Consider the following 231,084-nt stretch of genomic DNA (forward strand, 5'->3'; position numbering starts at 1 on the left):
TTAACAGAAATATCTGAATGCTGCATGGTATTGTCTTTCACAGAAATCAAAGGAACTGGGGCACCTGGGTGGCTCAGTCGGTTAAGCGTCAGCCTTCAGCTCATGCCACAATCCCAAGATGCTGGAATCAAGACCAGCTTCCGGCTCCTTGCTCAGTGGGGAGTCTGCTTCTCCCTCTGCCCCTTTCCCTGCCTCCCCTGTTTTGTGTGTGTGCGCACGCTCTCACAAAAATAAATAAAAATCTTAAAAAAGAAAAAAAATCAAAGGAGCAGAAACATTTTGGCTGACTTTTCACCCCATCCAGAAACTTCTATTCTCTTCTAATTTAAAGAATCTGTGTTAAGCCCTAGCCCAGAAAGGAAAATCATTTCTAGTACTTTGTCAAGTACCAGAATATTTTAATTCAGATCAAATTAACAAGACTGTCCATCCTTCCTGATTTCTGCTCAATAAATATTTACTACCTGCCTACTGACATGCCAAGACAATATTCAAGATCCAAAGAAAAGGAAGATCTAGCTCCGGCATCAAAAACTCATGGTCTAGCAGGGAAGATAACGAATAAGCAAATGACCGCAATACATCATTTCACCGTTTCTCCGTTTTACTGATGAAGAGTAAAAAAAAAAAGCTAACAAGGTATTTCTAAATAATGAGGTACCGAAGTAACTGGATTACCCTAAGTCATTCAGTATGCAGCAGACCAGAATTCAAACCACAGTATCTTTTTTTTTTTTTTTTATTTTTTTATTTATTTATTTTGACAGAGAGAGATCAGAAGTAGGCAGAGAGGCAGGCAGAGAGAGAGAGGAGGAAGCAGGCTCCCTGCCGAGCAGAGAGCCCGATGCGGGACTCGATCCCAGGACCCCGAGATCATGACCTGAGCCGAAGGCAGCGGCTTAACCCACTGAGCCACCCAGGCGCCCCAAACCACAGTATCTTAATGAGCGACAGTCACCTTGACATCCTAAGACTAGTAATATTATTTATATTGAGCTTGCTTAATGTCGGATACCTGGGAAGTCAAAGAAAACTTGGAAAGGCCTTTCTGTCATCAAAAATTTAGTCGGAGCATGAGTATTTTAGCTAGCATCTTGTTCTGAATATAAAGGTGAGTTTTAAAATGAGTTACCTGGGGCGCCTAGGTGGCTCAGTCAGTTAAGCATCTGCCTTCAGCTCAGGTCATGATCCCAGGGTCCTGGGATTAAGCCCCGCATCAGGCTCCCTGCTCAGTGGGGAGCCTGCTTTTCCCTCTCCCACACCCCCTGCTTATATTCCCTCTCTCATGGTCTCTGTCTGTGTGTCAAATAAGAAAGTAAAATCTTCAAAAAATAAAATTAAAAAAAAAATTAGTCACCTGTGAAAACAGATTAAATTTCAAAGTCTTCAAAATTCTGTATGAGGTGTGACTCTGGACTACTGTTTTAAGTTCCCCTTGCCCAAGGGGAAGGTAGAAAACAAAACAAGCTGGTCCCTTCAAAAGGATTGGGAAAAGACAGTATACACTGGTCCGCAGAAGCCTTGAAAGAGGACTACACATGATTCAGCCCCATATTTGACAAGCTTTCAAGAAAAGGATAAATAGTTTAGAATGACATTTTTAAAATCCTCATAAATGTAAATTCAATGGCTGGCAGGTTCACTTTTTAATAAATGTTTGACATTTGTTCAGCTACAAGGCTGTCAAGATCTACGAGGAAGACTAGATTTGTGCCCTTCTAATCTCAAGCTTTGTATGTGTCTAATAATCCAGTGCTGTAACTGATGTGGGAAACAAAGGCAGAAGAAAAATTATTAAATTTCCTTACAAGCTGCAACCCATTAACCAGTCCTTGAAACAGGCAGAGTGACATTCCTCTAAGGACTCCACTACCCCAAAGTTAACACTTTGCTAAGCATAAAAGGCAATCTTAGCCTGAGCCCCAGGATCCTGTAAATCTACTTTAACATATAAAAATCCTTTTGGAAACTTCCTTTATCTGTAACCCCCCAAGATACCCGTTGGCAATCATCCCCCAAGGATATGACCTACCAATCAACATCTGAAGGGTCTCATGACGCAGGTTTCATTAGATGGTAATAAATGACCTTTTCCCAAAAATAGCTAGAACCCTCAAGGTCCTGGAAACCTTGCTTCCAAAATCCCTGAGATATTTAAGCTCTCCCTAACCCCCTCTCAAATTGAAAGTACATAACAGGCCACTCCTGCCAACTCCAGTGCAGCTTTCTGCCCACAGGTCCAATCTCCGTGCTTTAATAAAACCATGTTTTGCACCAAAGACGTTTCTTTATTCTTTCTTGGCCATCAGCTTCAAACCCTAATGTCTTTTCCTACATCAGTAATTAGCAGCTTTTCACTCTTCACAACCATGTGCTTTTTTCCTTCCATTTACCTTTCATGTGTCATGTCAAAAAAGTATTTCATATTCATTTCACTGTTAAAGATTCCTGGTCAACTTCTGCTCATGTGGATTTCCACTCATTAAGTATTTCCTAAGTATTTAACTATGCTTTATGCTGGGAAACCCAATCATCAGTAAGACATATGTATTTGGGGATGGCCTAGTGGAAAACGGGGCACATTACTAAAAAAATTACAGTAGATCTTAATGAGAAATGCCAGGGTTCTACAGACTCTCCCAACAGGGGGTGTCTAACCGTGCCACGGGTAAGGCTTCTCTGATTATCTTTCAACCTAAAGGTAAAAATCAGTGAGGGAATGGCCCATTTTGTCTATCCAGAGATCCTTGGCAGTAAGCATAGTACCTGGCTCACAGCACAGGGCACATAATGTGAGACAACAAAATCATAGCTAGAGAGGTAAGGGCCTATGGGGGAAGTTTGCTCCATAGGATCTAAGCCTGTGAGCTTCTGTGTGTTTGAAGAGGAAGGAGGAAATCTGAGGAATAAACTCCAACTTTATTCTCCAACTTTATTCTCCAATAAAGTTGGAGAATAAGCCACATCTGATTATAGGGGCCATGAATGCCATACAAGGGAGGGACAAGCCTCAGAGCAATTCCTGAGGCAGCAGATCAGATCAGAGGACTGGAGGCAAATGTCCTAAGAGACCGGCAGTGAGGCCAGAGAGAAGCGGAATGGATCAGACCCCTAGTAAGAATAGGAGGGGCAAGGTTTGGTCATCGATGGAATGTGGTGAGTGTAACAGCCAAGTGGAGGGCGGCACAGAAGGTGCATGTTTAAGGGGAAAAAATCAATTCTGTGCATGTCATGTGAGGTGCCTGTAGACATCCATGTGACACCGAGCAAGCAGGAACCCATATCCACCTGGGCCTGGGGTGGGGGCCTGGGGGCCAACATCAAGGCCAGGTGCCGCTGAAGCCAGACAACATGAAATCACCCAGGAAGAATGGAAAAATTAGAGAGCAATTCTAAATGAAACAGAATTTAGGAGAGGAGCAAGTTCTAGCAGAGGTTCCACACCCCGCCAGGAGCCGCAGCTCCCAGCCCCAGCCACTAGACCGCTCTAGCCCAGGTTCATCCCAGCCCTCTCAATCTAGCCTTTCCAACACTCTGGCCCTATTACCTGGTCCTGTCTGTGACAGCAGCTTCGGAAGTCATGGCATGGTCCCCTGAAGCATTATATTTTAGTAATTTGGGAGGAGGCAAAAATATTATGTTAGACCATGCAAAGTTATAAAGCAGAAAACAAAAAAAACTCTCATTTTTTAAAACCAGTAAGACATCATTTCAATTCTGTTTTGGGCTGTCAACTCCTCAGACTGTGTATTCTCTCAAGAAATAAGCATCCACCCTGTGTACAACTTGAATTATATAATAGCCGTCTTGTTTCCTCATTATGTCTCTCGGGTTTGGTGGAAAAGTACCTACATTCTTAAAAAAAAAAAAAAAATAGACGGACATTTACCCTTTCCCTCAAATAGATAACCAAGTACAGTGCTAAGTTACCCTTAAGTCAAACCCTAAATCCCATAATCAACTAATCTTCAACAAAGGTGCCAAGAACACACAAAGAGGAAAGACAGTCTTCAAAAAATGTGTCCGGTCAACTACATATCCACATGTAAAAGGATGAAACTGAACTCATACCATATACAAAAGTCAACTCAAAATGGGTTAAAGACTTAAACATAACACCTGCAACCATACAACTCCTAGAAGGAAACACAGGGGAAAAGGTCCTTGACATAAGTCTTAGTAATAATTTTTTTTTAATTTGACACCAAAAGGTTAACAAAAAGGAAAAACAAGTGGAACCACACCAAACTAAAAAGCTTATGCAAAGTAGACGATCAACAACAACAACAACAAATTCAACCTACTCAATGGAAGATATGTGCATATAAAATAAGCAATAAGAGGTTAATACGCCAAATAAAGGATTTACACAATCCAACACTCCCAAAACTTATAATGTGATTAAAAATGAGCAGAGGACCCGAACAGAAGACATTTTTTCAAATAAGACATTTTCCCAACAGACACATGCAAAGAGGGTCAACATCATTCATGATCAGAGAAATGAAATCAAAACCACAATGAGAGATCATCTCACACCTGTGAGAATGGCTAAAATCAGTAAAGCAAGAAGTAACAAGTGTTGGCAAGGATGTAGGGAAAAGGGAACACTCTTGCACTGTTGGTGGGAGTGAAAATTGGTGCAGCCACCGCAGAAAACAGTGTGAAGGTTCCTCAGAATGTTAAAAATAGTACTACCATAAGACCCAATAATTTCACTGTTGAGTATTTACCCAAAGAAAATGAAATCACTAACTGAGGAAGACGTATGCATTTCTCTGGTCCACTGCAGTATTATTTACAATAGCCAAGATACAGAGGCAAAGTAAGTGTACATCCATAGATGAATGGATGAAAAGTAGTATATACACACAACAGAATCTTAGACATAAAACGAATGAGATCTTGCCATATGTGACCACAGAGATGGACCTAGAGGATATCACGCTACGTGAAATAAGTTGTACAGAGAAAGACAAATACCATGATTTCACTTTTATATGGAATCTAAAAAACCAAATGAACAAATGAAAAACAGAAACGGACTCATCAATACAGAGAACAAACTGGTGGTGACCAGAGGGGAGGCGGGTGGCAGGATGGGTGAAACAGGTGAAGGGGATTAAGAGGTACAAACTTCCAATTATAAAGTAAGTCAGGGGGATCAAAAGTATAGCAGAGGGGGGCGCCTGGGTGGCTCAGTGGTTTAAGCCTCTGCCTTCAGCTCAGGTCATGATCTCAGGGTCCTGGGATCGAGCCCCACGTCTGGCTCTCTGCTCAACAGGGAGCCTGCTTCCCCCTCTCTCTGTCTGCTTCCTCCTCTCTCTGCCTGCTTCTCTGCCTACTTGTGATCTCTCTCTGTGTGAAATAAATAAATAAAATCTTAAAAAAAAAAAAGTATAGCAGAGGGAACACAAGCAATACTGTAATAATGTTGTATGGTAACTACACTTGCAATGGTGAGCATTGCACAATGTGTAGAATTACTGAATCATCATGTTATATATCTGAAACTAATAATGCTGTATGTCAGTTATGCTTCCATTAAAAAAGTAAAACAGCAAAAAAGAAATTTACAAAACTGAAACTTGAAAAAGAATTCTGGTTTCAGAATGTTGCATGGAAAACTGTGAAGGTGAAATTCAGAATTCTGAAAGCCAAGGTATTAAATATTTTCATGTTTATAGTGAAATCATAAACAGAGGGGACCACATCGAACTAAAAAGAAATCATCAACAAAGTGAAAAGACAACCAATACAATGAAAGAAAATACTTGAGAACATCTGATAAGGGGTAACATCAAAAAAATATGAGGAATGCCTACAACTCAATAGCAAAAATCATCATAATCATCATCTAATCTTAAAATGGGCAAAGGACCCAAATAGACATTTTCTTCCGAGGACATACAAATGGCCAGCAAGCACTCAACATCACCAATCCTCCAGGAAATGTGGATCACACTTGCCTTGGCAGCACATACACTAAACAACAGTATCACCTCACCCTGACCGAACAGACCAAAGTCAAAAGGGAGGTGCTGGAGAGGACATGGAGAAAGGGAGCCCACTGTAAAGTGGTGTAGCCACTCTGGAAAACAGTATGGAGAGGTCTCAAAAACTGAAAAAAGAGAACTACCAGCTGATCCAACAATCCCACTTCTGGGTATGTATCAGGCAGAAGTGAAGTCAGGATCTCAACGAGCACTCTCAAGTTCATGACAACATTGTTCACAAGACAGGAGAAGAAGTTAAATGTCGTCCATGGATAAAATGGAAATCCAGCCTTAAAAAAGGAAATTCTGCCACTTCGGGCATCGATGGACCTAGAGGATATCATTATGCTAAGTCAAAAAAGCCAGAAACAAAAAGACAGATACTGTTATCTCGCTTATAGATGGAATCTAAACGAATCAAACTAAATGGAAAGAGAATGGTGGTTGCCAGGGATAGGGGGTAGGGTAAGTGGGGAGATGCTAACTAAGGATACAGACGTTCGGTTACGAGAGAGTTCTGGACATCTGATGTACAGCATGGGGACCACAGTACCAAATTAGGTGAGGTGAGAGATGTTAATTAGCCTGATGGTAGTGTGTACTTCATATCCACATACACTGAAACACAGCATCATATATCTTAAGTGCACAAAACTTGAATTTATAAATCACCCTTCAATAAAGATGGGGGGGAAATCCTGAAACTTCCATTTCCCAAGCAACACTTGGCAGGTCTCTTAAGCTGTGGAAGGGGAGATTGTAAGGAGTGAACTGAATCCATTCTAAAGCCCAGGAAAGGTTTGTGTCATCCATTAGGTGTGTTAGCGAACATCAAAAAGCACAATGAGGGGCGCCTGGGTGGCTCAGTGGGTTGAAGCCTCTGCTTCTGGCTTGGGTCATGGTCCCAGGGTCCTGGGATCGAGCCCCACATCGGGCTCTCTGCTCAGCAGGGAGCCTGCTTCCTCCTCTCTCTCTCTCTGCCTACTTGTGAGCTCTGTGTGTCAAATAAATAAAATCTTAAAAAAAAAAAAAAAAAGCACAGTGAGATGCAGAGGTGGAGAGCAATGGCCTGGTATGGGGTGCTCACTCTAAGGTAAGAGGCGAGAGCTCCTTTTCCTGAGGAGCTAACAAATGCCACTAACGCTAATCCAAGCTGGGTCTTGCTAGCGGAGTCCTAACTAGAGTGGAAGCTTTTGAAAATTACCATAGGGCTCTATAAAAGCGGTATATTGATGTAACCGGTTTATAAAATAGTCTCTAAACCACAAAGTTGTCCTCTTCAAATGCTGAGTAGGGTGAGCAGGAGCAGGCACAATGGAACACTGTCCGGAGGTCACCACGGAAGCTGTCTAACCTGTCCAGGGATTCCTCTCATGTGCTGTTCTGGGTGAAGGGAAACAGGTGCTGGTTTTAGAACTTCCAAATTTACCCACTCTACAGAGGTACAGACTAAAAAGGGCGCTCAGTTCAGTCTAACTACTTCCTCAGGCAACAAGGGAAAAGGCAGGGCCTTGGGAATTTTAAGATCTCAGTGAAGTTCCAGTGGGATCTGGTTGTTCTCCCTGAATGAGCAGATCCCATGCGGGCACATTACACACAGAGGCCCCGCTGGACACCGGGTCCACCTTTGTCAGGGCAAGGTCCAGCTTAACCACAGGATCTCTTCAACCAGTTCTTCTCCCCCCACCCCTTGATTCTATACCCCTATGACTGCAAAGTATTCAATTGTTCTATCAATGCCTGTGGAAATTAAGAAAGGATTTAGCACCTCTGCAATCTCCTGGACTGTTTCCAGAACACAGCTGAATGCAGCTGTTAAAAGGAAAAAATTACATATATAAAAATGTCCTGGGGCGCCTGGGTGGCTCAGTAGGTTAAGCCACTGCCTTCGGCTCAGGTCATGATCTCAGCGTCCTGGGATCGAGCCCCACATCGGGCTCTCTGCTCAGCGGGGAGCCTGCTTCCCTCTCTCTCTCTGCCTGCCTCTGTCTACTTGTGATCTCTCTCTGTCAAATAAATAAAATCTTAAAAAAAAAAAAAAATGTCCTGGACACCCTGTATCTAAAAAAGGAGAAAAACCTATTCTATTCGTCCAAAGACACAAATATGAAATAAAAATTTTAAAACTCACAACTAAAATGCTTAGGGAATGTAATTTCTACTTAACTGATACGTCCAGTTGATAGACTGTTTACAGAAAAAGTATTAAAACACATTTAAATGGACTGGCCTATCTTGAACATGAATTCTGGGAACTGATGGTCTTTATGCTTCAGATCATTAGCATGAGTGATACTAGGTGTTCTTAATCACATTCTACTTACACATCTCATTTTTACTTTTATTTATTTATTTTAAAGATTTTATTTATTTATTTGACAGACAGAGATTACAAGTAGGCGGAGAAGCAGGCTCCCTACTGAGCAGATCCCAATGCAGGGCTCTATCCCAGGACCCTGGGATCATAACCTGAGCTGAAGGCAGAGGCTTTAACCCACTGAGCCACCCAGGCACCCCACACATCTCATTTTTTAAAAAGATTTTATTTATTCATTTGAGAGAGAGAGAGAGCACAAGCAGAGGGGCAGAGGGAGAGGGAGAAGCATGTTCCTTTCTGAGCTGGGAGCCCGACACAGGTCTCAATCTCAGGACCTAGAGATCATGACCTGAGCCAAAAACACACACTTAACCATCTGTGTAGGTGCCCCTACACATCTCATTTTTAAAGAGTACAGTGCTAACGTACACCACCTGTGACATTAACATGGCTGCTATCCTATAACAATTTCCTGTTTTTATACCACCTTTGAAGAGTTCACTTAAAAACAAAAGTATCTTGGGAGCACCTGGGTGGCTTACTTGGCTAAGCATCTGACTCTTGATTTTGGCTCAGGTCACGATCTCAGGGTTGTCAGATACAGTCCTGGAGTCTGCTTGAGATTCCCTGCCTGTGCCCCCTCCCCCTCCTTACATGCTTTCTCCAAAAATAAATTAACCTTTTAAAAAATATATTTTGAGGGGCACCCGGGTGGCTCGGTTTTTAAGCATCTGCCTTTGGCTCAGATATCCAGCTTCACGCTGGGCTCCCTGCTCAGCGGGAAGCCTACTTCTCCCTCTCCCCCTGCTTGTGTTCCCTCTCGCTGTCAAATAAATAAAATCTTTAAAAAAATGTATTATATATATATATGTATGTATGTATGTGTGTGTGTGCATGTGTGTGTATATATATATATATATATATATATACACATAGATCTCCCCATTTTGATTTAAAAAAAAAAGAAATACTGTAATATGCTCCTGCCTCAGACCTACTGCCCAGCAATGTTTTAACTCCTTCTAGGAACCTGCTTAGGTTGGCAACCCACTACTATGAAGAGTCCTCACCTACTGACAGGAAAGCACGGGCTCTTCACCTGTGATCTGTCAATCCCATGTCAAGAGCACATGTGCGCTGTCCTGGGAGAAGCTGCACAAATGCCAACATTCTCCGAGGGATATGAACCGAAAAACAGGTGCCACCGCCAGGAATCAAATTGAGAATTCACTTTTGTAAATATAGACTTAACAAAAATTTTCTCCAAGCCCTTTAATATTTAAACAGTTGAGGCACAAGCAATAAAACTGTTTATTTTTATGTTACAAGAAAGAAAATTTTGTGTAACATTTGCATGATATACTAATTTTCTCAAAATCTTTCCTATAATATTTCATTAATACTCTGGTCCGTAAGTTCGTTCAACAAGGTCAGAAAAGCAAGCAGAAAGATGGTAAAAACTATCAACCATATTAAGGGATAAGAGGACTCAAACATCCGCTGACTGCCTACTAAGCCTGCTGTACTAGGTTTTTATGTACTTTACATAAATTCATTGTGAATGTAAATTCTAGTTATCTAAGAACAGGACAGCACGGACACAGCCAGGTAGGCCCGTTTTCAGTGCACTTTCACCTTATGTACAAACTGTGGAATCAGATAGCTCCTTCCCAGGGAAGCACACTAACCATGCACTAATACATATTTCCATTCCCAAAGACTTTCAAGTCCCTGGAAGCTGCACACAGGTGGCGCATGTGCAACGTGCACACGGGCACATTCAGGTGGTCGTCACTCTAATTAAACCTTGGGTTGAGCACCATTTGCCCAACATCATCCCTACTGCCTGGTTCCATCACCCTGTAAAACTTGAGACAGGAAACCGTGTTCTGTATTACGGGCCTGGGAGAAAACCTTGTTTGGACTTTTTTTTTAACCAAACTATTACCTTTCAGAAGTGGCAACTAATTTCAAAGCACAAAAGTTGTCATTTAAATAAGAAAATGACCGCATAATCAGCTCCTTTGGGCAGACAGCGTAGCCTATTCAACAGGCATTAGATCGAAGCTGATTATCTTTCAGAAAAGCCAGTGCTACCCAGCTTAGACTACACTACAATTCTCAAGGGCATACAGCCCTCCTCAAATCCTCTCCCAAATCTAAGTGGACTGCTCATTCCTCCAGCTCGTCCTTGGCTTCTCTAGGTCCGTTCCTGCCTTGCCACGGGGTCTGCCCCTTGCTCTTTTCGCCCCCTATGTTCTCACTCTGACCTATACACTGAATGCCTCTGATCTGAAGACTCTCATCTGGCTGAGGGGAGTACAAGATGAAGACTGTTTCCCAGCTATGTGACCAATGACCACGACACTGCTTTGGATTTGGGATCTATGAGTGAAAATGACTAATCAGCATGTTTGAACTGCTCACATCCCTTTTCCCAGATAAGAGTAGGCAGGATGCCATCAAAAATTTTTTTAAAAATTCAAAAAAAAAATTAAAAACCATACTGTTTAAGGGTACAGGAACACAAACTTGGAAGGTACACAAGGAAGAATCCTTAAATGTCTGCGTTACATAGTTTAATGTTCTAATTTTCTAGATGAGCATACTCGGGATAAGTTCAGAGATGTAATGTGACCTGCCAAAGGCTATGCAAGCTGTCCAGAAGCAAAAACTTAGAACTATACTTCAAACTCTTTCCTCTATACCCCAATCACAACAAAAACCCAATGCTAAGGTTAAGGAAAATTTGTAAACAAATTAAGTAAAAGACTTAAGTACATAGGAAAAGTCTGCAGGATCGCTCCAGATTTTGAGATAGAATAAAGGCAAAGTGTATGTACAGGGAGGAATTGTTACTCAGTTCAACAGATGACAAGTAAGTACCAAGGATCTTTATTCTCAGACCTAATGTTCAACCTGTGACTGCAGATAACATGTCACTATTTCAAGAACACCTTCATTCTTTCCAAGTCTTCAGCCATAAGGTTATACCTTATTCTCATCATAACAAGATAAATGAATGAGATTGAAAGAGGATTAAGGAGATACACTGAAGATAAAAGCAAAGGGGAACAAACATTTTACAAGTTTATCATCCCAGTTACCCTAAAGATTAAGATTAAGTTTCAGATTTACAAGAGTAATGACAGAACCGCATGATTTCAGTGGAAACCAACACAAGTTAGATCTTTAAAAAACGGGGTGGGGGTGGGAGAATCAGTTCAGAAATACTAAGTCAGGCAAGCATGCAAACTTCAGAGTATAAAAAATGCAAGGCCTGGTTGTCCAAACAAATATATCCCTCAGGAGAAGGTGGTTTTAAAGATGCTTAACAGAAACAAATGAATCAAAAGCTGAAAGGGACACTTCTCTGAATTAGCAGACCAATTCCCTCATTTTTTAAGTGAGGAAAGAGGGTAGACAGTAATTAGTGAGGCTCACATGGCTAGATAAAGGATGTACATAGATTTAATTCCCGGTGCTATTTACTACATACATCTAAAATACGATAAATATCCAGAACACATTAAGCCCACCGATTAAAATGACAAATACACGGGGAGGAGGTAAATTAATACAGCACAGCAGCACTTCTCACATCATATTTAGAGATTAAAAGGAAAAAAATAATCTCTCAAAGATTTTAATGCTCAGTTTTGACAGACTCCATCCAATTCTTTAATGTAGAGCAAATGTACGAGCTTAAAAAAAACGTGCATTCTTCAGCTTTCTCCTATACTTTTTCGGCCTATCTTTCAAAACTAAGCACTGGGTATTTTTAACCTAAGTAATGTGATGTTATATGTACACTTTAATTGCACGTTTTAGGAATAAAATCCATGATATTTTGGTAACTCAGTGTATTTATAAAATGAAAAGCTTTCTATCAAAATACACTTTTCACTGGGAAAAATAAATAAAACAGACGAATGGATCTACACAAAGTAAAAATTAACTTTGGTAGATTTCAGTGTAGGACAGTCCGTAACAAGCCTATTTGCCCTTTTTCCCCCAGAGCTGCTCATCTTCCAACTTAAGATTTTAAAAATATTTTTAATTGAGATTATGTTGACATGTTCTCATTCCACATCATCTTCAGCCAAGCTCTGAGCACTTACAATTCTCTGAAAGAGAAAAAAAAAAATTTTTTTAATTTTTAGAAGTCCTTTGTAGGAAGCAAGAATATCCAATGGAAAAAGACAGTCTCTTCAATAAATGGTGTTGGGGAAACAGTACAGCCACATGGAAAAGAATGAAACGGGACCACTTCCTTACATCATGCACGAAAATAAACTCAAACTGGATTTAAGATCTAAATGTGAGACCTGATACCATAAACTCCTAAGCAGTAATCTTCTTGGACAATGGCCTTAACAACATTTTCTAGGTGTGTCTCCTCAGGCAAGGGAAACAAAAGCAAAAATAAACTACTGGAACTACACCAAAGTAATAAGCTTTTATGTGGCAAAGTAAACCAAAAAGATGATAAGGCAACCTCCTGAGCTAGAAGACATCTGTACATGATAAATCTAAAGAGGGGTTAATATCCAAAATATAGGGACGCCTGGGTGGCTCAGTGGGTTAAGGCCTCTGTCTTCAGCTCAGGTCATGATCTCAGGGTCCGGGGATAGAGCCCCGCATCGGGCTCTCTGCTCAGCAGGGCGCCTGCCTCCCCCTCTCTCTCTCTGCCTCTCTGCCTATTTATAATCTCTGTCTGTCAAATAAATAAATAAACTCTTTAAAAAAAAAAATCCAAAATATAGGAAGAACTCATACAACTCAACAGGAGGGGGAAAAAAACCCTAATAATCCAATTAAAAATGGGCAGAGGACCTAAACATACATTTTCCCAACAGACAGATGCAAGGATGCTCAACACCATTAATCATCAAGGAAATGCAAATACAAAACCTCAATGAGATATCGCCTCACACAGTGTCAGAATGCCCCAAATCAGGAAGACAAGTAGTAACAGGTGTTGGCAAGGATGTGGAGAAAAAGGAACTTTCATGCACTGCTGGTGGGACTGTAAACTGGTACAGCCACTGTGGAAATCAGCTGGAAGGTTCCTCAAAACATTAAAAAATGGGAATACTGTATGACCCAGTAATTCCACTGCTGGTTATTTACCCAAGGAAAATGAAAACAGAGGGTGCATGGGTGGCTCATTCAGTTAAATCATCGGCCTTCGGCTGAGGTCATGATTCCCTGGGGCTCCCTGCTCAGAAGGAAACCTGCTTCTCCCTCTCCCTTTGCCACCCAGTCATACTTGGTCTCTCTCAAGTAAAATTAAAAAAAAAAAGAAAAGAAAAGAAAAGAAAAGAGAGATGCCTGGGGTGGCTCATCTTATTAAGCCACTGCCTTCCACTCAGGTCTTGATCTCAGGATCCTGGGATCAGAGTCCAACATCAGGCGCTCTTCTCACATGAAGTCTGCTTCCCCCACTCCTTCTGCCCCTCCCTCCTAGCTCATGCGCGCGCGGCGCGTTTTCTCTCTCTCTCTCTCTCTGATAAATGAATGAAATCTTTTAAAAAAAGAAAAGAAAAGAAAATGAAAATACTAATTCAGAATGATGTATGCACCTCTAGATTTACTGCAGCATTATCTGTAAGAGCCAAGATATGGAAGCAACATTAGTGTCTATCAATGGATGAATGGACAAAGAAGTGATAACCATATACAGTGGACTATTATTCAGCCATAAAAAAATGAGATCTTGCTATCTGCAACACGGATGGACCTAGAGGATATTATGCTAAGTGTTATTTCACTAAGATAAATACCAGCTGATTTCACTTATATGTGGAATCTAAAAACCAACAAATGGGGCGCCTAGGTGGCTCAGTGGGTTAAGTCTCTGCCTTCAGCTCAGGTCATGATCTCAGGGTCCTGGGATCGAGGCCCAAATTGGGCCCTCTGCTCAGCGGGGAGCCTGCTTCCCCCTCCTCTCTCTCTCTCTCTCTCTCTCTCTCCGCCCACCTCTCTGTCTACTTGTGATCTGTCAAATAAATAAAATATTTTAAACAAATAAATAAATAAAATACCAACAAATGAACAAACAAAGGAGAAAAAGATCTCTAAATATGAACTGGTGGTTGCTGGAATGAAGTGGGTGGGAGTAAAATTAAGTGAAGGGGAGTGACAGGTCCTGGCTTCCTGTTACATAAGGATTAAAAGTACAGCACAGGAAATACAATCAGAGATCACATATTACTGCTATATAGTGAGACAGACAGCAGTCACATTTATGGCAAGCAGACCATAACGTACAGACCTGTCAAATCAGTAAGTTGTACGCCTGAAACTAATGTAACATTGTGTGTCGTCAATACTTCAATTAAAAAAAAATTTTAAGAGGGAAAAAAATAGTATGTTCTTTGTATTCAAAGAATACAAAACTTGCTAAGGTTTACCCATTCTGAGATTTCAATATTTAACATTTCTAAACACTGTTATCAAAGAAAATAATGATCACACTACTGTCAGTCCCATCTCAAAATCTAAGAAGGAATAATATGTTTTACATGTTACTCAATTATATAACTAAAACCAAAAAGAATTCAAGGTATCTTTTCACTTTCATATAAATTAAGAGTACTGGTCATTCTATTCTCCAAACATTTCCCCTTTTGGCCTGAAAATGCTCAGTCATCATAGGACAGTAATTCCAAAATTAGCATTTGAAAATATTTCCAAATAACATGAGTTAACTGGGTAAAGGAGGTCATTTTTATAGAGAGGAGTTCAGGTTTCATCCTGAACTCATCCACATTTCAAAAGACCTCACACCCTCAGGTCCATCTTCCAAAAGCACTATGCTATGTTGCCTTTCCAAGAGCAGGTAACATTAAACAGAGGATTCTGATTTAGATAGACTAGGAACCACATTAGTCTAAATAAAAAGGGTTAAGACCAAATCTTTGGTTTTTTTCAACCCTTTCCCTTAAATCTCTGGGGCCTTTGTTTTCTTTCCAGTCCCTTTTCAAACTGAGTAAAGATCAGTTTGAGGAATTAACCAATCTTAAATCACACCAACTGTGGAAATTCACACACGAGTAAACAAACTATTCCAAAAAATAAATTCATTTCGATTTTTTGAAAAAAAACTAAAAATGAACACAACGCATCTTAATCAATTCTTAATTATATATAATCTTTTATATATAAGAGTGAGTCAAATAACTCCAAGCCCAAAGCCCATCTTGGCAAAAACAGAGGCACTGGGGCTTTTCAGACAAGTGAAGTCAGAGGATATCCAACAATCCTTTAAGATCTAATTATAGGCTATGTCATCTCAGCCCCTATGCCCTCTGCCAGGCAACATAACTGAATTCATGGGCTCACAAAAGTCGACAGAAAGCTAGTTTCAGAAAGTAGCTGAGAGTGGCCCGAATTCTGGTGAATACCAAGGCCTAAGATTTCAGAATATGAGACGTACTTCCTAATGCACACATAGGACACAATGACCAGATCTTAGTATCGCTCACTCCAATATTGTTAGGGAAGAAAAATTTCAAGCAATGCTATCTCCAATTCTACTTTGATTCCAAGAACGGGTTTCAAATTTCATCATGTTCGGGATGGCTGGGTGGCTCTGTGGGTTAAGCAGCTGCCTTAGGCTCAGGTCATGATGCCAGGGTCCTGGGATCGAGTCCCGCATCGGGCTCCTTTCTCAGCGGAGAGCCTGCTCCTCTCTCTGTCTCTGCCTGCCACTCTGCCTGTGGGCGCTCTCTCTCTCTCTGACAAATAAATAAATAAAAATCTTAAAAAAATTTTTTATCATGTTCACTAATTTTTAAATGACAATGTCGTTAAAACATTTACTTCTCAACAACTATCATATGATCTCCCTGATATGAGGAAGTGGTGATGCAACATGGGGCCTTAAATGGGTAGAAGAAGAATCAATGAAACAAGATGGAATTGGGAGGGAGACAAACCATAAGTGACTCTTAATCTCACAAAACAAACTGAAGGTTGGGGGGGGGGGGGGAAGCCTGGGAGAAGGGGGTGGGATTATGGACATTGGGGAGGGTGTGTTCTTTGGTGAGTGCTGTGAAGTGTCTAAACCTGGTGATTCATAGACCTGTACCCCTGGGGATAAAAATATATGTTTATAAAAAATAAAAAATTAAAAAAAAAAAAAAACATTTACTTCTCAGATTCTACTCACTTTTACTAACATTTCAAATCCTTACCTGACTAATTGTTGGAAGCTTGGTCAGAAGCATCTGGAACACTGGTGGTGGGAGAGTCTGCTGTAACACTTGCAGCAACTGCTGTGGCTGTCCACACACAGCAATTGCATTTGTCAGATGGTCTACACCTTTCTCATATTCCCCTGAAAGGGTTACATAAAAATAACATGTGACCTGAAAAGCCTTTGCCTTTGTCAAAAATTCAGCTCTAGATCCTCCACTGTATCTCCAAGTGATACTGACCAAAAACATCCCACAAGTAAAAACTTGGAAATAATGTACAGTTCATGTAACTGAGTGTTATGAAAGCATTAACAAAAATGAATCTGATCACAGGTACTGATATAAAAGTGTCTTCAAAACACATACAAAAAGGGAGAAATTAAAGTGCAGAAGTGTCCAGGTATATATTACCATTTACAGACTTAAGAGTATTTCTGAAAAATTATATAAGAAATTGCTAACTTAGGCACTTGGGTGGCTCAGTCAATTAAGCGTCTGCCTTCAGCCCAGATCACAATCTCGGTCCCGGGATCAAGTCCCACCTAAGGTCTGTGCTCACTGGGGAGGCTGCTTCTCCCTCTGCCTGCCGCTCCCCCTGCTTCTGCTCATGGCAAGTGCTCTCTCTCCCTCAAATAAATAATATCTTTTTTAAAATAAATAAATAAATAAATAACTTGCTAACTGTGGAATACTACCCTTCTGAGAAGAACTGGAAGACTGGGGACTGAGGTGGAAAGGAGGCCCAAATTCACTTTAGATTAATCCTTTTTACTATTTTGAATGTTATCAGATGGAATTTCAAAAAAGTAAATTTATCCTACAGTGGACATACTACTTTTGAAAGAAAAATGATTACATAAAACACAACCTGAGCAAATTTTAATTATGTCAAAAAATAATTTCTTTATCTTTCTGGGTTGGTGAACATATCGAGGTACTAAGAGGGTGGTGCATCCAGACACAGTGGAAGATCCTCACCCCAACACCTTGCCCTATACGATAAACCAGTCAACAGTTTTCTGACCCTAAGAACGTGAATAAGTAAGGGACTGCAGAACGGCACATGAAGCAGAGGAACAGCCGGCTGCAACATTTCCCTTGAGAAAAGTTAAGGACTGAGGTATTCAAACTGAAAAAAGCAGAACTCTACAGAGCGTTAAAAATGGAAAATACAAAAGACTTAGATCTTCTGCATGGGCTTGGACTTGCACTGGGGGATACAATGGCTCCACGGACTTGGAAATTAAGATGCCACTTGGCCACTGAATCCTCATATCACTGAATTTACAGGCAATACAGGGGATTACAACTCTGTTGCCTGGGGATATTAATTCCAATTATTAAATGGAAACAGAGCTGCTACTGGACTGTTGTGTGTAGAACACAGGATCCTGAGACACCTCTTAATATTTCTAAATACACTGGAAGAAGTTAATGTACCACCACAGCAACTCAATTCAGTTTCCTCTCTGTACATGCAGACTTGAGCCTGTTACCATCATCCTGAGATGAGATCTGCCTCAGTTAATTATGCTTATGGTTATGCTTATGGAAGAATTATGCTTATGGAAGACCCTTAGATGGAGGAGACCACCAAGCAATGAGGTTCACTGCCTAAATCACTATGCCTTCACAAGACTTACTTTTATGTTGACCTTTTCCCTAATTTTAACCACCTGAGTCTTTAACATCAGGTTCAGTTGGTAGTTTCCACCAGAAGAAAGGCAACTTGGCAGAGTTAAGTAACCCTCCGGACAGTGCTAAGCTACAGTGTGAAACATGAGCTTGGGAAAAAGAGTAACTGCTGCCTGTCCTTCCCTGGCCTTCTTCCCAGCCACCATGAGTTACTGTCCTCAATCTGGAACTGACAGCTCAAGTCAACAGATGGCCACAATGCATAGATCTCCAAGACAATCCAAACAGAAGTTATTATGAGTGTACTTTTTTCTTTCTTTTTACTTTTTTTTTAAAAGATTTTATTTATTTGACAGACAGAGATAACAAATAGAGAGGCAGGCAGAGAGAGAGGAGGAAGCAGGCTCCCCGCCAAGCAGAGAGCCCAATATGGGCCTCGATCCCAGGACCCTGAGATCATGACCTGAGCTGAAGGCAGAGGCTTTAACCCACTGAGCCACCCGAGTGCCCCGAATGTACTTTGTTCTAATATGTTTGACTGTGAGTAAAATAATTTAATATAGCAATTCTAGGGGCAGCTAGGTGGCTCAGCAGAAGCATCTGCCCGGGGTTCTGGGATCAAGTTCCACACTGGGCTCCCTGCTCAGCATGGAGTCTGCTTCTCCCTCTCCCACTGCCCTGTCTGCTCTCTCTCTGTCAAATAAAAAAAAATAAATTAATTATATAAAATAGTGTTTCTATTTTGGAAGATAGAAAATTGTGACAGTATCAAATAGACCTCTTTATTTAGGAGCATGAACAAAGTATTTTGAGACTGTTTGCATGAAATGAAATACAACCTATACCTCAGATATCCCTATACATGCAGATTTTTCTTTTCAAATACTACAGTAACAGAGTCTCTCAAAAGAGCTCTATGAAGATATAAGTGCTTTACTATTACCCCCTGATTAAATTTCATGGGTTTGTTATTGTAATAGGTTAAACAAGCCAAAATTATTTCCCAGTAACACACCTGCATTTTTATTTATATATATTATCAGCCTAATATGCCATCTAAATAAGATAATTATTTCCTACAGAAAAAAGCAAAGCAAAGCAATTACTGGGAAGGGGGAGACACGACAAAAAGTTTAACGTGTCATTACCACCTCAAACCTTTAATCTTTTCCATAAAAACAAATTTAAAAAAATCACAAATAACCTCCACCATGTAGTTCCATACTATCTAAATCTATGATACAACAATGAGCATTAAGAAAAACTTGATGCCTCATACCATTTTTACTAATGCTAGCAAATACTTCAAAGCTACTTTTGAAATAAAAGCTAATTTGGGGGCACCTGGGTGGCACAGTTGGTTAAACACGAGACTCTAGATTTCAGCTCAGGTCGTGGTCTCAGGGTCCTGTGATGGAGCCTGATGTCTCTGAACTGGGGTGTGGAGCCTGCTTTAAGATTTTATCTCTCCCTCTGCCCCTTCCCCTAACCCCAGTTCCCTGCATGTAACATTCTGTCTCAATAAATAAATAGAAATCTTAAAAAGAAAAAAAAAAAAAAAACTTATTTGTCACTAAAAAATTTTCAAATACATTTAAGATTCTACTGAATTATAGTTCTCAAATTTGTCAATTTCATCATTTTAACTTCATAATAGTCATGTTTCTAAAAAAAAAAAAAGGAACTCTTAAAAAAAATAATAATAAAAAATAAAAATTAAGAAAAAATAAATAGGGGTGCCTGGGTGGCTCAGTGGGTTAAGCCTCTGCCTTCAGCTCAGGTCATGATCTCAGGGTCCTGGGATCGAGCCCCACATGGGGCTCTCTGCTCAGCAGGGAGCCTGCTTTCCTCCCTCTCTGCCTGCCTCTCTGCCTACTTGTGATCTCTCTCTCTGTCAAATAAATAAATTAAATATTTAAAAAATACATATCTTTTTAAAATAAATAAATAAATAAATAGAAAAGAACTCTTAACCCTTCATTAAATATGTAAAGCACATAGCCTGAACTCTAGATCAGATTCAGATCACTGGTTGGCCATGAACTCACTGTGTGACCTTGACAGGTAAATTAACATTCTCTGGGACTAGCCAGAGGCTTCTTATAAATACTGGAAAAGACTTGAAGGTTAGATGAAGAAGTTGAGAAAGTATATGCCTATATCACATTCCTTCAATTACTATTTACATATTACGTTATGACTATATTCTCTAAACTGCTAAAAAATAACCTCATTCGTAAAGATTACTTATATTCTTTGTATCATGTATCAAACAAACCTAAAACTCAAAACATATACAACCCCCAAGAAATATTTTTCTAGAGCCAGTCTTAAATAAAATCATTTTCCCATTACTAAATGACTTATCTTGAAATATTTAATAACTTTCTTAAAAGCTGCTACACCATAAAAGCCCAAAAAAGCCCCTTATCACCATAAATTTATATTTACTGTAAAGAATTCCAATTTCCTAGTCTAAATTAATGACTTACCTTGGGCTAGCAACTCTTCCCCAAGTTGTATTTCTTCAAGGAAGAATTTCTGAACAGCTTCGGCATCTTTAAGGTCAGGTAACTGTTTGGAAATAAAATATTTAATAACTGATACCAAAATTATGCTGGGCCACATAAAAAATACATAGAAAATCATGCCACTAAAAAAGATAACAAAAACTGAATAACTCGTAATAAAAAATGATAAAAAGAAATTTACTCTTCAATACTTACAAGCATTAGTTTAATCTACATTTATCTACATTTAAATGAATATAAGAAAAAAATACATATTGATCAAACTGATAGAACAGTTCTCAAAAGCTGTACATCAAACCTAATATAAAAAATGAAGAATTATCTCTATCATAAAATATGCACTTTACTATTTATACTATTTTGACTGCTATTTCTATAGCTTTTTATGTAACTATAATCCTTTTTTTTTTAAAGAGTTTATTTATTTGACAGAGAGATTACAAGTAGTCAGAGAGGCCAGCAGAGGGAGAGGGAGAAGCAGGCTCCCTGCTGCGCAGAAAGCCCCATGTGGGGCTCAATCCCAGGACCCTGAGATCATGACCTGAACTGAAGGTAGAGGCTTAACCTACTGAGCCACCCAGGCGCTCTTCAACTTTCTTCTGATCCACATTATTTTGTATAGATTTTACATTCATCTAAAAGACTATTTTTAAATGGTAACAGAATATTCCACTGAGAAATATATGACTGCTTAATCGTGATCTATTTGTTGCACATGAGCTACTTCTAATGTTTTTGCTATTACAAAGCAGCTTTACTTAAATAGTTGGCATTTCTTGTTTTTGTTTTGTAGTTTGTTACATATTACCAGACTATGGTAATACATAATGCCATCAGCTATATGACTTATTAAAAAATATAAACCTACTACAGGGACACCTAGGTGGCTCAGTGGGCTAAGCTGCTGCCTTTGGCTCAGGTCATGATCCCGGGGTCCTGGGATCGAGTCCCGCATCGGGCAAGGTCCTTGCTTGGCAGGGAGCCTGCTTCTCTCTGCCTGCCTGCACTCTCTCTCTCTCTGACGAATAAATAAACAAAATCTTGTAGATAGATAGAAATCCTATTCTATTTAAAAACCTAGACTTCCGTTAATGGAAGTTTTTGGTTCCTGATTAGTATTATAGACACTCTTATTACCAACACAGATGAAAAATTTAAACTTATGAAAGTAAAGGCATCTTTCATCAACTACCAGAGCACAGGCAAGAACTTTATTATTCCTGATCTAAAAATACAAACTGATGCATGTCTGTATTTACCTTCCCATGTCCTTAGAAAGAAAAGGCTACTGAAACACTAAGAACATATACTTCGGAAAGGCAGTTTATTAATTACATGACTGTTTCAAAATAACAACATCTATCATTTTCTGATTTAATTTTTCTTTGCCTCAACTTACTTTAAAAAGAACCACTACTGATCCTGTAAGTCCTAAGAATCCAGACAATGGAACTAATTTTAGTAAAAAAAGAAAAGCTGTATGTGTAATGATTAACATTTACTTACACATGTCACAGAACATTTTTTTTTATCAAGTAGAGAAACCTATGTAGTCATTAAAAACAATCATGAACACAGGATCTATAAAAAGAAAAAAAAATATTTTTATCTATGTGTACATGTAACATCAAGGTAAAAAATCTGCCATATGGTAGGATTCTGCTGGATCAGTGGGTATGAACAATCCTATGTAACCTTTGAAATAAATAGCAGGTGGTTCTTTTAAAAGAAGCCGAAGGAAGGAAAATTAATTTTTTATTGTATTGTTTTGAAGCAGCTGAGAAAGCTTGAACCGTTTGGTAGAATTGTCTTCTGGAGACTAGCAGCTTATTTCCCCTTAAATATTGCTCATGTAGTAAGTTGTCTTCTATTTGGGCCAATAAGGGGAAAATAATGATGGACCAATCTACAGCTAAACTAACCAACCAAAAAAAAAAAAAAAGCTCAAGTTATTTTTTAAAACAGAAAATGTCTGGTATCAACTAGCTTTCTCAAAAGACATTTGAAGTGGATTTTAAAATCATTATTTCTATAACATTTATAAATACAGTATTTAAAAAAAAAAAAAAAAAAAAAAGATTACCTTGCAAAGTCCGGCTCTCTCCTTGGCAAGCTTTTGTTTCTTTCTTCCTGCAAGAAATGGAGTATTGTCATTTTACCACTATTAAAATGGGTATCAAAGAAGTCAAACTGCTGTAGCAGTCATTCATTCTATTTATAAAACATCCCAAAAGAAGGGATGTTGTCTTGTCTCCTTGTGATTTATCAGGGTCAGCATTCTGGTCAATGAGCTACATACAATATAATATTTCTGGCCAAGAGCTTTTTCCTTCCTTCTGGTGCACCAAGATCAGCAATTTTGAAGATGGAGACAGTTCTAACAGCTGATTAACTGCCCCAAGCAGAGCAAGCCCCGCCCACCCAAAAGCTACACAAGACCTGAAACACAACCAAGATTAAACCACTGCTGTTAGAAAGCTTTATTATTGAAATATAAGAGATTCAACCTTTACTGAATGTTGAAAGCTATCAGACATTCCTAGATGAGGGGGGAAAAAAAAAAGTGGGTAGGAGGACAGTATTCAGAAACACACTGCATAATTCTTAACTACTGCTGGCTGGTTAAGAAAAAACCCTCTGCCTACACTCTCTAAACTGTTTAAATTTTTGGTCTTGTTTTTTATTCGAAAAAGCAACACTACGTATCTCAGAAGTAGGAGATGTTTAAAATCTTAAAACCCTTTAAGCCAAAATAAAGGGCACCAACAATGTTTTAAATTGCTATATGAGCACCTGCGTGGCTCTGTCAGTTTAAGCTTCTGACTCTAGGGTTTTGGCTCAGGTCACAATCTCAGGGTCACGGGATGGCCTGTGCCCAGCTCTACACTCAGTGCAGTCTGCTTTCCCCTTTCCCTCCACCTCTACTCCCCCCCACCCACAGGCTGAGGGTTTATCGCTCAAATAAATAAAATCTTTAAAAATTTTTTCAAAAAATAAAAAATAAATAGCTACTTAATGATATACTCTATATGAAAGGGTAATAGCACAACGGTTGTATAAGCTTGGTTAGTGTCAGCTCTTCTTAAGTGTCAGAGTGACTGTGGGCAAGTTACAGTAACCTGTACCTCGCTTTCCTCATATGTAAAATTGACCTAAAAACAGGTACATGCTTCACAGAGTTGTTGTGCATGTAAAGTATTTTTTAACCGTGTCAGGCTTATCATGTGCCATCTGAGTTGGTAAAGAACCACCTCCTCAGTAAGCATCTGGTACTGAGACAGTGCACTACCAACAACTTCGCTTGTGCTATATGCTAAATACCTAAAATAAGTTTATTCCCTAGTCACTAAAAAGTATCAGTGACATGGAGACTGTGGCATAGCTGTGAAAGGTTAAGGCTCTAACACTTATTATCTTGGTGAACTCTGGCAAATAAATCTCTTAAAACTCCCTTAGGGCACGTTTAACTTTACCACTGTGAGACACAAAGGCTTCAAAAAATGTCCTTTGAAAACCTTTAAGTGTTCTAACAGGTCCAAGTCTCAATCAATGCATGACTAAAGAGACAGTGACCTGTTTGCCTACCACAGTGAGGTGGGTTAATTTATTGTGGTTAAACACAATAGATAACAAGTTTTCTTCTCTTATGCAACTAACAAACTGGGTTTAACCACACCCACACCTCTTGCCAACTCTAGCCGCCAAAACACCTCAAGTGCTACAACTTTAAGGCTTAAATACAATTTTAGCAGTTTCAGCAACAAAAAATACGTTAAATAAGCTGATCTTACATATAAATTTTTAGGCACCTATTTTTCTAACAAACTATCTTTCCTAGGTGTTCATCTTCGGGCAACTACCTGTAGGAAAACTGAACCATAACATTCTACCCTCTATTTCTTCAAGGGCTTCCTCTTGCTGTCCATAAGCAGAAAATACTGAATGCTACCCTACCACATTAACTAATACTGAGTATCACTAGAAAGAGACTACTAAGACAAGAAGAGGCACGGAAGACTTCACAGAAGCAGCGGACATGAAGAAGAACACTGAGATGTTAGGTCACCCAGAAAGTCTTGGATGCCAGACACTATTCTAAAGGTTAATTTGCTTACTCGATCCTCACAGTAGCACTAAAACAAGTACTATCATGACCTCCATTTTACAGACGACAACACTAAGGTCACAACTTGTAAGTGGTAGAGAGGCAGTTCAAAGCCAAGCAGCTCCATTTACCATGACCCGCGCTCAGACAGACTCTCTACTGCCGCTGCACGCTGTAGAGAGGCTGAGGGGGCAGACAATACCCACCCTGTCTTTGGCCTTCCAGCTTCTTGCCCACGTGCGGCAGATGACCTCTCTTGGGGCTCTATGTGCCAGGTCCCTTGGAGATTCCTACACATACCTTAGAGAGGCCCAAGACCACAACTGGGGGAGGCTTTCTTTCGTCTCCCATGAATCTGTGAGAGGGAAGTCTCTCCGTCCTGAGGCACAGATAGTACCACAGTTTCTAATAAAAGATTAGCTGTCATTTAGGTGCACAGAAATCCTTTGATCCTGCAACAGTGCTCTTCCGCTAGTGCCCTCAGACTAGAAAAATCTGTGGGCTAAGGTCTGGACTCTGTACCTGTGTACCTGTGCAGCTGGATCATCATCTGCCCACTCCTCCGTGAGTAAGTTACACTGCATGAACCTGTCAACTGCATAGAGTCACCTGCTCCCGGTCTCAAAGTGCCTTCTCAGTTTGGGAAATACTTCACTATCCCTCTGCTATCTTCTAACAGAAGCGAAGGCATTCCCATAAAACCAAAAGGCACCTCAGAAGTGAACATGGGAAGTTTGTGGAATAAACAGAGAAATACAGTTTGCTAAGCCAGATTTACGGAAAATGACAAAAAAATAATGAAACCCAACAGACAGAAACTTAGTTTTTAATATGGTGGAGAGCAATTGTTTTTGATTGTTTGATAAAATTACCAGATTTTAAGACTGACTGGGTGCTTCAGATTTCTAAATTTGTAAATTTAAGTTTGGTATTCTAGCTTTAGTTTCACAAGACAATTTACTTGTTACCTTATCAGTGTATTATACTATCTCTGTGATAAAGGGAAAGATGGTTAACAGACTGAAACATCTGAGTTACGCATTCAATGAGTAAAATGAAGACTTGACTCAGTATTTACTAGAAATCAGTACCAAGTGCTACTGTGTAAACCTAACAAGTGGAAAAAGACTTTGTCAACTTTGATGAACTGACAGAATTACCCTGAACGTAAGTTTTACTTCCTAAAGAAAACATCAAATAATTATATTCATAGACAATCTTTAGCATCCATCAATTACCATCTGCCAGGGACTGTACTAAAACTCCCTATGTATAAGTATAACATTTTACAAAAAAGGGAAACGAAAGCTTTAAGTCGCTCACCCAGGTTACTCAGCTAATCATTCAAGCCAGACCACTGAGATCTTAAGGCCACCGATAAAGCTAGAAAAAAAATCCATGGATTAAAGAGAACGGAAAGGGATTTTTAAAATACTCTCTCAAAGTGTCTAAAATGACAGCTTTTATGATTTCTTCAACCGAAAAATTAGCTCTCTCAAGATTTCTAACACGATTTCCAAAGGAAAAAAGGATTAATCCAATTCTTTCCTGAGCTCTCTAGCCATACCACACCACCAGTCCTCCGACTATTTTGAAACTACCAGAAAACGATCTGAACTTCCAGCTATGCTTTACAGCTGGCATTTAGGGAGGGGCTAGCTCTCCGTCAGAAATGGTGGAGGGCACTTCAAACAGCTCAATCTTCACAAAAACAACCAGAGGCAGGTGACATTACCTGATTTTACAAGCTAAGAAAAATTAGATTCAGAAAGTCTAATATTGTGCAGCTGATCTGTAACTAACCTGGGCCTAGAAAACTCAGTGTTTGAATCCAAAATAGCTTTCTTTCCATTAGTCTATAAAATAAATTCCCCGTATCCCTTCCTTCCTATAACTAGAAGTAGATGTCATATTCCAGATGGTGTAAGGTACCTATACCCCCAAACGGGTAGGTCACTAGCCACGTGGGGCTCAACACTTGGAATGATCTACTACTTCATTAAATGGTCAGTATTCATTAGGATAATCACACCTTCATACGTTCTGGGCTTTAATAACTTATGTATCAATTTTACTTTATTTATTTATTTATTTATTTAAAGATTTTATTTATTTATTTGACAGAGAGAAAGGAGGAAGCAGGCTCCCTGCTGAGCAGAGAGCCCCATGCGGGACTCGATCCCAGCACCCTGAGATCATGACCTGAGCCAAAGGCAGCGGCTTAACCCACTCAGCCACCCAGGCGCCCTTAAAGATTTATTTTAAAGAACGTGCACAAGTGGGGGATGGGGGGAAAGGGGGAGGGAAGCAGACTCCCCGCCGGGCAGGGAGTCCCGGCGGCCTCGAACTCACGACCCTGATCTCGTGACCTGAGCTGAAACCAAGAGTCGGACGCTCAACCAAATGAGGCACCGGATGCCCCTGCATTTTAATTTTAGGAATCATTTTGACTGAGCAACCTAGATGGGTACAAACACACTTATCGCAGCAGGTTGTTTGCTCTTCCGCTGCTGCGAGTAAGGCGGCCTCCGAAACTCAAAAATCACGACGGTCTGGGGGGCACGATCTCGCTCGCGGGAACAGCTCTTAGAAAGATGTCGCAGGTATGAAATAAGACTGAGCCACCGCAGGAGCGCAGCCCTTTGGACTCCCTGCAGTCTCTGTAGCATTCGCTCATATCCTGGAAGCGTGCGCAGGGAGGCCACCAAGAGGGTTTAGGAATGCAGCAGCGACACCGCGCACTGGCGGGCCTGGTTTCGAGCACAAATCCGTAAACACGCGACTTTCGAGTGAGGAACACGGGTTTAAACAGGTGAACGGCTAAAAGAGCCCCCCCCACCAACAAACGCACAACTAAATCCCGCACCAACCAGAGCGCGTTCACGACGGGGCGCGGCGGGGTAAAGACACGACGGGAAGAACTGTCCTCCAAAATGGAGGGAACCCTGCAGGGCACCAGCGGCGGGAGCTGCACCGGGAGTTCCGCCGTCTTACGGCCGGGTGGGCCGCGGCCGCCGGGGCCCCCCACACCCCCACGGCCCCACGAGTGGCAGCCGGGGGCAGGCGCGCGGAGGGGCGGCGGCCGCTGGCGCCCGGGGCCGAGGGGACGCACTCACGTTCTCGAAGCCTGTTCTTGAAGTTGGGGTCACTCCGCCTCTTGCGGTCGAAGTAGATGCAGTACCCGATGAAGAGAGCCCCGCAGACGCCGGCGGCGATGGCGCTGTTCCGGCCCACCATCTTCCCACGGCCCAGAGGCAGGAGCGAGCGCGGCGGCGGCGGGGCCGGCGAAGAAGCTGTTGGCCGGGAAGCCGCGGACCACGCCGCTGCGACCGGACGCTCGCCCCGAGAGACACGGAAAGGCCGAGCGCACGCACTTCCGGCCCCAGCCGCAAGGTCCTCCGGCACGTCCGCGGCTGTGCCTGAGCGGCGGGGTCCGCGCCGCTTTTGCGCCTGCGCCGTTTCTGCGCCTGCGCAGGGGGTGTAGGCGCGGCCGCCCAGGCGCCTCGGGTGGGTAGTGCGTTGGCGTCGGGCTGTGAGGGTTGTCTCGCACTTCCTCAGAAGCCGCTGAGCGTGACGTAGCGAAGGTGTCGCGTGGCCGTCGTGCACAGGCTCGGAAGACTTGCTCCTGGACGTCCTTGCTTCTGTCGCACAAAGATGGCAGGGGCCGACGACACGTGCGTCCTCCTCCTCTTGTGTAATGGAGGCAGCCCGTGGCTCCACGAACTGAACGGAATCTGCTTTTCAGGTTCATTCACAGCTGTGCGGCGGCAACGTAAGCCAGCGACTCGCTGCCAGAGAGGCTTACAATATAGTTTCCTGAGGGGCGGGAGGAAACTGAACTGCGCGATTTCTGGAGAAATAACGGATAAGAGAAAGTGAAAACATGAGTTGTCTTACAGTCGCTGGAAACGTGCGGGGTGGTTTGAATGTAAAGGACAGCGGCGCATGGGTGGCTCAGTCGGCTAAGGGCGTCCGCCTTCCGCTAAGGTCATGATCCCGGGGTCCTGGGAGGGAGACCAGCACGGGGCTTCCTGCCCTGGGAGAAGTCTGCTGCTTCCTCAGCTGCTTCTCCCCCCCCTGCTCATGCTTGCGCTCGCTCTCGGTGAAATAAATAAAATCTTTTATAAAAAGTAAGTAAATTAAAAAGACAAAACCTTGGTCAGACTACAAATTGAGAGGGGTAAGAGAAGGCACATACAAGGCTGTGTAATAAAAGTGGCCGCCTCTGTCACCAGTCTTAGGGAGGGATCCTCTCTAACCCTTGGAGCGACAGCAATGGCTCTTACTCATGGTGAATCCCGCTTTGTGCTGAGTCGCCTCATGGGGGCTGGCCGGGCCAGAAAGACCAACAGTGTGGTTAGAGGGTTGGGGCTTTTGATCCGTGTGATATCCCTGGAGAGGAAGAGGATTGGAGGGAAGGAGAGAGGGAGATGGAATTGAATTTCATGGTCTGCATAATGAAACCCAAATAAAAACTCAAGACCCAGAAGCGGGTGCGTCTTCCAGGTTGGCAATACTCTGTGTAGTGTGCCATGTGCAAGGAGGGTGAGGTGTTATGACCACTGGGAGGGGAGAACAGAAGCTTCAAGTGTGGGACACTCCCAGACCTCTCCCTATGCGTCTTTCCCTATGGCTGGTTTGGTTTGTATTTTATTTTATTTTATTTTGCCATAGTAAAATTGTAATCCTAAGTGTAACCTGTTCCTGGGGTACCTGACCGACTCAGTCAGAGGAATGTGCAACTGGATCTCCCAGTTGTGAGCTCCAGCCCCACACTGGATGTAGAGATTACTTAAAACTTAAAATAAGTGTAGGGGCACCTGTGTGGTTCAGTCTGCCTTCAGCTCAGGTCATGATCTCAGGGTCCTGGGATCAAGCACAGTGTCAGGCTCCCTGCTCAGCAAGGGAGTCTGCTTCTCCCTCTCCCTCTCCCTCTGCCCTTCCTCCCCCAACCCCCTACCAGACACACCACTGCTTGTGCTCTCTCAAATAAATAAAATCTTTAAAAAAAAAAAAAAAAGTGTAACATGCTCCAGAATTGTCTTTATAAATTGTTAACCCTGAAGGAGTAGTGGGAACCCCCTAATTAGTAGCCAGCTGGTTAGAAAAACCAGCTTTCTGACCTGGAAACACCCCCACCACCCCCACCCAAATTTTTATCTGGCATCTGAAGGAAGTCTTGTAGGAAGCTGTGCTCTCTGTGCTCTTAACCTATGAAGTCTAGCCTAACTCTGGGTAGCTGGTGTCAGAAGTTATTGCAAGTGTACTTACAGAAACATTCAGAAGCCCTAACCTAGTCCAGGAGTCCGGGAAGACCTGCTTCAGTGATGATGAACTTGAGACCCAATGGAAAACTGGAAATTGGATCGAAGGTATGTATGCTTTGCCTAGACTGGGGTGGAGGAGGGAGAAGTGTGCGGAGATGCATTATGTTCCAATGCAAAGAAAATAACTAAGATGTACACAGAACAGAATAACACAGAAAGCTTCTCCTTATTCAATGCAAATGTACATTCTCATTATTCTTGTTCCAAAACATTGCCAGTGAACCTCAGCTGTTAGTATACCCTGAGCCTCAGGTGTGTTGGAACAAAAGAGCCTTGTCCAAGGCAACACAGAGGACATGAGGCCTAGCATTCCACTCTTGAAAACTTGAACAGACTACATTGCCATTAGATTAAGACTCCTAGGTGGCTCAGTTGATTAAGTGTCTGCCTTTGGCTTGGGTCATGATCTCGGGATCCAGGAAAGGAGCCCCGCATCAGGCTTCCCATTCAGTGAGGAGCCTGCTTCTCCCTCTGTGCTTCTCCCTGCTCATGCTCTCTCTCTCTCTCTCCCCCCCTCTCTCCCTTCCAAATAAATAAATAAAATCTTAAAAATATATAGATAGATTTTGACTCCTGAATGAACAAACAACTATCCCTGTGTTGTGCACGGTAAACATGAGGTAAATATTCAGGTCACTCCTATGAGGTAAAATATACCAGGAACCACGCTTATAGAAAGCACAGTTGGAGGAAGATTTGTGCCTTGTTAGCCCTTAATGGCTCTACATTTTAAAACCCCTGTTGTACAACACAAGCACAGAATCCTCAAACAGAAACAGTATGGAATTTCCACACTTGTTCGTGAGTCAAATCATTAGTGAGTTGTAATACCCTTAGTGGATCATAACCAGTCTTTTTAATAAAACAGAATTTAAAGTATCCAAAAGCAGAGCATCTGGCTCTTGGTTTCAGCTCGGGTCACAGTCTCAGGGTCCTGGGATCAAGCCCGGCATCAGGCTCCCCACTCAGGAGGGAGTCTGCTTGAGATTCTCTCTCTTCCTCTGCCCCTCTCCCTGCTCATGCACTCACACGCAGTCTCAAATAAATCCATCTTGAAAAAATTACATATTTATATATATAAAAACATGAAAGCAACCTGTATAGTAAGGACCCATACTGCCACATGCAACTTATGTCAGTTAAATATATCCATGTTTGTACTGGTTGCAAAGTAAAGTTAAAGCTACTACAGATCATAATCAAAAAGTATGAGAACACTGCTCTAGTCCATGCCCCTTACTTCACCAATCAAGATATTTAGATATCTTGATATTTACTTCACCAATCAAGATATTTAGCTAAAGAGGCTGAGAGGCTTGTCCAAGGTCTTGTACACACAGCCACAGAGCTGGGTCAAGAACAAAATGCCCCTACACTCCAGTCCAGGGCTCTTTACACAAAAACCTAGAGACTAAAGGAGCACTCTATGTTAAAGACTGAAATAATACAAATTTATATGTACACATAAATCATACACAACATAATGGACACTAATAAACACTAAGATACACACAAGAAAATTATATACCATATATGGTCTCCATCTACAGTGATAGTCTATATAGGCAATGGATCTTTATGTAAGTTTAACTGGAAATACATGCAAAAATGCTCAAGATGACCAATTAGTATTTATTGAACCATATTTATGAAAAACTAGATTCTAAGCATCGTAGGGGATGCCAAACAGGAAATATCCAGTCTCTGGATATAGGAAAATAGAGCTTGATTTTTACAATTTACCGGGTTTTTTGTTTTTTTTTAAATATTTTATTTATTTACTTGACAGACAGAGATCACAGAGAGGCAGGCTAAGAGGCAGGCAGAGAGATGGAGGGGAAGCAGGCTCCCTGCTAAGCAGAGAGCCCGATTCCGATTTCTCTTGATTCCGGGGCTTGATCCCAGGACTCTGGGATCATGACTTGAGCCAAAGGCAGAGGCTTTAACCCACTGAACCACCCTGGTGCCCCTACAATTTGTTTTCAAGACCCATTAGGTTTTCCTGGTGCTGTGGCCAAAAGAAGTATTTTTTTTAGTAATCAGTAATAACTCACTGTCCCTCAATCCCCTTATTCACCTTATAGACATGACATCATAGATTCTGCCTGCCTCAGAGCAGCACCCCTGGATTTCTCCCACTCCTCCCACCTGGGCACAGATGCAGCTTTGTGAGATGGGCAGCAGCCATAGCACGAACTTGAGCCCCAGGGGAATGCACTGATACTCTCTCCCTTGTTGAATTTTATACTTTGTGACTTAATTACCATATTTTATCAGAAAATGCCCCTTAAATGGATTTTTTTTGAAGGACTGTTTCATTCTACTGTGTCATACTAATTTAAGAATCACAAGTTTTGGGGCACCTGGGTGGCTCAGTGGGTTGAGCCTCTGCCTTCAGCTCAGGCCATGATCTCAGGCTCCTGGGATCGAGCCCCTCATCGGGCTCTTTGCTCAGCAGGGAGCCTGCTTCCTCCTCTCTCTCTCTGCCTGCCTCTCTGCCTACTTGTGATCTCTGTCAAATAAATAAATACAATCTTAAAAAAAAAATTAAAAAAAAAAAAAAGAATCACAAGTTTTCCTGGGAAAACATTTTTTCAAATTAAAAAACAAATAAAAGTAGAAATCTGCTTGATAGTTTGCAAAGGACTTCAGTAACAACTTTAATTACTGGTTAAAAAGTCAAAGCAACTGGGGTGCTTGGGTGGTTCAGTGGGTTAAAGTCTGTCTTCAGCTCAGGTCATGATCCCAGAGTCCTGGGATCAAGTCCTGCATCGGGCTCTCTGCTCAGCAGGGAGCCTGCTTCCCTTTCTCTCTCTGCCTGCCTCTCTGCCTACTTGTGATCTCTGCCAAATAAAATCTTAAAAAAAAAAAAAAAAAGCAACATTTCATATAATATTCTTGGGTTGGTTTATTACGAGGTTGCTGAAAGAAAATAAAAACCCACAAGTCCACTTTTCACAGGTTCAAGAGAAAGGGGGAAAAAATTAGTAGCTATTATGTAACAGCCCTTAAAACCCTTTCTTCTTAGGGACTGGGATTTGTATTTGATCAGTATTTCAACTCTGTCTAGGTCCAGTCAGTATTAAGGTATGTGTGTATGCTGTGTGTGTGTGTGTGTGTGTGTGTGTGTGTGTATATTTGCTCACTTTAGTCTCATCCCAAATAATTCTCGAAATAACCATCTGAAATGTTAATTACATATTTCTAACTTAAACTAATATATAACCACTAACTTACACTAATACATAACCACTAAAATTCTAAGTGTTTACCCTAAGTCTAAAATCTTTAAAACTATACATATATCAGAAAGCAACAGATATAATAAGGACCAGTACTGTCATGTGCAACTTTCGTGTCAGTTAAATATATCCATGTTTGTATTGGTCACAAAGTAAAGTTAAAGCTACTACAACAGATCATCATCATCAGAATGAGAACACTGCTCTAGTCCATCAGCAGAAACACATAATCATTGGTGACTAATCTGCCTACATTTTAAAACAAAGGCTTCAAAGGTGTTATTACGATGTGAACAGACTGAACAGGTTTCCACATTTCACACGCACCATCCATAAAAAACTCTGAAACTCAATTCATGGTTTTATCACAATTTATTACCAGTACTCAGTAGGAACAAAATAATCTTCAGGTGATTACTTCTGTTTTTTCTGTTTCTTAGTTTGTCCACTTTTCTTTTGTCCTTTCTTTCTCTTCTTAATGAGAACAGCTTTTTCTCCAATAAACAAACTTTTAGAAGGTCCGACATTTTTTGAAGCAAAATTAAGTCCCTGCTTATTAGGTTTACTGACATTCTTCAAGCCGGGATTTGAATTTGATTTTAATTTTTCTTTATTAACAGAGCGCATGACTCTGAGTTTTCTTCCCATCAGTTCAGAATTATTTAATTTCAGAGCAAGATGAACAGCATCTGTATTCTGCAATAAAAATTAATATATTAATTTCCACTAGAAATTCCTCTGCAAAGGAACTACTAAAATTGTGACCTGAATGGATTAGAACAATTTTCCAGCTTGCCCACAGACTTCTATTTCCATCTCAATGAGAGCCAATCCCCTGGGTTACACCGGCTGTGCTTGAAGTGCTGTTTTCATCATGATCCTCACGAGTCTTCCCCAAGGAAGCACTCAACTGCCTTGTCACAACCTGACAGGCTTCATCTTTCTCATTGTAAAAGGGGAGTTTTGGCCAACGATCTTGGTTACATGCAATCTTTTAAACCACTGAACCCCCCACCCCAACCCACAGGCTCTCTGCAGAAGCCCCACGGTGTTAGCTGACTTGAGAGAAGGGAACAGTCTCTGAGATGTTCAACTAGATGCCTTACAGCCCTCTGTTTAGAGAGTAACAAATTCTATTACTCTTTTATTGTAACATAAAACCACTAAATGCTAACAGTCCTGAATATTCATGACATTTTTGTTAAGGACTTCACCACCTGTCAAGTAAGAGTAGACAGCAGAGAGACAGGAAGTTTACTCCAACGCAGTCAAGACAGAAACAAAAGGCTATGCCCACCTCTGTCAAAAGCTCTCTGGTAATAAAACACAGCAAGAGTACTAAACATGGCCACATCTCTTTAATGAGGGAGCAGAAGGCAAGCTGAGCGCAAAGCGCAAGCCGACACCTAGCAACCCAACCCCCATTATCCCCAGTAGGATGACTGTGAGATTCCTCAGGTGTTCTTGGTTGCCCTTAAACTAAGGGAACGCAACCCAAGGAATGGGAGAAGATATTTGCAAATGATATCTCAGATAAAGGGCTGGTATCCAAGATCTATAAAGAACTTCTCAAACTTAACACCCAAAAACCAAATAATCCAGTTAAGAAATGGGTAGAAGACATGAACAGACACTTCTCCAAAGAAGATAAATGGCTAACAAACACATGAAAAAGTACTCAACATCACCAGTCATCAGGGAAATACAAATCAAAAGCATAATGAAATACCACCTCACACCAGTTAGAATGGCAAAAATTAACAAGATAGGGAACAACAAATGTTGGCAAGGATGTGGAAAAAGGAGAACCCTCTTACCCTGTTGGTGGGAATGCAAGCTGGTACAGCCACTCTGGAAAACAGTATGGAGGTTCCACAAGAGGTTAAAAATAGAGCTACCCTATGATCCAGCAACTGCACTACTGGGTATTTACCCCAAAGATACAGATGTAGTGAAAAAAAAGTGACACATGCACCCCAATGTTCAGAGCAGCAATGTCCACAATAGCCAAACTGTGGAAGGAACAGAGATGCCCTTCAACAGATGAATGGATAAGGAAGATGTGTTTAATAAACACAATGGAATATTACACAGGCATCAGAAAGGATGAATATCCACCATTTGCATCAACGTGGACAGAACTGAAGAGGGTTAAGCTGAGTGAAATAAGTCAAGCTTGGAAGGACAATTATCATATTTCACTCATACGTGGAACATAAGGAATAGCATGGAGGACTACAGGGGAAGGGAGGGAGAACGGAATGGGAAGAAATCAGAGGGAGACAAACCATGACAGACTCTGGGCTCCGAGAAACAATGTGAGGGTTACAGGGGGTGGGGTGGGGAATGGGGTAACAGGTCAATGGGCACGTGTTGTGATGAGTACTGGGTGTTACACACAAATAATGAATCGTTGAACACTATATCAAAAACTAATGATGTACTATATGCTGGCTAACTGAACATAATAAAAAAAAAAGAATAAAAACTAAGGGAAGGGGAAAACAAATGGTTAACTGAGATCACAGGATATGAGTGTCCATCGGTTTATAAATGTCTTAGTCATTCACAAAGAGAAAGCATCCTTATCAACAGCCTAAATTCCAGAGACCCATGGATTCAGTTTCCTGGAGCCCTAACATCACCCTCCCCTCCACAGTGAGGTGGGAAACAGAGGCAGAAGGAAATGTAAATAAAATCAAAATTTGTTTTTAACCTGCAACCTACTGACAAATACTTGGACAGGCAGAAGATAACATTCCTCCAGGGAACTCTCAACTACATTAATGTTAATGCCTCACTAGAGGGAAAAATAAACTTCCTTAGCTTGATAACTGCCAGGCCTACAGGATCCTGGGAGTCTTCTTTACCATAATAAAGTCCTTTTGGACACCTCCCTTTGTCCTTTCCTCCCCTAACTCCCAAGTATTTAATCAGCTACCTCTCACACTTAAAATGCAGTCCTTTCAGGCTTCCAGTCCCTTGCTTTCATAAAATCACCTTTCTGCGCCAAAGACATCTCAGGAATTCCTTCTTTGCTATCAGCACTGCATCCCAACACCAACATTCCAAAAACAATGGGGCTCAGGCTTTTCATCTGGACTCCTAGCTTCAGAGCAAACTTGGTGAGTGCTTTCTCTTCTCTTCCTTTACTCTCACTTCAGAGGTTTTATTTTTATTTTTTTTTTTAAGATTTTATTTATTTGACAGAAAGAGATCACAAGTAGGCAGAGAAGCAGGCAGAGGGAGAGGAGGAAGCAGGCTCCCTGCTGAGCAGAGAGCCGGTTGCGGGGCTCGATCCCAGGACCCTGGGATCATGACCTGAGCCGAAGGCAGAGGCTTTAACCCACTGAGCCACCCAGGCGCCCCTCACTTCAGAGGTTTTAAAGGAGTACAGTCTAACTGGAACACTTCCATTGCTCAGGCAATCCTTTAGCCTGTGGCTACCTTACCAGGAGGAGAAAGTCCACCTTTTGGCTAGAAGTTAGTACCCTGGCGGAAACCTGATGCCTTCTCTTATTCCTGTCCTCCTACAAAGTTGTCTGTCTTGGGCACGGGACAGCCACCTCAGTGACTAGCACGGCTGCCAATCTTAAGACCGATGTGAGGTTTCCTCCCCATTGGTCTAAAGTGATCAGGTCCACATCTGTGGTCTAGCAGCTTCTGGCCAGACCACCTCCACCGAGAGCCATAAGAAACCAATACCCGACTGAATTAAAACCCAACTGGGGAGGTTTCCTAGAGAAGCTGGCTCTAAAGACTACGTGTGTTAGAATGTCACTTAGATCATGATGATGTCAGTCTTTCCTGTTCTGTCACTGTCCTCTACTAACTACTTAAATCATAAAATTGGATAATTTCCCCTTGTAAAATTGGTTTTCTAGTGTTTTCCGTGGGTCAAAAACAGCGGGTTCTTCATGGCCTTCACAGCAAGGCAAACTTAGTCCATACACCAGGCCTAGGATGCATCTGGTCACGTTTTGCGACCGGCCTGCCTTCATGATAAGGCAGGATAGTGATCAATAGTGATTTCCATTTGAGGGACACCTCTGGTAGCTCTGACACCTGGAACCTCTGACACACCCCGTGCGGGCTGCCACCTGGGAGCCAGCTGAGGTAGGGGTCAGGTTTGCAAGTTGTCTGTGCTTTGTCTTCCACTTGCCTTCTGCTCCCTGATCATCTTGACCTAGTCGGTAATAGCCTGTTGGGAATCTACCCTAAAGAAGTAATCAAAATCTGCCAGCAAATATTTGAAGAAAAAAACCAACCACTCCAATTTCATTATTACAGGGAAAAGGGAGAACGCTGCAAATTTCCAACATCAAGGAAAAGACAGTATAAATTATTTTACATCACTCGATGGAACGTACTCACACAATAGAAAACAACTCAAAGCAGGTTGCAAAATGTGCTATATGTTCACAGATACAAGTTCAACTATATATAAGACACACAACCTGAAAGGAAACGTATTAATGTGTGCTTGTAGGGGGAAGAAAAACTTAAGTGCCATCAGGTAGTATGTATCTTCTAATAATAATAGGCATGAAACACTGGGTAATAGCTAAACATAACCAACTTTGTATAAACACTAAAATTTCCTTCTACCTGCATGAACTGTCAGTTCTTGGAAGGAATGTCCTTCCAAGACATTCCTTAATGTCTTAATGTCCAATAGCGAAAACATTATTTAATAACATTACTGTGGAAAAAAAGGGAACTAGCAAGGCTTTTGGGGAGGTGCAACCACAGGAACAATTCTCTATTATGGCAGGTATGAGTTCAGGTTTCTGAAGATGGAATCTGAACGTGATGGTGACCGTGATGTCTGAGTGATGTCCAGCACATTTCAGAGGACAGTGACAATGCACTAGTCTCCCATACCTCAAAGAGCACATAGCCAAACCCTCTGCCGACTCCAGTAACTCGGTCTCTCACAATCCTTACTGCCACAATACTCCCACAATCCAAAAAGTGTTCCTCAACTGCAGATTCTTCAATTTCTAAAAACAAATTCAACCAAAGTGCAAGTAAGGACAGGATCGCCTTAGAAAAAGCTGGAGATGCTAAATAATATAGCAAATTAATATAATATAGTTAATAGAGCAAGCCCCATGAAAATCAGTCAAGTTAACATTCTATGCTTTTTCAAGTTAGTCTTAAAACATTGTTTACTCTGTTATTTTAATGATAAATGGGTACTTTTATTGGTTTAAACAAACTTACTGTATGGGAGATTCCCCACAAACACTGATCTCTTGTCTCTCTGAAACATAAAGAGGGTTGATAAAAATCACTGGAGCAGAAAATGGAAGTCATCCTAAAATTCACTCTTGCCCTCACCCCACCTATCTGACTGGTCTCCATCTCCTGATTTAACCACACACCAGTCCCGTTTGATTGTTTCTTCCATCTTCCTGCCCGAAAGTGAGTGAGCATCGGAGGAAGGAGCTTTCTGTTCACACTTTGCTCTGACACGTGGCAGTGCTCACAAAGGGCGTGATAGACTGGCCAGCTCTCTCCGTGCTGGGCTAGACAGCAAGTATGTTAGGCTTTGCCAGCCATGTGGTCTCTGTTGTAACTCTCCCCTCTGCCTGTCACAGCACATTAACACATAATCTGATGGGTACAGCTGTGTGCTAATAAGACTTTATTTAAATTAACACAGGCTGGGGTGCCTGGGTGCCTCGGTCGTTAAAGCGTCTGCCTTTAGCTCAGGTCATGATCCCAAGATCCTGGGATCAAACCCAGCATCAGCATCAGCATCCAGCTTCCTGCTCAGCAGGAAGCCTGCTTCTCCCGCTCCCACTCCCCCTGCTTGTGTTCCCTCTCTCTCTCTCTGTGTCTCTCTCCCTCTGTCAAACAAACAAATAAATAACACAGGTGGCAGATGGATCTGGCCCTCAGGATGGGTCAAGGATCAAAGCCAGAGAGGTCTACCAGACCTTGGTCATTTCTCAGCTAGGTCACTGACACCCAACTCTGATTCTGTGCTGAGCTCTTATAACGCAGCCTTCATTCACTGTGAGAGACCTTTGTAAATTGCAAATCTCCTGCATTTAAACCTGTGGGACTGCTCCTGGACAAAATCCAGACTCCTCAGCATGGTGGACCACAGTCCTCATGATCTGGCCCCTCCTACTTCTCCAGTAGCAACTCTTACTGCCACTTCTCCTCACAATCTACCTGCTAATAACTGTATCAAGCTCTTGCCGTTCCTGAAGCAAATTAAGTTTCCGCCCCCACCACATCTACTGTTTAAAATTTCTTGGGCCTAGGTAACACTGACTCATCTTTCAAGTCTGACAGAGCTTCTGTTCTCCTGAAGCCTTCCTTTGTCCCTTCTTGCTGGCACTTCCCCAAGTCAAGCGTCCCATTTCTAAGCTGACAAAGCATCTTGTGTATTTATTATAAAACAGCCAATCTGTTTGTCTTCACCTCTAACTTCTAAAGGACTTCACCTCTGAACTTCTAAAGGACTGAGACTATATATATGCATCAGCCCTGCATGCCTGACACCGGGTAGAGACTCAAAAACAGTTTAAGGAGCAGTTGAACTTTCTTGATCTCAGTACAAGAAATAAGGTGCTGGCCCTGATGGTCTCCAATCCCTTGCAGGCTACCTCTCTCTGATTACTTGATCTGGGGTAGGGGGGCAGGGAGAACTGTGCTCTCAGAAGCTGTTGACTGAGGTCCCTGTGCCACTCTGGGCCCCAACGCTGTGACCACACAGGGCAAAAGTGTTTCCTTCTTGGCTTCCCTCACACTCACCGCTGATTCCACTCCTCTCTTAGCAAAAGCTCAGAAGAAAGCATTTCTCCCTCTGAGACTCTAGTGAAGTTCTTTAAACAACTCCAGTACCACTTACAGATGAAGTCTCAGATGCAAGGTCAACTCTAATCCGAAATCCATCTGCAATTAGGGCGCCATTGCTGCATTACAAATATGAAGGGGGAAGAGGGCCGTTAAAAATGAGCACAACTACGAACTGTAATATTCACTCTAAAGTCAAACCAAAGAATAAAGCACATGTGCTCAGACATACTCAAACACAATCATTCTGCTTAAATCTAGAAGAAGTGAAATTACCTTTTCAATGCTTTTGTAGCAGCGCTCTCATCCTTAAACACTACATAAGCATTAATATTTTTCTGATCAGGATGAATTTTACGTCTGCACAACAAAAAAAGACAATATGAAATCTGTTAATCTCAAAGTCACTAAAACAATACGGCTTGTTTCCTACTCACTCTCAATCAACATATATGACAAGAATTCCAGGGGAAGTTTTATATCTTTTAATAAGTCTTTGATAACAACTCAAAAAATAACACACAACTTTATACATGTCACCTGTGCCTTATTCATCACCGATCATTGTGAGAGAGCAGGCCCCCGTGCCATGCTATAAAGCTAGGAATGAGACTCTTAGATGCAGCTCTGCACCTAACACACATGTAAACAGATGTGACAGCTAACTTGACCTGTCCTTTTTACGGCAAAATGGAAACTACACAAACGTGTTCAGCTTAGAGAAATATTAAAGATCAATATCCTTGCGGCCATTACCCACCCCAAAGCCTCTGTCTGTGCCTCCCCTCCTTCAAAGGTAACTACCACCCCAACTCTTACAGAAACCATTTCCTTGTGTGGCTACACAGTTTTACCATTCAAGTATGTATTCCTTTATTTTATTTTGTTTTGTTTTATTTTATTTATTTATTTTTTAAAGATTTTATTTATTTATTTGACAGAGAAAGAGATCACAAGTAGGCAGAAAGGAAGGCAGAGAGAGAGAGGGAAGCAGAGTCCTTGCTAAGCAGAGAGCCCGATGCAGGGCTCGATAACAGTACCCTGAGACCATGACCTGAACCAAAAGGCAGAGGCTTAACCACTGAGCCACCCAGATGCCCCACTTCATTTTATTTTTTTATTTGAGAGAGAATGAGCGAGCAAGAGAAGCAGGGGGAGGGGCAGAAGGAGAGAGGCAGACTCCCCACTGAGTGGGGAGCCTGATGTGGGGCTCGATCCCAGGGCCCAGAGATCATGACCTAAGCCAAATCTAAGAGTCAGACACTCAACCACCTGGGCCACCTAGGCGCCCCTGTGGGGTTCTCCTTTTCTCTCTCTACCTTACTGGGTTTTGTTGGGTGCAAGCCCACAGTATAATTCAATGTGTAGCTCTGTCCTCCCTATTTCCTGGCAAACTGGTAGTCAGATCCAGAGGTCTGATGGGACTCAGACTGGACCCCTTTGTCCGGACTGGAGGTAGTGCTATGTTCTTTCAACGGGAAGCACGCTGTGACTCGTTTTTACTCTTCTATAAAAGAGTACTCTGCTGTAATGACAGCAGCTATAGCTGTTCCGTGCCTACACCCACTAATTCACTAGGTTTGCAGAAAGGTCACATAATTTAGATGTGAACAATCAGCAAAAAGGGCCTAGTAATGATCACTGATTCTCTCTGAAGCCATGGACCTACTATCTTTGAAGTAGCAAAAATGCTAAAAAACAAATGAGTACCATCAAAAAAGGTACTGGAAATGTCAGGGCATTTCTCCTGGCATTCTGTAATAATATGCTACACTGAGAGTTTTACATTGATAAAACCAGCTACAATTTACTGAATGCTTCATACCGGGTACCATGTTAGACATTTTATGTATTTCATTTAATCTCACATCTCTTGACATGGGTGTTACTTTTCTGATATTATGGATAAGAAAGCTGAGACTCAGAGAAGTGCCGTGATCACAAGGCAAGGAGTGGCCAGCCTAGGACTTAAAACAAATCTAGCTGACTCAGAGAGCTCTTCCTTCAGTCCTGCAACCTGGTAACATCCTAGTCAGCATGTCCTAGGGCAATCCTAGTGTTGTAATGTTTGCATCCTCCCCAAATTTGTAATGTTGAAATCTATTTAATGCCCAATGTGATGGTAACAGAAGGTGACACCTTTGGGCGTTGCTGAGGTCATGAGGGTGCAGTTCTCATGAACAGGACAAGGGCTCTTAAAAAAAGAAACCCCAGAGAGCTCTTAGCCCCTTTTTTATCTTACAGCTTAACATTTTTATCTTACAGCACAAAATGTGAGGCACAGTGAGAAGGCACTGGCTACGAGTCAGGAAGCTGACCCTCAACAGAATGCAGTCATGCTGGCATCCGATTCTGACCTGCCAGCCTCTGAAACTGGGAAATTTCTTTTGTCTGTAAAGCCATTCAGTCTGTGCCATTTTGTTATCGCAGCCTCCACGGACTAGGACAAACCCCAAGACAACCTAAATGGAAAATGACTTTAAAACTCTTAATTGTACTGTTACTTTGTGATAAAAGACCCTTACATAGCACAGGGAATGAAGAGGGCCAAGAATGCAATACTGCTCCTTTCTATGTGGCAAGAACATGTTTTGTATCAAGGCTGATGACTTAAAAACACTAATGACATTTAGAGTTCTACTTCTACCTAGAAGATAGAAAGCCAGGAATAGCATCATTCCCACCCTAACAGTAAGAAGCCAGACATCCTACGACATTGTGACTTTTGTTGAAGTCATCAGAGCTGAAGACAAAGGGAAACCAAGCAGCCTGAAAGCTAAGGAAAGACAGGCCCATCAGAGAGAGGAGGCAGCTCTGGCTCACAGGACAGGTGACAGACAAGCCAACTGGACCGATTTCAGCTAGGATTTAATAATTGCTAAAGCCTAGTGTGGGCCGGGCCTGAAATGAATCTTTTCGATGCTGCCAACCCAGGGACGCACACCCACTAGCAGTCTCTGCTCCACTGACCTCTGCCGGTGTCCCCGGGAATGACTGAGGGCAGGCGAGAGCCCAAAACAACCACGGGGTGTGGGATGCAGAAGAGAAGAGCCAAGGCTCCCGTGGGAAGGGCACAAAGCCCCACCTCGATTCTCCCTGCGGAGAGGGAGAAGCTGCTGGGGCAGAGGCAGCAAACTCTGTTACCCCCAGAGTACCTACCGCAGGGCAAAGAGTGGGAAATGTTCTCCAGCACGAGACCCACCAAAGGCACAAGACAGTGTGGCTGCCACAGGAGGGAAGGCCAGCTGGGTGTGCACAGATACACAGATATGGTCTGCCTGCATATGAAGCTGAACCAGGACAACAGAGAACCCCGCTACCCCCAACCAGACCACCCAAAGACAGCACTCTCTACATTGGATCTTCAGTAAAATTTAAAACTTTTGCTCTTCAAAAGACACCCTTAAGTAAGTTAACCACAGGCTGGGACAAAATATCCAAAACATATACACATCAGAGAAAGGTCTTACGGGGCGCCTGGGTGGTTCAGTGGGTTAAAGCCTCTGCTTTCGGCTCAGGTCGTGGTCCTGGGTTCTGGGATCGAGCCCCACATCGGGCTCTCTGCTTAGCAGGGAGCCTGCTTCCCCCTCTCTCTGCCTGCCTCTCTGCCTACTTGTGATCTCTTTCTCTGTCAAATAAAAAATTAAAAAATTTTTAAAAAAAAAGAAAAGAAAAGAAAAGAAAAAGGTCTTACATCCACAATAAAGAGCTCTATACAAGTCAGGGCACCTGGGTGGTTCAGTCGGTTAAGCATCCTGATTTCCCATCAGGTCATGATCTCAGGGTTGTGAGACTGAGCCCTGTACTGGGCTCCACACATGGAGCCTACTTAAGATTCTGTCTCCCTCTCCCTCTACCCCTCCCCACTCTCCAAAAAAATTAAAATTAAAATTAAAAAAATTAAAAAGACAAGCTGCCAGAAAATGGGTAAAATTTTTGAACTGACACTTCTCCAAAGACTAGATACAAACAGCCAATAAGCCCAAGAAAAGACACTCAGTATCTTCAGTCATCAGCAAAACAGAAATTGAAACCACATGACAAACCTTCTGAATGGCTAAAATTCAATGACTGACAACAAGTGTTGCTGAGGATGTGAAGCAACTGGAGTTCTCACACAGCTGGTAGAATGTGAAACGATGCGACCACATTGGATATTAATCTGGCAGCTTCTGAGAAAATCGACATATACCTACCACAAGACCCAGCAATCCCACACCTCCAGATACTTTAGGAAGAAAAATAATTTGTACACCAATGTTGTTAGAATCTTTATTCATGACAGCCCCAACCTGGAAATAACCTGAATATTCATCAAACTGGTCACTGGATGAACACCTTTTGGCATAGCCACACCATGGAATACTACTGGTCATTTAAAAAGAAAAAAAAAAAAAAAAGAACGAGCCACAGAACAACCAACAGTAGGAGCGAATCTCCAAACCATCATGCTGAGCAAAAGAAGTAGGTAAGAGTACCTCCTACATCATGAGTCCATTTACATAAAATTCTAGAAAATGCAAACTAACAACAGAGACAGGGAGAGGGTCAGTGGTTGCTTGGGGATGGGAGGGGGTGATGATACGCAGAGTGATGAAGTAGTCAGTATCTTGAGTGTGGCAATCACTTCATGAGCACATACATATGCTTAACCCACAGAATTGTAGATTTTAAACATATGCAGTTTATTGAAGATTAAGTTATATCTTAATGAAGTAGAAACACAGCTAAAAGAATTGACTATATGAAAAGAAAAGTATGTTTTACATGGCAAAAATCCTCCAAGCAAAAGAGCAACGGAAAATATTTGTTAAATCACTAAAGGCTAATTTCCTCAACATTCCACATCAGTGAGAGACAATTCAACAACCAAAAAAATGGGCAAATGATAGTAACAATTCAGATAAAAGGACACACAAAAGACTCCTGAATATATGAAAAGATGCCTGCTCATAAGAGAAATGCAAATTACAAGTATCACTTTTCAACTATCACTGAAAAGCTCAAAAACATATATTTGTAAAGGGAATACACATAGGTTACCAGAAATACATAAATACACATAGGTTACCAGAAATACACATAGGTTACCATCTCTGAGATAGCAGTCAAAATGACAAATGCAAATACCCTTTTGGCCAAACAATTCCACTACTAGAAGTTTATCCTAGAGATAATTCTCGCATGTACAAAATCACATGCAAACAAGGTTATTCACTCAAGCATTGTCTGTAATGGCCACAAGACCAGAAAAACACCTCAACGCCCACGAGAGGAGAGTTTGTTGACACAAGTTATCATATACCTTACAGAACACAGAGATGCTCTGAAAAATAGGGAAGCAATTTTTACACTGATAAACTGATCTTCAGTTTACAGTAAGTGGAGAAAAGGAAATGTGGAGTATACATACTGAATACCACTGTGTCAAAAGTTATGTGTGGGGGGAAAAACGTGTATGTGTATCAACTTGTAAATGCATAAAACATCTCTAGGAGGTTATACAAAAAAGTAAGAATAACAGCTGCCCACGGCAGGAAACTGGCATAGGGAAAAGGTCTAGGAGAGAAACTTTTTACTGCATGTGCTTTTTTGTTTGTTTGTTTTTCAAAGTAGGCTCCATGCCCAGCATAGAATCCAACGCAGTACTTGCACTCACAAGCCTGAGATCAAGAGTTGGACTCTTAACTGAAAGGTTAAGGTGCCATGAAAGTCTATTATTTAGACTCTCATGGCACCATGAAAGTCTATTATTTAATACAACTATATCTATAGATGTAATCTGTATACTTATTAATATATCTATATCTAATACATACAACTCTGCTTGTAAAATCCACTATTTCATGTCCTTAGGAGAAAACACCAACATTAGGGATTAATAGGAAACCCTGCACAGAACTGAAGGCAAATGAGAAATAAAGGTTGAATACTTTGAACTTACATGTTATAATTCAATTATATTTCAATTTTTAAGATTAATGAGAAATAAAGGAGTAGTAAGGAAACTTGAATGTCTTATCCTTGGCAGCAGGTAGATAGAGAGTAGGGGAAAATCCCCTGAGAATATGAATCACAAGCCACACTACCAGCATGGTCCCCAAACCCTCAGAGAGCTTGAAGTGGTCTTGGGCTGGCAGTACCCCTAGGTGACTGACAGACACAAACATTCTCTCTGGGAAAACCTGACCAGCCAACAGCAACTATGGGGCATTCCTGATTTTCAGATACACCCTGCTTCAAAATGTTAAGATATGGGAAAATGTGTGCCTTAGAACTGACAAAATACAGTATTTATGATTTACACTGGAATAGCTAGGCACAAAACTTTCTTTTTTTTTTTTTTAAAAGATTGTATTTATTTATTTATTTGACAGAGAGAGATCACAAGCAGGCAGAGAGGCAGGCAGAGAGAGGGGGGAAGCAGGCTCCCCACCAAGCAGAAAGCCCCATGCGGGGCTCGATCCCAGGACCCTGAGATCATGACCCAAGCCGAAGGCAGAGGCTTAAACCACTGAGCCACCCAGGTGCTCCGGCACAAAACTTTCTTATTCTCTTTCAAACACTATGCTCAATTAAATGTCCTTGAAATTTCTCATGGCACATTTTTCTAATAAGTTGTTTTATAATACTTTCTGTCACTCTACCATTTCTTGTTAAGGCTTAAAGACAAACATTTGAAAAGTTTATATGCTATTACAAATATAAGAAAATGGTCGAGTACAATGTCTTACCCAAATATAAAAACCCATGAAAACATGATCTCAACTTTTAACCAAAATTTAAGAGAGTTTAAAACTACTCCCTTTTTGTAATTATAAACTTACTTTATTGCTGCCAACTTTTTGGACAAAGTTCCCTCTGCTGGAATCTTTTAAAAGAGGAAAAAAAAAAAGTATTAAGGAAAATTTATTATTTGAAATATTACTTCAAATTAATTGTATTTTAATTCATTGAATTCTAAATATCTTATTCTGATGTGATGTGATTAAAAACATTCAAGGGAAATACTGCATCCTCTCCTAACGTTATATGAACGAGACCTGGTGGCTTAAGACAAAATCTTCCAGTGATAGAGGGCCCTATTCAGATTTCATAGTCATTAACCCTCCACCTAGATGGAAGTAAACAGAATGTGCCCTCCAACTGTGTCAGATGATTCAAGGAGCCTCTGGTCATGAGGAAGCACTGAAGTTGAAAATGCGTATGAAAAATATAAGGAAAACATTTATTAAGTAAGTTGGAAAAAGGCAACATTTCTAAATTAATATTTTATGATAAATTCTACAGGATTTTAAATATACTGAACTAAACTGGTAAATAATGTAAAGACATACTATTTCATCCATATGCTAAGAGTTGATATGCTATATGCCAGCTGGCAAAACAAAACAAACCAAAAAAACACCACCAACAACATGGTATCTTTAATTGGCCAAATAGGGGAAACCCCCTTTATATTCAAGCTCACTTACCTTCAGTCATACACATTATTCCTTTAGTACTACCTAAGAATGAAGGAAAAACCTGACCAGGGTTTTTCCCTGACAACTTTATGGAAGAGATGGAAATTCAAGTCAACAACTCTGTCAGTGATGTTCTGGAAACAAAAGTCAAATATCCACCCTCCAACAACGGTATCATTTCACTATGTGAACTCAATAAATTATGAAGAGTCCAAGTATCAATACTATATACTGAGAACACTTCTTCTCTTGGGCTAGATTTGGACCTATTGACTCAAAAGACTGTGTTTCTCCACCTCACTAATACCAACATGTTAATAAGTCTGACATAAATGCAATACATTTTAAGATTTGCAACTTCATGGTGGTGAAAACACATACCAGAGAACGAAATCGTACAGATTCTATTTGTCCATATTCTCTGAAAAATGACTTCAGCTTCTAAAACAAAAAAGTATACATATACTTTAGTTTACTTTCAGAACATCAAATAAGTGTTATATAAAAGATTGAGAAGTAATCTGATAATTATCTTATCTGATAATCTTTTACTGCCAGGTTTTATTTTAAGAATATTTCAGGAAAAAATGACTATTCAGTTGGAAGACAAAAAAATTCTTCTGAAATTTATACATATGCACATGTATATACATATATATATTCATAAGAACACAACTCAAGAAATTGTTACTACGCATAAGGTACACAACACTTCTGTCCTTCAATCTTTACTACATGTAAACTATAAAAGTAAAGGGGTTTATTTTGGGTTTAGTGACCCCCACACAATGGAAGAAACTTAGGATGTATTCATTCATTTATACAACATTCATTGAACCTCTTGCTATGCACTAGGCACAATTTCAGGTTTATATTCTAGTTATATGTAACAGAAGAGACAGTTGGAAGAAAGAAAAAACTGGGATAGAAGGCCACCACAACACATCAAGTAAGATTTACAAAAGACTGAATCAGGGCAGTGACTATGAAAATGGAAAGGAGAGGGTGTGTACTGGAATCAATCCATAGAATGATTAATGTAGTCATTTTAATGAAGTTAAATGTTAGTAATTATTAATTATGCACTTATTCAATAAAGGAAGAATATCAATAAAGAGTAAACAAAGTTTGATAATGTCTCTGAATCTTTACAACATGCAGGTTACACACTTACCTTCTTGTTACATGTGACAGGCAAATTCCCAACAAACACAGTTCTCTCATTCTTTAATCTCTCCTCCTCTTGGTTGATTTCAATTTTCTTCCTTTGATTTACAACTGTGTGATCTACATCATCAAGTACTTTTTTATCTGCTACTTTAATACCAGATTGAGAATTACTCTTTTTTTGTTCCTGTTTTTGATGAATTTCTTCTTCTAAATCAGCACTTGCTAGGGCATTTTCCCTTCACGAGGCAAAAAAAAAAGGGGGCAAAAAGAAGAAGTAAGAGTCATGGAAGTCAGGTATATTTGACAAAGCACAAGAATCAGAAATATTTCCCGGGGCGCCTGGGTGGCTCAGTGGGTTAAAGCCTCTGCCTTCGGCTCAGGTCATGATCTCAGGGTCCTGGGATGGAGCCCCGCATTGGGCTCTCTGCTCAGCGGGGAGCCTACTTCCCTTCCTCTCTCTCTGCCTGCCTCTCTGCCTACTTGTGATCTGTCAAATAAATAAATAAAATCTCAAAAAAAAAAAAAAAGAAAGAGAGAAATTCCCACTTACTTCTGGCTTTCCCAAATATAAATGTATGATTCATAAATATATTTAAATTTAAAAAGCAGCATTATCAAAAAGTAACTGGGATCTTCAGAAAACTCAAGATTAGAAAAAAAATCAAGCTCAATTTTTTAAAGATATGTTAAAACTGTCATGTAACAGCAGAGCAACCAAACTTCATTTCAACAAAAGTTGGTTCATTTAAAGTTCTTGGGAGATTTAGTTTACGCTCTATGAATGCCTAGTTTCACTCTTGCCTCTAGAACTCTAGGGGAACTGCTGCACTCCGCCTATAAAGGTTAATATGGGCTGCGAAATACTTAAAAAAAAGCAATCTGGTCAACTCACAACCTAGTCAAACCAGACTTCCTATTTATAATAGTTCTGTAATAACTAAAGGACTACTTGTTAAAAGTACATTCTAAGATGGTGCATGTGGATAAGTGAGATCTGAGCATCTCTCCTAACAGAGAACAGGACCAGGATCTTCATTTTTTTTTTTCCTTAAAGATTTTATTTATTTATTTGACAGAGATTAGAAGTAGGCAGAGATGGGACGCCTGGTGGCTCAGTGGGTTAAGCCGCTGCCTTCGGCTCAGGTCATGATTCCAGGGTCCTGGGATCGAGTCCCACATCGGGCTCTCTGCTCAGCAGGGGGCCTGCTTCCCTTCCTCTCTCTCTGCCTGCCTCTCTGCCTGCTTGTGATTTCTCTCTGTCAAATAAATAAATAAAATCTAAAAAAAAAAAAAAAAAAAAAAGAAGTAGGCAGAGAAACAGGCAGAGAGAGAGGAGGAAGCAGGCTCCCTGCCGAGCAGAGAGCCCGATGTGGGACTTGATCCCAGGACCCAGGGATCATGACCTGAGCCGAAGGCAGAGGCTTTAACCCACTAAGCCACCCAGGCACCCCCAGTGCTCAGTGCCCCAATCTTCATTTTTTTAAGTTTGTTTTTAGTAATCACTACACCCAGCATAGGGCTCAAACTCACGACCCCCTGAAATCAATAGTCACATGCTCTTCCAACCAAGCCAGCCAGGTGTCCCTGGGGGCTAAACTGGGTAAGTGAGATCAATAAGGAGACAGTTGTAATTGAATGTATCTGAGAAGACAGCAGAGCAACTAGAGAAAGGAAGAGATTTCAATTAAAATCATCATCAGGACTTAGCAGCTGATTAGATGTGTAGGGAAGACAGAGTATAAGATGACTCCCAAGTCACTGGTTTTGGCAACTGTAAAGTTGGTGGTACCACTCGTGGAGAGAACAGGTCTAATGAAGCATTCTGAACTTGAAGTGCAGCTGACTCTTGAACAATTTGTGTCTGAATTCCACTTACAACTGCCTTTTTTCCCAATAAATACATTACAGTTCTATAAATGTATTTTCTCTTAAGATTTTCTCATTAACACTTTTTCTCTAGTTTATTTTTTTTAAGACTTTATTCATTTATTTGACAGAGAGAAATCATAAGTAGGCAAAAAGGAAGGCAGAGAGAGAGAGAGAGAGGAGGAAGGAGGCTCCCTGCTGAACAGAGAGCTCAATGCGGGACTCGATCCCAGGACCCTCAGAGCATCACCTGAGCGGAAGGCAGAGGCTTAACCCACTGAGACACCTTGGTGCCCTCTAGTTTACTTTATTATAAGAATATATACTATATATAACATAAAATATTTGTTTAACAATTGTTTATAGTACTGGTAAGGCTTCTAGTCAACAGTAGGCTCTTAGCAGTTAAGTTCTGGGGGAATCAGAGTTCTATTTGGATTTTTTACTGTGTGGAGGTCGGTGCCCCTAACCATTCCACTGTTCAAAGATCAACTATATATAGAGGAAGATACAGGTGCAAATCCAGCAGGCAAACAGATCAGGAGAGAAGAGAGAACAATGCAGCCATGGGAATAAAAGATATTGCTCAGAATGAATGGTAGAGAAAAGGCCAGAGCAGGTGACCAAATGGAATCCTGAGGAAAATCAACACTTACAGGGCAGTCAAAAGAAAAGGTACGCACAATAACACTGAGAAGAAATGGATAAAAAAAGAGAATCAGAAGAGACTGCTATCAAAAAATCTAACAGCTGCAGAAAGAAAAGCAGCCATGTGAAATGCAAGACAGGACTTGAGACAAAGGCTTACTGTCTATTAAATACGTCAACTAGGTCAGGATGGCTCCACTGAGCACTGTTTCAGAAGTTTGATCAGATCATAGAAAAACAAACACAACAAGATGGGATTGGGAGGGAGACAAACCATAAGAGACTCTTAATATCACAAAACAAACTGAGGGTGACTGGGGGGAGGGGTAGGGAGAGGATGGTGGGGTTATGGACATTGGGGAGGGTATGTGCTATGGTAAGTGCTGTGAAGTGTGTAAGCCTGGCGATTCACAGACCTGTACCCCTGGGGCTAATAATACATTATATGTTTATAAAAAAATTAAAAAATAAAAATAAACCACAACAAGCAAACAATCAGACTAAAAGTTCATGGAAGATAAAACAGATCCAGAAAAGGAAGAGAACACAAGAATCACATTTTTCTGAAAGCTTGACTATGAAGAGAAAGACCAAGGGAATTGTAGGTAGCAAACGGGGAAGCAAGACTATAGACAGGGTTTGGTTTTGTTGGATTTCTCTTTTTAGGATGAGAATCTTGAGCACATTTGTATGGTAGACAGAGAAAAGACACAGGAAAAAGAAGAAAATGCATATACCTGATAGCACAATCCCTAAGGAGGCAGATGAGGCCTGTGCTATTATACACATCACAGGTTACTGAATTCATCTTGGACAAAAAGGAAGACACCTTTCTCTAAGAGAAAGGGAAAGAAATTAAGGATGTGCATAAAAAGTAGTGGTTAGTAACTGTTAGCAATTAATAGCTCTCTGACTTGGTAACATCACCTGGGGAGAGAGAAACAAGAAATTAAGGGTTTGAAGAGAGTGGCTTCATGAGGAAAGTTACTCGGGAATGTTGTGATGTTACTGCAATTTGGATCTTTTCTCTTTTTTAATTATTTATATTAACATAGAATGTATTATTTGCCCCAGGGGTACAGGTCTGTGAGTCATCAGGTTTACACACTTCACAGCACTCACCATAGCACATGCCCTCCCCTATGTCCATAACTTCACCATCCTCTCCCTACCTCCCTCCCCCAGGCAACCCAAAATTTGTTTCCCGAGATTAAGAGTCTCTTATGGGGGGCGCCTGGGTGGCTCAGTGGGTTAAGCCGCTGCCTTCGGCTCAAGTCATGATCTCAGGGTCCTGGGATCGAGTCCCGCATCGGGCTCTCTGCTCAGCAGGGAGCCTGCTTCCTTCTCTCTCTCTCTCTCTGCCTGCCTCTCAGTGTACTTGTAATTTCTCTCTGTCAAATAAATAAATAAAATCTTAAAAAAAAAAAAATTAAAAAAAAAAAAAAAGAGTCTCTTATGGTTTGTCTCCTTCCCTATCCGATCTGGTTTCATTTCACTATTTGGATCTTGATCAAATAAACTGTAAAGAAAACTTTTTTAAGCTAATGGCAGAAATCTGATCTCTGACTTAGTAAGTTTAAAAAAACAAAACTCACCTTCTTCACGGCTGAAATATTTACAGATTCAGATTACAGATCTCAGATTTGCTTCCACTTAGTGGGGGAGCTATGAACGGGGTAAAGATGAAAAAAAACTGGACAAGTGTGAGTAACAGCTGACGCTGGGTATATGAGGTCCTCCTCATCCTTTTTAAATTTTGGAATGTACATGAAATTTCCCATAATAAAGTTTTTAAGCTTTCTTGGTAAAAATGAGAACTATGAAATGAGGAAAAAATGAGTATCGCAGGTCCAAGAAGCCTAATTCCTCTACCGTCTAACTTAACGTCAACTTAAGAGGATTCTACTAACCTGCTGGCCACCCTTTTGTCTGCGTCAGAAAGTTTCTTCTTCGCTTTCATGTTGTTTGAAAGTCCTTCCAAGAGTGGTCTCTGAATTCGGGATGTCCTTTCTTCCTCCTCATCCCGTTTCCTTTTCCCGGTGTTCCCCTTTCAAAAATTGAACTTACGTTTGACCCCTCATCTTTTTCAATCATTTAGGAGTCTTTCTAAATTAGCAAGTTTTCTTTCCCACTGGATGTCCAGCAAGGAAACGTGACTTCACACAAGGAAACGTGACTTCACCTGCCCCGCCCTGGAAGCCAGACCCGCGAAGCAGACCGCCGCTCGGGAGAGAACGCGGGGACTCACTTTAGGCACCGGCACGTACACGGGCTGCAGCGGAGGCTCCGAGTTGCTGAAGAGGGACGCCAGCCGAGCCGCGCGGTCTCTGGAGGGCCGCCGGCCCTGGAACAAGCTGCCGGAGACTTGTCCAACCACATAGTCTCCTGTCAGATTCCCGCCGACGCCGCCCTCCGGGTAGTCCCTAGACACCGACGCCACAAGCTCAGGCGCGCCGCGCCGCGCCCCACCGTTTCAACCGCCCGAGCTCCCAAACGCCCACCTTCGCCCAGGCAGCCGTGCCACGCGCCACTCACCCTTCCACCGCACCTCCCTTTTTCCTCCGTTTGGTCTTCCCTTCCACCGGCATGCTCACCCCAAGGCTTCCTACACAGCAGCCCTCGCAGCCGCCCGCGCTCGCACTGCCGGGCCCCGGCCACTTCCGCTCCCGGGCCACGCCCCTTCCGCTCCAGGCAGCGTGGGAGCGGGAGACTCCGGCCCTCTTGGGGCAAGGCTTCCGGCAGCGGGTTGGATCTCCTCAGGTTTGAGAGAAGCTCTCCTTGGAGTGAAGGAGTCTTCGGGAGTCCTGAGACCTGAATTAAAAATAACCACCAGCCAGGCGGCGTGCAGGACTTCAGCCCAAGCGGACGGAACACACGGTCGAAAACCCCCGAGTCGCTGACGATGGGGGAGAGGGGTTTACCAAGAGCGGAGGTTACAGGGATGTCGGCTACGTAACATTAACGTTTGATGAATCAGCATCAAGCGTTCGTGGGTATTCTTTGCATGGCTCTGGCAATTTTTCTGAAATTTGACACATTTCAAAGTTAAGTTTAAAGCAGTGGAGGCTCCAGCCCTACCCTGCTCTGCCCTATTCTACCAGATCCTTGGCACTCCGAACTCCTGCTATTTTCTCAGCCTAACTTCCAGACTCCTGTCCCTCCAAACCGGCACATTATACCCTTTTTTATTTCTTGTTATTCCTTCACCCAAAATTATGTCTTTACTCATTTTCATCTGCAAAATCCTCTCCATTCTTCAAGGCCCAGCTGAGATCTCACTTATGATAAGTTCTCAGGTATTTGCAATAGATTTTTTCCAACCCTTCATCAAACCCTCTCTAGATGTCTAGATGTCTGAATGGGTGTCTTATCCCATTTTGTACCCCTATTTGCTGTACCTAGTGAACACAGGTAAACTGATTTTTAGGTAACAGAAGATAAATACTAGATTATAATTAGATAATTGAATCCAGAACTTTGGTGGTTAAATCGGATTGAATTTTGACTCTGAGTATAGACCTGCTTTCTGAAAGCTCTTAACAGAAGTCATTGAGAATATAGCTGACCTTACATAGACCACATCAGAAAAATGGTGAAAAAAAATATTCATCTGCTTGGCCATGGTTTTGTTTTCTGAGTCTGAATTAGGTTTCCCCTAATTGTGACCTTGCAGTATTTCACAAAAGATGGGACAAATTGTCCCTGTTTGCAATTCAAGTATCTCCCTCCATCTATCCTACACAGTCCAATGAAGAAATTCTTTTTCCTTCAGAATGTCTCCCAATCCCATCCCTTCCCTACTCTCTCTAGCATTATTCCAGGAATCATCTTATCTGTAGCACTGCAACCTCATCACATCTGGCCTTTCCTGACTCTTCCCTTCCTTTTTACCTACACATTCCACTTCCAGATGAATTTCCCTTGAACGTTACTTCAAGGTTTGCATCTCCTCTTTGCCACCCTCCTGTCACAATTCTCATATGCTCATTCATCTCATATGCTCATTCATCACCCACTTTAAACATGTATGCACTGGTTTTCCCTGACCATCCAGTTTAGCACATATTTTATTAGGCCTGACATCTAGTACTTCCACAACTAAACCAGGAAAGTATTCCTCCTGGGTATTACATCTAATATACACAAAACCTATCATGATGTTAGCCAAAAATCCCTGAATAGTAGTTTAAAATTAAGAGAAAGGTGGAGAAATGGATCCAGAAAAAATGAAAGGCAGCACACATTTCTAGAGGACAATAATTAGTGAGGAATAAAGAAGCTTGATTGGAGAGTTAAGAAATGATCCCCACTGCCATTCAGAACTGGTTTTTAAGTGTTTGGAGGTCACTTCACTCCCTTTTAAGAGTTTAAAATATAAAGTAATTTCAGAGGAAAGAACACACAAGGGGTGCCTGGGTGGCCCAGTCTGTTTATGTGACCAACTCTTCATTTCAACTCAGGTCTTGATCTCAGGGTTGTGAGCTCAAGCCCTTCACTGGGCTCCACACTGGGCATGGAGCCTACTTTAAAAAAAAAAAAAGGACAAAAACTTTGTAAAAAATGTTAATGGTTTTATCTGTGCTGCTTCAGCTTCTCCAATCTTCCCAGGATAAGAAAATTAAGAAGATCTCTCAGTTTATTTCAGTAGGGAAAAAAGTTTTGGAAAACACTGCAAAAAAATACCATATCCTCTTAATTTTAAGCTAGGTTGGTAAAACCTAGTTCAGGAGACCAGATGAAAACTCAAGTCAAATTCTGGTAATACCAAGAAATTCTCAAACTCTCCAGAGGAGCTGGGGAGAAGGGAGAATTGTCAGGAAGGCAGAAAGGCTCAAGAGTATAAACCTCAACTCCAACAAAGTTCAGAATCGGTCCCTTTTAGAGCACTGTTTCTGTAACATACAAAGTAGGTTGTATTAGTAGTTCCTTGAAAAACAAGGTTTCATGACCAGGCAAGATTGAAAACAGTAGAGGTAAAGGAAGTTAGCCAGGTGTTTCTTCACAGGCCACCTCAGTTTTTAATATGCTAACAATGAATCTCTGTGGGGAAAAAGTGCTATATGTGGCATAGATACTTGACAACTCCCAAAGCATTTCCAGGAACCAGTATTCTAGGACTTCATTTTGGGAGCACTGTTCCAGATTTTAAAACTCATCCCTAAGAAGTTAAATTTCTGTAAACATAAAAAAAGGGTCATCCCAAAGGTAACTTAAAACGATACATTTGAGGGCGCCTGGGTGGCTCAGTGGGTTAAGCCGCTGCCTTCAGCTCAGGTCATGATCTCAGGGTCCTGGGATCGAGTCCCGCATCAGGCTCTCTGCTCAGCAGGGAGCCTGCTTCCTCCTCTCTCTCCCTCTGCCTGCCTCTCTGCCTACTTGTGATCTCTCTCTGTCAAATAAATAAATAAAATCTTTAAAAAAAAAAAAAAAAAAGCAATACATTTGAGCTTTTTAGGCCTTAAAAACTGTTTTAAGAAAGGACTGTCTCTTGGTGGAAAGTTCATTAAATGGGGCAAAAAACCTAATTACCAATTTTTTTTAAATGGGGAGAAAAGCAGTGGTTCTCAACTCAGATGCATATTAAAGTCACTGGAGACCTTTAATACATGTCTCCTCCTAGACCAATTCAGTACAACTCCTTTGGGGCAACAGCTGCCCCACCACTACCACCACCACCCTGGGCACAGTACAGAGTGCTGACTATTGTTTTAACAATGCCCAGATAATTCCAATGTGCAGTGCAGCAGAGTACGCTAAAAGTCAAAGTCCAAAGAAATGACAAGACAGAAAAAAGGGAAAAAATCTGCTGGTGACGGTTCCACATGTTAAAGAAAATAATTTTTTTTCGTCTTTAGACAAATCTCCAAGTCATAAATATTCATGTTCAGAATCAAGCAAAACAGTCTATAGAGTGTATATACAATGATAAAAATTGCCTAATAAATCCTGTGTCTGGTTAATGAACTTTTAATTTTTATAGGTATAGTAAGTACTTCCTCTTTTTTGGTATGCCAGTGAACCCCTTCTGCTAATACAGGCTGGAAATGTATATTCCAGTCAGTGATCATATATAGAAATGAACTAAAATTACTTAATCTTTTAGAAACAAAATCAAGGATTCACAAACTATGGCATTTTATTTCAGAGCCTTTGCTTACATTTGTACAATATATTACATAATTCTTCATTGTTTGCAGATCCTAATATATACTTTATAGCTTTTATTCTATAAGCTTTTTCTTCAACGTTTTGCTGTCAACAAATCTTTACAGTCCTGTACAAATTTGAGTAACTTGAAACCATTTTCAACAAAATTAGTTACTTGAAGCACACACTACAAGACTGAAAATGCTTTTCTTAGAAAAGTTGAATGTAAAGGATTCTGACACGTTAGCATCTACAACAAAACGCTTCGAAATTCTCACATGTCGTATTGCCAGAAAACAAATAAAACATGCCAGCTCCATCCAAAAAAAGTACACAGAACTACAATTAAAACGGTAAAACAGTCTGTACAGTAAAGTACTGTGTATTAACAGTGCCAGGTATTAAATAGCTTGAATGAACACATCCGCAATATACAAATGTCTTACAAAGGTGTAGAATTAAATACAAGTGCCAAACAGAACAGAGATTGGAATCATACAACATAAAGTCAATACAAGTGAAAACAATTTTGCGCTCATTTTGGATTTTATACAAGGCATTTAACTTTATAGGCCTACCACCCCGATTAGCTATTTATACTTAAAATAACAACCATCCTTTTGAGACAGTTCATATCAACAACCTTGAACCATACTAATACAGTTTACTTGTTCCTGAAGTCCTCTTGTTGTAGCTCATAATAAAATAAGCAATACAAATGAATTATCTGTATTTAAGGAAAAAGAAACATTTACAAGAAAACACAAAAATATAACTGTTATAATTCATTATGAATAAATATACACTTTGAACTGGCTAAGTACAATCTTTATACATTGTTTAAGATTTAATACAGTTTATTAGCCATTTTCTTTTTTCACACAATGTATTATATCAAAATTAAAAAAAAATACTGATTTATAGAAAAATGGCAAAGTACAGTAGTTCCATTCCAATTTGAAGGGGCGTGAAAAGCCACTGCAAGACCTTTTAGCCTAATTCAAACCTGTAAACATGTTCAGTCTTTTTTAAAGAGAATCTTTAATATTTGGTTACCAGGATTGATGTCTAATATCCTGTTAACTGCAGGTTTTGAATTTATTACATGTGCTTGACTTATACAATTAAAGCCACCCTAAGGTGACTTGCTTTAAAAAACAATTAGCTCGTACAAATGAAAATAGGTTCATATTTTTTCATAAATAAATGGAAAAATATCAAATGTTCCAGCTTTAACAAAATACAAGGGAATACATATACAGTAAGTTATCTTAACCTGTTCTGGCCCACCGAAGAACTATGCTTACTGTATTGTCTCTACAGGCAGTGAAAAGCCTCCATTTGCCACAGTGGAAGGCCTTCAAGTTACCAGACACACAATTCCCAGACAAGTTGGAAACAATTATTGCTTGAGGAAAAGCAGTTCATTGTACTTTTTCTTCATAAAAAAAGTGCACTTAAGTGCCAAGTCAGCTTGTCAAGAAACAATTTTTAAATATAAAATAGTGCTTGTCTGATTTTTTTTTTTGTGCCACTGTGCAGTATAAAAAAAAGACGTGGCCCTCAACAGCCATTAAGTGCAAAGTGCTTTAGCAAGTCCTGCTGTCACCTGCACTCAACTGACATTCCATTTTGTGATGCGCTGGACATTGACGGTTCAGCTAAAGTTAACATAACAGCAGCTGTTATGGAACTGGATGAAGGGGAAGAAGAGGATGAGGATGTAGCAGCACCTGAAGAAAGGGAAGACCAAACCAAAGGCTTAATAAATGTATACACAACAACAGAAAGGAAGGAAATGGAAAACAGTCCTCTCAACTAAAATTCTGTGTACTCTCTAAAACCATTTAGCTGACAACAGGAGCAGTGTAAATGTCACAATACCATATGTAAAGAAAGGAAAAATTAGTGTATCTGAAGTAGCTAGACCATGCCAACTACAGTTAATGAAAAAGGGCAGATGAGGGATCAATTAGAAAAAAATCATGGGCCCAGTCTACTAAGACATGGAAATAAAACTAAGAATCGACTTTCTGTAACAACAGAAACAAATGTCAAAAAGAACTCTGAATCCAGTAGGAAAAATCTGTAACCCACCCAAAAATCGCTTCCTTCCTCCTAATTCCTGCACCTTCCAGTGTTGGGAGTTTCTTAGGAATTTACATGGTGATGAGAAAGGGAGGCTAATTGATTCTGCATTTTCCTTAACTTCATTTACAAAGCAAATAACACATTTGTTATTTTCCTCAGGGAAATTCTCTTTGTTATCAATCAGTATTTTAAAAAACAAAAACAAAAACATGTTTTTAAGGAATACAAGCACAAGGTAAAAGAAATCCTTCAGTACAGGAATATAAGGTGGAAAAGCAAACCTTCTCATCAAAAACCCTCCTAAACCCTCCAAATTCCCCTTCCCCATTGTTATCAGTTGCTTCATAGTCTTTAAAAAACTCTAGAACAGTGGCTGGCAAATTACTGCCCCCAGGACAAATCCAGCCCACCTGCTTTTGTTAAGAAAAATTTATTGGAACACAGTCATGCCCATGTATTTACATCTTGCCTATGGTAGATTTTCCACCTACAATGACAGGGTCAAGTTGTTCTGAAGAGACCACTTGGCCAACAAAGCCCAAAATATTTATCATCTGCCTCTACAGAAAATGTTTCCTAGCCCTGTTCTGGAAGAATGTTATCTCCAGAAGCTAGAGATATGATATGTAAATTAAGCATGTGTAGCTACAATCCTACTTTAAAAAAACAAGTGGAAGCATCATAGTACAGTGTTTGACTCTTGATTTTTTTTTGAACACTTTATCTTAGGAGATTGTTCCATACTTGAACATACACAAATCTACCTCTTTCTCTTTTTCTTTTTCTTTTTTTTTAGAAGATTTTATTTATTTATTTGAGACAGAACAATCAATGCAGAGGGGCAGAGGGAGAGAGAGAAAGAGAGAGAGAGAGAAGCAACTCCCTGCTAGGCAGAAATCCAGATGCCAGATTGGATCCCAGGACCCAGAGATCAGGACCTGAGCCAAAGGAAGATGCTTAACTGACAGCCATCCAGGCACCCCAATTTTGGGCATTTTAAATAAAAATTTAAATGTCTACTTTTTCTTCAATGTAATGTATCCCAATTTAAATAATTTCTATCTGTTATTATAAATATAACCACAAACTTCTTTATGGTTACTATTTTTCCTTCAGACCTATTCTCAGAACTGGATTTAGCTAGTTCTCCAAATATAGAGTCAAATTGTTTTCCAAAATAATTGTGCCAATGCCTACAGCAATGTGTATGAATTTCAGTATATTTTCCTACCAATGGTTCCAGTTATACTTTTTTTCTTTTTTTTGGCTAGGAATAGTATCATATTTGGCTTGCTTTTCTTTGATAACTAGGATAGTCATTTTCCTACTAGTATTTTATTTATTTCAGAAAGAGCATGAGAGAGAAAGCATGAGCATGGGGTGGGGTGAGAGGGTCACAGGGAGAGGCAGAAGCAGGCTCTACACTGAGCAGAGAGCCTCAGTTAGATCCCATTATCCCATCCCCAAGGTGGAGGTATGATCCTAGGACCCTGGGGTCATAACCTGAGCTGAAGCCACATGTTTAACCAACTGAACCATCCAGCGGCCCCTTCCTACTGATATGTTAATAGTATTAGGAATTGACTTTTAGAGCTAACTCCCCAGAGAAAGGATTCATTTATCAGAACCACTTGTTATAGAGAATCTACGGTGACCACATATGTTAGAGGAGCAGTTTCTGAATAGAAATCTTACTACATAAAAAACATTCTAGGGGCACCTGGATGGCTTAGTGGGTTAAAGCCTCTGCCTTTGGCTCGGGTCATGATCCCAGGGTCCTGGGATCAAGCCCCACATCGGGCTCTCTGCTCAGCGGGGAGCCTGCTTCCCCCTCTCTCTGCCTGCCTCTCTGTGTACTTGTGATCTCTGCCTGTCAAATAAATAAATAAAATCTTAAATAAATAAATAAATAAATAAAAATTCTAAAAAGGATTAGACGACTTAAGGGGAAGGAGCTCTAGCATAAGCCTTTGAATAGTATGTTTCTTATAATTGATTTTTATTATTTTTAGACAGTTATAGATCACAGAGAACCCTGATCCCCTTCCTTTGACAATGTTTCTGTAAATACTTCCTATATATTAACATTTAATTTCTTTTCAAATTGCTCCATAACCCAGACTTTCAGCCAGCACACAAATTAAAAAGCCTAGGGGCGCCTGGGTGGCTCAGTGGGTTGGGCCGTTGCCTTCAGCTCAGGTCATGATCCCAGGGTCCTGGGATCCAGCCCCGCATCGGGCTCTCTGCTCAGCAGGGAGCCTGCTTCCTCCTCTCTCTCTGCCTGCCTCTCTGCCTGCTTGTCATCTCTCTCAGTCAAATAAATAAATAAAAAATCTTTAAAAAAAAAAAGCGCCTAGACAAAAGATGGAGAGAGTTACAGGACTTATCGCAACAGCAAAGGAGAAAAGGAAGAATATTCATCTAAAGAAAAGGAAAATGAAAATCAAAGTGCTTCAGAGAATGGGAACAGTGGAAAAAGAGGAGAGTTAGGGAAGAAAATCGTAAGCTTGTCCCATCCCCCCACTTTTAATGTCCCCTTTTTGAATTTGCTACAAAACTACAAAATGTGACATTTTCCTAGGGTTCCCTTTCTCCTAGGGTCACCATCTCTACCTCCTCACCTCCCTACTCCATCTTCTGCTAAATCAGCTTTAATCCAGATTTTCCATCTCCAAAGCCCACAGTAAATGCTCTTGAAAAGGTCACTGGTGATTCCAACATTGACCAGTCACTGGTCACTTCACTGGCCTTTCAGACAAGATGACAACTCTTCACTTCCTCAACTCCTGGCCAGCTCCTCCTGGTTTTCTTCATTCAAGGCTGCTCCTCAAGTCTTACTAGTTTGCTCTTCTCCCTCTCAGCCCTACTACTAAAAGTGGGCTTGCCTCTGCTTTCCTTCGTTTGTACCCTCATTTCTTTACTAGGTGATGGCCTCAAGTACTGGGAGTTAATAAACCATCTGCAGTAACTACTGTGCTGTAGCTATGCTTATGACTTAAAAATTATCTCTCTAGGGCGCCTGGGTGGCTCAGTGGGTTAAGCCGCTGCCTTCGGCTCAGGTCATGATCTCAGGGTCCTGGGACCGAGGACCGCATCGGGCTCTCTGCTCAGCAGGGAGCCTGCTTCCCTCTCTCTCTCTCTGCCTGCCTCTCCATCTACTTGTGATTTCTCTCTGTCAAATAAATAAATAAAATCTTTAAAAAAAAAAAATTATCTCTCTAGTCCTGTGTTCTCCCCTCAGCTACACACTTACACATGCCACCATCTACCTGACATCTCCACTTGGATGCCTTAAGGGCATTTCAAAAAGTGACATGGGAGGAGCACCTGGGTGGCTCAGTGGGTTAAACCTCCACCTTCGGCTCAGATCATGATCTCAGGATCCTAGGATAGAGCCATGCATCGGGCTCTCTGCTCAGCGGGGAGCTTGCTTCCCTTCCTCTCTCTCTGCCTGCTTGTGATCTGAATGTCAAATAAATAAGTAAAATCTTTAAAAAAAAAAAAAAAGGGACATGGCAAAGGGGCGCCTAGGTGGCTCAATCAGTTAAGCCTGACTTCAGCTTAGACTATGATCTCAGGGTCCTGGGATCTGAGCCCTTTGTTGAGCACTGCACTCAGCAGGGAATCTGCTTGTCCCTCTCCCTCTGCCATTCGCCCTACTCATACTCTCTCTCACTCTCAAATAAAAAAAATCTAAAAAAAATAATAATAAGGCAACATGGCGAAAACGAAATGTCTGATCCTTTCTGTGTTCCCCAACCCACACTGGGGAACCCACATCTTTTCTAGGTCTTCCTCATTTCCAATGTCAGCAGCAAGTAAGCCTTGTGTTCCAGCTGAAAAAACCTACAAGTCATCTCACTTCCTTTCTCCTCCACCTGCACCGAATCCATCAGCAAGCACTGTCAACCCAGCACTGACCACTCTCCATCTCTCCTGCAAGCACCCAGTCCAGGGTACTGTCACTTGCCCCCTGAAGCCACTGCAGTGGGATCCCTAACCAATACAGCTTGCCTCTACCGCTGCCCCTTTATTGTTTTTTTTTTAAGATTTTATTTATTTATTTGACAGACAGAGATCACAACTAGGCAGAGATGCAGGCAGAGAGAGGGGAGGGAAGCAGGCTCCCCGCTGAGCAGAGAACCAAATGCAGGGCTCGATCCCAGGACACTGAGATCATGACCTAAGCCAAAGGCAGAGGCTTTAACCCACTGAGCCACCCAGGCACCCCCACCACTGCCCCTTTCGAGTCTGCTTTCAAAAACTACAGAGCATGTTGTTTCCCTGTTTAAAACTTTCAAATATGGGGCACCTGGGTGGCTCAGTAGGTTAAGCCTCTGCCTTCAGCTCAGGTTGTGGTCTGGGGGTCCTGGGATCAAGCCCTGAGTTGGGCTCTCTGCTCGGCGGGAAGACTGCTCCCCCCCAGCCCCGCCTGCCTCTCTGCCTACTTGTGATCTCTCTCTGTCAAATAAATAAAATATTTTTTAAAAAAAACAACAAACTTTCAAATAGCTGTCCATCTCACTTAGAATAAAATTGAAACCCTTCATCCTTGCCTTCCAGGCCCCACATGATTTGGCTTCTGCCTACCTAACTTGTGTCTCTACCACTTTCACCGCAGTGGTTTTCTTTCTGCTCCTGAAAAGCACCAAGTGTGTTCCCACCTTAGAACAGCTCTTCTCTATCTGGAGTGATTTTGCCCTCTAGAGGATATCTGAAAAACGTCTAGAGACATTGGCTGTCATGACTGTGGGGGACTACTGGCGTCCAGTAGGTGGAGGCCAGGGATGCTGCTAAACCCATCCCAAAGTGCACGAAACAGCCCCCACAGCAAAGAATTATCTGGCCCAAAATGTCAACAGTTCCAAATTTAAGAATCTCTACCTTAGGAAATAATCTGCTGTATCTTAGGGAATATAGGATTCTTTCACAGAATGAATTGTGTCTCTCCAAATTTCTATGTTGAAGCCCTAACTTCCAGTGTGACAGTATTTGGAGATAGCAATACATTTCCTTTGTTTAAGACCCCAGTCTGTGGTACTTTGTAATGGCAGTCCTGGTAGACCAAGAGAACCTCTTTACCCTCAGATTTAACTTCTCTCACTTTCTCTGGTCATTAAGGTCTCAATAAAAAGGTCTTGACCATTGGTAATCTAACACAACCCACCCAATCCCTGCCTTAACATTAATATCTCCCCAGTGCTGTTCATGATCTGAAATCTCATTTGGGTTTTTTATTGTTTTGTTTTGTTTTAAGGCAGATTATAAACTCCACGAAAGTGAACACTGTGATTTAAGATAATTTTTTCTCTTTAAATAACTTTTTCCATTTTATAGATGAGGAAAATAATGCAGAGCAATTAAAGAACCTGCCCAAAGATACACAGAAATACACACACATAAGTCTAACTGCAGTCAGAAACTGCTTGTTTAAGTAAGACCAACACTTACTTTCTCTCTCTTTCTTCTTTAAACGCTTTCTCCTCCGATCAATGGAAGCTACTTCAGATTTTAATGACAGATAATGTTTTCTGATTTCCTGAAGTTTTTCTTGAAGAATTGTGATACGTTCAGCACTTGTCATATTTTCCAGGTCCGCTGTGAATTTAAAACTTTCATCATTATGCATTTTTGAACAAAATCATAGAAAAAATCATAGAAAACATATAGTATGGTTGTAGAAAAATGTCAAATAAACTAAAAAATAAGGCTTGTGCGTATTTGTTTTCTGAGATTTTTTTTCTTCCTAGCGTAAAACAACATAAAAACCCATGCCTATATAAGGACGCCTGGCTGGCTCGGCCAGTTGAGCAAGTGATTCTTGATCTCGGGTAGTGGGTTTCAAGCCCCACGATGGGTGTAGACATTACTTAAAAATCTTTTAAAAAGGCAGGGGGGGAGCGCCTGGATGACTCAGTTGGTTAAGCCACTGCCTTCAGCTCAGGTCGTGATCCTGGAGTCCCGGGATAGAGTCCTATATTGGGCTCCCAGCTCCACAGGGAGTCTGCTTGTCCCTCTGACCTTCTCCCCTCTCATGCTCTCTTCTCACTCTCTCTCAAATAAATAATCTTTTTTTAAAAATCTTAAAAACAAAGAAAAGAAAAGAAAGGAAAGGAAAATCCATGTCTATATATGCCTGGTACATAATACATGCATGGTTTACCTGTTGAATGAATGAGTGTGTAGAATTGTAAACCTCAGGACCTAAACAAGTATGCTAAAAGTTCCATATTCATATACAGTATTACCACAATAGATCACTAAAAATCATACTTAGAAATAAAACTAGAAAGACAACAAAATGTTGAAATCATAATAAAGTTCTGAATGTCAGGTCTGCAGGTAAATTTTTCTCTTCTGGCCCCCTTTTGTCCGCTTTTTAGATTTTTATGAGTATGTATAACTTTTTTTAATGTTTAACTTTTAAATTGTAGGAAAATTTTTAAAAGCCCTAAAAAGCAGTTTTCAAATTCCTAAGAATATCTCTGTATGTGAGAAACTCTGGGGTAATCCTTTTCAAAAAGTTTTTAATTATGGAGATCTTTCCTATAAACAAAAGTATGCAGAATAATAATGCAGTCCCACATACCATTATCTGGCTTCAGTGACTAGCAATTCATGGCAAATCTTGTCTCATTTACACCTCATCGACTCCCACCCCCAAGAGAGATTATTTTAAAGCAAATTTCTAACATCCTGTCATAAGTATCTAGTTAATGTTGGTATTTGCCTGAATTGCCTTGAAATTTTTCTTTTAGGAACTTGTTCATTCCAATCAAGATCCAAGTAAGCTCTCTACTACTGCAATTGGTTATGATGTGTCAAGTTTGGTTACAACCTCTTTTTTAGGGTAATTTAGCCTCAGGAATTACCAGGCTGCAGATTCTTCCTCTTAACTGTCAGTTTACTAAATGTCACTTACACATCTGAAAACTCCATTTGTAAACTTTGGGTAATCGATTACTGGGTTCCTTGAGATCAGGATCCTTATCTCCATTCTTTCCACATTTTCCTGGGGACTGTGTCCTTGCAGGAGATTTGGTACTGTGAGACTTCATTCCGGTGGAAACTGATTTGACTGATTGAGTCTTAGTTACACTTTCCCCAGCAGAAAGTTCTTCACTATCACTACTGTTTGCTGAAAGAAAAATTAAAAGAAAAGCATGAGTAAACAGAAAAGTAACAAAAAATTTTCACTGATTTTAGTAAACAATATAAAATTAACCATATGAATTTATTACTAAAGTAAATAACTTGCTTTATAGACCCTGCCTAGATCCTGGAAAGTCATCATATACAAATATAGCAGCATCTCAGTTAAGAAAAACAAAACCAGAACCGAAAAATTCTTCTTACCTGAATTGCCAATAATCTTTAAAAAAAAAAAAATTCAAACTATTCTTCCATTATACCTGGTAGACTGTCAAATGTATCATAATTATGTACTGGAATGGCTTTTTAGTCTATCATGTTACTATTTATATAGCATTTTTTAAAATGACCCATTATAGGAATTTAAATTTAGCATTTTAGGTTGTATACAGATCATGTTCACATAACACTTTTTCTACTCCTCTGGCCATAAGGACACAATGATGGAAAATCATGAAATTCAATAAAAAATTCTTTGCGTTTCCAAACTCTAAACTTTGATGTGTACAATGATTTTTTTCCTCAAGTTACTCCTACATCATAGCTTTTAACTAAAATAAGCCATCAGTTCAACGCTGCTAAATATATTTGGTATGAAGATTTCACAAATCTATGTAAAAACGTTACATCTGCCTCTGCTGAGTAAAGCCTCAGTCCTCCAACAGAAAGGGTTAACCTTGCCAGTTTACCATGTGAACAGGTGATGGGATTGATAGTTCCATGAATTACCGCTTTCTGGATACAAAGTATTATCTTTGATTCCATGAGTTGGTTCCACTTTACTAAATTATTCTCAGAAAATGGTTTCCTTATTCTGATTTACCAAGCCCAATGATGAAAATGGAAAAATACAATTAACTATAACTGCTACAGAATAGTCACAGAATACAATCAAATGTAACTGTTGTACCTCAAAATTATAGGAATACATTAACTGACTTATTGAAGATGAGCCCTCTTAGGAAATGTCATTTAAATGGTAAAGTCTTGAAGACAAAAGTATCACTTTCAGTATCCTGTCGGTTACTCCAAGTAACTGATGATCAATGTGGCACTATTTATTCTTTAACAGCTACCCCCCAAAAAAGCACAGTCAGGCTCTCAAAGCCTGAAAAGCATTTAGATAGAAAAGGTACACAGCAACTCCTCCCACTGTGGCACTTGGAGAATGAAGCAACTCCACCACTCCTTTACACATACCTTAAGTGAACCCCTCCCAATCCCACCACTGCTGCTCTGGAACCCCTGGCAACTCCTAGCTAAGCCACCCAAGGCTTGGCCCCACTCTGATGCAGTGGTCTGCCTCAGCCTGGCTTTCATGGCCTTGCTGAGCACAGCCGCCCGGGGCCCCGAGGGACGCCATATTCACCGCCTGGAAGTCATATGGGCTCAGCAGAAGCTCGGGGAGCTGGCCGCATAACCCTTTTCTGCACTGAAGTGCAGCCAAGCCGGCCGATAGCAAAGGTCAGGCAGTGGAGGTGGCAGGAGTCTCCTGGAAGAGCAGCAGGAGGTCAGTGTGGGGCACCTGAAAAAAAATTCTTTACATATTTTCTGCTTCTCACTTTGTCTACAAAAGAGAGATAAAATGTGCAGCTCTCAGGAGAAATACAGTATATAAATTCCTGTTGGTCAACAAACAGAGCCATTACTAAAGTTAAGTCTTTAGTACCGTATATAGCTGCTCTTGGGACACACAGTTTGGAGTACCAAAGATAAAAGTAATAGACTAGAGTTGTTGGAATTACAGCTCTAAAGCTATCTTGATTATTCTCTTCCAGTCTCATTTTGCCTTGAAGAGTTACAAAGCAATCAATTTCACTGTAATAAAAATAATATATAATTGAAACACTTTCAATTATATATAGCACATATAATGGCAAGTGGAAAGAACTGTGGGACATAAAACTAATAAAGATGTTGAGCTTATATTATATTGGCTATTATTTTAAAAAGAATTACCTGATCATTCATCAGCAATCAATACCACTGCTGAATATCAACACCAAACTGCTTAATCCTAGAATTTACCTAGGATCAGAAGACTTCTGTGTGACTTTTTTGAAGGCAGAGACAAAATCAAAATATTTAACTATCCCATATCCTGAATACCCTTTCCTTTATGGGGGGGAAAAACATATCCGCCATTATTTTTATATTTAAATAATGAGAGGTTTCACACTTACTGCCTTTTCCCTTTTTTTTGTTGTTTACCACTGTTGCTTTATGGCTTCGTTTCTGCTTTTTTGATGAACTTCCTCCTCCCTGAGATTCTTTCCCTCTTTTCTGACCTGTACAGGCTACAATGGGAAAGAAATTATTAAGTAACACAAAATAAAATCAAGCTTTTAAAGGTATAAATTCCACATTTTAGAAGCATAGAACAATTCTGAAACTATGCATGTTCTTTATGAGATTTATAAATTCTCACACAAATTACTGTAATTTTAGAATAAATTATCATTAATGAACTGAATTACTGCACACAATAAAGGAGTTTTAAAAAAGCAAATAAAGTATGCACATCCTTGTTAGAAAAATGAGGTGTAAACCAAAAATAGTTCTCAATTTAGTACGGGAGCTTATGAGTTTAGTAATTCAAAAATAGGTAAATGCTGAAAATAAAAACTGAAATTTGTTAAAATTCAATAAAACCAAAATAAATATTAAGATTTAATTAAAGGTAAAAATATTGATATACCTTATAATGATATTAATATAATTTTAAAATGATACCATATTAATGGGATAAATTTTAGCAGTAATTCACACTTAGTTATTTTACCAATTTATTTATTCCAACAATAACTTCACTGCCAGAGCACTGGTTAACGCATATACCATTTACAAATCCAGCATAGTAATTCTAAGAAACGTTTCATCTTCTTCTTAGGAAACTATCATAAATGTCTCTCTTTTCTTCAAAGACTAGCCCACATCCTACATCTTCACTAAGACCTTTCTTGATGGCCAGGCTTTCATGGCTTAACCACTACTCCCAATGGTAGTTTCAGTTCATTTTTCTATACTATTAACTTGGTCCTCAACATCTGCTATGTTTCTGTGTATTTCTAATTACATGTGTCGTCTATCAGACTTCTTCAGAGATTAGGAAAGTCCCATCTCTACTCAATACAATGTCGGATACTGTAATGACATGATATAAGTATGATTCAAAAATTATGTCATGTTTGCTACAAGAAATATTTCTTAGTCCTGCTACCAATGATAAAATCAGTCTTGAGCATACAAGAAGACATGGCTTCCTTGGTCAAAAATGGAACAGGTTATTGACTATTTTGTTTGCAACTTCCTAGACAGTTTTTTTTTTTTTAAGATTTTATTTATTTATTTGACAGAGAGAGATCACAAGTAGGCAGAGAGGCAGGCAGAGAGAGGAGGAAGCAGGCTCCCTGCTGAGCAGAGAGCCCGATGCGGGGCTCGATCCCAGGACCCTGAGATCATGACCTGAGCCGAAGGCAGCAGCCCAACCCACTGAGCCACCCAGGCGCCCCTAGACAGTTTTTTAATTACACCTTACTGATAACTCTTCCTAATGCTATTTTAAAATCACAATTTAAATGAAACATAAAGAAGGTGATGAGGATGATGACTATATTGAAGCAGAGAGTCTTAAAAATAGTTGCCAGAATTCTCCCTGAAAGAGTATTAATTCTGAAGCTTTTAGCTGCAAGAAATAGAAAGCTTAATGTAAGCTAACTGGAGGGAATCCTAAATCTAAATTGTAAAAATTACATTTTTTACTTTTGATATATGTGAATTCTCCGGTATTAGTAGACAAATTTCTTAAAATGAGGCCATACGAAATAAATGCTTAAGAATTTATTTCTAGGGGCACCTGGGTGGCTCAGAGGGTTAAGCCTCTGCCTTTGGTCAGGTCATTATCTCAGGGTCCTGGGATCAAGCCCTCTCTCCGGCTCTCTGCTCGGCAGGGAGCCTGCTTCCCCTTCTCTCTCTGCCTGCCTCTCTGCCTACTTGTGATCTCTGTTAGTTAAATAAACAAATAAAACCTTTTAAAAGAGAGAGAGAGAGAATTTATTTCTAAAGAGAGATCAAGGGGCGCCTGGGTGGCTCAGTGGGTTAAAGCCTCTGCTTTCGGCTCAGGTCATGATCCCAGGGTCCTGGGATCGAGCCCCACATCGGGCTCTCTGCTCAGCAGGGAACCTGCTTCCTCCTCTCTCTCTGCCTGCCTCTCTGCCTACTTGTGATCTCTGTCTGTCAAGTAAATAAATAAAATCTTTAAAAATAAATAAATAAATAAATAAAGAGAGATCAATTCTAAAAATATTATATGTTTTGATCTGATAGAGCAGATGGTCTCTATTACCCTAAATCTGGGAGTATTCTTCAAGCTGAATGTTTTTTAACCTAGTCAAGATTAAGATTCTAAAGGGCAGTGCTAACTTAGTCTATCAGAAGATAAGCTCTTGTATCTCTTCTTCATGGCACACATACTGTATGTAGCTATATGAATGTGAAAACACAATGAAGATCCCAACTGAACTGCAACTATATTTTTTACTTAATATTTAGTTTTTAAAAAGAATGTATTAAGTCAAGATTTGTGTGACAATGTTATACCAATTATATCTCAGTAAAGCTGAAGAAAGAGAAAAAGGAAAAAAATATTTGTGTGAGAAAACCTGGAATTAATTCATTTGATCTCTATCACATCTCCTTAAGCTCAGCTAAAAACATAAGTCTAGCACAATAACAACTGTATGTTATAGAAAATACATATCCTATCTTTACAACAGAAAACTATGTTTCAAAGCCAAGTGTCAGCGTATGTTATATTCATTTGAGGACACCACAGAAGTGGTTTATAAGAAAAATGATGACAGAAGAATAGCCATGGCAAAATCAAAAGGCACTAACACTTTTGGGAAGTACTAATTTGAATTTCCACCTTTAACAATTGCATGGAAAATCAAAGAAGTATTACTGTAGGTTATTAACATACACATTGGTCCTTCAATCTGGAAGCTATGCATCTAAGAAAGCATCAAATTCCTTTACAAACTCACACAAGTTAGTCAGGCTTGAAAATCAGTTTGACACGGTTGTCTGAGGAAAGCAGTGCCTGGACAGTTGGTTGCTCCAAACCCCTACATACAGTATTTGGTTAAGGGTGGAGGGGTCTGTCAATAAATCAAAATGTTTGTGAGAAACTGCACATTACAATTGCAAAACAACGTTACAGAAATATATTTAAGCTGCTCATGCCGTACAGTCAACCAGTGTATAATGAGTCTTCAGAAAGGTCTGGATTTGGGCCGGGGGCACTTCCAGCACGTGTCCTGGTCCACTATGGAATGTAACAGCTCAAGCAAAGGACATTAAATCCTCAAGCTTTTAAACTCATTCACTATTCACTGACTCAAATTACCCTCCAAATTTTCATGTTCATCATGTTCACACAAGGACCTCACTTCAACACCTCACGTTCTAACGAGAGATACCATGAAGCCGGTGAAAATGCAAGGAGGGAAACCTCCGAAGCAGGCGGTGTGCATCTGCCGCGCCTCACCTTTGTCGGGATGTTCCGGCTCCGGCTGATTACTACTGCTGGAGCTCACGCTCGCGTCGCAGCCCGCCGGGGAGCTGTTCCCTTCTGACTGGAGGTCCTGGAGCTCCCCCGCCACGCTCTCCACCTCGACTGTGCTGTCCGTTTCACTCTTGATGCTTCGAACCTCCTCCTGGTTTGGAGCCAGCGGTTCCGCGACCGTCACAGAAGACGGCTGCCGACCAGCTTCTGTCACAGTGACCGAGGAAGGCGATTCAGGGGTGGTAGGAGGGGTGTTCAGCACTGAATTGCTGCCACTACTAGGAAATTCTGCTTTTTTGTCACTGATCTCCACTGGCTTTTCCTCGGCAGGTTTACTGTCAGCGCCCGCTGGAGGCGGGGTTTCGAGCTCGGCACCGGGTGAGCCACTTTCCTCCTCCGCCACAGGCTGCAGGGACCCCTCCGCAGGACCCTCTTCAGGGGCAGGATGGGGCGGGGAGGCTGCCGCCTCCGTGTCCGAGTCTGAAAACAGCTCCTTCAGTGTTTTTTTAGGCCACTGTCCCTGAATGCTTGACCAGACGTCTTTGCGATCTTTAGCTCTGCTGTTCTGAAGCCTTTCGTCAGAGTTATTCAAAAGTTTTATCCTTTTTTCTGCCACCTCTGAAAATCCGGAATAGAAACCAGTTGTCCGTAGAGATTTTCTCTTTTCCTCCAAACCGTTATATTTCTTAGTTGGCGTCAACTTCGTTTTTGATTTTTCTTCTTCCTCTTCATCTGAAGAGCTGTTACTACTGTTTTCTAGGCAAAGCGATTCTTTGTTCTTGGCCTTATCTTCCTTCTTGCCAGGTGATCCACTTTTTAAACACTCCTCTGTGTTGCAATACCTTCTCTTACCACGTTTGACTTGTGGCTTTGAAGATTTCTCTGTGGTGTCCTTCTTAATATCCTTTCTCTTTTTTGTGATTTCATCTTCTTCTTCATAATCAGTATCTTCAGATAATCCTTCCATATCTTTTCTTAATCTTTCTGGAGATTTTGACACTGGTTTGGATATTACCAAATCTGCATGGCTTTTGTTTTCTTCTAGCAAAGATGAACTGTTCTGTTCCTCTTTTGCAAGAAGATCATTTCTGGTGTGGGTCAAATGATCAATCTTCGAGTCTTCTCTGCCACGGTTATCCGGGTCTTGAGCACCTGTCTCACCCTCCTGCTCACTGTCTTCAGCAGAACTTTCAGAAGCTAGAAAATAAGAAGAAAGACTAATGAGTTTTTCTAGCAATGTCTTCTCTGTGCAAATTATACATTAGCCCCTGTGGTTATAGCCATCTTAGGTTGCTAGGTTTTATCTCCATTTTGCAGGTGAGAAAATGGGAGTTTGGGAGAGGGAAGATACTCACACGAAGACGGTAATGTTTTATACTGGGACAGTGGCAGTCACTGTCCCAGTGACAGTAGAAACAGTAGTCACTGTCCACAGTGACAGTAGAAACACTACTATATACTTTTGCCAAAACACATCAAATTATAAACATAAAAGTTGTGAATTTTATTGTTTCTAAGTTATACCTCAATAAACCTGATCATAAAAAAGAAACTTCTCAATTTTCTGAGTAGCACATAATAACGCAGTCAGAACGCAGTCCCAGATCCAGGTAATTCTAACTTCAAGTCCGTATTCTTATGAAATTGTAGGCTTCACTTTCAGTGTAGCAATGATTATTCAAAGATTTGTGAACAATGCATTTCCACAAAGTTTTAAAGAACGACACAAGTAGCCTAAGTAACTGATACCTTATGTAAAAATAATTACATAATTTTAAAGATTTTATTTATATATATGATATATAAATAATTTTTATATCATATATAAATAAATAATATATAAATAATAAATAAATATTAATATATATAAAAAATAAATAAAAATAAATAATATATAAATAATTTATATATCATATATATAAATAATGAGAGAGAGAGAAAGAAACAACAAGAGAGTATGAGAGGGAGGAGAGGGAGAAGAGAAGGATTCCTGGGATCATGACCTGAGCCAAAGGCAGACACTTAACTAACTGAGCCACCCAGGTACCCAAAAGTGACATTTAAAAAAAATTTTTATCTTCTTTTTTAAGATTTTATTTTTATTTATTTGAGAGCAAGACAAGATAGTGAGAGAGATAGAGGGAGCATGAGCAGGCAGGAGGAGGAGAAGCAGGAACCCTGCTGAGCAGAACAGAGTGTCCGATGGGGGACTTGATCCCAGAACCCTGGGTTCATGACCTGAGCTGTAAGCAGAAACTTAACCCAACTGAGTCACCCAGGTGCCCCTAAATTTATTTCTTAAAAATTGATTTTAGTAAATGAATTCAATTAAGTATAAAAAATAATTGCCAGGGGGCTTGGGTGGCTCAGTTAGTTGAGTGTCCGACCCATGGTTTCGATTCAGGTCATGATGTCACAGGCCCTGGGCTGAAGCCCTGTATCTCGGGCTCCACACTCAGCAGGGAGTCAGCTGGACTTTCTCTCTCCCTCTGCCCCTCCCCACCACTTGCATGCACTGTCTCAAAATAAATAAATAAATCTTTAAAAATAATAATTGCCTTTGCTATGACTTTAATATAACATTTACTGAGAAAATGCTACATGCCAGATGCTTTGATATGCTTTGTATAGATTGTCTGATTCTTCACAACAATCCTATGAGGGGCATGTTATTATAATCCCATTTTATAGTTTATGAGACTGGGATTTAGAGAGGTAAGCCAAGCCAAAGAGCTAGTGAAAGTCGAGATGAAATCCAAACTGAAGTCATTTGACTCCAGAATTTAGAACTGTAATTACAAAACTATACATGTTCTTTAGCTAAGTTTCCTAAAAGTAAAGAATAACTGACACAATAATAACAATTAAAAACATTTAAACTTTTCTGTATAACTGAATTTTTTTAAACTGATAACAAAGCAGCGTGTCTATGACTACAAACAAATGTACACTCACACTAGAGAACCAACAGCTCTTTTTCTTTCTCTCTCAGCCTACAAAGTCTCAATTCTATTTTTTCAGTTAGTATATTATTAAAAGATGTTAATAGTAACTATTTGTTTAATTAGAAGTTCAGCCTGCACTGAACAGTGAGGATGTTTTCTTATTAATACTCCCACTTCCAGGGCGTCTGGGTGGCTCAGTGGGTTAAGCCTCTGTCGTCAGCTCAGGTCATGATCTCAGGGATTGAGCCCCACATCTGGGCTCTGCTCAGTAGGGAGCCTGTTTCCCCCCTCTCTCTCTGCCTGCCTCTCTGCCTACTTGTGATCTCTCTGTCAAATAATTAAATTCTTTAAGAAACTTACTCCTATTTCCCACCATACTTTCTATATATAGTTATCTTTAGTTAATTAAATATGCTATTTGTAATGTATATAAATGTGGTTCACTGCAGAAGTAGCACACTTAATAAACTTCCTTTCTCATAGAGCCATTTATTTTTCCAAGTTTCCAAAAGTCCTTTTTTCTACGTTCTGTCTTCCTTTTGTAGGCCTTTCACATTTATTTCTCTTTTTCTAAAGATTTACTAAGCAGTGAGACAGCATGAGAAAAGGAGAGGGAGAGGGAGAAGCAGACTCCCCACTGGGCAGGGAGCCTGACAGAGGGCTCGATTCCAAGACCCTGAGTTCATGAACCGAGCCAAAGGCAGCCGCTCAACTAACTAAGCTACCCAGGTGCACCTTTTCACATTTATTTCAACTGCTCCGTAAAGTCAAGCACTCCATCCAGTTCCCTTATTCAGCAAATCTCTCTGTCCTAAAGGCCGACTTTCTACTCCATCTAGCTAGCTGCTCTCTGGGTCTGCTCTAACAGCCATCGTCCTAGGAATTCCCTTCACTGCTTTCTCTTGACAGAGACCCACTGTTAAGTGAAATGCCCATCTTCCCCCTTCTTGGTTTCTTCCCATATATGTTGGAGCACATCATCTGAAAAAGGCACAGAGGAGATATTCTTTGTCTACATGTCTAAATACATCCTAACCTTCAAACTTCATTGTTTTATGGATAGTTTAACCAGGTATGGAATTCCAAGTTGAAAATTATTTCCCTTCAAAATTTTGAAAGTACTTTGCTTGTAAGTGTTAAAAACTCTACTGTCATTTGTCTTTTCATCTTAAGTGGTGGTTTTTATTCCTGGTGTTTTAAAATTTCATAATAATGCACTGGGGCATGGCTCCTTCTTCACTGGTTTTTCAGGTGTCTGATGGGCTCTTTCAATATAAAGATTCAATGTCCTGGGGCGCCTGGGTGGTACAGTTGGTTAAGCATCTGTCTTCAGTTCAGGCTCGGGTCATCATCCTGGGAATTGAGCCCCACATTTGGCTCACTGCTTATCGGGGAGTCTGCTTTTCCCTTTCTCCCTCTCCCTTGTGTCACCTCCACCCTGACAGCTGGTGCTCTCTCTCACACACACACATTTTCTCAAATAAATTAATAAAATCGTCAAAAAATAAAAATAAATATTCCAGTCAGTTCTCCAGATTTTTCTTCTTTTAGTTACTCGGTAATTTCTACATCCACCTAAGGATTATTCCAGAACGACCCTAGTGATTAATACGTATACGGGGGGTGGGGAGACTACACCACTGCATATATACAGCACTCACTAAGGAGAGAGCGAACATAAGAATAAGCATGATATATAATATATAATATGTGTAATAATAAATAATATTCACTAAGATATGAGGTATAAAGCAACAAATCAATAATATAGTTGTGAGACAGTTCATAAGAAAACCCTGAGTTTTTTTCTTGTTCAGTTTTCCTAAAACCAATTGCTTTTTATAGTTACACGTAACCAGAAATGCTGTTTCCGTGGCTTCTTGATTCCCTCAGGCTGACCGATTCTAACAGTAATGCTAGTGTCTCTCTCCCCATTATAAAAAAACAAAGATATAAACATGTAAGTATACTCTAACAACAGTGGTGTGTGTGGTTGTTAATTTCTTCCCCTCTAATTTCACTATTCCTAGAATAATACTCGATATCACTCATCTCCTAACATTTCCATCACTGCTTCCTTATACTTTCTGGAAGTTTTCCTCAAATTTAAACTATGCTTTATTGAAGTATAGTTTCAATTTTTATTTCCAAGTTTTTCTTCTTCTTTGTTCCCTTTTCACATTATACTGTTCTTGTTTTATAGATGCTTATGGGTTCTCTGAGATTAATAATAACCAGAGATAATTTAATAGTTTATGTTTGTTACCTTCATTACCTCTCTCCTCAAGGGTCATTTCTTCTGTTTTAGTTTCAATCTTTTATGCTGGAGCTTTCCTTGATTACTCACACTGAAGGATGACCTACTAAAACTCGACTGTGTTGGTAGAGTTTATTAACGGAAAAACTGTCCATTTGGTGATTAATCAGGAATCTAGTTTACTTAGGGGATCTCTGGTACTAAAATGTGGAAAAGTACTCTCTCTAGATGGGCACCTGGTTGTCTCTCAGTGGGTTAAGCCTCTGCCTTCAGCTCAGGTCACGTTCTCAGGATCCTGGGATAGAGCCCCATGTCGAGCTCTGCTCAGCAGAGCTTTCCCCTCTCTCTCTGCCTGCCTCTCTGCCTACTTGTCATTTCTGTCAAATAAATAAAACTTAAAAAAAAAAAAAAAGAGTACTCTCTAGAGACATTCAATTTCTCCACAGAATTTCGACCATCACCCACTCTCTTGTTCTGTTCCCAGCCCATTTCACACCAAGGGGAAACACTCCTAGCTGTCTGTGTTCTACACTTTTGGGTGGTGTCCCATTTTTTAAAAAATTTTATTCATTTATTTGAGAGAGGGAGAGAGGGAGAGCACAGGGTAAGGGGCAGAGGGAAAAGCAGACTCCAGTCCAAGAAGTGAGTCTGACGGAGGGTTCGATCCCAGGACCTTGGGATCATGACCTGAGCTGAAGGCAGAATGCTTAAATGACAAAGGCACCCAGGTGCCCCTCACATTATTTTCCTTAAATATACATCTAGGGGTGCCTGGGTGGCTCAGTGGGTTAAAGCCTCTGCCTTCGGCTCAGGTCATGATCCCAGGGTCCTGGGATCAAGCCCCACATCGGGCTCTCTGCTCAGCAGGGAGCCTGCTTCCTCCTCTCTCTCTCTCTCTCTGCCTGCTTCTTTGCCTACTTGTGATCTCTGTCAAATAAATAAATAAAATCTTAAAAAAAATAAAAAATAAATATACATCTACATCTACATATACACATGCATTCATAGCAACAATCATTTTTTAATTGGAAAGAATCTGAAATGTCTTGACCTTGAGCCATAGCCAAATCTAAAATAAACTAGAATTTACCACAGAAAAGGGAAAATATGAAGAGTATCTGAAATGCTATAAATATGCCAATGTGATGCTCACTGTTGAATTATGCATAATAGGAAAAATAATCGAAATAACCTAAATATCTTTATCAAAAACTTTTTAAAAATATTTTGAGAGAGAGCATGAGCAGTGAGGAGGAGCAGAGGAAGAGGGAGAAGGAGACTCGCCGCTGAGCAAGGAGATGGATGTGGGACTTGAGCCCAGGACCCCAGGAATATGACCTGGGCTGAAGGCAGATGCTTACCCTACTGGGCCACCCAGGTGCCCTATCAAGAGCTAATTAAACAAATTATGATGCAGCTATTCCACAGTATGAATATGCTGATACAGAAAGATTTATCAATTATACTATACAGAGCCCTGCCCCAAAAGATGGGGTTTGTAGTGTCAATGATAAAATATCATAATCGTATATATGTGTTATTTGGGGATATATATTTATTATAATATATAATAACATATCAATATATGAACAATTATACATTACACATATCTATCATATATATGGTATGTTAACACTATTTCTGAAATAATATAGCAACAAAAATGGGGACAATGACAATAGCAACAGAATGTGCAAGCCAAAAAGCAGATGAATGAGAGTAAACAGACCCAAGAAAGACAACCTTTTTCTCAAGTCAGCAGTGAATGGGGCTGAGAATAAAACCAGTCTGCCAGAGACTCAGGGATAACTAGCTATACCATGTACCTATGAAAATAAGCCCAAAATAAGAAGCATTAGGTGAACATTATCTGAAAAGCATTTAGGGCGCCTGGGTGGCTCAGTCAGTTAAGTCTCTACCTTAGGCTCAGGTTATGATCCTGGGATCCTGGGATCACGCCCCACATGGTCAAGCTCCCTGCTCAGCAGGAGTCTGCTTCTCTGTCTGCCTCTGCCCTCCCCCTGGCTTGTGTGCTCTCTCTCTCTCTGGCTCACTCTCTCTCTCCCTCTCAAATAAATAAATAAAATTTTTGAAAGAAAAAGTATTTACATTCCTAGATCCTCACTCCCACTGCCACTTGCTAGGTGACTTCTCTTCTGGAAGTTTATTCTCTGAAGATGGTAAGACAGAGTTCCTGGCCTAGGCAATGCTAAGAACTATTGAAGGCATAGATATAGGTGTGATGCTGAAGTCAGTGAAGTCAGGGAGCTAAAAATGCTAAGGCGCCCCTGGGTAGCCCAGTTGGTTAAGTGTCCAACTCTTGATCTTAGCTCAGGTCTTGACCTCAGGCTCGTAAGTTGATGCCTGGTGTTGGGCTCCATGCTAGGTGTGGAGTCTACTTAAAAAAAAAAAAAAAAAAAAAAAAAAGCTAAGAACTTCCCCTCTTCCCTTTCTTATTCCTCAACTGGATAGCCATTCTTTTACCCTCCAGTCAAGACTAGAAGACTCCTCTCTTTAGAATGCAACTAGTCTAAGAAAAAGACCTAAAGATCTGACAGTAGTCCTCTCCAAAAACTGACCCACCCAGAACACCCTACAGTGAAACTCAAAGTTGATCTGTCCCAATCATGTGCTCAAGATTCCTAATCGGGAGAAGACAGCCAAGGAAAAAGTCCTTCATAAGGAAGAGATCAAAACAATAAAGCAGGAAAAAACAAATTGGAAGTAAGAACCCATGCAAAAGAAGAACAAACACAAATAACATTCTTTGGAAAGGGCAAAGACAGAAAGATAAGATGTTGTACCCATCTTAAAAGAACAGAAATGGTACAAGACCATATAGAAAATAGAGCTCTTGAAAATTAAAAGCACTACAGCTGTCACTAAGCATTAGAGCAGTAAATTAATAGTCAATAAAAGGATCATAAGATGAAGTAGGGACGCCTGGGTGGCTCAGTTGGTTAAGCAGCTGCCTTCGGCTGAGGTCATGATCCCAGCGTCCTGGGATCGAGCTCCGCATCGGGCGCCCTGCTCGGCAGGGAGCCTGCTTCTCCCTCTGCCTCTGCCTGCCATTCTGTCTGCCTGTGCTTGCTCTCTCTCCCTCTCTCTCTCTGACAAATAAATAAAATCTTTAAAAAAAAAAAAAAAGGATCATAAGTTGAAGTTGAGAAAATTTCCAAGTCAGAGAAAACAGGCACCTGGTTGGCTCAGTCAGTTAAGCGTCCAACTCTTGATTTCAGCTGAGGTATAGATCTCAGGGTCCTGGGATCAAGCCCTGCATCAGACTCCCAACTCAACAGGGAGTCTTCCCATCTCCCTCTCGCACTGCCCCTCCCCTGATCGTGTACTTGCACACACACTCTTCTCTCAAATAAATACATCTTTAAAAAAAAAAAAAAAAGGAATCAAAGAAAAATATGAAATAATTAATAACAGCCCAACCCCAGAAAGAGAAACATAATAGAATATACTACAGAAAGTACAATATTGATATAATGACTAGCCAAGAAAAAAACCACACACACATGCTCTCACAACCAGTAAATGCAGACGACGAAATAATCAACAAAATAATTCAAAAAAAGAACGTGGAACAGAAAGGCACAAGTCTCTAGAATGAAAAGAGCCTAGCAAGAACACAAGACAGTAGATAAAAATACATCCATATAAGCCATAATCACTGTGAAATTCTAGGACATTAGAAACAAAGATTCAAGATTCCAAAGATAGGAAAAAGCAAAAAGTGAAAAACAAAACAAAACAAATAAAACAAGTCACACAGAAAGAATGAGTAATTGGAAGAGTTCTGGACTTCACAGAAACAACATTAGAAGAAAAGAAGACAATACCAATAAAATACTGAAGGAAAAATATTCAACCCAACTAAACCATGCACAGAACAGATTTTCTTAGACTTACACAGTCTCTCAAAATTTACCTCCTTCTCACCCACTTGTTCTTGAAAAGTTACTAGAGAGTATGTTCTGTATGCTCAAGGAGGGTTAAAAAACATGAGATGCCAAAACAAAGCTATCCCAAGGAGTACTCTGAAGAGTGAGTGACTGTAGAATGGGATCTCCCCGGGAAGATATCCGTATACCAGATGAAGGAGGAAACCAGTCCATTCTAGCAGTGTAGTGTGAAGGACTACTATCACTAACACGGGATCAAGCCCCACATGGTCGAAAGGAGTTTAAAGAGGTTTAGCTTGCCCCCACACAGTCAAAAGGAATGTCGAAAGCTGACTACCCAGCAGAAACATTTTGCTCTGACCTGCACCTGAAAGCTAGATGTGTAAGGTAAGGTGTAAGAGGCTTTGGTAGGCCTAAAATCACAAAATACAGAGCAGCTTCCTACTCCCATATACCTGTTCATCATCCACTACAATTACATCAAATGTACGGATCATGGAGGGCCTCAATGTATCCCAGAACGCCTCTATGACCTTGCCACACTGAATTTCCTTAGAGATGATTTTGCAAACTCTCAGAGAAGCTGAACATGAAGTAAGAATACGGCCTACAGACTCTATTCAGGTAACATTCTCAGGCAGCTTTCATCTGAGTGCAACAGCACCTTTTCTCACACAGCAAGGCTTATGCTTGCTACTCAATTAAAAAAAAACTCAACAATATGCTCTTCAGAAATGTATGTTTTATACACACACATATATGTTTAGTTCTATAGAAAAATAAAGGAACAATAACACTAAAATCAGGATATTAGGGGTGCCTGGGTGGCTCAGCTGGGTAAGCATCCACCTTCAACTTGGGTCATGATCCTGGGCTCCTGGGATCGAGGCCCGCATCAGGCTCCCTGCTCAGCGAAGAGTCTGCTCCTCCTTCTCCCTTTGCCTCTCCCCTTGCTTGCACTCACTCTCTCTTCTCGCTCTCTCTCACCCACTCGCTCAGATAAATAAAATCTTTAAAAAAAATTTTTAAAAGTCAGGATATTAATTATTCTGGGGTAGAAATGCAAAATTCTTTTAAATAAATACTGTTTGTTCATCACTATGGTAGACATACCAATGATCATATTTATATTATTCTTTAAATTACATATATATGTAAACATTTTGATATACTATCTATGTATCTGATACATCAGAAAATTACAGGCTGAACTTAAGAATATTTATAGCATTATAAAACTGGTTCATGTAAATAACCATCTAAACTAAGAGACATAAAACAATCTGTCTTACTCCAAATGAGTAAAAATCCAAACTCTTAAGTCATGAGAAATGTCAAATATTTTTATGAAGAAACATACTTCATTTAACAGGTCATATTTCCCCCTTTCCCTGACAGTCAAATTGATTAAATCCCCTCTCCAGTCTTCCTCATTTTTATTATTTGATAGTTCTGCTTCATTCTGCCTTAAGTATTAAGCAATAATGCCATCATAAAAAAGATCAGAATAGATGTAATCAAGATAAGCAAAGTTTGGTATTCTTTATAAAAAATTCAGTATAACAATATAGTCTAATATTTCATAAGACAAACCATGCTTTTACCTGGCAACAAAGAAGGACAGTACCTGAAAAACCCACAGTACAGTACGGTAGGGTGAATAATAAATCGTAACTAAAATTTAATGACACCTTTAGGTCTACTACTGATAGAAATATTTCCAATCAATCAATAGCTGATTTTATTTCAAGTAACAACAGAAAACAAAATTATGGTCCAATTAAAAAACAGTGAATTGGCTTTATAGAATTTGACTTGTAACAACTAAAAACAGAGTTGCATGCAACAGGACATTTGTTATGTTTACCTTGAAGTCCATTAAGGATAGAAGTAATTTCTATGGATTTAATATGAGCTGTATCAGAGTTTTTGGCATCAGTAAGATCCAGTTTGGATACCATTTCTGGAGACGGATTTGTCTGGAAAGGCGGTTTTGACAAGCGCCGAAGTTTACAGCTCTTAGGAGAGTATTTTTCATCTTTGTCTTTTTCTTTATCTAATTTATTCTAGGTTAAGAAAAAAAAGTATCTCATGTTAGCCATAATTTATCATGAAGCATTTATTAGTAGCAATGTTAACACTCATTTTAAATTCAAAGTTGTTATTACATATCATTAAATAATACGAGAATAAAGAACATAAGAAGCTCCTCACAAACAGCCAAAAATGTTTTTCCAAAGTTTTAAACAAATACTGTAGGATAAATAAAACTTTTTTGTCTAATATTTAAATTTTAATAGTGGAGATAAATAAGTGATCCCATAAGCAATTCAGACTAACAAACCACATACTGGTAATAACTGACATCTTAAATTCTTCAAAATTAAAACCCAAAAGGCTTAAATATTTACTAAAAAAAATTTCAACCTGGTAGTTTCAAAACGTGTAACATTTTCAATACAAATTTTTTTTTAAAGATTTTATTTATTTATTTGACAGAGAGAGCTCACAAGTAGACAGAGAGGCAGGCAGAGAGAGAGAGGGAAGCAGGCTCCCCGCTGAGCAGAGAGCCCGATGCGGGACTCGATCCCAGGACCCTGGGATCATGACCTGAGCCGAAGGCAGCGGCTTAACCCACTGAGCCACCCAGGCGCCCCAACATTTTCAATATAAAATGTTGGTTGGGAATGACAAAATTCCAAACATCTTCAGTTAGCTGACACTGGGTATAACTCTAAACAAATGATCTCTTAAAAAGTGAAGTCACAAGGCAACCTCCCTCCCTCATGTCGAAAAAAACTGTCCGTTTACAACTAAAATGAGGAGAGGCAAACTAAAATACTTCCTGGAAACTACTTTTTAAATTTGTTTTGAAAATAATGTATAGGAAAAATCACTGAGACGAGCCTCCTAAATGATGCTGCAGAGCATGACGGAGCAGTAGACAACTCTGCCGTCCCACCACAGAGACAGACTACGGAATCTCAGGGACTACTTTCACACTTCTCTCAAAAGCGGCACATCACTATCATCATTCCGGATGCAGAGAAGATAATTCATGACATATTACAGATGTTTCAGGGTAATAGTTCTCCAAGTGTGGTTCCTGGACTGACACCAAGAGCATTTTACTGGAATGTGTTAGAAATGCAAATTCCCGGAACCAACCTCAGATCTAGTGAATCACAAATGCTGGGGATGGGGGCACCTGGGTGACTCAGTGGGTTAAAGCCTCTGCCTTTGGCTCAGGTCATGACCTCAGGGTCCCGGGATCGAGGCCCGCATCGGGCTCTTTGCTCAGCCTGCTTCCTCCTCCCTCTCTGCCTGCCTCTCTGCCTACTTGTGATCTCTTCAAGTAAATAAATAAAATCTTTAAAAATAAAATGCTGGAGATGGAGCCAAGCCATCGGAGTTCCAACAAGTCCTCCAGGTGACTGTGATAGATGCTCAAGTGTGAGAGCCACTCACTTAAGATATCTAGACTTAATTCTCAGAATGCAATGAAAAGCCTGATGTGCAGGTAGATGACCACAACCTATCAGTAATTAGTGCTGCTCCATTTTTTCTCCTGTTGCTAGCCTTTTCACTACTTCATTATTTTATTCCAGAGACCATAATGTATCCTGTATTCTTAGGGCAGAAAAAGTCCACCCCATTCAGAATTCAAATATGGCTTTTAATGGCTATCAGAAGACAGATGAGACAGAGTGAGGGAGGAGTGTGTAATATCAAAGAGTATTATCTAGAAAGCTTTTCCAAAATTCACATGATTCTTCCCTAATGACCAGGAATTGTAATATATGCCCTGGGAGGGGGCAAGAACTGAACTGAGAATAAATATTTAGGGAAAAACTCCCTAGGGAATGATTTTTTTTTTCAAAGATTTTATTTATTTATTTGACAGAGATCACAAGTAGGCAGAGAAGCAGGCAGAGAGAGGGGGGAAGCAGGCTCCCTGCTGAGCAGAGAACCCGATGCAGGGCTCAATCCCAGGACCCTGAGATCATGACCTAGGCGAAAGGCAGAGGCCTAACCCACTGAGCTACCCAGGCGCCCCCAGAATGAATATTCCCATCCCTACCTCCTCCTCTATCTGAGAAATACTCCCTTCTAAAACTTGCTTTGTCTGTGGAAATGGGCTTTTTTAACACCACTCGCACACAACCCTTCCAGTAGCTAAAGATAATACTACATATTCTGATTTCCATACTTCCCAGTAAAGACCAAAAGTGGAGATGAAAGGGGTTTGAGAAACCCTAGTTGTAGCGCCTGGGTTGCTACACCAAAACTTGAAGAACAGATCCAATTTTACAGTGAGAAAAGAACAATCACTCTGGGGAAAGCTTGCATGATCTGGGGCCACCAGCTCTTCTCTGCTTTCAGATACCCTCTCCTTTTCTTCCCCTGAATAGTTTACAGGCATTAGACTAAAAGCCAGGCTCCCGGTCATACTATTTTATGGCTCCTAGCTAGAAATGAGAGGGGCAAAAAGGACGGAAATAAGTAAGCGAAACCTGGCTGGGTGGCCTTACACAATGCTGGGATTAAAACAAGCCTCAAAGATCACTTAGTACAGTACTGTTTCCAAAAGACCTTTCCATAAGCTGACAATACTAACTATACCCAGATCTAGCATTTGGTAAATTCACTGCTCTTGAGTATTGCTATCTCTACCAACACTAACACACACACACACACTTAATGCATATTTTAGAGGAAAAGTTCTTTAATTAACAGCTATGATGTAGCAAAAAAAGCACTTTTAGCAAAATAACCACTTACCTTTATTTTCTTCCGATGTTTTATCTTTGGCACGTTTTTATCAGCAGGTCTTACTATTTTATCTGCTTTAATCCATTCATCATATCTAAAATTAAAAGAGATTCATATAAGTACACAAAACCTCACTTAAGTAACTATGCCATATTAAAGAGAAACTCATAAATAGAATCGTAACATTTTAGAACAGGAAACGTCAACTTCCTGGTTCAACGAATAAAGCTACCAAGGTCCAAAAAGAGAGATGAAGTGATCTGCCCAAGGACATAATGTCAGCTACTGGCTGAACCAAGACCAGAAAGATCTCTTGACATCTAAACTAGCACCCCTTACCCTGTTACCATAACTAAAAGAAACCAAATTTGTATCGTAAAGAAACCACAATTTTTTCTACATTTTTTTTTCTTACTCTGTTTTGCTTTTAAGCAGCAAGTAGACCATTTTTCCCTCCTAGACACATCAGGAAGCTAAGGTAATATGCTCTAGTTTTAAATGACATTGTGTTATAAAAGAGCGTAATATTGTAACTTACAGACAATGCAAAATCAACAGAAAAAAAAAAAAAAAACCTTCTCATAAAATAGTAGGAAATCTTTACTCCGCTAAGTTTTTCAATATTCTGAGATGCTTCCTACATATACACCCAGCTAAGAGTCAACGGCTCTGATGGCCTTCCCACTCAACGCCGACAATCTCTCTGAGTTTCACAGGGTGCAACTTACTCCCCACTGCAATGAATCTATTTGTTTAAAGCAAAAAGGAATGGCAGTTTATTTTTGTAAAAACTCAAATGAAAGGAAGAAACATTAAAAATGAGTTAACATCTTTTTATGTTCAAAAGTTATATATATTTATTGTGGAAAATGGAAAACTCACTAGCGTTTTTAACTCCAGAACATGAAGAACTAAAAATAAGCTTTTAAATGAAAATGTCCTCATTAGTAGAAGTACTAAATGATGTAACAGAGGCCCCAAACCAGGCATTAAATGATCTGGGTCATCACCTAACTGCGAAAGTATATTCTTGCTCCGGAGTGGGCCTGAAATGTATGCCTGTAACAACTCCCACGCAAAGTGCTACTGCTGGTGCAAACACTGGCTTTCCTAGGGCCTAGGGCACACCCCCCAGGCAAGGGATTAGGTCTGTATCTGCTGGAAGCTGCTGAGGGCCACAGCGATAATTAGAGATAATAAGGAAGAATGGAATGCGCTCTAGGAAAGTCTTCCTAGAACTTCCCGGGGGCTGGTTATGTGGCCCTTATCAAGCCATTCTCTACATCAGACTCAGTGTATTCTGTATCAAATAAGACTGTGTTTAAAAAAGAAAAAAATAAGACTGCACAGCACATCTAGTTTTTAATAATCAAACATAGTAAGAACTTCAAAAAGTTTTAAAACAAATATTATTCTACTCAACACATCCCTTTTGGTATTTATACTGGCATGGTATCACCTTCCTAAATATTTACAGTACTTTTAACTTTCCCATGAATACTGAAAATTGCCTTATGCTTGAGATGAAAGCTATTTAGTTCCTTCCAAAACTGGAATGAAGGTGGAAAATGAAGAGAAAATATAGTATCTCTGCCCTTCGCAAAGCTGAATGTAAATGTCTAGAAGTGGGTCTTACTTGGATATAGTTATGGAAGTTAATGCTGCGTACTTTGTTTAAAAGAAAACAAAACAAGCTATCTTCTTATGAGATAACTGAAGACAGTTCATGATGGTTACTTATACCTAACATCAACGTAAACTAAACAAGGATATATTATTTTTTACCTTTCTTTACTCAAAACTATCTGTTACGTAGTTAGTTTGTAATATGAGACATTTTTACTATTCAATTTGGGTTTTTGGCATGAATTATATTTCAAATTAGGACAAAACAGTAGTTGCAACTTAAGATCATCACCATGATATTCTAGACTTGTCAAATACATCAAATAAGCAAAAAAAAAAAAAAAAGAAAGAAAAAAAGCAAAAAACAAAAACAAAAACAGTTATTGCCTCAATAGCTGAAATGTTCATCATGAGGGAGAAAGATTTATGAGTCACAGAGAATGGATATTCTCTTAGGAACAAGGTAAAAGAAACATGCACATCATTAAAGTAACAGCTGCTGCCTTGGTACAGGATGATGCCCACCACCTAAGCTCCACCAGTGTACATACGCTAACTGGTCACCATTTTCTGAAGAGTCCTATAAGAAGACTGGCTATCAGAAGAACTTAAAGTAGAGACTGTGGAATGTGTAAAGAGCATTGGACCAAGCAGAAAAGAAAAAAGACAAATTTTGGAATTAGATGAAAGGAACTATACACACTTATAAAATACTGGAATAACAGTATTTAAATACTATGGTCTTACTATCTTGGATGACAGTTTTGTTTTAAAATAATGAGTATTCTGTATGGTTTTAAGAGATGCCTTGGAAAATTCTTTAAATATGTTTCCTATTGAAATAATAGGTACTTCATACATGGTAACTTACAGTCCTATAAATATTAGTTAATATTATTACTCCTGTATTATTTGCCTCTTTCTGTTCTAATTTCTCAGTGTTTTTTGCTTGTTTAGGTATTCCCCTGTTCTGACACTATTCTTTTAGATTTGTTCTTTTCTCGGCCAGACTTATTCTCTATTTTTAATAAAATGTAGTAACACAATATTTTTATTGTTATTATAATTAATAACCTTTAGAACTAGAACATGCCTTAAAAATCTATCAATGAATTTACTTCACAGATTAAGAAAACTCAAACCATGGAAGTAAACTGACTCTGCAAGCAATAGGTTTGCCAAAAAAGCATGAGGTCGGGAGTTAGAGAAAAATGGGTTAAGGGACTGCCTCTTAAGACATTCTGGTCAATACCAGAATAATGGTAGAGGGCACAGATGGCAGGTCCTATCCAGAGTAAGAACAGAGAAAAGAATAGTAAGTAGATCAGCAGATAGAAAAGCCACATTAAGAATGCACAACCTGTGATGAGGGAGAACTGAAAACAACGTGAGAATTTTGATTAAGGGAGAGCTTTCATATTATAAATGCCCTTACCAAATAAAGTTGAGATCATTGACACAAACATTAACCCAGACAAATATTTCAAAACTTAATGAGGTTTTAAATAGCATTTTAGTTTTTGATTACTCTTACAAGGAACAAAGATTAGAGAATAAACTGAGAGCTGTTAACTGATCACTGTATTTTAAAAATAATTAATGTTCCTTCCCTTTATGCAATTACTCAGAGTATCATGCAAGTGTTCCATTTTCTTTACAGAGTACTTTCTTTCTTTTTTTTTTTTTTAAAGATTTTATTTATTTATTTGACAGAGAGAAATCACAAGTAGGCAGAGAGGCAGGCAGAGAGAGAGGAGGAAGCAGGCTCCCTGCTGAGCAGAGAGCCCGATGCGGGACTTGATCCCAGGACCCTGAGATCATGACCCGAGCCGAAGGCAGCAGCTTAACCCACTGAGCCACCCAGGCGCCCCTACAGAGTACTTTCAAAGAACAGAAAGGAGAGACACGAAAGTTCACGTGGGAGAAAAACAAAAACCGGTGCTCAAAACAAAACAATACCAAAACTTTTCCGACACTAACTCATATAAAAGAAAGAGGTAGGCCAATTTAATTTTGACTTTCCTAGTGCCAGGTAATTTAAATAAAGGAGGCAATATTAATGGGTCAAGATCTCTGACTCCCTATCAAATACCAAGAATAAACACTTGAATGAAAGGAATCTAGTTCAGAACTACAAGAAGTTGATGATGTTCATTCTATATAAACATTGACTTTTAATACAGTGTATTTTATATTAAAGAGACCATACAATTACTGTGGGCAGAGTAAGAAAGTAATCAATGAAGACAGAAAATGAGAAAATTCAGCTCAAATCCAACTATCTTGAATACCATAAAAACCGAAATTATTGGAAGTGGCAAAGAGCAGAAAATTGCAGCTAAGAAAAAGAATACCATAAACTAGTTTCTCAATTTCTCCTTAGAGTAACATATTAAGAAAGATATCCATTCATGCTTCAAAATACATTCTTAAAGAACATTAAGAATCTTAATAACTCAATGCAATACAGTTTTTTGTTTTTTGTTTTTAATTTGAAAACGTTTCTAGTCCTTTTCTCACATATCCTCAAATACGCAGGCATGCCATCCTTTGCTTGGCTGTGACAGTCAGGGACTCTCCAATGTTCTCAATTCTGCTCTAAGTACCACAGAGGGAATCAAGGGCATATTTTGATGGGGTCTCTCCACTGCATAGGAAGAGCACTCCTTAACAGTTACTTAGGGGAACATGCCTTCAGACTTCAGGGAAACCACTTTTTCTCATTAAATACCTAGATCACTCTTCAAGGTTAGTGGGCCTGTTGCTGTCAGTTGTCATGTTTAGTGGTCATGTAGTCTGAGAACCAGGAGACAATGCAAGCTAAGCAGTGGGCTTACAAACAAAATGACTTGCAGCTTTAGATCCAAGCAATAAGAGAATGCTGTGAGGATGTCTGAAGCAAGCCAGGCAGTTTGGATTATTGTAAAAACTGTCCTGCCTTAAATTAGACATTACCTTTATAAATTATGATCACAAGCCAGTAACTGGCCCCTTTGTGAGAAAAGGAAATATAGTTTGCCAGGGCACAATGAAAAGATTACTAAATTCTTCCATTTAAAAACAAATATTGAGGCACACCGGGGTGGCTGAGCATCTGCCTTTGGCTCAGGTTGTGGTCCTGGGGTCCTGGGACAGAGCCCCTCATTGGCCTCCGTACTCAGCAGGGAGCCTATTTCTCCCTCTCCCACTACTTCCCCTGCTTGTGTGTGCATGTGAACTCTCTCACTCGCTCTTGCTCTCAAATAAATAAAAACTTTAAAAATAAATAAAAACAAATATTGAAAAACAAATATTAAAGCAAACAGTGAATTAAAAAAAAATACTGAACAGAAAATTAAGTCTGTTACTAATTAGACCATACTTTTTCAATGATTAATAAATCTACTGTAATTAAAGGATGAAATCTAGATAAGTATCTCATCAGATATTTAAAATATTAAGGAAGATATTTTCAAAGAATGTATATGGTATACCTGAGAATATCTCTACTAACATTCAACTAATGGAACATGAAAGAAAAGACACATGAGCAAGTCATTTAACTTAAAAACGTCTGCTCCCTGTCCTATATAGAATGAAGAAGCTGGACCAGATGATCCCTAAAGTAAAAAATTATATGAAACTATATATATATATACATATATAAAAGTATGCATGAGGGCTTATTCATTTGATAAATGCTTCTTAGGTACTATTTATGTGATGGATTCTGCCCTAGGCACTGGGTATTCAGGAACGAAAGCAGCACTGCTCCTTTCCACAAGGAGCTTACCATGTAACAGAAGACAACAGCAAGCAGTAATTACAGAAGTAACAATACAAACCTTCTCAACCTTGAAAGCAGCAGCCATATAGATATTTGAATTTTTTAAATGTGTTGAATTAAAATATGCATACAAAGCTAGAAGGAACCATTCAGAGACCATAACATACTTGCTCTCACCAGAGAAAAACAGCTTTCTGATTTTTGTTTGGATGTGTTGGCAAATCATCTAAGAAATTACTTGGCAATGATAAAAACGGAAAACAATGTTAGTCAACCAGGTAAGAAACCAAAATGGTTCTGTTGCCCACATCAATTCAGATTTCGGTTCTTCATGACCCAACCAAACCACTTTTCAAAGGAATATTAGCAGCGTGTATTAAGACATACCCCAAAAGACATAACCTTAGATATTAAAAAAAATTTACATGCAGAATAAAAATATTTTTAAAATAATTTCATAAAAAAACCAAGCTGACATATTAAAAAGCTCACTATTTGAAACATGTATACAAATTACAAAAAATCTAAAAGCCAGCCATTAATTTAGATAAAACACTGAAATCATCTGTATTTTATTTTCTGTAATGATTAGACAGACTCACTTAGTAACAGCTGAATAATTACGTACTTTGTATCTTACCTATCTATATATAAAAAGTTAATGAATGTCATATAACTAAGATTTTAAAAACCTCACATCTAAAGTGGAAATTTAGGCTCTCTTAGCAAGGAAAGAAATTTTTCCCCCTTCTTAAAGTAAAAAAATATATAGAAAAAAAATGTATGACACTGTAATAGGAAAAAAGACCAAGTCACATGAAAAACAGCAACAGCTATTAAATTTAAAATTTTATAATCCATTTAATCCATATTTGCTTACTTTATGAATTTTCTGTAATAACCTCAATTTATACATATATTTTTAATGAGAGAATATCTAAAGCAAAATTTATAAAAGACCCACTGAACATAAATTTAACGCCTTCTGTCATGTTAAGATATAATGAAACAAAAATAAAGCATTATACTATTGAAAAATAAAATTCTAAGCATGCCATTAACATTTCATATTTCCACTTCATATAGCACTTAATATTAAATCCACATTAAAGACACAGAATGGTGCTCAGCATAATAAAGAATATAACAGAACGAGAATAATTTGGATAGTATAGCATAAACATATTTAATATTTGACACAAGCAGTGTATTGGACATGGTATTGTAATTATATCAACTGGTTTTCCTGAAGAGTTTAACTCTGTAAAATGAAACAAAGGTATAGGTCTTTAGGCAGAGGTAATATGTAATGTTAAGAACACATCACAAAGCATTGTACCAGGCTCATTTATAGAGATCACTGCAAATGGTTAACAACTGAGGCATTCACTGTATTTTGTGACGCAGATACTGACTTAAAAGTACCTGAAAAGTTTACTTCATTAACATTTGATAAGTTCAGGGGATTGGTATCTATGCACAGTTAGACAAATATACCAATGAGCCTACCTATCTACAAAACCACCAAATGAACAGGTCCATGTTTATGTTTTACATTAAATGTACCTGCCAACCTACAAAAACTACTGAATGGAACAGGTTCAATTCAGTAAACACTTTTAAATAAATACAAAGAAAGAAAGCCCACCTGAGTGCAAAAAGAACCAAGTTACTCATCTTTGTTTATGAAGGAAATATTTATATTCACTTGCACTGAAAAACTAGTCAACTCAAAAGTCGTATTTTTAAAGTACAAATTACTATGTTCACTTCATTCACTATATGTCTCTACAGACAGGACTATCTGATACAAAGCGCCTTCATACTGCACAAGAATTTTTCACATGAGTGGCAACACAGTCCTTTGACTACCAGAGTATTTTTTAATTTAGTATGTTTTCCATCCTAGAAAGTGAGTAAGCTGGGAGACTGTGAGAGAGTTAAGGAAGTTGAGAGTTTGCAAACATGACAGTGAGGTATGAAGAAAAAAAGAACGGGACACAGGAGGAAAAACATGCAAATGGAATTGGAAGTCTTGGTCAAAAAGACTCCCTATCCTCGGAGCGCCTGGGTGGCTCAGGGGGTTAAGCCTCTGCCTTTCGCTCAGGTCATGATCAGGGTTCCTGGGATTGAGCCCCCCATCAGACTCTGCTCAGCAGGGAGCCTGCTTTCCCCCCTCCTCTGCCTCTCTGCCTACTTGTGTTCTCTCTGTCAAATAAATAAATAAAATCTTAAAAAAAAAAAAAAAAAGACTCTTTATCCTCTAAAACAAGTTTGTAGATACTCACTTAGAAACCACTGTCAGATCGTCTTCATTTGTAGTTTTTTAACTTCCATACTATAGCAATAAAGCAGACAAGTTCCTAGCGTACTTTGCTTTTCTTTCTATCATTACCAGAAGAATTATTTTGAAGCACAGGAACAGAACTCTGTATGTACTCTTCTGTCAACATTCCTAAGTCCAATGGCATACACAATGGAAGTAAGGCAAGGATCAGATTACACAGAAGTAAAAGAAAAAAAAAAGTAAGGATGTAGAACATTCTGCAGATAGAAGCAATAAAGAAATTAAGCTGAAGTGACATAAAAATTCTTAAAGAGACAAAAGGAGACAGAGAAGGAAAGTCATAGAGCGGGAGTGTTTCCAATCAGATTCATTCTAGTCTCTCATCCTCAACCCCATTTTGGCTACTAATTAGGAGATGGGCTCTTCATATGACAAAAAAAGATCACAAAGAAGAACTAACTACCATATTTACATATAAAAATTAACTCAAAATTGGTAAAAAAAAAAAAAAACTTTCGTATTAGAGCTAAAACAAGAATATTCTTAAAAGAAAACATGGGGAAATATTCACTACCCTGGATTTGGTGATATTTTCTACGATACAGCACCAAAAGCATGGACAACAAAGAAAAAATAGATATATTTGGATTTTATCAAATTTTAAAACTATGGTACATCAAGACACTATCAAGAGAGTGAAAAGACAATTCTGCGGGTTCAAAGAATGGGAGAAAATATCTGCAAATTATTTATTTGAGGAAAGATTAATATACAGAACACATGAATAACACCTACCACTCAACAACAAAAACAATTCAAAAATGGACAAAGAGCTTAAACAGACATTTCCCCGAGGAAGACATACAAACTGCCAATAAGGACACAAAAAGATGCCCAACATCACGAGTCACTATAAACATACAAATCAAAACCAAATGAGATACCTGTTAGGTTGGCTATAATAAACCTTTTTTTAAAAACAGAAAATAATAAAATGTTGGTGAGGACATGGAGAAACCAGAACCCCAATACAATTCTAGTAAGAATGTAAAATGGTGTAGCCTTTGCGGAAAATAGTTGAGACAGTTCCTCAGAAAGTTAAATAAAGAGTTACCACATATAAAAGCATCAAGAGGCTCCAATGGAGAGCCAGGCTACAGCTGTTCCAATCTCCCATCAGTCTCTATATTCTATAGGTGCCATTTTTATAGACTTGTCCCTTTTATATAGATTTTACCTTCTATTCTACTTCTATTTCATATCCAGGAGGTCCAATTTAGTTCAGTATTTGTTTCCTACTTACCAAATGCAGACACGTATTTTTCTAGATGTGGTAAGGGATATTAATGGAATGAATATGGAATGGGGATTTTTTTTCATGTTTTAAAGTTAAATGCACTTTTGTTTTTGCTTTTTTTTAAGGTTTTATCTATTTATTTTGAGAGACAGAGAATGAAAGGGGAGAGGTTAGAGGGAGAAGCAGACTCCCCACAGAGTAGGGAGCCCAATGCAGGACTTGATCCTGGGACTCCAGGATCACCTGAGCTGAAGACAGCCGCTTAACCAACTGAGCCACCCGGGTGCCCCTAAATGCACTTTTGTATTGAAAAATAATGTTGTCCTGATGTAGAAAGCTTGAACAATTAAAAAAAAAATTTTTTTTTTACCATGTCATAGGTGTAAGGTATACAGGTGTAAGCTATATTCCAGAAGGTCAAATCCCTTTGACTCCAAAAAAATAATATGGAAAAATTCAGTATCCGAAAAGTGTCTCAAATTAGAGCTAGAAAAATAGGAATGGAAAGTAAAAGAAGTTAAAATGGATATCAGAAAGATAAAAGAAGAGCATGACTGTAAAAAAAGAAAACACACAAAGACAAGAGAGACAAAAGAGGATAACTGAGGAACGGCAGAAAAGGAAAATAAACAAGAAAAACAGTTGGTGCTACTGCAGCTGGAACACAAGTGAAAATTATCATGGAAGGAAGGATCGGCTGGGTCAAATACCACTGATAAGGCAAGTAACAAGAGGTCAAGAAATAAGGATGGAGTTCAGCTAGATGGGGTCACTGACAGGGAGGTGTGATGGGGCAAAAGCCTTAGTGGAGTTGGCTTTACACAAAACAACAGGAGGTAAACTGGGTGATAAATGTAAGCTCATAGTTTTGCTGGATGGAAATGAGCAAAGAAATGGCACAGCAAGAAAAGCAGGTAAAGCTCAAGTGAGTTTTGAGATGGGAAAAACCACTGCAGGTCCAGATGTGGATGATTAAAAACAGAGTGAGAAACTGACAAAAGAGAGAGAGGAAAAAGGGAGAATTTCTAGTCCCATGTCTCTGACTTAGGAAAGCAGGAAAGATAATTAGAAGAACGGCTTGACACAGCAGCACACTTGTTTTCACAGATGACTAAAGAGGGAGAGAGACAGAATGCAGCAGCAGATGCAGGTAAGGAGGCAGATGTGAAGTTCACAAAACTCTCCTCTCACTTCAGTTTTTCACAAGGTTATAAAGTAAGGTCACCAACTGAAAGTGAGAGTGGGGAAGAGATGCCAGGCATTTGAGGAGATAAGAAACAGTATGAAACTGTCTTCGGAGAAAAGGAAGGAATGAATGGAAAAGAAACATATCGTGGCCACCCAAAGTTCATACTCATGAATTTAAAAGAAGTCAGCGTGGTTGTTTGCTTTCTCCAGACAGGATCAGCTGCACAGATGCAGGCCAGGAGTAAGAGTGTGAGATTTAAGCAGGCCAGGAGTAAGAGCGTGAGATTTAAGCAGAACTACTTCCTGTAGTCCAGGAAGAACTACAAAGCAACACAAGAGCATGGGGGTCAAAAGAAATGATGATAAGGAGTGACTGAAGGTAGGCAACACAAGAGGAGCACTGAGGGCATCAAGAAGGAGGGTGTTCTTGATGGGGTAATTCCCCTGCCTAGACAATCTGATGGGGTAATTCCCCTGCCTAGACAATCAGTTTCTTAATAGGGACCACTTCTTTTTTATCTTCAGTCCAAGTATAGTACTTTGCACATGACATTAAACTTATGTTTGTTAAAGAGCAGCTGAATGTTAGCGCAAAGTGGGTCTGAACCCATTTATGGAAGCTTTTGACTAGTTCCCCCCACCCCCATTCCCTCAAAGGAGGAGCCAATTTGCTTAGAGAGGTAAGATATTTTTTAAATGAAATACATTTAATTTCAGGTAATATTTAAGTATAATGTATCTTATCTTCAGTTTCCTATAGCTTATAATATGGAGTAGAACTAACTTGTTACTTAGGAGTTCAATAGCTGAAATTTCAGTGTTGTTTTTCCTGTTCTCTTTTAGTTGGGGCTATCTTTTTAATGTAGTTGATGAATCTCAGTATTTAAAAAATCTCAAATCAAATTCCCAACCCCTTGATTATGGAAAGCCAAACTAGAAATGGAGAAAAATAAATCAGCCTCAATACAGAACACTGATAGATTTTAAATCCCAAGCCAAGCAGTCTAGATAGCCATAATACATTTAGCTGTATCACTAAACAGGATAAACCCAACACGAGCAACAGAGATTACAGCAGTTGAATTTCAAAGCGTAACTTCATTTTCAACTATCATTCCCACGTTTATGCCGTGACTTAGAAACTCGAGAATGAAAGGGATCAATTAGCTAATGGTACTAAAGACTTCTATAAAATATTAACATCACTAAGAGAAAACAAACAAGAATGGCTACTACTAAAAATTACTGAAGTATGATTATAGTTTTTAAAAACATATGAGCTCTGTCTTTTAAGACTAAAAGAGAACTTACTACAATATTAAAATAGTTGTCTTTCTACTTTTATATACTTTGACATTATTCTAGATTGAATGCTACTTTTAGAAGAGTTAAAAACAATTTATAAAAAAGCACTGACTTTTCCCCAAGCATGTGGCAGCCTAGCCAAATCAACTTGTATCAGACACTTGTTTGATACACGACCACCTCATCTGAAAAATTCTGTAGCAGTATCATACCATCTACAAGCCAGTATGCAGTTTAAGATCCAGAGCTCTGGCTATTTTCCAGAAAACTGGGTGCAAGCCTGTAAAAATGTGTCTTTTTTTTTTTTCCACTGTGGAAGTGAAAAACAAATTGGCTCAAACACTATCCTTTGTGCAGCAAAAATTAACATTTTCAATTGTGAAACAGGGGTACAAATAAAAATATCAATATAAAGGTTTACACAGAACTTTAGAAAAAAGGAAAAACGTAGAAATTACCAGAAAACAGTATTTTTTTAAACTAAGAGAGATACTTTTATTTTCCTTTAGAAAAATTACTTCACTGGAGAGTGACCTTTCAGATCAAACAAAACTCACATAAATAGCTTCATATAAAATTTCCTAAATTGCTATGGTAATAACTGCCACTGAAGATAAAACTATTTTCATGAACTTTCGTGCATAAATCTTCATTTCTAATTTCATGTCTCTTAAGTGTAAATTCAAAGATCAAGCTGGAGATCACCGGAATAATAGGAAACTGTTGTAGAAGTGGTGAGCATTTGTTGCAGTCCCCATTAGATCAGCTTCAGAGGGAAACAGGAGTACTGTTCTACTGACTCAAAGAAAATTAACTGCTAATATACAGAAGTACAGTTTTCTCTATGATGCAGGAGGGTGGAGAGATCCACTCTACAGGTCTTCATCAAGTTGGTTAGTTTTCTTCTTTTGAAAGTTCAGACCATACAAACGCTTGAGGTGTGAGGAGTAGATGGCATCCTTCTCAGTAACATAAGCTTGTCTTGTTGAACTAGGTCTCATTTTCTTTTCTATGTTATTAAAAACTTGAAGGCCTCAATTCAGTCTCCCCTTACCCTACCCAACCCCCAACCAGTTTCAAAGCTAAAATACCAACATTCCCTTTCTACCCTCTAAAATTCAAGTGTTCTAGGAAACGATAACTCTTGCCTTTAGTCTGTATTTTCTTAACAAACAGAAAGTTGTAGATTTTCTTTGCAGAATAATTTTATGAATGTTTTAATTCTTTCACCTATAAGCCTCCTTTCCATTTAATGAGATAACAGAAAATAATCAAGCCCTGATAATACTGCAAGTTGGAGAACACCTAAATTCTACCTGCCACAAAATTTAAAGCATTTAATATAAAGGCGACTAGAAAAACTGCCTCATTATAGAAGCCAGCAGAATAAGTAGGACTGAAGAACTCAAGGAGCGGTAAAAGAGGATGTGGCTCTTATCTATCCTGTGGGCATTACTCTAATTATTAATTTTTCCTGATTCAATTTTTTCCTTCCTAATTTTAAGCTATCATAGTCAACATTTACAGTTACACCCTAGGCATAAATGGAACTCCCTCTACATTTATATTAATAAGATCATTTAGTAAGATCAAAACAATTAAATATCAAAGACTGGGCAAAATACTCCTATAGCAGCGATATCAGATCTCAAGCATCTTCCTTTGAACATGATCTATTTAACAGCCAGCCTTGCAGGTGAGGAAAATCATGCACCACAGAGGTAGCGTAAGAGCCAACAGAGAAAAGGATAAATTATACATGATGTTGAAACTGATTCCCTGGAAAAGCTTGTGTTTCAGGACAACAATTATGATAGCAGCATTCTTAAAATCTAGAACTTTATCTTGCTAGTCAGAAATAATAAAGAATGGGTCCCAAACAAAACTTCTGAACATTTCCTTATGACTTAAATTGTTATTTTCTTCCAAGCTTCAGAATGGATCAGAACTGTACTTTTCTCTAAATAAGAAAGGTAATCAGATTAGCCATGCTTCCTAGAGTTTCCTATTGCCACAATAGGATGGCACAAAATGGACTCTGAAGAAAAAGAGACTGCACAGTTGTTTCTTTAGGAAACAGCATTTGAGAGTATGTTTTCTTAATTACTCTCCAAATCACAGAATACGATTTAAATAAAAAGCATGGGAACGATATTCTTCCTTGAAGATACTACATACACCATCAAACCACCACCTAAAACTTCTATGATAAACTGTTCAAGGGCAACGACCCTACCATGTATTTCAAACATAATATCAAATATTCCAAAAGGAATTAAATTTTTCTTAAAAGATTCCTAAATGACCAGATCCTAAAACGGGCTTGCCAATTTGGGATAAAATTCAAATACAAAATCTCTCTGGATAAACCAAAGAAAATTTGTGTAAGAAAAGAACTTAAGTAATTGAACACAACCTAAAACCAAACCTTAGTCTTGCCTCTCTTCCCCCTAGGGTTAGCAGCAGTCAGAAAGCACACTCTATATTTTAGTCAAGCCGACTTGCTTACACTTCCACCATATTGTCTCAAACAGACAGAGTTCTGGGGCTTCTGAAGAAGGCTGTAACGCAAGAGCTGTTAACGAGGAAACAGAGGCCCTCTTAAAATGGCGACAGCTTCTGAAGAAATTGCAACTTATAAAATCCCTGCCTACTGAAGGAAAGAAATGTGATGACTTAAGATTGCAAAGAAGAGGTTATTGTGGCAATGTAGTTGTAAATGCAAGAGAGCAAGAAGCCTGGTAGTTAACTTGCAGACATCAAGAAGCTCAAAAGTCTTTTAACTTAAAAAAAAAAAAAGATTTTTCTATCATTTCACCAATGTTGCCTCTGTTAATCTACATGTATAACATAAAAATCAACTGTACAGATTTCGGTCTTCTAGACACTAAGAATATCGTCTAAGTATTAAAAACAGTGAGTAGGGAAGTCACTACGTGAGGCACGTACATGCTAAAATCTACATTTTTTTTATGGTACTATGACCTCAATTTGAATACTGACAAGTCTGTAATTCGTTAATTCAATTTTAAAATAGAAAATTATTTTATAAGTGTTTTTAGGTAGTAATCACTAGCTAAAACTCAAGTTACCTCACATTCCATCCGCAGTAATGCACCAAGTAAAGGACCTCTCCACCTTCGACATCAGAATCTTTAATACTAGCTTCATACATTTTTTGATTTTTCCCTCGTCCATACCGCACTTGGACTTTCATGCCTGGCGGATAGCATTCAAACTCCTCTTCCTCGTTGTCGTCATCCTCCTCTTCCTCCTCTTCCTCCTCCTCCTCCTCCTCTTCTGCTTCTTCATCATCTTCATCTTCCTCTTTATTCGTTTCATCTCTTGAAAGGTTTAAAAAATTGCAGTTAATAAAAGACACCTCATAAGCTTTTCAGTTCCAAACCACATAAAATGATAAAAATCGTGGCTGTGACTGCTCCGGGAATAGCAGGTTCCATGTGCATGAAATTCTGAGTTTCAATGTAACGTTAAAAACTAAAACTGTTTAAGATGACCATGGTTACAGAAGGATACATGTAGAGAAAATGAAGATTGAAAAATGCGTTAAAAGAAAATTTCCAACAGCCAGAAGAACAGAAGTTGTATAAGAAACTAGTAAGGTCGACTATAACAACTTTTTCATGTTTTATTTTTAAAATGTTTTATACAAAAGTATTGACAAAAACAAAAATCATTATACCCCGTAGCCATTTTCAGACTAAAAATGATTTCCTATTCAAGTATTTCCAGCCTCAGGATGTTTAAAACAAAAACTTTTACTAGCCAACAGCTAGTCTTACTGAGTTCAAAAGGTGATCCAACCAAAATTTCAAAAGTTATGCTAACTGAATTATTTTACCTTTCACAGGAATATTTGACTAATTTCACATCAATATCACATCAAGTTTTTTCTTTCTAGTCTTCTAACTTTGCTACAATTTCTGCTTTTACTGTATATTTACTGAAAGTCTTCTACCAATTCTTTCAACTTTGAAGTTCCAATGAAATATGTATATGAGGCCAACTCCAAGTAATACGAAACTAAAAGTAAAATCATTCTAGAAGCAGCACTGCAACCATTTCAATCTTCTCAATATCGTGCACTTTTTGAAACTGAGCATTTGCATTCAGCCACAAATCTGTATTAAACAAGTTGGAGAAAATCTTAAATTATCACTCTTTCCAAACACTAGATTTATTTTTTTTTAAACTTCAATATGAAATTCGACTATATTTACTTTTAAGTTTTTATCTGCTGCTATACAGTATAAAAACTGTCTATACTTTTTACAACAATTTTTCTCTCCAAAAGAAACCATCACTTAAGAGCTGACAAAGATCATAAAACAACTATAAGACAGCTAAGTAATTATGCTTTAGAAGTTGATGAATATAATATTTACGTAAGAAGCTTTCTCCACTGAGAATTTGTTTTATATTCTACGCAAACTTTTTAGCAATAACATACTTTATTATCACTCCTGATTATGCAGTTATAGAAGCAACAAAAATAATCTATAGTAATACAAGCAACACTATAAAGATTTTTTATTCTCCTACCTCTTTCCTTCTACATAGTGAGAGAGGAAGGATGAAGGGAAACCTAGCAGTCTTGTGAAATTAAGTCTAAATTTACAAAAGTAACAAATGCAACAATTTTCTCTGAAATACATCACAAAGTCTACAGAATCTCAAGAATTATTTCTATTTTTAAAGACTCATTCATATTCAAATGAATAGGTACTTAAAAATTAAGACCTAAACAAAACCAGCTATAATCTGAGATTAAAAAAATAGGAACTCTATTATTAAAAATACATTAACATGTCTAGAATGAAGAAATAATTACTAGCAAGGCTAAAATATCTAGAAAATTACTAGAAAGGGTATTATGGATGATACACTTTTATTAACAATTTTAAATAAATAAAGGTTAATATATAAAAGTTAAAATGCTGAAGACATTTTTGGGGGAAGAATATTACTTGTTTAAGTCATAAGCTTGTATCTCTGCATATCAGGGAGGAAAAAAAGTGTATTCTAGTGGCCACAACAAAAGAAGAAATTTACTATGCACTGAAGAGATTTACCATGTACCTCAGAATCATCATATATTGGGAAAAGAGAGATGCAGAATAAAACATCTAAGATTTTTTAAATGACAACGAGCTCTAAACTAGGTCTTATACAGTGCACTAAGCACAACTGGAAATGCCAGTAATCCAAGCACAATTCTACTTTAAGTGGCATCCAGGGCAATCTTTTTTTCAATCTGGAATAAAACCCTAACACTGTAATAATAAAGCAATCAAAAATTAAAAATAAAATTTTGCATTGAATATCAACCTCAAAAACAAACCAAATGAAAAGCACTTAAGTAATATACTAAAGTATAAAAAAGCAAACAACACAATTACTATCAGCCAAATAAAATATCCTACTCCCTCCTCTAATAATTCAGTGGCAAAAAGCAGAGGTAAATGCACTAAACGAGACAGAACACAGAGCAAAGATATCCTTTGAAAGTATAAAATGTAAACATCATACAGATTTTAGAAATTCAATTTATATATATACACCTCACTCACATCCAATGCATGCGCTGCACCTGTGCACGTGCATAAGCGTACACAACACACATGTGCACACACTTTTGTTACTTATCATTCAAAGAACTGTATTTTGAGAAACCAAATGTATGAAGTATTTTTCATCTGAATTCACAAAGAAATACCAAATTTTCCCATTTTGATGTCACACTCCTCACAATGGAATAAATTTTTTTAAACCTATAATTTATTAATACCTACTATGGGGCCAGCCACTGAACCAGGTGTTTTACCTGAATTAACTTACTTAATCTCCTACACCTAGAGTATGAGAGAAGGACATGGAAAGTTCCTGGTAGTAGCTAATTACTTAGAGAAAGTTTACATGCTAGAGAAATACATATGATTCTTCATCACTGTAAAATTTTTCTATTGCACTCATCTAATAAAATTCTAGTGGACATTCTTGGACATTCCCAACACATAACACTTCTGAAGAACATCTACCAAATTAGGGCAGTCACGGCAGAAAAATTCCAGTTGTGGTATGATACATTTGTAAATATATATAGTAAATTAAAAAGCTATATAGTTAAGTAATTTTTTAGAACCTAAAATATATAGTTTATACTATAAAATCAACTGAAACACCAACTTGAAAAATTAATTATTAGTAACAAAAAGAAAATACAGGCTTATTACAGTGCCTCCCACACAGTAGATATTCCAGAAACATATGCAGATATAAAAATCAGATTTTTAGGCAAAAAGCTGAATCCTTACTAAGTTTCTTAAGAGTTGAAATAATCTCCAGTAGCAGCTGGGAGTACTTCAAATACACACATGCACACAGGACTACAACCAAGTATAATGAGAAAACACTTATACTATATTCTTCTAAACCCAGGTTTTTCCTTCCATGTTTATCTACATGCCACACCAAAATTTCAGAGGACACTAAAATGATCAAGAGATTTTAGGCAAAAAGCTAGGTACTTACTAAGTTTCTTAACAGCGGAGATAATCTCCAATAACAGAAAGGAGTACTTGATATACACATTTGTACACAAAAATATATAACAAAGTATACTAAACAAACACCTCTCACTATATTAAGGAAGCTTATTTTGCTTCCCTTCCCTGCTTCTCTGCATGCTGTGGCCAAATTTCAGAAAAATACTAAAATGATCAAAAACATTTGGTTGTACTTATTTAAATCGGCCATTAACAATGGAGATGTCTAGGTTGTTTATACCTCAGAAATAAAGACCAGATCCCAAAAATCACCTACAAAAATCCAAGGGTCCACTGGCAGTGCATAAATTACATTGCTAAATAAGTAAGTTCATCATTCCAAACTGACCAAAACAAATAATTGCTACTGACACATTAAACACAATATAACAATTTCTGGCCTTTTGAAACTAATTATTACCACTTTTCCATTCTTATTTTTTGCTTAAGGAATTAGTACAACTCTTAAAATCTAGAGCCAACATTCCATCTACAAAACATAACAGAAAGCCATCTTCTCAAATTTATATTATCTGGTTATTCAGCAGAGCTTAATGTAGTAAGAAGTACTTTTTCTCTAGCTCAAAATTTCATATATTTCCATGATGAGAGCAAGAAGAATGGATCAAAAATATGACCTTTTGCTACAAAGTCGCATTAGCAGGGTCTCTGAAGGAGGCAAATGGTACTCACATAATAAATGCAAACCACTCAAAAATCCTGTATTTTGTCAAATTTAGATTCAAACATACAGATACAAAAATAAGGAGCAAATCAGAATTCATTCAGCCAAAATGCATCTTAACCAAAAACAAATTTCTTACCCAGATTTTGCTTTTTCTTCTTCAGCTTCTACCTTTATGCTGAGGGATTCATCCACCCCAGTTGTCTCCTCATCTTTATTCTCCAGATTTTCATTTTCTTCTGTTTTTTTCATGTTAACTTCTTTTTCCTGATCAGACTGTGTAGGTATAGAGTCTAATAAATTCTTTTTACTTCCCTAGAAAAAGATCAGAGGAACTAAACCAACAAAAGTATAAACTGTCACCCTCATTTCATGCTCTAATTGTTAGCAAAAGGAGGTACCAACCAATACTAATACTGAGAAAGGTAGTAGTAATTTTAAAAAACTCCTGCCATTCCTAAAACACTAAGCAAAAATAACAGCTAATTTTAAATATAAAAATAGCACTTAATGAAAAAAATAAAATATAACATTTTATGATAAATTAGCTATGAAAACATATAGACAAGGTAGAAAATGTACCAAAGAAGGTACAGCACCATTAACAGTATCTGATTTACCAGAGAGGGTTTAATATTTTCCTTTCTTTCAATATCATCATCAGTAGGTTTTTCTTCTTTTGGTATTATATTCTCCTCCTCTTCAATCTTTATTTCTTTGATTTCTGGTTCAATTTCTTCCTTAACTTTTATTTCTTTTACATTTTCACACTCCTTACATGGCTTGTTAACAACTTTCTCTGGCAATGCCATCTGAAATTCAATATTGGCCGACCTACAGTACTCCTCAAAACCATATAAGTATCTGGAAACATGAAGAGAAATTATATTTGGGAAAACGTTTCAAAATACTGCTGTAGAGTTACAGTTTTTAAAATGTGTTCATTTCTTTTAAGTCCTCAGATACCGAGCCATATTATTATTCTTGTTTATTCTAGTTCTGTTCTTCCCAATCTCTTTAACCCAAAGAGAAACATTTTTCAAAGGAAAAAAGTCACTAAAAAAACTACACTGGGGTGCCTGGGTAGTGCCGTCAATTGAGCATCTGACTCTTGGTTTTGGCTCAGGTCTTGGTCTCAGGGTCCTGAGATAGAGCCCCGTGTTGGCCTCCCTGCTCAGTGCAGTCTTCCTAAGACTCTTTCTTCCTCTCCCTCTGCCCAGCCCTCTCCCTCTCTCTCAAATAAATAAATCTTAAAGAAAAAACCTACACTAAAAGTGAAAAGGCAGAATGTTAAGGATAGTAACTGTAACAACAGTAGTTATGAAAGGTATCAGTATCTATCTGTTGAGCACTCCTGCGTGCCTTTCACTAGGCCTCTGAATTCACGTGAAATCTCATGTCATCATCAGAGTAGTCCAACGAGGCAAGGACTAACATCCCATCTTACAAAAGAGGAAACTAAAGCTTAGGATAACAAAGAAATGGTCGTAGAGGCACAAAAGCTAGTAACTGGCAGAACCAGGATTCAACCCTCAACTTTTTAACACTCTGGCATTTTAACCTCTACATAGTACTTTCCAAATTTACTTGGCCACAAAAACTTTCTTTACAGAGTATCTCATAGATGTAGTATTCATAGAATACATTGTAGAAAATGCTATTATAGAGTGATCAGTCTAGTAAAAATTTCTGATCGCTTCTTAGAAGAAATATTTAGTCTCAGTTATACAGTAAATTCTAACCTGCTTTCTAGGTAAAGTATTGAATGTAGGTTTATTAAGTACACTAACTTTTGTTTTTTATTTTTTATTAACATATCACAGAACTCACCATAGCACATACCTTCCCCAATGTCCATAACCCAACTACCCTCTCCCTTCCCCCTCCCCCAGCAACCCTCAGTTTGTTTTGTGAGATTAAGAGAGAACTGACTTACTTTTTATAAGCACATTTAACGTTGTATCCTGCAGCTGAATTTAAGACAGGGATTCCAAGATCTTGGTAGACTTGTTTCCAAACAGCTCCACTTTCAATCTAACAAAGGAAAATGAAAACTCCCAAATTAAAAGGTTGGAATATAATAAAATTTTTATTAATGAAGCATATATATGTTTACATGTATTGGCTCTGGTCTCAAAGGAATGAAAATAACTTAATAAATTCTAAATGAAAAACTTGGTTTACAACATTGTTTTAAAGTTTTAGTATTCTAATAAATCTCAGAATTACAAATGTTGACATATTGGGCCATTTCATTTTTAAATTAGCCCTGACATAGTACATAAGGAAATATTCAGGTTTTTAAGTCAAAATTTGTAATGAAGAGCTACAGATAAAATTCTTTAAGTATTAGTTCCCATAAAACCTATAAGCTTAATAAATCAAAGCAGTTCTAAGGAACTTAATACATTTTATTATACAAAATCCTTTTTTCCCCCAGAATAATCTTAACTGAAGGGACATCATACATCATGGCAACCTTAAGATAAATTCTTTGGTTCAATGAAGATTTTTTTCTTCATGTTTCTACATATACACGTGTGTATGTACGTGTGTGTGTGTATGTGTGCATCAGACAGAATGGAAGAGATTAAGGATATAAAGAATATTAACTCTCAAGGACCTTACAGTCTAGTGGAAAAGAGAAAGAGAACGAACTTCTACCAATATGGTTGTGTTGTGACTCAGACATACACAGGTGGTTTATTAAAGTTTGACAAACTTAACAATAAATCAGAAAGCTCATTTGAAAGAATCTTTAATTAAATTTAAATTTGGTCTAGGGAAGCTACCTGGTTCTAACCTGTGCTTCCCATTTTCTTTTCCTTCTACTCTTAAGTTTTTATTAGTATATAATTTTAAGTAATTTTTAGACAAGAAAACATGTTGTATGAAAAATATGTTTCATTTCTAACTGTAATACTTACATTATCAAATCCTCCAAGCTTGTGTACAAGCCTGAATAACTTAAAGAGATTCAAATTTCGATATCCAAGTACGGGTCGTTTGTTAATAGGTGTGCCTATTAAAGAAAATACAAAATATATTATAACCATGTTACATTTTTTATTTAAAATTAACAAGATTCAGGTATCACCACTGAATATCTGAATACATGTAGTGCAAAGTGTATATATGAAAAACAAATCCCTTAATCAAAATATGATGTCTACTACTTAAGCCAATTTCATTTTAAAAATTTTCTCAAACCCGATTTTGGAAACCTTATATGATTTCATTCCATTTTCATTTCCTTCATGAGCAAAAGAATAAATAGTCGATAAACCAAAATAAAATACCAACGAAACAAAATTTTTTAAATCAAGGAAACAAGGTTTAGTAGAACTGAAGAAAGGGATAAGATAATTAACAGGCAACAGTTTCACAATGAGGGTGATTTTCATGATACTTTCTTTGTATGTTATTAATTGGTTCCTAGTCTAAACAATGATTCCAGGATGAAACTATATAATTTTGTTTCTTTCTAAAGATATTTATTTATTTATTTATTTGAGAGAGAGAGTGAACGGGATGAGGGGGTTCAGAGGCAGAGGGAGAGAGGCACTCTCCCCGCTGAGTGCAGAGCCCAACATGGGAATGAATCTCATAAGTCATGAGATCATGACTTGAGCTGAAACCAGGAGTTGGACACTCAGTTGACGGAGCCACTTAGTTTTGTTTCTTTCTAATGTGGACCATGCAAGGCAAGGACACTAAAACTACCAAACCATTAGAAAGTGGTAGAGGAGGGGCACCTGGGTGGCTCAGTGGGTTAAGCCGCTGCCTTCGGCTCAGGTCATGATCTCAGGGTCCTGGGATTGAGTCCCGTGTCAGGCGCTCTGCTCAGCAGGGAGCCTGCTTTCCTCTCTCTCTCTGCCTGCCTCTCTGTCTACTTGTGATCTCACTCTGTCAAATAAATAAATAAATAAATAAAACCTTTAAAAAAAAAAAACAAGTGGTAGAGGAAATAATGGGATGGAGACATAACTGTGGCCCTTTCAAAACAACCTATGACAGGGATGGTCATATTTTGTCACTCTTTCTCATATTAACTTTTAAAATTTTCTTCACTTTTTTATTTATCTTATACAAAAGCCTAGGAAATTGCTTACATTCTTAGGCCAAGCCTCCTTTCACACAAGGAAATAACATGAAAGCAAAGACATTTCCTATCAAATAATAAAAAAATACCTGCATTATAGTGGCCACTATCACTTATGAGAGCAAAAGACAGTCAACTTCTACTTATCAGCAATACAAATGAGGATTTAAAAAACATTAATTTCCCTCCTACAAGAAAATTAATTCCCAGAATACGTTGGCATTTCTAAATACTATTCATTCTGTCCTCCTCAAGCTAAAAAAGTTTTCTGCTTCTCCTCACTTCCCTTTCTAGCATTTCCCAGGAAAGGAGACATTATATTCTAAACAGCAGAAAAGCAGCAGAGTAACAGGGGCATGGTGACTAGCGGACTAGGTCACAACCGGAAATTAAAGGTTAGCACCCACACCATTTTCCCTCAATCCTTGAATTTCCTTAACAACATTAGGCAGATTCAAACAGCTAAACCAAGGCTTACCTTGAGACTCTGTAACCTTTCTCTACATCTAACTCTGTAGATGGTTTAATTCTCTGCTTAGTTCTGTGTGGCTGGGTCACAAGAAGACTTGTGGTCCATCTTAGACTATGATGTCTCTCTCCCTCCCTCCCTCTCTCACTCACATGTACACATACAGAGAGATCCTAATTATACCAAACAGTGATTCTGGAGAGAGAGGCTTTTAACTAAAAGCACCTATGTAGGTACAAATAAAATGGTGCTATGATTCCCATTATGCAACTGCTCGCTCGTACTAAGAGTTCTTTGGGGACCCATGGATGGCAGGCCAGATAGCCAGGACAGAATTCAGGCCATATGGGTCCATGGCCATAATATGCATCAAAATACTATCAAAGTCTTCATTCCATTTACTGTATGACAGATATTACACTAGGTGCTGGTGATGCTGCTAATCAAGAAAAGAGCCATGACCTGACTCATGAGATCATGACATGAAGCTTAAGAAACAGAATTCTTAAAGTATTAATTACCTATATAATACATTATAACATTAACCATGAATTAAAAAAAACTTACCTCTATCCTCCATAAATTTGTATAACTGCTGAAGAAAGTTCTCCCTTTCTTCTGGAAATGGTTCTATTTCTTCCTAATTTTAGTCACAGAAGAAAATATTATTTTTCTCAAGAAAGCAGTTTAATAATACAAGATCTCCTACCAACAGCAGAGACTAATATTGACCAAAATGTTTCAAAGGCTTTTTTTTTTTTTAAACCAAGTAAAAGTTATTTCTTAACACTAAGCTATTCAAAACCAGGCAAGTCTAGACATTCTATGCTTTCCAAAGGAATATGTCCCAAAAGGTGTCTCAACAGTGACAATTCCAAATGTAAATTCTCATATAAGTGAGACTTAGCAAGATGGCTCATGAGCTTTTTACCGTATCAGATATCTATTCTTTAAATCAGGGCCACAGGCTCAAGAAGACCTACTCTCGCTTATATTAAGTCGGGTCAGGGTTTAACATCAAAACTGACTCCTGCTGCTCCTCCAGAACTATACAGGCGTGGGTCCCCTTAGCTGTAACACAAGTATCCTTCACTGTATACAGCCCCACTGTATAGCACTTCAAGCTTATAAAATCAGTAAAGTGGGGAACAAACTTGATCTACAATACCTGAAGATTCAGACTTAGGGAAATCTTCAAGTAATAAAATAGTTCCCCGATTTATCAATTACAAGGGAGGGACTAGCTTCTTGCTGCTGTGGCCAGGGGCTGTGGCAGTAGGGAGCTGGTCCTGAAGCAACCTGCAAGGAGCAGGGTAGTAGGTGAGATGGAGGAACTCATCAATTCAGTGACTATCATCCAATCAACAAACCACTTAATGAGCACCAGTAAGTGTAGGCACTATGCTAGGTGCTGAATCAAATAAAAGAAAAATAATAAGCGATGGAGAACATGATCATTAGAGAACATGATCAGGAGTAACTGCAGAGAAAGTGATTCAAAATCCACACCTGGGGTTACAGTTACTCTGACTGAAACAAATGCATCTTTGATGGTAAAACTTAAGAGCATACTTTTCAACGGATAGTCTAAATAAATCTATCTTTTTAAAAAAATCACGTGTCTAATGCCATTGTTTTGACATTTACCCTTTTCTTCTAAAAGCTAGCAAAGCAAAGGCAGGCAAGTTAAAAACCAGAAACAAAATCCATGTTAATAAACTTTTAGGTCTGCTGGTTGAACAGAGAAAAATAAATGACAATTATTAATTTGTTCATTAAAAAAAAACTGCACTTCTCAATTTAAACATGGGCCACAGAAGCTAGGCTTTGGTAAAGTAATCAGATAAAAATCTAAGGGAATCTAACTTTCTAGATATTATCTTAAATGTCCCCGATAAAAATTTGACTTTCATAAACTGCCAAATGTATTCCTGTCACAAAAATCTTTCAGTGAAGTTTATATTTAACTTAAAACGTTTAAACTAGAAATCATATTTGCTTTTACAAAAACATTTATAAAACACAAATCAAAGCAACAAAAATCGCAGTAACTAGTATTTATTGACTCTCATTTATTTACATGTTATACATTCTGACAGACACTCTCGAGTAACACAGGGTCTTTTACCCTTGAGGAGCGTATAGGGGAGAAAACAGGTGATACGTGTGTGGGTGGGAGAAGGGATATAAGTAACAAAAACAAGCACAAGGAACGACATCAGGTTAGACCAGCAAATAAGAGCGACTGATTTTCCTCAGCTGAGGGAGGTGATGCTTCACAGAAGGCTTCCCTTTATAGAGGTGACATGTGAATAGGGTTCTGAAAACTGAACAGGAGTTTGCCAGGCTAAGTGGGGGAGAACAGGGAAGAGCAGTGTAGGCAGAGGTACTGGTATGTGTACGGCTGAGTAGAAACAAGGTATTTAATATAATATGGCTATAGCATCAAGTTCAAAGTAGCAAGGTATCCCAAGAGAAGTGGTATGAAGGTGGGGCCAGACTGTGAGAGAGGTTCTGTAAGTGAAGCTTGACTTCTGGGTGAAAAGAACCCTTCGGGAGGTTTTAAGCAAAGAACTGCTTGTTCATTTTGGCATTAAAAAAAAATTTTTTTTTTAAAGATTTTATTTATCTATTTGACAGAGGGAGAGATCACAGGTAGGCAGAGAGACAGGAGGAAGCAGGCTCCCCGCTGAGCAGAGAGCCCAACGTGGGGCTCGATCCCAGGACCCTGGGTTCATGACCTGAGCTGAAGGCAGAGGCCTAACCCACTGAACCACCCAGGTGCCCAATTTCGGCATTTTAAAGAGAATGCAGTGGGGAGACTGAAGCTGAGAAACTCCTACACTACACACTGTCATCATAAAGCACTATGTCATAAAACACAAAGTCTAAAACAATCCTATTTCATCAACAGTTGTTTATTACAGTTAGATGGCAGAATAACTTACCTAAAATATTATATATTGACATTAAATTATTAGTTTCCTGAAAACATTCAGTCCAGTTCCCTTAATGATCAAAGATACAGACTTCACTATCTGCACCATTCACCAGTAACTTTTAGGCAGTCATTCAACAGAATATTAACAAGTACAGTGGTGCAGTATCACCAGTAATATCATGGACATCTTTTGTTGGTACTTATCATTGCTAGACCTAAAGTACCATTTACAGTAAAATCTAAAACTTCATCTCCTTGACCCATACAAATTCACAAATGCCTTATTTATGATCTAATTAGAACTATCCACCCATTTACATTAGATATAATTTAAGATCCTCTGAATCAAAGAGATATTAATCTTTTTTGCTGATTAATCTTTTAATAATACTAGATGGATGATATATTTTATACTTCTCTAGGTACTTCAATAAAATATGCAGATGAACACACAGTAGGTGAGAGGGGCCACAGGACGATGAAAAGCATGTGAAAGTAGCACTCTGCCATATTAGGTGGGTATTTCCCTTATTATCTGATAAACCAAAAGCATGGCAAGGTTAACAAACATTTCTGAGGTTACTGAAATAACTTACTATTTCTAATTTGCCAAGACCATACTTCTATTTTAAATAAGCAAGCAAACTACTTGGTTATGATGGATAGCACAAGCATATTTTTATTATGAAATATTTCTAATACTAAAAACATTGAAGTGATTGATGACTTTGTGCCAAATCCCAACTCACAGAGGAAACCCAACTGTTTCTCTTCATTTCATAAGACATCGACTGTTTGTCCTTACCTCTTCTTCACTGCTATTATCCTCCTTTTCCTTTTCGTCATCTTCCTCCTCCTCCTCTTCCTCGGCCTCACTGCTAGAACTATCTTCCTTCAGTTCAGTCTTCCAATTAGCAGGAATAGTTCTACTTTTATGAAACTCAAGGGCCTGATCAAAGGCTGCAGAGAGGACCAAAAACTGTGTGAACTGGAGAAATTAAGACAAACTGATTTGTCTAACAACATTAAACAAGATAAAAAAATTAACCACTGTGCTAATACCACAGACATTTATCAAGTATTGGCTGTGGGCCAGGCACTGTGCACTTTAGTGACTCATTTAAAACCCAGCAGTCCTAAGCATCAGGCACCCAATTTATAGATGGCAAACTACTGTTACCGGAGGGTGACTTAGGTTCAAACAAATACAAAGGAAAAGAGCAGTTTCCTTCTTTTAAACAAAAATTAAACATGCCTAGTAAAAACAACTTTAAGATAGGTAAACTTTTTGGGGCGCCTGGTTGTCTCAGTGGGTTAAGCCTCTGCCTTCAGCTCAGGTCATGATCTCGGGGTCCTGGAATGGAGCCCCACATTAGGCTTTTTGCTCAGCAGGGAGCCTGCTTCCCCCCAGCCCCCCGCCTGCTGCTCTGCCTACCTGTGATCTCTCTCTCTCTCTGTCAAGTGAATAAATAAAATCTTTTTTAAAGGTTTAAAAAAATAGGTAAATTTCTAATCATTGGTCCAATAAATGATTATTAAACAGCATTATATACCAAGCACAAAGCCACTGTAAGGAACATACAATAGCTGAAAATGTACTATAGATACGTTATCTTCATTCCTAGTAAAACCTGAATTAAAATTATATCAATAATTAGCTGAAACCAAAATTAGCAAGACACAATTATTTTCTTTTACAATATGTGGACAGGAACTCTAAGCCACAAATTCTTGATTTTTAACTAGTCTACATAGCATCTTAACAGATTTAATGAACCTGGGCAATAAGAAAGTTCTACAATGCCAAAAATCAAGTAAGAAAGGCAATTATGGCATATTCCTCTATAAACTATTATTGTTATACTATGAGAAGTGCCAAATCAAAATTACTTTTGATTCCTGTTTCTATAATCCTCGGGAACTAATATTTTATGTACTAGGCAAAAGCAAATCTATAGTAATTGGCTGATGATCTAGTTTCTTCCCACTCCTAGATTACTGCCCCGATTATATGCTAAAGATGAAAAAGCAGCCCTGTAATAGCAAAAGACACAAAGATTTACAAAAGTGTAATTCATATAGAACCAAACAGAACTTCAAAGACAGAACTTCAAAAATATGTACTTTATAAAGAGCAAAAGAAAGTTTGATCTTCAAAAACATTTTAGCAGTTTTTAAATTAACCATAAATTATCCCAAGATTATCCTTACCTTGTTTTAAAATAGCATCAGGCTTTGGTGCAGTGTCACTAGTAATTTCATGGACGTCCTTTCTCGGCACTGAAGTACTACATTATTTGTTTTAATTTTGAAGAAAAAGAAAGCCACAAAAATACAACAGAGATTAAGAGGCCAATCACGCACCACAGAAAAGATACTGAAAATATGGAAACATTAATATTTACAATGAAAGTGACTGCACAGTGTTGCAATTCCCAAACAAAATGCTGGACAGGATGTTAAAATATGTATCATCTGCAGAATGACCCCTCCTTGAGATGTTTTACAAGGTATTCTCAAATATCAGAGTCCCTCCTGCCTAATGCAATAATGAAAATATCAATCCTGCTACCCAAAATAACAAATGAAAATACCTGGATCGCAAGATCAATCCAATAAAAAAGAATTCAAATAGTAAGAATTTGCCATTGTCTTGGGATGATCACAAGAGATTACTAAATTTAAGACTGGAAGAAAATGTACATATTTATAATGTAAATGTTCTTTTAATAATTGTTTTTAAATTGGAGTCTAGGCTCAAAAGCAAACTTCTAATATATAATTTAAGATCCTTCATGGAACTCCCTAGCCACAGGGAGGATGTCCGATCCAAGCAACTGGGAGAGTTTCTATCATATATATCACATCTACCTCCTATTTTACAATAATAAATCATTGTTCTCCATCATTCAGCTCTTCTGCATTTGGCTTATTATCAATCTACAAAAGCCTGAGTACTACTCCAAATACATTTTTCAACCTGCTTATTTTTTTAACTTTTTGTTTTAAAAATTTCAAAAACATAAAAACGGAGATAGAACAGTGCAATGAACTTTATATCATTCACCACATATCCATTATCCAACTACAATAATCATGAACTCATAGTTACTAGTTTCATTTATATCCTTACCTACTTCCCCTCCCACCCCATCTGATTATTTTACAGCAAATCCCAGATATTATTTAATTTGATTTATAATATACTTTATTATGAAGCTTTAAAAGAAAATTCTTTTTAAAAATCATACCACCAATACTACACATTTAAAAATTAATAATAATTTCTTAATATCAAACCAGTATTCAATTTCAGTTTTCAAATTTCTGATTACCTCAGTCTTGTTAAAGTAGATTTCATAGATAGCAATCAAGTATTAGATACAGTAGATATATTTAAATTTGCCTCAACACATCACCAGCTACTATGTAGGCAAATATTGACAAACTAGGTGAACTCTGGGATTTAAAAAAAAAAAAAAATGAACAAGGAAAGCAGACTTGTAAGACCACTTAAATGATAATGTGAAAAATGATCATACTTCAAAACATTCTGTATGATGAAAAGTAAAAGCGAAAGCATTAGAAATAACTAATTTATCATTTACCATCCCAACTTGGAAAAACAGCATATTTTTCACCTCTAGTGAATCATACTTACAATTTGCCATCTTTGAAAGATCGAACAAGAATATTGTCTTTTTTCACAGCAATTTCATCACTACAATCTGGACAGACCACCTTTAAAAAAAAGTGTGAAACTATTAGAACTAAGAGCACATTTATAGATATTTATGTATCAACTATGTAAATCCTTTCAAAAAACAATTTCAAGGGACGCCTGGGTGGCTCAGTTGGTTAAGCAGCTGCCTCGGCTCGGGTCGTGATCCCAGCGTCCTGGGATCGAGTCCCGCCCGCATCGGGCTCCTTGCTCGGCAGGGAGCCTGCTTCTCCCTCTGCCTCTGCCTGCCATTCTGTCTGCCTGTGCTCACTCTCTCCCCCCTTCTCTCTCTGATAAATAAATAAAATCTTTAAAAAAAAAAAAATTAAAAAAAAAAATTTCAGCTCAAAGTTTGAAAACTTATTTCAGTTTGTAGGGTAAACAGCTACAAGCATGTGGGAATATACACAAGTAATTTTAAATGTACATCCTCTATCGCTCCAGCTCTCTGGATTCCCCACATTGTTTTTGACACAGGCTTGTGTCGGAAGCAGAAGCAAGGCCATGCCTAGACTGATGCTGTGGACCGAGTTCTAGTCAGAAAGAGGACGCTGGCATGAAAGTGAGGTCTGGGCCGGACCGGAGGTAAAGGCTGAGCCTTCACAGAGAATGTGTGCCACGGCTAGGAGAATTGTGGGAACCAAAACGAGAGCCAGTATCAGATGCTCAACCAGAGCAGTCTCGATCTTAAAAAAGCGAGAGATGAGGTTCTACTTACTACTTACATTTAAATATATATAACAGGCACAAAAATTTCTTCATAATACCACCCACTCTAAAAAGTAAACATTTTTAAAAAGACATGGAGGCGGGACGCCTGGGTGGCTCAGTTGGTTAAGCAGCTGCCTTCAGCTCAGGTCATGATCCCAGCGTCCTGGGATCGAGTCCCACATCGGGCTCCTTCCTCAGCGGGGAGCCTGCTTCTCCCTCTGCCTCTGCCTGCCATTCTGTCTGCCTGTGCTCGCTCTCTCCCCACCCTCTCTCTGATAAATAAATAAAATCTTTAAAAAAAAAAAAAAAAAAGACATGGAGGCTGTGTGGGACTGATCATTACCCAAGGGAGGACTTAGCTGGAGCCACCTCAGCTGCTATTTAAAATAAGGTTAAGGGCGCCTGGGTGGCTCAGTGGGTTGGGCCTCTGCCTTCAGCTCAGGTCATGATCTCAGGGTCCTGGGATCGAGTCCTGCATGGGGCTTTCCACTCTGCAGGGAGTCTGCTTCCCTCCCCCACCCCGCTTTCTCTGCCTGCCTCTCTGCCTGCTTGTGATCTCTGTCTGTCAATTAAAGAAATAAAATCTTAAAAAAAAAAATAAATAAAATAAATAAAGTGAGGTTAAAGCCGGTCTTCCCAAAGGCTGCTGCAAGATATCTAAGAATTTTAGCATTCTAATTCCAAGACAGCCCACTATGCATATCAAGAACAAGTTAACAGAATAGTTATATTTCTAAATGAAAAACAAGCTAAGAAAGTATGACAGGCTTGTCTTAGGGATGGGCTCATGGCTCATGGCTCTGAGATGACACAATGGTACATAAAGGCACGTACTCTCACCACAGATCAGAAAGCAGCTAGAAATAGGTTTGTTCTATCTGGTCTTTAAGGAGTTGGTTAACATTTTCCGTAACTGCAACTGCATTGTACTAGGCATTCTTTAAATGCTGATGGCCGGGACACCTGGGTGGCATGGTTGGTTAAGCAGATGCCTTCGGCTCGGGTCATGATCCCAGCGTCCTGGGATTGAGTCCCACATCGGGCTCCTTGCTCAGCGGGGAGCCTGCTTCTCCCTCTGCCTCTGTCTGCCATTCTGTCTGCCTGTAGTCGCTCTCTCCCCCTTTCTCTCTCTGATAAATAAATAAAATCTTTTAATAAATAAATAAATAAACAAATACTGATGGCCTTCTGAATGAACTCCTTGATCAAAGTCTTTTATACATTATTAGCATCAAGGTAAATTTCCCTGTCATTTCAAATAAAGTCCTGAAGTAAATACTTAGCATTTGCTCATATACTCATCTTGTCACTCTATAGGTACTGACTGCCACCTCGAGCTACTGTACTAGATGCCAGAGAACAAGAGACCAAGACTCATCCCCACGTGGAGCTTGCACCCTACATTCAGGAAGACAAGCACAAAACAAGTAAGAGCACGTGTATTTAACTGCTACTGCATGAAGTCCTTATTAGGCAGGGACCACTTTCTTGAAGACACAACATTTAAGCTCCGTTTTCTTTTTTTTTTTTTTTTAAAGATTTTATTTATTTACTTGAGAGAGACAGTGAGAGAGAGCATGAACGAGGAGAAGGTCAGAGAGAGAAGCAGACTCCCCATGGAGCTGGGAGTCCGATGCGGGACTCGATCCCGGGACTCCAGGATCATGACCTGAGCCGAAGGCAGTCGTCCAACCAACTGAGCCACCCAGGCGTCCCTAAGCTCCGTTTTCAAGACGGAGTGGGAACTGGCCTGACAAAGGAAGTACGTGCATTCACGTGTGTATAGTATAAGGGGTTTACGGCAAGCAGTGGAAACAAATAATGGGAAGGTCCAGAGACAGCAAGTACTGGAACCCATCCCAGAGAGCAAAAGGAGGTCAGTGTGGCTAACTTTCTGCTTGGACTGATAAGGGAGATAAGAAGGGTTCAGATTTTTCCAGCATTTTAGGCCATGTTAACTCTTAGGATAAAATCTAAAATCTTTAAGGAAAGACCCTGAAGCAGGAAAATGTTGTAACAGATTTGCCTCTTAAAAATTACTTTGAGGGCTCCTGGGTGGCTCAGTGGGTTAAGCCGCTGCCTTCGGCTCAGGTCATGATCTCAGGGTCCTGGGATCGAGTCCCACATCGGGCTCTCTGCTCAGCAGGGAGCCTGCTTCCTCCTCTCTCTGCCTGCCTCTCTGCCTACTTGTGATCTCTCTCTGTCAAATAAATAAATAAAATCTTTTAAAAAAAAAATTACTTTGAAAGGGGTGCCTGGGTGGCTCAGTCAGTTAAGAGTCTGCCTTCGGCTCAGGTCATGATCTTGGGAATCCCAGGATCCAGTCCCGCATTGGGCTCCCTGCTCAGCGGAGACCCTGCTTCTCTCTCTGACCTCTCCCCTCTCATACTCTCGCTCTCTCTCTCATACCCTCTTTCTCAAATAAATAAATAAAAATAAAATCTTTAAAAAGAATAAAATTGGGACGCCTGGGTGGCTCAGTTGGTTAAGCGGCTGCCTTCGGCTCAGGTCATGATCCCAGCGTCCTGGGATCGAGTCCCACATCGGGCTCCTTGCTTGGCAGGGAGCCTGCTTCTCCCTCTGCCTCTGCCTGTGCTTGCTCTCGCTTCTCTCTCTATGACAAATAAATAAATAAAATCTTTAAAAAAAAAAAAAAAAAAGAATAAAATTACTTTGAAGAAATGAAATAAATAAAAATTACTTTGGGGGTGCGTGGCTGGCTCAGTCAGAAGAGAATATGACCCTTTATCTTGGGGTCTTGAACTCAAGCCCCACATGGGGGGGTAGAGATTACTTAAATAAATAGAATTTTAAAAAAAGAATAAAATAGAATAGAACAAATAAAATAGAATGAAAAATTACTTGAAAATGGGCTAGATAAGGGCACGAGTTGAACGAGGTGAAGCCACCACAACCACCCCGGGGAGAGAGGCGGCGACTCGGATGGAGAGCGGTGGCAATGGCGTATTAAAGGAAAGAGATTATCAGAGGCAATTAGGGAAGTGAAGGGCTGACTGAGCAGAGGACGCTCAGGCTTCTGTCTTGTGCAAATGACGTCATTCGCTGTGAGAGGAAACACTGGAGGAGGGCCAAGTTTGGGAAGGAGGGAGGAGAGAATATGTTTAGTTTTAAACCTATTATGTTTTGAGATAGCTGAAGGACATCCAAATGGAGAAACTGAATAGATACCCAAGTCCAGAGGTCAGAATGGAAGTATGAACTGTAACATATAAACTTGGGACTCAATAGCCTAAGTATCAGGGGCTTAAACTTGGGTCTAAAACTGTGAACAAAATCTACCTTTTTCTTTTTTTCTCATGGGTTTTGCAGTCCTCCACTCTACCAACTGAGCTATTGAAGGACTCACTCTCTTATGCGTTTCAAAAACTACACATATGGTAGCTCTGGCCAGCGCTGGTAGTAGTGTGCAAATGGGTTCGCTTTCCATTCCGCCTCAGGAACAATAATCCATACTTCATCCTGTTCACCCATGTGTGTGACTGTCTTGGTCCCTAAGGCATTCTTATCTGATAACTCTGCAACCAATACTATAAAAGGGGATGAGATCACCCTAAAGAGAATACAAAGTAATGTATTCTGCACCTTGTACAACAACATTTAATGGTTGGTTAGAGGAGAAACAGTAAAGGAAAATGAAAAGAAGACCGCATGAATCATGGAAGCTAAGACTTCCTCCTGTTAAGATAGGGTAAATACGGGCACCTGGGTGGCTCAGTGGGTTAAGCCGCTGCCTTCGGCTCAGGTCATGATCTTGGGGTCCTGGGATCGAGTCCCGCATCGGCCTCTCTGCTCAGCAGGGAGCATGCTCCCCCACCCCCCCGCCTACTTGTGATCTCTGTCAAATACATAAATGAAATCTTTAAAAAAAAAAAATAGGGTAAATTCCCCTTATTTTTTCAGTCTCAGTTAGGATTCAATGAGACTATTTATATGAACCAGCTTCACATAGTACCTGGCCATGGCAGGTGCTCAACACATGGGGGCTACTTCCTAACACAATGATGTTACTAAATACTTGCAAAATTTACAAAAACAAATTTTAAAAATTGAATCCCAAATACTATTTATGTGACTATGTCAAGACTGTTTGATCCACAACACAATTTTACACTCTAGTTGATAAAAATTATTCATCCACTATCCAATTTCGGGGGGAGGATTACATATATGAATAATTATAAGATTCTTTAAATAATACTGTGATGGTTCCTACACTAATTACTGACAATTCAACATCATAAATCCTTAAATATTTTTCTCATCATCGTGGAAATTATTTAGAAACTATGGGTGAATCTTAATACTGAATATATTAACAGCAAAAAATTAATATTCCTGTTATTTTAGAAAAAGATAAACAAAACTGGTTTTAAAAACATGTTGCAAAAGAAATTCTTACAAAGAATCTTAGTGCTTTGGGAAAAAAGAAATGATCATATACCCTAATACTTAAGTTTTAACCAAGTTACTTAATACTCAGTCTTTCTAATACTTTCCAATACTCAGTCTCCTGATTTCTAAGTGAGGATAAATAATATTACCTGCCTCATAGTCCTTGTAAAGGTCTTAACACAATCCTTGCAGATGGCAGGCATCCAATAACTATTAGGATTGATAGATGGATATATGCAGAGGTACGAAGGTATCATTAGGTATCTACATTTATTAAAACAAATAATTGCCCTCTTGAGTTTTAATTTTAAGATATAACAGAAGTTTTGTTTGTTTGTTTTTAAATATTTTATTTATTTATTTGACAGAGATCACAAGTAGGCAAAGAGGCAGAGGCAGAGAGAGAAGAGAAAGCAGGCTCCCTGCAGAGCAGAGAGCCTGATGTGGGGCTCAATCCCAGGATGCTGGGATCATGACCCGAGCCGAAGGCAGAGGCTTTAACCTACTGAGCCACCCAGGTGCCCCTATAACAGAAGTTTTAATTATAAGAGCTACCATGTATTTGCTCTTATAATTATTGGGCAATTACTTTGTGCAAAACAGTGAGCTGATAAGCAGTCAGGATAAAGAATACAAATCACGTTCACTGAAAAGAATGATAAACAGGAATCATTTGCAAATAACAGCAGAAAAAGATTCTCCTCTTCTACAGTCTTTCGTATGATGAATTTAGGAGTTTTAAAAGTTTGCATTATGAATCTTCTACCCCAAATAGAGCAGTATAATCAACTCCCGCATACCTACCCTTTAAAATTACTGTAATTTTGCCTTTCTTGGATGACTTTAAGAGTTCTTGGTACTCAAGGACAATTTTGAAAGTAATCTTTGTGTAAACTAAATGATGCTAGTACCATTTCCCTATGCTGTACCTATGAAAACCACTAGTAAGATTATCAGTTGTTTTTTTCATGAACCTAACTAGTTGAAAATTAAACTCTTTTATACAGAAGTTACTCACCAATGCGGGAAACCATAGTGCTTTCTTTTTATCCAAACTAGCGTAATCTACACACACAACTTTTCCTAGCAGTTCATCAATCTGTTTCCTATCATCCTCATCTTCATCACTGGAGGATGAAGAAGACTCTTCCTCCGGTCTAGGGAAAGAAAAAAAATCAGATATTTCCATTTATCTCCACAAAGAATAAGCATGCCTCGCTGATAAATAAAGGTATTCTACAAATCTTATCCCATTTTCTAAAACCTACAGAACAGCAAATTTAAATTTTTCAAGTTTTCTAAATTCCTAAAGAATAACAAAAAGGATCATCATTAGAAGAAAGCATATCATTTTCCTAGACATCCTTCAGATTTATTTAGTGCTACTTTAAAAGGTTAAGGGGGAAGAACAGAACAGAGTAACACTGGTCCCCAAACCCTCAAAAAGCTGAAAGCCCAAGACAAAACATCCCAGTACTACACTAAAATGTATCAGTTCCAACTCTGAGATTAAAGAAGTTCTAAATTTAGTAATTTTATACTCCCAATACAAAGCTAATTTTAAAAAGGGGAAGAAAGACCTTTATTTATTGGGGGCTTGGGATGGGGAGAGAAGACAATCTGATAAGAGATCACCAATGCTATCCTTAATACCAAATATACACAAACTAGGCACTGATAAAATGTACAATACTGTTACTTTGTATTATATTAGAAATTCCTTTCAGTTTCCACTGTATATTAAACTAATAAATTAAAAAGAAGTTCACTGTCAGCAGAAAAATAAATTATCGAAAACCATCCACTTGTTAGACAAAAGTACACCAAAAAGTGAAACTTTTTAAAAAGGAAAAAAAAAAAAGCCCCATAAAACAAACAAAAATTCTACTCTGAATCTGGTTCCAAGAAAGCCCACAACCAGTGTTAAAGAAAAGAAGGATTCTAACACCTGAGTGCTCAAAACGCCCATAGTAAGTGAAGACACAAGAAATGAAGAGACTGCAATATAGGTTCTTTTTTTACAAAATAAAATAGAAGAATGGTTAGTATTAATTACCTACGGGGATGAAAACATTTTTGAAATAGTTGGTAATGACCAAGTTCACTGAGAAAAAGTGTAAACTGACGGATTATTTTTAAAGACCTTAAACATAATTTAACTATTTGGTTGACTGAATCTAATATACTCTAAAAATTTGTCTTGATGCTTTTCCAAGGAGATGGCAACATGTCACTCCTTTAAATATTTCAGCAGAATTATAAAGAAAGCAAAAACTACTATAATAATACTAAACATTTTGGAATGATTTGGGAAATACCACTCTTTGATTTCAGTGATCAAGTGACTTAAAAATTGTCCCTGTTAAAAACAAAGCCAATTTTTCAAGTTTGCTGCTGAGAAGTAGTATTCTTTCAAATGGCACTTAAAGCAGTGTTAAGTAGGGACATAGGAAGTAAGTAGAAGGCAGGGAAAACCAATACGCCTTCATATTAACAAAGCATAAAACCTTAAAAATAGGCACACAGTTTGGGATAATAATGACAGACCTCCCAAGTCTGAGCTCTAATTGACTAGAAGTGTTTTTCAAGGGCAATGACTTTTATCTCTTCACTTTCTAATGACTGTAGAAGACAACCAACCTTAAAACCGTAATTACTGCTTTTTCAAAGCAGTCATAAAAAACTTATTCAGCTAGGACTTAAGGGACACTCTTTATGTGTCATTATCATTAGCAAGACAGAAAGTCCGAATATCATGGAAAACATATATTAAATCTGTAAAACAGAGAAAACTGTGCTTTATTTGCCTCATAAAGTCATCTGTATCTTTCTAAAAATTCTCATTTCTTTCTTAAGACTTAAACAAGTGTGAAGACTTCAGACATCAGAAAGTGACATATAAAAAAAAGTGACTGCCTACATAGAACACCTATTCACCTTTCATATTAAATGTTCAAGTTCCACTCTAAAAACAGCGCCCATTTATGGACTATATTTCCTGACCCCCACTGCAAGATTTTGTTTCAAGAGTGCTCATTTCTCTCTCCTGTATCAATTTTTCTGCCTCTACTACATTGAGCCCCCTCAGCATACTGTTATTTATATGCTATTATTTCTCCCACTTAAAAAAAGAATCCCCTGGGGCACCTGGGTGGCTCAGTGGGTTAAGCCTCTGCCTTTGGCTCAGGTCATGATCCCAAGGTCCTGGGATTGAGCCCCGAGTTGGGCTCTCAGCTCGGTGGGGAGCCTGCTTTCTCCCCTCTCTCTCTGCCTGCCTCTCTACCTACTTGTGATCTCTCTCTGTCAAATAAATAAATAACATCTTTAAAAAAAAAAAAATCCCCTGACCTCACCTTCCCCACCAGCTACTGCCACCTCATTTCTCTACTCCCCTTTGCAGTCAAACAGCTTGGAACGCTCTACTCCTCAACATCTGGAAACCCCTGAACTCCTCTAAGTATCTTTTCAACTGTCATTTCAATTAGGTGACCCTGACCCTCTCATTCAAATTTGCCCCAATCTCTCCTCACTTTTATTCTTTACCCACAGCATTTACAAATCCATCGTACTAATATAATCTACTTAGTTCTTTCTTATGTATTTTCTTTATCATCTATCTCACATATATGCGAGAATATAAACTCTAAGGGCAGAGATTTTATCAATGCCTTTTATTCACTGATATATCCCAAATACCTGAACAGTGCTTGGCACAAGCATAGATATTCAATAAATATTTGTTGAGTAAATAAATGAACTGAATAGATTTCTTTCTTTCTACTATTTCTAATTTTATTTTTCCTAAAATCATAAAATGTATACAAGCAGTATAATGTATACAACCAATATAAACCATACAACTATCTATACCTAAGACTCTTAGCCAGGAATTAATTTACCCAAGACACTCAATAAACTAGTGAACTGAAATAAATGAGCATCAAAACTATTTTATTTAAGGTTAGCTCAGTCAGTTAAGCATCTTCCTTCAGCTAGGTCATGATGCTGGGGTCCTGTGATCTAGCCCCACTTTGGGCTCCCTGTTCAGCAGGGGAATTTACTTCTCCTTTCCCTCTGCCGCTCTCCCTGCTCGTGAGCTCACATGTGCTCTTTCAAATAAATAAAATGTAAAAATAATAAAAAATAATTTTAAAAAATATTTTAAGGGAGCAAACACAGAGCAAGCAGAGAACCTGCTTGGTGTTATAGCCCTCTGACATCGTTGCTTCTTTGGTGGTAAGATCGTATTTGTTTAGGGAGCCAGAACAAAATAATGCACTGTCTCTGCGACATGATTATCTGATGCCCACTGGGAACAAAGCTAACTACACGGAAATGTTTACCACACTAATTATTTAGAACTGACTGCAAATCACTATTAACTGTAAATTAATTGTAAATTAACTAAGAAGAACTTTAGACAAGATGTGTGCCAAAGAAGAGCAAATGACAAGGTACAACCAGAAAAACCGACTTCAATGATCCTTATGATTTCAGGCAAGTAACTCGGTGTCAAATTTTGTACACTAAATCAAAAACCTGTATTAGTCAGTATCAGGAAGTCTAACAATGTACAGCTCTTTAGAGATTAAAACATAGAACATACGGTCATGTATATACTTACCAATAAAAGGGTTTTATTTTTTCCCCAGTTTTTAATCAAGAAGGAAACTAGAATCAAATTCTCATAATAAAATAAAATAGCAAATAATAAAAAAAAATTCTAGAATTAGATAGTGGCACTGGTTACGCAATCAGTGAATATACTAAAAACACCATACACTAGACACTTTATGAGGGTGAATTTTATGTTCACCCTCATAAAGGTTATGTTAATTATATCTCAGTGAAAAACATTTTTTAAAGATCTGCAGACCTATATAAATACCAAGTACACATCACTACTTTATTGGGTAAACTTCAGTGCTGTCAATGGGTAAAATTCCTGCCCATACATAATCCCTATCAAGAACCATTTTAAGCTTTCTTATGCTTTACTCTTTTTCTGAAGGAGAAAAAAAATAACAACAAGCAGACTGATTTCCACTGTAGCAGCTGCATATACACTTTTGCCAGGTTATTGGAAAATACTTTTGAGGGGTGTGGGTACACAAATGTTTCTATGATTTCAGTTATTCTATTCTTTAGGCAGAAATAAAACATCTATATTCAGTGGCTAAATTGTAATGACAAAATTCAATCAACTTACACGCTGATTAAATGATCAATAATTTGCTTTAAAAAATTAAAATAGAGAATGATAATCTTAAGAAAATAGCTGAATATATTTGAATTAAGTAATTAAAGGTAGAATATAAATAAAACTCAACTGAAGGAAGGTATCAAAAATAATCAATTTTGGAATATCTGAAGGCACACTAACCGGCATGTGGATTAAAAGTGTTAAAGAAAATAAGAGTAGTGATATGTTCATAAACAATGGAGTCTGCGGAAGCCTGGAAGAAAAAACCTTATTTACCTTTGTAACAAAATTAAATTTCAAAAGACAATCAGAGAATCAAATGAAGACTTTTTTAGTTGAGTAATGGAAGAGGAAATGAAGGTCAGATAAATGACCTTAAGGTCCAGGTCCAAGACTTTGTTGTAGAAAATCACTCAGAAAGGGGAGAAAGAACTCTGAGGGACTGTAATAAAGGAGAAGGGAATTTCCAACTGTGGTACTTGCCTGTGGTGCCTACATACCATGGCGTTAAGTGCTAAGCGAAAACACTGTAACATCTCTTGGCAATGAGAATGACCACCATAGTGAGGGGGAAGGAATAGAGCAAGCAAAACAAGATGATAGATGAAAAGGGCTTCGTTTCCTGTATAGTTAATTCTCAACCTCTGGTTGGCCTTCTTACTCTGCACATATGCAATACAACCCCAACAGCAAATCTTTCATCATACACAGAGATTCTCAACAGGAAAATCACTTAGAATGTCTGCTGGACTCTTCAGAAAGCAAAGATCAACGGGCTCAGTGATAACTGCAAGCTTTAGTCTCATCTTCAAGAAAGGGAGACCTCGGCTAATAGATTTTTTAATACATCATAACTGGGTCATTTTTAAAGATCATTCTAGGTGATACTCTATAAATTATCTTACTTCAAATTTATGTTTACATGTGTAGGCGACAGTTGAAGAAAGATAAAACATGTCTAAATATTAGATGCAATATTTTTCAAAGTTTAAAAAGAATTTTTGATGGACACAAAAATTGTTTTTCTTACTATATATATAAATATAAAATATGGAAATATTGTTTCAAAAAATTCAAATAATATAGCCAAAACCAGTTCCACTTATCAGACATAAACACTGTAAGCAGTATTTTCATATACTCACACATATAAATATTTTTATGAAGTCAAGTCACATACTGGTATTTGATGAAAATTTTTGCATTTAATACATGACGTTTGATATCTAGTATTTACATAGTGTTTCCTATATAAACACTTTAAGGGTATGAATTCATTTAATCTTTGCGAACAATTCTGAGAGATAGGTAATACTATTATCTCAATTTTACAGATGAGAAAATTGAGGCATGAACACTAAGTAATCTGCCCAAAGCTACAGAGCAAGGAAATGGCAGAGAGAGTTATTCACACCCAGGCCACCTGGCTCCAAAGTTCACACTCTTAACAATCAAGCCACATTGCCACTCTCAAAAGCTAGAGAAGTAGAAATCTTCACTAATGAAATAATTTTACATCAAATACACCCTACCTCATTATTCTGATATCAATGATCATAATTAGAAGTTGACTACCAAAACTATGGAAGACTCTAATGAGCAATGGTAGGTAAAATTTTAATACACAGTTGAAGTCATTAATTTTCCAAGAGACATTGAAAGGTTTATCTTGTAAGTGCTTCAGTGAATATTCTACGGCAATAAAACATCCCTCTGGAAAAACTGATAACATTATTAGATCACAGTAACATCAAATAATGACAACAGGATGCTTTCATATGAGTAATGCTAACATACATTTTTCATTTATTTCTCCTTCTGGATGAACAAGTCGTATGGAGAAGAGCAAATAATAGTTACACCCTGAATATCCTAAGATACACAAGTCATCAGCATGCTAAATTCCAAGTGAGAGATATTATTCACTTAGTAATTAACTGAAAAACAGCTAAAAATTTCAGAGAGTTAAGAAAAAAAAAGCATGGTCTGAATCACAAGTATAGTAGGAAAATACGAATATGAAATATTTTTTCAGTGTAAGGATTAGTCTTTTAATTTCCTCCCTCCAATGAGTCATTATTTATTTACTGTTAGAACAATTTTAGAAAGAAACTGAAGTACTACTCTATCTAAGTAAGAGTCAATCAGTTGAATGGGAAAAGGCCCATGGAGCACGGGTGAGTTCAAGTCCTTGTTCTTTCCTTAGTGTGTTCCTTGGATTACTTACTGTCTCTGAGCCCAATGTCCCCAATTATTAATATGGGTAAAAATAATACCTATCTTCATCACTTTCCTCTAAGGCTGAAAGTAAGCAATATGAGAGAGAGCGCTAACCCGATCTGATTTCTATCTCCAAAGCTGAGCCATACTTACATTTAATATGTGATTCTTAATACTGAAAGCATTCACTTACGCTAAAGATTTCAGTAATTCAACTCAATATTTATTTTTAACTGCCACTCTGACAATTTTTGGGTTCAGACACGTTAAAATTTTTGAATTTACCCAAGTGAAATGTTCAAAATTGTTTCTAAAATAACCTCCAATGGAATACATTAAAAACTCACCTTCCCAATTTTCTTCACCTGCTCCTATGGAGGCACCTATGTTTTTAACTATTCCAGCTATTTCTTTGATAGTTAGTACCTTATCTCTAAATAATACTCTTATACTGATTTATACATTGTAGGCATTATTCTGTCGACTTCCTACTGTTACTAGGACTTAATTTTGTATTTAAGCCACCTCCTCTCCCTCCATCCTACTAAGTTTTCCTTTCTGATACAATTTTCAGGGGAAGTTACTTAGTGCCTTTGCTATTTTTTCTCTATCTGTTATCATCATATCTTTAATTTCCCCCCAATGTTATATTATATTAAGTAACCGAGTCCACCTTTCAGTAGAGACCTCCATTCCAACACTCTGCATTTCTACTGACTACCAGCATCTAGTATTACTATGGAGAAGTCTGATCCCATTGTGCCTCCCAGTCCTTCGCAATAAATGATTTTCTTTCTCAAACTGTTTGAAAACTGTTTATCTCTGATGACCCTTCGATCCTGTGATCCTTTTAATTTAGAGCCTTTTGGAACCTATGCATGGCCCATTAAAAGTAATTTGTTAAACTGACAGAATATATGTCACAACTGTAAGACATAAAAATAAGTAAGATGGTTTCTGTCAAGGAGATTAAGATTATTAGGAAGAGAAAACAAATACTACAAAGACAGTAACAGATGAAATACTGTTTTTGACATTAGATAAATGCAAAGAATTTAGAGAGCTCAGAGGAAAGAAAACAGGTCTGTTTTTAAGGAAAGAGTAGGGAGACACAAAGCAGTTCACATAAAGGTGGGAGCATTTCTGTTGGGAGACTGAATGAGTGAGATAATGACATGGAAGGTGACATCTGAGAAAGAAAAAAAAAAAAGCATGAATAAAAGCAAAGTATCAGGAAAACAAAGGATGTGTCCAGCGAATGTTGACTGGTTCCACTCTCACTACAGCACCAAGACGCATGCAGGGAGAAATGGCAGACAGATATGCAGCTGTTAAGGCTGGCTGAGCGTGGAGAATCTCAAGCACCATGCTAAGGAGTCTGAAATTGCTACGAGATCCAGTTAGCATTTTGCAAAGTACAATTTCAAATTAGTAACTCTTAAAACAATACTAGAAGGAGAAATGAATTCAGGTTCAACTAACAGTTATGAAAATGGACTTACATATGATTAGATCTTCTTCCTCTATTTGTTTTCTTCCCTATGACAGGAGTGCCAAAATGTTCAGGGTTGGTGAGTGGGAGCTGGTCTAATGTCTGTGGGTAAGAACATAAACCCATCAAAGTTATGACGTAGCAAGTTCTCTTTCCTTTTTAAACCAAATCAGTTTAAGAATATGCTTAGACTTGAAGATTAAAAACTGCCCCCAAGGAAGACTAAAATACAACTTTCCTAAAGATAGACAACTGTCATTTCAAAGATATTAGAATAAAGATGAATGAACCCATTATGGGGGGCGGGGCGCGGGGGTGAGAGGGGGGAGTGAAAAAAATTAAGTTATTCTTTCTTCATGGTTTCATTATCTTTTTGAAGGCTGACAGATTTCTAAGAATGATTAAAATACAAAATAAAACACAGCTCAGTAGAAATAGACTGGAGAGAGAAGAAATCTATACGTAAGGACCTAGCATCTGAATTGGGGCCAATTGTAAATCAAATTTCTCTTTGCTCAAAGGGAATCATAATCCATAATATAGAATTCTTAATAGGTAACAAAAATTATCCCAAAAAAAAGCATCAACTGTTTGAAAAAAAGCTTTAGATAGGATACATTATTACTTTGCAAACATTTTCTGTGATACACCTTTTTAAAAGAATATGTAAATATTGACTTCTCTACATTTAATTTTCCCTTCCTTTTTAGTCTGCAGCATCCAATAGGGTGCTTGGTATGAAGATAATGATCAGCAAGTAAACATTTCCTATTGTCAACTAACTGACAGTTCATGTCAAACCGTTTGTCCCTCACCCCATCCTAAAATAATGATTTCCAGGTGAGGAACTGGTTGTTGGTTAATAACAAGCAGAATGAAGAAAAAAGGAATCCTGGAATGATTCCCTTCACTTCTCAATATTAGATACTTCTTGGATTTTTCTTGCCATTATTTCCTAAAAAGGTTTATGTAACTAAAAAGTTAAGGTCTCAATCTGAAGACGCTATCCCAACTAACTGCATTCTCCAAATATTAATTTTAATAATGCTGCTTTTTTGGCATTTTTAAGATCTTCCATACATTTGCTATTCCTTTCACCTCTCCAATAGAACCTCTGCTATTACAGATAATTTCATGAATACCAGGGGAACTAAAGACCCCACAAAAACTCTCAGGATGGAAGTGAGGGTGAGAAACTACTTAGGATAAAGACTCCTCAAAAAAATAAAAAACTTTTTTTAATTTTTAAAAAAACTTCTCAAAGTTACAAACCGGGGCGTTATATGAAAGGGTATATATTATTTTAGATTAAAAAAAATCAGACTATCTAAATATAAACTGTAAATATTTAAAAGGAAAATTTTAACTTTTATTTTTAAAACATAATTTTGTTGAAACAAGATGAATAAAATGTGAAAGGGGAACCATATTAATAATCTTGCATAACTTGTTAGATTGCACAACTTATTAGAATATATTTACATATATTCTAATAATATATTCTGAGGTACATAGATCTATGTATCCAACAACAAAGGATACTGAAATAGGGAAAAGGTACTACCCGTCAAACAAAAGATCAATTCCTTCAGAAGACAGAAACTATTAACTTTCATAGGACATAAAATCTAATCTTGCAAATTCAGCTTAAGTCAGGCATTTAAAAAACATCTGCAGGGGTGCCTAAGTAGCTCAGTCAGTTAAGCATCTGACCCCTAATTTCAGCTCAGGTCCTCAGGATCCTTGGATAGAGCCCCATGTCCAGCTCCACACTCTGTACGGGAGTCTACTTGAGGATTCTTTCCCTTGCCCTCTGTTCCCTCAATCTCTCTAATAAATAAATTTTTTAAAATAAATAAAATAAATCTGGAGGCAAAAGTTGGTCTAAATACAGTAATATACAAAATAAAACCTCTCTAGAAGTCACTTGTCAGGGGTGGCTGGTTGGCTCAGTCAGTTAAGCGTCTGCCTTTGGTGCAGGATCAGGACCCTGGGGTTCTGGAATTGAGCCCTGCATTGAGCTCCCTGCTCAGCAGGGAGTCTATTTGTCCCTCTCCCTCTCTGCCTCTCACCCACGCTCCCACAGCTCATGCTGTCTCTCACTCTGCTCTCTCTTTCAAATAAATAAAATTATTTTTTAGATTTTATTTATTTCAGAGAAAGTGAGAGTAAGAGACAGAGCATGAGAAGGGGGAGGGTCAGAGGGAGAAGCAGACTCCCCAGTGACCAGGCAGCCCAATGTGGGGCTCGATCTCAGGACCCTGAAGATCATGACCCAAACTGAAGGCAGATGCTCAACCGACTGAGCCAACCAGGCACCCCTCAAATAAATAAAATTAAAAAAATAAAGAAGAGGGGCGCCTGGGTGGCTCAGTGGGTTAAGCCGCTGCCTTCGGCTCAGGTCATGATCTCAGGGTCCTGGGATCGAGTCCCACGTCGGGCTCTCTGCTCAGCGGGGAGCCTGCTTCCCTTCCTCTCTCTCTCTGCCTGCCTCTCTGCCTACTTGTGATCTCTCTGTCAAATACATAAATAAAATTTAAAAAGAAGAAGAAGAAGAAGAAGTCACTTGTTATTAACTCCTAATTATGCTTCCTCCCCCCCAAATTTCAAAGTACAATATTTGCTAAACAGAGAAAATAAATTAATCTGGATTCACCTCTGTCAAGCGGACATAAGGATTAAATGCCCCACCTCACTCCCCTAATATTAAGGTTGCTCTTGTGAAAGCAGAGACTTCTATCAAGTACTAGGATTTCTATTTTAAGCATCTGGTAAGTCACCAGTTACAGGAAAGAAAATATCCAGGATTTCTGATTACTTTCCCTATGTAATGAAGAATTAGAGGAGTAAGAAGCCTTATCTCTGTCCCTAGCCTCAAATCATGTCCAGGAAAGTAGGAGTACCTTTACTTCAAGTGAGAGAAAAGACTGAGGGAAGGGTAAAATTTGTCTCATTAAAACCTAAAGAGCAAAAATCAGACACTCCTAGCTATATTAAAGCTAAAAGAAAATTCCATAGGCCTAGGGGAGGCATGCCTATGGCCGTGTTTCCTAAATGGGCTATAGGAAATACGGAGATGAGATTTAACTAATCTTTCTTTGGAGTATCAACAGCACGTAGGAAGTAGTAAACGTACAGCGAATACCAGCTGATGAAACTACTTCTGAGTAACAAGCTCTGCAGAAATGCCCCAACCCCCAGGCAGTGTCAACACCCTCACAAAGCCGGTTAGGGCTAGAACCCATACTATTAGCGCCAGAATTGACTGAAGTATGGCTGTGATTCTCTTACATGGAAATCTCAAATTTAAGTCTTTAAGTATGTAGCTTCTTAATGGAATTAGTGATCCCAAACACTGCCAGTCTGATGTGGCTTTCTGCTCAAGATCAAAGTTATTACTGATAATAACAATGCTCTGGGTAATTTTTCAACAAATTAAAAATGTTTTTTGAAAATATCAAATAAAGACAAGGAATACATAGATGGCAAATTAAATACACTCCTGGCCATGCTACCACAGAACCCAGTACATACATAATCTTAGAATACATGGTTGTTTGATTAATGCTTTTTCTCCTCCAACAGATGGTAAATTACTCAAGGATAAATTCCATGTCTACTTGGCTTACCCTTGTGTCTCCACTACCTAACATAGCATGAACCTGGCTTATGAGAATGGGATACAATACACCCATATTCTAAGTACCCTCTAGCAAAACATAAAGTCTAACACATATAGACACACACAGCAAAAGTGTCTACCTTGAAGGTGAGAAGGACACACTGAGCTACTTGTTCATACTGCTTCAGCCTTTACACTACAACTGCCCTGTTAACTATACGATTCTCCTGGGGCGGGGGGGGAGGGGTGGACGACAACAAAGTATTTTAGATATTTCTCTGGATTAAAAAAATAAGGCACATGCCTTCACTAAGCAGATGAAAAATCAAGTCTTTAAGCCCCCATATTTATTCACTGACCTACTATAACTGTACACATGTTCTAAGAGAAATGAAATTATTTCTAGGAATTATATAAACTTAGGGGTGGCTGGCTAGCTTAGTCAGAAAAGTATATGACTCTTGCTCTAACGGTTGTGAGTTTGAACCCACACTAGGTGTAGAGATTAAATAAATAAAACATTAAAAAAATTACATAAGCTTATAAAGAATTGTTACTTTATCAGTACAAAAAGCCAAATTCACTGCCAATTTTAAAGTTGTATATAATTCCTATATTTAAAGCTTCACAATTAATTAAAAAATATTTACTGAAGGCTTCTATACAGAAAACATTGGGGGGGGGCAAGAAGAGCCTATCAAAATGACAAAAATAGGGCTATTACCCCGCAAAACAGCTTAAAATCTTACAGGGAAAATAAGAATAGTAATAAAAAAAGACCATCAAATAAGAATAAGAGAAATGCCAAAGGATCAAAAGATAAAGGGATCAAATCTGCTTAGAAAGCTCATGAAAGACATCATGGAGGAACATTAAGAGCAATACTCAGCAGAAACCAAGAAAAGAATATGAATCATAATCTGAAAATACCAAGTAGTCTTGTAAGACAGAAGTTCAGGGAAATGGGGCACCTGGCTGGCTCAGTTGGAAGAGCATGTGACTCTTGATATCGGGTTGTGAGTTTGAGCCCCACGCTGGGTATAGGGATTACTTAAATAAATAAAAACTTTAAAAAAAAAAACAGAACAGAAAAAATAAGTAGAAAGAAATCTTACAATATGAGACTGAAAAAAATAGGCCAGAATCACAATACACAGAACCTGTCCCAAATTCTCAACTGGAATAGGAATTCAATTATTTAAGGGAAAGGAAAATATTTTCAAAACAAGAAAACATAAAATAAAGTTTAATAGTCAAATAAATAATATAAAAATGTCCCCAAAGAAACACTGTTCTAAATAGTGACAAGAAGAAAAGTAATCATGGTTTGGCCAAGCTGTGCATTAATATTTATAGGATGGACTACAGAATATAACACTTTAACAATAAGTCCATTTTCAAAATTCTGGATTGCAAACTACTGATTTACAAAACTTTGTGAACCCTCCCTCCATTCTTAGTAAATTAACACCTTTCAATTCTAGAGCATGGCTTTGGTACTAGAAAATACTGGTTTGAGAACCAGCTCTGACCATCAGTCTCACCATCGGTAAATTAAAGATAATGATGCTATCTACTTCACAGTGTTATGAATATGATGATGTAGGTAAAGCAGTAAGCAAAGTCCATGTCAAACATAAGCACTTCATTTATTCATCTGACTACCATTTATTCAATGCCTGCTCCATTCCGGGCACTGTTTAAGGAACTGGGAATGAGTGGGGAGGAAGACCTATAAAATCCCTGCCCTTGTGACACCTTCTAGGGAGGAAGGCAGACAATAAACAAATAACTAAGCACATACACATATCCTGATGTCAGAGAATGACACAAGCTCTGAAGAAACTTCGACCAATCTGAAAGGACTGAGAGGGTGGCAGGGACTAGTATAGAAAGGGCAGTCAGACAAGGCATCTCTGAGGGGCTGTAATGACATCAGCGAGCAGCAGCATTAGCAGTTAGGGATGACTTTAGTATCTATAGATCCTTTAATGAGGGGGTTCAAGTGGATTATAAATGGACACCTCTTTTCTATAATTATTTAAAATTAGAGTCTACATAAAAGTTGCCTAAAAATAATAGTTAAGCAAGATCATTGAATTTTCATTGTGGACAAATGCTAAAATATTCTTGGCGGGGGGCGGGGGGACGGAATATATCATCTGGCACTCAAACACAAGGCCTTAAACAGACTCACAGATCACATGATAATGGTATTAATGAATTTTCCTAACTAACAAGTAGCTTGAGTTGAGAAAGAAAAATATGCTCCCCCAATATGAAGACACAATCATTCATTAAACGATTACTTACTTCACTTTCAGCAAAATGCCTCTCTCCCTTCAGGCACAGTGAAGATCGTCTCAGTGTCTTCTCATCTCCATCATCAAAAACTATGAAAGGAGAAAAAATGAGAAACTACTGAAGGATTTTTCAAAGATTAACAAAGATGATATAAATTATCATTTAATTTTGAGTGCAAATGGAACTATTGTTTCAGAAGAGTACATCTGAAAATTAGTCCACGTTTTGTTTTCTGATAACTTCAAATACGGAGTATGTTTTCCAATTTCTAGTGATAACGAAATAATATACCTGAAATGAAAACATCTTCCCTAACCCAGGAAACATTAGAAAGGAAAAAAAAAGTTAGCATTTTAGGAAAAAACAATCTAAATGTTAATTAACCCTTCTCAAAGTGGTCAAAGAAAGGCAAGTTTTCCAGCTGGTAATACTGACAGATTCACTGAAGGAAAAAAAAAAAAAGAATACAAATTTATATATTCAGACTGCACCTAAAAAACTACTCTGCTTTTACTATTTAAAGCAGGGTAAACCCAAGCACTACAAACATTTCAGGGCGGATAATTCTTTATCACGAGGGCTATTCTGAACACTGTAGGATATTTAGCAGCTTCCCTGGCCTCTGGCCACTAGATGCCACTAGTGGCTCCTCATTTCTGACAACCAAAAGTGTCCAGGGACACTGCCAAGTGCTCCCTGGGTGACAAATTCGCTCCCCATTGAAAATTACATATTTAAAGTACTAAAATGTCCCAACAAATTTACTGTAAGTTTATGCATACATGTAATATATTTATTTTATATTGTAATTTTAGCATATACTTACATTCCTCACAAATCATGGGAAAAAATACCTCTATTCTAAAGTTACCAGGCTTCGATTTTAGAAATGGCAATGTTTACCTAAGTAACAAAATTAGGTTCTTATATCTTAAGTGAAACTATGTGACACTGGATAAGTAACTTTTAGCACAATTTTTTAATGTTGTAACTAAAATATTCAATGATAATAATGTCAGATTTATGAGACTGAATACCGCACATAATTACGATCTAGGCTTACTACACAGAACATGCTCACAGTCTGGTCACCTACATAAAATCAAATTTTCCTGTCTCAAATTAAAATTTCCTCCCTCTTCACCAAGTTTTTTCTCATCCCACAAAAATTTAAACAAAACTCATCTACACTATTTCAAAGGTCCATCAAATTTTGACAACATCAAAGACATTTTAACTAAGTGTTTACTCTCACCTATGAGGTCATTAAAGAATAAGAATTACTCCTATTCAATAAATAATACCAGGATAACTGGCTATTGATGGGGGGAATATGATATTTCAGAATGTCCAAATAAACAAATAAATAAACTGTAGGTAAAATAAACAGCTCTTTGCAAAACAAAAATAAAACTAGAAACTGAAGAATACACTGGATAATAAATTTACAACACTGATGAAAGGAAGCCCTTTTAAACAAGATTCAAAACTAAAACTACAAAGCAAAAGGTGACCATAGGAAAAACTGACAATATGACAACTGATAGCAGAAATAAAAGTAAATAGGAGAAAAGTATTTGCAACTAAGGTAGCCAGAGGTTTAATATTCAGAATATACAAAGATCTCATCTCCTAAAAATAAGAAAATGTAACCATGCCAGTAAGACAAGGGAGAGACTGGGAAGATCCTGTAAGATAGTAACGTGAAAGGGCACCCTGGGTGGCTCAGTCAGTTAGGCCTCCAAATCCTGGTTTCAGTACAGGTCACGATCTCATGGATCTTAAGATCAAGCCCCACTTCCAGCTCTGTGCTCAGCAGGGAGTCTGCTTGAGATTGTCTCCATCTGCCCTTCCCCCAACTTACGTGTGTGAGCCCTTTCTCTCTCTAAAGTAAGTCTTTTAAAAAAGAGAGAGAGAGAGAGAGAGATGGGGGCTATGTCAGTGGCTCAGGTGGTTAAGCATCTGCCTTCAGCTCAGGTCACAATCTCTGGGTCCTGGGATTGAGCGCCACATCGGGCTTCCTACTCAGAGAGTCTGCTTCTCTCTCCTTCTCTCACTCTCTCTCCTCCTGTCTCTCCACAAACCTTCCCACCCCTCCCCACTGGTCATTCTCTCTCTCTCTCTCTCTCTCTCTCTCAAATGAATAAACAAATCACTCAAATCTCTCTCTCAAATGAAAATATATATATAAATAAATAAATAGATAGATGGTAACTGGAAGAAGAAAATACAAATAAAATGATGTTCCTGTCAATAAACATATGAAAAAATGTTCAATCTCACTAATAATCACAGGAGGGGAGTATTAAAACAAAACTGAGATACTACTTTGTATCCAAATAGGCAAACATTTTTACAGATTATTAACATCAACTTTTACTTGGGCTGGGAAAATGAGTGCACTCATACACTGTCCATGGAAATGAATACCACCTTCTAGAAAGGCAGTTTTCACTACCTAAGTTTTAAACTACATTTCACTTCACCATGCCTGGTCCTCAATGTACACATATACCAGGGAAATACAAGAATAATGTACATGTACAAGACATTCAATCTAGCATTTACTGTAATGCCAAGAAAACTGTCAACATCATCAGTAAAAGAAAATAAATTATGGTACATCAAATATTACGAAACATACTATCATAATTAAAAGAAATTTCTCTGTTGCACAACATGAATACATTTAACACTACCAAAATGTGCACTTAAAATAAGATAGAAAAAAATTTCTCTAAGATATACACTTAAGTGCAAAAAGCTACAAATTCAACTGTATAATATATACACTAATTTCAAATTATACTTTATGCACATATTTATGAATTAAAAATTTTAAAGACCAGAAAGATTTAAAAAACATTAACAGCAAAACAAAAACAAAAAACATCAACAGTAATAATAACCTATGGCGTTAGGGGAGGAACTAAATCAAGGAAATTTTGATATGTATGATCTTCGAAAATACATTTTTAAAAGATTTATTCCCTTACCTACAGTGTACCAACTTGCATCTGTTAATTTATTGATAACAGCTTCCTGATATGCACCATCAAGGTTCTTCACTTCCACAATAGCTCCGACCTAAAGTGTTTTTAAAAAGTTAGAAAAAAACTTTTAGAATGTAAGTGAACAAAACAAAAACTAGCTTTTTTTTTTTTAACTGAGTGCATGGTGGTGAAGGATTAAAAAAACTACTGATTTGATTTGATTGTCTTAAGGTACCAGCAGTTTTACCTACCACTGTTTTTGTACCATCAGTGAAAATGTCAACATAGTAAAAAAGGTAAATAATATCTAAGTATTGTTATGAAAATAGTTTTGCCCTTATAAATTCCTTGAAAGGGGTCTTGGGAGCCCCCAGAAGTCTTTGGACCACACTTTGAGAACCACGATCTCTGAAGTTGACAATCCTTGACTCATATTAGTACTCCTCCTTCCAAGAGGCTGGAGAAAGGTAGAAACAGTTAAGAAAGAGCTGTGCTATCTCCTTAAGAGTTAAAATGTACCACTAATGACAATCATTTAAAATATTTTCCATCTAATCAAGAAAATGCCGGCAATTAAATTCATATTTGTCCTTATAGGTACCTCAAACTAAGAATCTTCTGCACAGTGAAGGAAATCATCAACAAAATGAAAAGGGAACCTACTGAGTGGGAGAAAATATCTGCAAATCATGTATTTAATAATTTGATAATTATCCAATATATAGAGAGAGAACGCCTATAACTCAATAGCAAAAAAAAAAAAAAAAACCAAACCAAAAAACCAATCTGATTAGCAAATGGATAGAAGATCTGAAGATCTGACATTTTTCCAAAGACACACATGGGGTCAACAGGTACATATAAGGATGCTAACATCACTAATCATGAGGGAAATGAAATCAAAACCACAATGAGATATCACCTTACACCTGTTAGAATGGCTATTATCAAAAAGACAACAAAAAGCAGTGTTAGCAAGGATATGGAAAAAAGGGAACCCTTGTGCACTATTGCTGGGAATATAAAATAAATTGGTACAGCAACTACAGTAACAGTATGGAGGTATTCAAGTTAAAAATAAAACTATGACCCACCAATTCCACTACTGGGCACCTATCCAAAGAAAAGGAAACATTAATTCAAAAGGTATCAGCAACCCCATGTTCAATGCAGCATTATTTACAACAGCCAAGATATGGAAACAACCTTAGTATCCACTGGTGGATGCATGGATACAGAAATAAATAAATAAATAAATAAATATAAAAAAATATGCATGTGTATATATAACACACATATGTATGTATATAATGGAACACTATTTAGCCATAAAAAGGAAGGAAATTTTGCCATGTGCAACATGGATGTACTCTGAGGACATTATGCTAAGTGAGATAGAGAAAGACAAGTATCATATGATATCACTTACACGTGGAATCTAAAAAACAAAACAAACAGAAGCTCAAAGACACAGAGAACAGACTGGTTATTGCCACAGGTGGGAAGGGAGCGGGGAGTAGACAAAATGCGTAAAAGTGGTCAAAATGTACAAATTTCCGGTTTTAAAATAAATTAAGTCCTAAAGATGTAATGTACAGACAGCATGGTTACCATAGTCAGTAATACCATATTGAATATCTGGAAGTTGCTAAGAAGAGTAAATCTTAAAAGTCTCTATTATAAGCAAAAAAAAAAAAAAAAAAATTAACTATTGATGGTGATGGATGTAACTAAACTTACTGTACTGATCAAACATCAAATCATTATGTTGTGTATCCAAAACTAATAAAATATTATGTCAATTATATCCCAATAAAAATAAAACATAAGTATCTGATCTTTATGGTGATAACAAAAAACAAACTTGCTCAGAGAAAGACTGTTAGCCCCACAAGAATTAACAGAGCTTTTCTTAAATGACTACAGTCAATAAATACATGGTACCATTTTTTTTATTTAGTAAGTAGTCTAGGTATTACCTTTCATCTGAACTCATAAGAAAATATATTGAGATCAAATGACCATCACTTTTGGTAGGTTTATTTCCTCTAAGAGAAATATTTATCCAAATGCGGACACTTTCTATTAGGTAATAGAAAGCTATGAAGCGTATCAGGGAACAACTTAAAATCTACACACACACACACAAACAAAAAACAATAGACAAAAGAAAATACTTTAACAATCTTGAGATAAAATTTAATATACCTGCCTATGTCAAAATCAAAATCTTTAGCCCTAATCATAGACAAAGAACAATTTAATAAAGTAAAAAAAGCCAAACAAGTAAAATAAACCAACTGTGCCATAAAGAGGCAGGAGCAGAAGGAGAAAAAGAGGGCCTTAGGATACAAAGTGGTTGCCTTTTCTATCTCTTCACAACACTGAGCGTATTTTGTAGCTGGTAGGAGCTGGCCTGAGCCAATGTGAACAGGGCGGCAGTCAGTGAGAGCTATGCTGGTGTGCTTCTGAGGCAAGAACACAAATAAGGCACAGAATTCTATGTGTTCTGAACATTCAGAGGGCACACGCTTCAATGACAAGAATTTTGGCTCTGTCATCACTGGCTGGCATGGCCAGATTATTTTACGTCCCTTTAGTGTCTTCTGTGAAGGGCTGTTAGAATTATGTAAGACAGTATGTGTAAAAGACTTATTAGCCCAGCACTAGCACATACTAAGTGCTAAATAAATGGTGGCAAGCATCATATTATAAGTATACACATTTTGGGGTTTTTTGTCCCTGCAAGTCATGAACACGTGCATGTAGCATTAAAAATGGCACCCACAAAACAGGAATGGTGGAAAATAATTTTTGTAAGGCAAGATTTTTTTTTTTTAATTATAAGCTTTAGCTCTCTATAGTGCCTACTAATGCTCTAGGGATCCAATTAAAAATCTTTCAATCAAAAAAAGAAGTCTTCCAATCAATCACAAACAAACAACTGGCAGATACACATATCTAATTCCCCCAAAGTACAGCTGTGTCGGTAAAGAATTTTTCTTGTATCTATAAATGTTTCTTCAATTCTGTTAGCATTTCTTAAAACTCATCCAGGCAGGCCATTTTCCAATTTCCAGACATTCTCAAGGGCCAAAGAGCACACAGTGGCGGCCCACACATTCCCTTCAGCTTGCTCACTAGTAGAAAGTAGAACAGCACTGATTTCATCCACCAGTGAGGAGAAATGAATGCAAATAAATAAAACTATCTGTATGTAACATGCTTAACACTTTGTCGGATAACCCTTAAAAAAATTCATTTGCCTGTAGCTGTTTCAACAAATTAGCACTCTAAAAGCTAGTCAGTTAAATGTCTGCCTTCAGCTCAGGGCATGATCTCAGGGTCCAGGGATCAAGCCCCATGTTGGGCTCCCTGCTCAGAGAGGAGTCTGGTTCTCCCTGTCCCTCTGCCCTTCCCCATGCTCTTTCTCTCTCAAATAAATAAATAAAATCTTAAAATAAATAAATAAATAGAAGCCCTGAGGTTCTTACCATGTTGGAATTTTTCCCTCACTTTTCACATTGTCACAGAACCTCCATCACTTAATCCCTAATTCATCACCCATTAATTCTGGAAGTACAACATGGTAAAAAGGAAACAGATAGTAAATAAAAACCAGTCAATGCTTCCTTGATGTTTACTTCATTTCTAAACACAGGTTCTCTTATAACATCAAGTTTCACTGAACATTCTACAGTTTTCTACTGGCCTATTTAGAGAGAACTATGTTTATCAACTCAAAAACAGCCAATGATTAAAAAGAAATGACCACGTATAATTTTTAATGTCTCCCATTGAAGCATTAGAATTAATAATGAATAAATAAATGAATTACCTTTAGTGGGCCCTTTATGTGGTCATCCTGAACTTCCACTGTTGAAGAATCATGCCTAAATGTTACCTAGAGATCACAAATTTAATTAGCAACAAGCCCACACACACACACAAAATCAAGTGACACAAGTTCATCAACGAATGAATTTGTTCTCATTACAAGTAATCTAACACAGCTGTCTAGTATATATAATTCTCAATCCCTAACCAGATTAACTGAAAATTTTATTATTTTAGACAGACAACTTTCCAGAATAAATCAGCTGGTATTTCATATATTAGACTTTATTCAATACTATTAGCTATTACCTTAGTAATATAATTTCCTTTCCTAAAAAAAAGGAGGGGAGGGAAAAACAGGTGGAGACCTTAGGGTATTAGGTCCTCTATCATTCTCGGAAGACCTAGTTTAATAATAATCTGTAGCTTATTTAGTAGCAACATTTACTGAGAGCTAAGCATCAGGCTCAAGCATTAAACACAATCTTTACAACAACCTTATTAGGTAGGTATGATGGTTCCCACTTTGTTGATAAGAAAACTGAGGAGCAGAAAGAATAAGTAACTGGTCCAAGATCACAGAACTGGTACACAGTAGAGCTGAGACTCAAACTTAAGCGGTCAAGCTCCCGAAGTTTACTGTACTCTGTATCAGTACAGGAAGCAGAGAATAGGAAACCAGATGTGAGGAGATTACGTAAAAACAAGGGTTCAAGTTTAAATATTAGTTAGTGAAATATTAGTTAGCATTAGTTGGTGAAAATAAGACAGCTTCAAGTATTCAGTGTAAGAAAGCTGTTTTCCCTATACAAAGCAACAGCTCTTACAGAGATTCAACCATCAACATGGTCTTACCAGACGTCTCTGGTACTACATCTACGGAATGTGCTCACAAAGAAGTTGTGAAGAGATGTCTTATAGCATCCCAGGCATTTTTGTCACACAAAACCATTACCATGCTTTATTTAAATTATGTGTTTAGTTATTTCTGTCACTCGCTCAGACTATAAACCACTGTAAGCCACTGACGGAGATCAGATTTTAACACTGGAGTTTCAAAACCTAATACAGTACTTAGCACACAGTAAATGTTTGATCAATGAAAACTGATGAGGAAGAAGTAGATCAACAAACTGTTGAAAATGTATGAACTTTATTTGAATCATAAACAAATCAGAAGTATACCACTGTATCTGTTGAGAAAATAATTAACTTTGAATTACAAACAGATTTTTAGAGCAGCCAAAAAGATTAACAAGTTTTAGGTATCTGTTATTTATAAGGCACAAGGTACTGGTACTCTGTGCTATCAACAGAAGCAGGAAAGACTAACAGTTCTCTTCCTTTTATTAATAGCAAGAAATGGCAGGAGTGATATATGCCATTTAGCTGGTTCATTCATTACACAGCAACACCCAGCTGAGACTGCAAGTCAGAGCTAAAATCCCGCCTATGCTCTGCAAACCAAAGCAGGGGTCCTAGAGTAAAACTGATCCTGTCCAAAGGGAACACCTTTTTCTAACACTGAAGTCTAACCTGCATGCCAAATTCTACTAAAGAAGCGATCTACCAGGAGGGAAAGCGTTTGTCTGACAGTAAGGTATTGCATGTGCTAGTAGGAGCTCCGTCTGCATTTCCAAGATAGTAGTGGCAAAAAAAAATGAGTGCTCAGGGAACACCAGTGTGTGAAATCAGAACAGGGAATGCCACTGTAAGAACACCATAAGAGTACCCACAAAAATCAAATCACGGAAGAGCGGACAGGTACCACATGTGTGAAAACTAAAGGCATGGTGTGACAAGACCAGACTCCTCCAGTTGATTTAAAGGTTTTAACCACAATGGATCTTAATTAGAAATGTAAATCAGAATCACAGGAAGCTTTTCTCAACACATCCATGCACACAGAAAGAAGCTAGAATACAGGCACGGAAAAAGCTCCAGAAGAGAATCTGAAACTCTCCACTGGACATACACCTCTGTGGCCTGTTTGACTTGGTGATATTCAAACCAGTGTTTTATAGGGTATCTGCTAATCTGCACTATAAATCCTCTGAGGACAAAGATCAGGTCATCCCCATATCCCCAACCTCCTTCCACCTAACAGTACCCTACACAGTTTACCACTTAGTAAATAACTGACAAATGAATAAATATCTACCTTCAAATATTTCACTTGTCCTATATTTTTCAACACTGATAGTTTACTAAAATGTAAACAATTACATTTCTTTTTCTGTATTATCTGAGACAAAACACAAGTATTTAAGATTTTTTTAAAGAAAGATAAGGAAATCAACAACTAGATCTACCTTATTTTATTGTTATCTAAAACACCATCAATTATTCAATTTGATGGTTAAAATGGTGGAGGATGGTCTAAAATTAAGAATTAAACCAAATGGGGCACCTGGCTGACTCAGTGGGTTAAATCCTCTGCCTTCACCTCAGGTCATGATCCCAAGGTCCTGGGATCGAGCCCTGCATCAGGCTCTCTGCTCAGTGGGGAACCTGCTTCCTCCTCTCTCTCTGCCTGCCTTTCTGCCTACTTGTGATCTCTGTCTGTCAAATAAAAATTTGAAGAAAAAAAAAAATTAAACTACATTATTTCTAAGGTCCTTTCCAGCTCTAAAAGGCTAACAACACAAACAGTACAAAGTCTGTCTATACTGAAATGTCATTCAAAATATCAATTTGTAATAATCTAACTTCATCCTAATTAGAATACTTTAAAATCCCAAATAATGTTTTGTTTTCAAGTATTTTACAACCCTTATATAGAAACTAAACCCACCTTGCAGAAAAAAGTCTTAAATATACACACCAAAAAAAAGTTTAAATATCAAATACTGAATGTATAAAATCTACATATACTGTACCTTGACTTTGACAAGTCTTTTTGCTGTCTTGATCTTAGCTTCACAAAAGGCTCCTCTGTATTTAGCACTCACATCAGTGCCCACTGTCAAATAGGGAGGTTCATCAAGGGCCTAAAATGCAAACAAATACAATTAGATTTAAAGTCTCTTAATTCTTTAGCACAATTACACTTCGGACTGGCAGATCTAATCCTACGGTAGCTATAAAAGTTGTAGTAATTGAATGTATTTGTTAACAAGAACCATCTACAAAATACTCTAACTTAAAAACAAGTAAAGGTGTGCCTGGGTGGCTCAGTGGGTTAAGCCTCTGCCTTCGGCTCAGGTCATGATCCCAGCGTCCTGGGATCAAGACCCGCGTCAGGCTCTCTGCTCAGCGGGGAGCCAGCCTGCTTCCCTCCCCCTCTCTGCCTGCCTCTCTGCCTACTCATGATCTCTCTCTCTCTCTCTCTCAAATAAATAAATAAATAGAATCTTAAAAAAAAAAAAAAAAAGATTCCCATGCTAACTGCAGACCATGTTTAAAAAAGAAAATAAAAACAAGTAAAATTTATGTATCAAAAAAATCTACTTTAGATGTACATCATATAAAATAAAAATGAATCCTTTTTTCCATATAGACTACATATAGCCCCTGATATGAATAAGCTTAATCACAAGTTTATCATTCTATCCACCCTTCCATCTATCCAATCATTCAAGTATTTATTTACTCTATGACCATCTAAAGAGAAGGCAGATCCTTAAAAGCCTCAAAATTTTAGGCTACATCTTAAGAAGCCACCCAGATTCCAAATAGCTTTGTCATATCCCTACCTAGACAATTCAAAGGTAGAATAGGAGGGGTGGGAAGAATTACATCTCTTTCAAACAAACGGAGAAAACTATAAGAAGAAATCCAATCTGAGAAATCGTAAATACTTTGGGATGAGTTCACTACTTATTTATCCTTACATGTTAAATATTTTAAGTTTCCTCTCTTGTGATTCTAATTTTTTTTACTATGTGTGTGATTTAGTTTTTTAACAGTCCTAATCTAGCTGCTCTGACTCTTTACAATCATGTACATTTCTGTATAAGATCTATAATTTTAAGGAGTTCTGCTTATATTAATTAATGCATAATCAAAGAAAGTTTATGTAAGTAACTTTTTGCAATATGTTTTATAAGAAATACTAATATCCTGAGATGTTCCACCAAAAAGAAAAGGAGGAGAAAGTTTGGGAAAATCAGTTTATTGAATGAACCCCCCCTACTCTGCCTCGCTGTCCAAAGAAACCCTTTTTTCTATTAACATCTATTAACATCTTGTAGAAATTTTATAGACCAGGAGGAAAAATGCTGTTAATATAGCAGTGAGTAATGAAAATACAGATTTCATTTGGATCTTAAATTAATCCCAACAGTTGTGGATAATACACATAAGGAGTGATCTATCAAAAAAAAAAAAAAAAAGACATATAGTCTAATGACATACCTAAAGTATTATAATCAAATAATTGTAACTTTTTTTTTAAAAGGTGGGAGGTAGCCCATAAACCAAGACAAAGTTACTACAACTAAAAATATCAGGGTGACCTTCTTAATAGCCATTTGTTTCACATTCTATTTATTTCATGGAAAGTATTTTTTAAAATAACACAAAATACATCAAGTATATGAATTTTAAAATCTACATGGTGGGGGAGGGAGTGAGCTGGCCCAGTCAGTAAAACACAGGACTCTTGATCTTGGAGCTGTGGGTTTTAGTCCCACGTTGGACATAGTTACTTTAAAAAAAAAAAAAAAAAATAGTTTAAAAAAAAAATCTACCTAGGAAAACACATTTATTTCAATTCATTTATGTCATAACACAAGTATACCCTCACAGAAAGACAATAACTTCTGAATTACTACCACTAAAATCTGTTGATATCATTGACTACAGTTTGATAAATTTGTACTGCTCTTGCACCTAAAATTTAAAAATATATTTTTCTACTTTACCTACTTGTCTTAAGCCTCTTATAATATCATTTTCCTTGGTCAAATTCTTGGTTAAATTCCAGACAAGCTAGTGGCTTTATTATACAAAGAATATGAAACAGACACACAACATTTTGCCCAGAAATTTTAAGAAAATTTTGGGAACAAATCAATTCCCTTTGTGGTTCAACTGGTATTGTGTGTTACTGCTACAAAAGCAAATGGTGGGGCTGTCTTCATGACTATCAAACACTACTCTCCACAACTTGCAAACCTCTTCCATTAATACATCCTGCCTTATTAGCCAGTAAATTGTATTTTCATGGACAAATAGTATACTTAAAGTAATACTGATGAGGAACAAGAAACTGTGAAACACAGGAAAAAAACAAGAAAACTAAAAGTTGAACATTTATGCCTACTCAAAAAAATGTTTAAGAAGTGATACTTTTTAAAAACATTTTTATTAAAGAGTACTGTGAACAAAAAAGGGAATAGAATAGTAATATATTTAGACTACTTATATACAGAAAACCATTTACGTATTTTCATTAACATTCATACCAAACCCTGGCAATATGCCAATAATAGCGATCTGTCGATATGTTTACTGAGATTTATTCAACTTAAATTTGAAAGAGATTTTCCCCCAAAACCAAGCCTATCTCACATCCTTACCAACATAAAAATCCATGGTAACAGAAAAGAGTAATAATTACCTCAAATATTGTGGAGGCAAATTATTATTCTGAAGGGTAGTATTTCCCTTCCTTCAAGATAGAACACATGAAAAGGAATTAGCAAAACACATAAAGAAAATGTCTATTACAAAAATACTTGAGAAGGGAAGTCTAATAAAGACTAACAAAGTCTAATAAACACCTGCTAAAATTGAAACACATTGTTAGAACAGTGTTAATCTGTTAAAGGCAACACCTGGAAAGCAAAGATCTATGGTCTGATCTTACTTTTCTGCCTCTATAATTTTGTTTTGTATCATCTTAGGTAAGTTATTTTTCTGTTCCTGAATTCTCATTATTAGATGAACGTAAGAATTTGAACTCTGTATACCTCTGTCTAATGAGTGTGTTTCTCAAAGTATAGGGGTTACAGAGAAGGTCAAAATGGGACACTGAGAAACATAATCATCTAGAAGTGAAACTATGCTAACCAAAATATGAATGAGAATTTCTACAGAAAAACAAATGAAATCCATAACCTACCTACACGGTCAGACTTGTGTACATAATTTTAGCAGAGCATTAATTATTGTATCATTAGTAAAACGTAAGGTAATAAAGCAGACCAACAGCATAGGCAGAAAAGACAAGGTCCTTACCCCAGCTCTATTCTTTACACTAACTAGATGAGTTTTGTAGGCTACTAAACCTCTCTAACCTTCAGTGTCCATATTAGGAAAACATGGTCAATATTAAAAAGCACTCAATTACGATGCCTCAAGTATTTAGCTATTAACAATTACTTTTACTATTAGGAAACACTCAAGGTGGGCAAACAAGTCATTAAACGAATGTAAATTCAGATTTGACAAACCCTCTTTTTTTTTTTTTTTTTTAAGATTATTTATTTGAGAGAGAGAGAGAGAAACAGATGCACACACAGGGAAACAGGCCAAGGGAGACAGAATATCTCAAGCGGACTTCAAAGAGAAAGCAGAACCCGACACGGGACCCGATCCCATGACCCTGTGATCATGGCCTAAACTGAAATCAAGAATGCTTTGCTTAACCAACTGAGCCACCCAGGTGCCCTGATGAGCAATAATTTAAAATGAGGTACTGCGAGCGCCTGGGTGGCTCAGATCATGATCTCAGGGTCCTGGGATCCAGCCCCACATCACACGGCTCCCTGCTCAGCAGGAAGCCTGATTTTGCCTCTCCCACTCCCCAGGCTTGTGTTCCCTCGCTTGCTGTCTCTCTCTCTAAGAAATAAATAAATAAATAAATTTTAAAGAAATTTTTAAAAAATAAGATGAGGTTTTGCCTCTAGCATTTTAAAAGAAAAAAAGGAGGTACCTGGGTGGTTCTGTCAGTTTAGCTTTCTCTAGAAATGCAAAAATAATCATATATTTGTTGTATTATATATATATATATAATATATACACAATAAAGATAGGAATAACTGCTAAAAAGGGATTAACCAATGGGAAAGGAAATGGAATGGAGGGATACGTATATAAAAATAAAAATATTTCATTCAAAATGTCTTCCTGTTCTTTATTTTTTAATTTTTAGAGAGAGAGAGAAGGTGTACACAGAGGGGGAGAGAGACTCTAAGCAGGCTCCATGCTCAGCACAGAGTCTGAGGCAGCAGGGCTCAATCTCACGACCCCGAATCATGACCTGAGCCGAAATCAGGAAATGGATGGCAACTGAGCCACCATCCCAGTCTTCCTGTCTTTTTTTTTTTTTTAAAAAAAAAAGAGGCTTCTTTTTTGTTACAAGTGGTATGTATTCTTTGTATTTTAAAATGTATACTGTGGGGCGCCTGGGTGGCTCAGTGGGTTAAGCCGCTGCCTTCGGCTCGGGTCATGATCTCAGGGTCCTGGGATCGAGTTCCGCATCAGGCTCTCTGCTCGGCAGGGAGCCTGCTTCCTCCTCTCTCTCTCTCTGCCTGCCTCTCTGCCTACTTGTGATCTCTGTCTGTCAAATAAATAAATAAAATCTTTAAATAAATAAATAAATAAATAAATAAAATGTATACTGGCGGGGAGGCACACCTGGGTGGCTCAGTCTGCCTTTGGCTCAGATCATGATCCAGGAATCCTAAGATGGAGCCCTGCATCAGGCTCCCTACTTAGTGGGGAGCCTGTTTCTCCCTCTCCCCCTGCTTGTGCTCTCTCACTTTCTTGCTCACTCTCTCTCAAATAAATAAAATCTTAAAATATATATATATATATATTTCCTCTCCCACTCCCTGGGCTCCCCTCCCCTCCCCCTTATGTGCATGCGCTCTAAGAAAATAAAAATGGGGGACGCCTGGATGGCTCAGTTGGTTAAGCAGCTGCCTTCAGCTCAGGTCATGATCCCACCGTCCTGGGATCGAGTCTCATATCAGGCTCCTTGCTTGGCAGGGAGCCTGCTTCTCCCTCTACCTCTGCCTGCCACTCTGCCTGTGCTCGCTCTCGCTCCTCTCTCTCTGACAAATAAATAAATAAAATCTTTTAAAAAAAAAAAAAGAAAGAAAGAAAATAAAAATGGGGCACCTGGGTGGCTCAGTGGGTTTAAGCCTCTGCCTTCGGCTCAGGTCATGATCTCGGGGTCCTGGAATCAAGCCCCACATCAGGCTCTCCGCTTGGCGGGGAACCTGCTTCCCCCTCTCTCTCTGCCTGCCTCTCTGCCTACTGTGATCTCTCTCTGTGTGTCAAATAAATAAAATCTTAAAAAAAAAAAAAAGAAAGAAAAATGAGTAAAAATAAAACGTATACTAAAGAACACTTCAAACATATATAAAAGAAGATGAGACTCTATAATAAATCCCCCATATACTCATAGTCTGGGTCCTACAATTATCAACACAATCTTGTCTCATCTATACTCCTACTCATTCCTCCTAAACAATGATTATTTTGAAAGAAATCCAGATACTACATCACTTCATGAGAAGAGTAAAGAATATTATAATCTAAAGGGGAAAAAAGTATTCTAATCTGTAGTAATTGGGATCAAATCTACCACTTAGTAGCTAGATGACCTTGGGCTAGCACCTCTGTACCTCAGGATAAAAGTGACTATCTCAAAGAGATGAAATGTGAAATGCTACCTGTAAAGTGCTTGGAACAAGGCTCAGCATACACTGCCAAACAGACTGTTACTATTACTTAATAATTTGGAAGAAATGTGTCATTAAAAAAATTTTGAAGTCCTACACAAAAGAGATTCCACACAAATAGAAGAGATGCCAGTGTAACTGGGCATAATACGGAGGAGGCTGGGGAGGATGTATTTAAATATTATCCCCCTCATTCAATTCAGAAATAAAGTAACCCTGTTGATTCTAATAGCAACAGAGGTTAAAGTGTTTGTGGTGTTGCTCCATTATGAAGTACATCACAACCCTTTAGTACAGTGGAAAGAAAACCAAGACTGTATACCTATTCTAGGGCTCCTGGCCTTTGGTGCAAGAGATATACAAAGAATTATTCAACTGGTTCATTAAATTACCTTGACCAACACTGACCCTGTTAGACACACATGTCTTTAAACCAGAAAAAACTCTTTAGCTTCTCTTTTTGCTCTGCTTCTCTGATTTTGGTCAATAATATGTACCATCTCAGAGGCTAAAATAAAATGTTATTATGCAGGACCTCCATGCCAAAAAGGAAATTAAACTACTAAATTACCATCCCTTTGTTTAGCAAACAGAACAGTTTTCTAGTTGTCAAGGCAACGGCTACCTCACAGTTATCCAACATTGCTTAAACAATTATTTTTCTAGTCAATCTACCAAATGCCCTAACTGGCACCTAAAAACCATTGAATTCTATGGGAACACTAAAAAGCATAAGAGATTTTTAGATTAGCTATTGGTAGGTAATAATCCTTTAAGAAGCCAAAATGCCAGTGAAACATACAAGTGTCCTAAGGAATCAACAGTGATTTCTAATGTGCCTTGGGCTGTAGCACACCAAGTATTTGAAGTAAGCTTCAGAAAGACAATAGTTCAATCAATTCTCCAAATGGCTGACTAATGTTGACACTGCCTAGGAAATATTCAGTTATTCAAGATCTATTTTTTAAAAAACAAAATATGCCTAATGACATTTTATTGAGGTAGTTTCTTCAGAAGGGTAAGCATTTAAACTGGTTGCGGCAGTGCCAATGCAGCCAGGAGAAACCGAGAACAAGAGTATTAAATTTGATGCTAAAACCCTCAGTAAGTAAATGTACTTAAACACATACTGTAACAATAAATCTAGGAAAATGACCTTTTGTATATGACAATCTCAAAGAGACATTAAAATAACAGTGGAAATAATTCCAACAGATGAATGAATGAAAAAATAAACCTATATGCCAAAGGGTATGTCATTTAAAAATGAAAATGCACAATTTCTTAGAACATTAAAAAAACTAAGTACATCGAAGAAGTAAAGAAAACTGTGTAATCTAAATCTAACTTTAAAATCTTCTGTGGGACCATATCCTTTCTTCCTTTTCATGGGTACTAAGGACATGGGGTAGTAGTGAGGCATAAGGGTTGGGACACAGAGGGACAGGACAGATGCTGACTATACAAGGTAACGAGGAGGCGGCTGTGAGAGTCACATGGAAGCACAGGCCGACCCTGTGGCTAAGGACATGGTGGGAGCTGAGCAGGGACAGGAAATGAGCAGCGTAATTAAATTTGTTACACTCACCAAATAAGTAAACTGACTGATCAAATAAGTAAATATACTGAGGATAGTGGGGCCATGTTTCTCACTGCCAAAGATATTTAAAAGGAAGGAAGGGGAAAGGCCAAAAAGAAGACTAAGGTGGCATGCCTGGGTGGTGAAGTTGTTTTAAGTGTCAGACTCTTGGTTTCAGCTCAGGTTGTGATCTCAGAGGTGGTGAGATCCAGTCCTGTGTCGGACTCTGTGCTGGAAGGGGAGCGTGCTTAAGATTCACTGTCTCTGGGGCGCCTGGGTGGCTCAGTTGGTTAAGTGTCTGCCTTCGGCTCAGGTCATGATCCCAGGGTGCTGGGATGGAACCCTGCATCAAGCTCTTTCCTTAGTAGGGAGCCTGCTTCTCCCTCTTCCTCTGCCTGCTGCTCCCCCTTGCTTGTGCTCTCTCTCTGTCAAAGAAATAAAATCTTAAAAAAAAAAAGAAGAAGAAGAAGAAGAAATCTAAGGTACTGGCCTGGAATTAGAAATATATATTCATGGAGTGCCTGGGTGGCTCAGTTGGTTAAAAGCATCTGCCTTTAGCTCAGGTCATGATCCCAGGTCCTAAGATGGAGTACCACATCAGGCTCCCTGCTCAGTGGGGAATCTGCTTCTCCCTTCTCCCTCTGCCCCTCCCTCTTTCCTCTGCCCCTCTCCCGGCTTGTGCTCTCTCTCAAATAAAATCTTAGAAAAAAAAAAGAAATATAAATTCTTGATTACTTAATATACACACACAGAAAAATGAACAGTTACAGATGTGTGTATATATATGCATGTATGTGCACATAAATATATACATATATTTTCCTAATTCTGTCCACCTAGAAGGCCCAATAGCAACTGACAGCCCAGCAACAAAAAAACATCTCTTAATTTCTAAATCCCATCCTACTTTAAAAGAAACCAAAGATCTTCAGAGAAATGGCCGACTTCGAAGTTGGGCACAGAAACTACAAGAAGAATCTGAAACATATTGAGCCAGAGAGTAAGGAAATGTTTAACAAATGATGGGAGATATTTCAAAGAGACACAGGAGCCACCTGAAGGGGCTCCTACTGGTCAAATGGGGGAAACTTTGGGTATCAAAATAAATACTGGTTAGCCCTGACAGGCATGTATATGCCTGACTAATTTAAGATGTATATATTCCACTGTAAGTAAATTATACCTCAGTTTAAAAACTTAATAACAAATTACAACCCACTCATTAAAACTGGCATCCATGAATCCATACTGACAAGTGAATGAATGATGAATTAAATAAGTATATGCAGAAAAGGAAAAAATGTTAAGAAATGTAGCAGGAATGATGGGAATAGAGGAGCATCTTTTGCAGCCATCTTAAAGGGGATAGATTCATAGTGTTGCCTATAGATGCTGAATGGATGGATGGGAGCAGAGGTCTGATGAACAGCGTATTGGTATAATCCTGGGATATTACCCGTCAGTGGTGCAATGATAGAATATACTGAAAACAAAAGAGCAACTTTCTGTGTGGCACTTGACAATGAGAAAAACCAGACCCAGGTTGAAGAAGTTATCCTACAGAATTCCTTATTCCTGTATTCCTTAAAACCCAAAAGAATATGAAACACAGGGAAAACCAGGAAACAGTTTTAGACTGAAGTAGTCTGAAGAGATTTGACAGTCAAATGCAACATGAATTTCTGGATAAAGCATGGACCAAAAAGGAAAAAGAGACATTCTTAGGAGAGATGGTAAAATCTGAAAGGGATCTGTGGATAGGATGGCAGTATTATACCCATGCTGACTTCCAGATTTACAGGTCTGAATGCAGGATAGGTATAAGAGTGGCGTTTTTGTCGGGAATTACACAGTGGAGTATTTAGGAGTGACAGGACATCATCTCTGCTCTCAAGAAATATGAAGATAGGGGCGCCTTGGTGGCTCAGTGGGTTAAAGCCTCGGCCTTCAGCTCGGGTCATGATGTCAGGGTCCTGGGATTGAGCCTTACATTGGGCTCTCTGCTCAGTGGGAAGCCTGCTTCCTCCTCTCTCTGCCTGCCTCTCTGCCTACTTATGATCTCTATCAAATAAATAAATAAAATCTTAAAAAACAAAAAGGAAATATGAAGATAAGGATACATACATACATACATATATATAGACTATGTTAATTATTTGTACTATAAATTAAAAATTTCTTAAAAGTAAAATTTTTTTTTTTAGGTAGTACATGTATTTATTGGGCACCTGTATATCTTTTTCTAGGAGGTGCTCATTTGTGTTCTTTATCCATCTTTCTGAGGTACTTTTTTTTTTAACTGGATTGCAAAAGTTCTTGCATAATTTGTTTAAGCTCTTGCATATTAAAAAATAATCAGAGGGGTCACCTGGGTGGCTCAGTGGGTTAAAGCCTCTGCCTTCGGCTCAGGTCATGATCTTAGGGTCCTGGGATCAAGCCCGGAAGCGGGCTCTCTGCTCGGCAGGGAGCCTGCTTCCCCCTCTCTCTCTGCCTGCCTCTCTGCCTACTTGTGATCTGTCTCTGTCAAAGAAATAAATAAAATCTTTAAAAAATAATAATAATAATAATAATAATCAGGGGTGCCTGGGTGGCATAGTCAGTTAAGTGTTCAACTCCCAGTTTTGGCTCAAGTCCTGATCTCAAGGTTGTGAGATTACACTCAGCATAGAATCTGCTTGAGGCTTTCTCTCACAAACAAACAAACAAACAAACCCTTCCCCCTAAAACACAAAAACCTCCTCTGGATGTCACCTATATTTCCTAATAGTTTCCTAAAATTTAAGTTACTTTAGACAATGGAACCACGGACTACTTATAAGTAAATTTTACCCCCACATCTTCTAACCAAAATTTACTCATATCTACTAGCCAGAGAGATACTCCACATTCACAGATATTGACAGAGGCATATTCCTGAAAATTTTAAAAGCTCAAAATAGACATTCTTTTTTTTTTTTTTAAGATTTATTTATTTATTTGACAGAGAGATCACAAGTAGGCAGAGAGGCAGGCAGAGAGAGTAAAGGAGGAAGCAGGCTCCCTGCTGAGCAGAGAGCCCAATGCGGGACTCGATCCCAGGACCCTGAGATCATGACCTGAGCCGAAGGCAGCGGCTTAACCCACTGAGCCACCCCGGCGCCCTCAAAATAGACATTCTAATTAGACTATTCATCAGCAGCAAAGATGTAAGAGAGCAATATAGGAAGAAGCACATTTATTAAGGTGCTGTATACTTAAGACATTATTCTATAAGCAAAAAAAGCACAGGCACTTTCCTCATATAATACAGAGGTAGCCAATTTATTTTGCCCTCAGAAGAGGTCAGTCTTATTTGGTATCTTGCTGGTGAGGTCAAAACTTTATTCAAACTAAATCAAACTGCTTCAGAATAATGACATTCTCAAAACATACCACACTCATTTATAACATTTAAACTTTAATGATCTGGAATTTAGATGAGCCTAGTAGTGCAGCAAATTCAAAAAATCAGAATTTATGAAGAGAAACCATGAAGTGGCATTGTTACAGTTTATGTCTATTTGGGCATCTTAGTAATATCTACTTTGCCATGAATCGAAGGGCAATAAACATTCTGAAATGTCACAAGGTAAGTCACTAAGGATGCATCTAGAGAATATTTCCTAACAGTTCACTTGATTAACAAAATAATAATCCTTGGAAGTTCCCATTAACCAAGCTTTTAGATGACCTGAAAACAACAATATTACATTTTTGTTTTATTACCAATAAAAATAATAGTAGAAAACGAAGGAGAGGGGCGCCTGGGTGGCTCAGCGGGTTAAGCCCCTGCCTTCGGCTCGGGTCATGATCCCAGGGTCGGGGGATCGAGTCCCCTGTCGGGCTCTCTGCTCAGCAGGGGGCCTGCACCCCCCACCCCGTCTGCCTGCCTCTCTGCCTACTTGAGATCTGTCAAATAAATGAATAAAAATCTTTAAAAGAAAGAAAGAAAGAAAGAAAAAAAACAAAGGAGAAAAATCAGATTAGCAGAAGAGTCTGTCTTCTCAGAAAGCACTATCATTATACCATTGCAGGTCTTTTCCCCTATCAAAGTAACCAGAAAGATAGATGACAAACAGTTCAATCAACTGGTCTCACTTCATCGTAAACTTCCGTTTTTCACTTAGTAGAGTCTGAATTGTTCTTCCATATCTTAAATATGATTCTTGTAAAGTGACTGCTAATCGCTACATAGTCTTATCTGTGCTGTACCAACCTTTATGTACTTGTTTCTTCATGACTGCAGAGAGAGGGAGATAGAAGCAGGGAAGGAGTGGAAGGAGGATGGATGAAATAGAGTATGACAGGGAGATAAATGGTAGAGGCCAGAAGCAAAGAAAACATGGGAGAGGCAAATCCTATGGGTTTGGTACTTGGTTCACTGGGTCTCCTGATGAAAACCATCTCCTATTTGTTGTCTGATTTCAGTGGTTGTACAACTTAATGTACTGATTAAGACCCTGGCACATTTGAAGAATCTCTGGCTTTTGAGCTAGAAACTGCTATGAGTAACTTTCTGTCTTGGAGCATGTCACCTCCACCATTTTAATCTCTGGTTTCCTCTCTGTACACTGGAGATTTATCTTCTAGACTGCTTGCAAAATTTTTAAATTCAAACTAGGTAGTATATTTAGACTCTCAAGGAGACTGACAAGTTCTGGGTAAGCACTCAGCAAATATTAGATTAAACCATACGAAACTGCTATATTTATAAATCAAAAAGGTCAAATATTGGCAACTTATAGCTCAACCTAATGTTGATTTGTCCTTTTCTTCTACACAGATGGGAGACCAGAGAACAACATCTCGGACCCCTACCTGCACAGTGCTCATCCACAGTTTGCTCAGACCCTGCTCTTACCCCATTGCCCATGAGCAAGGCTACTCACCGCTCTCAGTCCCACAGTAACTCCACTCACACGTATTTCCTTTAGATGATTGTGCTCTGGATCCTGGGCAACCTGCATTTGACCCTTATACCACTAACAGAGTAAACCTATTTGATCCTTCTTGATGGCTGTCTGGCCCACCAACAAACCTTTTATCCTATTTTATATCCTCAAGAATATAATCTTGAAAGAAGCCATCAAAAGGAAACTAATCTGGAGCACCTGGATGGCTCAGTCAGTTAGCATCCAACTCCTGATTTCGGCTCAGGTCATGATCTCAGGGTCCATGTTGGGAACAGAGCCTGCTTAAAGATTCTCTCCCTACCCCCATGCTCTCTAAATAACATTTAAAAAAAAAAAAAAAAAAAAGGAAAATAATCTTTGATTGCTCAAAAACCTGTCCATTACCTGCCCAGTGACCAAAACAAACTGACCTATTTTATATGTAATAAGCACTCTAAGCCCTAGAATTCATTCTAATTTCAGATTACTGATATATTAACTCCTTGGTAACCAATACTACAATACTCACTCTTACACTATATACTGGCTTTGCTTGTCCCAAACACATACAAACATTCTATAAAGGTGAACATTTCACACTGTATTTTTTTTTTTTAAGGGTATAGAATACCATTCACACTGTATTTTAATGATTTGTATCTGGTTCTCTCTCCTAGATTGAACAACTTTAGGCAGAAATAGCCTCTTACTCACCTCTAGATACCCTAGTCCTAGAACTGCACCTACATGTAGGAGGGATTCAGGAAACATTTACTGAACCAAAGAAGTTAGACATTAATTAGGTCCGGCTAAATGAGAGTTCTCTTAAAGTAAATATTTACATTTCAAAACACCTTATAATGAGAACCATCTTATAGCAAGAGGTCAAAAGAATGAGCTCTGGAATCAGTGTACCTGGTTCAAACTCCAGGTCTGTGACTTACTAGGTATGTGACCTTTGAGGCAGATTATTAAAATTCTCTGAGCCTAGCTCACATTTGTGAAGTAGGACTGATAAATAGTAATATAGTGACCATATAATATGTATTTATATGTAAGTAAAATATAAAGTTGTGATCTGTTACACAGAAAATTATATCATGTGCTAATAAATCTAAAAGTTTATAACTTATCAAATAACCAAAACGATTTAAAGATTTATTTATTTGAGAGAGAGAAATAAAGGAAGAGCGAGCGCACACACGAGAGGAAGAGCAGAGGGAGGAGGAGAGAAGCACGTTCTGCCAAGCGTGAAGAGCCTGACTCAGGGCTCAATCCCACAACCCTGAGATTATGCCCTGAGGTGAAATCAAAAGTCAGACTGAGCCACCCAGAAGTCCAGATAACCAAATTCTTACAATAAAAAAAGACCATACAGCTTCATAAAGAATAAGCTGGTAATATGACAAACATCATTATTAGATCGTTTCTCCTAACAAAGAGATATGTTCTGGCAATATATTCTGCCAACAAGTTGATTAGACTGGTAGCCAGACACCTGATCCCAACTGGGCAGACCGAGTTCTCTCTCCCAGGAATTTAATGCTGAAATGCAAATCAACTTTGGGTTTTATTATTTGCTTGCTTATTTATTTATTTATTTTGCTAATCAAACTTGTTGGTAAAGCAAAATAATATAGCCTGTAGCCATTTTCTGACATGTGTAGGAAGAAAGAGAGAAAACTGGTCCACAAAGAAAGAGTGAGAAATAAAGAACAAAACAGATGTACAAGGGGAAAAAAAGGGACACATAAGAGACTGTGTGTCCTCTAAGTACCTAAGGGAATAGCTAGTTCCTGCTAACTCTCCAACTCCTACTCACTTAAATCCCTCCTAAAATTTGACTGGATTTTCTGCTCTCGGACATTATGTATCCTTACAATAAATTCCCTTTTCTGATTTTGATAATCTGCTTATTACCAATAAGCAAAATAATCTTAATTAAAACTCATCAGAGGGCTCCTGAGTGGCTCAGTGGGTTAAGCCTCTGCCTTCGGCTCAGGTCATAATCTCAGCGTCCTGGGATTGAGGCCCTCATCAGGCTCTCTGCTCAGTGGGGAGTCTGCTTCTCCCTCTCTCTGCCTGCCTCTCTGCCTACTTGTGATCTCTCTTTCTCTATTTCAAATAAATAAATAAAATCTTAAAAAAAAAAAAAACCTCATCAGAAAACTTATCGAAGTAGAAATAATATAAAATATAATTCTATAAACCTTTACTGAGTATCCATAATGCTCTGAGGGCTTAGATCACATCTATACAAACTTTAAACCAATTCCAGTTTAAAACTTTAAGCTAAATTGTCACAATATAGGTCTCTGACATTGAGAAGACTAACTGGACACATGCAATGTTGTGCGCTCCAGGTAGCATGATTTGGATTGGAAGGGAGGCACTGCCAAAGGCTTCAAACCAAAATCTCAGGAAACTCCAAAGTAATTTGATCCATGGTTTTGAAAGATTATACTGAAAATAAGATTTCAACCTTCTATGAAAAAGTAAGTTCCAAGTCTATTAACCCACTAACTATTCTTTTCTCAATGAGCTGAATACTTACTGAGTAAATTGTCTGAATTCTGGTTAACCACAGCACATATATTACATTATAATACAAAGTTAGATACTTTGGAAATGTTCTAGGAAAACATTAATTTTGAAGAATAAAATCTCTTACAAATAAATGGTCCTTGCTTCCTATGGAGTCTCAATTTGTATTACAACTATCACTGAAACTGGAAAGAACTTTCTGATACATCTGGATCCATGGCTATCTATCAGTCTCCAGTAAAAGATAAACAGTAATAATAAAGACAACAATGTGAGACTTTTCTAATGCCTATTTTCTTATGTGCTTATTTTAGTGGGGTTTTGGGGGGGTTTTTTGTCTTTTTGTTGTTGTTTTGGTTTGTTTCTCCCCTGATCGCCACCATCCCAGCATCTTTCAATCTTTAATGGTAGCACCAAATGACTTATTTGGCCATTCCCACCATACCACATCACACTAAATGGGGATTCTGTTAGTTGCTGAAGAGATCTCTTCACTTAGAACCAAGAGAAATAATTTCAGGACAGGTGTAGAGAAATATGCTTAGATCAAAACTATCTCTTGGTTCTGCATCTCCACCAAATCTTATTGCAGGTCGCCCTGGTTGTCCTCCAGATCACCAAAAATTACTGTTACATCAGAGTCAGTATCAAACAGTTCCAGCCATATTTAAAGACCTCTTTACCCTTCACCACTACACAGTTATTTAAATAAATGAACACAAGGTATCATTAATGAAAGCAGGTAGAAAGGGTCATACTGTATACAGGGATCTATAACGGGCCCTCCAGGGTACTTGATCTTACCTCCTTTCACTGGGCTTGGAGAACAAAGCAGACAATCCCTAACACACTCTAACACAATAACTTACATCAGACTGGACATCACCAGAACTGGAGTTTTAAAAATCTGTACCAATTGGGGCGCCTGGGTGGCTCAGTGGGTTAAAGCCTCTGCCTTTGGCTCGGGTCATGATCCCGGGGTCCTGGGATCTAGCCCCACATCGGGCTCTCTGCAGAGAGCTTCCTCCTTTCTCTCCTTTCTCTCTCTGCCTGCCTCTCTGCTTATTTGTGATCTCTCTCTGTCAAATAAATAAATTTTTTTAAAAAATTAAAAAATAAAATAAAAATTTGTACCAAACAGGTGATTTACCAACCTAGGATCCCATGTGGATCAGAACAGTTCCAGAATTTCATTACCACACCTGACCTGTCACCTCCTGTGATGACCATGCCCAACTTGCCACCAACTAAAACTCTGCCTCCTTGGGATTCTCTGATCTCAATGAGGTCATGAAAAATTTCCAGTGAGATCCCCTTTCATAAGCATTCCTAGCTGGAAGGAAAAGCCAATAAAGCCCTAAAATTCTAGCATTTCCCTTGCTAACCCATTTTCTAAGAAAATGTTTAAGTAATAATCCACTGGTCTGATTACCCAGGTTGAGCTGAGAAATTATAAGTAGTGTGGGGTCAATTCAGTGAACATATAAAAAATATGGAAACTTTTATTTATTTATCTTAAAAACAGATTAGAAAGTAAGCTTTTTTTTTTTTAAGATTTTATTTTTATTTATTTAGGAGAGAGAGAGTGTACGAACACTCACACGCAAGAGAGCACGAACTGGGGTGGGGGACATGCGAAAGAAAAGCAGACTCCCTGGCTCATCAAGGAGCCGAATGTGGGACTTGATCCCAGGATCCTGGGATCATGACCTGAGCTGAATGCAGACACTTAACCAACAGAGCCACCCAGGCATCCAGAAAGTGAGCTTTTATTTTTTAAGAGTTTATTTTTTTATTTGACAGAGAGATAGCGAAAGTAGGAACACAAGCAAGGGGACTAGGAGAGGAAGAAGGTTTCCCACAGAGCAGGGAGACTGATGTGGGGCTCAATCCCAGGACCCTGGGATCATGACCTGAGCTGCTTAACCTACTGAACCACCCAGGCGCCCTGAGAGTAAGCTTTTTAGATATCTACTTATGTTAATCCACCTGAGCCATGCATCCCATGAACGCATTATGTCCTGAGTGAAAAGTGGCAGTTACAGAACACACAGAGGGCTGAAAGTGGTCCATTCACTCTCATTGTATTTACTGTGTTCAATATGCCTGCAGATGTAAATTTGGCAGAGGAAACAACACATTCTATGAATTGTAGATTATTTTACAAATTAGGAAAGAGGTTCTCAAGTGTGCTCCCAGGACCAGCTGTGTCAAGCATCACCTCCAAATGTGTTAGAAATGCAAATTCTCAGGCTCTACTCTGGACATCCTGAATTAGCAGCTCTGGGGAAAGGAATCAGAAATCAGTGTTTTTAACAGCTTTTCCAAGGAACTCTGATATACCTACTATTTGAAAACTTAAGAGATTATTTCTGTAGGTCTTCACTAGAACTTGTAATAGGTAAGACTCAGCAACTAACAGAATCTCTTATTTGGTTTCCTGACCCATGTATTATGAGATACTATGGTGGGAACAACCGAAGAGAAAGTCATTTGAGAGTCATGGCTACCATCAAAACTTGAGAGATGTCAGGATGGTGATAATGAAAAAAATACTTAACATAAACACAGAATGAAATAAGGTAGTAAAAGATTCACTTGAAGTAATATACAAATGTGGCTTAAGATTCTAGAAAGAAATCAGAAACTGAAATAAAACTATTTATGCAAAAAGTAAAAACTCTAAGAAAAATGAAAACTAATACTTCTCTGCATAAGAGTCAAATACAACAGGCCTGACTGCTATTGTTGGCCTGCTTGCAAGGCGGGCTCTTAGATGGCTTCTGGGAACTTATGGGAACCTGGATTTCAGAAAGGTTCCCACAATTCACTGATAAGACTGGCTTACTGTGCCTAAACTGTATTACAAACAATACAGCTTATGCTAAACACCTATTTTCATTCTCAGAGTTGGGCATTTGGGTATGTGCCAAGCATGGGGTGCCTATGTAACTAGCCACTATAAAAATCCTGGGTGCTCAGTCTCTAACAAGCTTTCCCGTTGGCAACATTTCAGATATACTGTCACAATTCATTGTTAGGGGAAATAAGGGCCTCCTGTGTGACTCTACTGGGAGAAGATTCTGGAAGTTTGCACCTGGTTTCCCCCATGCTTCACCCCAAGCATCTTTTCCTCTTGCTGATTATATATCCTTTTGTTTTAATAAATTACAGCCTAAATATAACTATACACAGTCAGTACTTTGAGTTCTCTCCATGAATTACCAAAACTGAGGGTGATCTTGAAAACTCTCCACACACTCTCTTCTATTATGAGCTCTGACAGTCACAAAACAGGGTTAAAAACACTGACAATACCATCAGATCTGACATGTTTATATTATTCTTCCTTGATGCATTAATAACACATTTTAATATTATTGTATTTACATTTTACTTTTTTTTGAAGATTTTATTTATTTATTTGTCAGAAAGAGAGAGAGAGAAAGCACACAAGCAGGCAGAGAGGCAGGCAGAGGTGGAGAGAGAGAGGCAGGCTCCCCGCCGAGCAAGGAGCCCGATGTGGGACTCGATCCCAGGACCCTGGGATCATGACCTGAGACGAAGGCAGCGGCTTAACACACTGAGCCACCCAGGTGTCCCACTTTTCTTTTCTTTTTTTTTTTTTAAACAGATATCCAAGGAGCCTAATTTGAATCACATGCTCAGTCCTTGGCCATCAAGGAGAGGGCACCTACACTGACAGTCCCATAAGGGAGTCCAGCACGTTGTTATCAAATGCACAGAGAATACACGCTGGGGAGGCCCAAACAGGAGAGGACCACTAAAATCAGGGTATTTGGCAAATCCAAAATTAACTTCAAAGAAACTGGGGAAGCATCTCAAAGAAGACACTCATGATCTTCCACAGTTCAAACTAAGTTACAGAGTCCTGAGTAATCTCTAATAGTTTACATTTTAAGACATAAAAATAAACAAAGTGGTTCCAAATGTGAGCTCAAAATAAAAAGTCGCAGACTGTACAGACCGCACAGTGATGACTTGCGATCAGACTGCTTCTTACCAGGGCAATTCTATAGCATGTGCCCCAAGGTGAGTAGGAATTAGTAATCTAACAGTAGTTAGCCATTTTAAGGCAGCTGGGTAATAGCTAATAAAAATATTTTGGGGGGAGCCTGGGTGGCTCAGTGGGTTAAGCCTCTGCCTTCGGCTCAGGTCATGATCTCGGGGTCCTGGGATCAAGCCCCGCATTGGGCTCTCTGCTCAGCAGGGAGCCTGCTTCCCCCTTTCTCTCTGCCTGACTCTCTGCCTACTTGTGATCTCTCTTTGTCTGTCAAATAAATAAATAAAATCTTTAAAAATATTTTTTACACCATTGAAAAGACCAAGGAGAGATGCTAGGAATGTCAGAGACACATAAAGAAAAAAAACTAACATATTACTAGTCATATTATATATCAATATTATCAATAATGAAATAATTTTCAGACACAAAATGGTCCTTAAACTTTCCTATTTGGGGTAAAATATGGCCCTAGGAACATATACCACAGCTTAGGAGAAGAGGGAGGGATCACATATGAAATAAAGAGAAACACTGAAATAGAATTGAATGGTATATTTGAAGGTATTAAAATCATCAAAAACACAATCACTATGTAAGCATAATGATGCCTAACAATGGTCTCTAGTGGGTCCCTGTTAACCCACTACTTACTCGGTCTGCCCTTAACACTGATACTGCCTGAAAACTGTTTATAGCCCTGCCTGCTGACTTATATCCTCAACAGCCTAAGTTTTCACATGCTCCATTAAACCCAACATCCTCCGTTAGCCCTCACTGTTTGCTGCCTCTAAACACAGAAGGTAATATTCTGCTCCAGACTACCTCACAGGATACAATCAGCTACAGGCAACCTCTGTTTGGTAGACTTTGGACTAACAGTTTGTAAATTTAGAGGCACCTGGGTGGCTCAGTGGGTTAAGCCTCTGCCTTCGGTTCAGGTCATGATCTCAGGGTCCTGGGATCGAGCCCCACATCAGGCTCTCTGCTCAGCAGGGAGCCTGCTTCCCCCTCCCCTCTCTCTGTCTACCTTTCTGCCTGCTTGTGATCTCTGTCAAATAAGTAAATAAATTTTTTTTTTAAGATTTTATTTATTTATTTGACAGAGAGAGAGGCAGGCAGAGAGAGAGAGAGAGAGGGAAGCAGGCTCCCTGCTGAGCAGAGAGCCCGATATGGGACTCGATCCCAGGACCCTGAGATCATGACCTGAGCCGAAGGCAGCGGCTTAACCCGCTGAGCCACCCAGGCGCCCAAATTTTTTTTTTAAAAAGAACAAAAAAAAACCAGTATGTAAATTTAGTTGATGCAAAAATTAGTTTCAAGTGGAAGTAGATAAGCACAAGTAGGCAAACGTGGACTCACAAGTAGTTAAACCAAGGTGCTATGGACAATGGATGCAGACTACTGTATACATAGGAGTCATTAGCCTGGAAGCCATAAAAGTTTCCGTTAGGTCTATGACAACCCTACAATTAAAGACAGAATTTTTCAGAGATTTTATATATGTATGATAAATATATTTTTTCATAAACACTTTTCAAGGTTACCTAATTAAAACGCAAGAAAGGGAGAGAACAAGAATACTTTGAAACACATTAATCTGATTTAATCAGAGATGGACTTATTTACTACTCTAGACAGTATTTAACATTGTAACAAAATAAAAAAACTGATTAACACATTCCTTTCTATAAAAACAAACAAACTCTGTAGGTCAATAGGAAAACGACCATTACTCACTGACATAAAAAAAGCAAACAGAGACAGAACTTTAAGTGATTTTTAAGGACACAACTAATTAGAGATACGAAAAAGGCATATACCCAAATTTCTACGCAGTGTTACCGCATGCACCCTATAAGTAACACCAGCTTATCATCCTTTAAAACTGTATCTGTGGGGAGCCTGGGTGCCTGTCAGTTGAACAATCGACTCTTGATTTTGACTCATGTCATGATCTTTGGCATTGTGGGAACAAGCCCCATGTTGGGCTCCATAATCAGGGTGGAGTCTGCTTGTGATTGTCTCTCTCTCTCTCTCTCTCTCTCTCTCTCTCCCTCTGCCCCTTCCCCCCTACTCATGCACATGCACTTCCTCTCTAAATTAATAAATTTAAAAAAAAATAAATATAACTCTATCTATAACTGATCTTCCCATTTAGGAGACAATATTTAAAAATATTAAAAAGAAGAAAAATTATTATTACAAATTCTGTTTAAAAAAAAACATGTATATATGTAAAGACTTGGAAGGATATATTAAAATATTAACAACAGGGCACCTGGGTGGCTCAGTGGGTTAAAGCCTCTGCCTTCGGCTCAGGTCATGATCCCAGGGTCCTGGGATCAAGCCTCGCATCAAGCTCTCTGCTGGGCAGGGAGCCTGCTTCCTCCTCTCTCTCTGCCTGCCTCTCTGCCTACTTGTGATCTCTGTCTGTCAAATAAATAAATAAAATCTTAAAAAAAAAAATTAACAGGAGTTGTCTCTGCAATGTCTGAAGTGTGGGCGATCTTTATCTTGTCTAGATTTCTAGATTTTCCATACTTTTATGAGTTTTTAATAATTTTATAATAACCAGAAACTGTTTAAATGTTATTTTATTATAAATTATTAATATTAAACATCAGTATTTACTTAAGAGCAGTCAATTATGAGATTTCTAGCCAACACTGTGGTTTTCTCTTTAAAAGTTAACCTGAACTCCTTTATAAAGGAAATAAAATTCATCCTCTATTTTAAGTGTATCTCCATTAATTCTGTCATGTCTATCACCACCTGTTCTCCAAGCATACTGTAAAATTATCTTAAGATGATATGTGATAAAATGATCAGATATAGACATTTAATTACATTTACTTCACAGGCTTTCATTTGTTTGTACCTATATATGACAAGTGTGTCTTTAAAAATATAATGTGACCATAGTCTATTATTTCAACTAAAAATTAAGTGACTGGATTCTAAATGACATGTTTTCACTGCAACTTAGTTTTTATTTTAACTTTGCAAACATGTCACTATTTTTTGCATAACTGGCTCTTTTGTCACTTCCATGGTTATCAAAAAGAAGTGATTATATTTCCTCCATACAGATTAAAATATTGCATTTGTTAACCAGAAAACACAACATATCATCTACCACAATCCTCTTACACTTCATGTGTACATGGGTGCTGAAATTTATCAATAATACAGTCACTATCATCAAGAAAAGAGTTAAATTAAGTTTAAAACTATCTTTTTTTTTTTTTTTTTTGGACAGAGAGAGATCACAAGTAGGCAGAGAGGCAGGCAGAGAGAGAGAAGAGGAAGCAGGATCCCCACCAAGCAGAGAGCCTGACTTGGGGCTTGATCCCAGGACCCTGAGATCAAGACCCGAGCCGAAGGCAGAGGCTTAATACACTGAGCCACTCAGGCGCCCCTAAAACTATCTTTTAAACAACATAAATACCAAGACATTTTATAAAATTTCCATTAAAAAATCTTAAGGCTTAAGGTTAGAAAAAGGTAAAAACTGTAGTTAGTATCTAGAAGTCACTCACTTTTCCTGAAATTGCCAGAAAACCTAAGTTTTAATATTGGATCCTTGAGAATAGAACTATTCAAATATTACCCTCAAAAGATATAGGTGTGGGCGCCTGGGTGGCTCAGTGGGTTAAAGCCTCTGCCTTCACCTCAGGTCATGATCCCAGGGTCCTGGGATCGAGCCTCGCATTGGGCTCTCTGCTGGACAGGGAGCCTGCTTCCTCCTCACTCTTTGCCTGCCTCTCTGCCTGCCTGTGATCTCTCTCTCCATCAAATAAATAAGTAAAATCCTTAAAAAAAATAAATTAAATTAAATAAAAAATAAATTAAAAGAAAATAAATGAATAAAAAGCTTATGTTAATATTAATGGCTGACATTTGTGCTTACTTATATGCCAGGCCCTATGCTAAGCATTCTACACTAAATAACCCATGTCGTCTACCTATGAGGTAAGTAATATTACTGTGCATATGGCATGAAATCCTAAAATAACACCTATAACACCAAAATATTCCTCCAGTCTCAATGAAGATAGTATAAACGAAGGTACAAGTAAGAGAATAAATAAGACTGATAAAGGAACGGAATTCTGACTTTTTGTCTAATTCACAAACTGAATATTGTCAGCCTAATCCCACAAATGTAGCTACCTAATCATTTCCTCAACAGGCATGAATTTTGGACACTATTTCTGTATGTCTGGAATCCTGAATTATTGATTTTTTTCATGTGTAAGATATTCTCTTTTAAAGAAATTATTAGTAGACTCTTTCAGCCAAAATAGAGTTAACAAGCAACTGGATTTACTATCCAGCCTGAAACTAACTAACTAAATAAATAGCTTTAAACAATGGTATTCCAATCACTGGACATCAGGCAAAGAAGAACAAAGATCCCTAGAAGAAAGCCAATGAGGTAAAGGCTCTACAACTGCTCTAGTTTCCTGCTTTCATAGTTACTGGGCCATGGCACAAGAAAAGGAAACTGAAGCAAAAGTCAGAAGACTCCCTGCATTGAAGAAACCGAGACAATAGACTAAGGAAACCAAGATGGCTAGACGTCCTAGAACAGACTATCACAGAGGGGAAGGCTACCCAGAAATAGAACCCTGGAGATTCAGGAAATTCAAAAATCCCAAACACAAGCAAATAATGCAATCAACCAAGCTGACCTGATTTACATCTATAGTACTCTACTCAACAAGAACAGAACATTCTTCTCAATTGCACACACAACATTATCAAGATAGAATATATTCTAGGCCATAAATCCCTCAATAAATGGAAAAGCACTTAAGTTATACAAAATATGATTATAATGGAATTAATATAGAGATCAAGGACAAAGATCTCTGGTAAGTCTACAAATATTTGGGAACTAAGTGACACATGTCAAAATAACCCGTGGGTCAAAGAAAAAATCAAAAGGAAAATTAGAAAGTATTTCGAACAGAATGAAAATAGAAACAGAACACATCAGGGGCGTCTGGGTGGTTCAGTGGGTTAAGCCACTGCCTTCAGTTCAGGTCATGATCTCAGGGTCCTGGGATCAAGTCCTGCATCAGTCTCTCTGCTCAACAGGGAGCCTGCCTCTCTCTCTCTCTCTCTCTCTCTCTCTCTGCCTGCCTCTGCCTACTTGTGATCTGTCAAATAAATAAATAAAATCTTTTTTAAAAAAATAGAACACATCAGAATGTATGTGATGTTGCTAAAGGATTATTTAGGCATGAGTTTATAACACTAAACACCTGTATCAAAAAGGTCTCAGATCAATGACCTCAACTTCCACCTTAAGAAAGTAAGAAAAGGGGGCACAGGGGTGGTTCAGTCAGTAAAGTGTATGCCTTCAGCTCAGGTTATGATTCCAGGTTCCTGGGATCAAGGCCCATGTTGGGCTCCCTGCTCAGCAGGGGAATCTGCTTCTCTCTCTCTCTCTCTCTCTCTCTGCCCCTCCCACTCCCCCTGCTTGTGCTCTCACCAGTTCTATGCAGCAATGTCCTAGAGAGGGGAGCCTGGGTGGCTCAGTCAGTTAAGCACCTTATTTTGGTTCACGTCATGATCTCAGGGTCCTGGGATCAAGCCCTACCTCAGGTTGCACACTCAGTGGGGAGTCTACTTGTGCCTCTGCCTCTGCCCCTTCCCCTACTCATGCTCACACACTCTCTCTCTTAAATAAAATAAAATAAAATCTTAAAAAAAAAAAAAAAAAAGATTGTCCTGGAGATTCCAGACAATGCAGTCAAGAAAGAAAAACACAAGGCATTTGGATCAGAAGAAGAAAAAACTCTACTGGCAGGTGATATGATCAGCCAGCTGTACAGTAAACCCAAAGTCATCTACAAAAAAAGCTACTGGAACAAGTAAGTGGTTTTAGCAAGAACAAAGAATACAACAGGTCAATTAATTTTATTCCTATAAACAAAAACAATCAGAAATTTAAATGACCAAGTGCTGAAATTTCACAACAAAATAAAAAATTAATAAATAATTACAGATAAATCTGGCAGAAGATAATAGTTATCATTCTGAGGGTACTAACTTGTACATCAGGGATTCCTTCAGTGTTTTTCAGACTAAATCATGATCGATTGATGGACTATGAATATAGTCTGGTGAGTCCTGATCAGGAAAAAATGAGGTAGTAAAGAACAGAACGTATCAGAGTGAAATGAACATGGAAGAGTAATTATTTTGTGGAATTTGTTTCCAGTGTCTATGTGTACATGTATTGTGTTGTTATATAAAATCTAAGCTCAAAAAAAGTTTGAAAGAGACTTAAAGAGAGCTCTTTTTTTACCTGATGAAAAACCCAAAAGATATATGGCCAAAGGTTATGTCCAAAGTAAATAACAAAAATTCCAACTCCCAAGTTTGGCTCTGAACCAAGGAATCAGAGCGATATGGGTATTGTCAAATGTCATTCTAACATAATATTCAGAGGTAAGAGTTAGGCAGGCATAGGTTTTTTTGTTGTTGTTGTTGTTTTAAGGTTTTTTATTTATTTATTCAACAGACAGAGATCACAAGTAGGCAGAAAGTCGGTCAGAGAGAGGGGAGAAGCAGGCTCCTCACTGAGCAGAAAGCCCGATGCAGGCTCGATCCCAGGACCCTGAGATCATGACCTGAGCCGAAGGCAGAGGCTTAACCCACTGAGCCACCCAGGCACCCCAGTAGGCATAGGTTTTGTGCTCCAGCCATGTTAGGCTTTTCAATAATTTAAATTCTCCCGGGCTATTGGATCTTGGGCCCCAATGCTACCTGTCCTTGAAGCATCCCTCCCCCTACTCTCCATCCAGATGTTATTCATTCTCCAAAGTTCTGCTTAGACATAAAGGCTTCTCTGAATTTTCTAGACAATGGTTTCCTATTCTTCCAAATTTTTGTGTATCCTCAGGTCAAAACACACAGATTCTACTACTCACATACATACTTTAAGATATAGACGTATCTTATATAGATATATCTTAAAAGTATACATACTTAAAGTATGTACGCATACTTAAAGTATGTACACTTTATGTATGTATGTATACAAACTTTATGTTTGCATACATGTTATGTATACTTTATGTATGTATACAAACTTAAAAGTATACATACTTAAAGATAGATCTCTCTACCATCCCTCTATCTGTTGAGTCATTTATATTTAAAGTAAATAGCAAAAAATTAATAATAATAATAATAATAAAGTAAATGGTAGAAGGCTTCCAGGTTCTGTTCAGGCCTATAAGGAGACTGGAAGTTACCACTCCCATCCTCAGAAGAGAAAAGCTGAACAAACTGAAAATCAATGACTGTTCTTCATCTCTCAGGGAAATGACATCACAGGTCAAACCACTGTTTCCGAATCTGAAGAAAAGCAGCAGCAAATACAGAGAATTACAACTTAACCAGAGAAGTAGTACAGAAGTAAAAATCTGTGCTGGAGGTAGTAAGGCATAAGAAAACCCAAACTGTAATTGAAGAATTGCTAAAGGCTCAGTATGGACAGCCTGAGCTGTCCCACACTTTCATTTTTTTTTTTTTTAAAGATTTCATTTATTTATTTGACAGACAGAGATCACAAGTAGGCAGAGAGGCAGGCAGAGAGAGAGAGGAGGAGAGCAGGCCCCCTGCTGAGCAGAGAGCCCGATGTGAGGCTCGATCCCAGGATCCCGAGATCATGACCTGAGCCGAAGGCAGAGGCTTAACTCACTGAGCCACCCAAGTGCCCCCCACACTTCCATTTTTAAAAAAACATTTTATCTGAGAGGGGACGCAAGCATGTGTGCACCAGTGGGGGAAGGGGCAGAGGGAGAGGGAGAAGCAAAACCCTGCTGAGCAGGGAGCCTGATGTAGGACTTGATCCCAGGACCCTGGGATCGACCTGAGTTGAAGGCAGACACTTAACTGGATTGAGCCACCCAGGTGCCCCTGTCTCACACTTTCATGAATGACCTACCAGGTTCTCGCAGAGATCAGAGAAAAATCCCCTCATGCTTTCAGCAGGGCCTTAGAAAAAATCTTCACCACGTTGAAATACCCCTAGAGCATTTTCTTCACAAGGCAGGCCCTCAAAAGAAACTATTTTATCAGAGCCTAACCAACCTGGGAGAAGAAAAATACCCAACGCCAGCCCCTCAAAACCTTTCAGTCTCATCCATGGAGAAGGACCTGAGAAACACTTGTGAAGATCACCATCCAGGGACACCAGCTCACTAAAAGAATGAGACCTTGGGCGCCTGGGTGGCTCAGTGGGTTAAGCTCAGGTCATGATCTCAGGGTCCTGGGATCAAGTCCCGCATCGGGCTCTCTGCTCAGCAGGGAGCCTGCTTCTCTCTCTCTCTCTGCCTGCCTCTCTGTCTACTTGTGATCTCTGTCAAATAAATAAGTAAATAAATCTTTAAAAAAAAAAAAAGAAGAAGAAGAAAAAGAAGAATGAGACCTGCTCATCGGACTAGAGAACGCTTCCTTCCCCTTTCCCTATACCTTTCCATCATATGAACAGAACTCCTTATAGTAACAGAGGATTACAAGTGAAAGAACTACATGTATAAGACCTTATGTAAGAAAGTCTCTTAGAAGCGGCACCTAGCTGGCTCAGTCAGTAGAGCACACAATCCTGATCTGGGATCCTCCCTCCCCGCTGCCAGGAATACAAGAATTTATTATTTTTATTACAAAGAATGAACATTTGCTAATTTAGCCCACACTGGGCATAGAGCTTACTTAAAGAAAACCTGAGGTCAAAAACAAGCCCACCAGGGAAAATTTTAGCATCTGACAACCACAGCTACAGCGAACAGTACATACAGCCTAAAACTCAGCCAATAAACATAAAACCTTACATTAAAGGCCCATATACCTCAGAACATCATTATAAGTAAAAATTATAAAAATTTAGAGTAAAAAATTACAGGGCATACTAACACATTTTGAAGAAAGAGACTGTATCAGAGTCAGACTCAGATATGGCAGAGATGTTGCAATTATCCGAGAACTTATTTTTTTGTTTAGATTTTATTTATTTATTTGACAGAGAGCGAGAGAGAGAGAGAGAGACAGCGAGGAATGGGAAAGGGAGAAGCAGACTTCCCGCAGAGCAGGGAGTCCCATGTGCAGCTCAATCTCAGGACCCTGCGATCCTTAAGCAGAGGCTTAAGGACTGAGCCACCCAGGCGCCCCAGAGAATTTATTTTTTTAAATATACTTTATCCCAGTTGCATTTATTAGTTTCCCAATAACAACACTTAATTTTTGTTTATTCTGTCATTTTGCTGTACAATTTTAAATTTGTATGCAGTCAGATCAAGGTTTTTCAGTGCTGAGCATGAGGCTTGAACCCACAATTCTGAGACCAAGAGTCACATACTCTTCCAACTAGGTGCAAGGTGTAAGAACCAGCAAGGTGTAAGAATTTCAAGTAAATGGCAGATGTCAGAGGAACTTTCCCCTAAACACTTCAGCATATTGCCTTTTTCATTTTTAAACTAACGATTATCTCCCTTGCCTAGAATCTGAAAATAAAATAGCAAATATCCATTCTTTGTAATAAAAATAATAAATTCTTGTATTCCTGGCAGGGGGAAGGGAGGAGAGAGGAGAGAGGAATTAAGCATAGAATTCTAAGAACCCAGCACACAAACTTTCCTCCTATTCTTCTTCAGTTTCCTTTTTCTTTTACCCTTCCCCATTTTTTCTACTCCTTTTACCACTAGATGGGGAAAGAAAAGAGAAAAGAAAGCTTGTGAGAGTTAAGATTGCTTAAGATTAACCATTCACTGACTCACATATTTCATCTAAAGCCGATAATATATCAGGCACTAGTTAGGAACCAGGGAGACAATCTAAGACCTAGTCTTTGCTTCCAGGGAGTCCAGTGGAGGAATCAGTTAAACAAGTGAGTAATTCGGGGCGCCTGGGTGGCTCAGTGAGTTAAGCCGCTGCCTTCCGCTCAGGTCATGATCTCAGGGTCCTGGGATCGAGTCCCACATCGGGCTCTTTGCTCTGCGGGGAGCCTGCTTCCTCCTCTCTCTCTCTCTCTCTGCCTGCCTCTCTGCCTACTTGTGATCTCTGTCTGTCAAATAAATAAAATGTTTAAAAAAAAATAAAAAAGGGCGCCTGGGTGGCTCAGAGGGTTAAGCCTCTGCCTTCGGCTCCGGTCATGATCTCAGGGTACTGGGATCGAGTCCCGCATCGGGCTCTCTGCTCAGCAGGGAGCCTGCTTCCTCCTCTCTCTCTCTGCCTGCCTCTCTACCTGCTTGTGATCTCTGTCTGTCAAATAAATAAATAAAATCTTTAAAAAAAAAAAAAAAACAAGTGAGTAATTCAACACAAAGATAACTAATGCGATCAGGTTCTGTATAAGGGGAGCACAAAGAGCAATGTAAATCAGTCTTAGAAGAGCAGACAAGGATACCTGAAGGATGACTGGTAGTCTAGAAAAAACAATCAAGATGTGTAATGACCTGGGGACGCCTGGGTGGCTCAATCAGTCAAGTATCTGACTCTTGATTTTGGCTCAGGTCATGGTCTCAGGGTGGTGAGATCCATCCCCATGCAGACTATCCATGCTGGGCGTGGAACCTGCTTAAAATTCTCTTTCCCTCCTCTCCTTCGTCCCACCCCTCAAGCACGTGTGCTCGTTCTCACTCGCTCTGGAAAAAAAAAAAAAAGGAAAAAAAGATGGGTAATGACCTGAAATGAGAAACACAGAGTCTGGAAAACTGTAATACAAGGGGAAAGATCAATACATGAGCCTACTATTATTAATGACCATACTGAAAAGCATGTTGATAGTCAAGGGAGAAGCGGGGCCTGAGAGCAACAGGAGACCCATCACAAAATTTTATGCAGAGTAAGATGATCTGATGAATGTCTCGCATGACAGTGGCTGCCATGTGGAAAATGGACTCCAAAAATACAAAACAGAATCAGAGACAGACAAGTTAGGAATATTTTTTAAGCTTGAATAAGATGCAAGATAGGAACAGAGAAAGAAGGACTGACTAAAGATATCTTGATAGGGAGGCAAACCATAACAGACTCTTAAAAATAAAAAAAACTGAGGATTGCTGGAAGGGAGGTAGGTGTGGAGATGGGCTAAATGGGTGATGGGCATTAAGGAGGACACTCTTTGGGATAAGCACTAGGTGTTAATATGTAAGTGATGAATCACTAAATTCTACTCCTGAAACCAATTCTACAGTATATGTTAACTAACTTGAATTAAAAACAAAATCAAAAACAAAAACATGTCTTCATATTCAGTGACTGAGTGAATAAAGAAATAATGAAGAATTTTATCTTTTTTCCTCTCACTGCTGATTCCCATATCATTAAAACAGATCTGATCCTGGACTACTGAACTAGGAAAACTGAACTAGAGAGATATCCAGAGTGAAAAGAGGTTGTAACAGCACGGGGTATAAGACAAGAGACAATTCCACATGAGGCCCCAGGAAGAACAGAAGTATTCTGTTCTTCTAGAAGCTAGAAGTATTCATGATGGTACCTGGGAAAGGGTCTACATATTTTCATTCTTGTATTTGCCCTAAAGGGATGACCGTGCATCGTTATCAAGCAAATTAATGCCCTAATTATCATCAAATTAGTAAACCTTGCCTTTATTCTCTACCTAGTGATTCAACTGGCAGCTACTATTTACATTAAGAACTGTTAAATGAGGGGCGCCTGGGTGGCTCAGTGGGTTAAGCCGCTGCCTTCGGCTCAGGTCATGATCTCGGGTCCTGGGATCGAGTCCCGCATCGGGCTCTCTGCTCAGCAGGGAGCCTGCTTCCTTCTCTCTCTCTCTCTGCCTGCCTCTCAGTGTACTTGTGATTTCTCTCTGTCAAATAAATAAATAAAATCTTTAAAAAAAAAAAGAACTGTTAAATGAGCTGACAAAATGAGATCATATTCTCATATGAATTCCTGGTCCCAAAGAATTTAGTCTTTTCTTTTACATCATACAAGTTAACACACAAATTCATTTGCTTCATAAAAATACACAGATGTATACAGAAAGTAAAAGCTATCTCCCTTCACTTTCTCCTGTTCTCACATCCCTAATAGCCTAACTCCTTTTGCCTTTTAGGGTCTCCTTCAAGTCTCCTTTCTCTGCACCTACAGGGATCTATGCACAAAACGACAAAATTTTATTGCGAACAAATATATTAGCTTTTATTTACACAGCCTATAAATATAGTATCCTTGTACAAATAATAAAACATTACCATACCCAGTCCCAAACCCTTCCCATTGATTTATTTATTTGACAGAGAGAGAGATCAAGTAGGCAGAGAGGAAGGCTGGGGGGGCGGGGGGGGGGAGGCGGTGCAGCAGGCTTCCTGCTGAGCAGAAAGCCCAATGGGGAGCTCGATCCCAGGACCCTGAGGATCATGACCTGAGCCGAAGGCAGAGGCTTAACCCATTGAGCCACCCAAGCGCCCCAACCCTCCCCATTGGTAACCACTTTTATCCCTTTGGCATATGTCCTTCCAGATCTTTTTCAGACTTCTCCATTTATATACTTGAATATGTATACATATATATACATATACAATATACATATACAATACTTCTGTGAATATGTTTTTACATAATTGGTATTAAATTTAATATGCTCTCTTTCAACTTTTCTTTTTCACTCAAAATATGTTTTGGAGATCTTTCCAATCAGTAAACACGATCAAATTATCTTTGTGGTATTTACGGATATTAAATGGCTTCTAGCTTTTCACTATTACAAACAAGGCTTCAATAAATGGTTTCATACACGCTTCCCTGCGCACCTACCTGCACGAGTGTTGCTCTAGACAGATGTCAAAAGGGAGCACAGAATATGCACATTTTAATTTTAAGAGATAATGCAAATGTTCTAAGAAGTTCTAAAATATAATTCTGGTGCCTTGAAGACCAATACATAATAAAAAAAGAAGATTCTCAGTGTTCAACAACTAAGTGTTCTACTTTTAACAAAAGCTACTTTCAACAAAAGTTTAATGATCTGGCATCTTGAACACAAATCACCATCTATTTCTTCACCAGTTATTAGCAATGAAGTATTTTAACAGCCTAAAAAGATACATGTATTCAATTTGAATTTGATGACAATTATTAATATTAAAAACACATATGGGGTGCCTGGGTGGCTCAGTGCGTTAAAGCCTCTGCCTTCGGCTCAGGTCATGATCCCAGGGTCCTCGGATCAAGCCCCACATTGGGCTCTCTGCTCAGCAGGGAACCTGCTTCCCCCACTCTCTGTCTCTGCCTGCCTCTCTGCCTACTTATGATCTGTCTGTCAAATAAATAAATAAAATCTTAAAAAAAAAAAAACCCACATATATTCCCTAGTCCTAACAACATACACCAAAATTCATCCAAAAGATACATTTGTACATGGTGAGACAATGTATGTTCAAAGGTATTCATTGCAGATGCAAGTCAGTAAATCTGGCTTATTTAATTCAAAGTGATAATGAACTATGACCTTGGAAGGATATTCAACTTATGCCTTAAAGAGTAAATTAACCTGAAGCACAGAAGCTATTAAAGAAAACATTGATAAATTAAAAGATTGGAAAAAAAATCTCAGGGGCTGCCTGGGTGGCTCAGTCAGTTAAGCGGCTGCCTTCAGCTCAGGTCATGATCTCAGGGTCCTGAGATCAAGCCCCGAATCAGACTCCCTGGTCATCGGGAAGCCTGCTTCTCCCTCTTCCTCTCCCACTGCTTGTGTTTCCTCTCTCGTTGTGTCTCTCTCTGTCAAATAAATAAAATCTTTAAAAAACAAACAGAAAAAAACCTCAGAGGCACCTGGGTGGCTCAGACAGTTAAGTGTCTGCTTTCAGCCCAGGTCATGACCCAAGGTCCTGGGATCAAGCCCTGCATCCTGCTCCCTGCTCCACAGGGAGTCTACATCTCCCTTTTTCCCTCTGCCCCTCCCCCACTTGTACAAGCACAGGCACTTTCTCTCTCAAATAAAATCTTTAAAAAAAAAATAGACATTTGGACTTCAACAATACGAATATATCCTGTAATGTAACCTGTCTGCTTTCACATTTCATTATATATTATATTTGATAGAAGTTTGCAATCATCCTAATATTAACAATTAATTCATCTATCTCAGTAAAAATGTTTTTTTAAAAAGACCATCTATATACCAGTCTATATTCCTTAACTGAATTAAACCAGTAAGAATTGATTTAAAAAAAAAAAATCAGTAATCTCTGAGATAAAACATCTAAGATAGTACTAACCTAAGCAAACTACTGCCCAAACCTAAGTACATTGGGGTTTTATCACACAGCGTATTCTAAAAAGCACAGATACTGAAAGAAAAGAGAAAAAGAGAAAGGATGAAAGGAAGATAGGGCTAAATAAGGTCTAGCAACCCAAAAGAGCAGTACAGCTAGCTTATCACCATCCACCTAGTCAAGAGCTGATTTTAACATCTATTTCAGTGGTAGCCCGCCATTAAGCAAGACTATACCTACAACAGATCTCCTCCACTAGAAAAGGGCCTACTCTGGCAAATCTGAGCCATATAATCTCTGAAGTCTGACTCATATATATCACCCTGCCAAATATCACCCTTTCAATATATCACCCTGCTAAACTGAGAAACAAAAGGACAGAGCGAGCAGGGGGAGGAACAGAGGGAGAGGGACAAGCAGACTCCACGCTGAACAAGAGGGCTTAATCCCAGGACCTTAATCATAGGACGTAATCCCAGGACCCTGAGACCATGACCTGAGCTGAAAGGAGTACAATGCTTAAGTGACTGACCACCCAGGCACCTCATGCTAAAACATCTTTATACAATTATTAACTGATGGGGGAGTGGAATTACAGGAAGTACTTATTGTTTATATGCAGATATCACAATCACAACTTTCAAGCAATGACAGTTCCATCTACTTTCTAATGTCATGTAATATGTTTAAAATATGTGAAATTCTAAAAAGCATAATATATAGGTGCACCTGGATGGCTCAGTCAGCTAAGCATCAGACTTGATTTCTACTCAGGCCACGATCTCAGGATGGTGAGCTCAATCTCTGCAGGGGATTCCACTCAGTGGAGAGTCCGCTTCAGATTCTCTCTATCCGGGATGCCTGGGTGGCCCAGTGGGTTAGAGCCTCTGCCTTCCGCTTGGATAGTGATCCCAGCTCAGCAGGGAGCCTGCTTCCTCCCTCTCTCTCTGCCTGCCTCTCTGCCTACTTGTGATCTCCGTCTGTCAAATAAATAAATAAAATCTTTCAAAAAAAAAAAAAAAGATTCTCTCTATCCCTCTCTCCCCCTCTACTCCTCCCCCTGCTTATATGCACTCTCCCTTGCTCCCTAAAATAAATAAATATTTAAAATAAAAAAATAAAAAGCAATATAAACAAGAACTATTTACTGCCATCTATCAACCATTTGATGACATGAAAAATTTATACTGGACTTTTAATCTTAAATCTCAAAAAACTCAAACAAGCATAAATTAGATTTTAATTAATAGTAAAAAATCAAAAATAAAAATAAATACAATATTTAGAAATATAATTATATATTTATATAGAATCATATAATTCATATAATTATATAAACATAAGAGTACTAATAATAGAATATTAATATATTTAATATAGTAAAATACAAATGTAGTAAAAAATTAAAAATTTACTGTAAAGTAACACTTCATTTCTTCAGTGACAGAATATGAGAATAATGATACTCCAACCACCTGCATTGTTTTAAAAACAATGTAAATATTTACATCAAAAATAAATAAATAAAAAGGACCTGGCTAGCTCAGTTGACAGAGCACGAGACTCTTAATTTCAAGGTCATGAATACAAGCCCCACATGGGCATAGAGCCTACTTTTAAAAAAAAAATTAAAAAGAAAAAAATAGTAATCTTGAAAAATCAAAAGCAAACTGAAATGAACTGTTTAATAAGGTGGTAGGATAAGCATGTAGAAACAATGGTTTCAAATTACTTTAAAATAAGTATTCTTGGGGGGCCTGGTGGCTCAGTTGTTGAGCGTCTGCCTTCGGCTCAGGTCACGATCCCAGGATGCTGGGATCAAGCCCTGCATTGGGCTCCCTGTTCAGCAGGAAGCCTGTTTCTCCCTATGTCACTCCCCCTGCTTGTATTCCCTCTCTCACTGTCTCTCTGTCAAATAAATAAAATAAAATAAACAAAACAAAACTCTGGGGGCGCCTGGCTGGCTCAGTCAGTCAGTAGAGCATATGACTCTTGATCTCAAGGTTTTAAGTTCAAGTTGGGTATAGAGATAGCTTAAAAATAAAATCTTAAAAACAAACAAAAACCAGCAAACAAACCAAAACAAAACAAACAAAAAAAACCACACAACTTATTTTCTGGGTATAAACACTAAAAAAACCTAAAAGCAGTAAAAGACCCAGTAGCAGTAAACAACCCTAACACCCAGACTGTGATCTCTAAAAACCATTTCCCACTTGGGGAAACCAGGGCTCCTCCAGGAAAAATCTGATTCCAGATCTGGAGCAAGCAAGATACATGAGGAGCCTGAGATCCCTTGTGCCAAAGAGTAAGGAAGCTACCGAAAACTAACAGGTTCATATTCAAAAGAACACAGAATCCATTTTAAAGGACAACAATTGGCTCTGAAATGTCAAACTGCAACCACAATGAATTAAAATACACAGAAAACATAAAAATCCATAATATTAACAACAACAAACCTAAAACAAAAACCAAAAAACTTCATTGGTCATTTTAGGAGCGCACCTATTAATTATTCTAAAACCCAGCAAAGTGAAGGGAAAATAGTCATTCATCTTGTATTTTTATATTTAGAGTCACCATATAGAATTTCAAATAACAAATGCAGTAAGAGTGATATAATTATAAAATCATTTTGCAATCCTTGTCCAATGGATAGGCAACAATCATTAGTGGCTGCTAAAACCATTGAACAGATAAGGTTTATAACACCTAAAACCACTGACCAATTTAAGTCATATTTTTTAAAAAAGTGAATCGAGTTAACATTATGTGCCTCCTGATGAGACATAGTAGAAATACAACACCTCTTAGGACGTATACTCATCAAAAAAAGTCCCTAGAATTACCAGTTTACAAGAAATAAAGGGGTTAAACAAAACCACAGAGATGTAATGAGCTATACTCTGAATGTTGGAAATTCTACAGGTTAGATAACATGGCTCCTTTGGCAAATAAATGGCATGAAAACAGAGGAGACTTTAGGATAAGAGACTTATTTTTCAATTGCAATGTAAGGACTTTATTTGGATCTGAGTGTAAGGAATCCAATTGTAAAACACATTTGTGAGACAATCAGAGAAATTTGAACATATTCTAACTATAGGATGGCATTAGGAATTACGGTTAACATTATTAGTTGTGACAATGGCATTGTGATTATGCTTTGGAAAAAGACATGGGTGAAATGATATCTGAGATTTGCTTTAACCAACTGAGCCACCCAGGTGCCTGAGATTTGCTTTAAAATGCTACAGTGAGGGGGATGGGAGAGGAGTAGCAGAATGAAATCGGTAAAACTAGAATGACAAAATGTAAACAATGATGAAGCTAGGTGATACGTATGTGAAAATTCACTGAACCTCAATTTTGTATGTTTTAAATTTCCCTAATAAATTTTTTTAAAAGATTTTATTTATCCATTTGACAGGCAAAGATCACAAGTAGGCAGAGAGGCAGGCAGAGAGAGAGGAGGAAGCAGGGTCCCTGCTGAGCAGAGAGCCCCATGCGGGACTCGATCCCAAGACCCTGGGATCATGACCTGAGCCGAAGGCAGAGGCTTTAACCCACTGAGCCACCCAGGCGCCCCTTAAATTTCCATAATAAATTTTTAAAGCTGTTATCACCAGCATATTTATCATACTAAAGTGTATTCATCTCTAATCATCTATTTTTATTACTGGAAGTCTCCAGAATTTGAATGTCGTGGAATTTTCTACAAATTAAAAAAATTATAATGTTTCAAAAAATTTTTACATTAATCTAAAAGCCAATTACCATATCATATTATATCTATATAAAGATTACTACTTGCACTATTAATACTATACCTATCCACAGACTGGCTGAATATTTGTTTAGCAGACTGGTCCTTAGGTAGCATCCGGCTTCTTTCACTTCAGTTTTACTTGAGATCCTCACCATGCTTAACTAGGACCCTATATTTGTTTCATCAACACTTAATCACAGCTAAAACTGCAATCAAGATGATTTAAGTTATCATTTCAGTGGTGTGGAGACGGGGAACTAAACCACAGCGTTAATATTTGCCATAAAAGCTGGCTTCAATTCACACACACACAGGCATTTCATTCATTAAAAACTGCAGTCTTCGAGGAACCTGGCTGACTCATTCAGTAGAGTGGATAACTCTCCATCTCAGAGTCTTGAGTTCAAGCCCCGCACTGGGTGCAGAGCTTGCTTTAAAAAACAAAACAGGGGCGCCTGGGTGGCTCAGTGGGTTAAGCCTCTGCCTTCGGCTCAGGTCATGATCTCAGGGTCCTGGGATCGAGCCGCATATTGGGCTCTCTGCTCAGCAGGGAGCCTGCTTTCCTCCCTCTCTGCCTGCCTCTCTGCCTACTTGTGATCTCTCTCCGTCAAATAAATAAATAAAATCTTTAAAAACAAAACAAAACAAAAGCACTGCAGACTTGTAAATCTCTCATTGTACTTTCTAGAGTCACCTTAAAGTTTGAAACTAATCCAAGCTCACATTCATTAAATACTTGTTAGTGTTTTTCGAGGGGATAAACTATGTTTTTAAAATCATCCAAATGTTTAACATGCTAACAACAAATAACAACTGCTAAGAGCTCAGCCTAGTCAAAAATTAACACCAGACACTAATTCATCAAGGAAATAATTACTCATAGAAACACTTCTTGCCCATCATTATGGACACTGGTTTGGAAGTAGATGGATCTGTTCTCTGGAATACTATGAATACAGTGGAATACAATGGAAAGGAACACAGATTTATGAGTCAAGAGATCAAAGGAGGAGGCTGGTCTACACCGGTTTGAATTCCTAACTCTTACCCATCTGTGAGAGCAGTCTAAAGCACTATCATGACAAGGAATTCTAAGGTTTCATTTACAACCAGCAGGAAGTCTTTATATCATACATTTTAAAACTGTTCAGGGACTCTAAAGAATCTGGGAGTAGAGAAAAAAAAGTGTCTTTATTAGGTTATCTTTTTATTGTCCCAGAAGGAAATTATTTAGTCCTATTCTTAAAAACCCAAATGAATGCCTAAATACGGTGCTCCCCTTCCCTCCACCATCCTTCCACTCCAGCTCCACTATTAGAGAATCCAAGAAAAACTAAGGTGAAAAAAATAATCTTTCCTCTGCTTTTTCATTCTATCCAGAAACTGATTAAGGAGGTGGTGTGGTTGCTAAGAAGGCAAATTCTGGAGCTAGGTGAAGTTCAAATCCATGCCCTACTATTTTCTCCTTATCTGTAAACAAGAATAACAAAAGTATCTATTTCACAGTGTCGTCATGAAAATTAAAAGAGTTATCTGTGTTTAGAAGACATATATAAGTACTCAGTAAACAACAGCTGTCATTTTTTATTACTGCTTCTATTACTGTAGTTTGTTCTTTAAAAAAAAAAAAAAAAGACTTATTTGAGAAAGAGAACACACACTCACGCACATGCAGGAATGAGCAGGGGGCAGGGCGGAGAGAGGGAAAGAATCTCAAACTGACTCCGAAGCTCAGGGCTCTATCCCATGTCTCCAAGACATCACCTGACCCCAAATCAAGAGTCAGCAGCCCAAGAGACTAAGCCCACTCAGGCCCCCCGCTACGGTTTGTTCTACATTAAAGATGCCTTTCAGGAGAAAAAGAGAAATAGCCACAATACATTTTAAATAAGTGTTTTTCTTCAGTGATAGAACTTTTCTTCCTTCCTTTCGTATCATTATTTTAGATGTTTTTAAAGTATTTTTAATCTCTAGGGCTTCCTTTACACAGAAGTTTCATCTACAGTATTTTCTTAAATGTGTACAGGCTATCTGAGTATACTGTGGTCTCCAAGTTTTTGTTTCGATTTAAATGCAAAGACTAAACAAAGAATAAATCACGAAACTTAAAATAAAATCAGAGATTTTATTATTTTAAATCACTACAATGCTACATTTCCCTTTTAAAAGTTTCCCCCAGGGGCACCTGGGTGGCTCAGTTGGTTAAGCAACTGCCTTCAGCTCAGGTCATGATCCAAGGGTCCTGGGATCAAGAACTGCAACAGGATCCCTGCTCAGTGGGAGCCTGCTTCTCCCTCTCCCTCTGCCACTCCCCCTGCTTGTGCTTGCTCTCAGTCTGCCAAATAAATTAAAAGAATCTTTTAGAACAAATAGATAAAGAAATAAATAAAATAAAAAGTATCCTCCCCCACCCCCACCAAAAGATCCTGGTGTAAAGTTAAATTATCTATCAACAATAAAACCAAATAATGCATTAAGTCAAATGAGGTAAAAGGTAAATGTACAAAGTTTAGTATCTAAATGTAATTTTAACAACCAAAAAAGTACCTGGCACATGACAGTATCTACAGACTATTTATTTGTTTGTTTGTTTGTTTTACAGATTTTATTTATTTGACAGAGAGAGAGAGACACTGCAAGAAAGGGAACACAGGCAGGGGGAGTGGGAGAGGGAGAAGCAGGCTTCCAGCCAAGCAGGGAGCTAGATGTGGGGCTCGATCCCAGGACCCGGGGATCTTCCACCCTCTACTCCACTCTCCAACCTTGTCTCATAGCACCACAGTTTTGAGTACTGAAAGACTTTTAAGTCAACCAAGCAAAAAGGTGGCTCTAAGAAAAATGGACAAATCAAACATTAAAAACAGCAATCCTCCAAGAATAACTCGGGAAATTCAAAAAATGAGTAATTAGGGACATAAAAAATAATCATAAGCAATTGTGATTTGAAACTGCCTACTACTCAAAGCACACCCCCCCTTCTTTTTAAGATTTATTTCAAAGAGAGAAAGAGAGAGTGCTAGAGAGAGTGTGAGCACAAGCAGCGGGAAGGGCAGAGCGTTAGGACACAGCAGGCTCTCTGCTCAGGGGCTCCATTCCAGGGGTGTGGCTCGATCCCAGCACCCCAGGATCACGACCTGAGCCAAAAGGAGACACTCAACAACTGAGTCATCCAGGTGTCCCTCAAGTTCCCCAAAGCAGAAAAGCCTACTGCTTAAAATATATAGTTTTAGACTAAAACAAGAGTCAAATCATTAAAAAAAAAATTGGAGTTAAGGGGTGCCTGGCTGGCTCAGTTGGAGGAGTGTGCAACTCTTGATCTTGGGGTCATTAGTTTGAGTCCCAGGTTGGGTGTACAGATTATTTAATAAAACTTTTTTTTTAAATTAGAGTTAAGCATTCATCTGGTTGTTGTTGTTTTTTTTTTCAACACTGTGCTATGTAAATCTTCAATGTCCTCAACAAACAAAGGTCTGGAAAGCCCAAATTCAAAAACAAAGAGTCACAAAAGAGTCAAATTAAAGGGAAACAACAGGGGTGCCTGGCTGGCTCAGTTGGTTAAACATCTGTCCGACTCTTGATCTCAGCTCAGGTCTTCATCTCAAGGTTGAGAGTTCAAGCCCAGAACTGGGACTTCACACTGGGTGGGGAGACTACTTCAAAAAAAAAAAAAGGAAGAAGGTAAAGTGGTACGCCTGGGTAGCTCAGTGGGTTAAAGCCTGTGCCTTCGGCTCAGGTCATGATCCCAGGGTTCTGGGATCGAGCCCCGCATCGGGTTCTCTGCTCAGCAGGGAACCTACTTCCCTCTCTCTCTCTCTCTCTGCCTACTTGTGATCTCTGTCTGTCAAATAAATAAATCTTTAAAAAATAATAATAATTCTGAGTATATTCTATGCATGATCTGTCTGTACTGGCACAGAATTTCCATTTGCATGAAATTCCTTTGTGGTAAACAATAAATACAAATCTCGTTTTATAGAAGAGCCTAAAAGGCTAAGTAATTTTGCTAAACTAATGAACTTGTGGTAGGTAGACTAATGGCTTCCCCAGAGATGTTTGTATCCTGATCCCCAGAATCTTCGAAAATGTTGCTAAATAGCAAGGGAGAATTAAGGTTGCAGATGGAATTGTTTGCTAATCAACTGACCTTGAAATGGGAAGATTATCCTGGATTATTTGGACTGGGCCCAACGAAATCACGAGGGTCTTATATAAGTGAAAGAGGGAGCCAGAAGAGTAGGATCAGTCAGAGACTTGAAGACAGAGGATAGATCAGGAGGAAAGGAATGTATGTGTACAGCCTCCAAAGGCTGGAGAAGGCAAAGAAACATTTCCCATCCAGCTGCAGAAAGAATGTAGTCCAGCAACAAGCGTTTCTGCCTTCTGACCTCCAGAACTGCAAAATAATAAACTTGTGTTGTCCTAAGCCACCAATCTGTGGCAACTTGTTACAGCAGCAACAGGAAACAAATACAGAACTGAAATCTGTCACTGCTCTGCAAGAATTTTCTGGTTTTATAAAGAACCCAAGTAGTAACATTTTGTAATGATTTGCTATAAAAACCTCTGTTGCATTTAATCCCTCTAAATTCAACTTGTACACTCTTTCATAAAAGTTTCTTGATTCTTAAAGAAAGGTAAAGAGTAATCCTGAATTTTAAAATATACTTTAAAAATATAACAGCAACTTATCTGCCCAGTACCAAGGAAGAATGAGGTTAATTTTTTTAATAAGTGAAATTTATTCTTTCCATAACATAACTCTACATTTTATAAAAATTTCATGGACTTCCTAAATTCTCCCGCTTCCCTTGTTTCATAAAGAGAAGGAACAGGAGCGACTGGCTGGCTCAGGTGGCAGTTTGTGCAACTCTTGATATCTCAGGGTTGTGGGTTTGAGCTCCATGTTCGATGTAGAGATTACGTAAAAATAAAAACTTAGAAATGGAGCTTATTAAAACCTGAGAGTTTAAGGTCCACATTTGAAAATGGAAAGGATTACTAAACAAGAATACATTCATGTGTCTTAGTTTTTAAAAGTGTCTCCCCTTTCTCTTCCTTTGGTAATTCCAGCACTCACTGTGCCCATTTCAAAATCCCTCTCCCAAGACCTTATATGTACATATAAACATAAACACACACACACATCCATAGTCACAACTCATAAAGAACTGGATACTTCTAAATGACCTCTGGACTAAGCAAACTAGACATTAAGTAAAGATATGTATTTTAAATAAGAGGGAGAACAGTGTGAGTATTGATAAGAGCTCTGATTTGGAGTAGCTTAGATTTAAAACAGCTCTACTACTTACTAGCCGCAGGAATTTACTTAGGTCAATTACATAATCTCCTCAGCCTTAACTTTTTTTATCTGCAAAACAGGGATATTCATAAGAATCTCTCAGCATCTTTTTGAGAATTACATTTTAAAATGTAGAAAATGGGGACGCCTGGGTGGCTCAGTTGGTTGGACGACTGCCTTCGGTTCAGGTCATGATCCCGGAGTCCCGGGATCGAGTCCCACATCGGGCTCCCAGCTCCATGGGGAGTCTGCTTCTCCCTCTGACCTTCTCCTCACTCTCTCTCTCAAATAAATAAATAAAATCTTTAAAAAAAAAATTTTTTTTTAAATGTAGAAAATGTCTAACACATATGAAGCACTATAAAAGTAGTAGTAAAATTATCATGATAATAATAATCATGAAACTGATGATGTCATAAAGAACATGATGAGGTCAGAGGTTGTGTGATAAATATTTTCATACTATTTCAAAACAAGACAAAACTGATGACCGCTTGACTTTGGGATAAGTGGGATATGTCTATAGCAGTAAAAAATGTATTTAGAAATTACATGTTTATTAAAATATAGGTTTGGGCTAATTACCAAAGTACATAAGGATTAATCATTACTTATTATCAAAGACTTATAACTCATGTCAAAGCATCTGTTTTAACACTCCAAAATTGAATATATAATTTTCTGGCTCTCTATGATCCCTTCAATTAAATCTCTTTACAATAGTTGCCTATTACTTGAAAACTTCCCCACGATCTCCCTCTATCAACACAAAAAGATTACAGTTAGAATTCTTTTCAATTGGAAAGAAAAAAGGTAGCATATAAGAAAAAAATAATGATTATTATTATAGTGGAGGAGAGGGAATGGGAAAATAGAATCAAGTCCAAACAAGTAAAGAGAGATTATTTCCAATGGATAAGGAAACTTAGAACTAAAGGGATGCTGCCCAAATTGTAGTTTTTTTAGTCTAAGTAACCTATACTGTCACTTGCCACACTAGCTGGGGTCTAAATCCACAGAGCCAAACAATCTTTGAAAGTCTATTCTAGCTCTACAGGCCACAGTTGTTTTACTCAAAATCACTTGGCAATATAAACTGGGGCTTCATTTTTCTCCTACTATAAAGTATTAACTCTTCAAAGCCTTGTGCCATTTTCCTCTAATTTACAATACTAATTTTCAAGCCAGTAAAGGTTTTCCCAGAAGAACTAAGTCCACTTGGTTCATTCTAATGTTTTCCTATGATTTTTTTTTTCTGTTTTTAAAAGAATAGGATAAATTTACATACAATATTTAATACCACGATACAAGTAAATTCTAGCTTTATAAAGATTTTCTTTCAATAAAGAAAGTAGGTAAAAGGCTTCTAAACTACATTCACTATTCCATAAAGCCATCAAAAGGTCACTAAATGGAAACAACTTTATTACTCACTTACAACTAGCAGAGAGGCCGCATGGTTCAGTTTACTAACAAGAGAACAGATTCTGCCATCAGTTTAATGTGCGCCTGTGGGCAAATCACTCAACATCTTTGCATCTGCTTCTCCAACCATAAAAAAGGAAAAATGCTGCTGACCTGCCTCAAAGGGATATTATAAGAAATAACTAACGATTATGAACTTTAAAAACATAATGTGCCATTTAAACACATTATAACGCTAGTGTTAAAAAATACTTTCTAAACCTCCTATTCTGACAGGAAGCATCTGTGGGGGTCAATGGCTACAATAGCCTGTACTAAAATTAACCTTTCTAATACATGCTACCAGGGATCCCAAGAATAGCACTAGCTTTCTACAAGCAGCCACATAAGCACAGGGATGCTCCCTCACTAACTTCCCAGCTTACATCATATAGTATCATGCAGTAAGATTCCATGATCAGTTAGCAGCTGTAATAATAATCCATAGGGCCATGAGGGACTGTCATAAATGCTACAGACGACTGGGACTATTCACCACCTAGCAGTACTACATACTCAAAATAAATTATCAATACTTATGCTATAAAAGAAGTTTCTACATAGTTGCAAAACTTAAGGCTAAAGAAACAGTGGTGCCCTATATAGGAATCATTTGTGGTAGAGAAAAGAGCGTATCGAATGCAAATAAAATCTTGCTAAAGCCATCAGAAAAAAATGACAAAGCTGTTATGTACTAATGCAGAAGGACAGTTTAAGTTATAGAACCTGGGGCGCCTGGGTGGCTCAGTGGGTTAAAGCCTCTGCCTTCGGCTCAGGTCATGATCTCAGGGTCCTGGGATCGAGCCCCACATCGGGCTCTCTGCTCAGCGGGGATCCTGCTTCCCCCTCTCTCTCTGCCTGCCTCTCTGCCTACTTGTGATCTCTCTCTCTGTCCAATAAATAAATAAAATCTTAAAAAAAAAAAAAAGTTATAGAACCTAATATGAGCCCATTTTTGAAAAACCAAGCACAACAAAATAAATCCTCTTTTGTAAATATGTATGTGCAAAGAGAAAGGTATGGAAGACTATATATCCCAAACTGTTAGCTCAAGTTGCCCACAGGAAGTGAGACTGGGGAACATAATGACTTTTAGTATTCACTGTATGATTTCTATGATTTTTAACTGTACTGCTTTTATAATAAAAACTTTATAATAAAAACTTATTTTTTATTAAAATATTTTTTGAGAGAGTGAACAAGAGAGAGTGAGTGAGCTTGAGCAAGGGGAGAGGCAGAGGGAGAAGAGGGAGCCCTCTAAGCAGGGAGCCCTATATGGGGTTCGATCCCAGGATTCTGGAATCATGACCTGACTCGAAGGCAGACACTTAACCAACTAAGCCACCCAGGTGCCCTAAAAACTTTTTAATTAAATTTTCTAGGAACAGAACTAGTTTAGAAAAGTAGGTCTCCAAGTTGGGGTAAGGCATAATTAGATGACTAAGTGTCAAAAGCCCTCAGCCACCAAACAACTTTCCTTAAAATCACTGAACAACTTTCAGCAAGGATAGATAAAAAAATAGAGATGGGTCCTTTGATGAGATACCCTTACAGAGATAAAATTGAAAAAATGAAAAGCTACATTTTTTAAAAACTCCCAAATAGGCATAAGCCAAGCTGCCTCATTTAAACTTTGACAGCAATAGTAGCTCCTTTGTCTTCAAGCCTGTTCAGCTTTCCTTTTACTCCTCTCTAGAGTAGAGACAGGCTTGGCAGGGCCCCATCACTCATTTGCCCCACCCCCACCGGCTCAGGATGCCAGACCAGCTTCAGGTGACTAACTGCCACATCAGAACAGTGATCGGATCAAGAGAAGAAAAAAATGTTTGCCCTACATAAGCAAGGCTAGAGGTGGATGCTTATCCAGAAAATAAATATCTCCAGTGGTTCACTTAATCCAATAACAACCCTCTAGGCTTGGAAGTAAAATATACTTTTCCCTTGAAAGAATCCCATCTGGGCAAACCAGCAGCAAATTAGAGGAGAGGACAAGTATTATATTTACTAAGAGAAGCTTCTGCATCAGAAAGGGAGGGCTGGAATAAAATAGAAGTTTGAAATGGGAGCTAAGAGTTCTTAGAATAAAGACATCTGGTTTTCCCCTTTCATGGATATTCTTTTTTTTTTTTCTAAGATTTTATTTATTTATTTGACAGAGAAAGAGTAAGGGAGCACACAAGCAGGGGGAATAGCAGGCAGAGGGAGAAGCAGACTCCCCACTGAGGAGGGAGTCTGACACAGTGTTCCATCCCAGGACCCCAGGCTCATGACCTAAACCAAAGGCAGATGCTTAACTGATTGAGCCACCCAAGCGCCCCTAAATTTTCTGTTTTTAAGGAATTGATAAAGACAAAACTAACAGGTTTTACCCTTAATCACAAAATTACAACTTCTCTACCTAACTTCCAAATCAATTTTAAGTTAAAAAAGATTAGACTGGGGCGCCTGGGTGGCTCAGTGGGTTAAGCCGCTGCCTTCAGCTCAGGTCATGATCTCAGGGTCCTGGGATCGAGCCCCGCATGGGGCTCTCGGCTCAGCGGGGAGCCTGCTTCCTCCTCTCTCTGTGCCTGCCTCTCTGCCTGCTTGTCATCTCTCTCTCTCAAAAAAAAAAAAAAAAAAAAGATTAGACTGACTATATCACCCTGAAAGCCTATTTAAACTCACAAGAGTTTGCACATTCTTTCCATAGAACTAATAATAATAGCTACAATTAACTGAAAATTTACTATGTAATAGATCCTGTTACTACATTTAGTCATTCCCCAATAATCCCATGAGGTAAGTATTATAAACGTTTCTCATTTTAGGTAAGGACACCAGCCTTCTTAGAAGGTTTAAGAAAACTACCCACAACCTTGGTAAGTAGGAGAGTCCTAATTCAATCCCAAGCAGTCTTGATTAAAGAATTCTCACTCAATCTGTTTACAAAAGAAGTGACTGGCTTTTATAGGAATAATAAAGCTACTACATACTGACTGCTCAGAACTATGCCAAGTAGAGTATAAAGCATTTTAAATGTTATTTCATTTGGTACTTTAAAAACTCTGTAAAGCAACTATATTATTATCCGTACTTTGCAACAAAAAAGAAAAGAAAAAAAAGAAAGAAACTGATGTTTCCTTTCATTGCAAAAATAAATAACACTGCCCAAACTTCAACAGCCAAGTAAGGAACACAGTGAGACCGTACTGGGAACAAGACCTCTCTTTCCAAGCCATATGCTCTTAATCATTTACACTGTTTATTGGACACTTTAACTAAACAAAGATGGTTTTTACAGTCATATTTAAGTATAACTTTTTACTATAGGTATAAAGTGAATCTTTTCTTTAAATGCCATTTGCTCAAAGTTTTGTAGTTTATAATCTTCATTTCTGCTATTAAAGTAAATGATTAAAAATTAAATAATTTTCAAAAAATCTTATTCAACAGGTATCTATGATTATGCTCTCAGAAATGATTATGCCCAGCAAAATTTCAAATTAGGAAACAGCAACCTGTTCCTTGGCAAAGCCCTGACAAAGAACTTCAGATATACTAGAGCTAAGTCACACTGCCAAACATCTATCTGTAAATTAGAAGAAAATGGCTTTAATATGTATATATAAAGTACCCATACCACCACCCAAGACACACTACATATAATCTGACACACTTCAATAGCATAAAGCTATTACAGAATTATTATTCTCTTAATTATAGCTAAATTTATCACTTGAAAGTGATAAGGGGAGCCTGGGTGGCTCAGTGGGTTAAGCCTCTGCCTTTAGCGTAGGTCCTGATTGAAGGATCCTGGGATCAAGTCCTGCATCCGGCTCCCTGCTCAGTAGAGAATCTGCTTCTCCCTCTCCCACTGCCCCATCCCCCAGCTCCTGCTCTCTCACCCACTCTCTCTAAAATAAATACATAAAATATTTAAAAGGTGGGGGGGTTGTGATAAACACTATCTTCTGTAAGATTTTCTTCCTCACAAATCATAATGGTGCAGAGAATCAGCCTCTGTGCCACATGACTGCCAACCCCAATGTTAAGCTGGAGAGACACTCACACCAACAAGAGTAATATAATCTCTAACTGTATCCTAAAGCTGAGTACATCTGGATATTCAGCTAGATATTATCCTTGCTTGCTTTAGATGACCCCATTTGGCAAAGAACAGAATGTGGAATAAGTAAGAGCAAACAAACATTAACTTTTATAATAAATAGGTTTTTTTAAGATTTTTTAAAATTTTATTTATCTGACAGACTGAGATCACAAGTAGGCAGAGAGGCAGGTGGGGGCAGGGGGAGCAGGCTCCCCACAAGCAGAGAACCCAATGCGGGGCTTGAACCCAGGACCCCAGGATCATGACCTGAGCCAAAGGCAGAGGCTTTAACTCACCGAGCCACCCAGGCACCCCAATAAATGGTTTCATAAGTAAAGCCAGCATGCTAAAAACTACACTTCTAGATTTTTAAAGCAACTTTTTAAAATTATTTTATGAAATGTTTCCATGAATCAAAAGCTATTTATTTATGACTGAAAGAAATTCAAATTCTTTCCAGAAATTCAAAAAGTCAAATATTGTAAGCTATACATGCATTTCATATAAATGCTAGCATTTCAAAAATAAAAACCCTTTTCTGATTGTACAGTGATCTAAAAAAAAAAAAATAGAAAATAAAATAAGGAGTAACCGGTTAATTACCTGTTTAAGGATAAGATCGGGACACACAAACTACTATTCCCATCAAAACGATTACCAGAAGACCAGCTAACAGGTAATACCACAGAGCTGTATTTCTTAATATTTGTATTACAGGTTCTACTGAGAAGCTGATGAACGCTATGGTTTATCTTCCCAAGAAAGCATATGGGTACATGAAATTTTGCACATAACTCTGGGGAGAGGAGGGATTCATAGCAATCCTGAAGCTCACACATGGACCTTCCGAATAGAGTATGAGCTAATACTGATTAAGGAATACTGGGAACTATACTCAAAGTAAGACATGTGTCATTTTAAAACTTTCCCTTTTTTTTGTCTTTATTTTGTTCCTTGCTTCTATTAACCAGCCAAAATATGACCATTAGCATAGAAAGATAAACATGATGTCTAGTTCTTCTGTCTCTATAAACTGACCCCCATAGATTTGCCTTTTATTTTCTAGTAAACTGTTCATACACATTTATAATCTCATTTTTTTCCTCCCCAAACCTGAACGCTATCTTGAATCTTAGTAGGAAAATGATCAGATTTCTAGAAACACATTATCTTCCATGGAAAACTTGAATGTCAGAATTTCCAGTACTTCTGAAAACAGAAATGTAGTAATTTTTTTTTTAAAGATTTTACTTATTTATTTGACACAGAGAGAGACAGATCACAAGCTGGCAGAGAGGCAAGCAGAGAGAGGGGAAGCAGGCTCCCTGCTGATCAGAGAGCCGGATGTGGGGCTGGATCCCAGGACCCTGAGACCATGACCTGAGCCGAAGGCAGAGGATTTAACCAACTGAGCCACCCAGGTGCCCCAGAAATGTAGTAATTTTTAAACAAAAGTTCCCTTTTAAAATTAAACACACTAACCAGAACTTTAAGAGATAACAAATATGTATACAGTCTTATTTTGATGTAAGGTAAGTAAATGAAAATATTTCAATTATCTTGGGAACAAACGCTAGTTATAGCTTGCTTTGTTCAATGTCCATTAGGTGTAAAGGCCGCCCAACTGAAAAGAAAAAAAGACAAGACTAACACACTTTCTTTAGAGGCCTTATCAAAATCCATACCTTCTATAACCTATAACATTTAAATATCAAAAGGATTAATAGGACTATGGCTTCCACTGCTTATTATGAGTGTCACACAGAATACTAGATATAATTTTAACGAATGTAGAAACATCTTTGTTCTACGACACCAAAGGCAGACAAGAGGAGTCTTCACTGTGATGGCCAATATCCCACCATCATCATTTATTAAAATAGCTTCCCAACTGGTCAGCTTCTGTTCTATCTTCAACTTGCCTTCAGTTTGTTTCTAACACAGCTGTCAGTGGCCCCTTAAAAATATAATGAAACTCTGCCACTCTGTAATCAGACTGCACAACTCCTCTGCTCAAAACTCAGTTTCTATCAGAGTAACTCTATTTCTATCAGAGTAAAAACTACAATCCTTAACAAAGGCTGTTAAGGTCCTAGGTGATCTGATCTGCTTTGCCCCCAACCTGCATCCCCTTTATCTGTCTGACCCATCCCCTCCCATTCTCTTCTTTCCTTACTCCAGCCACCTTGGCCTCTGTTCAGTTCACTGAACATGTTCAGCTGCCTTCAAAGCCACATGACTAACCCCTTCACATCCTTCAGTCAAGTATTTCCACAAATGTCTTCTCAATATACCTACCCGACCACCTTATTTAACACTACAACCTGTTCCAACCCCCACACATTCCCGCCCTCCTTACCCAGTTCTTCCCTTATTTCCATACTTTTTGCCACTTAATAAACTAGATTACTTGTTTATTCCTCTCTGCCTGCCCCCCCACCTTAAAATGTAAAGATTCCAGAGGGCCAGGACATTCTGTTTTGTTCATTGATATATCCTAAATGGCTAGAACAGAGACCAACACCTAAGTGTTCAATAAATGCTGGATAAATCTTTCAAGTGTCCAAATTCTTGGTGGCCATGTGAATACAGTGGCACAAAGTATCTGAAGTTAAACTCTCGGCTCTTAACAGGGTTACCAAAGGTAGTATTACTACCCTAAAAACAGAAAGATCCACTCCTAGGACCCAAGAAAATTAAAACATAGGTTCACACCAAAGTTCATAGCAGCATTTATTCATAATAGGCAAAAAGTAGAAATAAAGCTAATAAGTGAATCAACCAAAAGTGGTACATAATTTAATCACTAAATGAAATATCATTCACCAATAAAAAGGAATAAAGCATGCTACAAAATGAACCTTAAAAATATTATGCTAAGTGAGGGTGCCTGGATAACTCAGTTGGTTAAGCATCTGCCTTCAGCTCAGGTCATGATCCCACAGGGTCCTGGGATTGACTTCCACATGGACTCCCACACTGGGCTCCCTGCTTAGTGGGGAGTCTGCTTCTTCCTCTACCCCTCCCCACTGCTCATGCATTTGGTCATGCATGCTCTCTCTCACAAATATAAAATCTTAAAAAAAAGAGAGAGAAAAAGAAAATACTATGCTAAGTGAAAGAAGTCAGGCACAAAAGGACATGCTTGATGATTCCATGATAGGAAATGTCCAGAACAGGCAAACCCCCGAGACCAAAAGCAGATTAGTGACAACTGGGAAAGGGACAGAGAAGAAGAACAAGGAGTGACAGTTAATAGGTACAGGTTTCTTGCCGGGAAGACAAAAATGTTCTGCAGTTAAACAGTAGTAGTGATAGATCAACGATCTTGTGAAAATACTAAGTACCGACCTGTACACTTTATATTTTTTTAAGATTTATCTGAGAGACAGCATGAGAGAGACAGTGCTTGATTGCGTATGTGCGGATGTGGGGAGGGGAGCAGGGGGAGAAAAAATCCCAAGCAGACTTCCTTGCTGGGCATGGAGCCTCATGTGGGGTTCAATCCCACAACCCTCAGATCATCACCTGAGCCGAAATCAAGAGTCAGCACCTCTGCACTGTACACTTTAAAAGGGTGAATTTTACCTCCTTTCCTAAAATTCAAAAACAAAACAAAACAAAATGGAAAGGAATGCTCATCTCAATGTTCACCACTCACTAATAAGGGAAGGCTAAGAGTTGGGAATGCCTTCTTGGCTGCAGTCAATCCTAAAAATCCCATCCACCAACTAATCACAAAAAAACATATTTTAAAAGGGGAGGAGGAGGGACTGGTCAACCATAAGTAGCACCAAGCAGAACTTTTCCTTCCCATTCAATCCATTCAAATCCTATCATCCCCACCTGCAACAGACCCACCTCTCACACCTGGTCCACCACCATCTCTCACCAGAACTTACTTGGCAGGCTTGCCACTGGCGCCCCTCCTTCTACTCTTGCTCGCCCACAGTCTAGTCTCTGAACAGCAGTTACTGCTCCTGCTCAAGACCCTTCACTGACTTCCAAAACACGCAGATTTTACTCTTAAGTCCTTCCCCTGGCCTACAAGGCCCTACCCTATGCGGTAGGAACTTGGATCTCTCTAGCCTCATTTCCTACCATTCCAGCTTTAAAACCCTCCCTGTTCCTTAAAGTATGCCATGATCCAACAGACCACAAACATTCCTCCACAGGACCCTAGCACTTGAATTTTCTGCCCAGACTGCTCTTCCTCCAGATAACTGAATGGCCCACTGTATCACTTGTTTCGCATGATGTTTATATGTCATCTCCAAAAACAGGACCTTTATTAGACTTCATTTAAAGTTAACACCGTCTGTCACTGTAACCACTTATCCTGATTTTGCTTTACTTCACAGCACTTACCACTTTTTTTTTTGGTTGGTGTCTATGTATCCTAATTTAATGTAAACTCCATGAGGGGAAGAACTCTTATTTTGTATACTGCTGTATCCTCAATACCTAGAAGCATGTCTGGTACATGGAGGGTACACAACTTATCTCTTCATTGACTGAATTCACAGATTGAAGTAGCAAAAACACGTTCTTCAGGGAAATATGTACTCATCCAACATGCTTTTTTAAAAAAATTACTGGGCGCCTAGGTGGCTCAGTTGGTTGAGTGACTGCCTTCAGCTCAGGTCACGATCCGGGACTTCCAGGATCGAGTCCCGCATCGGGCTCCCAGCTCCTTGAGGAGTCTGCTTCTCCCTCTGACCTTCTCCTCTCTCATTCTCTCTCTCTCATTCTCTCTCAAATAAATGAATAAAATCTTTTCAAAATAAATAAATAAGTAAATAAAAATTTAAAAATTACCATAGACAAAGAATTAGCAATTCAGACAAAACACAAGTCAGTATTTTACAAAATTACCTGTTCATCAAAGAGATCCCAAATTCATAGGACAAAATACATATGCCACATTATAGATATAAATCCTCTCAAATTTTACAGTTAAAAGTTAACTATGAGGTTAACATTCAGACTGAATTAACCAAACCTCTGAATTCTCTTCGTCTTACTTATTCTCTTAATCTTACATTGTAACTAGAGGATGTGGTCATTCTTCAGGTCCCTTCAATACTCAAAACCCTGTACAACACATTTACTTCAATGCCAACATACTTCAGGTGACAACAGTATCAATCTCACTGCCCAAGACAGAAACTTCTTCTTCCCACCCTAGGGCGAGTTACTAGGTCCTGAATTCTGTTTCCTAAATATCTCAGGTCTATTCCCACTGCATGAGTTCAAGCCCTTACTTCTCAGTTGGTCTTCTCACCTGCAATCTCTAGATCTTCCACTCAGCTTTCCCAATTGACATATTCACTACAATACTACCAAAGTGACCTCTCCAGAATATAAATCCACCAACTTTACTCCTTTCTAATAACCTTCAGTGGTTCATACCATTCAAGAAAATTTTCAACTCCCTAACTTAGCCTTCTCTCCATTGCCCTCCTATTTCCACCCCCACCCCCCGCCCAACACATCATGCTTAAGTCAGGCACAGTAAACTAAGTTTCCAAATACAACACCTTGGGTTTTTTTCCACTTTCCAACATGTATGCCCCTTTCTGTCTCAAACACTCTTTTCTACTCTTCGTTGCTCAATGAAAGCTTTAACTCTCAGCTTAGATGTCAGTTCTACCACAGAACTTTCCATGACTCTGACTGATTGATGGATTGACTAATTTTTAAGATTTTATTTATTTAGTTGACAAGAGAGAAACACTGCAAGAGAGGGAACACAAGCAGGAGCAGTGGGAGAGGGAGAAGCAGACTTCCCACTGAGCAGCAACCCCCCCCCCCCCCCGCCCCTGCCGGGGCTTCATCCCAGGACTCTGGGATCATGACCCAAGCCAAAGGCAGACACTTAACTGACTGAGCCACCCAGGTGCCCACCTGACTCTGATTTAGATGTCCTCTTCTGTCCTCCCATACCACTTACCACAATTACTGTATACTGCAGTCAAGACTCTTGTAACTCAGTATGTGCTGTTCTGCTTTATTTTCTGCTTCTACTAAATTGTGAGCTCCTTGAGAGCAGATCTGAGAGCTTACTCACGTTCATTCCACACTGCCTGATGCACAGAAGGGGCTGTTGTTAAATGAATGATTTATGAAAGAGGGAAGGGAAAGAAAAAAGGGAAGAAGAAGGGGTTAGAGAGAGTGAGGGCAGAGGGAGGGAGAGGGAAATAGGAAGTGAAGAAAAATAAGGAAGCTGAAGGAAAAAAGGAAGGGAAAGAAAGAGGGAAAGGAGGAGCCAGGGAAAGGAAAAGGGGAAGGAAAGTGGAAGGAAAAGGGGAGGGGGGGAACATGCACAAAAGCAAAGAGCGTTTATAATCAATCCATTATTTTTATGTGTTCTAAAGGCAGTGATTATGGAAGAGAATGGTACATCTGAAAAAGCCCATCTCTCCAAGATTCTAGGCACAACCACCCAAATCACTTATTCCATAAAGATTCTGAAATCTGCAGCCTCTCCAGATTCTCCCACTTTACTTAAAAATTTACTGCAATATAATGAGAGATGTTAATAACGTGCACAAGAAAACAGTTTTAGTTGGAAAAAAGTAGGAAATGAATCTGACATAATTAAAATTAAGTCTTGAAATCATTTACAACTTTTAATAATCTAGGATTTCCTGAAAATGTGCTATCACTGACACTGAAAGATCTATAGAAAATATAAAAAATCCAGAGCACCTCAGTCATTAAGCATCTGCCTTCGGCTCAGGTCATGATCCCAGGGTCCTGGGATGGAGCCTGGCATCAGGCTCCATCCCAGGAGGGAAGCCTGCCTCTTCCTCTCCCACTCCCCCTGCTTGTGTTCCCTCTCTCGCTAAGTCTCACTCTGTCAAATAAATAAAAATTTTTTAAAAGTATAAAAAATCCCAACAAAACCCCATATCATGACGTATGTTAAGAATAAAACTGCTTTTGTGTTACAGTGCTATTTCTCAAAGACACGCTGGGTAAAAATATTACAAGATAGAATATACTAGTAACTAAATGGGTTTATTTAAATAAACTCTTGAAGTACTATAGCAAAATTGTTTCTAACAACTGTTTCTAAAATTGTTTCGAACATAACATTTAAAATGATATATACATTTTTCTTTATTTTCGGACTTTAAAGCAACAACCAGAAAAGTATTATTAAACATTCTTTCAATGAGATCGATACACTGTCATTTAATAAAATTTAAAAATTTCTTGTGACTAATAAAACAGATAATAAAAACTTAAAAGCCTGCCTCAAAGTACAAATATGTTTGGTGAGATCTGATAAATAGCATAAATCCTCCTATAGCTCTGTTGTCATTACAATTTAGAAACTAGGAACACAAAAAAAAGAGAAAATGTGAGCCCACTATAATTACTATTAAGTACTTTCTGAATTGCAACTTTGTTAAAGCAAAATGCCAATTAATCATGGGCAGCCTCTCAATGTTCACCATGTAAGAAATCAAGTTGTAAGAAATAAGCTAAGTTTGTAGTACTGCTGATTATCAGTAGACTCCCAAAGAGAAGACTCACTATATATACAATAAACAGGAAGTTCTTCTTGTATAAAATCAGAAATTTACATTAATAACTCTTCCTTTCAACATCAGTAGTACCCTTTTTTAAAAAGACAATGTTAATGGAAATATTAAGCACTTAAAATTAGTAGTTCTAAAATTATACCAAAAAATTTGCATTTGCCTAATACTATGACACTCTTAAGGCTAAAGTTTCCAATGTACTTTCATTTTTTAAACACACAAGTTAAAAAAAAAACGGAAATGAAAGAAAAGGAAAGAAAATTTAAGTCTTAAGGACCTTCAACTTACTACATTTCTTTTAATCAAATATTAACAGAATACCAAAGACCCACCAGGCAGTACATTGGGAACTATGACAGATTGCAGTATCTACCAGAAACTAAATCCTATATTATTCAGCTTCTGAATTTATTTTATGTTATTCAACCCAACACTTTCCTTTAAAAAGTTCTCACCCAACACCAAGGAAGATATACGGTTTTTCCTAACAAATTCACTTGTCACTGTTTTACCCAGGTCCCAGGAGTTATAGCTACCATCTGTGACTAACAAAAGGGATCTGTTTCTGAAATATCACTGATTATTGTTTTCATTTACATGAAGGAGAGACAAGAATTCAGCAGATATAAACTGTTTCAGATACTTTATAGCATCCAAACTCAAGAAGAAAAAAAAAATTTTTTTAAAAAGGAAAAGAAAAACTAAACTTAAATTACTTCGTATAGCTGATATTTAAGTAGTCACAGCTTTTACTTTCTTTCATAAACAGAAGCATTACAAATTTTCATTTAGATGCAGTACTTTAAAAGCAAATCCATTCTGAAAAGAGGAAAACTTGTTTTCAAATAATTCAAAGGAACTATCAAAAGTAGACAACATTTACATTTTCAGATACTATTCCATGCATCTATACTTGTGAACACACCCTACCGTTTCAAGCACTTCCGAATTTGTCATGGATGAAAAATATCTCTAGTCTCTAAGTTCCACCACTTGAATCTAAACAGGCCAGATATCTAAGGCTTTTTATTCCCCAGTGTATAAAAAATAACACCATTCTATTACATAGTCTCCAAAAAATAAAAACCTACACTTCCATTGCCATGATATCTTTCACCAACTAAGTAAATTCTACTTTTTACACATTATCCTCCATTCGGTTAACGTGTTTACATTTAAAAGGAATCTGGCCATGGGCTTTCCACATCAATCCACATTGGTTTTATCAAAACATCTGACAATTTAGACTAAACGGATCTACAAAGAAAAAAAAAAAAGTACGGTCCTAAATCCCAGGAAAAACTAACATCTCTGAGTTGTGTAAAGATCCTCTTTAAAAATCTTTCAGTTTAGATTATTTTCCCAGCAAACAAACAGGTCTTCTGCTAGAAATTCTCAGCACTGCTCACGCAACAGACAGGATTTTCTTTCATCAGTGTAATCACTAGAACCACAACACAGTTCAGTTTCCAGAGTCGGATTACTTGACCTGCTTTTTCTTTTTTACCTTTTAAAACAGTTTATTTCATGCAGTTACTCCTGCCTTAGCCTGCAGAAAGACGTTCGATATGAGAGAGCCGTGCTCAATGCGACCTCCTGTAAGTGGCCCTAACTCCACAGCAGAGCCACAGAGAGCCACGCCAGCGGACCCCACCGTCTCCCGGGGAAGGGGCTCGGGCACCAGGCCGCCCCGCACACCTTCCTCGGCGAAACTCGGAGGCCCCCCACACAAGCCCGATCATCCCCCCTTCCCCAATTCTAGAACCCCAGAGGTCGTTTCCTCTACGCAATCTTACCTTCATGATGATTCTGGGACCGCGATCCCCTCGAAAACACCAGATTCACCTGCACCTGGAGGGAAAACAAAAGACACCCAGTCGGCACCACACGCACCCTCTGCACCGGCGGAGGCGGAGGGAACCGAGCGCAGCCCGAACCCCGAAGAAAGCGCCGTGGCGGACGTCAGCCCCCGAACCGAAGACGAGGGGCTCCCCGTGGCCTCGCCAGCCCCGCAAACCCAGCCACCTCCACAGTTCAGCCGCTTCCCGTCCCCATTGTCGGGACCCGACGGAGTTTCCCGTCTCCGACAATGACGCCATTTCTGTCAGAGAAGAAACTCACAACAAGCCCGGGGGCCGGCGCGGGGCCGGCTGTCCTCCCCGAGGGCCTCCGGGCCCGGCCGAGCGGGTCGGCGCCCCAGAGGGTCGCGCAGCCCCGCTTCAGAGCCGGAGCAGGCCCGGGCCCGAGGGGCCCCGGGTGGGGGCGGCGGAGAGGCCAGGCGGGCCGGAGGGCCGCGGGCAGGACCGACCCGCCGCTCAGCCGCTGCCCACGTCCCGCTCCGAGGCGGAGATCAGACAAGTGCGAGTGGGATCCCCGGCTCCCGGGCCGCGAGGGCCGCCACAGGACCGGGGGGCCGGGAGCAGACACTGCCCCCCGCGCCGGCCCGGGCCCCCCACCGCGGCCCAGAGCCGCTAAACCGCTGAGTGTGCAGCCGCCAGGCTGGGGGGCGACTCGGACTCGGCAACTGCACGGGGGCGGGGGCTCCCGGAAGGCCGAGGCCCCGAATCCGGGCGCCCGGCGAGACCACCGAGCGATCGCCCCCTGCTCCTCGGCCGGGGCCGCGGACTCCCGAAAGGACCCCTCACGGGACCGCGAAATCCTCAGAAAATGCCCCTACCTTCGGCGGAGGCGAGCTCTCACCCTGGCACGTCCAGAGTTCCCTCCCCTGCTCCCCCCCAAAACCAGCAGGCCCGGGGGAGAGATGGGGGAAGAAGGGCGGCGGGTCCAGCGGCTGCTGAGGCTGAAGCTCCGGCTCCTCCTCCTCCCGCGGCGGCGACTGGTACCTTTGTTTGGCGGCCGCTCGGGCTCCCTCGCTGGGGGGAGGGGGGGGACGACGAAAAATCCCTCCCGGACTGGAGGTCCGGGCCCCGGATCGCGCTGCCCTCCAGAGGACGGCGGCGCCAGACCCTCTGCGGCTCCCTCCGGGCAAAGGTCCAGGCGGTGGCCGTGGCGGCGGCAAGCTTCAGCTCTAGAGTCTCCCTCCGCTCCGGCGCCCGAGCTCCTCACTCCGGACTCGACTGACGGGCAAACATCGCTTCCCCCCCACCCCAAGATCCCCCCCCTCCCTTCTTTCTCCCCTCCCCTAGATATTTTCCCCTCCCCTACCTCTTTCCCGGATGGCCCCTCAGACAACCTCGGATTGGTTAGCATTCTTTAGAACCCGCCCATCCCCTATTCTTATTGGCCCCCGGGATACAAACAACGACGCCATTTTCCCACCACTTCTATGGAAACAGAAAGTTACTCCTCAAAGCTTCCCGGGAAATGTAGTCCAACCTCTAGGGCCAATGCGAAAGCCTTTGCCCAGGAGAACTGCAAAACCCGCAATGCCCCGCGTCGGCGTGAGGCAAGTAGCGGGGGGAGGGGAAGGGGCGGGGCCACAAAGCAGTGGGGAGGCGGCAACGACGCCTGCGCAGTGTGACCGGGATGGCGCATTTTCTTGCACCGAGTAATGCGGTGTCGCTGGCGGCTGAGGAGGGCGGAGAGTTCTGTGGTGAAGTAGGGGGAGGGATCCATGTAGGCGTCAGGCGGAGCGTTGCTCTGAACTATAAAGTGGGAAGTTGATGCTGGGCACTACTACGCCCGGGCCGGCGGCGCGAAAGTTGTGATCTCACCGTTGAACCGTGAGCTGCTGTGGTGGCGGCCGGGGGGGACCCGGATGGGAGTGAGGGCGGGGGAGGCGGGAAGGCGGGGTCGAGGGGAAAGAAAGAAAGGAGGGTGAGGACCCGGATGCTGAACCGGATTGTGTATGAATTTTCCATCCTCGCTGGAGAAGGGGAGGAGCGGAGGGTGACCTCGTAGGGCGGAAGGGGGCATCCCAGCCGAGAGGAAGCAGGAACCTCACCGGCCCTGCGGGCTCCGATTAGCAAAGGAGCGCCGGGAAGCGCTTTGGCCAAGTCTCTGCGAAAAATCTGCCTCGAAGTTACTTAAATCCGCTGCCTGTAGCTCGGGCAGTTTTGTTCAGGTCTGTCACCTCCCGGGGTTTGAGTGAAAGGATCCGTTCTGCGTTTCCAGCTGCACTGATAATCGTCTGGCACTACTTAGCAATTTTGAAATCAGATCATTCCCTTTAAAAAAACAAAAAGCAACTTGCACGGTATTCTGACTTTTTATACTGCAAGTTTATGCCCTGATTTCATCCTCCAGCGCGTTAGAACCATGAGGTTCATTCAGTCCTTCCCGTGCTTATTGGGCGCCTGCCGTCTGGAAAACGGTACGGACGGGAGTAAAGTGGACCCACAAGTGGGTGTGAAGTTGGTAACAGTGGTGAGTGCTGCGAAGGAGAGTTACGTGATGATTTGAAATAGGGAATTCGACTTAAGGGAAGCAGAGTGAAGATCGAGCCCAGGGTGGGTTAGCAGGAGTTAATAGGGAAAGAACTTTCCAGGCGGAAAAAAATAACATCTTGGGAGCCTTGTATCTAGAGAGAGATTTTAAAGTGTGAAGAACTAACATAGTTAGTTATAATAACAAAAATGATGATAATAAAGTGTGAAGTACTGAAGCTGGGGGTGGGGGAGGCGGGAGTAGCCCAGTCTTCCAGACAGTTTGTTAGGGAGTGTGTTCTTACCTAAGAGCAAAGGGATGTCTCCGAAGGGTTCTCAGTTGGTTGGGAAATAGGGCCAGATATGAATTTTGCTGGCCGAAGAGTAGAGGTCTGCATTAGAGGGGCAAATGCAGGGATCCCAACCAGATTATGTCAGTAGTAGTCCATACAGGGGGGACAGTTATTTTTATGTTACTATTCATCCATCAATTGTATGAACAAATTAAAGGCAGTTTTCCAGTTTTGAAAGTGAGTAGTTTCAGACTCTCTCACAGAGGCATCCTGTAGTTATTCAGTCTAAAAACAAGATAGTTGATTTTATGTAACACTAATGCCTCTTTATGTTGGAGTCTAGTACCTACCTGATGACTGAAATTTCCAGCCATAATAGGAAGCTTTGCATTATAAGGGGGGGGGGGGTGGGAAGCAGGTAGGGTATAGGCTGCTGTATGTAGAAACCCTGAGATTTAAGAAGACAAAACAGATTACTTTTCAATATGTAGAAAAATTAAGGTTCCTGTGTTTCCCCACTACTGAGAATACTTGTGTATAAACATCCTGTAGGAAAGGAACATTAATTCACTTATTAAGAGTTTCTTAAGGTAATTTTTAAAAATTAGGGGCACCTGGGTGGCTCAGTCGTTAAGTGTCTGCCTTCAGCTCGGGTCACAATCTCAGCACCCTGCACCGGGCTCCCTGCTCAGTGGAAGCCTGCTTCTCCCTCTCCTACTCCCCCTGCTTGTGTTCCCTCTTCTGTCTCTCTCTGTCAAATGAATAAATAAAATCTTTTCTAAAAAGATAATTTTTAAAAATTTATAATGCATATTTTTTGTTTTTTAATGGCATCAACCAAAGCCTTAAAAATTGGAACAAAGGTGGTTAGCTCTGACTTCTGGGCAAGAGTATACTTGCCTCCATATGAAGACAAAAGAGTTCTTGAAAGGTAGACTCATTATTTCAAGTTAAGTGTGTTCTGGAGGTTGTGAAAAAAGATAAACATGATTATTGCTCTCAACCTGTTATGGAAGAGATGGCTACCAACTGTTCAAAATGCAGAAATATATAAATAAGATCCCTTTTTTTGTTTATCCTACTTTTAATTCTGTTTAATAATCTTATTTAAATGATTATTCTTCCTGCTTGTCATCTTTTCTTTTTCTGATCTCTTAAGAATGAAGTAATATGTCAGGATATCTGGGTGGCTCAGTTGGTTAAGCATCTGCCTTCGGCTTGGGTCATGATCCTAGGGTCCTGGGATCGAGTCCCACACTGGGCTCCTTGCACAGCAGGGAGCCTGCTTCTCCCTCTGCCTGCTGTTCCCTCTGCTTGTGCGCTCTATCTCTCTCTCTATGACAAATAAATAGACAAAATCTAAGAAGAAGGAAAAAAAAAATGAGGCAACATGTCAGAGTTTAAACAGTATAGATAAGAGGTTACTAGTTTTTAGATAGTTTCAAAATATTTTCTGAACCTTTTTTTTCCCCTGTGACATACTGGGTATTAATTGTCAGTCAAGGCAGGTGTCAATCAGAGCAGTCAAGGCATTCCATTTCTACATGGAATGTTTCTCTTTGAGGTCATATTGCTAAGATGATTTCCTTTGCTGGAGTACTAGTTCTGAATATTGTTTCTCCTTGTTACTTAAGAGGAGATTACAAAAAACACACTTTTTGATCCTTTCAGTTCATGATCCTAAAGACCAAACCATTGTTATAGAAGCAAAAGAAAGATAAAGGTAAGAAGCCACCTAAAATGTGCCAAGATGTCAGAGTAATTAGAAAAGTATATTCCTAACATAAGGACAAATAAAAATAGCAAAAGATACAAAGAAGCCAAGTAGGGGTTGGATTCAACAGTAAAAAAGTTTGGTAGGAAGGCCACAAATGGTATTCTAGAAAACACTGAAGGTAAAACTCCCAATAAGAAATCGCTACAAGGGAAGTGTGTGTGTGTGTGTGTGTGTGTGTGTGTGTACAAGGTAATATTTTTGATAATTGTATTCAAGTTAGTGTACGTCTTAAATGGATTGATTGTAAACAAAGTATAAGAGAAGTTTTCGCCTTATATTTTAAGATATAAAATGTATTCATTCTAATGCTCATTGAAAATATGTTTACTAATTTATGTAATCAGTCAAATATAGAAGTATCTAATTCTGTGTATTTGTTTTGACATTGATTTGATGTCAACAATTTAAGCCCTTATGGTTGAGTAAAATAAGAATGGCTTAGTTTAGTATAAGTTTTGTAACTGAGGAAATCACTTACAGCCCAGGTGAATACTCTGACCAATGAAATCACTTAAAGATTTTCTTTTTTTTTTTTTTTTATGAGATAATTTACATGTGTGGTTCACCCATATAAAGTTAACATTTTAGTATATTTATAGGGTTGTGCAACCATCACCACAGTCTAATTGTAGAGTATTTTAATTCCTACAGAAAGAAACTTCATACTCCCTCTTCTTGCTACCACAGTGCTAGGCAGTCATCAGTCTATTTTCTGTGTTTGTGATTTGCCTTTTCTGAAGATGGGCTTCTTTTACTTACATGTTTCAAGATTTCATATATGTAGCATTTTCTTATACAACATACTGAAAGTCTGCCTGTACAAAAACAACTTGAGATACAAATCCCTTTGCATTTGGAACTCAAAATTAATTCAGTTATTATGTCTCCTTATTCACAGATCAGCTTTGAAGTTTAAAAACAATGGAGAAGACTCAAGAAACAGTCCAAAGAATTCTTCTAGAACCCTATAAGTATTTACTTCAGTTACCAGGTAACTGTTTAGTTATGGTCCATAGATCCATTATAGGGTCTTGTGATAGAGTTGTGGTCATTCAAATGCTAGCATACAGAAAAGATTTCCTATTTAATAAGGGATGCATACAAGGAAAATTACAAATAGAACATTTTTTTTTAAGTTTTTTTTTTTTTTTTTTATTTGACAGATCACAAGTAGGCAGAGAGGCAGGCAGAGAGAGAGAGAGAGAGGAGGAGGCAGGCTCCCTGCTGAGCAGAGAGCCCAATGTGAGGCTCGATCCCAGGACCCTGGGATCATGACCTGAGCCGAAGGCAGAGGCTTTAACCACTGAGCCACCCAGGCGCCCACAAATAGAACATTTTAGTTTTATGTTCTTAAAGGGGTTATTTTGGGGATGCCTGGCTGGCTCAGTCGCTTAAGCATCTGCCTTTCACTTGGGGTCGTCCCGGATCGGCAGTGAGGAGCCTGCTTCTCCTTCTGCCTGCCACTCCCCCTGCTCTCTCTCTGAGAAATAAATAAAATCTTAAAAAGGGGGGGGATATTTTTGAAGTACCCTTTAAAAAATGTCCGTTTATACAACGTAACTAAAAAAAAAAATACTGAAAACATTTGAGTACGCCATTGGAGGTTTTGGGATGCCACACGATCCTATTCCCTACTATTTAGGTGTCAGGGGCTTTTATGCCAATTTGTGTAACAACAAAAAGCTTTACTTTCTATGTTCACGTTTTCCACTGTCATCCACACACTGCATTTCTTATGCTACTAGTTCCTTTAAGAGCCAAATAGTACTGCATCTCTAAGTCACATTACTTGGAAACAAGGCCCACATTATTCTTATATAAAGATGGGTCACCTGAACTTGGCTTCTTATGGTAACACCTGCCTAATCATGTATATGTTTGTTTTATTTTGCTATTTTTTTAACTTGGTCTGGAAAATGGTGATAGCAAGTTAAAACTCATATATAATAGGGGTGGGTTCCTGTAACAAAAATTCATTCACAGACCAGTTACTTGAAACTTGGAATGTACTTTCTTGTAGAAATGATATAAAAGATGGTGAGTTAGTTAACAACCCTAAAACCCTATTTAGCCCATAAGATAGCTAACCTATAGACCAGTGGTGTTCTCAAATCAGTCACAATAAACGCTTTTTCATTTCTGTTCTAAAGTGCACACCTCACCTTTCTTTGTGGACACACCTCGGTGGTATTATGTGTGTTTCTATTCTTTATAGCCTGGAGAGGATAAATATGGTTATCAGAAGCTGAAGAGTGGTAGCTCCCCCGCTACATCTTGCAGGCCATCATGATTAGCATCATTTCTATGCTGGCAGACCTACATGGAGATGTACCTGCTAATGTCAGTGTTTCAGAAAAATGGAGGGAACCAGGGCATCTTTGGATCGGGCCATGATCCTGGGGTCGTGGGATCAAGCCCTGCATGGAGCTCCCTGCTCAGCGAGAAGCGTGCTTCTCCCTCTCCCACTCCCCCTGCATGTGTCCCCCACCCAAATAAAATCTTTAAAAAAAGTAATAACTCACCAAAGCTTATTAAATGAATCTAATTAACAACATAAAGATATTCCATAGTACTATAGAAGCAATATAAAAGGATCCTAAATTTGTTAGATATAAATTACTTTCCACTATGATGAGTCCAGAGGCAAATAAAATCCTGCTTCTTAAAAGTTAAAATCCTAACATATTAAAGATGAAATCCTCAAGATCCAAAGGACAAAGAAAATTTACACTTTTTAAAAAACTAGTCAGTCTGTTACTATTTTTTTAAGTTTTTATTTATTTGACAAAGAGCATAAGCAGCAGCAGTCAGAGGGAGAGAAGCAGGCTCCCCACTGAGAAAGGAGCCCAATGCAGGGCTCAATCCCAGGACCCCCAGACCATGACCTGCACTGAGGGCAGATGCCCAACTGACTGAGCCACTCAAGACATCCAGGGTCTGTTACTATTTTTTAATTCATTAAAGGTAGTGCACCTCTTTATTGCCTGCACCCAGGGCAGACAACGTTGACTGCCTTGCCCTTGTCTTGTGCTGCTTTTTATTGATATATAACTACATAAACAATTATTGTAAGTACAGCTCAAAAAGTTGACTAGGGGGGCACCTGGGTGGCTCAGTTTGTTGAGCATCTAACTTCAGCTCAGGTCATGGTACCTGGGTCCTGGGATCAAGCCCCATGTTGGGGCTCTGCACTCAGCAGAGACTGTGCTTCTCTCTGCCCCTCACCCCCATTGCACATGTGCATACACTGTCTCTCAAATAAATAAATCTTTTTTTTTTTTAAAGAGAAAAGAATAATGAAAAGTTGCCTGCTTTTTTTTTTTTTTTAAGATTTTATTTATTTATTTGACATAGAGAAAGAGAGTTCACAAGTAGGCAGAGATGCAGGCAGAGAGAGAGAGAGGAGGAAGCAGGCTTCCTGCTGAGCAGAGAGCCCGACGCGGGGCTCGATCCCAGGACCCCGGGATCATGACCCGAGCCGAAGGCAGAGGCTTAACCCGCTGAGTCACCCAGGCGCCCCCGAAAAGTTGCCTGCTTTTTAAGAAAAAGCCAAGAGGCATCTGGTTAGCTTAGTCAATTAAGCATCTTGGCTCTTGATTTCAGCTCAGATTTCAGAATCTGATTTTGAGATCAGGTTCTCTCTCTCCCTCTGCCCCACCTACTTCCCCCCAAAAAAGAAAAAGCCAAGAGACCCCTTTTGAGTGATTTATTCAGCAGCTAGTAACTACACTTATTTCAGGGTGTCCTGCTGAGAAACAGGATGATGTTTCTCCTGCACTCTACCCATTGTTGGACTTACTTTGTAACAAGGTTGCAGACACTGGCTAGAACTGGGCTATGGTAAAACATGCCAGTTATCAGTGCTGTGAAGCATCTAAGGAGTATCTCCTGTTCTGCTAAGCAAAGCAGGGACCATCTGTAGCTAATTTTAGCAATAATGTTTACCTGTATAATGAACTTCTGTAACATTTTTATTTAATCCTCATTATCCTATAGTATTTTAGCATTTAAAACTCTCATTAGGTATCTCACTTTTTTACTATCTGATACAATCTTGTTCCATTATAGAATATAACCTCAAAAGATTTTCCTAAAGAAACAGAAAATTATGAAGCACCTAGTTGAATCAATCAGTGGAGCATGTGACTCTTGGGGTTGTAAATTCAAGCCCCCTGCTGGGTGTAGAGATTACTTAAAAAATAAAAATCTTTGTGGTGCTTGGGTGGCTCAGTCATTTAAGCATCTGCCTTTGGCTCAGCTCATGATCTTGGGGTCCTGGGATCAAGACCCATGTCAGGCACCCTGCTCAGCAAGCAGGGAGTTTGCTTCTCCTTCTCCCTTAGCTCCTCCCCCCAACTCGTGCTGTCTCCCTCTGTATCTCAAATGAATAAATAGAAATAGAAAGTAGGGGAATTAGGTATGGAGGGCACATGATATAATGAGCATTGGGTGTTATATGCAACTGATGAATCACTAAATTCTACCCCAGAAACTAATAATACAGCATGTGTTGACTAAATTGAATTTAAGTTAAAAATTTTTTTTAAATGGGGGGGGTGTCTGGGCCACTTAGTTTGTTAAGCGTCCATCTTGTGATTTCAGCTCAGGTCATGATCTTAGTTAGGGTCACAAGATTGATCCCTCATCGGGCTCCACAAAGAGTCTGCTTAAGATTCTCTCCTCTTCCTGCCCCTCTGCTTGCAACATGCAGTCCCCCCCCCATAAATAAATAAATAAATTCTTTAAAAAAGAGATAGGAAATTGCATTATACATAATAAGCCGATTTTTCACAGAGAACTCAGAGTTCCTAAAGTGACTTAAAGGTAAGCCAGGCCATTTATTCAGTCGAAAAGTTACTCTTGCTATTAAAAGATTATAATAATTAGCAATTATTAGTATTAGGATTTTCTGGAATTTGTGAAGTCAAATGACTTTTTTACTTATTTGCGCTAGGGTAGGTCCCCAGGCTGGGAATTAGTAATGTTAAAGTCTTTAAAAGAGGAGAGGTAACTGGGGGTTTCTTGGGTGGCTCAGTTGAGCATCAGACTCTTGACTTGGGCTCAGGTCATGATCTTGGGGTCATGGCCATCAAGCCCTAGCATCAGGCTCCACATTCAGCACAGAGTTTGCTTGTCCTTTCCCTCCCTCTCTGCCCCTACCCCCACTCACACACTCTTCTTCTAAAATAAATATTTTTAAGAAATAAATAAAGAAGAAAGGTAATTATCATGTGTTTCTTTTAATTTTGAGGGATCTCTTTTGACTAGCACCTGTTAGAAATTATTTGGGGCCTTAAAACTATCAACCCAGACCCCAGACTATGGTTAAAGGAAAAAAAATACTTAAACACAACTACATTACCTATAAGTTAAGCCATTTATGTGCTCTTTTCTATGTATATTCAAAAGCAAAAAGGAAAAATGTGGCTCCACATTGATTCTTTGTGTTCTTCATCTTCTAAACTTGTTTTTTTTTTTTTTTTTTTTTAAGATTTTATTTATTTATTTGACAGAGAGAGATCACAAGCAGACGGAGAGGCAGGCAGAGAGGGAGATAGAGGGAAGCAGGCTCCCTGCTGAGCAGAGAGCCCGATGCGGGACTCGATCGCAGGATCCTGAGATCATGACCTGAGCTGAAGGCAGCGGCTTAATCCACTGAGCCACCCAGGCGCCCCTAAACTTGTTTTTTAAAGCAATACGGTTACTTTGCACAGATGTGCTTTGTCAGTATAGCTCAGATTGGCCTTTGTTAAACTGGAAAGTAGATCAAAGTACAAACTATATATCTGCTACCCGGACCATGCTCACCTTAAAAGGTTAGTAGACAGAAAATACTGCTTCTCGAACCCTAAAAGATCCTTCTTTTTTAGACTTCTCACAAAAAGTGCAACTTTTTTTCATATGGATATGGGATGAGAGTTTATTCATTTGCTTGGGTGACTGGTGCAGAGAAAACATAGATAGGTCTTAGAAAATACTGTTTTTGTTCACTGAAACTTTTTATGTAACTTTTTCTGAAACCATCTGAAATTAGGATCTTACTGTACATTCATTCTATCAGGAAGCTTGTAGAACGCTATTAAAAGAACTGGTTGGAGTTTTTCTCTACCATTCCTTTATATTTGGGCAAAAATGACTTCTGTTGATAACTACTACCCAAAAACCTCTTGAGCTTTCCATGTAAGAAAATGATAATATTGAAAAACTAATGGCCCTAGTCAAAATAAAAAGATTAACTTTTGACTAAACTGGAATGCTGAAAGGGAATACTTCAGGGAATGGTCATCTCATTTTTTGATAGGAAAGAAGCAGAGTTATACAGTCTCTAAAACCTTAATTTAAAGAAATGGTAGATAATTTTAAGAGGTAATTTTGTGATATTTTATTGAATTCAATAGCAAAGTACATTTTATTAGAAATACCTACAGTTCTCTGAAAACAGACATTGCTGACTAACTGCCACTGACTAGGTTGACTTATTTTTCAGAAAAGGAATGAATTAGATCATTTTAGTTCCTAAAATGCCCACATTTCATTCCAAAATTGTTGATACAAGTTAAGATGAAAGGAGTGGGCTTACTAATAGGCCATTTGCATACTTTAGGATCTCCTTGAATGCCCTGATTTCAAAAGACCATGAGCTTTCAGAATGCGAATTTTGGTAGAGGGGGCTTTAGGGAGGGCCCAGCAGTGATGGGGCTGGATTCAAGTCTGAACAGTTTCCAAGGAAGTTTCTGAATGTTTTTTTTTAATAACTGAAATATTAATTTTATTGCCAAATTTTATTCTTTAATTTCAGGTAAACAAGTGAGAACCAAACTTTCACAGGCATTTAATCATTGGCTAAAAGTTCCAGAAGACAAACTACAGGTATTTAGGCAATTCTAACGTCGTTCTTAATCCCTAACATATTAATAGATGTGACGTAAAATACTGTTGCTCTTAATGAGTTTAATGTGGATACATGTATTGTTTTATATTGAGGTTGCTAAATAATTATTCATTACAAAAAACTAAGAAATCTGAGACTCTTGTAATCTGTTAAGTATTTATAAGCTGTTTTGAATAGGTCAAATAAAATGAAATTGTCACTTGTCTTTTTTGTAGATTATCATTGAAGTGACAGAAATGTTGCATAATGCCAGTTTGCTCATCGATGATATCGAAGACAACTCAAAACTCCGACGTGGCTTTCCAGTGGCACACAGCATCTATGGAATTCCATCTGTCATCAATTCTGCCAATTACGTGTATTTCCTTGGCCTCGAGAAAGTCTTAACCCTTAATCACCCAGATGCAGTGAAGCTTTTCACCCACCAGCTTTTGGAACTCCATCAGGGACAAGGTCTAGATATTTATTGGAGGGATAATTACACTTGTCCCACTGAAGAAGAATATAAAGCAATGGTGCTGCAGAAGACAGGTGGACTCTTCGGATTAGCAGTAGGTCTCATGCAGTTGTTCTCTGACTACAAAGAAGATCTAAAGCCACTGCTTAATACACTGGGGCTCTTTTTCCAAATTAGGGATGATTATGCTAATCTACACTCCAAAGAATATAGTGAAAACAAAAGCTTTTGTGAAGATCTAACAGAGGGAAAGTTCTCCTTCCCTACTATCCATGCTATTTGGTCGAGGCCTGAAAGCACACAAGTGCAGAATATCTTGCGTCAGAGAACCGAGAATGTAGATATTAAAAAATACTGTGTACATTATCTTGAGGATGTAGGTTCTTTTGAATACACTCGGAGTACTCTTAAAGAGCTTGAATCTAAAGCCTATAAACAAATCGATGCACGTGGTGGGAACCCTGAGCTTGTAGCCCTAATTAAGCACTTAAGCAAAATGTTCAAAGAAGAGAATGAATAATATTAAGCCATTTCCAGTTAGACCTGGTAGCTTATTGCAGTTGACTATTTTTTTGTCTTTTAGCCTATCACTTTTTAAAAAATTTGGACCGAGCTGTCACTCTCCACAAACCGAATGAATAAGGGTGATGTAAATGAGGTGGTTTTGATTTAGAACCCCTTTGTATAGATAATCATCATAGTACAAAGTTGAAAGAATCAAAACAGGCCACATTTAAGTAGGTCTGATTTGAATGTCAGAATGTGCTATGTCTGGACCTTATGGACAACTGCCACAAATGTTCTGTTGATTCTGTCAATAAAGAAGACTTCAGCTTCCAGGAATTTTTATCCAGATACTTCCTAACTGTGCTATATGGACAATTTCCCATTCGTTTACCCCAGTTTCAAGTCAGTGACTCCTTGGGACCAGTTTCTGTAGCGAGCTGGCCCGAAGACCACTGGACCTCCTCTTCCTAAATGTTGTTACTTATAATATCTCGGTCTCTTCTTGGAAACTCCCTCACTAAAGTCTTCCATGAAAAAGCTGACCTTGATAAGCATTAAGTGCACTAGTCTTTTTTTCTTACCCCCTTCCTTTTTTTCCTTCCTCCCTGCCCAGCAAATTCTGCTTTTTAACCAGGGAGACTCCACTTAATGAAATTTATACGCTAGTCCAAATTCATTCATTTTTTTCCTTATAATTTGTGTCCCCAAAACAGATTGATACCTGGATACAGCAATGTCTTTCCATTTGAGAAGAAACAAAAGGTACATGGAAAGAGTATTTTAGGGAGGAGCTTTTATTTAAGCCTTTTTGTAGTCTCCTACTGGTTAGTAAGTAAAAATCATTAAAGAGCTGTTTTCTCACTACAAAAGTAGGGGGAAAATGCCCTTTTCCTTGCCACTGAGGTCACTACTCCCCGTTAAAGGCAATTGGTGCTTGAATAAAAAAGGAAATAGGTATCTTTAATCTCTGATTAAAGTAATGAGAAGTGTTAACCTGAGAGCTAGTGCCTGGCTGAAAAGTAGTCAAAGACCCTAATGTCAGGTACTCTCAGTTAGCTTTATAGTGCTTTAACCCTGACTCACTATCCCTTTTGTGTGCTTTCTACCCTGAACACCCTGGAGCCACCTGGCAACAAGAGGTAGGAGAAAAGAAAAGAAAAACCTTGATTCCTTAGTTTACAAGTGTTGCTGACCTCCCCAAATGAAACTGTTTTCCAGAAACGTTGCATATTGCTTGTTTGGTTCCATTATAATATGTTTTGGCAGATTTAATCACTATGAACTTGCATGAAAAAAATCTCACTGAAGCCCTCAACCCAACCTTTGAAGAGTTGGGTAGTACCTTCACTAGTTTTTAAGATAATTTGAGTCTTCCATTTTAATTGAAAATCATGGGTATTTATGCTGCATTATGGAAATTTGAACTGTGTTTATGAATCCATTACTTAAAAGCTTAAAGATTAGTCAAAAAGATCTAATGCTAACTATATAAAAAAATATTTACCTTTAAGATGAAGGCTGCTTAAGTTGATTATTCCTTACCTAATCAAATTAATTTTGGCCTGGTGCTATTCATGATTCCTTTGTCATTTGTATCTGGTCTTTATCAAGGACAGAAATGCTTGACCTTGAATTGGAGTCTTACAAAAAGAGTCATTTTATCCATTAAGTAATCAAAAGTCTATTCTTTTCACCTTGAACTATAATCACAGTTGTCAATACAGAAGAACAATGTAAGAGTACTTTAAATCTAGTAAAAATATATTAATTTATCTACTTAGGTTTAAACTACAGTATTTTTTTTCTGCTTAAAGGAATGTCTTGGAGGGGCGCCTGGGTGGCTCAGTGGGTTAAGCCGCTGCCTTCGGCTCAGGTCATGATCTCAGGGTCCTGGGATCGAGTCCCACGTCGGGCTCTCTGCTCAGCGAGGAGCCTGCTTCCTCCTCTCTCTCTCTGCCTGCCTCTCTGCCTACTTGTGAACTCTCTCTATGTCAAATAAATAAATAAAATTTAAAAAAAAAGGAATGTCTTGGAACCAAAGTAAACTGGATTTTGGATGTAGAAGACCTGTAATTTTGAAATATTTTCCTATTTTCTAGTCTATAGAGGTTCAAAAAATAGACTTTTTTCCTTGCCAAAGCCAAAAGAATGAAAGCTAAATTATGTTGTCATAAATAATTTTCAGCGAGATTTTAAATCCATTAGCTTTTCTCTATTCTACTCTCTTCCAGTTTGTTAACTTCCAACTTGACTTCCTTCCCTTCTTGACCTATGCCCAACAGTCATTCATTTCCGGCAGCCATTTAGGGGCTTTCTCAGATCACTTTCCTCAGGTCCTTCTCATCCTGCCAGTTCCCAGTCCTGGTTGCATCCAACCACCCCCATCTTTGTTCCTCCAACTTGCTCAGTGCTGTTGGGGAGTGTTTCCACAACAGCTCTTACCACCATTGCAGGTTAACATGTTAAGGCCTCAATAAGACCTTTTATTTATCTAACCCTGATGGGAGTTTTCACATTTGTCATTCTAATGTCTATTGCTTCTTTTCCACTCTTTTCCCAGTTAATGGAAACTCTGCAAACTTTCTTCCTCTCTACTTCTTAGGTCTGTCGGCCTTTCAACTCAAGGAAAGTTGTTTGTCCTCATGCCATAAGCCCAAGGAACCCGTCCCGTTCTTGTTTCCCTCCCTTTCTGCCTCTTGAGGGCCTATTAAGTCCTCTGCATTATATCCTCAAGATTTATCTGTTGGCTCTCTTTTTAATCAGTGTATTCAGAGGAAGGAAAGGGGGAAGGAAATGTACGTAGATGAAGTACCTATTGGGTACCAGATGATTTGTTCAAGCATTTGTTGAGCAGAGCCAGGACCTTGAAAAAGCACATCCTATACAGCCAGCCTCCCATTCTATGTGCATACTTAAATATGTTTTAAAAAGTTTTGAAAGCACTGTCTATTATAGTAACATACACTCCAACCAAGGTGTTCTTTCCAAAGCATAAATCTGATTGTCATTCCCATGTCGTACATTCTCTTTGGTTTGTTTGGGTTTTGGGGGGGGGGTATTTATTTTTAGGGAGAGAGAGCACATGAGTGGGGAGGAACAGAGGGGGAGTGAGAGAGAGAAGGAATCTGAAGCGGATTCCATGGTGTGCTCTGACAGCCCAACGCGGGGCTGATTCCACTCCCTGTGAGATCATGACCTAAGCTGGAACCAAGAGCTGGATAACCAACCGAGCCACCCAGGCTCCCCTCTGACATTCTCTTTGAATCCTCAGTATGCCACCTATAAATCCCTTGGCATAACATGTAAGACTTCCTAAAATCTGATCTCCAACCCACTGTTCACTAACCATATTTCCTAACACCACTCTCCCCACACAGCTTATGGCAGAACATGCCATGAAGGTAGTACTCATCATTGCTGAGACTTAAATATTTTCATTTAATTCATTTAGAATATTTCCTGAGTGCCTATGTGCTAGATCTACACTAGGCTTTGGAGATGTAAGAGTGATAAAGACACTATTCCTAAACTTCATGATTTTTCTGTAATGGAGACTAGTAAGTAAATAGCCAGTTACTAAACAGCATTGTTAGTTCTGGAATCAGGGCCTCTAATTACTTGTTTACTTGTCTCCCATTACACTGGAAACTCATTAAGGGCAAAGTCTGTGACTTACTCACCCTTGTATTCCCAGAAGCACTTAATAAATATTTATAATGAGTAAATCTACTTGAAACTAATCTCTCACCTCTCTAGGGTTCCATTAAAAAGTGTAAAAAGATCATAAACTTAAAATGTTAGCTCTTAAGTTAATGTGGTTCTACCTCTCAAATGATTCTTACTCAGTGCTCTGTTCCCTTCTGAAAGGATTCTTAGACTCCTTATTGTTTTGTCCATGAGAACCATTTTATCCAAAGCCTGAGCTCAAATTCAAGTTCTGTAACTGCCTAGTCATTTGAGCTTTCCATCATCACCCTGAAATAACATACAACCAACCTATACTTCCCCTTCGATCCCTCTACCAATCCAAACAATGGAATGAAACCACTTCTACCTCTGCCTTGTCTGTCACCATCTTCATGCTTCAAGTGATCCAGGAGTGTGATTTGTTTACCCTCATCTCCTCCATCTATCCAGTCCTCCCAAGTCCTACAGCTTCGTCCTTTATTCCCCCCTAAGATTTTATTTACTTGTCAGAGAGAGCATAAGCAGGCACAGAGAGAAGCAGGCTCCCCATTGAGCACAGAGCCCAGTGCGGGGCTCGATCCCAGGACCCTGGGATCATGACCTGAGCCAAAGTCAGCCGTTTAACTGACTGAACCACTCAGGCATCGAGATCATCCTTTTTTAAAAAATAAAAAATTTAAAGAAAAAGATTTTATTTATTCGAGACAGAGCAAGAGGGAAAGAGAGAGAAAGCCTAAGCAGCAGGGAGCCTGACATGGTGCTCAATCCCAGGACTCCGGGATCATGACCTGAGCTGAAAGCAGATGTTCAACCAACTGAGCCACCTAGGTGCCCTGATTTGTCCTTTGAGATGTCTGTTATCTGACCCTTGTTTTGCATTTTCCTTGTCATTAGAACAGGCTTTGTTGCCATACCTACAAATCTGATACTTAGTGGTTATAGTAGAGAAAAAGACTGATAATGGATTACACAATCATGTGAATTCAGATAGAACACGATTGGTGTTCCTCTCTTCAAATTGCCCTCACCTCCAGCTGGCTACTACAGACTTTCTCTGGTTATTTCACTAATATAAATGCAACCTCACATTTTATGTGACTAAATATACTGGACCTTAACAGGTGGTATGGTTTATTTTTACTATATACTAGCTAGTAAAATATATAGTAGTGCATTAAACAATAATGTTGGTAATGTAAGTTTCAGTGTTAACCCATGAGTTCAGGTTAATTGTGTAGGATGCTTTATAACCATTGATTAATGGGCATCTTTTCAGAGATGTTTGGAAAACACCTGTAGCACTAGCTGCTATATTATGAGAATTCTTTTTTTATAAGATTTTATTTATTAGGGAGTGAGAATGACCAGGGGGAGGGGCAGAAGTAGAGGGAGACGCAGGCTTCCCAATGAGCAAGGAGCCTGATGCAGGATTCAATCTCAGGGCCCTGGGATCATGACCTGAGCCGAAGGCAGATGCCTAACCAAGTGAGCCACACAAGTGTCCTTTTTTTTTAAGGTTGTATTTTATGTATTTATTTGGGAGAGGAGAGGGAGAATCCCAAGCAGACTCCATGCTGAACTCGATCCCACAACTCAGATCATGACCTGAGCCCAAACCATGAGTCAGATGCTCAACTGACTAAGCCACCCATGTACCCCATGTGCATACAGTGCTCCGTAAAGCACTGTATGCTTTAGGAGAATGACCAAGTGATTATCCTTGAATTATATTTGTTGCTGTACGTAAAGAAAACTAGATCTGAGGATCTGAGAATTGGTTTAATGAACAATAGAAGATGTTTAATGGTAAGCTTGTAGGATGCTTTATAACCATTGATTAATGGGCATCTTTTCACAGAGATGTGTCTACCTTCCTCCTCAGAGACATTTCTGACAGGATCTCCACTGGCCTTAGCCAGCACTTAGCCAGGAAGACCAACGAACAGGTGTTTGTCAGCTGTAACCTTCAAAGCACAGACAGTAACTTCCATTACTTGTGAAAAGAGGATGAAGGAAATGGAGGCTGTTTCAGAAAAGTTCTAGCAGAGTGGGAGAAGTGAAGATTTGTAATTCATGTACAATATATATTTAAATAAATGGATTGAATTTCAAAACAACAAAAACAAAGGACTTCCCTTGAGTAGCTTATGCCTTGTCTTACATACCTACATAAGAGTATAACAAAAAAACCTAGGTCAACAGTAGAGGGGGACACCTAGATGGCTCAGTCCAGTTAAGTGTCTGTCTTTGGTTCAGGTCATGATCACAACTTCATTTCTTTTTAAGTCTGAATTATAGTCCATTGCATGGGTAGACCACATTTTATTTATCCTTTTTTGAATTGATGGGCATTTGGGTTGTTCCTACTTTTTGGCTATTATGAATAATGTCAACATTTGCATATAAGTTTTTGTGTGCGTGTAGTTTTTCATTTCTTTTAGGTAATGTTATGGGCTGGTGGTCATGTTGTAGAAATAATTGTGTTTAAATGAGGTCATAAGAGAAGGGACCTGATCTAACAGGATTAGTATCCTTATAAAAAGAGACAAGAGAAAGCTATTTTCTCTCTCTCTGTCATGTGAGGACACAGTGAGAAGAGAGCCATCTGCAAGCCAGGAAAGAAGTGCTCACCAGGAATCAAATTGGCTGGCACCTTAACCTTGGACTTGGGCCTCCAGTACTGGGAGAAAATAAACTTCTGTTGTTTAAGCCACTCAGTTTGTGGTATTTTTTTATAGCAGCTCAAGCCAACAGTGACAGGTAAATCCTAGAAGTGGAGTGGCTGGCTGAGTCACATGGTGATCTCGTTTTACCTTTTGAGTAGGCAATATATACTTAAGATATACCCCCTTAGGTGTACAAAATGTATGTAAAAATATGTTTATTTATTACAGCAGTATATATGATAGAAAAAAGTAACAAATGTCCACCAGTATAAATTGATTAAATCACAGTCTGTGATTGAGTGCAGCAAAACTCCCTATATACTGGGCACCTGAGTGGCTCAGTCAGTTAAGTGTCTGCCTTCAGCTCAGGCCATGATCCCAGGGTCCTGGGATTGAGCCCTGCATCGGGCTCCCAGCTCAGTGGGGAGTCTGCTTCTCCCTCTTCCTTGGCCCCTCCCCCTCTGCTTGTGGTCTGTATCCCACTTTCTCTCAAATAAATAAAATCTTAAAATTCCTGGAATACAGAAAGCAGATGACTGATTGATGAAAGCAGTGTGGATAAAGCCATAGCTGAAAATACATAGGGAAGTGGTTGGGGCTGACATAGGATCCAAAAGCTCAGTAGAACCAGACGTATAAGCAGAATAATGTCCCCACCAAGGATATCCATGTCCTCATCCCCAGAACGGTAATTTTGGTACATTCTATGGCAAAGGGGAATTAAAGTTGCAGATGAAATTAAGGTTGCTAATCAGATGACCTTAAAATACGGAGATGGACCAAAGTAATATAAGGATTTTTCCAAGTGGAAGAGGGAGGGAGGCAGGAAGAGTCAGAGAAGATGTGAGAATGGAAACAAGGTCAGAGTGGTGTGATACGGAAAGGAGTCAACACACCGTTTCTGACCATGAAGATGGAGGAAGGGGACGATGAGTCATGGAATACAAGTGGCTTCTGGAAACCAGAAAATGCAAGGAATAGATTATTGCCTGAAGCCTCCAATAGGAACACAGCCCCACTGACACCTTGGTTTTAGCCCAGGGAGAGGTGTTGGACTTCTACAGAACTGAAATGTAATTAATTTATGTTGTTTTAAGCCGCTTCAATTGTGGTGATCTGTTAGAGCACCAATAGAAACTGAGACAGTGTTGTGCTTGTCCAACACAGAAGTTTGAAAGGACAAACAAATGTGGATGAAAACATTAACTGATGGTCTGTAAAGAAAAGGATGCACTCCTCCTACTACCTCTTTCTTGTACCCCAGTGGAGAAGCTAAATCATCATTGCCAGGTATATATCACTAAGCAAAAAAGGTGAGACATCTTCTCTAGAGAGCTAGAAGTCAGTTTCTGGGGAGAATCTGGGCAACTGGCAGAGGTGTTGGTGTCAAACAGCCACACTCTTCTATTTGGCATTTGGGAACCTTCCTGGAGCATGATGGCTGTTCCCTTCCCTTTCACATGACAATGAGACTTACCATCAAGCAGCCTTCTCAGAAACTCCCACATTTATAGAGCACCTGCAGTATAACAGAGAAAGACCAGGGAAAGAAAGAAAGAAAGAAAGAAAGAGGAAAGGAAAGGAAAGGAAAGGAAAGGAAAGGAAAGGAAAGAAAAGGGGCAACAACATTTAATTTAAATTTAAACATTTAAAGGAAACAGGAATAATTAAGAGAATAGAGAAACCCTTATAATAAGACAAACCATAATCAAAAATATCATTGGAGAGATTTGAGGAGGTAGTGAGTTGACTCTATGACATATTTTTTGTCTACCCAGCAATCACTCCTTGCTTTTTCCTTGTGGAAAGAAATCTGATATTTTTCTTCATGCTTCATGGTCCTATGCGTCACAGGAGGCAGAGGTCGTCAGTCTTTTTCTCTTAAGACCCTCAACCGACTGGATGAGGCCCACCAATACTAAGGAGAGCCATCTGCTTTACCCAGTCTACTGATGTGACTGTTAATCTCATCTAAAATATTCCTTCACAGCAACATTTTGACCAGCGTTTGACCAAATATCTGGGTGCTATGACCTAGCCTAAGTTGATACAGATAATCTTCACAACCAGTTTGATAAAGGGAAAAGTTGCCATGTCAGAAGGGCCAAAAGTTCATAAGAAGAAGCCTGCCAGGAACTTGGCATGATAACCACCAGCTGCTGGAAACATCTCCCTGGAAGACTGACTCTTCCTTGCAATGGGGCTAGGAGGAGGCCCAACCTTGAAGAAGATTGTAAAATGTTACAATGAGTGAATTCACTTTTGATTTTTTCTATTTTATTTTTTAAAATATTTCATTTTTAAGTAATCTTTATCTACATCCAACATGGGGCTCAAACTCATGACCCCGAGATCAAAAGTTACACAATCTACTGACTGAGCCAGCCAGGCATCCCTGATTTTGTTTTCTTATACAAATCTTTCTCAGAATGTGCTTGTGAACAATTATTCATAGCCTCAACTTCATAATGTCTAATTAGATACCAATGAAATCAATAATCTCCTGAAATTAAGTGGGCTGGGGCGCCTGGGTGGCTCAGTGGGTTAAGCCGCTGCTTTCGGCTCAGGTCATGATCTCAGGGTCTGGGATAGAGTCCCGCATCGGGCTCTCTGCTCAGCAGGGAGCCTGCTTCCTCCTCTCTCTCTCTCTGCCTCTCTGCCTACTTGTGATCTCTCTCTGTCAAATAAATAAATAAAATCTTTAAAAAAAAAAAAAATTAAGTGGGCTTACCTGAACTTGAAGTTCTTTCTAGTCACCCCACAAGTCCAAATGGCTTCTGTACTAAAATAGTTGTCACGGTCCCAATAACAAAAACCAAGAAAGTAAATGTAGACACTGAGAAAGTATGCAGCACAAGAACAACAAAAGGCAAAGACAGATAACCAGGGAGGGAGCAATCAAAGGAGTAAGGAACTCATAAAGGAAGAAGAGACCAGCTAATTGAAAAAAAAAAAAAAAAATGGGTGTTCTTAATCTGGGATCTGTGGTCTACTTTTTGGCCTATTAATAGGCTTGAAAGGATTAATTAACCCTCTGAAATTATAAGCAAAATTTGTATGTATACGGATAACTTTCTTTAGATTTCCAAAGTGATTCATAACCCCCTGTCGAAAAAAGAAGAGGAAGAAGAAGAAGGAGATGATGGTGGTGATGATGATGATGATGATGGAGAAGGAGGAGGAGGAGAAGAGGAAGAGAAAACCATTGGCACTGGGATATCTGGTTTCCAGGAGTGAACCATTACAGTGTAATGCAGCAGAGACATCCAATAGGATACTGACTGAAAAATGTTCATCAATATGGCAGTTAGATCTATTCTGTGAAGAGTCATTTAGCTTTGTTCCCTCAACTTTCTTTCTACTTCAACTCATGCCAGTCTACCTTCTGAGTTCAGAACTACCAAAACAGCCCTTGTCAAGGACACTGACATTTATTTTGCAAAATCTAGTTAGTATTACTCTCTTTTCATCTTCCTTGACTTCTCAGCAACTAAAACCCCAGTCTACAGGGCCCCTGAGTGGCTCAGATGGTTGTGTCTGCCTTCAGTGCTGGTCATCATCTCCAGGTCCTGGGATCAAGCCCTGTGTCAGTCTCCCAACTCAGCGGGGAGTCTGCTTCTCCGTCTCCCTCTTCCTGCCTCTCCCCCTGCTTGTACTCTGTCTCTCTCTCAAATGAGTAAATCTTAAAAACGTAACAAAAATAAGACCCCCTTCTTCAAATTTTGCTCCTACCTGTCTGGTTTATGCCACCATTTTCTTTTTAAAAAAATTTTTTAAGTAGGCTCCATGACCATCTTGGACCTTGAATGCATGACCTTGAACTTCAGAGTCACATACTCTACCCACCGAGCCAGCCAGACACCCCAAGCCACCACTTTTGTGTGTGTGTGCTCTAGATGAAATGACTGTAATAGCTTATAACTGACCTCTCTACTCATCATCTTCCCTCTTAGCTAACCTCTCCCCTGCTTCCCATCCTTATTAACTTGTAGCACTAGAAAGATCTTCACCAAAACAATTTTTTTTAAAGATTTTATTTGACACAGAGAGATATAGCGAGAGAGGGAACACAAACAGGGGGAGTGGGAGAGGAAGAAGCAGGCTTCCTGCTGAGCAGGGAGACAGATCCGGGGCTCCATCCAAGGACCTGGGATCATGACCTGAGCTGAAGGTAGATGCTTAAATGACTGAGCCACACAGGTGCCCCTTAAAAAAAAAAAATTAAGGATCTTATTTGACAGAGAAAGAGTGGAAACAGGGAGAGCAGCAGGCAGAGGGAGGAGAACCAGGCTCCCCACTGAGCAAGGAGCCTGATGCTGGGCTCAATCCCATCCCAGGCCCCCAAGACCATGATTTGAGCTGAAGGCAGCCGCTTAACTCACTGAGCCACCCAGGTGCCCCTAGAAAGATATTTAATAACTGTAAGGTCAGTATTTCCCACTGCAGGATCTTCATATATGCTCTTTCTTAGGCCTGTAATGCTCTTCTTCCAGTTTTTCTTTTAAGATTTATTTATTTACTTATGAGAGAGAGAGAGAACCTGAGCGCATGCACTCAGGTGTGGGAGGGGGTCGGGGGAGAATCTTCAAGTAGAATCCCCCAGCTCAGGGAGACAGCTGACTCAATCCCTGGGGTGGGGGGGCAGGATTGATCCCATGGGGCTCAATCCCACAACCTGTTAGATCATGACCTGAGCCAAAACCAAAAGTCTGACACTCAACTGGCTAAGCCAGTTTGTTGTTGTGTTTTTATTTTTGTTTTTTAAACATTGCTGGATCCTCTTATCTTCCACCTATCAGTTCAAATAACCATCTTGAAAGTTATCTTCCCCTTACCTTCCTACTCCAAGTTGGTTACATCTTATGACAGCACCCTCTGTTTCCTTTATTGCACTTAGCACAATCTGAAATTATTTATTTTATTTATGTATCATCTGTCTCATGCCATTAGAATATACATGTCCCAGGCCTGGAACATTGCATCTCTTTTTCACTGCTAGACCTCCAATGCCTGAAAACAGTGTTTGGTGCAGAGCTGACACTCACTAGATATTTACTCAGTGCACCAATGACAAAACTCAAAAGAGATTCCATTGCAAATATTCAGTATTTTAAGTTTGAGCTTTTCTCTATAATGTTTTAAATACAACTTTTATTTTTATTTATTTACTTAATTTATTTTTAAAGATTGTATTTACCTATTTATTTGAGAGAGAGGGAGAGAGCAATCAGGGGGAAGGAGCAGAGGGAGAGGGACAAGTAGACTCCGTGCTGAGCACAAAGCCTGACATGGAGCTCGATCCCTGTCATTAGAACAGGAGACAACAACCCTAGCCAAAGTCAAGAGTTGAATGCTTAACTAACTGAGCCACCCAGACACCCCTTAAGTATGATTTTTACAACAAAAGGTAAGAATTAATCCTATCATTGGAAGAACAAATATTGTGAAAATGTCTATGCTACCTAAAGCAATCTACACATTTAATGCAATCCCTATCAAAATACCAACATTTTTTTCAAAGATATGGAACAAACAATCCTAAAGTTTATATAGAACCAGAAAAGACCTCGAATAGCCAGAGGAATATTGAAAAAGAAAGCCAAAGTTGGTGGCATCACAATTCTAGACTTCAAGCTCTATTACAAAGCTGTCATCATCAAGACGGTGTGGTACTGGCACAAAAACAGACACATATCAATGGAACAGAATAGAGAGCCCAGAAATAGACCCCCAACTCTATGGTCAACTAATCTGCGACAAAGCAAGAAAGAGGTCCAATGGAAAAAGGACAGTCTCTTCAACAAATGGTGTTGGGAGGGGTTCCTGGGTCACTCAGTGGGTTGGGCCTCTGCCTTCAGCTCGGGTCATGATCTTGGGATCCTGGGATCGAGCCCCACATCGGGCTCTCTGCTCAGCGGGGAGCCTGCTTCTCCCTCTCTCTCTGCCTGCCTCTCTGCCTACTTGTGATCTCTCTCTGTCAAATAAATACAAATCTTTAACAAGTGGTGTTGGGAAAATTGGACAGCCACATGCAGAAAAATGAAAGTGGATCATTTCCTTACACCACACACAAAATAGACTCAAAATGCATGAAGGACCTCAATGTGAGAAAGGAATCCATCAAAATTCTTGAGGAGAACAGAGGCAGCAACCTCTTTCTACCTCAACCACAGCAACTTCTTCCTAGGAACATCGCCAAAGGTAAGGGAAGCAAGGGCAAAAATGAACTATTGGGACTTCATCAAGATCAAAAGCTTCTGCACAGCAAAGGAAACAGTCATCAAAACCAAAAGACAACTGACAGAATGGGAGAAGATATTTGCAAACGACATATCAGATAAAGGGCTAGTATCCAAAATCTATAAAGAACTTATCAAACTCAACACCCAAAGAACAAAGAATCCAATCAAGAAATGGGCAGAGGACATGAACATTTCTGCAAAGAAGACATCCAGATGGCCAACAGACACATGAAAAAGTGCTCCACATCACTTGGCATCAGAGAAATACAAATCAAGACCACAATGAGATACCACCGCACACAAGTCAGAATGGCTAAAATTAACAAGTCAGGAAATGACAGATGCTGGCAAGGTTGCGGAGAGAGAAGAACCCTACCCTACACTGTTGGTGGGAATGCAAGCTGGTGCAACCACTCTGGAAAACAGCATGGAGGTTCCTCAAAAAGTTGAAAATAGAGCTACCCTAACCCAGCAATTGCACTACTGGGTATTTACCCTAAAGATACAGATGTAGTGATCCGAAGGGGCACATGAACCCAAATGTTTATAGTAGCAATATCCAAAATTACCAAGCTATGGAAAGAACCTAGATACCCATTAACAGATGAATGGATAAAGAAGATGTGGCATAATGCAGCCATCAAAAGAAATGAAATCTTGCCATTTGCAATGATGTGGATGGAACTAGAGGGTATTATGCTTAGCAAAGTAAGTCAGTTAGAGAAAGACAATTATCATATTATCTCCCTGATATGAGGAAGTTGAGAGGCAATGTGGAGGGTTTGTGGGGTAGGAAAAGAATAAAAGAAACAAGATGGAGTCGGGAGGGAGACAAACCATAAGAGACTCTTATTTTCACAAAACAAACTGAGGATTGCCAGGGGAAGGGGAGTAGGGAGAAGGTGGTTGGGCTATGGACATTGGGGAGGGTATGTACTATGGTGAGTGCTGTGAAGTGTGTAAACCTGGCAATTCACAGACCTGTACCCCTGGGGCTAATTATACATTATATGTTAATAAAAGATTAAAAAAAAGAATCCTATAAACCTATGCTGTAGAGAAACCAAGGGTTATGGGGACTGAGGAATCACCTTGGTGATTTGAAGTCACTGATGAAGCCAGAAGGCCAGGCTGAAAGGGAATAAAGTGAGAAGGAGGTGAGGAATGAGAGACAGGGTGTACACACCTCTTTACGGGGAAGATTGAGCAGAGTGAGTACTTCAAGTAGAGAACATAGTCGAGGCAGCAGTGTACCAGATCAATGTGACAAGAATAGGACTGAAGGCAGAGAGATCATGATTTCCCTCTAGATAAAACTGGGCAAATACTGTCACAATTTAGTGGAGCGAAGGCATGTCTGGGTGGCTCAGTTGTTGAAGCGTCTGCCTTCAGCTCAGGTCATGATCCCAGGGTTGTGAGATCAAGCCCCACATCCGGCTCCCTGCTCAGTGGGGAGCCTGCTTCTCCCATTCCCCCTGCTTGTGTTCCCTCTCTGGCTGTCTCTCTCTTTGTGTCAAATAAATAAATAAAATCTTTTAAAAAATTAAGTGTAGAGAAGAAAATATTTTACAAAGAAAAAGCAGATTCATGTTTTCTGTGTCTGTTGTGGGGTGGTGTGAATTTGGTAGATGCCAAACAATTTTCAAGAATGGTGGGTTTTTCTCTGCCAAAAGGAAATTTAAAAACCTTCAGGTTAAAAAGTCCACAGCTCTTTTTAGGACATCTATGAAGGTCAGTAAATAACTTACCTGCTTCAGTTTTTGTCTAAGTTAGGGTTAAAAGTATCTTCCAACCGATTCACATCAAAACCACATTAACAGAACACTTTACACCAGTTAGAATGGCCAAAACTAACAAGAGAGTAAACAATGTGTGTTGGAGAGGATGTAGAGAAAGGGGAATCCTCTTATCTTACACTGTTGGTAGGAATGCAGGTTGATACAGCCACTTTGGAAAACAGTGTGGAGATTCCTTAAGAAATTAAAAATAGAGCTTCCCTATGACCCTGCAATTGCACTACTGGGTATTTACCCCCAAAGATGCAGATGTAGTGAAAAGAAGGGCCGTCTGCACTCCAATGTTCATAGCAGCAATGGCCACGGCCGCCAAACTGTGGAAAGAACCAAGATGCCCTTCAATGGATGAATGGTTAAGGAATATGTGGTTCATGTATACTATGGAGTATTATGCCTCCCATAGAAAGGATGAATACCCAACTTTTGTATCAACATGGATGGGACTGGAAGAGATTATGCTAAGTGAAATAAATCAAGCAGAGAGAGTCAATTATCATATGGTTTCACTTATTTGTGGAGCATAAGGAATAAGGCAGAGGACATGGGGAGATGGAGAGGAGAAGTGAATTGGGGGAAATCCAAGGGGGAGACGAACCATGAGAGACTGTGGACTCTGAGAAACAGAGTTTTGAAGGGGCGGGGGGGGGGGCAGTTGGGTGAGCCTGGTGGTGGGTATTATGGAGGGCACATATTGCATATAGAACTGGGTGCGGTGCATAAACAATGAATTCTGGTACACTGAAAAGAAATTTTTTTAAAAAGTGCAACTTTTGTCTCCAAAAGTTGCATTTCATGCATGCATGATGTATATTTAAAATACATGGTGTTAGGGCGCCTGGGTGGCTCAGTGGGTTAAGCCGCTGCCTTCAGCTCAGGTCATGATCTCAGGGTCCTGGGATCGAGTCCCGCATCGGGCTCTCTGCTCAGCAGGGAGCCTGCTTCCCTCTCTCTCTCTCTGCCTGCCTCTCTGTCTACTTGTGATTTCTCTCTGTCAAAAAAAAAAAAAAAAATACATGGTGTTAGACTTTGGAGTTCATTATTTGTCCAGTGCTCCTCCGGGCACAGTTTAGGAACTACAGAGATAGTGCGAATTCATGTTTCTTCTGTCTGCTTTAGCCCGTGTGACTTTGAAGGAGTTTGCTAATAAATCAATTACTAAATAAAGATATTAATAATTACTTCAAAAAAAACAAGTGTCCTCCAACCTTCATGAGTGCAAGAAGCTTGGTCTAAATAAACAGTGGTAAAGTCCATCAAAGACGAGCCTGTAGTCTGTCAAAGTTGGGTTTATTGACTTGCTGAAACAAGTGAGACCAGACGCACCAGAGTAACTGGGGGAGTCTAACTAAAGAAAAGGGATCGGAAGAGACAGAGATCGCATAGGATTGGTTGGAATA

At 39.1% G+C, this 231,084-nt stretch overlaps 4 protein-coding genes and 1 non-coding gene across 17 annotated transcripts; 1 reads left to right on the top strand and 4 right to left on the bottom strand.

Moving 5' to 3' along the window:
* Window positions 1–11,945: 11,945 nt before the first annotated feature.
* Window positions 11,946–28,242, bottom strand: TOMM20 (translocase of outer mitochondrial membrane 20). Its single transcript, XM_032311890.1, has 5 exons — window positions 27,905–28,242; window positions 22,767–22,813; window positions 20,645–20,726; window positions 16,515–16,657; window positions 11,946–12,440 (listed from the first exon to the last, which is right to left on the bottom strand). Exons 1-5 carry the CDS (start codon window positions 28,023–28,025, stop codon window positions 12,396–12,398), a joined length of 438 nt encoding a protein of 145 aa, XP_032167781.1. The 5' UTR covers window positions 28,026–28,242; the 3' UTR covers window positions 11,946–12,395.
* LOC116573810 lies at window positions 27,381–27,514 on the bottom strand. The gene has a single exon (XR_004279016.1). It is a non-coding gene; the product is annotated as a small nucleolar RNA SNORA14 (small nucleolar RNA).
* Window positions 28,243–33,710: 5,468 nt separating the features above from the next.
* Window positions 33,711–55,677, bottom strand: RBM34 (RNA binding motif protein 34). 2 transcript variants are annotated; one of them, XM_032311889.1, is made up of 11 exons: window positions 53,856–55,673; window positions 53,569–53,743; window positions 53,231–53,367; window positions 48,811–49,042; window positions 48,018–48,077; window positions 46,998–47,041; window positions 40,447–40,530; window positions 40,226–40,289; window positions 38,584–38,623; window positions 38,242–38,360; window positions 33,711–34,053 (listed from the first exon to the last, which is right to left on the bottom strand). In XM_032311889.1, the coding sequence occupies exons 1-11, from the start codon at window positions 53,906–53,908 to the stop codon at window positions 33,772–33,774; spliced, it is 1,290 nt and encodes a 429-aa protein (XP_032167780.1). In that variant the 5' UTR covers window positions 53,909–55,673; the 3' UTR covers window positions 33,711–33,771. The 2 variants fall into 2 exon arrangements, 1 of the variants encoding a protein (XP_032167780.1); XR_004278488.1 differs by lacking the exon at window positions 33,711–34,053 and having other exon boundaries at window positions 38,312–38,360; window positions 40,129–40,289; window positions 53,856–55,677.
* A 1,754-nt stretch (window positions 55,678–57,431) lies between these two features.
* Window positions 57,432–204,166, bottom strand: ARID4B (AT-rich interaction domain 4B). Of its 6 annotated transcripts, none has more exons than XM_032312142.1 (24): window positions 203,889–204,165; window positions 202,842–202,896; window positions 145,790–145,900; window positions 142,912–142,977; window positions 139,077–139,167; window positions 136,090–136,169; window positions 130,165–130,256; window positions 122,258–122,396; window positions 116,056–116,135; window positions 114,606–114,682; window positions 113,200–113,354; window positions 110,021–110,093; window positions 107,810–107,904; window positions 106,819–106,916; window positions 105,503–105,746; window positions 105,022–105,197; window positions 100,724–100,975; window positions 86,172–86,256; window positions 83,257–83,455; window positions 72,259–73,473; window positions 68,894–69,007; window positions 66,481–66,696; window positions 65,010–65,156; window positions 57,432–59,200 (listed from the first exon to the last, which is right to left on the bottom strand). In XM_032312142.1, the coding sequence occupies exons 2-24, from the start codon at window positions 202,845–202,847 to the stop codon at window positions 59,073–59,075; spliced, it is 3,939 nt and encodes a 1,312-aa protein (XP_032168033.1). In that variant the 5' UTR covers window positions 202,848–202,896; window positions 203,889–204,165; the 3' UTR covers window positions 57,432–59,072. The 6 variants fall into 6 exon arrangements, 5 of the variants coding, with proteins under 5 accessions (XP_032168033.1, XP_032168032.1, XP_032168035.1 ...); XM_032312141.1 differs by having other exon boundaries at window positions 203,723–204,165; XM_032312144.1 differs by lacking the exon at window positions 100,724–100,975 and having other exon boundaries at window positions 203,723–204,165.
* Window positions 204,167–204,327: 161 nt separating this feature from the next.
* On the top strand, window positions 204,328–216,060 carry GGPS1 (geranylgeranyl diphosphate synthase 1). Of its 7 annotated transcripts, XM_032312154.1 has the most exons (6): window positions 204,507–204,728; window positions 206,507–206,594; window positions 207,335–207,386; window positions 208,339–208,431; window positions 214,240–214,310; window positions 214,548–216,060. In XM_032312154.1, the coding sequence occupies exons 4-6, from the start codon at window positions 208,362–208,364 to the stop codon at window positions 215,307–215,309; spliced, it is 903 nt and encodes a 300-aa protein (XP_032168045.1). In that variant the 5' UTR covers window positions 204,507–204,728; window positions 206,507–206,594; window positions 207,335–207,386; window positions 208,339–208,361; the 3' UTR covers window positions 215,310–216,060. The 7 variants fall into 7 exon arrangements, with proteins under 7 accessions (XP_032168048.1, XP_032168045.1, XP_032168047.1 ...); XM_032312156.1 differs by lacking the exon at window positions 207,335–207,386; XM_032312153.1 differs by lacking the exon at window positions 206,507–206,594.
* Window positions 216,061–231,084: the final 15,024 nt, after the last annotated feature.

The sequence above is a fragment of the Mustela erminea genome, chromosome 14 (genome assembly GCF_009829155.1).
Source record: "Mustela erminea isolate mMusErm1 chromosome 14, mMusErm1.Pri, whole genome shotgun sequence".
NCBI lineage: Eukaryota > Metazoa > Chordata > Mammalia > Carnivora > Mustelidae > Mustela > Mustela erminea.

Excerpts from the sequence above, each read along its gene's own strand:
- GGPS1 (XM_032312157.1), top strand. The coding sequence starts at position 208,362 with ATGGAGAAGACTCAAGAAACAGTCCAAAGAATTCTTCTAGAACCCTAT. Across the intron at positions 208,432-214,239 it reads GTATTTACTTCAGTTACCAG|GTAAACAAGTGAGAACCAAA; the intron begins GTAACTGTTTAG and ends CTTTAATTTCAG. Across the intron at positions 214,311-214,547 it reads TTCCAGAAGACAAACTACAG|ATTATCATTGAAGTGACAGA; the intron begins GTATTTAGGCAA and ends TCTTTTTTGTAG.
- TOMM20 (XM_032311890.1), bottom strand. The coding sequence starts at position 28,025 with ATGGTGGGCCGGAACAGCGCCATCGCCGCCGGCGTCTGCGGGGCTCTC. Across the intron at positions 20,727-22,766 it reads AGAGAGCCGGACTTTGCAAG|TTACCTGACCTTAAAGATGC; the intron begins GTAATCTTTTTT and ends ATTTCCAAACAG. Across the intron at positions 12,441-16,514 it reads AGCTTCCAACAATTAGTCAG|AGAATTGTAAGTGCTCAGAG; the intron begins GTAAGGATTTGA and ends TTTCTCTTTCAG.
- RBM34 (XM_032311889.1), bottom strand. The coding sequence starts at position 53,908 with ATGCCGGTGGAAGGGAAGACCAAACGGAGGAAAAAGGGAGGTGCGGTG. Across the intron at positions 40,531-46,997 it reads AAAAAGTTGGCAGCAATAAA|ACGTAAAATTCATCCTGATC; the intron begins GTAAGTTTATAA and ends TTTGTTGTGCAG. Across the intron at positions 38,361-38,583 it reads TGTGGGGAATCTCCCATACA|AAATTGAAGAATCTGCAGTT; the intron begins GTAAGTTTGTTT and ends ATTTGTTTTTAG.
- ARID4B (XM_032312142.1), bottom strand. Across the intron at positions 130,257-136,089 it reads GGCATTTTGCTGAAAGTGAA|ACATTAGACCAGCTCCCACT; the intron begins GTAAGTAATCGT and ends TCTTACCCACAG. Across the intron at positions 116,136-122,257 it reads CACTATGGTTTCCCGCATTG|GTGGTCTGTCCAGATTGTAG; the intron begins GTGAGTAACTTC and ends TTTTTTTTAAAG.